Here is a 269,129-nt window from a genome sequence, read left to right as displayed (position 1 = left end):
CCCCCAATACACATATTCATACAAACAGTGCACAAATACTCACACACGAGGCCGAATATATCCATACTTGCACATTTCTGGTCAATCACATGCTCACACTGGCAAATCATCCTAATTATCACACACAAACACGCAAAAGCATAGCACATTCACACAAAACACACAAATGCATATGCATTGAAAAACACTTGCAAACATATACATTAATGCATACACGCGCTTTCACAAACCCATTTGCACATGCTCAAGCACACTTATCTGCCACATTCACACAAGTCACATATTTGCTTGGCAATGGGTGGGGTTACTGAGCTGCTTTATGTATCACCACAAGTTTGACTTTCCCCCCTTGAATATTGTGTTCAAAATAAGATATGTTGGGGGTTAGAGCCGTAGTACTGAAGGTAGAGCTTTTGCCTTGCATGGGCCAACCAATGCCCAATCCCTGGCATCCACCAGGAATAGTTTCTGAGTCCAGAGGCAGGAATAACCTCTGAGCATGATGTGGCCCCAAAACAAAAACAAAAAAAAATTGAAGAATGAAATGAAAGTTAATCACGAACCACCACCCCCCCCATCCCAGGAAGATAACAGTTGCTGTATATATCAGATGCTGTGATGTCTGAATATGAAGATCAAAGAAACTAAAATTTAAGCAAGGAATTTCTAACCTGGTGGGCAAAATATCCAATAAGACTGCACTTCTGGCAGAACCTGTCCCCAGAAGCCAAAGTGGCATGGGTTTACCAGATTCTTTTGTGGGCTGCAATTCATTTGATTATCAAATCTCCAAGGTAGTGCCAGAAAACCAAGATATGTACTATAAAACCTAAGTGGAAAAGAAATGATGTGCTGGGAAGCTGTCACAGAAGACTCATGGAAGACTCAGAGGCAGGTATTGACTCTGCACAATTTCTAGTTCGCTTTAGTCAGTTATCATAAAAATGATTTTCCATAAAACATTTATTGTTAAAAACTAAAACTAAAGATAAATTCCCTTTCTGGGCCTTGAATCTGCAACAATACACCTGTCTTGTGCCCACTAGCTACGTGGTCATAAACTGGGAGCCCAAGGGTTCTGCCAGTACTGTAAATGCTGTTTTTGCAGAATATTTTAACTCTGCTTCACTGAGCAGCTGAGTGTTTTTCCATTTGACTTTAAAAAAAAAAGCTTTCACTATTAAAAACAATATGCAACAATAAGAGATTTGCCTTTTGAAATTATAGTAAGAGTAATGATTATCTTTATTTGCATATTTTTTAACCCAGCTGGGGTGAGCATTGCACATTGTTCTAGTTTTCTGCCTTTTTTTTTTGAAGTGTATTCTATTTAAGTATTTCACTGTGCCAGGGATCCAACCCAAAGCCTCACATATGCAAGGATAAGCTCTCCCACTGCCACATCCTGCCACTACTTTGTTCTTCAGAGGAGATTCAAATATCAAAAACTATGATCATGATTTTAAAGCAGCTTTCAGATGTAAAGGAGAAGGCAATTTCCTCTCCTCTGTGGTTCAGTCACAGCCAGAAGAACTGCAAATGAGTTGTCACTTATGTAGTTGGTGAATTCCATTTTTTTTAAAGTAAAACTGTAAAGAGTGTGAGTTTAGTAAACCCCTCCTCAGGGGGGGAAAAAACCGATTTTTCAATTAAAATTTAAACCTGCTAACCATTTATGTTTATTCAGATGTGAAATGTTCTCTTTCCTAGTAAACCACATCTCCTGTGTGGAGGTTAACTTCAGTGCTGATTTGTCCTTTCTGACGTCCTTTTGACTTGAACTCCATGAAGTATTGTGCTCAGTTTCTTTCCTGTCATCACTTCCTACCGGTAAAGTATCCTGGCCCTCATAGACTCTGAGAGAAACGTGCTCTGGTTTCCCCTGACATTTGGCTGGTGACCAAGGTGAGTTTTAAGCATGGAAAATCACTGCAAGAACTAGCTATTGATCCACTGTTCATGTCTCCGACACTCTTTAGGTGAATGACAAAACAGAGTGGCTCCTCTCCTGGCGTGCTGCTCTGCCATCTAGTCTAGGGTGCGAGATTAGGTGCAGTTCCTTGCCTGCCTACTTCTGCAAGGCAGGGCTGGCTCCCTAATCTCTGCATTACCAGTGGAAGAACAGGTCAACCATTACACACACAAATAATGATCCCTAAAGATTCTCTAAATGAATGTGATATTTATCATTAGATTGTTGAAGGGGGCACACACAGATCCAAAATCAAGTCATTCTGCAAGATTGCAAGAGATGAAAGCCACCAGAAGCCCCGCTGGAGAAACTCTCTAGTGAGTTGGCTGCTGGGTATTGGTGGGCCTTTCCTCCTCCTTCCATATGGAAATCACACCCCTGAAACGGAGCCGTCCTGTAACTGAAAAGCCAGGGAGTTATGGAAATGAAGATGCCTATTCCCAGCTGACCAAACAGGTTGGCCAAAAGGATGGTGTGCCAAGTGGGTGTGAACTCATTGTTTTTCTCTCTTGCATTCTGTGAATTCTTCTGTGAATTCATTCTTTTTTCCTTCTTCTATTTCATGGACTCTTCCCTAAAGTCACTTTAAATTTTCTAAGAGCTCCAAAGTATTTCTCACCGATAACAGTGACAGTGGACTGGAGTAATAGCACAGCGGTACAGCATCTGCCTTGCACGCTGCTGACCAGGGTTGGAGTCCTCTGTCCCTCTCAGAGAGCCCGACAAGCTACTAAGAGTGTCCCGCCCACACATCAGAACCTGGCAAGCCACCCATGGCATATTCGATATGCCAAAAACAGTAATAACAAGTCTCACAATGGAAACATTACTGGTGCCTGCTCGAGCAAATCCATGAACAACAGGACAACAGTGCAGTACAATAGTGACAGTGTTCTCTTTGCAGTTTTTCCTGGGCACTACAATGTGGGGGAAAGTTAGCAATGAAATGTCCTATCTGAGAATCCTAATAATTATTAGTAGAAGGTCTGTAGCACTGTCCTCCCATGTTCATGGATTTGCTCGAGCAGGCACCAGTAACGTCTCCATTGTGAAATGTGTTGTTACTGTTTTTGGCATATCGAAGATACCACAGGTAGCTTGACTGGCTCTGCCATGCAGGCAAGATACTCTCAGTAACTCTCTGGGCTCTTCGAGAGGGACAGAGGAATCAAACCCGGGTCGGCCACATGCAAGGCAAATGCCCCACCTGCTGTGCTGTCGCTCCAGAAGGAGAGACCAAAAAATAAGAGATGAGAGAGGAAAGAAGGATGGGAGGCAGGAAGGGAGAAAGGAGAGAAAGAAGGAAACAGGAAAAGGAGGAGAAGGGACTGAGGGAAGGAGAGGTTGGTTTGGGGGTGCTGAGAAGTTGGTGACGGAATTCTTTACTTCATGCCTACATGGTAGGTGCTCCCTCTCGGAGCTGTCATCCCAGAAAGAGGAATTTGTGTTTGTGTTTTCAGCCATACCTGGCAGGTCTCAGGGCTTACTTCTGGCTCTATTCTCAGGGGTCACTCCCGGCAGTGCTTGGGGGGACCATATGGGATGCTGAGGACCTAACTGAGGCCAGGTGCCTGTTTGCAAAACACCTGCTCTACTATTGCTTCGTCCCCAAAAGGGGAAGTTTTGTTTGAGATATCCAAAGCTATTGCTGGGATAAGTGGGATCAAGGAGCTTATTCCTCGAGTGTAAAACCTAATCTGTAGCTTTTCAAACTCCTTAACTCAAACCTGAGAAGACATTTGGGAGAGGGTGCTTAGAGAGCAGACTCTCAGATGTCAGGAAGAGGCGGTGCACAGCAGGTGAGAAAGCGAAGAAGCAACAGGGAAACCAGAGCCAAGAGAAGAAAATGTTTCACGGGGAGTGTTCCACTAAATCAAAGCCTGTTCTAAAGTCAGGTTTAGATGGATAAAAATTGACCATTGATTGGGGTTGACCAAGACCAGTGGTGGTTTTCAATGCAGTGGCGTAATTCAAAGACTAAACAGAGTTCCTCGTGCTCATCTATACACTACACTCAAAACCCAAGCTGCAAATCAAAAACCCACCACTTATCATCAGTGTTGATGCTCTGCTCTCAGAAGTTCAAGCCTAAGATGATGAGTCTCTCTAGGAGCAGAGGTAGCTGTTGGCTTCTACGGGTAAGTACTAGAGACCCTCTGCAGGCTCGAGCATTCTGATCCAAGACCACTAAAGTCTGGATGTGAAGCTCTACTGGGTCTGGAGAAGAATGTGCTACCTGGGAAGAGCCATCCCTCCTCCCAACACCCCCCCCCATATACAACCAGTCAAGCCTTGGCAGGTTCACACACAAGTTAGCTAAACCCTTATACCTACATCTGTTTCTGCCTGTCTTCAGGTCCCACAAGATTAGGGCTTTCATAAGCATGGAATCCTAGAGCGTTTGTCTTGCATGCAGCCGACCCGGGTTCGATTCCCAACATCCCATATGGTCCCCTGAGCACTGCCAGGAGTAATTCCTAAGTGCAGAGCCAGGAGTAATCCCTGTGCATTCCTGGGTGTGACCCAAAAAGCAAAAAAAAAAAAAAACCATAACCATGGAATCCTTTAGTGCTCTTATAGCACCAAATACTTGCAGCAAATGTTCTTGGTTGGATCCACATCATGGTGCTGGATTGAGGTGCAGTGGGTGCAAATGATGATGGCACCATCTAATCTAGCTCAGACCAGACTCTCAATATTTTGAAACCTTGGAGGCAGGAGTGGGGAAGGGAGTTGGGGGAGGTTAGACTAACTTGGGGAAGGTTAGGCTGATTTGAAAATAGTTACTGATTTCCTGTCTTGAGAGTTGAAAACTTCAACTCTGATGCAGAAACTGTGTTCCTTCCTGAGAAGCCCAGAATTGGCTCTTCAATTGTGAAATACAACGTCAATGCCTTCTCATCTTCCTTGGAGAAAACTGTAAAAGAATCCCAAGGTAGGTACCAGGGCTCAGAAGCTCAATGTTCTTTTGCAGTATGTGTTATTTTATTCAGAGAGATTCTGGGAAGAGAATTTTTCTTTTCTTCTGTTGGACTAGCTAGATATGAAGTTGAAAGTGTTGCTCTCTCATCGAGACAGGATTGTACTTTCCAGTGAAGAGCTGGAGTGAGGCAGAACAAAGAAGTCAGGACAGGCTATACTTTAGCAAGCAAGCAGTAGACCTAAATTTCTGTTTCCCGAAGACCGGTGTTCCTGTTTCCCCAAAAGTTTGCGGTTAGAATTATTGCAAAGACCCCACCACCACCACCCCTGTCCCCACCCGCTTACATTAATCAGTAACGTCCCCATTGTCCTGCCCTGTAGCCTGTTACTGGAAAACCCCACAAAGCGTAGCCGTTGGCACCTGCTAACTATGCTTACGTGATTAAAGTTGGCGCCTACTAACTATGCTTATATTATTAAGGAGATAAAAAACCTGCTGTAATAAGGGCTTGGGGTCCTTGTCAAGACTCCACTACATTGGATGAGACTTGGACCCTAGCTCAAGCTAGCAATAAAGCTCCTTTGCTCTTGCATTCTCACGTGTGAAACTGGCCTCTCTGCAAACAGGAAACTCCAAACCTGGGTATGACACCAGTTTCTCCAAGTTTGTTTTTTTGTTTATTTTATTGAGGCAGGAGAACCTAGTCCTGGCTATGTGTGCAGGGGCCTGTTGGCAGGGGATGCGGTGGTGGGAGGCATTTATACTACAGCAGGCACCTTAACCCTTAAAATGCCTTAACCCCTTAACATCAGTAAGTACATTAGCTATAGGTTTTTCAAAATGCCTTAAATCAGGCTGATGATGTTCGTAGCTATTTCCAGTTTACTAAATTTTAAAAAATTGTGATAAGATGTTGAACCCAACAGATGTTTTTTCTGATAATCATATAGTTTTTAAATTGTTTCTGGTGAATAATAGATTTTTGGTGTTAGGTAAACTTTGCATTTCTAGGATAAACTATACTTTATCACAATGTACTATCTAATGCTAACACCAGTGTATTTTTTTTTAAATATCAACCTGTTTTTCCCAATTCTGGAATTTGATTTGGATATTTTTTCTTCTATTTACTTTCTCATTATGACTTCTACCTTCTTGAGAGTATGGGGCATGTTTATAATAGCCCTTTTGCTGTGTTTGTCTACAAATATTTTTTATTTTTGTGAAAAACATGGGGAAAATGGTATCATTTTTGCCTTTCCCATTGTATTTTTATCCTTCCTATGAGGCCCATTTGCCTTCTTTGCACTTAAAAAAAATATTTTTTACTGAAATCAATGTGAGATAGATCCTTACAAACCTGTTCATGATTAGTTTCACTCATACAGTATTCCAACACCCATCTCTCCACCAGTGTACATAGTCTACATTTCCCAGGATCAGTGTCCCCAGTTTCCCACCCATCACCCCCCACCCCCAACCCCCAGCCTGCCTCTATGACAGGAGCTTTTCTTCTCTGTCTCTGTCTCTCTGTCTCTGTCATCTCTCTATCTCTGTCTCTGTCTCTGTCTCTGTCTCTCTCTCCTTTTGGGCATGGTTGTTTGCAATACAAATATTGAAAAGTTATCAGATGCATCCCTTTACCTAGCCTTAACACTCAGTTCTTGACCAGCATGAAAATTTCCATTCTTTGCCACTTGTGGTTAGATGCCAGATGTGAATTGCTCCTTTGGGGCAGTGGGTATCTGCTACTATTTGATTGATTGGCCATTTGTTATAATGCATCCCTTTTGAAATTTCACCTTGTCCTAGAATTCAGCTTCAAAATGATGTGATACCAACGAGCCTTGCCTTGGAACTTTTGAATCAGAGATCCAGAATGCCTGTTGCACAGGTTAATGTGGCCCAGCCATTTGCAACTACACAACAGAGCCTTAGAATTTGCAATGTCAGCTTCCACTTCTTTCTGGAGGTTCTTTTTCTGGCCTTTGTCGTTTTCTTTCAGTGGACAAGGCATATCACAGCTGACCTGGGGTTCAGTCCCAACATCCCACATGGTCCACAAGCACTTCCAGGAGTAATTCCTAAGTACAGAGCCAGGAATAACCCTTGGGCATCACCGAATGTTACCCAAAAAGAAATATATATATATATATATGTATATATATATATGTGTGTGTGTGTGTGTGTGTGTATACACACATATAGCACTGTATAGCATTGTCGTCCTGTTGTTCATCGATTTGCTTGAGTGGGCACCAGTAACATCTCCATTGTGAGACTTTTTGTTACTTTTTGGCATATCGAATATGCCACGGGTAGCTTGCCAGGCTCTGCTGTGCAGGCGGGATACTCTCGGTAGCTTTGCTAGGCTCTCTGAGAGAGACAGAGGAATTGAATCCAGGTCAGCTGCATGCAAGGCAAACACCCTACCCTCTGTGCTATCGCTCCAGTCATATATATATATATATATATATATATATATATATATACATATATATATATATATACAAGATTGATCTCTGACAAGAATGAGAGCAGGAGAGGGAACTCAGAGAGGTGCAGACCAGTGGTTTTCAGCTTTTTACTTCACGGGGGATTGGGGGCATTCAGTGGCCTCCTGTACTATTCCTGGTTCTGTGCTCCATGATCACTCCTGGTTGGGTTTCAGGGGACCACATGCAGTGCTGGGGATCCATTCCAGTGGGCCTGTGCAAGGCAAGCACCTTTATTCGCTGTACCATCTCTTGGACCCAACCTTAGCTCATACTTGGATCACCAGGGAGTTTTAAATAAATGGGGGACTTTAAATAAAATATAGGGAACTTCTCACTATTTCATTGGCTCTACTTCCTCTCCCATTTATTTCATTTTACCCCAAGCTCTTCAGACTGAAATAGTAAACATCTCGCAGCCACAGACAACCAATCACAATGATTGGTTTACCTTGTGATATTTACCTCCATAGCCAATCAGAAACCCACTTTCCTTTGCTCTATGTGTTGAGTGTTGCATTTTGGTAGTGAGATTTAGTGTGGTCTCTCCCCTACAGTCTAACCTTCACACCATCTCTATCTTTGTCCAGATTGCTCAGGACTTGCCTACCTTATCATTGATGTAATCACTTAATCACGTAATCCCATTAATCACCGATTTCTCAGGCGGTCTCAGTAACATCTCATTTCACTCTTTCCCTGAGATCTTAGAAGTCTATCTCAAATCGGCCCTCCTAATGATGTTGCACTGGGGGCTCTTCAGGGTCAGGGGAATGAGATACAGCTTGTTACTGGATTTTGCATATGAATACACCATGGGAAGCTTGCAAGGCTGTCCCATGTGGGCAGGAAACTCTCAGAAGATTGCCAGTTTCTCCCAGAGGGAGAAGTAGGCTAAAGATATCGCTTCTGGGAGCTTGCTTTTAAGTCTCTCTCTGGATGTTGGCCGTTGATGGGATTACACACACCTGGGTTCTTCTGCCGGTACCTTCATGCATGAGGCCTGTCTGAACGTGTGGAGAGGGGCCTCCAGCATGGCTGTAGCTAGGTTCTGGTGGTCTTTGGCTGTCGGGAGCTCTGCTCGGGGTGGGGAGGGAAGCTGGAGCCCATCCCCCCCGAGAGGCCCCCAGGAAGACAGCCAGGAGTGCGGGCAAGAGACTCCCTTATCATTGACATCCTGGAATATTCCATCATCTCCCTAACCCTGGTGCTAATGGAGACTTCTTTGTTCCCAAGAGTTGTTTTTAAACTCATCCAAGTCTCAGGTTCATCTGAAGATTTAAGAGTAGAACTGGCAAGAGATGACTTTGGTTCACCATGCAGGAGCTTACTATCAAATCTGTATGTGGGTAAATTTTCCATCATTTATTTTAAATAGTAAAACTTTCATGTGTGAGGCAGTAAATGTGTCAGAGTCAAAAGCATATATATCAAGTAGCATATGTTTGCCTAAGGCAAATAAAATGAGATTCTGTAACCACCAGTCTTTATTCTCAAGTAGTATAGGAAACTAATTTTAAAATGTGGATTAGTATCTATGCAGACTTTTATACAAATTGTAAAAAAATAAAAATACAAATAAAAAAACAATGTGTATGCATGTTTTATATTTGAAAAAGACATTACTCCCCCACTGGAGGCAAGCACAAGCTCTGAGCTGGTCTTCCAGTGTCAGAGATAAACTCTGCACCAGCCCTCCCCTTCTTAGCAGAGTGCACAACTATGTAGACCCTGGATAGACACTAAAAAAGAGAAGTTCCACCATCTGTGAGCCATGACATTGAGTCTCTTATTACCCAATCCCTATGCATTTATTAAAAAAGGATGTACCCTCAGTAGGGGATCTTGGTGTAGATGGATTTATCAGCTCCTTGCTTTCCTGATAAGAGAAAACTGAAGGGACTCGAGGGAAATTGAATGCTATTAAATTCTGGGAAAAATATAAAGTTCAAGACTTGAGGAGGGGGATATTATATTATTCAGGGACTACTCAGGAAATTTGAAAATTTGAAAAAAAAGATTTTTTTGTTTGCTTTTTGGGTCATGCCTGGCGATGCACAGGGGTTACTCCTGGTTTTGCACTCAGGAATTACCCCTGGCAGTGCTCAGAGGACCATATGGGATGCTGGGATTCGAACCCGGGTCAGCCGCGTGCAAGGCAAATGCCCTACCCGCTGTGTTATTGCTCCAGCCCCCTTTGAAATATTTTAAGTAAAACTTTTTGCAGGGAGGAAGTGTTGGGCCACATATGGTGGTACCCAGGGACTATATTCCTGGCTCTGTGTTCAGCAGTGACCTCTTGTGGTGCTCAGGAGATTAAACCATATGTGGGGTTGGGGATGGAACCATGATCGGCGGCATGCAAGGAAAGTTTCCCTGTACTATCTCCCCAGCCAGAGAATGTTTGGAGGAAGTCTTTTGGGTCATACCCTGAAATGCTTAGAGGTTACTCCGGGACGCCTGTGCTCTAGGGACATTGCTTTAGTGCTAAAGAGACCGTGAATGGGGACAGGAATTGAACCAGGTTCAATTGTGTGCAAGGCAAGCACCTTAATCTCTGATGTGTATTTCCAGTTCAAACATCAAGAAGTTCATTAGGAAGCCACTTCAATTTGTGGAAGAGAAAGGCAAAGACAGGTGAGCTCCTGGAATGTGAAGACAAATGGTGGATCTGGAATCATGAGGGCTCGTCTAACAAGAGTTGACCAGTGACCACTGCAAGATACCAGCCAAGACGGACTCTTTGTCTCTCTGTATCTCTGTCTCTGTCTGTCTGTCTGTCTCTCTTTCTCTCCCTCCTTTTCCTTCCAAACTCCCCAGTACCTGAATCAACTAAGCTAGACAAAGAGCAGTAAAAAAGTGAATCTGAGAATAAGTCCAAAGTTGGCAGACATCAGACAGTTTTTTAATTTCCTACTTCATGACACTGACAAGAACAGACTTGGTCAAAAATGGTGTTCTCTATGCTGGAGTGCTCCAGCCCTTGACTTCAAAACATATAACCTTGGGGCCGGAGAGACAGTGCACAAGTGATGCACTAGCCTTGCATGTAATTGCTTTAGTTACAACCTCAGTTGGAATCCTGGTACCATTAACATATTTTGAGAACCACAAGGAGACATTCTTGAGCACAGAGCCAAGAGTAGTACCCAAGCAGTACTGGATATAACCCCAACCCCCACCCCACCTAAAAAATACATTTTCTCCAGTGGAGAACTTCCTATTTGCTCCAGTGGAAACAAATATGAGTTGGATTCAATGCTTCCAAGATGCCTCCATGTTATATGACAAAACAAACTAAGACACAACTCTTTATTATTTATTTATTTATTTATTTTTGCCTTTTTTGGGGTCATACCTTGTGATGCTCAGGAGTTATTCCTGGCTCTGCACTCAAGAATTACTTTTGGCGGTGCTCAGGGGACCATATGGGATGCCAGGGATGGAACCTGGGTCTGCTGCGGGCAAGGTAAATACCCTACCCACTGTACTAATACTCTGGTCCAAGACACAACTCTTTAAAATGCAAGACCTGACAAAATGCCCCAGTAAGTATTTGTATAGCCAATAAAACAACAAAGTGACCAACTTAGATGATTCCTGAAAAGAAATCAAACTATGTTTGTGTTTCCCAAACTGGTGAGACATAGTAAGAAAATGAGAAACCTGATGAAACTAGGTAGGTGAAATTTTTTAGCATCAGCCCACTTCAATTTCCTGGTTCAAATTCCATCTCTCGTGAGATAAATTTCAACTGTCTTCACCTAAGATTGGAGGCCCTCAATGAATTGCTCTTGATTCCAAATTGGATTCCAGATTTCCCTTATCTCTGACCACTTCAAATATTAAGCTTAAATATTATTATCCAGTAGTGCCAGACTTCTGAAAAAGCTCAGCCCTCCCTGTGTTCAACAGCATTTATAGAATAAACAAATGTTCCATTCTGCTCATTCTTTATGTGCTTATTTCTGTCATAACAGCCTTCTGTCTTCATTTGGTGAGTATTCACTTATTCCAAGATCTGGCATGGTTATTCTTCTAATGGGCAGGCTTCTGACTTTCGTCTTCTCTCCATGTTCTCCAGGTTCATGATTGCCCCTGTTGCTTTTGCTGCACAGTTGGAGAATAGTCTCCTGATGTGTCTGTCTCTGGAATAAAAGTTCCTTGAGCCCAGGAATTAGGAATTTCAGAGGCTTGGCACATGTAAAAGAATGAAACTTGATCACTACTTAACATTACACACAAAAATACAAAAATGAACTCAAAGTAGATTAAAGACTTAAGTAGTAAATCCCAAACCCTTTAACACATAGATGTTTGCCCAGGCACCAATCTCAGAGATGTATTTGGAAACTTTACTCCATTACGAAGGGAAATAAATACAAGAATAGATAAATAGGACTTCAACATAATGAAAGGCTGCTATAAGTAAATGAAACACCCTAGAGGCCAGAGACATAGCTAAGTGGGCTGAGTGAATGGTTTGCGTGTAGGATGTCTAGGTTTGATCCCTGACATACATATGGCCCCCTAAGTACTGCTGAAATGATTTCTAAGCACCAAGTCAGAAATAAACCCCAAATATTTCTGAGTGTACTTGGTGAGTATATACCCTAAAAAGAGATTTTTATTGCTGAGATATATTGCTGAGTATACACCCTAAAGAGAGAGAGGGGGGGGGGAGAAAGAGAGAGAGTGGAGAAAAAGAGGAAAATTTATTACAAAGACTAAAAAGCTGCCTTGCAATTGGGAGCAGGTATTTGCACATCATACATCTGATAAGGAGTTGATATCCAAAATATGTAAAGAATTCACAATTGGGCTGGGAGATACAGTTCAATGGTAGAGCACATGTCTAACATATATAAGTCTCTGAGTTTAAACCACAGCACTGCATGGTCCCCAAAACAACCCAGATCCACATGCTCCAACAGTAGTTCTCTTATTTGGGTATTAGGAGTAAGGCTAAAATTTTAGGGCAACTGGAGGCTTAAAGTAAAGCTAATATGACAATGTCCAGGTTTTTATATGAAAACATTACTTGCCATCTAGATCCACCTGCAACATTTATATTTTGAAGTAAATTTCTTAATCCTCAATGTTTCAAAAGGTCTGTCATTCTGTTACCAGACGGAAACCAATGAATAAGGCATTAATCTGTACCTCTTTGTTAAAAGTAATCTTAATTTCTAAAACAGTATATTTCTGACATTCCAAAGTTTCACGATTATAACCAGTTCTCAATTATCTATTAGAAAGACAGGTTGTGGGCTGGAGTGATAGCACAGTGGGTAGGGTGTTTGCCTTGCATACAGCCAACCCGGGTTTGATTCCCAGCATCCCATATGGTTCCCAGAGCACTGCATGAGCCAGGAGGAACCCCTGTGCATCGCCGGGTGTGACCAAAAAAGGAAAAAAAAAAAAAGAAAAACAGGTTGTTGTTCTGTGTCTATGCAAATAGGATGTTGCCATGAAATATTAAAAAATATTAATGGTGTCAAAAGAGAGAAAATCAAAATTTTTAGCTCTACTTATGATAAGTTCTACCCTCTGTACTATCATTCTGGCCCAGGTATTAGAATAATTCTAAGAACGTCAAAAGATTTTAGAATGCTCATAATGAAATTTTTCAGCATTCTCAGAAATGGGGGGTTGTTTGATTTGGGGGGTTACAACTAGCAATGCTCAAGGGCTGCTCCTGTCTCAGTGCTCCAGGATCTATCTTATGGCACCACACAGAAAATGCAGTCCTAGGGATCAAACCTGGGCCACCTTCATGCAAATCATAGGCTCAGCCTGCTGAACTAGCTCTCCAGATAACAAAATTGACAAGGAAGTTTGCTTAACTTGGTCACTTACAATTTCCTGAAATGCCCAGAATTAGCCATAACATACCAGAAACTTCAAGAGTCCCACGCAAATAATATTATTTGCATGTATGCTAAGAAGGATAAATATTTCTTAATGTGCCAGTGCCAGTGCTCCTTAGGAAGTTTTAACATATCAAATTTAACATAACTGATTTGTATATATTTCTCTTTCTTTGAGGGGAGAAAGTAATTGTTAAGGATGTCTTAGCTCTTCTAAGATTGTTCATACTTATTTTCCCTATAAATGACCAATTTTTTTCTTGGAATTATGATATCTGGAAAATTTGGCTATTAGTATTAGAAAATTTTTAACACAGAGGTTGGAGAGATAGCTCCATGGGCCAAGTAGATGCTTTGCGGGAGTGAGGCCATGCGTTAGTGCATAGTATCACATGCTTCCACAGACACTAGAAGTCACCCTTGAATGCAGAAACAGGAGCAGCCTCTGAGCCCTGCCATGTAAGGCCTAAAACCCAAAATAGGGCTAAATAGATATTACAGGGGTTAAGGCACTGGTCTTGCACACAAATGATCCTGTTTAATGCCCGGCATTGCATATGGAACCTTAAGCAGTAACAGATGTGACAAATGCAAAACAAAACAAAATGAAAAGACACATCCAAAATAATGATGGTAATAATCGTAATAATGATAATAGTAAAAATTAAAATAAAACAGAAATAATGAAACAGTTCAGAGAGTCTCTTGCCTGCACACCTGGCTGTCTTCCCCAGGGCCCCTCAGAGGGGATGGGCTCCAGCTTCCCTCCCCACCCCGAGCAGAGCTCCCGACAGCCAAAGACCACCAGAACCTAGCTACAGCCATGCTGGAGGCCCCTCTCCACACGTTCAGACAGGCCTCATGCATGAAGGTACCGGCAGAAGAACCCAGGTGTGTGTAATCCCATCAACAGCCAACATCCAGAGAGAGACTTAAAAGCAAGCTCCCAGAAGCGATATCTTTAGCCTACTTCTCCCTCTGGGAGAAACTGGCAATCTTCTGAGAGTTTCCTGCCCACATGGGACAGCCTTGCAAGCTTCCCATGGTGTATTCATATGCAAAATCCAGTAACAAGCTGTATCTCATTCCCCTGACGCTGAAAGAGCCCCCAGTGCAACATCATTAGGAGGGCCAATTTGAGATAGACTTCTAAGATCTCAGGGAAAGGGCGAAATGAGATTTTACTGAGCCCGCCCGAGAAATCGGTGATTAATGGGATTTCATGATTCGTGAATGAAACAGTAGTTATCCATTTAAACAAAATAACCAAGATTTCAAAACTTCAAATAAAACTTAACTGCCATTAAGAAAAAAATAACTACACAAGGTTTAAGATATAATGATGAAACTAACATGAAATAAAGTTATTTTATTCTTCTATATTTTCATTTACTAGGCAGATCAATTAAACAATTTACAGTTTCCGCATTGGCAGGAAAGAAAGTTCAACAGGTGAGTACATGCTTTGCATGTAGGAAACCTGTGTTCAACCCCCAGCACTGCATGATCCCCTGGTACTGAGCCAGGAGCAGCCCCAAGAACCACCAGTGACCCCAAAACAAAAACAATAACAAAACTCACCATAGTCTTACAATACTATTGATCCCTTAGCAAAGGAAAGTTAAAATCTTATTTTATTAAAATTTACTATACATATTAAAACTTAATGTTAAAATTCTTGTAATAATTCAACTTGACCATCCAAAAATCTTTCTCTAAAACACAATCTTCAAACCCACACTTTCCTCTTACATTCACATACTGTCCTACAACTTATCTTTACAACCAATTCACTTTAACAGAATTCCTTTTTTTTTTCTTTTTGGGTCACACCCAGCAATGCTCAGAGGTTACTCCTGGCTTTGCACTCAGGAATTACTCCTGGCGATGCTTGGGGGAGCATATGGGATGCTGGGAATCGAACCCGGGTTGGCCGCGTGCAAGGCAAATGCCCTACCCACTGTGCTATCGCTCCAGCCCCAGAATTTCTTCATTTTCACCAACAAAGATAGCAACATCATCTTTCTTATGCAGAATACACAGTTATACTTTAAGGTTTAAAAGCTATTAAAAAGTACTCACTTAATTCCCATCATTAAATTCATTGTGGGCTGGGGCAATACCTCAGTGGGTAGGACGTTCGCCTTGCACTCGGCCGACCGGGGTTCGATTCCTTTGCCCCTCTCGGAGAGCCTGGCAAGCTACTGAGAGTATCTCGCCCCCACGGCAGAGCCTGGCTACCCATGGAGTATTCGATATGCCAAAAACAGTAACAAGTCTCACAATGGAGACATTACTGGTAACTGCTGGAGCAAATCAATGAGCAACGGGATGACAGTGATGACAGTGACAGTGAAATTCAGTGCAACTTGATTTCCCCAAGAGATCTGGAAACCAATTTAACACACACCTTCCAAATGGTCCTTTAAAACGCAGTTCTTCAACCTTTCTACACCTGTGGACTAGGTTCTACATACAAGTTCAGGGACCAGCAGTTCTAAGAAGACTGGTGCTTTTCAACCTCTTCACAACTGCGGAACAACACTGGTCCATGGACAAGTGGTTGAAGGAAGACAGCTGCTCTAGACTTACCAGGACTCTTGTTTTGACTTCAGTTTTATCTGGATGAAGTCCTATTTAGACAGACTAAAATGGTGATCTTGCCTGAAGTAATCCTTTCTTTACTCTCTCACTAAGTATCTCTAAAAATTTGGAGCTAGAGAAGTAGAAAAGTGGTTAGTGGATGTGCTTTGCATATGAAACCAGCACAGGTTTGAGCCTCAGCACCACACATGGTCTCTGATACCAGGAGTGATCCTTAAGCACAAAGCCAAGTGTAAGTCCTAAACACAACTGGGTGTGCTCCCCTGTCCCTCACCGCCCCTCCAAAAAAATTGTGTGGGCTGTAGAGATAGCTCAGTGGACTGAGCACAGGTTTTGCATACAGGAAGTCTGACTTGGATCCCCAGCACCACATAGTCCTCTGAACACCATCTGCAATGACCCCCAAGTACAGAACTGAGAGAAGCCCCTGAGCACTGCTGAGTCTGGTCCATAAAACAAACAAATAACTGGAACAAAATATATTTTAACTCGCCAAAGTTCTGAGAGACCAAATTTTCCTAGAGATCTCTATCATTTGGTTTATTTAATCTTTTATCTCTCAAGCAAGTCTATTTGACTTGGATTTTCTATTTGTATTAGGACAAGTGACTCCATTTTGTTTGCATATTAGTCAAAAACCTTGCAAAACCAAGTCAGTTACTTTCCCTGTTTAGATAACACAAGCTAATTCTGATGAGCAAACATGAGTATGATAAAAAAATTTGTGTCTAGTTTTATGACGTTGGAGATCTGCATGTTTCAAACTAAGCCACTACATTTTAAACTCAAATATCTCAGATCATAAAATCTTGGGCCAAATGCTCTAGCAATTCCATCCAGAAGTAAAACAAAAGTGGGGAAACATGCAAAAATACCCTCAGAGATAGAAATCTCTTTGTTTTTATTAAATTGTCAGATACCTGTCAAGATATTAGAAAAAATAAGATTATTAAAATCATTATAAAATTATTTTATTTATTTGAACTGACCATGTTTGTAAAAACACAAGACTTTACTCTGATTGAAATTCAAAAGTGCTGCACCTCTGCTTCAAGATGTTTTGCCTAACTGACTGAAATCATATCTTCCTTTAAGACAAACAACCTGGTGCTTAGTCAAACACGGATCTTGAACTAAAAGATAAACACTACAGCTATATAGACATTTTTGAGATCAAAGTATCAAATTCAATTTTTGTCAACCAAAAGAAATTAAACTGAATTCAAGTTCATGATTTTTCTCTCATGAAGGTCACAAAAGACAGATTTTGGGTCCAAGAGATAATATAGTGCATAAGGTTGCCTTGCCCATGGCAACCTGGGTTCAGTCCCCGGTATCCCATTTGTCCCCTGACAACCACCAGGAGTAAGTCCTGAGTACAGAGCCAGAAGTAACCCCTGAACAACACTGGGTGTAGCCCCCAAACAAAAACAATTTATAAACATTGATCTTTGATAAAGGATTTCACAGAGGTAAACTGTTATCTCTTAAACTAAGATTTTACTATTACTCCTTTTTGAGGGGATGGGGCAGGGGTAGGTAGGTCACTCTGGGGGCAGTTCTAGGTGGGGATTCTCAGCTCTGTGCTCAAGGGGATTGTTCCCAGCTATACTTAGGGATTGAGCCTGGACCCCCACACAGGAAGCAGGCTTTGCATGCACTCCACCCATTGCACTGAGTTATCTCTCTGGTCCCTTTATCTCACTTTCCATATTCCTAGACTCTAATGAACACATTTCTTCTCCCCACCCCTAACCTTCACTATAAATCTGGTTTCAAACTAACTGGTTTCTGAAACCCAAGAAAGTCCCTGTAAGCCAGAGAGAGTACGGTTAAAGTTCTTGCCTTAAATGCAATACCCAGGGCTCAATCCCTAGCAGCACATATGGTGCCCCAAGCCCTGCCAGGAGTGACACCTGAACTCAGTCAGGAGAAAGCTCTGGACACAGCTGAGTGTTGCCCAAAAAACGAAAAGGGAAAAAAGAAAAGGAAAGAAAAAAGAAAGTCCTTGTACAATTCTACTAGTGTCTTGTTTGTAACTATCTCACAGTGTTTCAATAAAATTTTAAAAATTATTATTTTTAATAAAAATAAAATTTAAAAATGAAAATAATAAAATAAAATAATTTTTAATTAAAAAAAGGAAAAAGAAAGTCCTTGGTGACCTCTAAAACTTAGAGACATTATTTTGTTTGTTTTGGTTCTTGGGTGGCAGCCATCAATGGTCAGGGATTACTTTCGGATCTGAACTCAGAAACTACTCCTGACAAGGCTTCGGGGACTGTATGGGACGCTGGAGATCCAACGAAATAGACCACATACGAGGCCAGCACCCTTATCCACTGTAGTATCTCTTTGATTCCTGGAGGTGTTCTTATATTACTACAGAGGCTATAGGGATTCAAGTCTCTAAACAGTCACTTTGCAGTCATGGTACTGTTATTTTCTTTTATGTTGCTGCTGTTGTTTGGGTTTTTGTTTTGTTTTGTTTTATGGGTCACTCCCAGAGATGTTCAGGGATTGTTCCTGGCTCTGCACTCAGGAATCACTACTGGCAGTGCTGGGAGACCATACAGGATGCTGGGATCATCCCAGGTGAGTTGTGTGCATGACAAGCATCTTGCCTACCTGCTGTGCTATCACTATCGTTCTGGCACCTGATGTCCATTTATATTTTTTAACCCATTTTATCTTTTCTCAAAAAGAAACAGATTGAAAACTCTGATTTTTTATAGGCCAATAACCAATTTACAAATTTTCCTACTTCTGATCCAACAAATCAATAAACATTTTTTATCCAGAAAATCTAAAGATCATCCATCATATTAGACAGACAAAAAGAAAAGAATCACATATATTAATGGTTTTATCTTAGCCATGGATGATCTCTTGGAAGCTAGAATGACTATCAGACCCATCAATATTTCCCATTTTGTGCTTTCCTTATTATTAACAATAGAAAAGATAGAGGCCAGATCTTGCAACACATAAGCTGAGACATGATTAGGAAGAGAATTCAACAAATCTTCAGCTTCACAGAAAAACCCAGAAATCACAGTAGACAAAAAAAAATTAGTAAAACACCTTGTCAGCCTCTCCCAAAGGCATGTGGTGCCATGGGTGGGTAGAAGAGCTCAAACTTATCTAACTAAAGGACACCTACATCCCTAAAATTAGGGGTATTGGGTTTTTTTAAAAAAAAATTTAATTTTTTAAAGTTTGTGTTACTTTAATTTCCCATAACCCCTTGTAATGTTGAAAAATTATATACTCATACATATTACGTTAAAATGAGTACATTCTTGTATTTGTACTTCTTACTTAAAATTGTTATTTTACATATTTTTCTGATCTCCAGCAGTGATTTAGCTTGCTCAATTTGTTAAATACTTCAACCAGATCTGAATATAATGGTTTCTGCTCCACACGCTAACCTGGCTTCCACGCTCCAGAGTTCTCGGAAGACGGTAGGATCATTTCTAGATCAGAATTTCCCTTTCTCAGTGAAATGTTTATTCTGGTAAATAACAGACACAGAAGTGGCCACACACAGATAGAAGGATCGATTCACAGAAGTGCTTTTAGGATAAGAGATTCCAATAACCCCTGGCCCTTACGTCTGCCTCAACAGATAGTCTGGACTAAATCAACTCTATGAGATCGAGATTTCTGAGAAGTTATGAACAATTCTTCTCTTTTATCAATCACTAACTCTATTACAAACCAACCTTTTATAGTTAACTAAAATTAACCAGATATCTTATTCCCTAAAAATATTCATGTCTTGTCTTTGTGCATATTAGCTGACCTATGTAAACCCTGTCCCAACATTCCAATGATTACCCTAGAAACCTGATGTTGGACTCCTAGGCTTACGTACCTCAATTTGGCTCTAAATTACTGATCTTAATGACTCTCTTTTACTTTGAATTTGCTCCACAACAGTGATTCTCTCAGCATACTTATGAATAGCCACAAGCTGGAAACAACCCAAAAGCTCTGATCAGATAGATTGTTTGTGAGATAATCACATACTGGAATAAGAAACAGAGATAACATGAAGTATGACTACAGGAAATAGTATGGGTAAGTTTCGCAAACCTTATGTTGGTTAAAAAAAAGTCCAACCCTCTATATGTAGCATATGACCTCATTTATAGAAAACAAAAGAGCGGTAAGACATTCAAATACGTGTGATAGAAGTTGGAATGGTAAACCGTGGTGAATTGCTAACTGGGAGTGCTTAGAAGATCATCTTCTTAGGTGTTAACAATTTTCTAAATCATGATGTGTTTACTTGCTATGCTCTTTGAGCCCTTTCTTTTTTTGGGGGATAAGGAGCGGGTTGGGTGACACCACACAGTACTCAGGGGCTATTCCTTATTCTGTGCTCAGTAGTGACCCCTGGTAATCCTGGGGAAACTATAAGCACAGCTGGTGCTTGAACAGGGCTTGGCTGCATGCAAGGCAAGTGTATTGACCACTGTACTATCTCTCTGATCCTGTTTGTATCATTTATTTTCACGGTGTCAAAGTTCAAAGGGGGCCAAAGAGAGTACAGGGATTTAGGCCTTGGAGAGATAGCACAGAAATTAGGGTGCTTGCATTTCATGGGATGAATCTGGGGTACATCATGTATTAGCCAGGAGCAGTCCCACTGGGTGTGTTCCCAATCCCTCCCCACCTCCCTCGAAATAAGGTATAAAGAGCAAAATGCTTGTTGCTGGATGTGTATCATATTTAGGTAAAAGTTACTTATAGACATGCTGGACAGCTACAAGGAAAAGTGTCACTAATTGTCCTTTGCCATCCTCTCTGTTAAGTGACTGAGGCAATGTGTCACTTGTAACCCTCTCCTCCTCAAACCCGTCAGTGGTTTCTTGGAAATGAAGAAGAATATCTCAGCTCCCTTTGTTGCTCTCCCTAGACTTCTCGTGATGCCTCAGAAATTACCTGTAAATACAAATGTCATTTCATCATCATCATCATCCCATTGATTGTCGATTCTCTTGAGCGGTCTCAGTAATGTCTCCATTTGTCCTAGCCCTAAGATTTTATTTATTTATTTATTTATTTATTTATTTATTTATTTATTTATTACATCACAGACACTACTGTTGAGATGAATTTGAACCAAGATTCCATTTAATACTTGATCCCCGTATGTTCCCACTCTGTCTCCTGTGGAGATTATGATGACACTTTGGGTTTTAAGACCCTGCATGTGTTGATGGCTTATTCTGATGCTTACCAAACTATGCAATGAAGCCAAGAAACTCATAAAAAATCATTCTCAGTTTGCTACCACACATTATTTTGGTTGTTGAGTTTCTACACCATTAGGCACAACTAAGATGATGTCATCCTGAAAAATTTAGCATAGCCATTATCACTCCCCTTCCATGACCATAATCTTACAATCAGCTCATATTATATTTAATTTATTTTGAAGAGAGGTTGAACCACACCTAGCAGTGCTCATGTCTTATCCCTGGCTCTGTACTCAGGGATCACTTTTGGCTGTCTTAAAAGATCATCTGGGGCTGCTGAGGTTGAACTTGGGTCAGCTGCATGCAAGCAAGCACCTTACTCTCTGAACTATGGTATGCACTATGGACATGGTTAACTAACTCAACTAAAGACATTAAGGGGAAAAAAGATAGATACAGGGAAGTAATGAATACAAAAATGTGAATTGATTGTACTGGAGAAATAGTACAAGTGTTATTTTTAAACAAAACTTTAAACAAAAATATTTACAAGGCGAGTGATAGCATGGCAGGTAGGGGGTTTGCCTTGCTTGAGGCGGCCCCAGGTTCAATTCCTCCATCCCTCTCGGAGAGCCCGGCAAGCTCCTGAGAGTATCCTGCCCACACGGCAGAGCTTGGCAAGCTAGCCATGGCAAATTCGATATGCCAAGAACAGTAACAACAAGTCTCACAATGGAGACATTACTGGTACCCACTCGAGAAATCAATGAGCAATGGCATGACAGTGATGACAGTGACAGTGACAGTGATTTATGAGGTGGGGTCCTAACTTTTTTCTGCAAGGTGTTTCCCAAGAAGTTTTTTTTTTTTTTGGTGGGGGAGGTAACATTTAGACACATGGATTCTGGCAAATAGCTCATGCTTAAGATTCAAAGTTCATACCCCAGCTCTTCCTACTTGACTGTGACTCAAAGGAATTGCTTAACTGCTCAGAATCATCAAGTTTCCTTGGGAGGGGGGTAATGATAAATTATATGTGCTGCCCCTGGCAGAATAAGTGCACCTAACAGATTAGCTGTAGGTTATAATGTCTTAACTCTTGTTTTAAACTCCTGAGCACTCTTAATGCTCAGTTCTCCAAACATAAAGAAAATGAGGAAACTGGCTTTAGACACAGGTGAAGAGGAACTTTGCTAAAGAAATCTTTAGCAAATTTTTTTGCAAAAAAAAAAAAAATGCAGAGGTGTGTCTGATCAAATGGGTCTGTGTGAATTCTCCCCTGGGCTCTATGACCTGCAGTGAGCCGTTATTAATCTGACCTTGCCTATCACCTTCTAGAATTTATGTTGGAATTCAATTGTCCAAATAATATTAGAATTGGTAGGATTTAGCTTACATTCAGTTTTTATTTCTACCAAGTTTAGATGCTGTGCATCCATAGCAGCAGGAAAATTAAAAGGCTCTACTTGCAGAGGAGAAATGCCACCCTTCTAGATGATTGATGGGCAGAATCCTGTGGTTTGCAGAAACCAGAGTGTGTGTCATTGAAAGGAGGGCAAACATGGATGAGGCTCCTCTGTCAGGGTCCGGAGAATAGAAAAGAAGATGAAGACGCTCCCAAACAAAAGTTGTCTCTATAAAACCAAGTCCCATGGAGCATCTTAACCCCCAAAAGAGCATGTCGGTGGCAGTACTGGACTCTAGAAATGTAGGATGAGGTACGGAATCCATTTCAGGCTCTAAAGACAAACAGACAAAGGTTACAGTGTCGACTTTCGGCTTTAGTTTCATTGAAAGTAGGACTCCAGGGTTGAAGAGATAGCTCAATGTTCTAGGCACATGATTTATCAGTGGGAGACCCCTCGGGGTCAGTCCCTAGTACTACATGTTCCCCAAAGCACAGGGCCACGTATAGCCCCTAAGTCCCACTGGGACAGCCCATAAACAAGCAAACAAAAAGTTGGACTCTGGACTGGGTCTCAGAATCCACTGGAAATGTGTTCTTTTCCCAGACATGTATGTCGGAATGGTGCTAATACTGATAATGACATGGACCTCATGGGATTGTTATAAGGATTAACATGTTGACACAGATGCTACAATTTGTATTAACTAAGTCCTGTTCAAGTGTGAACCACCAGTGGTACATGCAGTCATCAACATGTTGTATGTATGCTTTTAGGCAGTGTTGGGGATTACTACGCATACATTAGTTAGCTCTTATTATTCTACCCACATATTAGTTCCATCCTATTGCTCCAAGACCTCATCTCTCTTCTTAGCCCAAATGCCAAGACAACAGCAGAAATTTCAATGACTTCTTAACAGCTGCCTTCCTTTGATCAATCTCCAGCCATTGCCATCCTTATTACTTTATTTGTCACACAGTTGATGCTAATAGACGACAAAATGTTTCCTGTGGGACAGAGGCATTCTGATTTTCTAGGCTGGGGACCAGCTCCACTTCCTGGGCAAGACCATCTGGCATCTCCCTCAGGCTGTACTTTGGAGCCAGGAACATAGTCTGACAGTTGGCACAGGGGAACGCTTCATTTTCTCTTGTATTCCATAGTCCCATTCATTCAAAGCACAGTCCCTCTTTCCTACCTGCAGGACCCACAGTGGAGATGAGGCTTAAGATGCACATTCATCTTACAAAGTCATGACATAGTGCATAGATTGTGTGTGTTTCTCTTAGGACATAGGCCGTGTGAAGTCACCAACATGGGGAAAAAAGGCCCTTGCAATCCTGGTGTCCTCAGCTTGTAAAAGAAATAACTTCAGAAGACTCCAGCCTGGGAGCTTTTATCCTGTGTTGCTTATGCATTTTCATTTACTTTTATTTGCCTTCCTTTGCGCGAGCTGTGTGAAATTATCTGTCAATGAGTTTATTTATATGACTCTTAGGGTGGTGTTGGTGGTGATATCTATCACTGTGAGATTATTTATGACAAAGTTAGCTTCTGTTGGTAAGCATAGCAGGCTTTCACTCAGAGTACATTTATGTTTGTGTTATTTTCATCTCAAATACAAATTGGCAAACGTTGTAATTGTGGGACAGAACAAGAAAGCTGGAAGAGAGGTTGCCTTTACAGAACACAAAATAACCTGGTGTTCTTTTGAACCTTATTTTTTTAATAGCATCTGTGGAAAATTGGGAAATTGTCCCAACTCTCATAGCTCCCATTCCTGGTTACTTTGATGGTGCCATATTTGGAGTTAAAGAGCTTATTTCAGTTTATAGTCACTTGGTTAGTTTTTATGGTTTGGGTTTGTTTGTTTGTTTTTTCATTTGTAAATGGGGAGGTGTGCAATGGGGACACACCAGGCAGTGTTGGAAAGATCATGCAGTGCTTAAGAAACCACTGCAGCTCTGGCCCTCCAGCCTGCAAAGCAAGCGCAATAGCCCTTGGGGCCATTTCCTCACCTTAAATCTGCATCGCCTTTTTTTTTAAGCCTTCCTTGGTGACCTCCCCGGCTCCTTTTTCCTTTCTTTCTCTCTTTCTTTCTCTCTTTCTTTCTCTCTTTCTTTCTCTCTTTCTTTCTTTCTTTCTTTCTTTCTTTCTTTCTTTCTTTCTTTCTTTCTTTCTTTCTTTCTTTCTTTCTTTCTTTCTTTCTTTCTTTCTTTCTTTCTTTTTCTCTCTCTCTCTCTCTCTCTTTCTTTCTTTCTTTCTTTCTTTCTTTCTTTCTTTCTTTCTTTCTTCTTTCTCTCTATCTTCCTTCCTTTCTCTCTTTCTCTTTTTCTCTCTCTATCACATCTTACTCTTTTGGTTTTGAGGCCACATCTGGTGGTGTAGGTTACTTTTGGCTCTGTGTTCAGGAATTACTCCTGGTGGTGCTCAGGGATTCTGGGGATTCTGGGGATGAAACCCAGTTGGCTGTGTACAAGGCAAATGCACTACCCTCTGTACTCTATTGTTTCCTGGTCTCTGACTTCCCTTTTCTTACTGTCCTAAGTATGCCCTTTAAAGATGGTGTCTAACACAATATGATGAGCCACTCAGTATATGTGGGTCTCTCCTATAGATGAAAGAGATGTAATGTTTTAAACCAATTTTTCCTTGCTTTATCTGTCTTTGTTGTGATTATTTGCTTAGCCTCTGAAAACACACAAGGTACAGGATGGTTTATTTTGTGCCCCAACAAGAGACAGTTGTCTCAATGAAGGAGTCTCATAAAGCAACTTATTGCATGCTGTGTTCTAATGCTGAAGCCAGGCAAAGGTCAGTATTAGACAAGGACAAAATCCTTGCCTAAAGCCTAAACCAGCTGACTCTTCCTTCAAGTGCTAACTCATTTAGGTTTGTAGAAAAGATGAAGGGGCTGGAGCAATAACACAGTGGGTAGGGCGTTTGCCTTGCATGCGGCCAACCCAGGTTCGATTCTCAGCATTCCATATGGTCCCCTGAGCACCGCCAAGAGTGATTCCTGATGCAGAGCCAGGAGTAACCCCTGAGCATCGCCTGGTGTGACACAAGAAAGAAAGAAAGAAAGAAAGAAAGAAAGAAAGAAAGAAAGAAAGAAAGAAAGAAAGAAAGAAAGAAAGAAAGAAAGAAAGAAAGAAAGAAAGAAAGAAAGAAAGAAAGAAAGAAAGAAAGAAAGAAAGAAAGAAAGAGAGAAAGAGAGAGAGAGAGAGAGAGAAAGAAAGAAAGAAAGAAAGAAAGAAAGAAAGAAAGAAAGAAAGAAAGAAAGAAAGAAAGAAAGAAGGAAGGAAGGAAGGAAGGAAGGAAGGAAGGAAGGAAGGAAAGAAAGAAAGAAAGAAAGAAAGAAAGAAAGAAAGAAAGAAAGAAAGAAAGAAAGAAAGAAAGAAAGAAAGAAAGAAAGAAAGAAAGAAAGAAAACATGAGGCATGCCTCAGGGTACCAGCGGGTGAGGGGGGTGGATTTTATTGTTCATTCTGGCCCTCTGATTTGCAGTTCACACTCCTTTTCCTGACCCTTCTCTACAACCCCCCCTCCCGTGACCCTGAAGATGAGATGGTTGTTTTGAGGATACAAGTTCACCATCTTCCACCTGCTAATTTGTTGGGAGTGATATTCTTTCTCTTGAGCCATCACAATGTCTCTCTTCTGACTAAAGTAGCAATGGATTAGAACCCAGAGCACCTACAATGTTACAATTTGACATCTGTATATTTATACACAGCTGTGTTTTTATCAAAAGAATATGAGAAGCCCAATAAAAGTAAATGTCCAGTACAATCATCTAATGCCATAAGAATAAATCACCGGAGCAATTGCTTCATGGGTTAGGTCCATGCTTTGCATGTTGGAAGCCTGTGCTCAATTCCAACATCACTTGATTTCCCTGAGCATCACCAGGAGTGATCCCTGAGCACTGAACTGTGAGTAGCCTTCAAGCACCATCAATGTGTGTGCAACACCACCCTCCCCCATTCCCAAATCACCAAAAATTAGGCATTCATCATAAGAGAAAATAAAATTATAGTCTTATAGGGAAAGTAAAAAGGGAGGATGAGCCTTATAATCCAGATGATCTAATTGGTCATTTTAGACCTTGTTCACTTGGAGTTTAACCAATAACAGAGCAGAAAGAGCAAGAGTGAAATAGATAATCTACATAAGTATGTCACTGTCACTGTCATCCCGTTGCTCATTGATTTGCTCGAGCAGGCACCAGTAACGTCTCTCATTGAAAGACTTTTTGTTACTGTTTTTGGCATATCCAATACTCAGGAGTAGCTTGCCAGGCTCTGCCATGTGGGCTCCATACTCTCGGTAGCTTGCCGGGCTCTCCGAGAGGGGCGGAGGAATCGAATACAGGTCAGCCACGTGAAAGGCGAACGCCCAACCACTGTGCTATTGCTCCAGCCTCATAAGTATAGTTCACTGCATAGAAGATATGTCACTGCCCTGACAAGGCTGACCAGGGGGTGGGTAATATGACGAACACAAACAGCATGGGTGGGTGGCGCAAAGAAGACAGGTTGGCAGACAATGCAGGGTGCAGAGCAGGGAGCGGAGACCAGCAGACAGCTTGGACAGATGACACAAATCAGCAGGCAATTGAGGCAGGAGAGGAAGAGGAATATTACTCAAAGCCAACAGTGTGGATTGGTAGACAATCCAGACCCGTGGAGACCAGAAGTTACCTGGGGAGAGTGGAGAAGAGCAGAGACTGTGAGTGGCTGAGACGCAGCAGCTCACTTAGGGTTTTCTGCCCCAGATGCCCACAATCATTTATTTACATGAGCTGTAAAATGAAGAGCTGTTAAACTAAAGAACAACAACATGGAAGACCTCTGGTGCCTGATGTGTTAGTCTCACATACTGTTCACAAGGTCCCAGAAGTTAGGTAAGATCAATAGGAACAACACTACAAATACATTTGCAGACAATGAATATATCCCTCATAATTTCTGCTATATGTCTCTAGTAATCTCTTCACGCCTGGCTGTCTTCACTGGGGCCCCTTGCAGGGAGTGGGTTGAGTTTCCCTCCCTGCCCTGAGCAGAGCCCCTATGGCCGAGGCCCTCTGGAACCCAGCCACAGCCATGCTCAAGGCCCCTCTCCACACGTTCGGATGAGCCTCATGCATGAAGGAACCGGCAGAGGAATCCAGGTGTGTGGGACCCGGGACCAAGATCTCCAAGCCTGCTAGGATTGGGACTGGGCCTCTTCTGCCCAGATCCCCGATTTTCCAGTAGCTAGGCAGTCACACCCAGAAACTGCCCCCAGCACCATGTAATCCCACTAATGGCCAACATCCAGAGACTATAAGACCAAGCTCCCAGGCACGCGCGACTACAGACATCTTATAGCCTGATTCTCCCATTTGGAGAAACTGGCAAGCTACCAAGAGTTTCCTGCCCGCATGGGAGAGCCTGGAAAGCTCCCCATGGCATATTCATATGCCAAAACCAGTAACAATAATGGGTCTCATTCCCTGACCCTGAAATAGCCTCCATGGGGCACCGTTGGGAAGGACGAGTAAAAAGAGGCTTCTAAAATCTCAGGGCTAGTACAAATGGAGACGGTACTGAGACCGCTCGAGAAAATAGACCATCAACAGGATGATGATGATGATGATGATGATGATGATTTTTTTCTATCTAAGAATGATGCATAATAAAGGGGACCTTTAAAAAATGTAATTCAGGAGCACCCCGGGCTTCCCTCCCCTCCGGACTGCCGGCCGAGTGGCCGGCACGCCGACCCCAAGCGCCGCCGCCGTCCTGTCTTCCCGCAAAGGTCTGTGGGAAAGGGGCGTGGCCTAACCACCAGGGGGCGTGGCCTAAGAAAAGTGGGCGTGGCCTCATTGCCGGCGGCCGCCGCTGACGCGGCGAAAAGTAGTTTTCTCAACATCCTATCCAAGACTAACATCCTAGCTATTCGCAAGCAGTAGGACAATAAAATACAAGACTTCACATAAGAACATCTCAGTAGGAGACCAGGTTCTACAACCAGCAAGTAAAAAGCCAACCACTATTAACTGAGCCTATCCACAATCCTTTTTCGCAACAAAAGGAAACAGGGACACTCATCATCAAGAGCCCTCTTTCATATCACCACAAACAACATGAAGAAACAGCGAAAATCCCCATTGCAACCAGAGGACGATCAAAGGAGTCCGGAAACCTCAGTGGGCGCCTCCTACAAACTTGACCTCTCTGAGAAAGAATTCAGACTTGAAATCCTCAACATGTTCAATCAACTCAATGCAAAGATGGACAACTTCAAGGAAGACCTGGCGGAAACAATACAACAGACAGCCGACAAAATACGGGAAGAAATGAGAGCAGAAATAAAAAACCTTCAAAAAGAAATGAAGGATTCCGTACATGAAATCAAAAACTCTCTGACTGCCCTCAACAATAGGATGACTGCAGCCGAAGACAGAATCAGTATGCTTGAAGATGAGCTGCAAGAGGCCTACAGGCAACATCAAACCATGGCAAGAGACCTCAAAATAGCTCTAGCCAGAATCAGAGTCCTAGGGGATGAATTCAAGAGGAACAACATTAGAATCATTGGACTACCAGAACCACAGGGAACCAACCCCAACGAAAAAGACACAGTCAAACAAATCATTGCGGAAAACTTCCCACAGCTGGACAATGCAGGCATCCAGATTCAAGGCGCCCGGAGAGTGCCAGCTAAAAGAGATCCTAACAGAAAAACCCCAAGACATATCATAGTTACAATGATGGACATCTTCCAGAGAGACACAATACTCCAAGCAGCAAGGTCCAAGAAGGAAATCGCATACAAAGGAGCACCCCTTAGGCTCACAGCAGATCTATCAGAGGAAACCCTCCAAGCTCGAAGGCAATGGTGGGATATAGTGAAAAAACTCAATGAAATCAACGCTTCACCAAGAATACTTTATCCGGCTAAACTCTCATTCAAACTAGAAGGAATCATACACTACTTTGGGGATAAACAACAGCTCAGGAACTTCATAGACTCAAAACCAAACCTAAAAGAAGCGCTAAAGGGGCTATTGTAAGACAAGAACAACCTCTACAAGCACAACAAACCCTTGCACAAAGACGGCACAAAATCCCATAACAATAATCTCCCTTAATGTCAATGGTCTGAATTCACCAATTAAGAGACACAGACTGGCAAAATGGATTCAGAGACTCAACCCAACCTTCTGTTGCCTGCAAGAAACACATCTGAATAGCCAGAACAAACACAGACTCAAAGTCAAAGGATGGAAAACAATCCTGCAAGCAAACAACTCCCTCAAGAAAGCCGGAGTGGCTTTACTAGTATCGGACAACATAGACTTCAGGTTGAAAAAGATTAGAAGGGATAGTGAAGGCCACTTTTTATTAATCAAGGGATGTGTACATCAGGAAGAAATCACAATCCTAAATGTCTACGCACCCAATGAGGGACCAGCTAAATACCTACAACAGCTGCTAAGAGACCTCGAGAAGGACATCTCGAGCAACACAATAGTAGTTGGAGACTTCAACACTGCACTGTCTCCTCTGGACAGATCTAGAAGATTAAAACTCACCAATGAAATACTGGCTTTGAAGGAAGAAATAGAAGAGAGAGGGCTAATAGATCTATACAGGGCTTTATATCCCCAAAAAAAGGAATACACATTCTTTTCCAGTGCACATGGAACATTTTCCAGAATAGACCATGCGCTGGGCCACACAACATACCTCAACAGAATCAACAAGATAGACATTGTACCAGCTATCTTTTCAGACCATGATGCACTGAAGATAAAACTTAACTGTGGACAGATGCAGAAAACCAAATCAAACACCTGGAAATTAAATAGCTCGATATTGAACAATGAGTGGGTCAGGAAGGAAATCAAGGAAGAAATCAAAAGGTACCTAGAAACAAATGAGAATGAAGACACGAGCTACCAGAACCTGTGGGACGCAGCTAAAGCCGTTTTAAGGGGAAAATTTATAGCTCTGCAAGCATATCTCAGGAAGGAAGAAAGGGTCCACATAAATAACTTGACTTCACAGCTCAAGACCTTAGAAAAGGACCAACAAAAGGAGCCAAAACCAGGCAGAAGGAAAGAGATAATAAAACTTAGAGCAGAAATTAATGACATGGAAACCCAAAAGACAATCCGAAAGATCAATGAAACCAAGAGCTGGTTCTTCGAGAAAATAAACAAGATTGATAAACCACTAGCAAGACTCACAAAGAAAGAGAGAGAGAGAACCCTTATAAGCCGAATCAGAAATGAAAAGGGGGACATCACGACAGAAACCAATGAAATTCAAAAGATCATCAGAGACTACTTTGAAAATCTCTATGCCACGAAACAAGAGAATCTAGAAGAAATGGATAAATTCCTCGACTCCTATAATCTCCCAAGGCTGAACCAAGAAGACCTGGAGTACCTGAATAGTCCAATTAACATCAAGGAAATTGAAATGGTAATCAAAAGTCTCCCCAAAAACAAAAGCCCAGGTCCAGACGGATTCACTAGTGAGTTCTTCCAAACATTTAAAGAGGACCTTTTGCCAGTCCTTCTCAAGCTCTTCCAGGAAATTGAAGAAACAGAAACCCTCCCTAACAGTTTCTATGAGGCTCATATCTCCCTAATACCAAAAGCAAACAAAGACACCACAAAAAAAGAAAACTACAGGCCAATATCCCTGATGAACACAGATGCAAAAATTCTCAACAAAATATTAGCAAATAGAATTCAACAACTCATCAAAAAGATCATACACCACGACCAAGTGGGATTCATCCCGGGGATGCAAGGATGGTTTAACATCCGGAAATCAATCAACATAATCCACCATATCAACAAAAGAAAAGATAAAAATCATATAATCATATCAATAGATGCAGAGAAAGCATTTGACAAGATCCAGCATCCGTTTATGATGAAAACACTAGCCAAAATAGGTATAGAAGGGACCTTCCTCAATATAGTCAAAGCCATTTATCACAAGCCTATGGCAAGCATTGTCCTCAATGGGGAAAAACTAAGAGCCTTCCCTCTGAGAACAGGGACGAGACAAGGATGCCCACTCTCTCCACTTCTGTTCAATATAGTACTGGAAGTACTTGCAATAGCGATTAGGCAAGAAAAAGACATTAAGGGCATTCAGGTAGGAAAGGAAGAAATCAAGCTCTCACTATTCGCAGATGATATGATACTATACTTAGAGAACCCTAAAACCTCTACCAAGAAACTCCTAGAAACAATAGACTCGTACAGTAAAGTTGCAGGCTATAGAATCAATACCCAAAAGTCCATGGCTTTCCTATATGCAAATAATGAGAGAGAAGAAAGTGACCTAAGAAAAGCAATCCCATTCACAATTGCGCCTCAAAAAATCAAATACCTCGGAATCAGCTTAACAAAGGAGGTAAAGGACTTGTATAATGAAAACTATAAAACACTACTTCAGGAAATAAAAGAGGACACGAGGAAATGGAAAGACATCCCCTGCTCATGGATTGGAAGAATTAATATTGTCAAAATGGCAATTCTCCCCAAAGCATTGTACAAATTCAATGCGATCCCTATAGGGATACCCTTGACATTCTTCAAAGAAATGGAGCAAGCGCTCCTGAAATTCATATGGAACAATAAGCCCCCACGAATAGCTAAAGCAATCCTTGGGAAAAAGAAAATGGGAGGAATCAACCTCCCCAACTTCCAACTCTACTACAAAGCGGTAGTCATTAAAACAGCATGGTACTGGAACAAAGGCAGAGCGGCAGACCAATGGAACAGGGTTGAATACTCTGACATACACCCCCAAATATATGATCATCTAATCTTTGATAAGGGAGCAAGAAATGTGAAGTGGAGCAAGGAAAGCATGTTTAACAAATTGTGCTGGCAAAACTGGACGGCTACATGCAAAAAAATGGGCTTAGACCTCCATCTATCACCATGTACAAAAATCAGATCAAACTGGATTAAAGACCTCAACATCAGACCAGAATCCCTAAGGTACATTGAAGATAAGGTCGGCAAAACCCTCCACGACATTGAAGCCAAAGGTATCTTCAAAGCTGACACGCCACTGGCTAAGCTAGTGAAAACAAAGATAAATAAATGGGACTATCTCAAACTAAGAAGCTTCTGCAACTCAAAAGAAACAGTGACCAAAATACAAAGACAGTCTACAGAATGGGAAAGGATATTTATGCAGTACCCATCCGATAAAGGGTTGATAACAAGGATATACAATGCACTGGTTGAACTCCACAAGAAGAAAACTGCCAACCCGATCAAAAAATGGGCTGATGAAATGAACAGAAACTTTTCCAAAGGAGAAATCCGAATGGCTAAGAGGCACATGAGAAAATGTTCAACATCACTAATCATCAGGGAAATGCAGATCAAAACAACAATGAGATATCATCTCACACCACAGAGACTGGCCCACATCCCCAAAAACAAAAGCAACCAGTGTTGGCGTGGATGTGGGGAGAAAGGGACTCTCCTTCACTGGTGGTGGGAATGCCGACTGGTTCAGCCCTTTTGGAAAACAATATGGACGATTCTCAAAAAGTTAGAAATTGAGCTCCCATTTGACCCAGCAATACCACTCCTGGGAATATATCCCGGAGAGGCAAAAAGGTATAGTAGAGATGACATCTGCATTTCCATGTTCATTGCCGCTCTGTTCACAATAGCCACAATATGGAAAAAACCAGAGTGCCCGAAAACAGATGATTGGCTAAAGAAACTCTGTTATATTTACACAATGGAATACTATGTAGCTGTCAGGAAACATGAAGTCATGAAATTTGCATACAAGTGGAACAACATGGAAAGTATCATGTTGAGTGAAATGAGTCAGAAAGAAAGAGACAGACATAGAAAGATTGCACTCATATGTGGAATATAATGTAACTGAGAAGTACAAGTTGGCAACGATGCAACTTCTGGCAGATATCTCTCTGGACTTAGTTACTAAAATACTAAATTACAGAAACCCAAAACTGAGAGGCCGCTAAGTGTGGTCACTCGACCTCACACTTCTTCATCCTCAGCAATGGAAAACAAATTATCTAATGCTTCCTTTTCAGCAGGTCTGACTTTAGGGGAGAGACTCTCCAAACAATAATAGTGAGTTTTGTTGAAATATTGTATGCAATCAAAGTGAAAGTAAAGTGAAATTTATTATTTACACAGGCGGGGGGGGCTTAGGGTGGGGGGGCTAGGGGCGTGGGGGGGTTTGGGGCGTGAGGGGGCGGGGTGGAGCTATACTGGGATTCTTGGTGGTGGAATATGAGCACTGGTGAAGGGATGGGTATTCGAGCATTGTATAACTGAGATTTAAACCTGAAAACTTTGTAACTTTGTAACTTTCCACAATAAAAAATTTAAAAAAAAATGTAATTCAGCTCAGAAAAATAACTCAGCAGGCAAAGCGTATGCTTTAAATGATGAAGACCTGGATTTGATCCTGGCAACTTATGGTTCCCCAAGCACCACAGGGAACAATTCCTATGTGCAAAATTGTGAGTACCCTGAGCACCACTGGGTGCAGCACCAAAACCAAAAAGAATTAAGTAAAAACATTAAAAAAGTAAAAGAATGAAAACCTCAGTGAGCCTCAGAGCTTATTATAAGCTGTGCAACCTGATATGCAAACCCTGGTGAGCACCATAGCTAATAAATGTGCAAGTACCACAGTCAGGTGAGGGTGTGACTCCCAGCAATCACAACAATAACAACAATGAAGAGAAGAGGAGCTGGAGATGTTCACTGCTACAGCAATTGCCTTGCATATTAAATTTCTAGTACTAACTAAGCCAACGGTAAAGAGAAAGAACAGTGGAGATGGTTCAAAGGGATGGAGCACAAGCTTTGCATGTGGAAGCCCAGGATTCAATCCCTGGCATCACAAGGTCCTATGAGCACTGTTATGTGACCAAAACATTAAAAAGTGATATAAGAAAAAAAAGAACAAAAGGGGGGGAGAGAGAGAATGAATACATGAGCACATAATAATTTTACATAAATAAAAATATATAATAATTTATATTTTATAAATAATAAATATCAAGATAGCATAATGGGTAGGTCACTTGCCTTACGTGCAGCCAACCCAGGTTTGATTCCTCTGTCCCTCTCGGACAGCCCTGCAAACTACCAAGAGTATCCCGCCTGCATGACAAAGCCTGGCAGGCTACCTGTGTCATATCTGATATGCCAAAAACAGTAACAACAAGTCCCACAATGGAGATGTTACTGGTGCCTGCTCGAGCAAATCGATGAATAATGGAATGACAGTGCTACAATAAATATATAATTCTATATAGCAATAAACTAATCAAAACAAAATCTCATAACATTTCTGAGGGGTTCTGGAAATACAGCAATGTAAAGGGACTTTAAAAAATTAGGGAACCAGACATATAGTGAAGGAGCGAAGGTACTTGCCTTGAGTCAGCTGACCTTAGTTCTATCTCTGACACCATGGATGGGCCCCCAACTCCCACTAGTAGTGCTCCCTGAGAATAGAGGCAGAAAGACACCTGAGCACCACCATGTATGGCCCCCAAACAAACCAAAAAAATTATGGGCCCACCTGTTGGTGCTTGGGTGCTACTTCCATCTCTGTGCTTCAGAATTGTTCCTAATGGTGCATCAAATCTGGGCCTCCTTCGTGCACAGCCCCCTGATTTACCTTACCTTACAATGTGCTCCAGTCCATTGACTTACCTCCCCAGCCCAGGCTCGCACATGCAGAGCTGTGATTCTGGCACAAGTGCATTGCCACAGGTCACATCCTTAGTTGAGGTACACAGTGCCTCCCTAGGGAGCACCATCAAGCTCACCCACATGCTCAGCAATGGTCATGATTCTTGGCCATATTGCTCACACATCTTTCTAGCTGCAGTGCTCATGAGGGTTCTTCTCTTTTGGTGGAGCTTATACAGCTTATACCTGGTTGTTCTGACCCGAGATGGCTAGTGGTGCTGGAGAGCCGAGAGCAGATCTGCCAGGATGGTGTGCAGCATATGTGGGACACTGGGGTTTTAAACTCATGATCATTTGCTTAGGAGGCAGTTGCCCTAAGGTGCCGTGCTCTTCTTCCAGACCCAGTTTCATTGATCTTTAATTAGAATTAGAGTAAAAATATCATCACATTTACACAAGTCCATTGCTGTTTTCAAATTAAATATTCTGTGCACTTAATCTGACAGCTTCTCCTTTTGCATCTCGGGAGCTACCCTAAACATTGCATTGTTCAGGTAAACAAAGAAAATGGGAAACTTCAAGGAGCATAACTCAAAATGTCAAAACAAAGCAGAAAATGCTGTCTTTCTAAACCCAGTGTGGAGTTGTTGTGTTCTCCACATAAACAGAGGTCTCCTGCTTCACAGACACAATAGATTACTGTTGAACATTGAGAGCCCAAGAAGCAAAAAGATCCCAAGTAAATATGCTTCCTGCTTATATGACCAGCTGCCTGCACCCAACATTCAATAAATACATCACTCATATCTTAAAAACAAGCATTTTTGTCTCATAATATTTTACCGGCAGGAATTGCAAGGTCATGAACATTTAAAGTCTATTGTTAGGGGATGGGAGTAAGAGTACAGAAGCAGGGTTCTTGCCTTGCATATGGCCCACCTGGGTTGGATTCTTAGCACCCCATATGTTCCCCCAAGTCCCACCAGGAGTGAATCCTAAAACAGAGCCAGGAGTAACTCCTGAACACAGCTGAGTGTGGGCCCAAAACAAAACAAAACAAAACAAAACAAAATAAGAAAACTAAAGTCTGTTATTAGTGTTTAGTCATTCCCCACGCTTTCCCCCTTCTCATTGATGGGATGACCATGGATCTCACATATGCTCCCACATTGGCTGTGGTGCTCCTAAATTTAGCTAGGGTCCTTGCTAGGAATCCAACTCCTTTAGCTGTGGTACTTGTACTCAGACTCACTCAGGGTGCCACCATTTAGCTGCAGTATTCCCACACCTTTTGGCTGTAGTGCTCACAGCATGTGGTGCACGTGAGTGCATGAGTGCATACACACATGCCCCCCACACGCAGTTGTAGTGGCGGGACTCCTGCCATGGCACTTGTGTGTCTCTTATTGTAGAGCACACCGGGCTCACACCCCTTTGTTGCAGTGCTCACACATCTGGCTGCCCTTGTTGCACTGGGGATCACAGATAGCAGAGGTGCTTGGAACTCGCTCAGCGAGTGGTGGAGCAGGGCATGAATTGAACTCACAGATTTCCAAAGGAACTAAGGAGCTAAGGAGTCAAGTTCTCCCCTGGTTGCCATCTTTATAATGTAAAAGAACAGATTACTAACACACTGGAAAAAACTACATTCAGATTATTTAAAAGGTTGAAAGATCCTCTCAAGTTTGAATGTTTTTGTCAGAATTTTGAAGACTTATATGACAAAAACTATTTTTATTTGACAAAAAAATGACAAAAATGTTTTTAAGGATCAAAGGTTTTTTTTTTTTTTTTTGCTTTTTTGGGTCACACCCGGCGATGCACAGGGGTTACTCCTGGCTTTACACTCAGGAATTACTCTCGGCGGTGCTCAGGGGACCATATGGGATGCTGGGAATCGTACCCGGGTTGGCCACATGCAAGGCAAACACCCTACCCCCTGTGCTATTGCTCCAGCCCCAAGGATCAAAGTTTTAAGATAACTGAGGACTTAACTAATATGTCAGATGCTCAAAGTGTTATATATATATATATTTATATATATATATATATATATATATATGTATATATAAGTTACCTAGTACCAGGACCCGGGGCTGGAGTGATAACACCTTTCCGCCCCTCTCAGAGAGCCTGGCAAGCTACCGAGAGTATCCCACCTGGATGGCAGAGTCTGGCAAGCTACCCGTGGCATATTCAATATGCCAAAAACAGTAACAACAAGTCTCACAATGGAGACGTTACTGGTGCCTGCTCAAGCAAATCAATGAACAATGGGACAACAGTGACAGTGACTACCAGGACCCAACTGCCACACTTGTATTTTGGGATTAATTAGTCAGTACTGAAGGTTTCCAATATCCAAGAAGCAACTTTGTGAACCTGATTATAAACTAGAACCCTCTTTTTCTTTGTTGATATTCATCAACAAAAGCTCCAAAATTATCCATTGCAAAGAGAAAGGCTCTCGGGGCTGGCGTGATAGCACAGCAGATACGGCGTTTGCCTGGCATGCGGTCGACCCAGGTTCGATTCCCAGTATCCTATTTGGTCCCCCGAGCACTGCCAGGTATAATTCCTGAGTGCAGAGCCAGGAGTAAACCCTGAGCAATGCTGGGTGTGACCCAAAAAAGCAAAAAAAAAAAAAAAAAGAGAGAGAGAGAGAGAAAGGCTCTCTCTCTCTTTTCAGTAAATAATGTTATCATCAAGTATTAAAAATACCTCAGGTGCCAAGAAGAGAGAAGAGTAAAAGTTTTAGTTCTATTTATTAGATAGAATCTACCAGATTTCTATAGATAAGAATTATGGTCATCCTGAATAGACCTATCGTTCCCATATAAAAAATATCCATCTCCTAAAATTTTTTAAAATTTATTTTATTCTTTAATTAGTGAATCACCATGAGGGTACAGATACAGATTCACATGTGTTAGAACTTGTTTTTCCCTCACACAATGTTCACAAACACATCCCTCCACCAGTGCCCGTTCTCCATCACCAATAAACCTAGTATCCTTCCCCCACCCTAATCCCATCTCCCCTCCACCCCACCCTGCCTCTGTGGCAGGGTACTCCCTTTTGATCTCTCTCTCTCCAATTGGGTGTTGTGGTTTGCAATAGGGATATTGAGTGGCCATTGTATTCAGTCTCTACTCTACTTTCAGCACACATCTCCCTTCCCGGGCGGGATCTCCAACCACATTTTACTTGGTGTTCCCTTCTCTATTTGACCTATCTACCTTTTTCCCCAGCATGTGAGACCAGCTTCCAAGCCATGGAGCCAACCTACTGGTATTTATTTCTACTATTATTGGAAATTAATCTCCTATTCTGTTATTCTATATTCCACAGATAAGCCCAATCTTTCTATGTCTGTCTCTCTCTTTCTGACTCATTTCACTTAGCATGATACTTTCCATGTTGATCCACTTATATGCAAAGTTCATGACTTCATTTTTTTCTAATGGCTGCATAGTACACATCCATCTCCTAAAATTTGTGAATGCCCAGTTTTTCCAAAAAATAACAGGCTAACGATAAATACTAGAAAAAAAAACCTGTCATTGACCTAAAGTCTAAAGACATTTTACCCTGTTTACCTTTCCTCCAAAGCCTAATTCTTTCGTTTGTAGATAAGGTGGAGTGGGCCTTGGGGGACCAGCCAGGAGAGCATTTTAGTTTTCACTCTGGTGTCCTCTGATTTGAAGCCCACCATTCCTTCCCTGCCCTTCCCTACGACCCTGCAGATGAGAGGTTTGCTTTGAGGACAGGAGCCCAGCAGCTGCAGTTACCTTGGGGACTATCCATGGTGTTAACCTCTGACCAATTGGTTTAGTGGCTGAAGCTGCCTGACCAGTCGTCTTGCTATACCCATCTGCCTGAGCGTGGCTAAGAACGACACCTTCTTTGTGACCCTCCCTGCCTGTCAGCCAGTGGACTCACCCACTAAACCCCACCTTGCTCAGCGTGCTTCTCCTAACCCTGGCCACAAAAGCTGTGCACTTTCCCCTCTGCTCCCCTCTGCTCCCTTTAGCTCAGGCCTGTTTCTAGATGGCGGACAACTGAAGGTACAGTGCTCGGGCCAGAGGATGTGGTGCTGCTTGGGCCCCGCAGTGCTCAGAGGCCACAAAAGGCCACTGCAGAGGTGCTCAGGGGGCCATGTGGTGCTGGGGCTCTCACAGGGTCCCTGTGCTGTCTCACTGCTCCTGTCTATTGCGTTTTATGCATCATCATTATTTTCATATTTTACTCCTTCCTCAACTGCTATGAAAAAAATTCTGTTCACTTCATGGTTAGTGACCTCCTTCCAAATCCCTTTAGAATTGGTGGCACATTTTACCTGAATGTGGGGAGGAGGAGGGATGCTCTTGCTTTAGCTTCATTCATGGGGCAGGAATCTGCTCTTGCTTTAGCTTCATTCTTGAAAATAGCTTTGAAGACAGGGGCTGAGAAATAGCTCAATGGCTGAGCATGTGCTTTGCATGCAGGTTCGATCCCCAGCGACAAATGGTCTCCTGAGCACTGCTGGGAGCAACTCCAACCACAGAGCTGAAAGCAGCCTTCAGCATGGCTGGGTTGAGCCCCAAACCCCCCAGAAAATGAAAAAAAAAGCATGATTTAACTTTTCATGGGTCGATCCCAAATCCCCTAAAAAATAAAAAAAATAAATTTAATATTAAATAATTTAAATATTAAATTAAATACATATTTCCTAGAGACGAGAGATGTGGGTGAGGGTCTGCTCTGAGAGGTGCACGACTGTAGGGACAACTGAGACTGAAAGCATTGGTGGAAAATGCCCCAAGAATGAACTTTGGTTTCATCACTGACTTGTGGTCAGGCCAGACATGGCTAGAAAGTTGGGAGTTTGTTCCAGATATACTCCGCCAGGAAGAAGGCATTAAGGGAAAGTTCTAAACTGTTTCCCTCCTCTTTTCTGTTTGTCTCAGACACTCAGACACATCCACACAGAGATAAGATTATCAGCGTCTTGGAGCAGGGAGATGGAGAGCCTAGTGTCTGCCCTTCTGTCATTTCTCACACAGCAACATAGTGTGTCAATAGTCAGTGGCCTGACACACTGAAAAATACCCATCCCCTCACCTTCTGTTCCACTGTTGCTGCTGCTGGGTGAAGGGTCGCACCCACATCTGGTTGCAGTGCTCAACTCACCTGGCTGGGGAGCACCAGAGACTTACACTTGGTCTCTTACCACAGAGCTGACACAGGGGTGCTCAGAGTATGTGGGGTGATTTGGGGAATAGAACTTAAAGCCTCCCACTTGCAAGACCAGAGCTTCAGCCCTGTCGTCATTCCTGGGGACCCTAGCACAGATTGAGTTGCTGTCAAGGTTGGTGTTGGGATGGCTGAGCCCAAGAAGCTGAGTCAGCTCCTCACCTTCCATGTGGTACAGGCATTTGCTGGAATGTTCCCTAAGGTTAATAACCATGAAGTGAGCTCACACAAACGCAGCAACATAACCATTGTTCAGGTCGATATGCGTAACCAGGGCAGAAGTTTTTGGTTTTGCTTTTGTCGTGGGGCTACACCAGGCAGTGCTCAGTGCTTAGGGGTTGCTCTTGGCGATGCTTGGGAGGGGGAGATCTCATGGTACTAGGAATAGAACCCAGGCATCAGCATATAAAACATATGATGTGCTCCAGCCCCTCGTGCTGCCTCTCTGACTCAGCGCAGGAAAGCCTAGATTTTTTTGAGGGGGTGGAGAGGATGGAGGCACATCTGTCAGTGCTTGATCGCTACTCTTGGGACCATGAGGTGCTGGGGATCAAGCCAAGGTCACCAGCACGCAGAGCATGTGCTCAACCCACTGGGTTATTTCTCTCATTCTAAGATGTTTATTTACGTTTACTTGGGGCTGCAGGTTGGGGCCACACCTGACCCTGCTCCAGGGATATTTCTGGTTTGTGCTCAGGAGTGACCCCTGGTGATTTTGGAGATGGCACTGGGGTCAGCTGTACTGTAAGACCCCCCCTGCACTCTCTCCCTCTCTCTACCTCCCTCCCTTTTGTCTCTCTCTCTCTCTCTCTGGCCCCACCCAAGGAGAGATATATAGTTAATAAAATTAGTATCGTCTATTTCTCCATTGTTTCAGTTGAAATCATCTTAAAAATATTCATCTCCATCCCTGGCTAGTGAAGTTTGTTTTTCCTTGGCAATCAGCTTTCAGTATTCCCCCCTCCAACCCCAAATTTCATTCAATTGACTTGTACTGCTTTTCTGGCTACAAATGGTGTTAAAATATTCTGCTGTTATTTACTGCAATCTACAGAATCCTAGGGGCCAGAGTGATAATACTGCGGGTAGGGTGTTAGCCTTACACGTAGCAGAACTGGGTTTGATCTCTGGCATCCCATATAGTCCTCGGAATACCACCAAGAGTAATTCCCAAGTTCAGAGCCAGGAGTAACCCTTGAGCATCACTGAGTGTGACCCAAAAGTTGAAAGAAAGAAAGAAAGAAAGAAAGAAAGAAAGAAAGAAAGAAAGAAAGAAAGAAAGAAAGAAAGAAAGAAAGAAAGAAAGAAAGAAAGAAAGAAAGAAAGAAAGAAAGAAAGAAAGAAAGAAAGAAAGAAAGAAAGAAAGAAAGAAAGGAGAGAGAGAGAGGGAGGGAGGAAGGAAGGAAGGAAGGAAGGAAGGAAGGAGGAAGGAAGGAAGGAAGGAAGGAAGGAAGGAAGGAAGGAAGGAAGGAAGGAAGGAAGGAAGGAAGGAAGGAAGGAAGGAAGGAAGGAAGGAAGGAAGGAAGGAAGGAAGAAAATCCTAGGCACCTTGCGAGTTACACAGGCTTCCAGGAATTAACCTAGAAACCAGGGGCCTCTGCAACCTCTCGCCTTGTTTCCATGGCGAGCGCATGCGGAACAACAGCCCACCTACAGCTTTAGCTGGCGGCAACATCAAGGGCCTCTGGCTTTTATTTGTCAGATGAAAATGTAGCAACAAAACTCTTCACTTCCTGGTGGCCACTCTTCTCCTAAGCAGATATTTCAAGGTTTCCGAGAACTGATGGATGAATGGAAATGCTCCAGGGCGCCTCCTCCCACCAAAAAAAACCCTCAAAACTCCACAATAAATCAACAAGGTGAAATAGTCGTTAAACTCCTTAAGAGCTTGGAGCATTAGCCCATCCAAAGAAAATTTCATTGGACAACACAGAGAAACAGATTTTTAAAACGAAACTTTTCTGATTCGACACATAAATCTGAGGAGTAACGGTCTGCCGGACCAGCCAAGGGACCATTGAACTAATAAAAAGGAAGAGAAAAATGGCAAGCAGAGTCCATTACTATCTAATTTTAAACAGGAGAAATTTAAATTAAAAATAGAAAGTTACTTAAATAAATATGAATTTGAATCATTCAAGGGAGGAAAACTCCATTTGTTTAATAGCAATTTAACTATCCTTGGTGGAATTGTTTCAGAGCAGCTCCTAGGATGGATTTAAATAACTACCTATGATATTCTATTTTATTTGCAATGTAAAAAGAAGGACAGGTTAGCATAGACAATAAAAAGGAACACGAAACAAAACATACAAAAAATGGGGGCAAGGGTAGAAGGCAAGGCTCAGAGCTACAGCATATGCTTTGTAAGCAAGAGGCTCCAGGCTTGATCTCTAGTATTGTCAAAAAACAAGGGGGCACAAACAGCATACATGAAGCAGTGTTTGCGATGGGAGAAAGTGTACGGATTAAGGCACTCACCTTGTATGTGGCTGACCTTGTTCAATCTTAGGCAACACGTATGGTCTCTTGAGCTTTGCCAGTGGTCTCTCCAGAGCAAAGAGTAGCCCAACACCCGCTCAACCTCACCCTTACCCACCCCCAAAGAAAGCAGTGCTAGAATGGTTGAGGTATTTGCCAAGTATTTCTGGAAAACTTAAATTAAAGCAATGCCCCTACCTGATGTCTAGAAGCAACAACAGAGGAAAGGAGCACAAGCTTGGGAGCATCCTGGTGTGATAGGAAACCTTCCCCTGTGCCCAGAGAGCAGAAAAGGGGAGGAGGAGGTAGAGGAGGAGAAGGAGGAGGAGGAGGAAAAAGAGGATGAAGATGAGGAAGAGGAGGAGGAGGAGGGAGAGAAGGAGGAGGAGGAGGGGAAGAGGAGGGGGGAGGAGGAGAAGGAGGAGGAGGGCCTGATCCATAGCGGCGGTTGGGAACTCGACTCTCAAGGCTTCATCTCACTGACCGCAAGTAACAGTTGTCTGGGTCTGCCTGCCTGAGACAGCGGCCAGGAAGTAGGCTGAATTTTTGGAGCACATCCCAGCCAAGTGACATCCCAAGTTTTGCCACTGGGGAACCCCTGACCTCAGTGCCTGCCCCAAACCAGGCTGAGCTCTGCCAGGAGTGGCCCTGGGCCCCCAGCTCTGCGGGCGCACCCCTACAGAAAACCGTTTCCCTAGGGAGATGGATTTATGAAGACACATGGCCCAGGTGGGCTCTGAAACCCAGTTCTAGCCCAGGGCTCCGTCCTGGGGCCGCGGCGGTGGGCGGAGCGCACATTCCAGAAACCCAGAGGAGCAGCAAAGGTCGGGCGCAGGTCACCAGGCGGCCACGGTCCCTTCCCCAGGAGAGAGAAGAAGAGGAAAGCAAAGCCACGTGTCCACAGACCTTTTTTGGGAGCCACGATAACAGACACGAGGAAAAGGTTAAAAGAAACAGAACATGATTGGTGAACTCGAAAACTGGAGACGGGAGGGACATCTGGAAATGATGGAGGCGCACAGGGTGCCAGAACGGAGACAGATCAAAGGCACGGACCGAGAGCAAGCTTGGGTTGAGCAGTTCGAGCCTGAACCCGTGATGTCTTCTGTGACAGTGGTGAAGTGGTGACAGCAGCTGGGCTGGGGGAACATCTGGGCTTCCAGAACTGGAGGTGAGATGCGGGAGCCCCTGAGACTCGCTGCACTCTTTCCCATCTCAGCAGAGAGCGCAGCTGCTCGGGTTTTATTGCTGTGGTTGCAGGAATCTCTCAGCAGGCACGGGGTGGAGGGGGGGGCGTGAAGCCCGTTTCCCCACTGGGACAGGACCTAAGCCCTGGTAGCTTGTTCACTGCCTGGAAACGAAGAAGCCTACACTGACCACCAAAGGAAGCTGAGCGCGTCCCAGCACCAGGGGGGTTAATCCCGGTGGGAGTTGTACCTAGGGTGGGCCTAGGAAGTCAAGTGCCCTGATTCCTCTGACTTCTATTGCAGTTTTCTTTTCTTTTTCTCTCTCTTTTTTTTTTTGTGCTTTTTGGGTCACACCCGGCAATGAACAGGGGTCACTCCTGGCTCTGCACTCAGGAATTACCCCTGGTGGTGTTCGGGGGACCATATGGGATGCTGGGGATCAAACCCTGGTCGGCTGTGTGCAAGGCAAATGCCCTACCTGCTGTGCTATTGCTCCAGCCCCTCCATTGCAATTTTTAAGATAAAGAAAAATTCAATCTCGGGCTGTCACTGACTTAAATTCCTTCTGTGAAAACAATCCCTTGGACTCTGACTTGAAGGGTAAGGGGGGCTGGGGGCTGAGGTGACCAAGCCAGGGAAAGGGATGTGTGTGTATATGTGTAGTGTGTGTACACGCGCGCATGCATGTATGTGCATGTGTGTGTGCAGGTGTGTGTGCTGCATTTGTGTACATTTATGTCTGAAGGTGAGGACGGAAGGATTAGAGTAGAAGCAACATAATACAATGGTGGAGAGTATTTCTTACTTTGGGGTTGGTACAACAACACCTTTGTACATGTAATGTGTAAACGCGAAAACTATGTTAAGCCATGCAATCTCAATAAACTTCCCTGTAAATAGTAAATAGGGCTGGAGAGATAGAGTATAGGAGGTACTCTCTTGCCTTGCCTTGCTTATAACCTACCCAAGTTTGGTCCCAGGCACTGCATATAGTCCCTGGAGCCACGCTCACTTTTGAGCACAGAGCCAGGAATAGCCTCTGAGCACCTCCAGGTGAAACCCCAAATAAATGCATAAATAAACTGAATCTCTCTTCACTGTACTCCCCCTCCATGTGAAATCCATCTCTTGTGAAGTGAGGCCAATGCTTCACACACATTTTATCCAGTAGGAGGCTTCTGTCAGTGAGCAACAGAAACATCACACTATGGCTTCAGCTGTAAGGACGATCATCGTTCCCCCACGAGTCCTGGCAGGTGGGATGGTGCCTGGACCATTGGTGGCTTCTCCCTGCCATCCGGGCCCAGCTCCTCCCACCTACCATGCCGCTGCTCTCAGCACGCGGGCAATCGTCTGCATCCTCCCATTTCCAGCATCCCTGGTATTGCAGTTTTCAAAGCTTGAAGTGGAGGGAAAAGAACACAACCAGCTCTGTCTTCTCAGAATGAATGTGGAGCTAGGAGTCAGCCCTGAGCACAGCCACGTGTGGTGGCCCAAACACCAAAATAAATAAATAAATAAATAAATAAATAAAAATAGTTTAAAACAGCCATACAAAGACCTCATTTTCTGAGCTCCACCTCTCCTTTCCTCTTTTCAATTTTAAGCTCTTCTGAGAACATAAAGCACTTTATTTATTTATTTATTTATTTATTTATTTTGGCTTTTTGGGTCATACTCAGAGATGCTCGGGATTTACTCCTGGCTCTGTGCTCAGAAATTACTCCTGGCAGGGCTCTGGGGGCCATATGGGATGCCGGGGATTGAACCCCAGGATGGATGCAAGCAAGGCAAACGCCCTACCCCCTTTATTATTGCTCTGGCCCCTAAAGCGCTTTTTACTATCTTGACACCTCATGCTCTCTCCTCTCTCTCTCTCTTCCTCTCCCTCCCTCCCTCCGCCCCCCTCAAACACACACACACACACACACACACACACACACACACACACACACACCTATAATTAGGTTGGCTTAGGAATACTTCTGACAGAACCACAATATCCAATCTTTCAAAGTTTGGGCAAGGCCGAGTTGGAAGGAGCATGGTGTTTCATTGCCGAACTCATGCATTCTGTGAAACCTCTGCCTTCTACAGCTCCGAGCCAGGTCTCAGGAAAGGATCGGATAAAGTCCTTGCAAAGCAATTCTCTCCCAGAGGATATTTTCCTTCACATCCTGTGTCCATAGCTTCAGGATGAGAAATGGGACGATTATGTAACTATCTGTGATTTCTCTGCAATTAATTATGGGAGGAAACATTGCTTCTCCTGTTGCCTCGGGCTTTGCTAGCATTTAAAGCAAGCTTCCTGCACTTACAGCTTATTTTATTTTGTCATTAACAAAGTTCTATGGCAACATATTATACAAAAATTATATGACTTATTTGAATCAGTTAATACATTTGTTCTCTGTTCTTTAAATAACTCAAAATGAACTCAAATGGAGCACAGGCAATTTCCCACTGTATTTCTAGATCAAGATCTACATACAAGCAATGTTACCCAATCTATTTTTTTGTATTGTGACAAAATAAACACGGTAGCACTGTAGCACTGTCCTCTGGTTGTTCATCAATTTGCTTGAGCGGGCACCAGTAATGTCTGCATTGTGAGACTTGTTACTGTTTTTGGCATATCAAATACGCCATAGGTAGCTTACCAGGCTCTGCTGTGCAGGCAGGATACTCTTGGTAGCTTGCCTGGCTCTCTGAGAGGGACGGAGGAATTGGACTTGGATTGGCCTCGTGCAAGGCAAACGCCCTACCCGCTGTGCTATCGCTCCAGTCCGACAAAATACACACAACATAAATTTTCCATTTTAAAATGTGCTATTCAGTAGCAGTAAATACTTTCATATTGCTGTGCAAACATCAACTCCAGAACTATTCATCAACCCAAACAAAAGAATTCTCATGAGATACCAACTCCCAACTACTCCTCCCCAAAACATCATTCTATTTAAGTCACTACCTAGGTTTCTACTCTAGGTTCCTCTGACTAGTGGGATGGTACAATATTTATCTTTCTGCAAGTGGCTTATTTTGGATAGCTAACGTGTTTAAGGCTCATCTTTTAGCAGAATTGCCTTTCTTTTAAAGTTCATCAACTTTTATTTATTTATATTGATCGTCACTGTCACTGTCACTGTCATCCCGTTGCTCATCGATTTGTTTGAGTGGGCACCAGTAACGTCTCTCATTGAGAGACTTATTGTTACTGTTTTTGGCATATCCAATACGCACGGGGTAGCTTGCCAGTCTCTGCCGCGTGGGCTCCATACTCTCGGTAGCTTGCCAGGCTCTCCAAGAGGGGCGGAGGAATCGAACTCGGGTCGGCTGCATGAAAGGCAAATGCCCAACCACTGTGCTATCGCTCCAGCCCATATTGATCGTATTTATATTAATTATATAAATATATAATGACTATATTTTATATAGATACCATGATGTACAATCTGTTAAAGCATTTCAGGCAATTTATTTTCTTACTTTCTTACAGTTTCATTTCTGTTTTGATGTACACATCAACAAACTATGTGCACATGTTCATGAATCAATCAGAATACAAAATCTTCCAGAATTTTCTTCCTTTCTGTCCTCATGTAACCTTGATCCCTGACAGCCACTAATCTTGTCTCCCTCTCTAAGGTTTACCAACTGTTTCCTTCTTCCCTCTGTCCCTCTCTCCCTCCCGCCACACCCAGCAGTGCTCTGGGCTCACTCCTGGAGTGACTTAGGGGACCATATGGGGTAAAAGAGATCAAACACAGGTTGGTCCCATGCAAGGCAAGTGTCCTCCCTTTGGTCTGGCACTGGCTTCTTTTTTTTTTTTTCCTTTTTGGGTCACACCCAGCGATGCTCAGGGGTTATTCCTAGCTCTGCACTCAGGAATTACTCCTGGCCATGCTTGGGGGACCACATGGGATGCCGGGGATTGAACCCAGGTCAGCCATGTGAAAGGCAAACACTCTACCCGCTGTACTATCACTCTGGTCCCCTGGGACTGGCTTCTTTTGCTCAGCCTGATATAGGAGAGAATGACCTATGTTGTTTTGAGTTATTAATAGTTCATACTTTTTTGTACTGAAAAGTGGTTGGGGCTTCCATCTGTTTAATTCCAGTCACCACTTGAAAGACATTTGGGGCATTTCCAGTAATGACCTATAGGAAAAATGAAGCTGTAAACATTCACATACAGGTGATTTGTTTTTTTTTTCTTTTTCTTTCTTTTTTTTTTTATAAATCTAAGGTTTTGCTTCTCTAAGAAAAAGAGTTAGTGGTAATGTTAAAGCATATGGCACCTAATTTAATGGTTTTGTTTGTTTATGAGCAACGGGATGACAGTGACAGTGACAGCTGTTGTTGGGAGTATACTTGGTGGTACTCAGGGCTTGCTCAGTGCTCTGCGCTCATGAATCATTCTTGACAGGGGTTGGAGGACTTTATGGTGTGCTGGGGATCAAACCTTGGTCAGGCATGTGCAAAGCAAATGCCTTACCTGGTGTATTATCACTCTGGCCTCTGTACTTAATTTTAGCTTTCATTTTAGTTTGGCAGTAATGCTCAAGGCTTACTCCTGACTCTGCATTCAGGAATTACTCCTGGTGGTGCTTCAGTCACCACCAGAACCAACACCCTCCCATATCCCAGCAGTGCCACAGGTGGCCTCCAAAATAACTTTTAGCCTGAACAATTAACTGTTGAGAGAATTAAAGATCAGATAGTACAATGGGTAAGGCACTTGCCTTGCATACAGCCAACCTGGGTTCAATCCATGACATTTGATATAGTCCACTGAGTACCACAAGGAGTAATTCCTGAGTGCAGGACCAGGAGTAACCCCTGAACATTACCAGGTGTGGCCCAAAAACAATAAGAAAAGAAAAGATAAGTTGTAGACAAGGAAGAAATATTTTTGAATCCTATATCCAGTCAAAAATCTCAGCAACAAGGAAACAGACAACTCAGTAAAATCAAAGACAATATATTTGAACAAAGATGTCACTGAAAAAATACGGAGTGGCAATTAAGCTCATGAATTATGTATAGTGTTAGGGAACCCATTATTAGAGAAATGCAAGTTAAAATCACAATGAAGTATCACCCACGCTATTGGAAAATATTACATACTCAACTCTCACATATATAACTTACAGTAGCAAGTGCTAGCCAGAGAACTGTTGGAGCAACTGGAACTCATTTCATTCTGGTGGCAACTCAGGGCCAGTGCCCAAACCCTCGCACTGCAGGGGATGGCCCCTGAATTTTTTTTTTTTTTTAGCTTTTTGGGTCACATTTGGCAATGCTCAGGGTTACTCCTGCCTCTGCACTCAGGAATTCCTCCTGGCGGTGCTGGGGGAATATGGGATGCCGGTAATCAAACCAGGGTTGGCCTTGCAAGGCAAATGCCCTACCCGCTGTGCTATCACTCCAGCCCCAGCCCCCGAAAAATTTTAAAAGTTAACCAGAAAAAGAAAAAAATTGAGAATCTACTGATACTAGGAGAGAAGCTTTAATAGTAGAATCACTGTATTCATGTCATGTCATCCCATTGTTTGCCGATTTACTTGAGTGGACACTAGTAAGCCTCTCCTTACTCATCTTTCCCAACAATTGGAGGCTCTTTTAGGGTCAGGGGAATGAGACCTACCGTTACTGTTTTTAGCATATCAAATATGCTACGGGTAGCTTGCCAGGCTCTGCCATGCGGGTGGGATAGTCTCAGTAGCTTTCCAGGGCATTTGTCTTGCACGTGGCCGACCCGGGTTCAATTCCTCCGCCCCTCTCGGAGAACCCGGCAAGCTACCCGTGGCGTATTCCATATGCCAAAAACAGTGACAAGAAGCCTCACAACTCCATTGTAAGATGTTACTGGTGCCCGCATGAGAGGTATATGTATACATATGTATATATACATATGTGCATATATATACTGTACAAGCATCCATAACAGTAAGGGAAAATTACAGTATGTTCAGTACTTTATATACACAGATATATATACAGTAATATATATTACTCTCTATAATTTATTGCCCAATAGTAAAAACTAGCCAAAATTAGGTTAAATTAGGTTTTCCTAAAATATAATTCTAAGCATGTCCAAATACATTTAATAGGATATCATATTTATTACTTGGGCTATTTGTTTGTTTGACTTTGGGGCCATGCAATACTTGGAGGGCCATGGAGTGCTGGAGACACCAGGTAGGATGTTTGCCTTGTATATGCTGGACCCGGATTCGATCTCCTCCACCACATATGGTCTTCTGAGGCTCCACAGAAACAGGGCTAAGCCCTGAGCATACCCAGGTGTGGCCTCAACATGAAAACAACAAACAAACCACTCCAGGTCTCCGACATGCAGACCATATGCTCAGCCCTCCGGACTCTCTCTAGGGCTATCCAGTCACCTATGCTGTGCAGACTCAAGGTACATAGAAATTTGTAACAAATATTTGACATACAAAAGGCACTTTGTAGTCTATGGAATTCTTATCTACTTTCTAATTTGACCCTTAGAACATTCCTATGAAATAAGCAAGGCACTTATTACAATCTCCTTCAAATGCTAGAGAATCTCAGAAGTGTTTTATCTGACTTTCTTTAAAAGACACTACGTGGCAAAGAAAGCATCACAAGTGGTCTGCTATGTCTAGTGCCCTTTGCACAAAATTGTGGAACCTCACGCACCCGCTGCAGAGTTGCTTATATCCTCCTCTTGATAAAATAGCACTCAGTGGTTTAATACACACACACACATGCTCACACACACACATGCACACACACATGCACACACACACACATGCACGCACACATGCGTGCGTGTTCTGTCTCTGTCTCTCTGTCTCTCTCTCACACACACATGCACGCACACACACGTGTGCTTACGTGCTGTTTCTGTCTCTGTCTCTGTCTCTCACACATACACACATGCACACATACACACATGCATGCACAAACACACACACATGCACGCACACACACGTGTGCTCGCATGCTGTTTCTGTCTCTCACACATACACACATGCACACATACACACATGCATGCACACACACACACACATGCACGCACACACACGTGCGTGTGCGTGCTCTGTCTCTGTCTCTCTCTCTGTCTCTCTCTCTCTCACACACACACACCAACACAACCAAAATTTTGTAATTGCATTTCAAGCCCTCTTACTATTCCGACGGTCTAAGTTGTAGAACTAGTTCAGGGTGATTGGGGTATCAGGTTAATTTAGGAAAATAAACATCACAGACTTGGTGCCCCAAAGGGCAAAAGAATGGAAAGCATCAAATAACATCCCCATCAGGGTAGGCAGAAGCAGAGGACATATTTAGGAATAGTGACTAGTTCAAGAAGAGAAAAGAAAGGGGAAAATGGCATGGGAATAAAGAGACTAAGAGGGCCAGAGCGATAGCACAGTGAGTTGGGTGTTTATCTTGCAAGAGACTGACCTGGGTTTGATCTCTGGCATCCCAGATGGTCCCTGGAGCATGGCCAGGAGTAATTCCTGAGTGCAGAGCTAGAAGTGAACTCTGAACATTTCTGGGTGTGGCCCCGAGAAGAAAGAGACTAAGGAATTCATCTGCTAGGACACTTTACCATACACGTGGCCATAGGCACTAAAATCTTGATTCATAAATGTAATACTTCAGAACTGACTAGATCCTCTCATTACTCTCCTATATTGGGGGGAATACGAACACCAGCTTATGTTTTTATCCCTGTGACAGGAGTACATTTTCTTTCTCTACAATATCTAATGTTCAATATGTGCAATATAGGTAGTGTATAAATTCTACACGCTGCCTTCTCTATCAGCTCAAAAATCTACATTGTAATAAGGGAATTCAGGTAAGAATCAAAAAGTACTGAACCTACTGTAATTTTCCCTCCTCTTATGGATGCCTGTACAGTTACCGGATTTGAGTGACTTTTTATTTACTAAAACCTCCAGCACCACATGTGGTTCCCTGAATCTGCCAGGAGAGATCCCCAAGCACAGAACCAGGAGTAAACCCTGAGCATAGCTCAGCTGGTGTGCTTCCCCACCTCCCCACCCCTCTGCACAGGAGAGAGAGAACACTCTCATTTGTGTGCCATCCAGATTTCTGTGATCACTTAACAGACATAATTTTTTAAATTCTTTAAGCATATGAAGATGTTTATCACCATAAGTATATCTGTTGTCAACAATATCTAGCTTTTTAAAAACTCTAGCTCTAGTTTATTCTAATCCCTAAGAAATAAAAATTTTCTCTATAATTTTATATACATTTTCACCTTAACTCTGAATCTGTCATTAAGACTTTAATGTCCTTAGAAAGGCAATTGACTTTATAGTATGGTAGTGGAAGTAATTCTTTTACAATTTCTCCATACCAACCAGAGACTTTAATTCCTAGTTGCAATCTCCTTTTCAGTTTTAAGATATTACTGAATCTACAGAGTATACGAATTATTTTATAGTTATCTTTCACCAATGCAGAGGGCCCTGCAAGTATGCCCCTCCAAATAAACTGAAAACAGCAGTGTTCTTCATTCCTAGGAGGCTGATTCCCAGGGTATTGGTATATTTCACAAACCTCCAGCAAATCTATATAACTAGATCAATGATGTGTACTGATGCTCAAAGTTGTTGCTCAGCTCACAGTTCCTCCCGAGTAAAGCAAAGCTATCGTTCCCAGTGGGCCTGAACAAGTCAAGTTGTTGCTTGACCCAGTGCTGGCTACTCTTCAGGCTCACCTCCTCAGCTACCATGGGAGGTGTCCCAGGACAAGAACAGGAACACCATGATAAAACGAGTCACTTAGGTCTGCCTTCTTAGGACAGCTGAACAGAGGAAGAAAAGAACTGGTGTGGGAGCAGGAATGGTTAGCTGTGGAGTGTGGGTGATAGTATTATGGAGGGGAAAATAGGGAGGAGAGCTCTTGGGGCACTAGAGGGAAGACAGTAATGGTCAGAGAGAAGGTATTGCACTATGGTGGAAACACAAATAGGGGAGAAATGGGAGTCCATGCCTTGATGAGGAAGGGACAAAAAGGGAACAGAAATGCATTGGCTGTATTCTGAAAACTATGTCACTATTCATTTTTTTCTTTTTGGGTCATACCTGGTGATGCTCAGGGGTTACTCCTGGCTCATGCACTCAGGAATCACTCCTGGCGGTGCTCAGGGGACCATATGGGATGCTGGGAATCGAACCCAGGTCGGTGGCGTGCAAGGCAAACGCCCTGCCCACAGTGCTATCCTTCTAGCCCCACTATTCTTTTTTTGGGGGGGGTTCACACCCGGCGATGCACAGGGGTTACTCCTGGCTCTGCACTCAGGAATTACTCCTGGCGGTGCTCGGGGGACCATATGGGATGCTGGGATTTGAACCCGGGTTGGTGGCGTGCAAGGCAAACAACCTACCCGCTGTGCTATCTCTCCAGCCCCACTTTTCTTTAAGTACAAGTTCGGTCACGGTTTCTGTTTTCCTTGCTTTCACCACATCTTTTAGCATCTCTTTGTTCCTGTGATTTTAAACTATGAGTATTAGGGCAAGGATGTGGTTCAAGTCGCAGAGGTTCTGAGTTCCCTCCCTGGTCCCCACGTGCCCCAAGCTCCACTGGGTTTGACCCTGATGGCCTCCACTGGGCATGACCCTAGTGGCCCAGCTGTGAATACTGTCAGGCACGCAGGCCCCCATAACTATAAAAGACATGAGAATATCACTATTAAATAATCTTGCACTTCATTTAGACACAAACCAATAAATAAATGAAACTGCTATTCTGGAGGAATAATTTTAGTTTAAAGAGATTCTAACTGTGGTAGGACATTTATGTAACATTTTGTTTCTTGTTTGGGAGGACATCAGCTAACTTGCTGGTGCAATTAGGCATTTCCAGTCTGCAACCTATACACACTTGCCCTGATATTTTTTGTATAGGGGCATACCCAGCCGTGCTGGGGGTGCTGGGGGTGGGTGGGGCAGGCAAAGGACTGAGCTCAGGGCCTTCCCACATGTTAGGAATGTGCCACATGTCCTACCATTTGAGCTATCTTTCATCCCATAAATGTATTTCTTTGTGTGTGTGTGTGGAGGTGGGGAGAGGGCATAGTGGCTGTGCTCAAGGCTTTCTCCTGGCTCTGGACTTTGGGATTACTTCTGGAGTGACTAGGGGAACAGTGTGGGATGCTGGAAATCGAACCCAGGTCAGCCATGTGCAGGACAAGTGCCTTACCTTCTGTATTATTTTTCCAGACCCTGTATTTCTTACATTTTAAATTGGGGGTGAGGGCTTTTCACACCTGCCTGTGCTCAAGGTTGGTCATAGCTCTGTGCTCAGGGATCATTTCTGGTGAGGATTGGAGGATCATATATGGTACCAGGGATTGAACTGGATTGGCTGTGTGAAAGCAATGAACCTTATCTGTTATACTAGTTCTAAGATCCCTATTTTTTTACATTCAAGTCAGACAACTTGAAGTCTCCAGGACTTACCTTGACAGAAAAGCAATACTTCAACTTGCTCATTCCTGCAAACAAAGGATTGCATTTTTTTCCACCTCAAGAAAACACTACTTATTTGTTCTTTGGTTTTTGGAACACACTTAATGGTGCCTGGTGGCTATTCAGTGCTATGACTTCTGTTGGTCAGTGCTCAAGGACCATGCAGTGCTGAGATTAAACCCAGCCTTTCTGCATGCAAATTTGGTAGGGGGGCATGGTTTAGGTCATATTCTGCAATGCTTAGGGGGTTATTCCTGTCTCTGTGCTCAGGAATGACTCTTGGCAGAGATGGGAGACCGTCTCTGCCAAGGTGCTGGGGAGTCAAACCAGGATCAGCAGGATTCAAAGTAAGTACCTTCAACAACCTATTAACTCCCTGGCCATATCCATAACTTTTAAATCCACTCCGATATTTGTAACTATCATAGGAGTGGTTGTTCTGGGGACATGGAACATTGCAGGTCTAAGTTAAATTACTGCTGACCAGCATTCATTGCAATGGGACTTGTTAGCCTTGAACTTACAAGTGTTAGTTAATTGTTGGGTCTGCCAAGGACTCTTCTGACAACTGGCCTCATGTTTTAGTAACTAAGGGAAAGAAAAATTTTGAACCTACCTTGCATACAAAAACCAGAGCTACTGATTGTTGAAAATTGTGCTCAAGGCCATGAAACAAAGCCGGTGGTTGGGAATAATTTCATTTCCCGATTATGCTATAGATTGGTTGAAATATTATTTAGAATGTAAAATACCATTCAGTGGAGAGCTTAAGAATAGTCTGAAGCATCACACATGCCCTTTATAAACACTCTTTTAAATCTCATAACAACAGAGAAGAAACATTAAATATTTGCTTTTGCACGACATTCTGTTTCAGAAGAAAGAAGCATGACCATAATTCTCAAAACCAGATTCTTCAAGTATCTGCCCTGGGTTCTCTTAGGATAGGCACTTTAAAAATAAAGTTTTCTTCCTGTACTTTCCGCTCATTTTTCGCTGTGAGTCAAAAACTGCTCTAAAAATAAAGCCTTTTAAAAAACTGAATCTAGATATAGACCTTACACTTTTATAAAAATTAACTCAAAATGGACCATGTAAAATGATAAAACTGTGGCAGATAACAAAGAAAAATCTCGGGGGTGTCAAATTTTACCACCAGAGACACCAGATAGGACAGAAATGGTTGACAAGCTGGACTTCAAACTGCTCTGCAAGGCGTCTGAAGACAGCGTCAAGAATGAAAAGACAAACTACAGTTGGGTGAAGAAAAAAACATTGCAAGAGACATATCTACTAAGAAACTGTTCTCCAAAATGCATAAAGAATTAAAAAAAAAAACAACAACCTTAATGAAAGGAAAATGGTCACAGATGTAGCTCAGTAGAAGGGCATATGGTTTTTTCTTTTCTTTTTTTTTTTTTAATTGGTGGTGGGGGAGGGGTCCACACCTGACTAACTCCTGGCTCTGTGCTCAGGGATCACTCTTGGAAGACTTGGGGGACAATCTGGGCGGGACACGTGCAAGTGCTCTAACCCCCTGTACTATCACTGCAGCCCTATGAGTGTATGTCTTGTGAGGCCTTGGGTTCATCTCTTGACAACACACACAAAACAGAAAGAAAAAGAACAATTTAACTGTGTCTTTGTATTTTTTTTTCTGTTTGGGTGTTTGGGGCTCTTTCAGGCTCTGCACCTGGGGATTGCCTCAGGAGGTTCCCAGGAGAATATCCTGCGCCTGAATTTGAATCCAGGCATCTCATATGCAAAGCATTTGTCCCAGTTCTTTTTGAGCCCAAAAACTTAGATTAAAAAAAAAAAGGAAGATAAAGGCCTGAATAAATACCTTACCAAGAAGATAAGCATGTGAGAAAGAAGTATAAAAAAGTGCTTAGTACCATTAATAAGTGACAGACTTAAGACAAGGAAATCCACCATATCCCTATTAAAATTGCCAAAATCCAAAATATACCAGTATACAATGGTGAAGCTATGAGCAAAATGTAAAGGTTACTCATTGTTGATAAGAAAGCAAAATGATACAGCAACTTTGTAAACAACTTAGGCATATTCTTCAAAAATAAGCCATACAGGTACCATAGAGCCAGCAATTTAACGCTATGGTATTTTCTCAAATAGATTGAAAACATGCCCCCACAAAAACCTGAACACGAAAGTTTATAGGCTCTAAACAGCAGGTGGATGGATAAACTGTGGCATATCCAAACAATGAAGTATTCAGTTAAAAGAGGTAATGGGGGACTGGAGCGACAGTACAGCGGGTAGGGTGTTTCCCAGCACCCCATTTGGTTCTCTGTGCACCGCCAGGCGTAATTCCTGAGTGCAGAGCGCAGAGCCAAGAGTAACCCCTGTGCATCACCGGGTGTGACCCAAAAAGCCAAAAAATAAAAATAAAAAGGAAATGGCAGAAATGGCCATTAAACCATAAGGACATGGAGGAAGCTTGCTCACACATTCCTGAGTGAGAGAAGTCAAAGAAGCCTCTGGAAAGACGACACACACAGTCAGATTCAAACCAGAGGCGACTCTATGAGAGGATAAACAATGAAGACCAGGTCAGCAGCTGCCAGCGCTGAGGGGAGGCAGGGATGAACAGGCAGAGCACAGAGGATTTTCAGGGGAGAGAAAGGATTCTGTTTAATTCTATAATAATGCACACAGATATACACTTGCTGAAGCCCATACAATGTACATCACCAAAAGTAAACCCTGAGGAGTATTAAGGGTTTTGAATGAAGTGGGGCTGGGGAAAATATAAGAACAGCTAGGGCATTTGCTGTGTTTGTGGCCAACCTGGGCTCCATCCCAGGTTGGTCCCCTAAGTGCTGCCAGCAGTAATCCCTGATCACAAGGCCAGGAGCAAGCCCTGAGCATTGTTGGGTGTGGCCCCAAAATAAAAAACAAATGGTGGTGTGTGTGTGTGTGTGTGTGTGTGTGTGTGTGTGTGTGTGTGTGTGTGTGTGTTGAATGACCATGCCTCAAGGTTGGTGGTAGAGACTATTTTCTGCTCACATTTTTACTGCACAGGGAAAACTACTCCCAAATAATAGCCTGTTTTTATTTATTTTTTTATTCAATCACCATGAGAAAAAGCATCACAAAATTATTCATAATTGTATTTCAGTCATACAGTATTCCAAAACCATCTTTCCACCAGTGTAATTTCCCAGCACCAGTGTCCCCAGTTTCTCTCCCAATCCCTTCAAGTTATCCCCTGCCCTACCCCTCTTCTCTCATTTTAGGCAGTATGGTTTGTGATACAGATGCTGAAAGGGTATCATCTATACCCCTTTACCTGCTTTCAACACTCAGTTCTTGTCCAGAGTGATCATTTCTGACTTGTATTGTCATAATGGACCCTCCTCTGTCTTTACCCTTCATCTCCCACACCACTGACCAACCACTGATCACTCCTCCTGGCCTGCTTTTGCTGGCCTTGGATATGTTTCATAGTTTTTGTTTTTTACATCCCACAAATGAATGTGGTCATTCTGTATCTGTCCCTCTCCTTCTGACTCATTTCACTCAGCATGATACTCTCCAAGTCTATCCATTTACAGGCAAATTTCATGACCTAATTTTTCCTAATAGCTGTGTAGTATTCCACTATGTAGGTGTACCACAGTTTCTTTATCCATCGTCTATTCTGGGGCACTCAGGTTGTTTCTAGACTCTGGCTATTGTGAATAGTGCTGCAATGAAGATAGAAGTATGTGTGTGATTTTCTCTGTGTGTTTTTAGACCCCCTGGGTTTATTCCGAGAAGTGGTATTGCTGGTTCAAATGGGAGCTCAATTTCTAGTTTTCTGAGGAACGTTCATATTGTTCTCCAAAAAGGCTGGACCAGGCAGCATTCCCACCAGCAATGAACGAGGGTCCTTCTGCCCGCATCCGTACCAGCACTGGTTGTTCTTGTTCATTTGTATGTGTCCCTGTCTCTATGAACAGCCTATTTTGAAAAAGAATAAAGTTCCCCGAGCCTCACACCAGAACAACTGAGTCAGTCAGAATCCCAAAGGGGCCAGAGCCATAGTACAGTGGGTAGGGCATTTGATTGTATACGGTTTACCTGGGTTCGATCCCCAACACCTCATATGGTTCCCTGAGCACCGCTGGGAGTAATTCCAGAGTACAGAGCCAAGAGTAACCCCTGAGCATCACCGGTGTGACCCTTCCTTCTCCCAAACAAACAACAACAAAACAACAGAATCCCAAAGATGGTTGATGATTCAAGAACATGTTTCTGGCCACACACAGCTGTACTGCTGGTTCTGCACTCAGGGATCACTGCTGGCAGTGCTGTGGGGGACCATATGGAGTACCAGGGATTAAATTGGAAATGGCCACATACAAGGAGAGCACCTTAACCTCTGTACTATCTCTGCAGCCCGAGAATATGGGTTTTAACAAATTCAATTTTGGTCAAGATCCCTGAACATTCAGGGAGATGAGAAAGGAAAGGAGAGAAAATGGGGAAGAGACAGAACAAAAATGGAGAGTGACTGATATTCCTGATACCCAGCCCCAGAGACTCAGATGAAAGAGCGCTAGAGAGACACTCCTGCAATCTACATAAAACCCGTCCTATGGTTAGTGTGATCTGCGTATCTAGGAGAAAGAAGGGGGTAGTTTGAGGGTGGGAAAAGCTGGTCATACACTATCTTTGATACATGAATAAAACCTTTAAATGTTAAAAAAAAAACCCATAAATTTGAAGACTCTGAACAGAATATTTGGGCAAGGGTAAAATGACTAGTGGAAAGGACTCTTCCTCCTGTGCTCAGTAACATCTGGAGAAGAAGGCCCTGCTATGCAGTTCATGAAATCAAGTAGGGACACACTGTTCACTGTGATTTTATCAAAACAAGCCATGAAACAGGTTATTTGGGAGGATTTTTGTTTCAAAAACAGCTTAGGTAGTATAGTTCTAATATGCCAATCTACAGAGTATTGTAGTTTTGAAATGACACATCACAAAAACATTAATTATGAAAAGGCAAAAAACAAGTGGCAGGACTTTGAGATTAAAATCAGTGAATCCAATGAGTAAGGAAAACATTTTTGTTGTTTTGGGCCACACCTGGTGATGCTCAGGGACCAATCTTGGCAGTGCTCAGAAGATCATATTTGGTGCCAGAGATTGAATTTGGGCCTGCTGCTTGCAAGGCAAGCATCCTACCTATTGAACTATCTCTCTGGCCTAAGAAATGGTTATTTAAAACAGTCAAAAATCTATCAGGCAGGAAGTTACCTATGAAACAACACTTTTTATTGGATACACATATAAGTGATCAAATACAAGTCTCTGTTGAGTAGAAGAAACATTTAATAAATATTTTTGGAAAGGCAGGTGCAGACCAGGTCTATCCCAGGCAAACAAGAATGAATGTCCCCTTCAATGGTAATAGATCTTTGGTAATTAAAATCCTAACAATAATCATATAGAACTACAATGTTTCAAAGAGGTATCGATCTTAACTCCAAATTTAGAGATGACAGATAGTATTAATCCAACTTTCCTTTTCTCTCCACATGTATTCTTTACGTGTAAGATCAAACAGCACTTTTTTAAAAATGACAGAGCAGAACAGTAATTAATATTGATCTTGGAACTTCAGAAAGGCCAACATTAATTTGTACACTACACTGGATTCAATCTAGTCTTTACTCTGCAATTCATGCTGTGAGCAGTTTAACCAGCTGTATTTCTACTACCATGTGATAACAGGCCCAAACTTAGAAACAGAAAAATCCTTCTGCTGTTTCCATGTCCCACAATAACATACAGTAAGCTTCAGTATGGAACTAGAATGTATTGTCCTAGCACTGTAGTCCCGTTGTTCATCAATTTGCTCGAGCGGGCATCAGTAACGTCTCCATTGTGAGACTTGTTTGTTACCGTTTTTGGTATATTGAATATGCCACGGGTAGCTTGCCAGGCTCTGCTGTGCAGGCGGGATGCTCTTGGTAGTTTGCCAGGCTCTCTGAGAGGGACAGAAGAATCAAACCCAGGTCGGCCGCGTGCAAGGCAAATACCCTACCCACTGTGCTATGGAATCTTTATTATAAACAGAATTATTTTATTTTGTAGGGTGGGAGAACGTGGTGGTGCTCAGGACTTAACCTTGACTGTGTTCAAGTCACTCCTAGCATGGCTCTATGTATGTGGGAACTGTATGCGGTGCTGAGGACTGAACAGGGGTCGGCCCCATGCAAGGCAAGCACACAACCTGCTGTATTATTGCTCTGTACCCTGACAGGAATACTTTCATTTGACTGCTAACCAGAAAGAGTTTGTAAGCGGTCACGGATATAGGTCAGTGGTAGAGTATTTGCCCTGCTTGCATGAGGTCCTGGGTTCAATTCCAGACTGAACATGTTCTTTCTTAAAATTTTTTATTCAATAAATATTTACTGGGAAGGCTGATAAATGCTTTGTTCTGACAAATAAAGCAGAACAGTCATAACCCAACAAAAGACGCTGTCTACATATTTAGCAATAATTGAGACTCAGGTTTACAGCCTGATGCACATTAGAGTGATTTGGGGGAACTTAAAAAAATACTTAAAAAAAATCGACATTAAAAAGCATTCATAAATTTTAAGGCAATTATTTATACAAGTCCCTTAATAGAAATAATCCAAATATACATCAGTTGATGAATGGAAAAATAAGTCCAATGTTATTGTACATAAAATATTTTCACCAACAAGAATAAAATGCTTAAAGAATAAAATTACATGTCAGAGGGATGAATGTTGGAGACAGTATGCTATATGAAAAAAGCTTGGGGACTGGAGCGATAGAACAGCGGGTAGGACGTTTGCCTTGCACAGGGTTCGATTCCCAGCATCTCATATGGTACCCTGAGTAACACCAGGAGTAATTCCTGAGTGCAGAGCCAGGAGTAACCCCTGTGCATTGCCAGGTGTGACCCAAAAAGCACTGTAGCACTGTAGCACTGCCGTCCCGTTGTTCATCAATTTGCTCGAGTGGGTGCCAGTAACATGACGTCTCCATTATGAGACTTATTAATGTTTTTGGCATATCGAATACACAACAGGTAGCTTGCCAGGCTCTGCAGTGAGAGTGGCATACTCTTGGTAGCTTGCTGGGCTCTCCAAGAGGGACGGAGGAATCAAACCCAGGTTGGCTGCATGCAAGACAAACGCCCTACTGCTGTGCTATAGCTCCAGACCCAAAAAGCAAAGTTTAAAAAAAAAAAGCTTTTAGATATAATAGATGTTTATTATTAATTTTTCTTTATTTTGTCACACCAGTCGGTGCTCAGGGCTTAAGGTCCTGGCTCTACATTCAGGAATCACACCTGGCGGGACTCCGGAGACCATACGAAGTATCAGAGATCCAACACCTTTCAGCCGTGTACGAGGCAAGTGCCTTACCTGCTGTAGTATCTCTCTGGCTCCTAAATATAACAGATTGCACACTATATAATTTTATTCATATAAAATGTCCCAAACAGGCTATTTTATAGAGCCAGAAGCAGATTACTGATCTCGGCTGTTAACAGCTAGGGTTGTGGGATAGGAATGGAGAGTAAATGCTAATGGGTAAATTTTCATTGTTATGAAATGCTATAAAATTGTAACTGTCAGGAAAATGCAAATCAAACCCAAGTGAGGTATCCTCTTCACACTTTTGAGAAGGGCTATTGTGAAAAAAGAAGAGACATCGAGCACTGGCGAGAGGGTGGGGGAAAGGGAACCTTGTCTGTTAATGGATCCAAAGTGAGAACCTCAGTTCCTTGTGTGTGGAAGGGGCCACAGTCTTGGTTCTAATCAAACTGAACAGTGACAACTGTCAGTAACACCCTCAATTTCAACAGAAAAAAATTATTAAAAACAGCCATGCATAGAATATTTATTACTTGAATGACACATAATTTCATCCAACAATTTTTAACATGTTTAAGACTGTGTCAACATTTAGCTTTCCGAATTTTCACATGAAATTTTACTCCTTTTTTGTGGGCTATTTTCTAAAACCCTGATAATCTCTGTTTCTTATAAAAAAAATCTATGCTCCTGATGAATTAACTGACAATATTATCAAATCATTTGAGTTCAAACAAAAGTCTATTTCTGCTAGGTCTTTCAGTCAGTTGAAAAGTATCTGAAATAACACCAAAGTATGAGTTAAAATTTTATACCACTCTTTTAAAAGTTCATGAATTATATTCTACCACTTCAGACTTAAAAATATTGAACCTCGTTTCTTTATCTATTTAGTTCCAAGGAGGAACTCTATACACCCAAGTACAGGCTCTACCAGACCTACATCCCTGACACGTAGAAGGTTTGGATTTTCTATGGAGATAATGACATTTTTTAACAATTGTAATAATGATATTATTATGCCTTATTATAAAAAATGCTCATATGCTGAAAAGTCAGGATGAGAGACCTGAGACAGACTTTCCTCCAAAAAGGTCTTTTGGTTCCCAAAGGCATATACCACAGCTGTAATTTTATGCTCCTATCACACAAAGATGGGCTGTGACGGGAGAGTTGTTTTGCAGAGAATTTTAATTCTTCAGTTTCTGTTCAAAAACACAGTCTTTGTTCCAATCAGGAAGACAAGTCTGTAATTCCTTCCACTGGAACTTCTTCAGTCCACTTTTGCAGGTCTTTTAGGTCATTCGTCACCCACAGCTCTGTAAAACACTTAAGCTTGCTCCTGAGAGGAAAGAAAACACATTTGTTTTATAAACATAAACACTGGGGGGACCATACCTGTGATCAAAAGCAGCCAACAGTCAGGGCCGACTCCTCAGAGGAGGCGGCGTCAGAGTCAGCCTCACAGTGACGGGAGTTCTCAGCGCTGCTGCAATGACCCAAAACCAGTGGACCCAGTCTGTTGCCTGGCACTGTGTCCTCCAGGGACGGCGGAGCGCAGCTCCACACTGCACCCTTCCAGCCCAGCCCGAAGCAACATGTGCTCACAGGGAGGAAAGTAAAACTGATTTAGCAAAATAAATGTAGCTAGTGAGGGGTAAAATGCCAGCATCTCATAAACCTGTCTTCTCAGAAGAAGAGTAAGCCAGCTAGTTAGTTGTGCAGGGTGTGGAGCTGGAGCGTCCGAGTTCTATTCACTGCACAGCTCTAACTGGCGTTGTGGCCCCGGCTTCCTGCTTGTTTTTCCTACTCTTGCTTTCCCAACCATAACAAGGGGATGACAACAGTAAATGGCTCACAGGGCTGTCTCAAAAATCCAGTGGGTTTGTGTGTGCAAAGCTACGTATAGTAACTGCTTCCTAAACCATATGGGTTATGTTCCCTTATGAGGTCACTTAGGTTTTAATATTTGTTTTATTTTAAATTTTTTTTAATTTTTTGCTTTTTTGGGTCACACCTGGCAATGCACAGGGGTTACTCCTGGCTCTGCACTCAGGAGTTACTTCTGGTGGTGCTCAGGGGACCATATGGGATGCTGGGAATCGAACCCGGGTCGGCCGCATGCAAGGCAAACACCCTACCCGCTGTACTATCGCTCCAGCCCTTGTTTTTTTTTTGTTTTTTTTTTTATTGTATCACCATGTGGAAAGTTACAAAGCTTTCAGGCTTAAGTCTCAGTTACACAATGCTCGAATACCCATCCCTTCACCAGTGCACATATTCTACCACCAAGAACCACAGTAAACCTCCCCCCACCCCCCAGGCCCCCAGTCCCCTGCCCCGCCCGTGTAGTTGATAAATTTCACTTTACTTTCTCTTAACTTTGATTACATTCAATATTTCAACAAAGAAATCACTACTATTGTTTGGAGTTTCTACCCCCAAAGTCAGACCTACTGGAAAGGAAGCATTTGATAATTTGTTTTCCATTGCTGAGAATGAAGAGATATGAGGTCATGTGGCCACAATAGCGGCCGAGAGGTTTTAGATTTCTGTATTTTAGTAACTAAGTCCAGAGGAATTTCCGCCAGAAGTTGCATCATTGCTAGCTCGTACCTCTCTGCTACTTTATATTCCACATATGCAATCTTTCTATGTCTGTCTCTTGTTTTCTGACTCTTGCACTCAACATGATATTTTCCATGTTGATCCACTTATACGCAAATTTCATGACTTCATCTTTTCTAACAGCTGCATAGTATTCCATTGTGTAGATGTACCAAAGTTTCTTAAACCAGTCATCTGTTTTTGGGCACTCCGGTTTTTTCCAGATTGTGGCTATTGTAAACAGTGACCGGCCCTTGTTTTAAAGTAAATTTTTTTGTGTGTGATTTAGTGTCAGTAAATGTTTGATTTGATTTCCTATTTTATATATCTGTATACGAGGGGTCATATAACAGTTTCACGGGTATAAATGAGTCTTGAGGGGAAAAAGCTTAAGAAGACCCTCTTATAGGAAAGACATTAGTTCAGACAGAAAAATTTGCTACAATCTGCTAAATAAATGGCACACAGAAAGTGTTATACAGTATATGTGTAACATATAGGAGATCCTGGTTTTGATTCCTATAAACCCACTGACCACAAAAAATGACATGTAGATATTGATTACAGTATAACACATTTTGATTCATTTCTTGACAGAATTCTGAATTTTTTTTTTTTTTACTTTATTGGTCATACCCAGGGATGCTCAGGGTTTACTCCTGGCTCTGTGCTCAAGAATTACCCCTGGCGGTGCTTGGGGGGTCCATATGAGGTGCGGGGGATTGAACCCAGGTTGGCTGTGCTCCAAGCAAACACCCTACCTGCTGTACTATCAATCCAGCCCCAGAATTTGTGTTTCAATCACTGCTACCTAACTGCAAAAAATTCCTAAGGTTTTAAATACTGACTTTTTAATAAGTTTTTGTATAATGACACTTTTTGTGTAACTAATGTGTTGCTACACAATAAAGGAGTTAACCTAATTCTTTTTTAAAAAAATGATTGGGAAAAAACAAACCAGCATCTTTTTTTGTTTGTTTGTTTTTATTTTTGGTTCACAGCCAGTGATGCTCAGGAGTTACTCCTGGATCTGCAGTCAAGTATTACTTCCTGGGGCTGGAGCAATAGCATGGCAGGCAGTGCCTTGCACGAGGCTGATGCGGGTTCAATTCCCAGTATCCCATATGGTCCCCTGAGCACTGCCAGGGGTAATTCCTGAGTGCATAAGCCAGGAATAACCCCTGTGCATCACCAGGTGTGACCCAAAAAGAAAGAAAAAAAAAGAATAACTTCCGGCTAGGGCTAGAGATGACCACATGGGATGTCAGGAACAGAACTAGAACCCTGGTCAGCCCTACCCACTGTACTATCTCTCCAGCCCAACCAACCTAGCATCTTAATGAAGTTTTGAGTCAAAAAGGTGAATTTTACCAACGGCCATTTTCATTTTACTGCAATAAAACTTTTCTGATCATCTGAAGAGATATTTAAAGGTATTTGTAATGTCTATTTACAAAACATTCATCTTCCTTGCACAACTTAGAAGATTATAAACCAAAAATGCAGCAAAATCATTCTGACCTTTTCGTATTTACTAATTCTTCCAGCTCCTTTGACTTGCTAGCTGCTTTCTTTAAAATTTCTCCAGGAACATCTGCTAGTTTAGCCACATTCAGTCCATAACTCCTTGCTGCAACTCCTCTGGTTATTTGATAGAGGAAAGTGACAAAATCTGGGACTTCTTCTTCATCTATAATAGAAAGTTAAACAAAATAAAGAAAATCAAACCTGCAAGTTGAAAGAAATCAGAAAATTCAAGAAAACATGTTATAAGTTTTTATATATCTCAGGGGCTTTGAATAGTCCATTATGAAGCTTGTGTGGAATTGTAAGAGTCCGCACAGCCAAAACCTATACTGAGAAACAACAAAGTGGGAGGCATCTCACTGCCTACTTGAATCTATACTAAAATTCAGAGTAAGCAAAACATTGTGGTATTGGAATAAGACTCTGACCAATGGGTCAGAACAGAATGTCCAAGGATAAACCCCCATATGTAAGTCAGCTAATTCTTGACAAATGAGCTGAGAGCATAAAACAAAATAAAGTCTTTTCAACAAATAGTACTGGAAGAATATGGATAATCACAACCAAGTAATTAAAGCTGGATTCATTAACTCACACTTTACAAAAAAGACAACTCAAAGTGGGTCAAAGACCTTGAGATCAGACCTGAATCTATAAAGTACATAAGGAAAATATAGGTAGAACACACCAAGACCTAGACCTCAAAGGAGTCTTCAACGATACAATACCATTGGCAAAGGCTACAGAATCAAGGGGCTGGAGTGATAGCACAGTGGGTAGGGTGTTTGCCTTGCATGCAGCCAACGTGATTTCAATTCCTCTGTCCCTCTTGGAGAGCCCAGCAAGCTACCGAGTACCCCGCCCATACGGCAGAGCCTGGCAAGCTACCCGTGGCGTATTTGATATGCCAAAGAAACCAGTAACAACAAATCTCACAATGAAGACATTACTGGTGCCCACTCAAGCAAATCGATGAGCAATAGGATGACAGTGACAGTGACAGAATCAAAGCGAAACAAATGGGACTACATCAAACCTAAGATCATTCCTGGTGAAGGTCGGGAGTATATGTGGTTCAGGGATACACCTCGGGTTGGCTGCTTGTAAAGCAAGAATGTTACCTGCTCTATCATCTCTTTGACCTGAGAATTATGATTTTATTCTGAAATTTATATAATTGCTGCAAATGACATCTGTACTCGAATGTTCATTGCAGCACTGTTTACAATAGTCAGAATCTGGAAAAAACCCAAGTGCCCTCGAACAGATGACTGGTTAAAGAAACTTTGGTACATCTACACAATGGAATACTATGCAGCTGTTAGAAAAGATGAAGTCATGAAATTTGCATATAAGTAGATCAACATGGAAAGTAAGTGAAATGAGACAAAAAAGAGAGAGACAGACATAGAAAGATTGCACTCATCTGTGGAATATAAAGTAGCAGAATGGGAGACAAGCACCCAAGAATACCAGGAGGTTGGCTCCATGGCTTGGAAGCTGGCCTCACAGCAGGAGGAAAAGGCAGCTTAGACAGAGAAGGAAACAACAGGTAAAGTGTGGTTCAAGGACCTTCTGGGGATGGAAGAGACGAGCTGAAAGTGGACTATGGATCAAACATGATGGCCACTCAATACCTCTATTTCAAACCACAACACCCAAAAGGAGAAAACAAAAAATGCCCTGCCACAGAGGCGGGGTGGGGTAGGAGGTATGAGATGGGGGTGGGGGGTGGAAGGGATACTGGGATCAACGGTGGTGGAGAATGGGCACTGGTGGAGGGATGGGTACTCGAGCATTGTCTGACTGAAACACAAGCACGAAAAGTTGTAAGTCTGTAATTGTATCTCACAGTGATTCACTAATAAAAAAAAAATTAGGCTGCAAAAATGCCCAAGATGAACCAATGACTAGAGACCTGAGCATCTTACTTATAAATTTATCAAGGGCTTTTTCTTTATAGTTTTTTATAGGCATAAAAATGTTGGGGATCAAACTCAGGGTCTGACACATTCCCCCAATTTTCTTTTCTGAAAGTCACATGGAGAGTGACTTTTACCTTTTGCATTTGTAAAATTCAAATAACCATAATATCCATTTTGAGGAAATGAGTGAGAATTAAATAAAAATAACATATGGAAAGTGCTCATTAAAGTGACTGGACTATAACAGGCAACTGTTAGATCTTATTATTAACAATTTTTTGTTGTTGTTGTTGGTTTTTTTTTTGGTTCTTGGTCACACTCGGTTATGCACAGGGGTTACTCCTGGCTCATGCACTCAGGAATTACTCCTGGCGGTGCTCAGGGGACCGACCATATGGGATGCTGGCAATCGAACTCGGGTCGGCTGCGTGCAAGGCAAATGCCCTACCCACTGTGCTATCACTCCAGCTCCTAACAATGTCTTTTTGTTGTATTAAATAAAGAATAAAATTATTCTTTTCAGACCTCTTCCAACTACCAAATTATGCCTCATAGATGTCCATAAAATTGAAGATACTTATAATAACTGAAGAAGTTTAACTAAGATTAGGGCTGGAGTGATAGTACAGTGGGTAGGGCGTTTGCCTGGCACATGGCTGACCCAGGTTTGATTCCTCCATCCTCTCGGAGAGCCCAGCAAGCTACCAAGAGTATACCGTTTGCACGGCAGAGCTTGGCAAGCTACCCGTGGCATATTCGATATGACAAAAACAGTAACAACAAGTCTCACAATGGAGACGTTACTGGTGCCCACTCGAGCAAATCAATGAACGAAGGGATGACAGTGCTACAGTGCTACAGTGCACATGAAGAGTAAGGCACAAAAAGTTCCATTCAGAATTTAATGCCTTTCAGACGCTTACATTAGTTCATTCTCTTTTGGGACAGTAATGCACAGAGGGATATTTTTTATTGGGCAAACTCCTTGTGAGCTGTGTCAGTATTTTCTTTTGAGCATATTTCCCAACCATGAACCTTCCAACTTTTCACTGAATTTTAAAGTGGCTGATGCTGTCATCATTTGAGGAAAAGGTCCGAAGTTTCAACAGGCATTCTTCACTAAAAACCTTATTCTCATATATTATTTCACTTGATAAATGTGTCTACTTTGTCTTGTTCAGTAAAAAAGAAAGTGCCTGAAGGCTAATGAAAATTTCCTCTAAGAATCTGAAATAGAGCAAAAGTTCCTTTTAAAAGTGAAAACAGGAAGTAGAAGGCAAAAAAGAATGCTGAGACTCAGGTACAGTTAGCTAAGAACTTAGAGCATAGACCATTATGAAGATTTTTTTTTTTTTTGGTTTGTTTCTTGGGTCACACCTAGCAGTGCTCAGAGTTTACTCCTGGCTCTGTGCTCAGGGATCACTCCTGGGAGGCTCCGGGGACTATATGGGGGAGACTGAACCAAAGCTGGCCACATGCAAAGCAAGTACTATCTGTATTAATTCTCTCACCCCAAAATATAAAAAAGATTTTTGTTTTGTCTATCTCTGTACTATCTCTTCAACCTAACTAGACACTTTGTTTTGTCTCCAAATAAAATTGAAGAAATAAACAAAACAGGTGAGGAAGGGGATAGAATTAAGAAAGAAGTTTGTGGAACAGTGTTAACTAAATTAGAAACAGTGTATATTAAATTGAATAAATTTTTGTTACTTATCAATGCTCAAGGCCAGAAGTAAAATGAACAACAGAGATAATCAAAGGAAAAAAATCCCATTTTTTCTCATTTATTTATTCATTTGTTTTTTAGGTGGTACCAAGTGGTGCTCAGGGGCTACTCTAGGCTTTACACTCACACATCACTCCTGGTGGTGCCAGGGGGAACAAATGGGATGCTGGGGATCAAACCTAGGTTGGCTGCATTCAGGCAAATGCCCTTCCATCTATACTATCTCTCTGGAACCTCTTCTGTTCTTTTAGAAAGAAAAAAATTATCTTAATCACTCTAACTACTTTAGTTCTTACTGATTTCTCTATATCCAGCCTCTCCTCTAAAAGTTAATCTTCACATTGGTCTTTCTAAAGAATGATTCTTTCGGGGCTGGAGCAATAGCACAGCGGGTAGGGCGTTTGCCTTGCATGCGGCCAACCCGGGTTCGATTCCCAGCATCCCATATGGTCCCCTGAGCACTGCCAGGGGTGATTCCTGAGTGCAGAGCCAGTAGTAACCTCTGTGCATTGCCAGGTGTGACCCAAAAAGAAAAAAAAAAGAATGATTCTTTCATCTACTTCTCTGTCCAACCTTGCCTGCCATCCATCCATTCAGGAGCTGGAGCAATAGCACAGCAGGTAGGGCATTTGCTTTGCACGCGGCCGACCTGGGTTCGATTCCCAGCATCCCATACAGTCCCCTGAGCACTGCCAGGAGTAATTCCTGAGTGCATGAGCCAGGAGTAACCCCTGTGCATCGCCAGGTGTGACCCAAAAAAAAGCCAAAAAAAAAAAAAAAAACCCATCCATCCATTCACCCATCTACCCATTCACCCTTTCCTCAAGTCCATTTCTGAAATGCCACAAACCCCCTTAAATGTTTGTTTTGGCGGTGTTTTTGTTTGTTTTTTGCTTTTTCTCTCAATATACAACCCATATAGCTAAAAATGCTTTGTATATGCAATACTTAAGGCTATAAATTAGTTATATGACATGTTTCTATGAATATTCATTAGCATACAGTTACGATATTGTTATCATATGTTGGTTTCTACCATAGGATTAATTATAGTAATACTATAATTAATATTATAATTATAGTACTACTATAGGTAAGTTGCATGCCTACTCTTCCATAATCAACCAGGAGTTCTTTTTTTTTTTTTTTTAAAGTTTTTATTTATCCATTTGTATTTGCTTTACACGAAGAGGTTTTTTTTTTTTTTTTTTTTTTTTTTTTTGCTTTTTGGGTCACACCTGGCCATGCACAGGGGTTACTCCTGGCTCTGCACTCAGGAATTACCCCTGGCCGTGCTCAGGGGACCATATGGGATGCTGGGATTTGAACCCGGGTCGGCCGCGTGCAAGGCAAACGCCCTACCCGCTGTGCTATCTCTCCAGCCCCAACCAGGAGTTCTTTTTGAAGCAATATTCTATCTCCAGACTCAGGGTGCCAGAGCGATTGTTTAATAGGCTGGATTCATGATTTGCATGCAGGAGACTGGGGTTCGAACCTCAACACCGAATATGGTCCCCTAGACTCTGCCAGGAGCAACTTCCAAGCACAGCTGAGGTGTGCCATCCCCACACAAAAGGACTTGTACATCACCCTCCTTAATTGGAAGGGGAAAGGAAGGATGGAGGGAGAAAGTGAGTGTATACATGTGTGATGAACATGCAGAAGAAGTCAAGGAGAAAAGGTAGTAAAAACAGGTCATTTCTCTTGGTTTTGAACCTCATCCAGCTCTGTGCTTGGGGTCACTCCCAGATGTGCTGGGGAAAATGCTATAGCAGAATCGAACCTAGTGCTCCTGCATGAAGTGTGTGCTCAGCCCTTTGGGTTATTTCTCTAGCCCCAACAACTGATTTAGGTCCTCATAATAAAAGCTTTCCTTATAAACTTGTCATCTTTTATCTTTTTTTTTTGTTTTTGGGTCACATCCGGCAGTGCTCAGGGCTGAACCCTGGCTGTGTTCAGGAATCACTTCCAGTGAGCTGGGGAACCAGATGCCGGGGATCAAACTTAGCCATGTGCAAAGCAAGCACCTTAACTGCTGTACTGTATCTCCTGCTTTTTCTGTCTACTTGGTTTTTTAAACTATGACTATTTCTTAAATGAGTAGTACTAAAATGTTTATCTGGCACTCAGTCAAGTCAGTGAATGCTGAAATTCATTGTTTCTTCTTATTACAGGGAAACTTGGAAAAATTGGATTATTATTTTCTTTAAGCACAAGGGCTTAAATCTTGTTAGATCTAGCTGGGACTAGAGTGATAGCACAGCAGGTAGGGCGGTTGCCTTGCACATGGCTGACCCAGGTTCGATTCCCAGCATCCCATATGATTCCCCGAGCACCGCCAGGGGTAGAGCCAGGAAAAATCCCTGAGCATCGCCGGGTGTGACCCAAAAAGAAAAAAAAAAACAAACAACAAGGGCTGAAGCGATAGCACAGCAGGTAGGGCATTTTGTATTGCAATGCCGACCCGGGTTAGAGTCCCAGCATCCCATATGGTCCCCCAAGCACCATCAGGAGTAATTCCTGAGTGCATGAGCCAGGAGTAACTCCTGTGCATTGCCGGGTGTGACTCAAAAAGGGGAAAAAAAAAAAAAAGGAACAAGAGCTGTCTCCACTTCTCTTTCAGTTCCTGCTGCTGTTGTTAGGATCCAGGGTCAGACACACTTGGTTACTGTGCTCACACACTTGGCTTTAGTTGCAGTGTCTGCACACAAGCTTGCCGGTGGTCACACTCATTTAGTTGTGATGGTCCAACACACACTGGAGTGCTTGCTGGGGATGTTCTGGTCACAGAGCTTGCAAATCCTTTAGCTGCGGTGTTCACCAGTGGTCATACTTGCACTGCAGAGCTTGTACACACTTAGGTGGTATACCAGAGAAGTACACTATAGTGAGGGTCCCAGATAGCGGAGCTGCTGGAACCATACTTGGTGCATGTGTGGTGCACCAGAAATCAAACTCATGGCCTCATACTTGCAACTCAGGCCTCATACTTGCTTTTAATCACTAAGCTTAAACTCCGAGCTTCAGAAAAGTTGAAAGTTAATGTTCTCCAGGCACCTAGCACATACTGAAGAGTTATGTGGTGATCAAGTAGTTTCTCTTGGAGATGGGGCTTAGAGGTCACACTTGGTGGTGTTCACAGAGCTGTATGTGATGCCAAGATTTATACGAGTGTTTTGGACACAGTCACATGCTAGGCAAGTGCCTTTAGCTGTGAATCATCTCTGGCCCTTAAATCATTTTTTAAAAATCATGTATAAAACAGATTTACAAAAACTTAGAGGTGGATGAGAATATGTAACTTTCCCAAGATATTACAGGCCAGGACATATTAATATACAGGTTTCTTTCTGCTAGTTCACTGTCTCAAGGCCCCTCTCCACACGTTCGGACAAGCCTCACGCATGAAGGAACCGGCAGAGAACCCAGGTGTGTGGGACCCAGGGCTGAGACCTCCAAGGCTGCTCGGATTGGGATTGGGCCTCCTCCGCCCAGATTTCCCATTTCCCAGTAGTTAGGTGTCACACCCAGGGACCTCCCCCAGTGCCGCATAATCCTATCAGTGGCCAGCATCCAGAGACTTAAAGGCAAGCTTTGAGACAGCTCGATATCTTATAACCTACTTCTCCCTCTGGGAGAACCTGGCAAACTACTGGGAGTTTCCTGCCCACATGGGAGAGCCTGGCAAGGTCCCCATGGTGTATTAATATGTCAAAACCAGTAATAAGCTGGATCTCATTCCTCTGACCCTAAAGAGCCTGCAGTATGGCATTGTTGGAAGGACGAGTCGAGAAAAGTTTCTAAAATCTCAGGGCTTGGACAAATGGAGATGCTACTGAGACCGCTCGAGAAATTCGATGATCAACAGGATGACGATGATGATGATGATTTCACTGTCTAATTGGCCACACCAGGGGAAATAGACAAAGTACCACTAAAGTCAATCAAAAGGCATTTGTGCATCTTATTACTGCGAAAGCCAGAAAAACAGAGAAATCAGGAGGGAGATTACTGAGGCATGAACGAATATAACCAGAAATACTACTAGAAGGGAGTCAGTAAGGGAGCAATGATCCAGATTTCAAGTGATTATTGTTTTCAATCTCAAATTTCAGTCCAACTTATAAATGTTATTAATGTACAATAGGCATATTTTTATTCATGCAAAGACTTAAAATTTTACTTCCGTTAGCTGCTATAATTTGTATTCTATCCCATATCTATTGAACCAATAAGAAAACCCTGAATGTATAAGGTATAAAACTTCCCTCATTCCTAGCAGTCTCACTTCAGGAACTGCTTTAAGAATGAGCGTGTGGATGGAGAGATAGTTCAGTGGACTGGAGAATATACTTTGCTTGCTGCAGGTCCAGGCTCTATCTCTAGCACTGAGCACCACTAGGAATAATTCTCAAGCACTGAGCCAGGAATATCTCTTGAGTAGTCCAGGTGTGGTCCCAAACAAAGAGAATGCTATTATATATAATAACGGGCCAGAGAGATGTTACAGGAGTTAGGCATTTGTCTTGCATTCCACTGACACAGGTTCAAACCCCTGGCACCACATAAGGTCCACTAAGCACCGCCTCAGGTCACTCCTGAGCACAAAGCCAGGAATGGCCCCGGAACACTGTCAGGTGTGGCCCAAATACCACCAAAAAGAAAAAAAAAAAAGAAAAGAAAAGGGAGATAACATGGGATTCATTCTGAAAAGATGGGTCATGATGAGATGCTAGTGGGCACCTGAGAAATGCTTCCTTGCTGCTAAGAAACTGTCATCTCGTTGCTCATCAATTTGCTCGAGCGGGCACCAGTAACGTGTCCATTGTGAGACTTGTTGTTACTGTTTTTGGCATACTGAATACACCACAGGTGGCTTGTCAGGCTCTGCCGTGCAGGTGAGATAGTCTTGGTAGCTTGCCAGGCTCTCTGAGAGGGGCAGGTGATCAAACTCGGGTCGCCTGCATGCAAGACAAACTCCCTACCGGCTGTGCTAAGAAAGAGTCATGGTAAATGCTGGTCCCTTGTCTTCCTTTGTTTATTCTGTTAATTCTGCAAGAACTGTTTTGACTCATTTCACTTAGCATGATACTTTCCATGTTGAGCCACTTACATGCAAATTTCATGACTTCATCTTTTCTAACAGCAGCATAGTATTCCATTGTGTAGATATACAGAGAGAGACAGACATAGAAAAATTGCACTCATCTGTGGAATATAAAATAAAATAACAGAATAGGAGACTGGAGGAAGGGGCAGCTCGCATAGAGAAGGGAACACCAGGTAAAGTGTGGTTTGAGGATCCGCACGGGATGGGAGATGCACACTGAAAATAGAATATAGACCAAACACGATGGCGATGCAGTGTCTCTGTTGCAAACCACAACACCCAAAAGGAGAGAGAGAGAACAAGGGGGAATGCCCTGCCACAGAGGTGGGGTGCGGTGGGGGGGATGGGGTGGGAGGGTAGGAGGGATACTGGGAACATTGGTGGAGAGGACTGGGCACTGGTGGAGGGATATAAACAAAATGCAAACATGAAAGTTCACAAGTTTGTAACTGTAACTCACGGTGATTCACTAATAATAATAAAAAAGAACTGCTTTGTCACGAGACTGATGCTGAAGCTAACAGGTCAGGAGGAGAGTCTGAAGAATGGCAAATGGGAGTGGAAGCCTATACTTCCTCTGAGGTTCCTGTAACATGAAACTGCAAAAACGCTTATTGTTGGAGGCATTAGGAGACCAAGTATCGTCTTAATTGTAATCACATGTGCAGAAGAGAGACTAAGAATTTCTAGGACAAGAGAACAGGTAGGTCTCGGGATAATAACTGAGACCCAGGGACTGGAGATTAGTACAGTGGTAAGGAGCCTGTCTTGCATGCAGTCAACCCAGGTTTGATCACTGACATTACACAGAGTTCCCTGGGCACAAAGCCAGGAGTAAGCCATCAGCACTGCTGAGGATGGCCCAAAAATCAAACCACTCCAAACAAAACAAGAACTAGAACACAGGCCTAATGGGCCACTGTTTCAGATGAGCAGAGGGAGGTTATCAGTAGGGTAAAATGGAACCATTAGGTTTGGTCATGTGGGAAAATGTCCAGAGTGCTGATCTACAGGGCTACTGGTGGAGACAGAAGACTCGGCCAAACAAGGAACCAAAAGAGTGAAATAAAAAATAAATAAATACAGAAGGCAATTATTACTTCTAAGTAAACAGAAACAGTTTTAAAAGAAAATACACTTGCCTCCGAACTTGGCTCTTGGACAAGCAATACATACTGGCAGTAACTGTAGGTGATGAATATGAATGAAGCAAAAATGGAATCAGGATGACTGTCCTGGGAGGACAGAGGAAGGGCAGGCTGAAGGCCCTCACCCAACACAGCGAGAAGCTGTCAATAGTATATCATGCGGATAAGCCAACAGAAAGGAAAGTGAAGCTTTTTATTTGAAATATGGAACGAAAGGATGAAAGAGTTTAAAGCAACTGACTGGAACAGGGAGGGAGAGGAGGCCTGCTACGAAAGGGCCGGGCAGGGGCTGGCCACCTGGAAGCATGAGCCTTTTAGCATCATTTAACTGTAAAGTTATGTTCATAAATAAAAACTGAACTCAATAAAATCAAATGCCAAATCACTTAAGCTATCAGGCTCTGAGTGAGTAATCAGTTCACAAATGCTTTTCACTGAAATTTCACGATGGCAAACTCTATCTGCTCATCCCACTGGGCTTTAACTTCTAAACGCCCAGCCTTTTGGAGACAGACTGACTGATATGAACACAACTGCTTCCACGAAGATTTATGATGTGCTTTTTTGTGACTGCATGGTGGTAAGAGGCAAGGCTCACTGAATTTATCTCCAGTTCCGTGCTTAGTTTCATTTGGACCAGTTGTCTGATTTCTTTTTCAGACTCATTCCTAGAACTTTTCCAAAACAAAATCTGACCTCAAGTATCTTGGGAGAGTGGATTTTTCATGGCAGTACACCCATGGTGAAAGGTATTTCAGGCCCATGGGGTGGTAAGCTTAAAAAAAGCTACCACCTGGGTCCAGGGTAGCAAAGGCCCTTCTCTTTCAAGCATGAGGCTGATAGTTTGATTTTTGACATGGAGCCACATACATTGAGTAACACTCCAACAGTACCACAACCAAGTATAGGGCCTCTGGCATCCTACAACCAACCATGTGCAAACACCACAATTCAAGTGTGTGACCCTGGCAATCACCACAACCAAGTATGTGTGTGACCTCTAGTAATCACACTGACAAGACAGGGAAGGGAATGTTTAAAATTTAGCTGTTTTAAAAATTACCACTAGGGGCAGGAAGGAGAGTTTGTATGGCAGGTAGGGTGCTTGCTTTGCAAGGGACCAACATATGTTCAATTCCAGCACTGCATATGTTCCCCGCAACTGCCCACCTGAAGCACCTGAGCACTGGGGCCAGGAGTAAGACCTAAGCACCAATGGATGTGGCCCCCAAGCAAAAAACACCAATTAAATTACCATTAAATAGGGAATAGATTGTGCTCGAACCTATTACATTTACTGGTAGCACCTGAACTTCTTTCTGTTGATGAATGATCTGTTTCATGAACTGTCTCATTTAGGTGACTCTAGCAGTAAGTGGGCAGGCTAGAGAAAACGCTGCCGACACACATGTCAGTTGCAGCGGATGAGAACCACCAGCATAGGAAGAGGATTCTGACGGAGTTCAGACTCCACCCAGGTGACTGACACAAGAAGCCATATGGCTACTTCAGAGTCAGTTTCCTGAAAGTTACTTCAGTTTCCTTTGTCAAATTAAGATAAAATGTACGTCCAGTATAGTATATGGCTCTTAGCATTCATGGTAAGTAATTTGGCGGGAAATACATTTGCTTTGGGGAAAAAAGACCAACAGTGCTTTGAACTTAGCTCCATTCCTTAGGTGATTTTAGGAAGAAAATCCCTGACCCTACTTTCTTCTTATAGAAAACTGAGATGAGAAATCCTAGGAGGACTCAGAAGTGGCAAGGATAAACGGCAAAGCCTATTTTCCCGAGTCTGGCAAAAAAAATAAATCTGGATAATTATTATTTACATTCAAATTCAGAGCTATTCTTACAAATATGCAGTCATTTTGTGTTCTTGTAAAATCTGAGTCCTCATATATATGATGGAACAACAGTCCAGTTATTCTAGTTCATCAGCAGGAGAGTATCATACCTGGATTGTGTTTGCTTTCATCCTCATTGACCAAGAATCCCATGTGATAATTGCCCACTTGTTCTGAGTAACTGTTTTCTAATTCACAAACTGGAGGATAGTGGGTGACAAACAGGGTTAAGGATTTCACCTGTAGCAAAAAGACAGAAAAAAAAAACCAAGTTCCCTTATTTTTAAGTTTTAATTCAATCATAATTATATTCTAAATTTGTTTGGAAAAATTTCAAGTTCTCATAAAAGTTGCAAGAAAAGTACAATGAATACCCATCTGCTCTGTATTCAGTCAATCATTAATCTTTTTCCATAGTCCCTGTTCCCTTTCCCTTGCTCTAATACTCTCTCTCCCTTTCCCTAAATCACTAAATCACTGCAGATCCAGCATTTCATCCCCTAAATATTTAATAATCTTTCCTTTTGAGAACAAAAAATATTCCCCTACACAATTGAAATAAAATTATTACATGCAGGAAACTTCCCTTTGCTCTATTATTGGGAGTACTAAATTTAATCATTTGGTCTAAGTGAGTGCCCAGAAGATTTCTCCATAGTACTGACACGTTTCTTCTTTGTAATAAATAAATAGCTTAAGGGGTGATATTTTCTGAATATTCCTTTCTCTGACAACCTTTCATCCCAAGATTTTGCCATCATTAATCAGCCTTACTTGAATTATTATGATGTTGAGTTGAAGGAAAAACTCTTAATTATTAGTTGACATTCTATAAATAAGAGCTTCCCTTCCACCCTTCCATTACTTTTTTTTTCTTTTTATTTTTTCCTGGTATCAGCATGGATTTGCAAATTTTTAAATAAACACTATTTTAAAGCACATGCGATTGTTCTCTATATCCCAATCTTAAAGGAAGTTAGTACTAAATCCTGGCCTGAACTTTCATAGAGGGAATAACTAACCCAAAGAACTCTGTTTTTTTTTTTCCTTGTGTTATCTTTTATTTTCCTTACTTGTGTTTAAATATTTAAGATGTGTTTTCCCATATAAACTTGTTTATACTCTTTTGAACTTCAAATTTCTTTTTGTTTTTTATTTTACTGGCAGAGTCTCTTGCCCCTGCACCTGGCTGTCTTCACCCGGGCCCCTCAGAGGGGCGGGCTGAATTTCCGTCCCCACCCTGAGAAGAGCCCCAGCAGCAGAAAACCTATGGAACCCAGCCACAGCCATGCTCAAGGCCACTCTCCACATGTTCAGACAAGCCTCACACATGAAGGAACCAGCAGAGGAATCCAGGTGTGCAGAACCCGAGGCCGAGATCTCCATGGCTGCTTGGATCAGGACTGGGCCTCTTCCACCCAGATTCCCCATTTTCCAGTAGCTAGGCGGTCATACCCACAAGCTGCCCCTGGTGCCGTGAATCCTATCAACATCCAAGATCCAGAGACTATAAAGCCAAGCTCCCAGAGTCTATCCTAACATGAGAGCCTTGTTCTCCCTGTGGGAGAACCTGGCAAGCTACTGAGAGTTTACTGCCTGCATGGGAGAGCCTGGCAAGCTCCCTGTGGCGTATTCATATGCCAAATACAGTAACAATAATGGGTCTCATTCCCTTGACTCTGAAGAGCCTCTAATGCAGCACCGTTGGGAAGGACGAAGAAAAAGAGGTTGCTAAAATCTCAAAGCTAGGATGAATGGAGACATTACTGGGCCTGCTAGAGCAAACCGTTGATCAAAAGGATGACGGTGATACAGTGACAGTAATATTTTATTGAATCACTGTGAGATTTCATGTTTCATGAGTTAGAAACTTCCGTGTTTTAGTTATAATCACACAATGATCAAACACCCATCCCTCCACCAGTGCATAGTTTCACAGACAAACAACAGCTCAGGAATGTCATTGACTCAAAACCATGGTCACAGGAACAAGTAAACAGACTACGTTAAGACAAGACAAGCCCCTCAGAACTTTGGTTTTGATCCATCTGCTATTCATCTTATTAAAAGTCAGAAAAAGTGCCTTGTCTTACAACTGGTATAAGTAAGCCTGACAAGGCAGGATTTCCTTGACAAGTTTATCTTAAAATCTGCCCTAAAAGATCTTAGGACCAGATGTCACCAGGGTGTTCACTCCCTGCACTGACAGTCATTTCTAGTGAAGAGACCTAAAGGTTTGACTATGGCACTGCTCTCCTCAAGGCAGCTGAGGCTGAAGAGGCAATTCCTAGCCTCTCACATTCTTCCTCTCGATCTCTCTTTCCTACATTAGCAATCAAAAGGCAGCAGCAAGTTTAAGGTTTTCATCTAAAAAGAGGTTAGGATTCTTGCTCCCGAAGAACCCTCTTCAGTGACTTATGTGGGGTTTATTTTATTGAAAAATATTTTCTTCACTAGCATTTAAAAAGTCCAGAAACAGGTGGGAGAGATAGCTCAAAAATCTGAGCACATGCTCGCTTCGGCAGCACATATACTAAAACTGGAACAATACAGAGAAGATCAGCATGGCCCCTGTGCAAGGATGACATGCAAATTAGTGACGTGGTCCATATTTTTTTCCAAAATAGAACAATCTTCACACTGTTTCCTGTATGAACACATTTTTGTAAGCATGTTCAGCAGTTTATCATAACAGACAATATGAAATATATTATTTTGGTTGTGTTTTGGGACAGGGCTTGGGAACATCCCGAATTTGGTGGTGGGAAGGTGTAATGGTGGTGGGATGGGTGTTTGAATATTAAATGTAATCAAATATTGTGAACTAACTTATAAAAAAAAAAAAGCTGAGCACATATTTTACATATAGGTCCAAGCTTAATTCCCAGCACCACGGGGTCACCTGAGCATCGCCAGGAGTGGTCTCCCAAAACAGAGCTAGAAGGATTCCCCAAGCACTGCCAGGTAGTTTAAACTTTCTAACTGTCTAAAAATAACTATAGAAGTAATGAAAATAGAAAAATAGCATAATATGTCTCTCAAAATCGGTTCCTGACAGGTTTGAAATATCACCGAATTGCTTTGGAGAGCCTGTTTGGAAATTCCAGCAGAACACAGCCACAAGCACGCTCTCAGCCAAAGGACAGTCTGTGCTATTTTAAGAAGGCCATCCTCACTGACCAAGTACTGAGATCTGGGAGGGATACATCTGGAGTGCTGAGAGAAGGGGACACCCACATAGCTAATTAGATCAGCAGAATCAATCAGGCAATCAACTGTCAGATTACTCTCATATCCAGCCAAACTGCTTGTGGTAGTCAGCTTCAACGTGGCGCCAAGGAGATTGACTTCCAAGTACAAAAGGCATGCAAGATACTTACATCTCTAATAAAATACTCAAGTGTAGCATAAGCAATGGCAATTCCATCATGCGTGCTTGTTCCTCTGCCCAGTTCATCCAAGATTACCAAGGACTGTGACGTTGCTTTTCTTATTATTTCTGCTGTATCAGTCAGTTCTTCCATAAATGTACTCCGTCCTTTATATATATTATCAGCAGCTCCCATTCTGCAAGTCCAATGAAGACATCTTGATTATTCTCTAACTTAGGAAGGTAGGCAGTGTTCAATAAATGATTTTTTAAAAAAGAAGATACCGATACCCTAAAAGTTTATATACCTTACATTAGCTGATGTTCAATTAAATTTAGAAAATATACATTGGATATCAATGCATGTTAACTTCAAAGTGCAATGGGTAAAATGTTCTGGATAGAAATTCAAGGTATTAAAAAAAAAAAAAACAGAAATTCAAGATATTTACCAGACTAAGTTCCTGAGAAGCAGAAAAACCTATGACGCTGTCTTTTTCTAACTAATCATTCCAAACTTTACTAAGGATCAGAGGGAAAAAAATGATTGTGTTTAAAATCCATTAGTATTAGGATACTTGATAATTATAGATTTTTCCCAGTGTTTCCCTGAGAACACTCCACACTATTACAAATTAAAGCACCATGTTGAATGAACTTATTTGTAACACTTTTGACTAAAGTTATAATTATTTAGTAATCTCCAGATATATAATACAATATCCCGAAGTGAATGTCATGGAACACAGTTCACAAATATATCAAGAATATCCAAATGGAGGGGCTGGAGCGACAGCACAGTGGGTAGGGCATTTGCCTTGCATGTGGCTGACTTGGGTTCAATTCCCAACATCCCATATGGTCCCCTAAGCACTGCAAGGAGTAATTCCTGAGTGTATGAGCCAGGAGTAACTCCTGTGCATCGCTCCTCAAAAAAAAAAAGAAAAAAAAAAAGAATATCCAAATGGAAAAGAAAAAAAATATCCAAATGACTGAAGGATATAAGGCTTTTTTCCTGTTAGATGTTCCTTGAGTCTTTGACATTTTACAAAGCCCTAGAGAAGAACTACTACAGCGTAACTTTCAAACTCATTTCAAAATAGGACTCCTGAAACTTCTCCCAGAGCACCTGGTGACATTTGGAGAAATGCCTGTTTAGCACAAAGGAAATTGGAGTAGGGAGGAATAACAGAAATAATTAGGTAATACTCATGCTACAGTCAAAAAGTTAACAGCAACATCTAAAATTTGGGGTTTTGACCTGCTTTGTGATGCTGGTAACTACTTTTTCCACACAATGGATTTATCAAGTTTTGCTTTAAAAATTTGCATGTGACCTACAGCAGACTGATATATACTCTTACTTTCAAGACCCACTGAAACTGAGTCTTAAGGATCTCTGGTTTGAGCCCTGGGGGATGGGGTGGGGTGGGCTGGTTGTAATGTGTTGTCCACACACTGGTGGCACTTTCTTTTGTGTGGATGTTCCAGATTCTTCCATGAAGAATAGACCCAAAGAGATAATTCTGTCATCTTCCTAGAAGTGCGTGCTCCTTGAGAGGAGGCTGTGGATTCACCTCAGATGTGAGGCAGAATGTCTTATTTATAAACACACATCTTATACGTGATGACTGAGTAAAGTTCGTAGAAATGATTCAGTTTGAGGTTTTTAATGTAACTTACCCAGCACACAATACTCAAAAATAAACAATTTTGGGGCTGGAGCGATAGCACAGCGGGTAGGGCGTTTGCCTTGCACGCGGCCGACCTGGGTTCAAATCCCAGCATCCCATATGGTCCCCTGAGCACCGCAAGGGGTAATTCCTGAGTGCAGAGCCAGGAGTAACCCCTGTGCATCGGCAGGTGTGACCCAAAAAGCAAAAAAAAAAAAAAAAAAAAAAAAAAAAATTTGAAAATGTCTGAAATTGAAACAAACAAAAAACCCGATAATTTGTAGAAAAAGTTGTAGGGGGTAAAAGGACTTAATAGCTGGTGGGGCGCTTGTCCTGCACACAGCTAACTGGAGTTTGACACCTAGCACCACAGACGGTCCCCTGCGTCCCCCGAGGAGTGATCCCTGAGCACAGAGCCAAGGGGACCACCTCTGGATATAATCCAAACAAACAAAAAATTCGATTTCCTTTTATGTCTCAATATAATTAGGATTAAATTTTCTCACTGTTACTAAATTTACTCTAAAAGACATAAAATTATAGAATATATGACTAAGATAAGAATTTTTAATGGAATATGAAAAATCATTATTATTTTGGGGTCACACCTGGTTATGCTCAGGAGTTACTCCTGGCACTGCATTCAGGAATTACTACTGGTAGTACTCAGGACCATACAGACATATAGAACAACAGAAATCAAACCCAGGTCGAGTACATGCCAGGCAAATGACCTACCCGCTATACTATCAACTCTGGCTTTCAAAAATTAAGTTTTAATAAGTTCCATGGGAAGTTTTTTCCAAAAACATGACACAAGGAACTAAAAACCCAGGGGCCAGAGAGATCATCTAAAGAGCTGAGTGCATTCAATCCCCAGGACAATAAGGTCCCCTAAGCCTCTCTAGGAATAACTCCTGAGCCCCACCAGGTGTGAGCCCCAAAATCAAACAAGCAAAACCACCCAAAATGGTACCCAACCTCAACAGTATTCACTTGTATTTTCCAGTTGAAAATACTGCATTTAAAAAAGCACTTACCACAGTACCTAAAAGGAAAATTAGAGAGAGACAGAGAGAAAGAAGAAAAGTGCCAGAGAGCATAGAGGCAGGCTGTGTGAGGGGGGGTGGGGGAGGCAGGCAGGTGGGAAGCTGGGGGCACTGGTGGTGGGAAATGTACACTGGTAAAAGGATGGGTGTTGGAACAATGTATAACTGAAACCCAATCATGAACAGCTTTGTAACTGTGTATTTCACTATAATTATGTATATATATATACTCAGTGCAATGATATATATATACACACACACATAAACAAATAAAAGTGAAAAAACACTCAAATTTTATTTTCACAGTAACCTATTTAACAAAGATGATTTTCCTATGTTATGTATTTCTAAATTATTAGCAAATGTGTGCTGCTAAAGTGAAATCTTTTCCAATGGTGTCTTAAAAAAGCCTTTCTGCTCACCTAAACTACTCCAACTTATGCCTTCAAAGCTTTCCTAACTGTCAAAACCAACAGATTCCCCCACGGTTCATCCTGATCCTCTTTGCCTTGTCAATGATGGCCACCAACTCAACCTTTTCCTACTGTCTGATTCGGATGAGCTGTAGATACCGAAAGGTGATGGCTTCAGATCACTGATTCCCAAAGTGGGTCATCCACCCTCCCAGGGGTACGACCCTGGGACCATACTAGGCTCAGGTACAACTAGTGGGGGCAGGGGGAGAGGGGCCACCTTCTGTCTGTTCATGTGAAGATGATAGATTTACAAAAGTGCACTGAGTAATTTTTATTTTGAGAAAAGATAGGTTAAGTCAAATGAGTTTGGGAAGCTCTGCTCTAGACAAAACAGTTTCATTTTGTTTATTTTTTCCCCCTCATTTGTCTTTTAAAATGTTAAATCTTTTGTTTGGACACACTAACACAAAGAAATTCACTTTTGGACTTAGGATAAAGTTATGCTGATGAGAGTCCGGCACCATTAGGCCTCTCCCATGGAGAGATAACCCCGCAGCAGTTGGACAGTCACGGGGAAAAACACACATTCTGTTATGATTCTCTTTTCCCAGGGCATCTGGTGATAAAGTAGCAGAGCAGCCCAGCAGATACTGAAGAAATCTGGGCTCACCAACTAAGTACTGTGGCCAGTGGAAGGATGTGTAACTGTGGGAAGTATTTAATGATAAAAATATCTGTCAACATCTCTTTAGTATATAGCTTATTTTTTCAATAAATTTCAGCACAATAACGACTTTATAAGAGTCTAAAGAACATATAAATTTCATTAGTAAGTACCTTTACCCTCTTGTCTTGGTTACAAGTTAGTAATCTTATAATATCAGCCTTACCTTTATCTTATGTTTCCATCATTTCAAATAATCGTGAAAATGGAAACTATGGGACTTTAGGCTTCATCTTACACTGAGTCTGCTCTGAATAGAGGTTACAGTTATGTGATTAAGAAGACAAAACCACTCCGATATTTTTAGGAGTGGCGGCTGTCTAATCTTTCTAATCCCCCTACTCCCTCCTCACCAATAATCTAATACGGGTCAACAAAGCTTAATAAAGCATTAATAGAGAAAATAAACCATTTTTTTAAGTCTGTTTCTAAAATAAAGAATAATTTCATGAAAAGCCTATGTTTGTTTTTATGAGATATTCTGAAGTAACACTTTAGATGTTTCTAAATTACAGTGAATGGGATGGAACTCTGTCTCATCAAATCAGTCTCTAGGATTTATGCAGGGAAAATGCTTGCATGAGGGAGAAATATTGCAATTAACGGGAGTGGGGGTTGGGAGGGTCTTTTTGTAATGAATAGCAATACTGGAACTTAAATATCCGAACCATAAAACTAAGGTAATGATTATAATATTGCATTAAGATTTTTCATATACTTTACATGCTTGAAAAGAGTGTGATAAAGGGACCGAGAGACAGTAGAAGGGTGCTTGCATTGCATGCCGCTGATCTGGGTTTGATCCTTGGCACTGTATGTGGTCCGTATATGGTCCCCAATAAGCACTGCCGGGAGTGATTCCTGAACACAGAGCCAGGACTGCAAGGCATGCCCAACACCCACCACCCCTAGTATATTTATAGAGTAATACATAATTAAAATTCACCATTTTACCTCTTATGCAAATAATCCAATGGCATGAAGCACATTCACAAGGTTGTAGATTATCACGACTCTAGGTAATCAGAAATTTTCATCATCCTCAAACAGAAACTCGGCATCCATAAAAAAATAACTCCACATTCTACCTTTCCACTGGTAAGCTAGTCTACTTTCTGTCCCCATGTATTTGCCTGTGAAGCTCTCATAGGTCGAACTGTACCATTTTTTCTCTCCAAGTAACATAGAGCGATTTTACGTTAGCTTATTTTTCCTTCTTTTTGAAGTTTGATATGTTCACATTTATTTCATTTTCCTAAAAAGTTTGCAGAATTCCATCTGGAACAGATTTTAAACTTGTCTTCTTTTATTATACAAACTTTGCAGGGGGTAGAATTACAGGTAATTTTTTTTTTTAATCTTTTGAGTTTCTCTATAGTTTTCTTTCTTCTCTTTTAAAATGCTCAAAATAACATTTATTTCAGGAAAAATTCACATAAATTGGAGATCAAAGCACCCTAACGGGGTCCCATTTTGATTGGTGAACCAATAGTTTCTTGCTGGAGTGGGGAAAGAGTAGGTAGGGGTGGGAGAGAAGGAAGAAGGAAGAGGAAGAAGGGCTAGGTAGAAAGAGGGAGAGTGCATCTATAGTTTTAAATTTTGTACATTGAACAAGCAATAGTGTGTAATTAGGAAGACAATGTTATTTTTAAAACCTTGAACAATACATCTAAAGAACCCTTATAATCTGTTGTATCATTATATTAAGACAAAGCAAAATGATGGTAATTATCAAGTTAAATAACCAGCTGTTTCTAGCAATATCAAAAATACTTTATTAGCAGCAGGAAAAAATTTTCTTTCTCAGTATAACTGTTTCTACCTATAGTTATAACCAGATCAGACTACTGTATTGCAAATCGACATATGAAAGCTGTGACACTGAACTACAAATATAACCAACAAAAACCACTAAAACCATCTTTCCACTTCAAATGGAAACACTCCTCGACAGCTATCCATGGGAAAAGCAAACTTGTCTTAGTTCCTGTCACTGAGAGCATCTGCAAAGCACACACAGGCCACATGTGAAGAATACAGCTATTTCCCTCCCAAAGGAATTTCTGAATGTGCTGGTTGTACAAATCATTCTCCAAATTTTCTAGTTCAGTGGTTTTTAACCTTTTTATACCTGAGGCCAAGCAGTTAGAATCAACTGCATGGGTCTATGCTAGGGGAAAATCCAAGAATTTCAAAGGATAATAACTAACAAAACAATGCTCTCTCTTGATCTTAACTCCGTGACAATCACAAATAATTAAGACCATCAAAGGAACAGTAAGATACATTAGAGTAACTGAAGAGAACCCAATACAAGCAGATTATGCATTCTACATTATGAGACTGGGCAAATCACAATTTCTTTGAGTTTTTCTTCTGCAGAATGACAGGAATTAACACTAAACAGTTGCTCCCAAATTTGGAAATGCTTAGAATCATCTGCAGAGAGGTTCTGAAACATGAGTACAAAAGTCTCCTTCATTGTACCAATGACAACATGAATTGAGAGGACATACTTGATCACTTCAAACCAAACTAGACTCAAAGGTGACTATGAAGCATTCAATTCTACTAACAACCTTAGCATTAGCAGCCTGCATTTACACTGCATTATTTTTACTGCTTAAATTTCGGTTAGCAATATTACAGAACTTCAACCTCTGTATGTGTGCAAGACTCACCACATGTGCCACCAACTAACACAACTTTCTATCAAAATGATGAAGTGCACTAACTCGGTTTTGCTCTCTAGAGCTTCAGGAAACAAACCACAGAGATAGTCCTAAGGCAACATTTATGATGACAACATTTCTAACAACCTACTTACTGACTCAAATATTATTTATGATGTGGTTTTGTTATTTACCACCAGGGGAAGAATTAAAGATAGTTAAGGATGTTTTCTATCTGAGAATGATATTATGTTTAAAGAGTGCAAATACTCCATAGTACAGACTCGATCAATATTTGCTGAATTAATCTAATCTGGACAAACAAATCAGCTATCATTCACAAAATTTTTGAAAGCGAATATTTATGATAACTGAATTTGGGATCAGGGAAATATCTCAAAGGGCTAGAATCATGCTTTTTTAGCATGCAGCAGCCTGGGGTTCCATCCCTGGCACTGCATGGTCCAAATACTGCCAGGTTATGGCCCCCAAATCAAAATAAGTCAATAAAATAATTTAATTTAAACACCTGATCACCTTCCAATTCTGTCTCAAAATAAACATTCTGGTACCACTCTGAGTACACAGCATTCGAGAAACTGTGCCAAAAGAGAGCATTAACACAGATAGCATAGAAGGAAAACTTTTAATTTTCCTTCTAAGCAGCCACTTAATGTAAATGTCCCTTTCTACTGACATTTAATTAACAGAAGTAACTTATGCTGTGATGTTAATGCTTTTGCTTTCTTAAGAAGCATACTTAATGACTACATTTCTAAAATTTAAGTACTGAGACCAAAATGTTAAATGAGGTTTAAGTTTGCATGTATCAGGATAATAAACAACAGACTTTCTTTTAGAGATGTACTAAAAGATGTTAATAATCCTTGGAAAAATGTCTAGAAATATTTCATTTGTGAGCAAATACATCATAATACACTGACATAAATATACCAATCAGAGCCAAATGCACATATTTGCCAAAGCTCTACTAAAAAAATATTTTTTTTAAAAAAGCTTCTTATTTAGGAAAAGATTCATTTGAGGTTACAATATTCAGAAAAAGCCTACTAAAATCTCCTTAAAGCTTCTCACGCAGGTGCACAGTGCCCTGTGCCCAGTAAGTACTTTATGGGTATTAATAGACTGCATACAGTTGAAAAACCTATTACACATGTACAAGTAGTAATAAAAAATACCTATCTTTAGGATTAAAGTTTGGAGACAAAATTTAAGTCTTTATGTTACTCTGCCACATTTTAATATTTTTGCCCATTAAGTACAAAAAGAATTTGAAGTGACTTTTACCAACATATTTAAAATGGAAGAATTAAAATGAATAAGAAACTAAGATTACAAACCACACAGAAAATTTGAGACAGCAAATTAAAAAAGGTTTTTTTGAGATGATGATTCAGTTTCAGGTATAACACAATGATTCAATATTCGTATAAATATTTAAAATACTTTAAAATACTAATTTTGGGATTTTTAACTCAGACATTCCAATTTAATAGGTATGTGATGGGGTTTATAGTAACATTTTAAAATAAGTATTTCTATGATTCCCATATCACTATGAAATACTTGCATGTAAGACGAGAAGGGGGAAAGTTAATCAATTTGTTTCTACACCTGGATCTTGAGTTCAGCTTTTGCATTCTTGGCAGTAAAGACAAAAAGGAATTAAAAAAAATTCAGTCATTGGCTGATAATAGGAAACCTGGATATTTGTCAGGGAAAGCCAATGAATTACTTCAGTCTGTTTGTAAGCCAGCTCAGCATGTACATGGCGGGCGGGGTGGGGGGGAACCTCCAGCTGTTACAAAAAATAGTTTAGTAAATAGCATTTCATATGAGGACATTAGTACAAGTGAAAATGTCCCTAGAGTAACTTTTGAGAATATATATCAATGTCAGGCTGACTGGGTTGGGAACACCTGTAAAGGCATTAGAGGTTGCCCCCAAAACCTCCATCCCTCTTTGAAAGCCCGGCTAGCTAACGAGAGTATCCCGCCTGCACCGCAGAACCTGGCAAGCTACCTTTGGCATACTCTCCCCGACCCTGAAAGAGCCCCCAGTAGACCATTGGGCTACACTAGCATGTGACAGGGACAACGGCACCTGCTTGAGCAAACCGATGAACAACGGGATGACAGTGATACAGCGATATCTAAGTGTCAAATGAGAACTTTTATTTTAATTTTTAAGGTGCAAGGATAAACTTTTAAACACTGCTACTGGATCTAAATGGGTCTACCTGCTTCAAGATTAAGAAAGATACATATTCTTTTACTCGACAGTCTCATTCCAAGACTATAGGCAAGATTCAGAAAATGCTTCTATTCATACCATGAGAAAATATGAGATAAGCATCAGTAATCTTCATTTTTGCAACATTTTGCAACTGAATCATGTAAAATGTACATCAAGAAAAATTGAGGCCGAAGCAATCTAGTGGCTGCAGTGTGTGTGTTGCGCCGAAACTCCTTGATCTCACTGACCTTAAGGATCTCTTCAATGTGGACACACTGCTCTGGCATAAGGACTTATTCTCTCCCCATCCCCCGTCCTCTTCTTGTTGCCATTGGGAAGGACAGTACAAGGATAAAGTATGTCAAATTGAGATCTTAGGATTTTTACTAGGATATAGAGTGGCACTAGGCTTCATGTTATTGATTCATTATAAAAGTTTAATCATCTTACAATCCCTCCTGTGAAAGAAAATATGGTCAATATGACTAAACACATAATCCTACCTAATCCCATTCCCTCATGCTTTATCCAGAGTAACTGTTTTTCTGTTTTTCTTGACTATGGTTTTTTTTATCCTAGGCACTTCTCTACATTTTTACTAGCTATGTTTAATTTTTTCACTTTTTTTTTTTTTGGTGGGGATGCGCATCAGGGCTTATTCCTGCTATGGCTCAGGGAAACGTATGTGATGCCAGGGATCAAACCTGGGCAAGGCAAGTGTCCTACCCACTGTACTACCTCTCCAGTCCTGAAGCAAAGTTTAGAAAAAGGAGAACGCTCTTAACATACCATATATGTGAAGACAGACTTTTACACCCCAAATACTAAAGACAGAAATTCTAGAAGGAAGAAAGTGAACATTTACTAAACATCTACTATGTGGTAGGCAGTCCTTATTATCATAGTTGTTTAGGATTTAAGTAGCATTATTTCCATTTAATAGGTGAGAAAATGAAGACAATAAGTCCAGTAATTTGGCAAAGGTGACACAGCTGTTGGTGACGGAAGTGGAATTTGTGCCCAAGGATAATACATTTCAGTAAAAATACTGAATTTTTTCCCGTGGCACCATTTTTCCATGAAGGCCCCAAGAAAATAAAACCAACAAGGCATGATTAGGAAACCAGTGAACTTCTATTGAAAGTTAAACTCTAAAACCTCCATCCGTCCCCACACATAGTACATTTAGTCACATTCAGGGGGTACTAGTAAGACATTAGAGAATCCCAATGCCTCATTCAAAAATGTGCCAAGTTTGTGATTTTATCTTATTTACACCAATAAACAATGTTTCATGGAAGCTGGTAGAAGGTGGTAGAAAACCCAAGTCAGAGAGAAAGGATTTTATTACCATATCTCATTGTATGATCATCAAAGACTTTATGCCAATTAAAATTTTTTTCTTTCTTTTTACAAAAAGGGGTACGACTGTCATATGAAGCTTTTACAAAAACTATACTAGTGTTCCAAAAGCAAGGAATATGCAGTGGAGACATTATGTAGTGAAAAGAGGCAATCATGCTGGTTTGTATCAGCCCTCAAATCCTACAGGGGGGCTGGGCTCACCCCACAGGTGTCCACGCTAAGGAACATGAGCTTGGAGGATTCACTGCTAGCAAGGCTCTTCTTTGAGGGGAGATGGTACCCCTTCCCTCAAAGTTGCTTCCTGCAAGGACAACTCTGGCAAATAGAAACTATGTCTTTTCTTCTCTTTTTTTTTTTTTCCTTTTTCTTTTTGGGTCACACCCAGCAATGCTCAGGGGTTACTCCTGGCTCTGAACTCAGAAATTACTCCTTGCTTTCTTGGGGGACCATATGGTATGCTGGGAATCGAACCCAGGTTGGCCATGTGCAAGGCAAGCACCCTACCAGCTGTGCTCTTGCTTCAGTCCCATACTATGATTTTTCATGAAATACTCAGCATAGACCTGCAAATACTCATGGCAGACCACTGGTGGAGGGATGAGTACTCAAGCAGTGTATAACTGAAACATAAACATGAAAATATGTAAATCTGTATCTATACCCTCACGGTGATTCATTAATAATAAAAAAAAAAAGTTACTCCAGGGGCCAGAGCGATAGTACAGCGGGTAGGGTGTTTGCCTTGCACACGGCTGACTCGGGTTCAATCCCTGGCATCCCATACGGTCCCCCAAGCAGTGCCAGGAGTAATTCCTGAGTACAGAGCCAGGAGCAACCTCTAAGCATCGCTGAGTGTGACTCAAAAAGAAAAAAAAGATAAGGCACAGGCTGATAAATTTTAGTATTTAAATATTCACAATCCATATTTCTTAATTTTTTAATTTAGCAAATGATTTCTTGCTAATTAACACTTTACACTTGGGATCAGCCTTATAATACGTGAAGTCAATATCTCCAGGTGTGTTTCAGATTAATAAAAACATTAACAAAAGCTAAAAATAACTTCTTTCTAATGAACTGGACCTCACATTATTAAGATCTACTGACATTCGAAGTTCAGTATAAAACTTGGAGTGTTTCTCCAAAAGGAGTGGAGTTCATTTCTTCAAATAATATACAACATAATGGTGGCATGGGATAACCAGCCATGAGCTTTAGAGCAGATACCAAAATAATTCAGTGACCAAAGTTGGGGGTTTTCACGCTAAACATATCTCTGGGAATTAAATGGTCAGCTTCATGAACATGGCTTTTTAAAAACCTTTTGGGAAAAACTATGCTAGGACTCAGTTGAAGTGTTGAATGTGCATTATTTAATTTAAACTACACAATAGCCCTAGGATGAAAGTATCACTGAGTAATTCCATTTTTATGAAGGAAACCGGCTGAGAGTTTATCACCAGCATGGTCTGATATTCAGTTAGATTCCTGTCTCAGAGATTTGCCACAGGTTTAGCAATGATGCTTAATTTGGAGTTTCAACTTATGATATGGAAATATAAGGGCCATCTTATCTTGAGTGTGATGTTTGGAGTCATAGCAACTATCCTACAATTATAGAAGAAAGGAAATGAAATTGCAGAGTCATCGAATCACCAGAAACAGCCACCACCCTTAACCCTGCTTGTTTTATGAGCAAGGCTACTGTTATTATTTTTCTATCACTTGCATCTAGAAACATTCCTGCTACTGCCTTCTGACAAGGTTTTCCTCTAGATCTATTCCCCTACATTGCTCATTAGTTTTGCCTCTAAAACTTTTATTCTTCCCACGCGAACGGCTGCTCTGCTCCTGAACAACCATGATCCCGGAGGCCCACTAACTAATTTTGGAACCCAACGGCTTCTTGCAGAAATGCTTCTAAACTGTGAACTAAGCTATAGCCCCATGCCACCCAAGGAGGGGAAAGGTTTTTCTCTCTCAGCCTTTCCTTTCGGCGGCAGCTGCGGTGTGGAGACCGCCATCTTTTAGAGCCCACTAAACAGAGGTATGAGCTTGGAGTGATGTGACTTCTGGCAGAAATTTCTCTGGACTTAATTAGTAAAATACCAGAAATCCAAAGCAACCTCATATGCTCTTTATTCTCAGCAATGGAAAACAAATGATCAAATCATGCCTTTTCGGCAGGTCTGATTGTTGGGGGAAAATTCCAAACAATAATAGTGAGTTTTCTGTTGAAACATTCAATGTAATCAAAGTAAAGAGAGTGTAAAGTGAAAATCATCAGCCACATAGGCAGGGGGTGGGGGGTGGGGGTGAGATGGGAGATATACTGGAATTCTTGGTGGTGGAACATGTGCACTGGTGAAGGGATGGGTGTTCGATCATTGTATGACAGAGACTTAAGCCTGAAAGCTGTGTAACTTTTCTCATGGTGATTCAATAAAAAAAACTTTTATTTTTTTTCTCTTAATTAAATTTATGTCTCTCTCCCTAATAATGCAACTAAAATAACTAGTATATGTATTTTACATAATAGATTAATTACAATAAAAATAAAAGATTCTTTAATTTTTCTATGTTGAGTTATTTTATAAAGTGAACATCAAAACAGTATTTGTTTGGTTATAAAACAACAGAATATCAGATACTTTGGCCTGTTGATGTTTAAGTTAAAAGCACACTTTAAAGAAAGTACTTGAATGTCCATTCAAATCAATATTAGCATGTAATAAAGTCTGATGTGATTCCAGAGTCAAATATTTAAGGTATACAAAGTTGGATAATAAATTAGACACTGGGGCTGAAGAGCAGGTACAGCAGTTAGGGCTTTTGCCTTGAACACAGCCAACCAGAGTTTGATCCCCGGTATCCCATATGGTCCCCTGAGCCTGCCAAGATTGATCCATGAGGGCAGAGCAAGGAGTAACCCCTGAATATCACTGGATATGACCCCCTCCCCTACAAAAGAAACCCTCAGACACATTAAGCAATAGCCTATTTACAGACTGAATTTTTTTTCTTAAAAGTGTGCATGTAAGTAATATAAATCATACTTTAAGAATTGTCGTATTTATACTAATAGCTGAACAATTAAGTTAAACTACAGCTCTAATTAGTGAAACCATGATTTATTTTAATATTCTAAATATGGCACAGAATTCAGGCTTCTATATTGAGCGTAATCTGCATGGAAGAACATAAATTATTATAAGCCAGTGTCTTTTCTAGTATGTTCTGTTCTTCTGGTAAGGCAAGGAGGGTAAACTAAATTTTTCCTGTACTCTGCATAGAGTATCACTCCAAGCCTTCCACCTCTGGTTGAGCCAGAGTGAATCTGCCTGTGTACCTATTCTGGGGCCTAGGAGCCACACCCTGCAGTGCTCAGGGATGACTCCTTACTATACTTGGAGACATGTAATGCTGGGGGTAGAACTTGGCTTAGCCGTGTGCAAAGCAAGCACTTTACCCCTATTCTACCTCTGCAGTTGGGAGTTATTCTTTAAGAATGACTCTGTGTGCTCAGGGGACCATATGTGTTGCCTTGGAGGAACTGGGGTCAGCTGAATTGACCATAGGAAAAGCAAGTGTCTTACCTGCTGAACTATTTCTCCAGTCCTGCTTTGATCCACTGAAATACTGATTTTTTTTGCATAAATTTTTCTTTAAAGTAGAACTCCATAACTAAGCAAAATTTTAGGAATACTGGGCAAAATGATCCCCTGTCTCATCTGGTACTGACACTCAGGCTGAAATGATTTCCTTAAGCTTCAGTGCTCTAAGTACTTTACTTTTGTGTGTGTATGTGGTATTAGGATTCAAACTCAGGGTCTCAGACAAGTGAGGCCTGAGATCTTTTTTTTTTTCTTGAGGCCTGAATTCTACCATCGAGCTACATATCCAGACCTAAAGAGTTGGAATGCAAATGTACCTGTATAAGAAGAAAATTCATGTGACAATATGGGCTTGGTTTATTTTCCAAAATGTTTTTAAAACAGAACTTTTTACCTTGTGAAAATGCCATCCACAATTCCAATTGTTGCTTCTTCTGCAGGAACATAAGAGCCAATTTGAGCCATGATAGTAATCAGGGCCACTTGTTTTATGTAGGAGCTCTTTCCACCCATGTTTGGTCCAGTGATTATCATTACTCTCTCTGAGTTCCCCTAGAAAATCAAAGAGCATTTTTGCTTATTGTACCAGAGGGATTTTTTATGTAATAGCTATAATTTAGTCTTTAAGTGGAAATTCATTAGGCAAAAATTGCTTTGTGGTATTTAAGACTGTTACCACTTAAATATCACAGAGGGAAAGATTTCATTGCATTTAACTGGAACTGTACTACTGCAGAAAAGTGAATTCTTAGCAGCACACATAATTTATTTGGGAAACAACAATACAATAAGGGAAAAAGAGAAACAACCTGAACTGTAACCATCATGAATTTCTCATTAACTGGTCTTTGTGTGTACGTGCTTGTGCTTTAAATTGCTAACATTAAAATCAACAATTTCCATTTGTCCATCTTAAAACTACAGGTATTGTATATCTAATTGCCCACAGTGCTAAATTGGGTGGTAGCACATGAATTTTCCAGCTAAAGATGAATGACATCTAACGAGATTTATAATAGAAAATTCTCAACTTGAGTTTTATCAACATGTATTCACTGCCATTTAACGAGAGCAAGGAAAGGAGGCAAGGAGCTGCAACACTTACAAGAACTGTTTCTGGAACTTGCCTGTACCAGTCAACTACCATAGTCGATCTGCACAGACCCTGTCTAAGGGAAATTATCCAAAGGTAGCTCTCCATTAGTCCAAGGTATTGACATTCTGGGTTATGGGAAACTACCACCTTTTACAGTATCTGCCTGGTCAAGAACAACCAATTTATAACCCATCTACCATCTTAGTAGTGGCTTCACATAGAAGTTTCCTAAAACTGGGCCAAACTGAAGGGTCTCTTGGGAGTTTAAACTGAGAACTAAGGAGAGGCTGAAAAGAAACACAGAATGATGCTACAAAACACTAGGGGACCATGAGCTAGGAGTCATTAGGAAACAAAAGATATGAAGAAAAGTATAGGAAACAGCAGTTAAAGAGTTAGTAATGAAGGTGAAAAAACAAAAAGCAAAAAACCAGGGGAGAGCCATGAGAAACTCCATGTAAATGGGTTATCAGAGTAAAACATGAAAAAATCTTACTATTGAAGGAATAAAAGAAAATCTGTTCCAAGTTGAACTGTCTCCTAACTTTACTTAACTTCAGTTTCTTCCAATATTATTTCTTCCCTGTGGCTGCATGTGACTTCAAAATAAGCCTAATTACTATTACTTGAAAGCACTTGAGTGATCTGGGTTTCTGGGAAAAGGAAGAGCCTAGCAAAGTAAGAGTAAAGAAATCTGATGCAAGAATAGTGATGAAATTAAGGATTAAAATAAAATCTATAAAAATTTAAAAATAGGGACCCTCTGCTCCTAAAGACTATGATCCGAGACGTCTTCTAACCCATTTTGGCACCCAGAGCGGTTTCTTACAGTAATGCATCTAGACTGTAAACTGAGCTAAAATATCACAAATCCAAAAGAGTTCATAGAGTATTCATTCTCAGCAGTGAAAATAAATTATTAAATGATGCCTTTTCAGCAGGCCTGATTGTTGGGGGAAAATTCCAAACAATAATAGTGAGTTCTCTATTGAAATATTGAATGCATTCAAAGTATAGAGAGAATAAAGTAAAGAGCATTAGCTACTTAGGTGGGGGCTGGGTGGGAGGGGGGTATTTTGAGGTTCTTGGTGGTGGAACATGTGCACTGGTGAAGGGATGGGGGTTCAATCATTATATGACTGAGACTTAAATCTGAAAGCTTTGCATTTTTTTTCACGGTGATTCAATAAAATAAAAACTGAAAAAAAAATTTACCAAACATCCAGCTCAAAAAAAATAATAAATTTTAAAAAATTAAAAAATAATAAGCCTATTATAAATACAGATTTGGCATAACTGAATATTTTGAAATTTTTAGAAAACAAAAATTTCCTTTAAAAAATTGACAACACAAAAATTAGCAAACTCTGAGCTGTTTTTCCCCCAGCATGTGAGGCCGGCTTCCAAGCTGTGGAGCAAACCTCCTGGTACTTATCTCTACTATCCTTGGGTGTTAGTCTCCTATTCTGTTACTCTATAGTCCACGCAATCTTTCTATGTCTGTCCCTCTTTTTCTGACTCATTTCACTTAAGATGATACTCTCCATGTCGATCCACTTATGAACAAATAAATAAATAAGAAAAATCCAAATCATCCTACATCTAATAAAGAAATTAAGCCCTCCCATAAGAAAAATGCCAAAATTAGCTATTTTCCTATGCACACTTTTAAGAAGAACATTTTTTTTTGTTTTTGTTTGGGGTCACACCCAGTAGTCTCCTTATGGAATTAATTTAACATTATTTTCTCTTATTTATTTATTATTTGGGCCACCTGGGAGGGTGCGCAGGGTTTACTCCTAGTTCTGTGCTCAGGAATCACTTTTGGTGGGGTTCAGGGGACCATATAGGGTGCCAGGGATCAGAGCTGTCCGGGTGAAAGGCAAGCGATTTGTCCTATGTACTATCTCTCTGATACAAAAGAACTACTGAAACCAAATCCTGAGTAGAATATATCTTCTTTCACAAACATTAATAAGCCAATGCAAGGATATATAAACATTTAGAGCTCCTCAGGAATTTTTAGTTTTTAGTTTAATGTGCAAAGGTGAACCAATATAAGTCATATTTACAGAAAATCAAATAACAATATCTGGTGACTCAGAGAAAGCATTTGACAAATTGTATATTCACCATTCATTTAAAAAGCGAAGAAAAAGAAAATAAATAGAATAAGGATTAAAAAAGTTTAAGAAATACCAAAATTAAGTCCCTGGTAAAGATCTAGAACAGGTACAATTCTTTTAAATGGCCCTGGGAGAGTAAATCTTACACTATTTTTGAAAACTGGCATAAGCTATAAAGGCTAAAATCAGACATACTTGAACAATTCTCCTCCCAGTTATATATCCAATAAAAGTATATACAATGCACACCAAAAACAAACAAATAATTGTTCATAACTGTACCTTCCATAATGAATTTCTTCAGTTGGAAGTAATGTAAAGTGGAATAACATAATCCACGGAAACAATAGTTGCCTTGGGAATTAAAAAGCAATCATCTCCTCTTCTTTGTCCCATTATAGCACAAACCTCAGTGAATAATTTATTTATAATGGGTACTACAGCAAAGAGTGGTACTAATGACCTCTTATCGTAAGCACACTACATCGAGCACTATGGAAAAATGATGTGGAGTAATTTTCAAGGTGGTATTAATTTCTTTTTCTTTTTTGCTTTTTTGGGTCACACCCGATGATGCACAGGGGTCACTCCTGGCTCTGCACTCAGGAATTACCCCTGGCGGTGCTCAGGGGACCATATGGTATGCTGGGAATCAAACCCAGGTCAGCCTCGTGCAAGGCAAACGCCCTACCTGCTGTGCTATCACTCCAGCCCCGGTGGTATTAATTTTAACAAGAATTTTGTCAAACAAATGATAGTGTGGAAAAATAAGTGAATAAATTCAAATAGAGAACTGGTCAAAAGTCAAGGTATGTAATTTCTAGTCCAGAGTTTGGGTTAGTTGCCAAAATTCTCAAAGTTTACACTTCCTTCCTTCTAAGAGGATCGGGAGTTGAATAAAACAATCTCAAATTCTATGAATTTCCAAAATACAATGTGTCCAAATTCAGACACATTACATGGCTACGTGGTCCTGGAAGGTCCAAAGGGTAAGAACTTAATTAACTCTGCTCCAGATCTAACTGGAAGACAGGAACCTGGGGGCCGAGTACTATGAAACAGTTGGAAAAAATGGTCAGATTTGTGGTCCAGTGAGTTGAAATGGGTTTTTTCCAAGTCTACCCAACAACTGATTTCTATTTGACTTTAATATCATCTCCTATTATTGTACCCCGATACCCCCTGGCCCCCATACACACACTTCCCCGAAATACTAGCAAGACACAGTTCCTGTTTTCCCGTGAGACACAGAGGCTTGGAGAAGCTACCATCTGTTCCAAAAGTGCAGGGCTACTAAGTAACACACTGCTAAGGCAAGATAATGCTGTAACAGATGTTTCAAAGGTGATCCCTGCTATGACAGGGAATCTCAGTCACTGCTAAAGAGGATGAGTCCAGAGTCTGTGAGTCCATCACTGACATGGATGACCAGCCAGAGTATTTCTGAAGTCAGGAGAAACACAGAGAGAGGGAGGGAGGTAGGGAGGGAGGGAAGGAAGAAGGAAGGAGGGAGGGAGGGAGGGAGGGAGGGAAGGAAGGAAGGAAGGAAGGAAGGAAGGAAGGAAGGAAGGAAGGAAGGAAGGAAGGAAGGAAGGAAGGAAGGAAGGAAGGAAGGAAGGAAGGAAGGTAGGTAGAGAGGGAAGGAGGGAGGGAGAGACAATGGAAATTAGGGCGTAAAGACAGTATTATGGGATATAGTTACAAACATATAAAATTGACAATTCAAATTATATGATTATATAAATTTTTGAAAAACATTTTTAAAAAGATAGTATTATGGGTAGGGCATTTGCTTTGCATGTGGTCAATCTGGGTTCAATCCCTGGCACCCCCTATGGTCCCCTGAGCACAGCCAGGAGTAACCCCTGAGTATTTCTGGTGTGACCCCACACACACAAAAGGGGGGCGCAAAAAAGAAAACAACAGAAATCATCACATGTTAAGACCTGGGCATCCACTAATTTTCTGCAAAGAATTTTTTTCCTTGGCAGGTTCTGATATTGACAACTTTCTTCAAAGCAGAGTTCTGTCATGATAATAACTATTTTTATAATAGCTGCACGCTGCTAAAAAAAAAAAAATCACACTAAACCCAAACCACACCACCACAATCCTGGCAGTTTCAGTATTTTATTCCCTGAAAGTGCCAATCAATGGCAGGCTACAGTGAGAGGTCTCTAGTGCAATTCTACCCCAGACAAGTGTTCAGTCCTTTCAGTCAAAACTGTTCCAATTTTAAACCCAAGTGAACTATGCAAAGGAGCAGAAAGAGACAGGAGAGAAGGGACAAGGTATATGCTGAGAGACTGAGATAAAATTCCATGTTTTTTCTGATGCTTGAATGTTTCCCAATTTATATTCCCCTGGGGAAAGGAGTTACGTAGCACAGCTCCTCATTTCACAGAGTACCAAGGTGGACATGAGGAGGGCGGTCTATTCAAAGAGAGAGTACAGGAACAGCTCAGCAAAAGTGAACTTGTATCTCCGGTCACCATTAGACACTTTTCAACTACACCTACGTACTAATAAAAATAGTACCCAGTAACAATTTTTGAGCATCTCAAGGGCTAGAATAGACAGAAACGATTCTGACCAGAATGCTGGTGAAGCTCTAAGGAGAAAGTAGTATCTTTTGAGTCTTGAGGGATGAACAGGAAGAGTTTAACCAATGAAAACAGTAATGGACTAGAAGGGAAAAGGAACATTTTGGACCGACAGCAGCAGAGGTCAGATGCCAGTGTTTCAGAAGCAGAAGGAAGGGGTACCAATGGAGAAAAGTGATAGAAAATCATGTTCAAAGTCATTACTTTTTTCAATCATCTTGTAATGATTTGAACAATGATTAGGCTATATAAAAAAAAAAAGCACACACATGTACAACAAACTCTTCAAGGACAAGGCAGCAGTGAAATTAAATGAAGCTTGAATTAGCTCAAATGTACTTTATGGCTTGTACTATTGTCTGGATTAGGATAACGAGTCAGTAGCTCATGAGCATTATTCTACTTAGTTTTCACTTTTGTACAGTCAAACGAAGCCTTTCTGGGGTGGCTAGAAAAGGGAAGAAACAGAAAGTTTGTGGTCCTTGGTTGCCTCCTATATTCCGGGCTCTGATCATGTTTCTAGGATCATTTAAGTACATGAGCACCTACTATGCTCCACAAAGAGATGTCAGCTTCGGCCCCAGCTCTGCTTTGGATTCTCCAGAGAAGGTATCATGACGCAGACTCCAGAGCCCACCTGGTCCCACTCTAGAACTTGGGGGCTATGGCTTTCCCTGACACCACTGACATCCACCGAGTTCCAGAAATTCCTGGAAATTTTCCTGCCTTGCACCTTTGATTAATTTTCTTTTCCTACCAACTGAGCACGATTTTCCTTTTGCCCTCCCAACATGGTAAATCTATACTAAAATTTTATATAAATTACAAACATATTATAAAAGTTTCTATTTAAAAGGAAAGAATCTAAAATACAAAATGGTCAATGTTCATTGCCATCAAAGTATCACCCAGATAGAGAAGGGAACAGTATGACAACAATTGAAAAAAAATCATTTTGGACAGGAACTAAGTGTTGAAAGTAGGTAAAAGGATATACCTGATAACTTTTCAGTATTGAAACATAAGGGTGAGAGAGAAAGACAGAGAGAGAAGAAAAGAGCCTGCCATAGAGGCAATTGGGGGGAGGTTTGAAGAGAAACTGGGGACACTGGTAGTAGGAAATGTATACTGGTAAGGGATGAGTGTTGGAACATCATATGACTGAAACCCAATCATGAAAAACTTTCTGTGTACCTCACTGTGATTCAATTATAAAAAAAATATCATAGAGAGAAAGAAGGAAATTGTCTACTATAGAGGCAGGGGGTGTGGTCAGGTGGGAAATGTACACTGGCGGAGGGATGGGTGTTCATTCATTTTACGACTGAAACTCAATCATGAAAGCTTTGTAACTGTATCTCATGGTGATTCAATTAGAAAGAATTTTAAAAATAATCATGCAGGGCCAGAATGATAGTTTAGGATTAGGGCTTGCCTCCCTGTAGCTGACCTAGCACCTCATGCGGCACCCCCAGGTATCGCCAGGAGTGATCCCTAAGTCATCACAGTCAGATGACACACACTCCCCACGCCCACGAAAAAAAAAAAAATTTGTCCATTAGAAAGTCATTTGGTTTCTTAAGCAAAAAATCCTGAGGTTACAGGAGCTTACAGGGACCTTCCCCAAGCGTCCCATCCTGCCACACTACCTGCTGGTCCACCTTGCAGGTAACTGGTGTACCGCCAGGTTGGCCTCCTACCCTCACTGGTGGCAGGCGGGGCTAGAACAGGCAGTCCCAGGCAGTCCCTGAGGACTTCTCTTGCTCTCAGCTATCTTTCCTTTCTCCTCTGTATTCCAAAGCACCATCAAACACACTGCCTGCTCTTGTTTTCTCTATGTGCTATGTCTAAGAAAGGCTGAAAATCACTGGTTTATTTACAACGTTTTGGGCAATAGTTCAAAACTGTCCAAGACATATTACTTCTGGTAAATCAATTCCCCTGAATTTACCCAAGTGTGAAGAGAAGGTTATACCAGATGACCCCTAGTTTTTTTCCTAATTCTACAGTATAAATTTTCTACAACTTATAAAATCCCAGATAATAACCTAAAAAAATTCTTAAAAGTCTTTATTTTTGTTGTTGTGGGTGCTGGGGTCAAGGGCCTCTCCGTGAATATGCAAGGTAGGTGCTCTACCATTTGAGCCACATCCCCTGCCCTGAAAGTAACACTTTAGTGAAATGGGTGGGGGGAGGGAATGACAAATATTTAAAGTGAAATGTAAAGACTGCTCATGGCATTTAGCTAATTCTCATTTAGCAAATCTGACTAGGTATCAGCTATGTGCCAGCAAACTGTGACTGATAGTGGGATTAGAATGAAAGTGGCAAAGCATACTGCCTGTGTCATCAGAGTCCACTGGGAGCCCTGAACAAAAAGACACAGCGATAACTTACTGGCATAAGAATGGAAAAGGGGAGAAAAACATTGTGTTTGAAGGCATAAGAGAAGTCCCATTCCAGCTTTGGTGCGGAAAGCTGAGTGCAAGAGGTGACATCCAAGATAAAAAGTTGAGGAAGAAGAAGCTGGAGGGGTGGGGTGAGGGTGGTTGTGTGTGTGTGTGTGTGTGTGTGTGTGTGTGTGTGTGTGTGTGAATGCAAAAATAGGCTGATATGCCAAGTTAGGAGAAGCCTGTGGCTGGAGACTGGATGAAGAACTTGACAGAGGTGTGGAGGCAGAGTGGCTGCTGGGTCTAGACTCAGGTGATCTAGTCCATCAGGGAAGGGAACAAAACAGCAGGTTTAAAAGCAAATGTCTTTCAATAGGGCTGGGAAAAGCAAACACGGTTTCCTAGAAGATGAGGCCTTAAAGGATAGGAAGGAATGAACAATAGCATCCTGTTTATGCCTGTATTTTGGTTTTATTCTTTATTTAGGTTCTGATTAATTCTCAAAATAAATTCTCAAAATTAATTAAAATTCTCAAAATCAGGTGAGGAAAATTAGCTTAAAGGACTCTTAGAAAATGCTCTCTTCACTAAATATACATTCAGTGAAGTCACACTATGAGTATTAGTGCTTGAAAGAGCTTTCTCATCACTCTTTATCACATTTTATACAATCTCCTGAGTCAAGAAGTCAAGAATATAAACTCTGTTTACACCGTAATCACTAGGCAGAGAGGACAGAGTGTCTAGAGCACTGGCCATGTGCCAGGGCAACCCCACTTTAATCCCTGGCACCACATATGATTCGAAAGCACTGCCAGGAGCACAGAGTCTGGAGTAAGCTGGGTACCACCAAGTTTGGCGCAAAGCTTTCCCCTCCAAAATTATTACACAATAAAATCCATCACTCTCGGGGCATGCGGATGGCTGGCCATGGAATGCTCGCCTTACCTGAGCGCGACGACTGCACTGTGACCAGAAGCACTGGCCCATGTCAGGGTGCAGTCCCTGTCGCTCTGTTCTCCGGGCTCCCTGGTGCTGCAGCATGTGCTACCTCCAGAGCACCACGAGCAGGCATGAGCAGGCACAGACAGGCATGCAGCACTGCCTCTAAGCATGTGTGAGTCTGGATGTCGCAAAGAGAGGGAAATGTTGGGGAGAAATGAAAATCAGCCAATTGGTCAAATCCCGTAACTCAGAGTGCTCAGAGCGCTCTCCTAGTCTTCACACCCATCTCCACATTAGGTTCTTCATCAGAGACTGCTAAGTCACAGTTCTTCTCCGAGTCTGTGCTGTATTAGGTAAGTAAACCTAAAACAGCAGGTTAATAAAAGTCAATTAAGGGCTGCAGAGATAGTACTGTGGGTAAGGCATTTGCCTTGCATGCAGCCGACCCAGTTTGATCCTTGGCATCCCATACAGTCCCTCAAACATCACCAGAAGTGATTCCTGAGTGCAGAGCCAGGGAATAATCCCTGAGCACAATCAGTGGGCCTCAAACCCAATCCCCCCTCAAAAAAAATTTAATTATTTACCATTTGGAGTCTTAAAAGCTGTATTTTCAAATGTCCAATTCAAAAAATGTTGCCAACTTTTCTACTGGGTAATTTGTTAGTTCCCTTACAGTCTTTATAGGTATTCTATTGGTGTCAACTTACTTTGGTATATCCTCTATTAGATTAGGAGGGTATTATGTCTCTTTCTTCATTGTAAGGCTGACATTAAGCATAATACTAACACAAAAATGTGTCAAAAACCTTAAGAACAAAGTAATCAAAAATTATGTTAACAAAAGATTCATAAATAAATATGAGATAGTAAAAAAAGAGTATTTTAAATTTTGAGCAAAGCCTGGCTTATTTGGAAGCACTATAATAACAGAATACAGAAAAGTACACATGTAATTGTATGTACAGAAGACTATTTCTTAAAATTAAATTATCATCAAAGCAATAGTGCCAGATGAATTTCAGGAAATTATTTACAGTATAAATCTTATAATTAACACCTATAAAATATCTAAAATTGAGCTTTACATAGTAAGTTCTTTTTTAACACTATCCTTATATATAAATTTATACCCTACAAAATAGAATGCACTTCACCATAGCAACAGTTCTATATCAACTCCTACTCAAGTTAGAAAGAGCATATGTAAAAGAAATGAATATTCTGGAATATTCTGAGGTGGATACTGGAATAAATCACTCCATTTGTTTTGTAGAAATTTAAATATGAGTTGTTTCTTTAAAACATTCTTTTAGTGAGCCAACAGGCTATTATTAAATAACATAATCCACAATTCTTTTTAATTTTTATTTATTAATTGATTTTTTGCTTTTTTGGATCACACCCAGAGATGCTTAGGGGTTACTCCTGACTTTGCACTCAGGAATTACTCCTGGCAGTGCTTGGAGGACCATATGGGATGCTGGGGATCGAACCCGGGTTGGCCACATGAAAGGCAGACTCCCTACCTGCTGTACCATTGCTCCGGCCCCCCACAATTCTTTTTAAAAGAGAAGTAAAAAGAAAGAAAAGATAAAAAGAAAAAACACGTAATTGGGAAGAAAATTCATTTGCATCCTGGGGAATGGGAACAATAACAGGAGACGATGTTGAAGTAAAATAGAAACCAATATACTAACTGTTAGAACTACGTTACTTTCTAAAAAAATGTTATATCCCATTAATACTATGGGAACTGAAAAAGAAATTTCATATAGTCACACTCTTCCCTTTTTTGCACGGAAGCGGAGCCATACCTGGCAGTTCTCAAGGTATAATCCTGGATCTGTGCACAGGGATCAGTCTGGAGGTGCCTGGGGGACCATGTGGGGTACTGGGGAATCCAACACGGGTCAGGCACATGCAAGGCAAGCCCCCTATCTCCTGTACCATCACTCCTGCCAACAGTCTTTTTTAAAAGAGGAAAAAAAATTAGCACTTATTCACTTGGTTTGATAAAGTAATTTACAAATTCCCTATCAGAGTGAACAAGTTGACAGATATTGCGGGGCTGAGTTATATACTACCAACAAGTCTTTTGTTCTCTGATATTAAAAAGCGACATTAGAGATCATAGAAAGCAGTTCCCTCTGCATATCACCCTTGCAGCCAGCCAAATTCACCACGTGCAGATCTGTCATCCTTGCTGTATTAGAGCCCAAGACAGAATATTCGGCATATTCCCAGATCCTTTGACATTCTAGGTTTGCCTGCTCTTCCTTTATTTCAAACTACCCCTTTATATCAATTTTTCCACTGTCCTGAAAACTTCCCTGTTCCTAACCTCTGTGCCTAAATCCACACACTTGCACAAGCTGAAGGTTCCCCCTCCCCTCACCAGATTCCTCTGCAACTGTCTCATCTGGATGCTGAGCTTTTGCCACATTCTTTGTCCACCTCGGGGTTCAATGGCTTTTCTCACCTCTGCCTCTTCTTGGGACTTACCACCTCTGTTTGTCTGCACTACAGGCATCTATAAACTTTCTGTCACAATCTCCATCCAATGCAACAACTGGTTACTTGAGCCATCTTCTCTTCTGCTACAAGTCCCAAGTCCCGCTGTTTAACTTAGATGATTTCAACATTCACCTGGATGAAAATTTCATAAACCTCGTTCCTTGACCTCCATTATCTCCCAGGAGAGTCTCCACATTGGCCCTCTACATTCCTGGTCACACCTAGAATCTTACCACCACTCAGAAGAAGACCACCTCTAAAATCTTAAAGTCAGGAATCTCACTTTCTTTTCTTTTTTTCAGGGGAGGAGGACAGGGGAACACTGAGTGATGATCAAGTAATACTCCTGGCTCTGCACTCAGAAATCACTCGTGGTGGTGCTCGGGGAGACCATGTGGGATGCTGGGGATTAAACCTGGGTCAGTGGCAGCAAGGCAAGTGCCTTACCTACTGTACTATTGCTCTGGTCAAGAAATATCACTTTCTGATACAAGCTCTTTTACGTAATGCTGCCTTAACACAAATTCTTGAAGTCTCATGATCACATTAGTGGATTCTGTGTTGACAATGACTGTATTCCTTGAGTAAGTTCTTGACAGGCTCCTTTGGATACTACTCTTGAACTGGACTCAACCATGGCCCATAAAACTTCATCTTTTCAGCACAAATAATTTCATTTACCTTTCCCAACTAGAGAAAAATAACAAATAATAGAAAATTTTCTATCAACTCAAGTCCACATTCCTAGAATAATCTTCAGTACCCCACAGACCTTTATGATAAAGCACAAAGTTTTCAGAATAATGTTGTCTTTGTTCCAACCAAATGAAATTTTGGGCAGATGGGCCCCTAAATCTCTTCTTAGCTAATTTACAAAGTTTGTGATTAAAAATCTTTTCTCTGTCTCTTTAAGATATAAATTTTCTACCATTTATAATGGGATACTCAAGGACCTGAGAGTCATCTGTCTGAAATGTTAACCTTCAAAGATCTTACACACTCCCAACCCCTTCTCCCCCTTGGGCCAAATGAAAGCCCAGTGGGCCAGCCCACCCAGGTTCAATGTCCAGCATCCTGTATGGTCCCCTGTGTCTGCTAGAAGTGATCCCTGAGGGTAGAGCCCGGATTAAGTCCTGAGCATGGCTGAGTATGGCCCCCAACAAAAACAAAACAAAACAAAACAAAGATGTCGTTCCCTTTTTCCTTTCCAACCGGTGTAGAAAGTATCCACTAGCAGCTAGTAAAACCAAAGGAATTAACTAAGGTCCTTCCCTGATTCTTATAAACTTCCACTTCTCTTAATTTGCTAGAGACCTTTCCACTGTTTAACCCCATTCCTCTGCCCTATTCCCCTGTTCTTCATTTAAAACATCCAGTCACCTCTGTACACAGTTAAGTGGAATTCACTTCACTCTGGCCTCTCATGAACTGCAGTAATATTACCAAGTAAAACCTCCCCTAATTGCTTTGGTTAGCATAGAATATGGTTTTTCATTGGCAAGATTAACTCTATGTAACTCACACCCTCCTACAAGCTCACACTAGCTGGTATTCTTAATCCTTTAGAAGAAAAAGACCCTACATTCCTTAATATACTCACTGTCGGACTGGAGCAATAGCACAGTGGGTAGGGCGTTTGCCTTGCACGCGGTCGACCCAGGTTCGATTCCCAGCATCCCATATGGTCCCCTAAGCACCACCTGGAGTAATTCCTGAGTGCAGAGCCAGGAGCAACTCCTGTGCATTGCTGGGTGTGACCCCCCCCCCCAAAAAATATACAGTCCCTGTCACTGTCATCACGTTGCTCATCGATTTGCTCGAGAGGGCACCAGTAACGTCTCCATTGCGAGACTTGTTGTTACTGTTTTTGGCATATCCAATATGCCACGGGTAGCTTGCCAGGCTCTGCCGTGCAGGCAAGATACTCTCGGTAGCTTTCTGGGCTCTCCAAGAGGGGTGGAGGAATCAAACCCGGGTCGGCTGCGTGCAAGGCAAACGCCCTACTGCTGTGCTCCAGCCCCTTAATACAGTATATAAGAAAAATGGCCTCTTAATTATGGAACACTTCTTTTTCTCCACTCTATGCTCCTGTCTTACTCGACAGCTTTTAGATTCCTGGAATTTACATTGCTCTGTTTCAGTACTTGGCCTGGAATATTTTTCTCCACATTCTGGCCTGTGATGACTTGGTTTTCAGTCAATAATTTTTTCTTGGGAAATCTTTCAAAATGCACCCCCCCAATCTCAGGTTATGTTGACTTGCCAAATGTTCCCACAGAATCCTGTTTCTTACCCCACGCTATCAACAAGCTGTAGCCTAGAAGCTATCTTCTCTTTAAACGATAGCTCTGGAAGGCAAGGAGCATTGCATCTTGTTATTCTCTCTTAATACTTGTTTCACTCTCTTGGGGCCAAATGACACAAGTCAGTGTTAAATATATCTTTAGGATCTTCAAACTCAATCAGAGAACTCTAGCCCTTATGACAAAAATTTTCATCACAAAAGTTATCTCTGATTCTTTCACAGCACAAACTGACAACAGCGGGACACAGGACAAAGCACATATTACTGTATGCAAAATTTATAACACCATGGTATGATTCTCCCCAATAAGAATATTTGGAAATTTGTAAGTGTAGCTTTTCTCATTAACAGAAGCTAATTAAAACTAATCTTTTAGTTGTTAAATCTTTCCATCTATACATATTCCATTTATGTGCATTTATATATATATATCACATAAATAAATCACATTGATTTAATATTTGTTGGTAACTATAAAACTCTAGTCTTAGGTCAGTCCTTTGCTTAATTTTTTAGAGGGAAAGCCCTACCCAAGTACGCAGGAGAGATCAGAGGCCACTCCCAGTGTTGGTTCAGTGCCTGGGCGAAATCATACAGTGTTGTCCTGGGGGGCCACTAGGGCAACACCCAGCAGCGTTGAGAGACCACTAGACTCTTCCAGAGCAATCAGGGAGGAGGAGGAAGATCATGTGATGCAGGAAATTGAAGTCAGGGCCTCACGCATGCCAAGCAGAGAACCATTACTGACACCAGGACTGGCTCTTTCAATACCAAAGTTAAGACCTGGTAAATACAAAAATTCCTCACTAGGCCAGCATGATCATTTCCAAGTATTATTGTCATACTTCTCTATCTTACCTACCCTCCGGCCCACACACACTTGTGGTTGATTCCAACCACTGGTCAGTCCCTCCTAACCTGTTTTCCCTGGCCGTGGGTATTAGTCTCCTAATATATATTATGAAAAGATACACACACACACACACACACACACACACACACAATGAACGCAGTCATTCTATATATGGGAAATATACACTGATGGAGGGACTGGTGTTAGAATACGGTATAACTGAAACCTAATCATGAACAGCTTTGTAAGGGTCTATCTCACAGTAATTCCATATGGAAGGATGGAGGGATGGAGGGACAGAGGAAGGGAGGGAGGAAGGAAGAAAGGGAGGGAGGGAGGAACAAAGGAAGGGAGGGAGGGAGGGAGGAAGGAAGGAAGGGAGGGAGGGAGGGAGGGAGGGAGGGAAGAAGAAAGGAAGGGAGGACGGGAGGGAGGAAGGAAGGAAGGGAGGGAGGGAGGAAGGAAGGAAGGAAGGAAGGAAGGAAGGAAGGAAGGAAGGAAGGAAGGAAGGAAGGAAGGAAGGAAGGAAGGAAGGAAGGAAGGAGGGAGGGAGGGAGGGAGGGAGGGAGGGAGGGAGGGAGGGAGGGAGGGAGGGAGAGAAAAGATGGGAAACACTGGAATCTAACCCAATACTCAAGATTCTATTCTTCACCTCTCAGGCTAGCACACTTTAAAAAATGTAGCAATTCTTAAAGAAGCAAGAGGTGGGAAACTAGCTCTCTGCAAATACTCAAGGGGAAGACTCTGAGGCAAACATTGTCACATTTCTAAACATCTCCTCTATCCCTCATCCAGCAATTTAATCCTAAAATTAGAATTTACCCTGTGGCTATCCCAGCTGTGGAAAACATGATTTTTGAAGGGGACTGGAACCCAAGTGACTGTCCAGTGATAGAATGGTTGAAAAATGGCAAATTCAAACATCCACTTATTAGGCATTCTGAAGAAGGAGTTTCAGCTCAAGGAGTCCATGGAAAGCATCTCCTAGATAACTGATGGCATCACCATTATAATGGTTTTGCGAGGGGGGGTGCATAATGTGGCACTTACTGATAAATCTGTATTATTGGGAACATATTGTTCCTGTTCTCCCAGCAGGACATCGATCACAGGGTGCCGGCCATTCTTTATGACTATCTTCTGTTCTTCTTGTACCACTGGTCTGCGAAAAGAAGCACATTTTCATTTACTAGGCACTGAAATATCCTTTAAACTATCCACCTGGGTTGATTTATAAAAGCAATACCCGGGGGCTGGAGTGACAGCACAGCGGGTAGGGCGTTTGCCTTGCATGCGGCCGACCCGGGTTCGGTTCCTAGCATCCCATATGGTCCTCTGAGCACAGCCAGGGGTAATTCCTGAGTGCAGAGCCAGGAGTGACCTCTGACCATCACTGGGTGTGACCCAAAAAGCAAAAAAAAAAAAAAGCAATACCTGAATTGAAAAATATTAAAATTCGAAATTCTCTGTAAGGGAAAATAGCCATCTTTTTTTCCCTCTGCAGATATGTTTTATTATATAAGACATTATCATTTTCGTATGTGTAAATACAAAGTAAAATAATCAACCAATAATTTCATTTCACAACACCTATTTTTCCTGATTTTGTTTGTGTTTTTTTGTCTTAGGGCCACATTCATTAAGTGCTCAGGACTTACTCCTTGCTCTGTGCTTAGGGGCCACTCCTGGTAGTGCCAAGGATTAAACACAGATCAGCCACGTGCAAGGCTGATCCCAGCACTATTTCTCCGGCTCCATGCCCTCTATTTTTTTGCAGTCTTCTGTCTTCTAAAATAACAAGGAAGCAGTCAATCTAAATGGCACACAAGACACAAACAATCTAAATGGTAAAAGAACAGCACGATATATATTTCCAGCAGAACAGGAGGTCCTGGCTCTTGTCACTAAATAGTCTAACATGATGGAATAATTGGATAATACTATATTTCACTTTTCCTTAGAAAACATTATTCACATACTGCTTCTTGAGTTAAAGAAAATCCATCTAGTTACTGACATCTGAATACACATAATCTGAGAATTTCTTTATGTAACAAATTCTACCCTCATTAGCATAAAAAACACTGCTTTCTCTTGATGAACATTATAATTACAAAATGTCTCTTCATAATGGGTAAAATACAAAAAATTCCAAATTCTGAATTGTGTTCAGTGAGAGTTCGAAGTAGACTACAAGGAGAGTCTTAATCTTCATTCTTAGTCTCAAGGAAAATGATCTAACAGTTTGGGCAATACTATTTTCTCATTTAAATTCTTCTTTGTAAGTGTATCTGGATAACAAAATCCCAAGAATATCCACTCACATTTCTCACAGAAAGTGACTAATGCATCTTCTGAGTAAACAGCTTGATATCTTTTGGAAAAATAAAAACATCTAAAATCACTGGAAAAAAGTTTTGGGACTTCAGTGTATAAATTTAGAGATAAGAGCTATCTAGTTTATGAATTTACTATAACAAAACCAAAAGCATCTATATGTAACATCAGTTTTCATATATACTACCAATTTTCCTGCCACATGAAATAATAAAGTATATTCAGGACATCGATATGATTTCCTAGAATGGTTTTCACTTTAAAATACAATTCTATTCTAAAATCTGCATTGATTTATGCTGCTATCAAAATTATATGGCCATCGCTTCCTGGTAGAATGAAAAGTAAATGATAATTCAGAAGAGATGATATTCTCAAAATATGATAGTTACAGCAACAAATAAATGAAAATTATGTTAGCATCTTACTGCATTGAGACATGAAATGTGGACAGAGAAAGAATGAAACTTTACATAGTTAGAGAGATAGGTCAACAGACTGAGCATATGCTTTGCATGCCGGAGGGCCAGTTTGAGACCCAGAACCATAAGATTCCTTGAGCACAGCCGGGAGCAACCTGGAGCACTGAGTTAGATGTACCCCCCAAGCACTGCCTGGTGGCCTAACCTGGCTGAATCCCTGGGAGCATAGGGCCTCCTGAGCATCACTCCTGGTGTGTCCCTAGAGGTCCCCAGCACAAGCACCCAAGCAGTAAACTACTGACCCAGTTGGCAAAGTATAGCTGGGGGTGTCCTTCGGGGCCCCTGAGCCCAACTTGGGAGGCCCCCAAACAACAGCAACACAAAAAAGGAAGGAAACTAAATTTTGACAGTCATTTTTAATTTTATATTTTAAAAATTACATTTCTCTCCTTCAACTGCCACACTTTGAAAAACACATAATTTGTATTTATAAAACAGCTTAATAATCAGCATACAGGTTGGACAGGAAGGCTCAGAACAAGAGCACTTTTTAGCCTAAATGTCTAGTATTTTGACAGGAAAGAATACAATAATGAAAAATAATAATATCTGAAGTAACTGCTCAAATGCACTAAAATCAAGCAACTCAGAAATCTATGGGATAAAAGTATAAATTTCAGACACTTAAATACTTAAGTAAGTGCATTAAAGATTAAAAATACTTCTCATTTCAGGGCTATTTCCATTCAATCTTGCTTCCGTTAGAAAGTGAAAAATAGAATAACTACATTATGTAAAGACTCTTGTGTGATTTGGCATTTAAATTTTTTTCAGTGGTTTCTTTGTTCCCTCCACACAGCCCCCCCCGCCCCCCCCTGCCTATAATGCCAGGGATTGAACTCCAAGTCTCACACATGACAAATATGTGCTGGACGATTCAAACCGCCTCTGGCCCCACTCTGGTGGATAACTAACAAGACAGCAAGGAAGATCCGGTTGGGCCCAACGCATGGGACAGAAGCTTGGTGACTGTCGCAGGAAAGGCTGTGGCTGATCTCTGGTCAGCTCTGCCACAGTTTCAGGCACCAGTGACCAGTGCTTGCTGCACTCTGGGTGTAAAAGTGCATGTGAAGAACTGCAGCCTTCGAATCACTGAATCATCCTGAACTGTGACACTGATTAAGTGGTGCCACATCTTTTTAAAAAAAATTTTTAAGACTTATGTACCATCAGTATACAGGCATGTCAATGTACGTTTTAGCAGCACAATGTGAACAGGCCCACCACAGCGTGTGTGTAGATGCAAGACCATGCATTATGATCCTGGGCTACCCAGGGCCTGACAGTCTTGTGTCCGGTGCTACTGTTCAGGTCCTGTGGTGCTGGGGGTCATCATGGTCACAACTAGTCAAATCAGGGACCATGTGGTGCCCAGAGACTGAATTCAGGATCCCCACAGCCTGAATTCCAGTCTTCTGAGAGTTATCTTCTCAGTCCCCATCTAGTTGTTTTGTTTTATTGTAGTGCTGGGGGTCAAATCCAGGGCCTCACACCTATGAGCTACACACACTCCTACTAAACTGCATTCAAGAGCCTGGGTTTATTTTTACTCTCTTGAGATGCCCTGCAGATGCAAATGTAACATTTTCCCATAAATAAAACAACAAATTATTTTTACAAATAATTGTACTTGAGAAATCTCAAGTACAATGCCCATAAGATGATCACAACCACTTGGAATTCATGGAGACATGTGAATGAAAGGAAAGCGACAGCAGACAGCAGAAACAAACCACAAGCATTTCAGATATCTGAATTATGATATGCAGACTTGATGAGAACTGCCTATGGTAGTCGAAGAGATAAAACTGGCAAATAATTAAGAATGATACAAAAATAATTATTATGATAGAAAGATACTAACAATCCTTACATTTAAACATTTCATTAAAATCAAAAACTTTTTGTTACTTTAATTCTTGCTTTAAAAAAAAAAAGCAAACATTACACAGTTTTTATTTGGAGGTTTTGAAGGGAAGGAGGGAGAGAAAGTGGGAGAAAGTGGGGAGTAACCTGCTCAATAGAGAAAGAGCGATCCCAGGCTCCTCCAAGGGCGGAGAAAGCCCCTACACACATCCCACTATTAGATATGAAAACATGAAAGTACACATCTCAAGAGGGAAGATGCGGGTGACACGTGCTCAGGCACCACATGTGCTCAGCCACATGGGTACAGGCAGCACATGGGCTCAAACAGCATATGTATCCAATTCTTGCTTATTTTTAATAAACCTTTAAGTGATTATCATTTGCTGGGTTTAATTTAGAAGCTTCCTTTACATTTCTTTCATTTAATTTTCACATCTCTGAAAAGGAGGTATAGTTTTTGAGTGTAAGACCAATGATCAAAGATATTAAGAAATATACTTAGGGGGCTGGAGTGATAGCACAGCAGGTAGGGCGTTTGCCTTGCACGCGGTCGACCCGGGTTCGAATCCCAGCATCCCATATGGTCCCCTGAGCACCGCCAGGAGTAATTCCTGAGTGCAGAGCCAGGAGTAACCCCTGTGCATCGCCAGGTGTGACCCAAAAAGCAAAAAAAAAAAAGAAATATACTTAAGGTAAGTGTTAAACAATTTAATATTCAAACCATGCCTTCTTGATATGTAATCTGTACTACAAAGAGTGTACTTGAAACAAATTCAAATTTTACTTAGACAAATCAAGCACTCTTTTGATATACATTCTGAAAGATATCAAACAAATACTAAAGAAATATAATTGAGGGCCAAAGAAACAGCAAAGTGAGTAGCACTTGTTTTACATGTGGCTGATCCTAGTTCAATCCCTGGCACCACATAGGGTTCCCTGAGCACTGCCAGGAGTGATCCATAAGGACAGAGCCAGGAGTAAGTCCTAAGCATAGCTGGGTGTTGTCCAAAAAACCAATACAGAAACACAAGAAACAAAATCAAAATAACAGCAACATATCACCTTACAGTTGTGAGAATGGCAATTATTCTAAAGTAAAAACAGTGTTTGAGAGGATATGAAAAGACAAGGAATTCTACACTATTAGTGGGAATGAAAACTGATGTAGCCATTACAAACAGCACTATGGAGATTCCTCCAAATAATCAAAACTAGAAATTCCATGTGATCCAATTATTCCTCTGCTGAGTACTGATGTCCAAAATACAAAAACACTCAAATATACACACCCTTGTGTTTACTGCAGTCTTTAATGGGAAAAATATTCTTGTTGTATGTTTACTAGAAACCCTGACAGTACCCATTGGCAGATGATTTAATCAAGAAGATGTGGCATCTAACACAGTGCTCTGGTACTCAGCCATAGGAGATGATGAAACCCTGTCATTGTACCACCATGGATGGACCTAGGGGGTATGATGGTATGATGGTTAGTAAAATAAATCAAGTGAACACAAACACCGTATGATCTTCCTCATATGTGGTGTAAGGAGAAACTAAAGAAATGGATCAACTAAATAAAAACTTTTAGACTATACAACTAAATGGTTACCAGAAGAAAAATAGGCTTGGAGATGTGTAAACTGAGCAAGTGGGGGAAACCGTCTGATGGAGGATATAATGAGCTTTTAGGGGTGAATGTAATGTAATATAATCACATATTAACTTTTAATGATACACAGCTGAAACAGAAATAAAATTACAGTGCACTGTTACTCCTAATAGAAAACAACCAAACAAAAATAAAATTAGGTCTGTTTGACATGAACATCACTTAGAAGGAGAATAAACATGCACAAGATGATTAAAAGAGAACTGTGGAGTAAAACCTAATGCCCAAAAGAGAATAATGGAATAATATGAGCTCTCTAAGAAGAGGTACAGAAAAAAACATACCCACAAAAATGCTATGATTTCCCTATCTTTTGTTGCCTAATCAAACTATTTTAATTATGAAAAAGTATATGAGTCAGTTACGAAAGAATCATTTCCTTATAAAAATGTCTCCCACATAACAGCTGAAAGAATGGGCTGGTGACATGGCTCAGGAGTAGAGCACTTGCCTTGCACATATGGGGTCCATGATTCAATTGCTGGCATCACAGAAAAGAATAAAAAAAATAATAATTTAAAAAGCTAAAAGATAATGCTTAGAGTTAGAGTGAACATTTGCTTTTCACTGTATTTACTGATACGGGAAACAAGGAAAAAAATTGTAAATCTTACTTTTTTCAGATTTTGTTTAGGGGGCACACCCAGCAGTGCTCAGGGACTACTCCCAGCTCTGTGCTTGGGCACCACTCCGAGTGGTGCTCAGAGGTCCATGTACTGTTGAGGTCTTCTGCATGCAAACCACGTGCTCAGTCTCTAAAGCTATCAGCCCCAAACCTGTTCATATTAAATCAAGTTCTCTGGTATGACAGTTATCTTTACCAGGAGTCAAACATGATTGAGAAGTTTTAGTGTTATGATAACACAATTAATTAATATAAATTTATCTAGAGCATTGAAAATGGGGGTAAATAAATACATTACCGGCAATAATTTCCCAGCTTAGCGACCTTGGCCAGGGAGAAGATACAGTCGACAGTTGCTAGGTGATGCACTGCTTTACACAAGGAGAGATAATGTTCACCAAAATTCCTATAGAAACAGCAACAAAAGGGTCAGCAAATTGATTTCTCAGATTTATTCAAACTCTACAGTATGTAATCACTTACTGTGATTACTTATAAGCTACAATGAGCATACTCAAAAAGAACCAGTCAAACCCAGAAGCTAAAGACACTTCACTGAGCTCTCCTTTCCATTTAATCCTATAATGTGATTACTGAGATTTCTGTCTGTTTCACTGGAATAGAATCACATGCATTTTAAAACAGCTTCTCTGCAAAGATAACTACTCTTAATACCATGTTATACATTTCATCTGATCATGGCATTTCAACTTAGACATAATTAACACAAACATTTCATTTAGCTTAAATTATATTGGGTCAACTTCCCGTCCTACTTCTCCTTTTACAGCATAGCCAACCTAAGGCAAATGTTTGTATTTTCTTCACACACTGAATTGAAAGCTTCTTCCTGGTAATGTCTTCATCTGATTTACTTATCAACCCACTTCCCTGTCTGTCACCTTAGCATAGAGCAGACATGACAATATTTTAGTTAAAGACAAGCAAACAAAAAGTACCTTATTGGGAAATCTTCAACAATCTTAAAATAATGCAAAGAAATTACATTTTATATTTTAAAAAGATAATGGCCACGGCCTTGAATGTTTTACTAATTAGTTTGCCATGTAGACATTTAAAAGACTTTTTGGGGTGTGGAGAAGGTCATACCAGGTGGTGCTCTGTGCTCAGAGATCACTCCTGGCAGGGGTCGAGGGCACTCATACAAGGACTGAACCCAGGTGGGCCACATGCAAGTGCCCAACCAGCTGTACTATTTCCCGAGTCCCATAAAAGACTCTTGTACTTAAGGTTTTATTCCAAAAAGTGCAAAAACGCATGCAGTGTTTTGAATTATTCTCATTATTTAAACTACTCTTGTGTTTTATAGTACAGATATTCTCTACACATTTCTATTATTTTTCTGGGAGGGGATACCCAGTGGTACTGGGGGCCACCAGGGTTCCACTCAGCAGTACTGGGGAGGTTGTGCTGTGCCAGGGATCAGCCCAGAGGTCCTGTGCATGCAGTCCTCAGCCCTCTGAGCTATTGCCCGTCTCTTCACATACTCGGAAAGATGACCCCAACCAAGAGATACTTATACCGACTATTTCTCACAAAGATTTCTCTACACAAACTCTTAAGATTTAGTGTTTGCTTGAAACAACAACAACCCAACCCTGTATTACCTGTTTATTACAAGAGACAAATGTAGAAACACCCAGACTGGAGAGGGGCTTTGGGGCAAGACACAGGCTCGGGTAGAGAGCTGCTTCCACATTCTGTCTAAGTGCTCCACTCTCCTGAACTTCCTACTCTGTCTGCTTCTTTTCTGTTCTCCCCCTACCCTACACATAGGGAGCCACACGCAGGAATGCTCAGGGGTCTTTCACCCCTAGTTCTGCACTCAGGAATCAGTGCTGGAGGTGCTCAAGCGATCATATGGGATGCCAGGGATCGAACCTGGGCTGGCCATGTGCAAAGCAAGCATCCCCACTTTCCTATCACTCCGGCCTGTTGGCATCTTAAATCCAAAGATTTTTAGTGTTCTTTAAGCTTGAAAAGAATATCTAGACTAAGCTACTATGTGAATAGTTGTTCTCCTATCATCACTAGATTCATTTTTTGAAACTGCAAATTCTTTTTTTTTTTTAGTATTATTAAAGTAGTCTTATGTAAATGACTTTCAGATAGTAGGAACATTTAAAGCATCATTTCTGTGTTGGCCTTTTGAGAACAAATATAAGATTCACAATATATTTTATATTTCTTTGAGTACATAGAGCCTACTGAATATAATTTACCTATTTCCCACTGAATTGAAGTTTTTGAAAACACCCAACACTAATTCCATTAAGAATTCACGAGATTAAGAGTCTGCAAAATCCCAAACATAAGCAGACTACTGGCCCCGACACTGGCTAGGCAGCACTCTGAAAAACTGCCTCTTAGTCTTGAAGATGCAAATGCTGCTTGGACCTAACACTTCTAAATGACTGTTTCATGATGATCATGCCATGTCATTCCTGGTCTGATGTCAATTTAAGATTTAAGCTCTCATTACTCCTTGGATGTGGCCAATGCTGCTTCTGTTACAATGAATGTTATAATGCTTCTGTTATAGCTGGTCCTCCCCTGTATTCTCTCTTTTATAAGAGAATAGCTACACTGATATTTCTGCTACTGCCTACCCAGATGTGCATGTCAAAGCATCTTTAGCACCAAAAACAAACAAGTAATTTTTCTCTTACTCCCATTCCCTCTTTTCAAGTCCCAGCCACACCACCAAGATCGTAATTTGTCACTACCCCACTGCCTTGGGTCCAGGGTAATTGTTTCTGATGATCTAATTTCTGAGACTAAAATGTGTGATGTAGCTGTCAGTGGGTATCACTTCATTTAAAAAAAAAAAAAGGCAGGAATAAAGTAATCATTTTGATATGGAAATACTGTTTTTCCTTCTGTCAATTATTTAAACAAGACATGAACAAATTAAAAATAATAAATCTTAAATATGTCCTTAACTCTAAATGTCTTATTTTAATTCTCAGTCTGCATATTTTCTATACTCTGACAAATTTCAAAGAGATCAGTCATATTTAGAAAAATGACAAGCTAGAAAGTAGGCAATTCAGACAACAATCTGATAGACTGTGTTTATATTGTAACAAGATGCAATTTTATCACTAAGCCACCAAGGGTCTTATGGATGGAGCCATAACATGATGATTTAATCTCTGCCGAAAAGGTATTGCTGGGTACAAATGAAACGGATTGACATGATTACTAAGGCAATTGGAGTAGCCACAGAATTTTATCATATGCTGTTCAATGATATTTGAAATGAATAAAAACAAAATGTATTTTATTTGAAATGTATTATTAAAATATTGAACTGTATGAGATACTATAATTCAATGCCTAAAGCATTTTCAAGTAAGACTACTAATGTCCACAGCTCATCTTCTACAGTGCAGTAAGATACATTTTTTTTTTTTTTTGAGCAAAGATTCTATTCACAGAGCTTCTTTCAGCCTTGATGTCTTGCAAAATTTTGTCAGGAGCAATATGACTAATGAATGCATAGCCGTCAGAATCTCATAAGAGACAAATATACTTGTATAGCGGGTATTCAATTGTATGGTTCACAGAGGTTAATCATTTTTAAATGACATCATATTCACACCATCTGGCACCTAAATAAATAGTGTGAATGACAATCAGTGCTGTTTTCAAGTGGGAGCTCTAGCCACAAATGCTCTAGTTAAATTTCAACCAACATTCCTATTTCTAGATAAAACCTTCAATATACTTTTCTTATTTTGAAAGTAATATGGAAACATTTAAAATCACATTTTTGTAAAGAAAATGAAAAATTTCTAGCAACCTCACTATTTAAAAACATTTGAGACCACAGAGAGTATCATATATCATACAGACAACAGATCTAATTGTGTAGAGACATGTATCCAGAAAAAGATAAAAAGCCAATAAGCTTATTAATAATATAATAATTTAATATTAAAAAATAAACGTTTATATATTTTCTTCACTTAGCAATATTTCATGAATATATTTTACAAATAAAAATCTGCAAACACCTTCCAGATAGCTGGCTGTTTACCACTTCCCAACACACTACTGATTTACTTGTCAATTGTGAACACATGACTATTAATAAACCCAGAATGTGAGACATTCTTTAAAACAATAGCAAGAACTCTCCAAAACTGTAAGGATAAAAAAACCAAAACAAAAGGAGGGAGGAATATTCTAAATTTAATGAAACTAAAGGAAACATAGCAACTGAATGCAATGTGTCAAATTCAATTAGGCTACTAAAAAACTTTAGGGGAGAAGGACTAAGAATACTCTATGTATTTTAAATCAATATCCTTTTTTTTAGGTGTGACAATGGTCTTAAGAAAGTACAGCAGAGGGCTGGAGCGATAGCACAGCACTTAGGGCGTTGCCTTACATGAGGCCTGACCCGGGTTTGATTCCCAGCATCCTATATGGTCCCCTGAGCACCGCCAGGGGTAATTCCTGAGTGCAGAGCCAGGGGTAACCCCTGTGCATTGCCGGGTGTGACTCAAAAAAGCAAAAAAAAAAAAAAAAAGTACAGCAGAATGTCATTATTTTTTTGTTTGGCATGAAATGTTTGGGGGCAAGTAGGTAAGAGATATAAAACAAATATGGCAAGGGGCTGGAGAGATAGCACAGTGGGTAGGGAGTTTGCCTTGCACACGGCCGACCCGGGTTCAAATCCCAGCATCCCATATGGTCCCCTGAGCACGGCCAGGGGTAATTCCTGAGTGCAGAGCCAGGAGTAACCCCTGTGCATCGCCAGGTGTGACCCAAAAAGCAAAAAAAAAAAAAAAAAAAACAAATATGGCAAAATGTAAACATCTGAAAAATCTAGATGAGGGTTTTATAACCCACAGATTTAAATGCTTACAGAATGTAAAATATTAAGAAAAAATTTTAAGGGTCCAGAAGATGGCTACCTGGCATAAAGTTCTTGGAGCACAAGGGTTAAGTGGGCTACCTTTCACAGCTACGTGATCCAAATAGCAACGTGAGAATAGGCTCAAAGTGGCTGAATGGCTTAGAATCTAGCATCCTAAACCCATAGAGAGGAATGCCACAGGGGTCACAGAACTGAACATAGTAGGAGGCAAAAAGTTATCTAACAACTCTTCATGATCGGTGCTGAGAGATATGGTATAGTGGGTACAGCACTTGACTTGTATGCAGCCAACCTAGGCTTGACCCCCAGCATCTCATATGGTCCCCTGTGCACCACTAGGAGTGGTTCCTGAGTGCAGAGCCAAGAGTAACCCTTGAGTATTCCAGTGTGCACCCCCCCACCCTCCAAAAAAATAAGTCTTCATGATTTATTATCAATGTTTTATTTGAATATTTTTTTTTCTTTTTGGGTCACACCCGGCAATGTTCAGGGGTTACTCTTCTGGTGGTACTCAGGAGACTGTATGGGATGCTGGGAATCGAATCTGGGTCGCCCGCGTGCAAGGCAAACATCCCACCTGCTATGCTATCACTCCAGCCCCTTGACTATTTTATATACCTATATTCCCGGGCTGGAGCGATAGCACCTATATTCCCGGGCTGGAGCGATAGCGTAGTGGCTAGGGCTTTTGCCTTGCACACGGCCGACTTGGTTCGATTCCTCCGCCCCTCTCAGAGAGCCCGGCAAGCCACGGAGAGTATCTCGCCTGCACGGCAGAGCCTGGCAAGATACCCATGGCATATTCGATATGCCAAAAAAAATAGTAACAAGTCTCACAATAGAGACGTTACTGGTGCCCACTTGAGCAAAGTGATGAGCAACAGGATGACACTGATACAGTGATACCTATATTCCCAGGATCACATAAAAAATTCTCATGTGAAAAGGGTCCCTTTGCAAGAAAAGTTTAAGAAGCTCTGACTCAGAAAACACCTAGGGCAAGTATGAGGCCATGTGCTTGGTTTCTGGGGCCTGCATATGCCTAGGTGACCCTAACTGGCTAACAGTCTGGAGTCCCAGGTAAGGGGGACAAAAAAAGACTTACAGGAAAACATAAGTGGATAAAAGGAAAACAGAAAACTAACTTCCACTTGTCTGGGAAAACAGAAAACTAACTTCCACTTGTCTGAAAACATTAAGCCTTTTCAGAAGAAATGTAAGCAAAGTTCTAGGTGAGATTTCAAAAAAGTAACTCCATATCCTTAGCAACAAAATGTTAGCACAGTAACAAAAAAGCATATTTGGTTTCTCACAGAAGACTAAAATGAGCTTACATTTCAATGAATTAAAAACAAAACCAGAGAACCCACGTACTCAACTATTTTATGGCAGGTCACAAGCAGTTATCTCTAATTGTCTTTTTCTGATGGAAAGAATTTTTGGTCTATTTCTCATAGCAAAAAGTCATATTATACTTTTCATTGCAAACTCACTCTAGAAAATCAAGCCATTCAGCATTGCAGTCAAGGACGAGCTGCTCCCGGAGCTGATTCAGATGTCTGTAATTTTCTACAATAAAAGGAGAGTGAAAACGACTCACAGCTTTTGTGCTAGAAGAGGGGAGAAACAGAAATAGGAAATCAAGGTTACTAAGAAATCAGTACTGTCGTCACTTCAGAAAATTAAAGGAGGTATTTATTTTTCTCGATGAACCTTGAAAATAAATAGCTGTAAATACAGAACATTCTTTAATTATAGTCCTGAACTTTATTAATTTCAAAGGTATCTGTTATAAATAAAATACTAGGAGTCATAAGACTTTGTTCAAGAAGCTTTTAAAGTGTATTTCAAATTATATCCATATGGCAAGTTCAATGATTAGAAATGCAATTCATAAGCAGAAAGATTTTTTTCCCTTTAAATAGTACTAAACAAAAGCTCTTGTTTTTGTTCAGAAGTAAATATACAAGGTAAATCCTGACAAAGCTGAAGGTAGATATACTGGTGAAGGTGATATAACTATTATTTAGTTTATAGACTATTCTGTATGAAGTATTTTAGTGAAAAAAGAAAAATATAAAGCATTACAAAGAATAGCAATCCATTCATTCAAGAGGCAACAGAAGAAGAATTCTTCAGATTATCTGCACACTCACAATGACTCTCATGGGGCAGAAATACCACCCATTCTTCTTCTGAACCTGTACATAATCTTCATGAGGAAGGTACAGAGTACAATGTGGGATGCCTTAGTCAGAGAGTCCCGGGAGAGAGCAATTCGGCCACTTACATGGCAGCTATGTGACTTTGTGACTTTGGGTAAATGTCTAGCTTTGTCATTTTCGCTGCCCATCCCTCTACTCAGAAAATGGGCATAAGAATACTATCTTCTACAGGGGCTAGAAAGAAAGTACAGCAGGTAGGGCACTTGCCTTACATTTGGTGGACACAGGTTCAATCACTGGCATCCTGTATGGTCTCCTGAGCCCGCTAGGGGTAATTCCAGAGTGCAGAGCCAGGAGTAAGCCCAAGTACCACTGGGTGTGGCCCAAAACAACAATAATAATAATAATGATAATAATAATCACTGTCACTGTCATCCCGTTGCTCATCGATTTGTTCGAGCAGGCACCAGTAACGTCTCTCAGAGACTTATTGTTACTGGTTTTGGCATATCCAATACGCATGGGTAGCTTGCCAGGCTCTGCCATGCGGGCTCCATACTCTCAGTAGCTTGCCGGGCTCTCTGAGAGGGGCGGAGGAATCGAACACGAGTTGGCCGCGTGAAAGGCGAAAGACCAACCTCTGTGCTATCACTCCAGCCCAATAATAATAATAATAATAATAATAATAATAATAGCAGCAATACTATGTACTTCTTGTGCATTGTTGAGAAGATCTAATAGACTGGTTTCAGATAGTGCCTAGTGGAGTCATTTAGTGTTCAGTGTTAAAGGAGTTTTCTGGTGGTGGTGGTGGTAGATGTTACCACTGTTTATATTATTATTAGGCTTTGAAGAGGAATATGTCAGAGTTGAGTGATGGGCAGGTGACAAGACAATTATCTGTCACAATTATCTTTAATTTGCCAAGTTATTGGGCTCTGAGTAGGCCTTCCACATTTGTAATCAGACTAATTTTTCACTCTTTCAGTTACTTGGTTCTGAAGGCCAAATAAAAAATACAAAACTAGGGGCTGGAGCAATAGCACAGCGGGTAGGGCGTTTGCCTTGCATGTGGCTGACCCGGGTTCGATTCCCAGCATCCCATATGGTCCCCTGAGCACCACCACGAGTGATTCCTGAGTTGAAACCCAGGAGGTAACCCCTGTGCATTGCTGGGTGTGATGCAAAAAAACAAACAAACAAAAAATACAAAACTATAGTGAATCTTACTAAACCACTTTATTTAATTCCTTAAGGTTATATGAATGTTTAAAAGAAGCCAGCACTGATTTATGCCTCATTTGATACTTTTAAATTGTCATCTAGGGCCAAGTGATAATACAGAGGGGAGGGCATTTGCCTTACACACAGCTAACCCAGGTCTGCTGCTTGGCATCCTGCCTTGTCCCCCAAGCACCACCAGAAATGATTCCTGAGCACAGAGCCAGGTGTAACCCCTGAGCATCACTGGGTATGACCCAAAAAACAAAAACAAAAAACTTGTCATCTAGATTTCTACACAAACAGAGCTTTCTCTTCTGACAGCCTATTCAGTAAAACACTCCCTTACAGTTCTAGAAAGATTAATACTTTTAGTAATTTCTCCTCATAAGCATATTTCTATTCATTCATTGTAGCGTAAGAAAAAAGTAGATAAAGGTAAGATTGAGGACTGGAGCGATAGCACAGCGGGTAAGGCGTTTGCCTTGCACTCGGCCGACCCGGGTTCTAATCCCAGCATCCCATATGGTCCCCTGAGCACCGCCAGGGGTAATTCCTGAGTGAAGAGCCAGGAGTAACCCCTGTGCATCGCCGGGTGTGACCCAAAAAACAAAACAAAAAAAAGTAAGATTGAATACTTGCAAAACGAGAAAATACTCCCTAAGAATAGCAATTTAATAACAAAATGACAGGTTTGGGCAGCAAAGGGGAAAAAAAGGCTTAAAGCTAAAGAAACCCATGATTGTGTCTTTAGCATGCTTTGTTAATGGCAATGGACAATAAATAGTTTAATATTTCAATTAATAAATTTATAATTACTCGCATACCATGTCCAAATTTCCTTCCATTCTTAATGCAATGCCTTTATACCATCACAAGCTACTAGTCTCTCTTCTACAACTTAGGAAAATATTATTTTTATCTCTTTTGTACAAATATTAACAGCAGCAACAAACATTCCACAAAAATTATTGCTAATTGGAAGTATATATGTACTTCTCCAACATCCCTTCCTTTTGTTTCCTTTTAGTTCCAGGGTTCAAGCCCAGGGCATGACACATGTGAAGAATAAGCTCTACAACTAAGTATATACCTGGCCCTTCTAATTGCGCATTTTAAATGAGTCCCCTCAGTAGAGTTAATGTTTATCCAAGGAGGAAAGGCAGAGTCTCCAATCTTAAAACTGTTGTCTAATTTTGGTTTTGCTTTATTTGGGGGACACATCAGTTGTGCTGTGGATATGCTCCTGGTTCTGTACTCAAAGATCACTCCTGGTGTGGCTTTGGAGACTATATGTGGTGCCAGGGATTGAAGCTATGTCAGCTGCATTCAAGGCAAACTCCTATAGGCTGTATTATATCTCTCACACCTAATTTTGTTCTTAATTAATTTACTTATATCAAGTCTGCTAGAATTTTAAAAAAGAAATGTAAATAATTATTGTAACTGTGTGCCACAGGAAGTAGTAAGTAAAAATATGTGGAACTCAGGCAGAAAAATCAAACTTCAGCTTCTTGAAAGAAATGTCAGGTATAGCTTTCATCAAAATGTACAGGCAGCCAAATTAATCTTGTTATTGGAGGATTCTCCCCTTTCTTTTTCTCCATGTACTGAAAATACACTCTAAGGTATAAAAGTAAAATAGTAATTTATAAAACAAGAAAATAAATAAGTACAAATAAGACATCCTTTGGGAAAAAAATGTCTTAAAATCAACGATAAGAATGAGTTTTAAATGATTATCGGTTCATTGGTTCAGATATGTAAGAAAACTGAAAGGAAAGACATGATTCTAATATAAACATGTGGCAATTATCAGTTTGGTAACTGTAGCACTGCAGCACCATCATCCCATTGTTCATCGATTTGCTCAAGCAGGCAACAGTAACGTCTCCATTGTAAGATTTGTTTTTATTGTTTTTGGCATGTCAAATGGGCCACGGGTAGCTCAAGCGGGATACTCTTGGTAGCTTGCTGGGCTCTCCGAGAGGGATGGACAAATCGAATCCGGGTCGGCCACATGCAAGGCAAATGCCCTACCCACTGTGCTATCACAACAGTTCAGTAACACACAAATATATTAAGCAGCATTAGAATTCATGACAACAAAGAAAAAAATCGATTTTTATACCTACCTTCCAACTTTAACCCAATCAGATGGTATGCAAGACAAAGCTGAATTCTTTATTTCAATCATAAACTAAAATAAAAATAAATAAAAGTTAGATTTTAAGTGATCAGGTGCAGTAGAATTAACTACATTTACGTCTAATATTTTTAATGCTGCAGAACTGTGTGAAATTGCTCACTAAATATTATTCTAGATATTCATAAGTAAATCCGGTATTGATCTTAGAGTTTATGAACATCTATACTACTAAAGAACATCTATACAACTAAGCAGGGTTTCAATAATTGGGATAAAGTACAATTTGTATTGAACAATAAGTTTCTAGTAAAGGATATAACTTGGCGTGTTAATGCTTAAATTACTGCCAGTTAGAGATAAGATTCAACACACCTTTGAACAGAAAAAGATTTATTATTTTGTGTGTGTGGTTTGGGGCCACACCTAGTGGTACTCAGAGGCTACTCCTAGCTTTTGCTCAATAATTACTGGTGGCAGTGCTTGGGGACCACGCTGTGCTGGGGACTGAACTCAGGCTTTCAGACGAAGACTGTGCTCATCCTGCTGAACTGCTTATCTGGCCCAAGGTGTTACTATAATTTTCATGCAAAGAATCTAAGATCTCTAAAATTATACTCAGAAAGAAACCATGGATAACATCAACAATTAAGAGCACTTCTGTCCTTAAGTGTTTTCTTTGTTTTCACTTGCACCAAATCTACCTTTACAGGCCAACTGTGCTATCAGCCAGCAAGCGTATCTGAAATTACTGGGAAGCAAGTAAAAATCAACTTCTACCACACCTCTCACTTTCAGCACTAGTTGTAATAAATAACCTTTTCTTTCTGCTCATGTTTCTATACTCTTGAAAGAAAGTTCAATGTTTTATTCAAATAAACAAGTTCACTAAATTTGTGCAGAACGAGATCAGAAGCACTGTGGCTACTACTAATTTTAAGATAACTATAAGAACTTTTAGTATTACTAAGCTCCTTAACATTTGAAATATTTAACATCCTTAGCAACAAAATGTTAGCACAGTAACAATCAAGTATCTTTGGTTTCTCACCAAAGACTAAAATACCCACTATTAATAGCATTAGCTTGACTGCTAAAGAAATTTCATCCTAAAATTTTTAGAGCTAATGATATCCCCTTGTATAATAAAGAATTAATGCAATGCCAAATCTCCCACACCTAGTTAAAAAAATTAAGGGTATAAAACATCCCTCTTTGGCTACAAAACATAACTCTAGAGAAAAACCACAAAATGACAATCACTGATGGAAAAGATAAAAAAAAATATAAAACTTAAAAAATTTTGCCTTAAACATTACTTTTTAATGTGCTGTGAGGGTTGGAGAGATATTACAGAGTTAAGGTGCATGTCTTGCCTGAGGCTCACCCCAATTAGACCCCCCAGCATCACATATGGCCCCCTGAGTCAGAAGTGATCCCTAGGCACAAAGCCAGAAGTAAGATCTGAGCACCACCAGGTGTGATCCCCAAACCAAAAACAAAACTTAAAATGTTTTGTGAGATGACATATTGGCCCTCTTCAGAATCAGTTGTTGGAAGAGCTTTGTGAACAAAAACTTTCAGCCCCACTCTGGACTAACATTTGGGAAGGACACAACCCAGATTCTAGAGACTAACCCAAATCCACAATGACTGACACAACTCCCCAGGAGTTATTGCCTAATGGGGGGTTGGCATTTCTGAGAGAAGCCACAACTACCACAGTGGGGTCACTGGTCAGTCAGAGACACTGATTTACTTTAGTAATTTGCTGTAACACTGCAGCCTGCTGGAACGAAAGTCAAATTAGTACCTCAGACATATTACAAAATGCTTGTGGTCCTGGGCCTTTGGGGTACATTCGGAGTATCTGGATCAAAGATGCTGAATCTGCAAATACCTACACTTTGGGAAAACGGAACTATGCAAGAGCCAAACCCAGTATGGAAATAATTAGGAACACCCACATGGACCTGTTGCTAACCCCGTGGGGTCATATCAGATAGGTGTATGTCACCTTTTATCTTTCTTTGGCCCTCAGTCTGTGTACTCAGAATTGTTATCAACTAGCACAGATTCTTCCTTTTCATCACTGGTTTTATAATAAGAAAATTTTCATAAATCACTTTACAAATATTCTAAGAATGAGCAGTGAGGTCTTTTTCTTAAGGGCCTAAATTGCTAAAGAAAAAAGATGGAACTAAAATGGAATATTAATGTACATTTCATTAATGAACGTTCTCACAGCCACTTTCTCTGCTCTGTAGCTCCTGACTTTGTGTCTTAGGTGTTGATGCACGAGATATGTCTTGATTTATTCTAGGAGTCTCTCATGTTCTGCTGGGATCCAATTCTGCCTTATTTAAATGTCTGCTTTCCACATTGTAATACTAGTCAGCTCCTTTTTTAATATGTATGCTTCGATTATTGCTAGTAAGCAAGTTTTATTATATTATTCAACAAATTGCCAGAATAAAGGCAGTCAGCTTAGTTGTTTTGCAAAGTCATGCTTGCTTAGTGAAGACATGAGATACAATTATATATCTGCTATCTGTCTACAGTGGATGAAAGTCAAATAAAAATAATGCGCAAATGATTGTTCTGTTATAAAGAGCTCTGTGAAAAGCACTGAGAAATAACAGCTTAATACAAGTCTAAACAATAGGCTGAATTAATAGTTTATTAAAAGGCAGAAAATCAATAAATATTCAAATAATGATTATCATTTACTGCCGTTTATTATTTCAAATCATATAATTAACAATGTTTTGCTAAATATATGTCAATGTAAATATTTTAAAAATTAGACTACAAAGGCCTTCCCTACTAGAAAAATATCTACTTGTGGGGGTTGGGAGGAGGCACTTGGCAATGCTCAGGGATTACTCAGACTTTGCACTCAGGAATCACTCCTGATGGGCCTGAAGGACCATAAGGGGTGCCGAAGACGGAACCCACGTTGGCCGTGTGCAAGGCCTTTAATCCTTTGAACTATCTCTCTAGCCTGCCACCCCTCCCCAAATATGTAATTTTAAAATGTAGATTAAAAGGTGCATCCTACACAAAACAGTCACATATTTATTAATTTGCTATTATAACAGAGAAGTTGTACCTCAGAGTATCTCAGTTGGAATCTTTATATTTTAATAAATGCAAGATGTAAAAGAAACATGCTTTAGAACTCAGAAGAGGGCTAGAGAGGCAGAAGCACATTTCCAAACATACTTCCTCTTTGTTCTCACTCAGACACATATCAAATGTCAAATAGAAATGCACAGGTATCATCTTATGGAACACTCACTAAAAAAATTTCATTCTTATTTTGGTCTTTTTCTTTGCTTTTTGTTTGGTTGGCAGCTATCCTCCTAAACAATTCCGAAGGAAGCCCTGCCATTTCCTCACTTTGTGATCCAAACAACATGGGTAATAAGCTTTGTAACTGCTCATAGCCTGTAAGACAGAGATCAAAGACTAACTTCTTTCCTCTGGACTCAGGGGGAATTAATTCTGCAAGTTATTGTTCAAAATAATCAAGGATTTCTATAAAATAATTTTAACAGTAGCATTAAAACACACATAAAATCAGAATACATGATTTTACAGAGACTAAATTCAATAAGCAAAACTCTTCTAAAACAATTCCTACCAAAGGAAAGATATTGTGTTTTCAAGAAATAAACAAAATATCTGAAAAACAAAGAACAAAAAGCCAAATCACTTCTATCTGATCCTTAGATTTTTTAAAAAATTTACAGTTCAGGGGCTGGAGCGAAAGCACAGTGGGTAGGGCATTTGCCTTGCACGTGGCCGACCCGGGTTCTAATCCCAGCATCCCATATGGTCCCCTGAGCACCGCCAGGGTTAATTCCTGAGTGAAAAGCCAGGAGTAACCCCTGTGCATTGCCGGATGTGACCCCAAAAAAAAACAAACAAAAAAAAATTTACAGTTCATCGTAGTTTTTCATACCTGAAACTAATGCAAAGTAAATGGTATGCTCATTATTACCTCCTGTCCTGATACTGTTACATATTGCGCACACGGCTTTTTAAGTATTTTCCGAATTTCTTGCAAATGCAATTGGATCTTGTCAGTAACATCTTTAATTTCATCCTTCCTCTTTTTTATTAAAGGAAAATCAGAAAGGTCTTTGAATAATTCAGTTTTATTGCCAGTTCTACAAAATGAAAAAGTGAAAACACACATATTAAACTTTCATAGTATGAATAAAGACCAAAGGGTTGGAAATCAGGAAAACAATGGTTCTAATTCCAGCTCTCATTAAGTAATTGTGGACAAGTTTTTTAACTTCCATGTAGCACACTCATTAATTCTCATGATAAAATTGACAGATTTCTTTGCTATTTCCCCAACTAGTAAAAAAAATGTAATACTGTCTTAGTTCCTTGTGTGATAATAGTAAAATAATTAACTTTTAAAGGAAAATTTTGCTTCTGTATACTTTAATACTTTTAACACCATCCTTGGATATCCAGCAAATGAGTACAAGAAGCTATCTGACATCTGTTTTGTGGTTAATCAATTGTTAGTACTTGTTCTGTCTGTACTTTATCTTGTCATCATGTGATACCTAGAAAAGTAATACATCTGACCAAGATGATAAAATGTCAAGCAGCAAAGTGTTGCTTCCTGCTGCAATACAGAGCTTCTAATATCCATTACACTTCTGTTTCCGATGCAACATTTAACAGTTACTACCTAGAGAAGTTTAAGAATCCATACATCAAGTGATAGGCATATTCTATTATTTCACTCTTTAAAAGGAACAACGAGAGATCTGCTACTTACTTGGCAGCTTGTTCATTCAGTATCTTTAAGTAATGTTCTACTGGACTGAGAATTTCAGGAATTTCTAAAAGACACATCTTGAGCAAGTCTGACTGCACATGGGAATTAACAGCAGGTATTAATGCTTGAAATTCTGATTTCAGGTAATGAAGGGATTTGACAATCAAGAAGAACTCTTGGGTAGAACACTGAAAATAGAAAAATTTCTCTTATGAAACATAAGGTGCATGATCTTTCAGTATAATAGCAATCTTTTAAAATCTAGTAATCCTTTAAAATTCAGAATAAAGATGGCTGTTTTATAAAGTTGATAATTAAAATAAAGTGTCCTCAAGGTTAAGTCTATAATTTAAACACTTCACAAAATATTTTAAAACTAAAGAAAATGCTTTGAGTCAGAGACAGTAAAGTCAACACTTGTATAATATTTTTTTCTTTTGAAAGTACACTAGCAAAAACCAGTAATAAATTATAATGAACAATATCAAAAATCTAAAGGAAAATCCTGGGTAAGAATCAGCAAGATATAGGCACAAAAGAGGGCAAAATTCTCTCCGATATAATACACTCTAACAAACTGACATAGAAAGATGAATAATCCAAAGAATAATGGCTAAGCAAACTTAATATGCAGTTCATAAAAAGACAACATCCAAAAAGCACTTGATTAACCTCAGACATAACTAGGACAGGCCAATTAAATTCAAGATAGCAATTTTCACTTATCAGGATGTTAAAGATAAACAATAACCAAGTTATGCAGGATGCAAAAAAAGGGACACTTTTATATACCATTAGTAGAGATATGACTTCCTTTGATGAGCAATTTTGCACATCTTCACAATAAGAAAGTTTATTACAGCCTTTGACTAGCCAATTAACTTTCTAAAGATGTTTTAAAAACATACCTGAACAAGTAGGAAAAAAATAAAAGCATATATGTGCCCTTCCCCCACCACTCTCTGCTACCCCCCATGTCCCGCCCTGCAAGCTTTCCAGTCTTATTCAGCAATTCACCCCTGAGCTGCTTCCAGCTCAGAGCTCGGGAGTTGCTCCTGGAGAAGGTGAGAGCTGGGGATGGAGAAGGGAAACCATGTGAAGCTAAGGAGTCTTCTGCATCCAAAGATGAGGCTCTGGACCTCTGAACTACTCCCTGGCCCCAATGGATCTACATGTTTTAATAGCCTTGAAATATTAAAAAGGGTAAGTAGAAATTAATATCCAGGCTGGAGAGCTAGTACACAGTGCTATAGTACAGGTGGTTGTTTTGAACCCCACAGACTCCAGTTCAAGTACTCAACACCACATAGGGTCCCTTAGCCCTGCCACATATTACTACTCTGAGCACAGAACCAGGAATGTTCCCTGAGCATCGCTGGGTATAACCCAATGTCACCTCCCAGCAAGCCCCCAAATAAATACATAAGCCCTTATTAAGAAACGTATACACTTAATATATAAAATACCTCTTAAAATTAAAACATCTGTCCTGTATATCTAATAAATGGATAGAAAAGCCTCCAATTTCAAACTAAGTTAAACACATTATTTATGTAACACATTTTATATGCATTTACACAGAATTTCATTCGTGATTCTTTATTATATGCATTTTCTATAAGACTATAAGTAAAATTTCTAGCTGAATACAAATGCACTTTACTCTGTTTACCTCTGAGAGGTGGAGGAAAATGTTTTATTTTACTGTTTACTCCCTTATAACTGTTCCAATTTTTCAAGATGAACATAAATAAATTTTTATATTAGCATTTGTTAGGGTGAACTTATTTCACTCAATTTTGAAACTACAGCTAAAGATTATTTTAGAAGGCATATGCAATAAGGATAGCCAAGAAAAAAGGTCAAAACAATACCATTAAAGCTGTCAAGTAAATTAAAAAAAGTTCTAATTGACTTAGAAGACTAAAGATATTTGGATCTTAAACTTGCCAAGAGGAAAGTAAGATTCAAAGTGAATTATATCAAGAATCCTAGAAAGACTCAGGAGCTGGTGGAACCAATTATCTTTGGAAATGGAAGCCAGCGCAGGGAGAGAAAATAACTGTTTGAAAGTGTTTTTTGGTGTTTTTTTTAAACTGATTTAGATTCTTTGGCTTACAATATCATTAACATTGGTTCTCATAAGCACTTAAATCCCTCAATCCCTGTTCCTCTCCAAGTCACATGCTAAAGACTAGTTTTATTCTTTGGGTAGTAAAAAACACTGGGCATATTAACCAGGTTCAAGCACAGTGAAGCAAAAGCAAGGATTGAAAGAATGGATGGAACCAGGAGGCCAGGGGATAAGACAGGGGGGAGGAAGGACTACAGTGTAGGGAAGATCAAAGGCGAACATGAGGTGGTGCTAAAAGGTGGTCAAGTGTTTTCTATGAAACCCTATCGACAATAGTACAGTAAACACAATGCAAAAACATGCATTTTTAAAGTGGCCCTTGGAGAGGCCAATTGGTGATGGGAGGCAAGGCATTGGAGAAACTGATGGAGGGAAGTGGGCACTCGTGAAGAAGAGGTTGGTGTTCAAACAATGTATGCCTGATACCCAATTATGAATAACTTTGTTATTCATAATAACTAATATAAAAGGAAATAAAGAAAAAAAAGGTTGGAGGGACCACAGTGACAGAGGAACAGGTAGGGCATCTGCCTTGCACAACTTGCCTTGCATACTAGGGATCAGGGGTCAATCCCTGGCACCCCAATATGGTCCCCCTGAGCACCGCCAGAAGTAATTCCTGTATATAGAGGCAGGTATAACCCCTGAGCACTGCTAGGTATCCCCCCCAACCCCCCACCCCTTTGGGGAAAAAAAAAGGTTGGAAATAGGATGCTGAGATTCCCAGTTGTTCCATGCATTGTTAGCTCCGAAAGCATTGTCAAGAGACTGGGAGTGCCCAGGGAATCTAATAAGACCAGAGAAAAATTCTAAATATATTATAGCAAGACCTTACCCAATAGATTGACTAGTGGAAAAAAAAATTAAATAAATGGATGAGCTTCTTTACTCTACAGTTCACTTTATATTTTAAAAGGAAAAGTCAATTATATAGTCTTTCCTTGTGCAAATTTTTTTTTTTTTGGCTTTTTGGGTCATACCTGGAGACACTCAGGGGTTACTCCTGGCTCTGCACTCAGGAATTACTCGTAATGGTGCTCAGGGGACCTTATGGGATGCCAGGGATCAAACCCGGGCCAGCCATGTGCAAGGCAAATGATTTACCTGCTGCACTATGGTTCTGACTCCCTACATTGCCCTTCATATAATGCAAAGACCAAAACAATTAACCAACAAAACAATCACCCAATAAGTACCTAATAAGTAAATAAATAAAACATTTATCTTAGAAAATGAAAGTCAAACACCTAGAGTGAACAAAGCCCAGGTAAGCAAAAGAAAACTTTTTTAAGCAAACAGTAAAATCTCAATTAAATTGAAATCTTCAGTACAAATGCTGTATCCATGAAATAAAAAAGAAGAAATGGATATCATTCTTTAAAAGGAAAAACCAGAGAACAGGAAACTAAATCTTTGATAATTCAGCTATGATATTAGAAAATTTTAAAAGTAGAAGGCAAAGATGACAAAAATTTCCAAAAGTTAAAGCAAAAGAGCAGAAGACAGAAATATCCAAGAAATTTGATCAGTTCCAGTAATAACAGCCTATAAACTTTGTAGATAAGTGTTGATAAATGGTCCATTCAAACAAAAGTCAGGAACTAAAAACAAACATCCTCCATGTTCAACAAAAAAAAATTTAAAAAGAAGGTCTTATACTCTGACAGGTCACTGTCTCTGCCATCCCGATGCTCATCGATTTGTTCGAGCAGGCACCAGTAACATCTCTCATTGAGAGACTTATTGTTACTGTTTTTGGCATATCCAATACATATGGGTAGCTTGCCAGGCTCTGCCATGAGGGCTCCATACTCTCAGTAGCTTGCCAGGCTCTCTGAGAGGGGCGAAGGAATCAAACACGGGTTGGCTGTGTGAAAGGCGAAAGCCCAACCGCTGTGCTATTGCTCCAGTCCACTCTGAGAGGTAAGAAAGGGAAAAGGTTTTCGTGCTCATATAGGATATAAAACTGAAGCAGCAACAGAAGAAGAGTGAAAACCGCAAATGCTTTGCCATCAAGTCCTAGGTGCTTAAGGAGGGTGATTTTCAAGATTCTAAAGCACAACAGCTCAATGGAGCTGCCAGAAAGCTCAGGGTCAGTATAAGGAGCTGCTCACATTCAACCCCATTTCCAGTAGCAAATCTCCCTGGAGGGAGGCGGGAGAAAGAACAGCAAACAGGGGGCAAGTGTGGCAAGCGTCCCACTTGGGTTCAATTCTGGGCACCATATGATCCCCCAAAGCCAAGCAAGGGTAGCCATGGAGACCTCAGCTCTGCTAGGGTAGCTTGAATGTTCTTAGTATCGCAGGGCCTGGGCAGTGAAGCATCCTCAGGCCCTTGCATATAACCACTAGCCTGACTGGCCAGGAGTCACCCGTGTGGACTCTGGGCTGATTGAGCACCACACTCAAAAACACAAACCAAAAAAACTTCCCTGGAGAAGATTCTTGGACCTGAAGGCTAAGGACAGAGACAGGACTGGAACTCTAGCTTAACCTCCAAGCTGAAAATGTGGTCTGGGGCTTCCACCAACCTGGTTAAGAAACTTCTTGCCTACGAAATTCTGGGAACAGTCTTCCTCCAGTATTACTCAGTACTATAATCCTTTAAATGTAGCCGCCAACCTTAGCAGTTATGCATCACTTTCTCACAAATGGGTTCTTGAGCAAAGTTAATTTGAAGTTTTACTACCAAAAGGAACGTTTATTTTATTTCAGGGCTGGCCCACTTGATATCCTCTATTATTATCATCATAAAAATACCTAACTTGTGCCTATTCCGTGACAATTTCTACACAGCCATATGGCCTATGTTTAACATTTTCACAACATTCCAAGAGTGTTCCTTGCCATCTTCTGAGTTTCACATAATTGGCACTGACTGTCCCTAGGATCTCTCTCACCACTTGGTTCCGAGAGCAGACGCTTATTTAGAGAGTTAATGATAAAGAACAGTCCTGTGTTTGGTGATGTGCTCAGCTAAACTAATCTTTAAAAATCTGGTTTAAAGCACGTAGAATTCCTAAAATTGATTTGTTACCAAATCATTTCTAATCTTCACTTTTCAAACCCATCTTTAGAAACATATTTTGTGCAAACATTAAAACAGCAATTGAAATGGCTTTAAAGTGAGTTGTGCGGCTTTAGTATATTTCAAAACTCCAAACTAAAAATCATTCTTGGAGCTGGAGTGATAGATAGTTACAATAAAGTGTTTGGCTGGCATGTGACTGACGCAAGTTGACCCATGTGGGCCCCCCGGGGAACCACCAGGAATGATTCCTAAGCACTGAGCAAGGAACAATAAGCCCTGAGCACAACCAGGTAAGGCACTAAAACCAAAAAAAATAAAGAAGTCATTCTTCTCAGCTTACTGATTACTTTTATTTGTTTGTTTCTGAACCATACCTATACACTGTTATCAGCACCTACTCCTGCCTCTGCACTCAGGGATCACTCAGGGGACAGGGAACCACATGTAGAGCCAGGGTTAGAATCCAGTTAGCTGCAGGAAAGAGGTGCCTTATTTAATGTACTATCTCTTGAGCCCCTAACTTGGTTCTTTTAAAATGAACTGATTCACTACTGTAGAATCTAAACTTTAAAAAACTAAGGGGCCTGAGAACTAGTCAATGGGCTGAGCATTAGCTCTGCATGCTGAAGGTCCAGGTCAACCACTGCACAACATCCCATGTGCCAATAGAATGACCCCCAAGAACAGTAACCCTGAGCCCCAGCGGGTGTGGCTTCCAAGCCAAATAAATATGTAAACAAATTAATAAAAAATTTTAAACCTTCAAATACATTGTTTCAGACAAAAGGCAGTTTGAGATGTTGAGGTGACGGAAAGACATGGTGAAGGGGATCCAAAAATACAAACTCCTGATTATAAAACAAGTTCGTTCTGTGAGATAGCACACAGCATGATGACTAAAGTTAGCAACCCTATATGCTCTGTTCTTGAAAGTTGCTCAGTGTAGATCGTAAAAGTTCTTATCACACAAAAATGAAACGCCTTTGAAGTAAATTTGGTAATGAATACTATGATGAAAATCCATAACATTATACAGATACTGTGTCATTCTATAGTATTCATAGAAGTAGTGTGTTAATGACAATCAAAACACAATATTTAAAATTCATATTTTACTTTGAAAAATACACAAATGCAAACTTAAAGCTTCATAAGTATCAGCCAACCACAATAGCAATTACAGGATCACAGCAGCATGGAATGATATTGCCAACTTATTAGTAAAGATAATTTGACATTGTTCTTTCAATTAGAATTGAAAGTGTTTTGTTACTATTTTGACTTGAAAAAAAATATATGGCAGTAAACCTTTTAAAATAATAAAGGATTGCTTCAAAGCAAGTACTGGAAGATCTGTTGCTTGATAAAAGATAAGAAGCACTGATTAATAAAATTTTTGTAGTGTTTTACCTGTCTCAGAAATCTTTCACATTAAACAGTGCTTCTAGTAATAATTTCAAGAATTTGAATATCATGCTTGTCAATCTCTTACAAATACAAATTTAGAAATGATTTGACATATCTCTGTAACCTCTGAAAAGTCAGTCATAAAAGTCTTAACTATCTGCACAGCCTCTATTACAGGCAACTAACACGACAGCATAACTGAGTAACAGCAGAACAGACCACTGACCACAGAATGAGCTCAAATATTTCTTCCCTAAGGATTAGTATTCCCAACTCTAGCCTGTTCTTTGTTTTCAATTTTAGCTGAAGCATATGGAACAGTTACATAAGCCCTCTTGGGCACTGCAAGTATTCTCAGAATAGTGTATCACTCTCGTATAGCTTTATGGGTGAAAAGGTCTTTAAAAATATATAAAGCCTGGGGCTGGCGAGACAGTACAGTGGGTAGAGCATTTGCTTTGCATGCAGCGGCAGACTTGGGTCAAATCAATACACCCTATATGGTCCTTCAAGACCCTCCAAGAGTGATTCCTGAACTCAGAGCCAGGAGGAAGCTCTGAGCATCGCTGGGTATGACCCAGAATCCAAAACCAACCCACCAACCCCCGCAAAAATAAACAAACAAAAACCAGTGTAAAGACTAATGAAAAATGGGTCACAACTAAGACTTGGGCAAAAAAATGATTCTATTGAAAAGTATTGGGAGCCAGAGATAATACAGAGGGTAGAGTGCCTGCCTCGCACATGGCCAACTTGGGTTTGATCTCGACACCCCATATGGTCCCCCGAGCACCACCTGGAGTGATCCCGAGAACAGAGCCAGGAATAAGCCCTGAGTACTACTAGGTGTGTCCCTGCTCCACACCCCAAATAGACAACCAGGTAGCAACAAAGGGCCAAGGGCAATATAATGGGAAAACTGACCCACACAACTGAGTTGTTGGGGGTGTTGATTGAAAGTGATGGACATTTGATCTTTGGGGGAGGGAAGTGGGTACAGTGGTGATGGGTGTGGTGTTGGTGTTACATGCACAAGGAACTGCTGTTTACAGTATTGTAAACCACAGAATCTGAATATCTTTTGTTTTTAAAAAACATGTTTTTCACTCACATTCTGTATCTAAACTTATTTGCATATAAGGATTACCACAAACAGTACCCCCCATGATCTTTCCATTGTTTAAATCAAATAAAAAGCTGCTCCAAGGTTAAAAGAAATAGACTTCTTTTTAAAAGTCTCACGTCTGAGCGCTTTGAAAATGAAACATGAGACTAATCATATTATAGTACAAGGGCCTCTGTGTGTTTGTGTGGTTGACAGGAGTGGGCATTATTTTTACAACGGGAAAAAAAATAAAAATAACTGTAATTTATGCCACTAAAACTTTTTTTTTTACCTTTTGGGTCACACCCAGCAACGCTCAGGGGTTACTCCTGGCTCTGCACTACTCAGGAATTACTCCTGGTGGTGCTTGGGGGACCAAACGGGATGCTGGGGATAGAACCCAGGTCGGCCAAGTGCAAGGCAAATGCCCTACCCGCTGTATTACCACTCTAACCCCTATGCCCCTAAAACTTCAGAGGATTCATTCCGCATGACCTGCAAGATTTTACAAACATAAATAATAATTACACAATAACCATAATGTCAATGAAATTCTGAGATGTGTTCCACTAATTTTCTGTGCCCTCATGCTGAAGAGCATTCCTGGTGGTTTATGGGTTGATTTCTCCCACACTTACTTTTTTGTGGTAGATGCTACTGAGTCCTCTCTCTATGTCAGGCAGTTTCCGTAGGTGATTTTCTATCTGACCAAACACACTAGATTCTGAATGGAGAACTTCAGATACAGCATCAAGACGAACATTTATTTCCCTGTGAGAATAGAGGAACAACTGAGAAAATGATCAAGCCTCCTTTAGACTTGGCCCCTAAACATCTGCATTGAGAATCTGCACATCTGCTTCGCCTCACTTTGCTAGCTGGATGCTGAGAAGCAAGGGGCAATCTGTGAGCCACATGTTGACTGTCAGCCTGGGTTGGAGAGAGAAGCAGAAAACTCTCCACTCCCATATCCACATGCCAAGAGGATTTTACATTAGTAAGAAGTAAATTTTACCCTAAACCATTGAGAATAAAGGTTTATTTGCTACAGCTGCTGTCATTCTCTTGGCTATAACAGCTGTACAATGGCCAACATCCTTTTCTATTCTGATAGAAATAACTGAGCACCTCAATTAAAACAATTCATTCAGTTGATCAACAGCTTCAGTAAAAAAATGTGGGTAAACCCCCACTTCGCCGCGCTCGCCGCTCCAGTATGACCGAGGAGGACAAGGGAGCTGCTTTGGACACCAGCAGCCCACGGAATAACCTGCAGTATGTGAACTGAGCGTTTCCGCCAGACCACCCGTGTGGGGGCCCGGTATTTCTCTAGGTTTTCCCATCTTATGAGCACCATAAAAGGGTAAAAGACTGTAGCGATAGAATTTCAGGCAGAATTTTCCCTGGACTTTATACAGAAACCCAAAACCGCGCGGCCGCTGCTGTGGCAGCGCGACCTAATATCATCTAATCATCAGCAATATGAAATGGTTCCTTTTTAACAGGTCGGACTTTGGTGGGAAACCCTAACAAGAATAGTAAGTTTTTTGTTGAAATATTGAAGGCAACCAAAATGGTAGCCATCCCTCTAGATTGAACTAAGCCATATCCCCACACCAGCTGAGACGAAATATCCTTCTTTCTCAGGAAGAAACGCGGTGTGGCGTTAACCATAGTATGATGTCCATTAAGTTGACACGGACCTGGTGGCATGGGAATGGGATACAAGGAAATAAAGTATTATGTACATGGAGCAGCGGGACGCTGGTGGAATCTCGAGCCGGGGCCGATACCAGCACACTACTTTTGGTTCCAGAAACTGTAGACTTTCTACCAGACTATCAACTAAGCCAGAGCCCCACGCCAGCTGATGACGGGAAATAACCATCTTTTTCATTTTTTTTCCTTTGTCAGGCAGCGTGGTGAATACTAAACAGGCGTGAACTCGGTGGTGCGGGACGAGGGGGAAAAAAATAGAAAAGCTATGTAACAAACAGGGGGACTTAATATCTTTACATTCTCAGCAATGGAGAACTATCAAATGATTCCTTGACAATAGGACTGTCTTTTTCTCTTTGGGGGGAAACCCCAGCAACAATAGCGAGTTATGTGTTGAAACATAGAATGTAACCAAGATAAAGCGTAAATGAAGTGAAACTTATCACTTAAAAGGGCGGGGACAGGGAAGGGGGGCGGGAGGTATACTGGGGTGGCTGGTGATGGAATAGGGGCACTGGTGAAGGGAAGGGTGTTTGAGTAGTGTATAATTGACATAATCCTGAAAACTATGTAACCCTCCACATGGTGATTCAATAAAATTTAAAAAAAAAAATGTGGGTGAACTGATCAACTGTTTCACTGAAATGGGATTAGGCATCCTGACAGTGATAAAATTATGGGAAATAAAACTGATTTATCGGGGCTGGAGAGATAGCACAGCGGGTAGGGCGTTTGCCTTGCACGAAGCCGACCCGGGTTCGAATCCCAGCATCCCATATGGTCCCCTGAGCACGGCCAGGGGTAATTCCTGAGTGCAGAGCCAGGAGTAACCCCTGTGCATCGCCAGGTGTGACCCAAAAAGCCAAAAAATAAAATAAAATAAAATAAAAAATAAATAAAACTGATTTATCAATGGCTACACCCTAAGTGATGGACCATTTGGGAAGAAATGGTGGAGTTCTGTCAATCTAAAGTAGAAAACTGGCTGACTAATTGTGTCCTAAATGAGACAGTCAACAAGTTTATAGGTACTAGAGACGGTCTAGTGCCTATAAACATCAAAAGCCTATACACTAGGCCCTCATTCACAGTTGTTGGGAATTTCATCTCGTTCAACCTCTATGGAAAAGCTGTATGAAGATTTCTCAAAATAGTAAGAATAGAACTCCCATATGTCCCAATACCACTCACCCACAAACACAGAAACATTACTTTGAAAGGCTATCTGCACACCTACATTCGCTGCAGTGCTTACTATAATAACCAAGATATGGAAACAACCGAGATGCTCAATTATGGAGGCATGTATCAAGAAGTTGTGGTAACTATACACAATGGAGTACTTTGCATCTGAAAGGATGAAACATGCATTTGGGGCCTACATGGATGGAACTAGAGGTATTATAAGTGACAGATATGGATGATCACTCTCATAGTGGGATTTAAAGTCATATCGAAAGGGAGTAACAAATGGTCAATAACTGGAGAGCCAAGAGAACACAGACTCGAGTTTGTGGGGTAGTGTGGGTAGGTAGGAGGGTGTTGAACAGGATCTTTGGGACCTGGATGGACGGAAGTAGGTACTCCAGTGGTGGATGTGGTACGCAAAAGATGTATGTATGAAAGCATCACTAGTAGTACTGTAAATCACAGTAGCTCAGTCAACATTTTTTTTTAATTTTTTTGTAGTGAGTCACAGTGAGGGTACAGTCACAGATTCACACCTTTTCGTGATTGTTTTTCCCTCATGCAATGTTCAAGAGCCCATCCCTCCACCAGTGTCCGTTCTCCACCACCAATGAACCCAGTATCCCTCCCACCCCCCATCCCATCCCCCCTGCCCCACCTCGCCTCTGTTGCGGGACATTCCAATTTGTTCTCTCTCTCTCCTTTTGGGTGTTGTGGTTTGCAGTAGGGGCACTGAGTGGCCATCATGTTCAGTCTCTAGTCTACTTTCAACATGCATCTCCCTCCCCGCTTAGGATCTCCAATCACATTTTACTTGGTGTTCCCTTCTCTATCTGGGATGACTTTCCCCCAGCGTGTGAGGCCAGCCAGCTTCCAAGCTATGGAGCCAACCTCCTGGTATTATATACTACTATTCTTGGGTCTTAGTCTCCTACTCTGTTATTCTATATTGCACAGATGAGTGCAATATTTCTATGTCTGTCCCTCTCTTTCTGACTCATTTCACTTAGCATGATACTTTCCATGTTAATCCACTTATATGCAAAGTTCATGACTTCATCTTTTCTAACAGCTGCATAGTATTCCATTGTATAGATGTACCAAAGTTTCTTTAACCAGTCATCTGTTCTTAGGCACTCGGGTTTTTTCCAGATTCTGGCTATTGTAAACAGTGCCGCGATGAACATATAAGTGCAGATGTCATTTCAACTATACTTTTTTGTTCCTTCGGGATATATTTCCAGAAGTGGTATCGCTGAATCAAATGGAAGCTCAAGGATGGTTTAACATTCGGAAATCAATCAACATAATCCATCATATCAACAAAAGTAAAGATAAAAACCATATGATTATATCAATAAATGCAGAGAAAGCATTTGACAAGTTCCAGCACCCGTTTATGATGAAAACTCTTGCCAAAATGGGTATAGAAGGGACTTTCCTCAAGATAGTCAAAGCCATCTAACACGAACCTATGGCAAGCATTATCATCAATGGGAAAAAACTAAGGGCCTTTCCTCTAAGATCCTAAGATCGGGGACAAGACAAGGATGCCCACTCTCACCACTTCTCTTCAATATAGTACTGGAAGTACTAGCAATAGCCATTAGGCAAGAAAGAGATATTAAGAGCATTCAGATAGGAAAGGAAGAAATTAAACTCTCACTATTTGCAGACGATATGATACTATATCTAGAGAAGCCTAAAAGCTCTACTAAGAAACTCTTAGAAACAACTGACCTGTACAGTAAGGTCGCAGGCTATAAAATCAATACCCACAAAACCATGGCCTTCCTATATGCAAACAATGAGACAGAGGAAAGGGACATGAAAAAAGCAATCCCGTTCACAATTGTGCCCCAGAAAATCAAATACCTTGGAATCAGCTTAACCAGGGAAGTAAAGGACCTCTACAAAGATAACTATAAAACGCTACTCCATGAAATAAAAGAGGACATGAGGAAATGGAAACATATCCCCTCCTCATGGATAGGGAGAATCAACATTGTCAAAATGGCAATACTCCCCAAAGCATTATACAGATTTAATGCGATTCCTATAAGGATACCCATGACATTCTTCAAAGAAATGGACCAAGCAATCTTGAAATTCATATGGAACAATAAAGGCCCATGGATAGCTAAAAAAATTCTTGGGAAAAGATGATGGGAGGCATCACCCTCCCCAATCTTAAACTTTACTACAAAGCAGTAACAATTAAAACAGCATGGTACTGGAACAAAGGCAGAGCCACAGACTAATGGAATAGAGTGGAATATCCCAACACATAACCCCAAATGTATGATCATCTAATCTTTGATAAGGGGACAAGAAATGTGAAGTGGAGCAAAGAAAGCCTCTTCAACAAATGGTGCTGGCATAACTAAACAACCACATGCAAAAGAATGGGCTTAGACCTCGACCTGACACCATGCACAAAATTAGATCAAAATGGATTAAAGACCTCAACATCAGACCACAATCCATAAGGTACATCGAAGACAAGGTTGGCAAAACCTTCCACGATACTGAAGCTAAAGGTATCTTCAAAGATGACACAGAGCTAAGTAATCAAGTAAAAACAGAGTTAAACAAATGAGACTACATTAAACTAAGAAGCTTCTGCACCGCAAAATACACAGGGACCAGAATACAAAGGCAATCTACAGAATAGGAAAGGATATTCACCCAATACCCATCCGATAAAGGATTGATATCAGGGTATACAAAGCACTGGTTGAACTCTACAAGAAGAAAACATCCAACCCCATCAGAAAATGGGCTGAAGAAATGAACAGAAACTTTTCCAAGAAAGAGATACGAATGGCTAAAAGGTACATGAAAAAATGCTCTGCATCACTAATCATCAGGGAGATGCAGATCAAAACAACCATGAGATACCACCTCACACCACAGAGACTGGCCCACATCCAAAAGAACAAAAGCAACCGCTGTTGGAGAGGATGTGGGGAGAAAGGGACGCTTCTACACTGCTGGTGGGAATGCCGACTGGTCCAACCCCTCTGGAAAACAATATGGACGATTCTCAAAAAATTAGAAATTGACCTTCCAGTCAAGATTTTTTTAAACCCTATACAACTAGGAATAATGACTATATTTTGATAATAATGGCTTTAAAGGTTCATACTAGTAAACATAGCTAAAAGACAGTGGGGCGTCAATTAATTTTTGAATGCACACATGAATAAACAAACATAAATAAACATAAGCGTTTTGGGAGGAAAGGTGAATGAAGAAACTATATATACATTTGTCTATCAAAAATAAATAATTTCTATCTTTGATAGATAAATGTCTATCTTCACTGATGTGAGAGGGCAAAGCTTCTATCAAAATTCTGCATAGGTGATTGTTGAAATGAGCACTAGCAATGACATATTTTTATCTGAACTATCCTATAAAATTCTGTCTGCTCATCAATCAGATACAAATGTTGTCTCATTTTTATTCCATTTTTTTCTCAGGCTGATACTCTATGATACAGGCATTTGGTTTAGCATAGTAGAACAGAGCTTGATCAAGTGACCTCTTAAATTCATCTACTTCTCTGCATCTCTACCACCATTAAACGTACTAAGTAAGAAATATTCCTTGCAAAGATTACTAAAAAATAGCCTTCCAGCTTTCCTCCTCATGTTCACTTCTGTCCTCTTTTTAAATCCGACCTCTATACAGGCTACTGCCAGAGTGAATTTCCTAGAATCCAAATTTATTCATGCCCTTCCTTTATGGACTTAGAAATAACTTAGGTTCAAATCCATAATCCTTACCTAATCTACGAGACAAATGATTTCTGCTTACTTCTCATGTTTCACTTTATATCATCTGTTACTCTTCTCACTCTAAGTTCCAGGATCTTCATCCAATATCCTGATCCCTCCAATTTCTCTGACATTAAGGCTTTCCCCTTTTCTGCTATTCTGTCCTGAAACACTCTTTTCCTCTTTCCTATCACCTACCAGCACCATCTTTTTTAAGCAAACTCCTACTGAACCCTCCCAAGAAAGCTTTCAAAAATTCACTAGAGCAGACGTTAGCCTTTGCTACCCTTTCCAAACTACACTGTTTTCCTTTCACAGTAGAAATCATAACTGTATTTTTCTCTTGAGTGTCTTTTCCACTAGACCACCAGTGGAAATAAATTTTTTAAAATAAAATTTTTTCAGTGGAGGTGTCATATGGTCCCCTGTAGACTCCCAGAATATTTAACAAGTGAAATTCATATGAGAGAGGGAGGGCACATGGCACAAGATAAGATAGAATAGGAAGAATAGGAAGAAAACAAGGTCAGAAGGGACCCAGAGTGAAAATAGGTTGAGAAACACTGCAGAAAATCAAACATTCAGTGAGAACAGGAGACACTTCTTTATTCCCATAGTTCCAAGTTCACAATCAACTGTTCTTAGATTCAGCCCAATTAAACTCCAAAGACAAAATATAAAGTAAGACAAGATGAGAATATTTTTTAGTGGTTAAATATTTCTTGCATAGGGTTTGTTGTGAATAAAATAAATCAATATTTTACCCGAACGTTTACCAAAGTGCTATACAAATATAGCTTTATTTTAATAACTCACTCCTGCATAAATGAAAGATTAAACCAATTGAAAGAGACTAAATTGATGCTACAGATGGTATGAGGACACATAAAATAATCGCTTCTGTGAACATATAAAACAGCCTACAAAGATAGCTACTCACACAGAAAATAAAAAGATTGTCTGAGATATGGAAAGATAAAAGCAAAAGAGATTAATAAAAACCTAAATCATATTCATGAAGTCTACCAGAAGATTTTTAAAAATAGGTATAAAGCTATAAATTCCTTCGAAATAGACTGAAAAGGTTGTGCCATCTGGGCACCAAAAAAAGTTGGTTTGCCATCTGGGGAAAGACAAAAGGTAGAAGGGCTTAATTTGAAGTCCAATGCAGGGAAAACTTAAGTACATGTCCATGAGGTATCATTTTGGTTTTGACCCAGCCTTCATTTTCAGGATGGCTCGCAAGTTAAAATCTTAGGTTAGAAAGGCAGGTAAATGTCAGATCAAGTCCAATGTAATATTTGCCAGTCATTTAGCCGTGCCCTAGTTCCTTCATCTGTAAAATCCAACAACCAGTTCGATTACAGATACCACATGGTCCCCTGAACACCACCAGAGTGACTCCTGACCCCAAGCAGTCCTCCACCCCCCTCTTAAAGAATGTCACAGGCACTTACAGATGTTTAACACAGGCAGAGAGATGAAAGCATGGGCGACACTATTTACCACACACTTCTCATCTATGTAGCAGGTAGAATTTCACTTTTTTATCCTATAAGAATCAGAATGCAAAATAAGTTTTTAGAAAGATTTTTTGTTTTGTTTTGTAGTCACACAGGCGGTGCGCAGGTCTTACACCCGACTCTGCTCAGGGAACACTCAAAGTGGTGTTTGGGGGATTATACTGAAGTGCTAGGATTCAGCCATGGTCTGCTAAGTGCAACGTAAATACCTTATCCCCTGTGGTATCTTTCTGCCTCCCATAAAAAAAAAAAAAAAAACTTTTAATTAAATTTTTTTAAATAAAATGCTTGTATACCATAAACTTGTTTAAAACTGTGAAAACTTGGTAAAATAACTGCGATAAAACAGCATACTAAACCATTGGAATAGAGAACAGTTATTGTGGTTAAATTATTCAAAGAGATTTAGAGGCTATATAAAAAAATATAAGAAATAGCACTGAGATGACAATAAAGACATCATTCCAAAATGCCCTATTGCACTCTAGCCGATCTTACACTATACATAAATGGATAAACAGAAGGCACCTGAGTTATTTCATGACAACAAAAAAGCATTGGACTCTTGAGTTTCTAGGGGGGACAAAAGATTCTTCTTTACCACCAAAGAAGCAAGGACACAATGTGGGTGGCACTGGAGTCCTTCACATTTGCAGGTGAACTGGGTGATGACGCATCTGTGTGTGAGAACATCAATCAAAAGCACAGTGCATGACCTGCAGCTACTGTCTCTATAAAAATATATGGAGAGTTTGTACCTGCAAGTTGCTATTTGTGCAGAAACATCTTATGAATCCTAATGTAACATTACTTGGAAGAAAAAAGTACAAACTGCTGAGAAGTGGCCGGTTTTTTCCCTTGTGCTGTACTCAGGACATACTTCTGGCTCAGTGCTAAATCCTGGTAGTACTCAGGAGACCATATGCAGTGCTGGGAATTAATTCTTCAAGGCAAGCACCTTACCCACTGTGCTATCCCTCAAACGCATGTTTTAAATTTTTACTGAAGTTCTGTTATAAAATACAGCTGCTTGTTTCACTCGGGAAGCCGTCTCAGAGCAGGGTGGGTGAGAGCCCTCCCCGTCCCAAGAGACCCAGCACCAGCAGCCTCCAGAACTCAACCGCCACCATACTCACGGCCACTCTCCACACACTCGGGCTGAGCCTCACCCACAAGAGAACCCCAGAACACCTAGGTGTACGGGACTCTGTGACTGAGAACTCTGGGATCAGTGGGACCGGGAATGGAGATCCTCTGCCCGTATCCCCCCGTCTCCAGCAACTCAGCAGTCACGCCCATAAACCACCTCTGGCTGGTGCCAGATAATCTCTTCATTGGCCACCAGCCAGATCTCATGTCCTTCTCTTAGGGAAAGGAGCATAGCATGACGCTCACCATAACCATGCCACCAGACCCCGTACCAGGCTGTTCCACTCAGGGCGCCCCAGAGGAGGATGGATACACCTGCAGCTGAAAACCTCCAGAACTCAACCACCACCATGCTCACAGCCACTCTCCACACACTCGGGCCAAGCCTCACCCATGAGTGAACCTGTTCCTGGACATTTTATAGGACACACCCTACCGAAACTCCAAGAGTACCTCACCACATCTTATGGGGTTCAAAGTAGTAGGCAACCAATCTAAAAGGAAAATATTTTTTCTTTTCATATATATATATATATATATACATATATATATGTATATGTGTGTGTGTGTGTGTGTGTGTGTGTGTGAGAGAGAGAGAGAGAGAGAGAAAGAGACTTGTTGTTACTGTTACTGTTTTTGGCATATCGAATATGCCACGGGTAGCTTGCCAGGCTCTGATGTGCGGGCAGGATACAATGAAGATGTTACTGGTGCCCGCTCGAGCAAATCGATGAACAACAAGATGACAGTGCTACAGTGCTACATATATATATATATATATATATATATATACATATATATATATATATATATATATATATAAAAGCACACAAGGCTCACCCTTTAACAACATGATCTCCTATTGAAGGGCTTAATGGCCCCTAGGTGATATACAACAATCTTCACACTCTTCTAAAGATATTTTTTGCAGCATTTTCAGCAGTTTTTCATAACAAACAATACAAAATATATTATTTTGGTTATGCTTTGGGGCAGGGACTCTGGGGTTCAGAATGGAAACATCTGAAATATGGTGGTGGGAAGGTGTAATGATGGTGAGATTGGTCTTTGAATATTAAATGTAATCAGATATTGTGAACTACTTTATAAAGTACAAAATTTTAAATAAATAAATAAAATATAGCTGTTATGAGTGAATTAAGGGTTATGGAAATAGAAAAAAGATTAGAAATATAGTCCCAGTTTGATCAATCCCCTGTGCTACATGGTACTTGAGCACTGCTAGTTTTAGCCCTGGAGGTCCCCCTACCCACCAGCCAAAACACCAATGGGGTGGCCCTAGTGGTGCAGACAGCTCAGAGCCCAAGCAATACCACATTTTTTCAACTTAATAATTAATTAAAATTAATAATTATTAATTAATTAATAAATAATTAATTAATTATTAGTGAATCACTGTGAGGTACAGTTACAGACTTACAAACTTCCGTGCTTACATTTCAGTCATACAATGGTCAAGTATCCATCCCTCCACCAATGCCCATTTTCCACCACCAATGGTCCCAGCATTTTTCCCACCATCCCCAACCCATTCCCCGTCCTCCCACCCACAATACCACATTTTAAAACTCTAGCACTAAGTGAGGTGGGATGGCTAAATATCTGAGAGTACTCCTACCCCACAGCAGGAAAAAAAAGAGAGAAAATTAAAGTTAGACATTAATATAATGGTCATGCAAATATGGCAAAATCAACCATCTAAATAGCTTTCTAGTAGAAATGTGAGAGGGCCTACAATTACTTCTATTTAATTGTTATAAAATACAGCTGCTTGTTTTTTACCTAGCTTTTTTTTTTCATATGCATTATTTGTTCATTCACTTGAAAAACAACTAAGTGCAGGGCTGGAGCAATAGCACAGCCGGTAAGGCGTTTGCCTTGCATGCAGCCCACCCAGATTTGATTCCCAGCATCCCATATGATCCCCTGAGCTGGTGCAGGAGTAATTCTTGAGTGCAGAGCCAGGAGTAACCCCTGTGCATAGCCGGGTGTGATCCAAAAAGAAAAAACAAACAAACAAACAAACAAAAAACAGCTAAGTGCTTATAAAGTTCCAATTGTAGAGGTAGCAGAAGACAGAGTGTGAGAGTACGGCTGTAGGAGCTCTAAAGCTAAGCATGTCAGAAATGCAGAGAATGCAGCAGTTATGAGTTTATCCTGGGAGGAACAGCAGCCAAAAGCTAATGTCTGCATTAAGAACAGTGGCAGATGACTGATCACATGGCTGTTTCAGCAATCCAGGGACGTGACTCTGAGGATCTGAGCATGGATTCAGGACAAAGAATTAGAAAAAAAAAAATCACAGTTTCAGAAGATGTCAAGGAGAGAAAATTAAGCAAATTATGACTGACTAGATGAGGCAGGCGGGCAGCGGGAAGTATGTTTGGATAAGGAGATCTTCCATGAAACCTTCCACAAATATCATACAAAAAGCTTCACAAACCACAGGTTTTCTACTATGTATAAAATTCCATTTGGAAGAGCGAGTGCTAATACTTCTCTTGCTGCATGATGCATTTTCTCCCTGCAGTGCTGGGAATCAAGCTCATGCAAAGGAAGTAATCTACTACTGAGCAACATGCCTGCATCTACTAGTATACATATATGTTATTATCAGTTACTTTTATGGAGGCATTGTAGGATAATACTGGTTCTTCATTTCTCCCTGGTCTCAGGGTGCTTAGGCTTATTGGGTTACACCATTCACAGTGCTCCAAAGGCACTGCCATGCCTCTGTGTTTATCTTTAACTTCTCAGTGCTCTGCTTCCCCAACCATTTAATCACCTATTTCCCCTAAGTAGTACCTGTGACGTGTAAAGTCAAATTCCTCAGAAATCTCTGATTTTGTATTTGTAAGTGAAATATTGCTTTTCTCCTTCTCTTATGTCCTTTTGCACAGTGTACTTCAGAGTAATGTCCTTTTTTTTTATAGACAAAGGAAGACAGTTAATGCTATGCTTTTGTAACTTGGGAGTTGATTAACTCCGGATATATTCATTCCTGGGCATCTGTTTTCTTGACTTAAGCCTCAGTTAACCTTAGTTGCCAGCACCCTAAGAGCTGGGTCCCGACGAGGAGCTGGATGGACCCAGGGCAAGCTGTGAGCTATCCTAGCTTCGAAACGGGCCAGGCCAAGAGCTATTACACTTATGTAAGTTAAGAGCATGGTCATGGACAAATTCTGTCATGATCCAAAGATAACAACTGGATTAGGACCCTGCTAGGGTTAGGAAAGACTAATCTGGTCAGAGCACTGTAGTGTGAGGTCTATAGCGACATGTCCCCAGGAGAGCCACCCTACAAGCTTAATGTATCTCTTATTGTGTCCATATAAAATGACTAATATTATTAAGAAGTAGAATTAAGATGAATGTTTAAATGGTTGTTGGACTAAGGAAAGGAGAAACACACCCCTAGGTGGTATTTCACCCTTGAGCAGATCTCATGCCTGCAGATCTTTGTCTTAAAAGAGCTTCCCTGGGAAGGAAGGTCTTTTATATGTGGATTGTGCTACCCTCACCTGGCTGTAATTGCTACCCCAATTCATGGAGGCTGAGGCAGACCAAGACTGCAAGACAGAGCCCGGAGAGACTAGCATGGGGGATAGGAGAAGACGGGAATGAGGGACAGTGTGAGACAGGAATGGGGCACTTAGTGAGACTGGAACAGGTGCGTGGGGAGAATGGAATAAACAGCAACTGGTCACTAACCAGCCTGGCAGCCCTGTTCCCTCCTTCCTGTGTCTGTTGGCGGTGGGGGCAGGCTGGGTGGAGAAGCAGCTCATGGCCACCGAATGCAGGTGGCAGGCAAAAGAGACCATGCCACCGCTGCTGCTCACTTATTTATTCTGTGATTACACAGGCACTGTGGCTAATAATAGTATTAAGACTATTGCTGAGGTACACTCCCCCACAGCCTGCAAAAGCCTATGAGGAAGGCTGAAAACTGCAATTTAATATGGTGCGGCTTTGTCCACCATACAAAAACTAAAAAAGATGAACACTTAGTCTCTGCTCCTCAAAGGGCCAGCAACGGACTCGGTCCAAACACCCTTCACGGAAACGCACTCCCAATCACAGAACAGCCCCGCTCCCCCCAAACACTGCACTAGACAAGATCAGCACCAGCTCCTCCACTTATTTTTCACACGGACTCATGTGATCACTGGGGCAGTGATTCATACCTAAAACAATACATGTTAACACTGGTGCAAGCCTGTTACCTAAACCACACTAAAATTTTTAATTCTAAGAATTAGAAAAAAAAAAACAACTATCGCTGAGAGATTGGAGTGATGGCATAGCGGGTAGGGCGTTTGCCTTGCAAGCGGCCGACCCGGGTTTGATTCCCAGCATCCCATATGATCCCCCGAGCACCGCCAGGAGTAACCTCTGTACATCATCGGGTGTGACACAAAAAGCAAAAGAAAAACCAAAACTATTGCTGATACTTGTGCTACTCCACCACCCCCAGTGTTCATATCCCACCACCACTGATCCAAGGTACCTTCTCCTGTCCCTCCCTGCTGCCACAGTTTGCAGTCACAGTTCTCTATTCTGTTGGCAGTACCTCAAGGTTTGCTTCCACGGGTGGGGGGGGGGGAACTGTCTAATCCCTTGCTTTATTTCTTTATACACTGCATGAGTGAGATCATCTGGTATTTGTCCTTTACTTTTAGACTTACTTCACTAAGCTTGACACCTTCCAACTCCATCCAAGGAGTAGCAAATTGCAAGATTCCTTTTTGCTCATAGCTGAGTAATACTCCATTGTGTACATATACTAAAATTTCTTCATCTGTTGCTGGGAATTTAGGCTGTTTCCGCATTGTGGCAATCAAAAATAATATTGCAATGGACACGACATGAAAATCAATTTATACCATTATGAATTAATGTTTTAGCACACTAAATTAATTGTGGGTAGATGCCCAGAAATGAGACTGCGGAATGATATGGGAGTTCTATGCTTTAGTTTTTTGGGTTTTTTTTAAACATTTTTATTTATTTTTATTTATTTATTTTGGGGTCACACTTAGTGATGCTCAGGGGTTACTCCTGGCTTTGCACTCAGGAATTACTCCTGGCAGTGTTCGGGGGACCATATGGGATGCTGGGAATCGAACCCGGGTTGGCCGCGTGCAAGGCCAATGCCCTACCCGCTGTGCTATCGCTCCAGCCCCTCTATGCTTTAGTTTTTAAGAAGTCTCCAAACCATTAACCATTAACTGAACCAGACAACAATCCAACCAAAAGTGAATGAGAATGCCTTTTTCATTATACCTGTACCAGCACTGGTTGTTTCTAGACTTTTAATACAGGTCATTCTCACAGGTATGTGGAGATATCTCATTGTCATACTGATATACATTGCACTGATAAACAGCGATGATCAACAGGTTGTTTTTTGTTTTTGTTTTTTTGCTCTTTGGGTCACATCCGGGGATGCACAGGGGATACTCCTGGTACTCAGTAATTACTCCTGGCGGTGCTCAGGGGAACATATGGGTTTGCTGGGTGTCAAACCCGGGTCGGCCGCATGTAAGACAAACACCCTACCCGCTACGCTATAGCTCCAGCCCCGATGATCAACAGTTTTAATATGCCTGTTGACCATCTGTTTATCTTTAAAAAACCGTCTGTCCCCTTCCACCCTCCTCCCCCATTTTTTTTGGTTGTATTTTGTTTCGGGGGCCAGTGATGCTCAGGATGATATTCCTGGCTCTGTCCTCAGGAATTGCTCCTGATGGTGCGGCGGGGTGGGGGGGGGAGGGGAGGGGATGATATGGGATGCCAGAGATCAAACCTGGGTTGGCTGCATACAAGGCAAGCATCCTGCCCACTGTACTACTGCTCCATCTGTTTTTTAATAGGTCTATTCAATGTTTTTGAGCATTCTGAGTGTTTGATATATTTTGGATATTTTCCCTTTGATATATATTGAGTGAATACTCTCTCCCATTCAGTATGTTGTTGTTGTTGTTTTTAACCATTATTTCTTTTGCAGAGCAGAAGCTTTTTATTTTAATGTAGTACAATTTGTTTATTGCTGCTTTTTTTTTGGCAAGTAGGCTTATCTTATTGAAGACTTCTCTGAGGTCAACCCAAGCTTTTAAGAATTTTTATTATTCACATTCTAACAAGTCATCATACTACTAGACAAAAATTCACCTGTTTCAAAGTATCAAATTGAACAATTTTCTGGGACAAGTATTAATCTTGGTCTCCATTATCAATCTATGCCACAAATTTGAGTCTTTAAAAGAAGCATAGAATCTGATCTCTGCTTTCGGTCATTTTCAGATTATTCCTCCCACCAAGGTGATGTAAAAGTCAAATTAAATACTAAAACAAATTTATAAAAACACCGAAGAACAAAGTGGCAAGTAACTACACAAAATCTAAATAAAGCCAGAAAAATAATCTGGCAGTCATATCTACTTTTGCCCTGAAGAGAGAAGCCACAAGAAGCCGCAATAAGAACGAGCAGACCTCAGAAGGAGGATGAAACTGCACTATTAGCATTACCATTTGGATTCAATGAATCAGATCAAACAATGAACCCTAATTAAGAATGTTCCAGACAGATACAGTCACCAAAAACCTGGCAGCAGCAAATGATAATCTTCTCTGAGGGAAGACACCTTCATCCTAGCTGACTGCTAAAAGAGTACTTTGAAAATGTTTTTTTGTGGTTCTTTTAGGGTTTTTTCAGGGGGAAGAGGTACAGTGGCTTTGCTCACAGCTTATACCAGGTGTAGCCCCTCCCCCCACCCCCCAAAAATAAACAAACTGATGCAGTCCTCTGACTACCAATATTTGCAGAAGTCTAGAAAGGTAACTGCAACATCAGGCAATTCACTTTCCTGTTCCTTTTTTCAATCTCTTCCTGAATGCCTCCCTAATTTTTCTTTAAACATGTTCAGCAATGTCCTAAAAGAATGTCTGTTATACTTCATGCAGTGTATTTAGTTATTTTATGTCAGGAAATTTTCTATGACATCAAAACCACAGGAAACAATGTTCTCCACAGCATTATGAGGTACCTCTCATGGTACACCAGAGCAAAACAGATGTGGTCGAAGTTCCTTGGGACACGTTTTTGCGAAAGATGCAGCCTAAGAGATGCAAGTGAATCTACTTGCAAACAGTCAGGACAGTGTAGGATAAAAGACACCGAAAGCCTCCTCCTTCCTCACCCCGGCCCACTTCGTATTCTCTCTCCTATTCACAAAGAGGCCTAAGATCAAGGCCAGTCAGCTCCAGCCTGTCTTTCTTCCCATTTATGAGCAGCATAACATCCCCATGCACTGAGTAAAATCATCACCAGAGATGAACACCCTGTTGACAGGCTCATGGAATACTGGAAACCACAGACAATAAATGGAGCCCCTAACATATCTGAAGTACAAGACTCTTCCAGAGTTTAAAATGGAATTGGGTCTAGCTAACATAAATGAAAAGTCAAAGAAATACGTAATGTTCGACTACTATCTCATGCAGACCAGGGCGATGAATGAGGACTAAAACCATGAATATGCTAAACATATGGGTTCACCAAAATAAAAGCCAAATCATTCAAGATAATGAACTATCACTAAATGTATGCTGTGCTTTAATGTGAAAATACAGACAAGATTCTATTTCCTAATGCCAACAATTTTGAAGTTTCTTAATTATTTATGCGACTTAAATGCCAAGAAAAAATTTAGCAAGTTTACTTCCTTTAAGGAGTTTCCTAAAAATCTAATTTGAATTATAAAGGCATTCTTCATTTGTTCTATGATATTGAATTAGACAATATCACAAACTGTGATATTGTTCTATATGTAGTGACTAAGAGATATTTTATTTTAGGTATAAAAGCTTCCCCTACTTCCATCTCTGTCAGCTCACTAGATTATTCCCTCACTGAATCAGATCAGAAGTCCCTTGAAATGAAAACAGGTACAATGGTCACCATTAAGGCTAAATAATACAAAATTTAAGATAGTACTATCTTATACTGTTAAAGGAAAGAAGCAAAATACATGGCATTGTGTGTATTATGTGTACTGTATCTCTACATAAAAAGGTACTGAGGTATCTATCTATCTATCTATCTATCTATCTATCTATCTATCTATCTATATCCTATTTTCTTATTTGTTTTGCTTTTGCCCACACCAAGTGGTGCTCAGGGGTCACTCCTACTAGGCAGTGGTCCTGATACCCCTTAAATGGTACCCTACATATGGGATGCTATATGTGGTACAAAAATCAAACATGGTTCAGCCACATATAAAGCAAGTTCCTTATCCCTGGTAATATTCCTCCAGCCCTGCTTGTTTGCTTCTAAAAGAAAAAAAAAATCTTTGGAAGGATACACAAGAAAATTAGGATTATTAGGTAGAAACAGGGAAGATGTGTTGAAATAATAAAAGGCAAATATTTCACTGTATATGTTTATATGCTATACATCTTTTTATACTTACCGTATTATCTTTAAACTCTAATGTGAAAGCACTGTTTAAAAATTAAAGTCATTTTTAACGTTTAAGATGGGGCAAAATAGTGTAGAAATAACAATACAAAAGAAAAACAATGACTGTTAGGAATTCACTAGATGTTTCTTCACTCTTGATAAATATCTGCTAGCATCCCTTGGAATAAGTGAGACCATCAGTACGAATTCTAGATATTTTTGCCATACACTCATATGTTCTTTGCCCTTTCCCCTTCAACTGGCTGAAAATAATGGTCAAAATAACCTTAGGGGAAGGTAAAAATCCTACCTTTGAGCTACCAATGCCTCCTTACAGGCTGGCCTCGGGAAGTCACGTGTTTAAGACTAAACCTCTCTGGAGCTGTCTACACCTACAGAGAGGGAGCCCCAGCACACTCTCAATCGGGAAGGCCGTACACTGTGCAAAGAAGAAAAAGGTATCAATTTCCTCTCTCTTAAAAACATTAAATAGGGTCTTTTTTTTATACATCACCCTTTTTATTAATATTGAAAATTTTAGTCATCACATTAATTGTACTTGATAGGTAGCACAAAAATTAAAGAGCCTAGAATAATTTTATTATCGACTATGCAGTTCAATTTGTAATTTGGTTTCAGGAGAAACTAACAATTCAATTTTTAGAGAAATCTGATGTAGTGCCAAATCCCTCACTCCTCTGTCCTCTAAATAGGGTCTTTTTTTGGTTAATTTACTTTCCCTAACCAATGCAAAAACTTTAGTATTAGCAAGTATGTTAATGAGTACTTAGACTCAATCAGAACATGAAAGAGATACCCAAATTAGGTCTCTTTAAAAAAAATTTCATTAGGTCACCATGAAATACATCAAATTAGGTCTTGCATAATATACTTTTTTAGTGAACCATTCAATAAATACTTAGAAAATGCTTATTTTAAATGAAGTTTCAATGAAAGGTATTAAACAAATAAATAGCAATGATGATAAATCCTATGAGCTATCAAAGAATGATGCAAGAAACATAGATTAGGTGAGAAACTACTCTGAAGAAGCAACATTTACAATAGGCCTTAAATAGTAAGAAGTGAGCCATGGAAAGACTTAAGTGAAAGGGAAGAACACTTGAGGCAGAAAGATGAGCAAATCCAATGAGATGAGATAAAGTTCCAAGATGCTCAGGAAACAAAAGGAGACCAAAGTGACCAGGATAGTACAAGTGTACATGTGTATAGTCAGAATCTGGAAACAATCTGAGTGCCCAACAACAGATGACTGGTTAAAGAAACTTTGGTACATCTACACAATGGAATACTATGCAGCTGTTAGAAAAGATGAAGTCATGAAATTTGCTTATAAGTGGATGGACATGGTGAATATCATGCTAAGTGAAATGAGCCAGAAAGCGAGGGACAGACATAGGATGACCTCACTCGTTTGTGGAATATAAAATAACATAGTATGAGACTAACACTTAAGGACAGCTGGAGACAAGGGCCAGGAGGATCGCTCTGCAGTTTGGAAGCCTGCCTCACGTGCTGGAGGAAAAGGCAGTTGGGGATGGAGAAGTCAATGATGGTTGGAAGGGTCTCTCGGGATGGGAAGATGGGTGCTGAAAGTAGACTAAGGACCAAATATGATGGCCTCTCAATATCTGTATTGCAAACCATGATGCCCCAAAGTAGAGGAAGAGTAAAAAGGAAGGTTCCTGCCATATAGGCGGGGGTGGGAACACTGGTGGTAGAAAATGCACACTGGTGGAGGGATGGGTGTTCAATCATTGTATGACTGAAACTCGATCATGAAAGTTTTGTAACTGTCTCTCATGGTGATTCAACTAAAAAAAAATTTTTTTAAAGAATATGGTACATGTGTAAACAAAAGGGAAAGTCAGTTGGAAGATTCACATTAAAGGATTATAATTTAATTTGAAGCATAATGGAAAGTCATGAAAAGAAATGAAAAGGCAAGGACACAACATGATTCAGGTTTTTTTTTTTTTTTAAATGGGGGGGAGATAAAGTAGAAAGAGACTGCAGTAGTACCAGAAACTGACAATAGTGTAGACAAAACTCATGGCAGTGCACATGGAAAGATGTGAACAATCTCTGGATATATTTTAGAGGTACATGGAACTGAACTTAGTATTAAATTTGATGTGGCTGTTGGGAAGGAAATGTCCAGAAGCACCTCCAGGCTTCTATTTGAAGCATCCTGTTTGGTAAAGGTACTGGCTGCTGAGAGGGGGTATCAGGAGGAAGAGCATTAAGCCCTGCCAGGAGTAATCCTTGAGCACAGAGCCAGTCATAAGCCCCGAGCACCACTGGGTGTGGCCCAAAAAAACAAGCAAACAAAAGCTAAATTTGAGATTTGACACAGCATCATGTTTATGGATCTAAGTTGAATTTATAAGCCTGGAGAATGGAAGAAAATAAGGAACAGAGGAGCATATTTGAAAAGCGCAGATATTTTGATATGCACAGTCAACAGGAATATATGAGTTTATAGGGGCTGAAGACAGTGAACAGAGATGAGGAAAAGAGGTGGTGGGAGAGCACGGGAAGGAGGGAACCCGAGCTCCAGGTAGGCTGCAGGAACTCCAAATCAAAAGGATGCACAGCACGAACAACTAGCAAAGGACGCTCTGAAAAGTAGCAGGAAACTATGAGGAAAAAATATAAGTAGAAGTTCCCACTTTAGAACTGCTTTAGCAAAGCAGAAGATTGCACAAGGGACCATATAAATAAATTATACCTCAGGGTTATTGGAACTGCAAATAATAAAGAGGAACATTATCAGACATACATTTTTTAAAGCCTCTGGACAGTGCAGAGCAGAAAGAGAGCAGAAGCACGGAGCTGCTTATTTCCTCAAGAAACAATAAGCGTCTCATGAACAGGCTTCCATCTGACTGCCTTTCACGAAAAGTGATTTCACAAAAGCCAAAATGTGTAGCAACACATTTTTTGCCAGCAATTTAATACTTTTATAATTTCTTATCCACTAGAAAGGGAGAACTAATTTATCACAATCTGCTCTGTGGCTAATAATCCACTGTTCTATCTGTACACAGGTGCATGGAAACATAACTGTTGAAACTGCTATCTCACTGAAGGAAATACTAATTTCTAATCATTGCTGCACACTCAAATTGAAAATTTCCTGAGGCAGAAGAATTGGAGATGAGCGGAAAAATCCTCACCATACTGTGAGGATTAGATCAATAGACTAACAGATACTGTTAGTCTATTGCTGGGACACAAAAATACTTTCCTAATTTAAAACTGTGTTGTGGGGTCCAGAAAGCTAGCACAGCAGGAAGGTGCTTGCCTTGTATGTGGGTGACCTGGGTTTGATACCCAGTACCACATATGGTCCCCCGAGCACTACCAGAAATGATACCTGAGAATGGAGCCAGAAGAAAAACCCTGAGTAGTACCAGGTATGGCACAAAAACAAAACAAAAAAACAAATATAATTGTGTTCTTATACATGGTAACCTTGGTTTAAAGAAGGCTAGTATACCTTTATTTTCCAATTCTATTTAATTTCAGATTAAACACATAAAAATTCCTTTTACCTTAGTCTACGGAGTGGCTGGGTCACCCACTTCTTTAACTTCCGTCTCCCAAATGACGTTTTGGTGTGGTCTAAAACCCAAAATAAGCTTCCTCTGGTTTTCATATCAGTCTAAAAAAGATCAGAACAAATTTTATTAACTGGACAACTGCATTTTATATTAAAATTGTTAGTTGCTCGTGTGCACTAATTATCCCACATACCCTAACCTTAAATATTATATATGTCTAGCATAAAGCTCAGCTCATTAATAAACATTAACTTTTATGAATGAATATATAACCATATAACATATACAAATATACGGATAAATATGTACGCATATACAATATACAGTATTGATATTTTGTAAGGAAAAGAATATACTCTATTGAGGCTAGAGAGATAGTATAAATAGTGAGTAGGGAGTTTGCTTTGCAGGAGTCTGCCTGATCCCTGACACAATATAAGGTCCCCAGGCCCCACCAGGAGTCATCCCTGAGCTCAGAGTCAGAAGTAAGTTCTGATCACTACTGGCTGTGGGCCCAAAAACAAAACAAAGAAATGTACTATAGTTTCTGGTACAGTTTATATGTAGTTTTTGTTAAATAACAATAAATTATTGAGGGCCAAAGTGATAGTACAGTGGGTAGGACATTTGCTTTGCATGCAGCCGACCCAGGTTCAATTCCCAGCATCACATATGGTCCCTTGAGCACTGCCAGGCGTAATTCCTGAGTGCAGAGCTAGCAGTAATCACCAGGTGTGACCCAAAATGCCAAATTAGTTGATTAATTAAAAAAAATAAATTATTAAGTCTTTTTCTGAAATACAGGCTTATACTAAGCATTTTAAAAATATAATTGTACTCAGAGAGCCAACCCTGTGCAACCTCCGAGAGCCAGCGCCTGTGCAACCTCCGAGAGCCAGCACCTGAGTAACCTCAAAGAGCCAGCCCTGCGCAACCTCAGAGAGCCAGCCCTGTGTAACCTCAGAGAGCCAGCACCGGCACAACCTCAGAGAGCCAGCACCTGAGTAACCTCAGAGAGACAGCACCTGTGTAACCTCAGAGAGCCAGCACCTGTGCAACCTCAGAGAGCCAGCATGCATGTGCCATCCCATACATCTAAGCAACAACCCCCATGACAAATGGAGTTATTAATATGAATAAATTTTTACTGTGTGTTGTAAAAAAATAAATAAATAAATAAATTTAAAAATATATATATATATATAATTGTAGGTGGTGATTTGGAAGCTGAATATTATATGCATGAAACTCTATTATTTTGCTTTGGGGCCATGCCTACCAGTGTTCAGTGCTTACTCCTGGCTCTGCATTCAGAGATCACTCCTCGGTGGCACTCAAGGAACCAGACGGAGTGCCATGGAATGAACCCAGGTTGGCCACATGCAAAGCAAGAGCCCTACCTACTGTACTACTATTACTAACAGCACTGCAAATCATGAACCTAAATATAAATATAAATATACACATATACTTTAGACCCTGCTGCCTTGGGAAGCACAGGCAAGTTAATTTAGTTTTTCTTTGGCAATTCAATAACTTCTACCATCTAAGGGTTATCATTTTAAAGACATACATTCCCAGAATACTGAACAAAAAACTGGGATAGATGCAAACCTGTACTGTAAATTCCTCTAGAAATTTACCCTGGGAAGATTTTATTTTACTATGTCTTAGTAAGTTCTGAGTAAAGATTTATCCACCTATATTTGAGTACTTAAAAGTTGAGACAAACGATATTTGTCTTTGTTTGTTTTTTGTTTTTAACCATTAATTGGAGATGGTTGTTGATGGTTATTAATGGTTTCACTGTATTACAAGTCTATTAATAGGTTTATCTCTTATTTGGAACATAAAATTGAAGTTTCACATGAATTTTTCAAAGCTTCTTCAAATCAATAAGTACTTAGAGAAGACTTCTGATGTGCTCAGTAATGTGATAGCAAAAGTATATTATGACACAGTCACTCCCTTAAGGTACTTATAAGACACAATGCCATGTAGCAGATCTCAGCTATAAAAATATGATACAAGGTCCCCCAGACCTCAGAAGACTTGTTTGTTTTTGTTTGGAGGCCACGGGTTATGCTCAAATTTACTCCTGGCTCTGTTAACAAGGCTCAAGGCTCACTCCTGGCGGGACTCCAGGGATGATATGGGGTGTCAGGGATCAAACCCGGGTCAGGTAATGAAAGGCAAAGATCGGACCTGCTATACGATCACTCCAGCCACCAGAACTAGGATGTTTAAGACAGAACATGTACTACAGCAGTCGCTGAAAGCTGTGCAGAGGAGGAGGCAGACAGGGCAGTCTAATTGGCAACAAAACCAGTAGTCTGACACAAATACCCTGAAACAATCAGGGGCCATGAAGAGGATGATGCAAGGGATCATCTCCAGTGATCTGACCAAGAGAGAAAGAAGCATTAAAGTTCCAACACCCTGTCCTCTTTCCCCTTTCCATCACTCCAGGTGCTGGAGTGCAAAGACAAGCTGATATCACACTCAGCCTCTCTCACAGAAGTTCTGACACTGAAAAGTTAATCACTTGAATGATTAGCAGATGACTTTTGCCATAGGAATATGATTTCAGAATTGAATTCCCGGTACTAAAATTTGAACAGGGAAGAAATGGCCTGAGCAAGGAAACCCAAGTGGCCAGAGCTCCAGCTGCCATCTCTGACGGTAAAATTCTCTCCATCCCTGAAAATTATTCCTACAACTTATTTCTTGGCATGAAAATATACAGAGTTTATGAGAAGGACTAATGGGAAAGATCCTCAATTTCTGGATTATGGAATGACAAGATAAAAATGTTAGTGAGCTAAAGCAAGCCTGATGCCAGAGCCGCAGACCAATGGAACATTGTGGAATATCCCTACACACAACCCCAAATGTATGATCATCTAATCTTTGACAAGGAAGCAAGAGATGTGAAGTGGAGCAAGGAAAGCCTTTTTAACAAATGGTGCTGGCACAACTGGACAACCACATGCAAAAGAATGGGCTTAGACCTCCACCTGACACCATGCACAAAAGTCAGATCAAAATGGATTAAAGACCTCAACATCAGACCACAATCCATAAGGTACATTGAAGACAAGGTCGGCAAAACCCTCCACGATATTGAAGATAAAGGTATCTTCAAAGATGACACGGAACTAAGCAATCTAGTAGAAACAGAGATCAACAAACGGGACTACATTAAACTAAAAAGCTTCTGCACCGCAAGAGATACAGTGACCAGAATACAAAGACTATCCACAGAATGGGAAAGGATATTTACACAATACCCATCAGATAAGGGGTTGATATCAATGGTATATAAAGCACTGGTTGAACTCTACAAGAAGAAAACATCCAACCCCATCAGAAAATGGGGCGAAGAAATGAACAGAAACTTTACCAAGGAAGAAATATGAATGGCCAAAAGGCACATGAAAAAGTGCTCTACATCACTAATCATCAGGGCAATGCAGATCAAAACTACCATGAGATACCACCTCACACCACAGAGACTAGCACACATCCAAAAGAACAAAAGCAACCGCTGTTGGAGAGGATGTGGGGAGAAAGGGACCCTTCTACACTGCTGGTGGGAATGTCGACTGGTTCAGCCCTTTTGGAAAACAATAAGGATGATTCTCAAAAAATTAGATATTGAGCTTCCATTTGACCCAGCAATACCACTGCTGGGAATATATCCCAGAGAAGCAAAAAAGTATTGTCGAAATGACATCTGCACTTATATGTTCATCGCAGCACTGTTTACAATAGCCAGAATCTGGAAAAAACCTGAGTGCCCTAGAACAGATGACTGGTTGAAGAAACTTCGGTACATCTATACAATGGAATACTATGCAGATGTTAGAAAAAAGGAGATCATGAATTTTGCATATAAGTGGATGGGCATGGAAAGTATCATGCTGAGTGAAATTAGTCAGAAAGAGAGAGACAGACATAGAAAGATTGCACTCATCTGTGGAATATAGAATAACAGAGTAGGAGACTAACACCCAATAATAGTAGAAGTAAGTACCAGGAGGTTGACTCCATGGTTTGGAGGCTAGCCTCACCTTCTAGGGAGAGGGCAACTCAGAGAAGGGATCACCAAGTATAATTCGGTCGGAGGCCATGTGGGGGAAGGGTGATGCGGGCTGAATGTGGGCTAGAGACTGAACACAGTGGCCACTCAACACCTTTATTGCAAACCACAACAGCTAATTAGAGAGAGAGAACAGAAGGGAATACCCTGCCACAGTGGCAGGGTGGGGTGGGGGGAGATGAAATTGGGGAGGGTAGGAGGGATGCTGGGTTTACTGGTGGTGGAGAATGGGCACTGGTGAAGGGATGGGTTCTCGAACTTTGTATGAGGGAAACATGAGCACAAAAATGTATAAATCTGTAACTGTACCCTCACGGTGATTCACAAATTAAAAATAAATAAGTTAAAAAAAAAAAAGCAAGCCTGATGCATATAGAATTTGAAAGAGAACTTGGAGAACTTTGAAGTAAAGACACTGAGTAAAGAAACTGGTTAGGAATATGTCAGGAGAATAAATCCAGTATTTACTTTAATATGCAGCACTGTCGTAGCACTGTCGTCCCGTTATTCATTGATTTGCTCGAGCGGGCACCAGTAACATCTCCATTGTGAGACTTATTGTTACTATTTTTGGCATATCGAATACGCCACGGGTAGCTTGCCAGGTTCTTCCGTGCAGGCAGGATACTCTTGGTAGCTTGCCAGGCTCTCCGAGAGGGATGGAGGAATCGAACCCGGGTTGGCCACATGCAAGGCAAACACCCTACCCGCTGTGCTATCACTCCAGTCCACTTTAATTTGTAATGTCAATAAATGTTTCTTTAGAGCTGGGGGTAGTCCAAACCAAAAACAAACAAAATGATCGGTTATTAAAAAGAATGCTTCCACAACTCCGAAAGTAACTTCCACAGGAGTATTTCACATATTTATTTTTCAAAAAAATGAGTGCTACAGTTGGCAAGTAATAAGTAGATAATAGGCAGCAGAGGCAATATTATTTTCACTTTTACTCCTAATAATTGACTTAATTCATCTCAACCATTTTCCAAAAAAATATTTGTATTAATTAGCCTTTACTTATGTATATCTGACCTGGTTTTGCAGAATTTCCAGATTTCTTAACGTTGATCCATTAATGGTCAGAAACTCCATTTCACCTGACAGCTGTTTAAAATTCCTATAAAAGAATGAAATATGAGCCATGACATAAGTGCATAAAAATTTTTGCAGAGTGCCACTTAGGCAACAGACATGTTCTGATATATGACAACAGAAGTCAACCTCTTGACAGGAATAGAAACCAAAGGGAAAGGCTAGAGCGATAGTAAAGAGGGCAGGGTATTTGCCTTGCATGTGGCAGATCCAGGTTCGATCCCCAGCATCTCATATGGTCCATCGGAGCACTGCCAAGAGTAATTCCTGAGTGGACTGCAGAGTCAGGAGTAACCCCTGGACATCACCAAGTGTGACCCAAAAAGGATAAAAAAAAAAAAAAAAACCAAAGGGAGCAAAAACATCCTCATTTGGATGTAGTCTTTTGTTGGTGCTGTAAAACAGAGGAACTAAAACGGGATCATTGTTTTTGCACCAAACACAAGAGCAGGGAAGGAGAGAGTAACAGATCTACTTTTCTTTTCTTTTTTGTTTTTTTTCTTAAAAAAATTTTCCAGGAATAGAACCAAATATAGTCTTCTATCACTGGCAGAGTAAGTGGTAGCATCTTCAGGAAAAAGCTATGCAATTAGCTAGGAAAATATGTCAAGATAACTTTAAAATGTTCTCCTTATTCTTTACCATGAAATTATCTTGGTAAACACTTTAAAACCTTTTAATCAACATCCTGATATATGTAACAAAAATTATTTACTCTATAATTAACAACACATTAATCGGGCTAATATTTAAGGAGAGTGCCAAACTGAAAAAGGAGCAGAAGTTATTTTCCTAAGCTCAGAAAATTCACATTTTCCTTATTCCTTATGACTCCTTAGACCAAATGAGATTAAAAGTTCAATAAATTTCTAGTAAATTTGCATACTGAGTTGCAAAATGATTAATGTGTGTACAATCTCAATTTTATCCAGATTAGTCTTCTTGTTGAAAAAGTGTATTAATCAATGCATCATTAACAGAGTAATTCAATTTTCTCTCTAAGTCAGTCTTTCCATACTCCTATTCACAGCACACAGAGTTGGTGGATTTTTTTATTTGCTTCATTTTTTTTAACAAGGTAGTTCATAATTGGGTTTCAGTTAATATGATGTTCCAATACCTATCCCTTCACCAGTATACATTTCCCACTAACAATGTCCCTAGTTTCCCTGCTATACCTCCCCCCCACCCTGACTCTGTGGCAGGCACATTCTTCATCCCTCCCTCTGTGCGTCCCTCCCCCCATCCCTCTCTTTCCTTTTGGGTATTATGGTCTGCAATACAGATTCTGAAAGATTATCATACATATCCTTTTTTGAGGCTCTTCCCGTGCCTGGAACAAGCAGATATCACTGGGCTGCACTAGCATGCGACAGGGGAAAATGGAGACATTACTGGTGCCCACTTGAGCAAATCGAAGATCAACGGGATGACAAGTGACAAGTGATCCTTTTATCTACTTTCAACACTCAGTTCTTATCCAGAGTGATCATTTCTAACTATTACCATCATACTGGTCCCTTTTCTATCCTAACTGCACTTTGCCTTCCACACCCTTGTGGCAAGCTTCCAACCACTGACCAGTCCTCCTTGTTTTTCCTGGCCTTGAATATTAGTTTCATACCTTTTTTTTTAATATCCCACAAGTGAGTGCCATCATTCTGTATCTGTCCTCCCCATTCTGACTCGTTTACTCAGCATGATACTCTCTATGTCCATCCATTTATAGGCAAATTTCATAACTTTATTTTTCCTAACAGCTGTGTAATATTTCACTGTGTACATGTACCTTGGTTTCTTTATCCAGTCATCTGTTCTCAGGCATTCGGGTTTCCAGATTCTGGCTATTGTGAATAGTGCTACAAGGAACAGAGGAGTGCAGATGGTGCTTCTGCTGTATGTTTTGGGGGCTCCAGGGTATATTCCCAGAAGTGGTATTGCTGGGTAATATAGAAACACAATTTCTAGTTTTTTTGAGGAATACCCATATTGTTTTCCAAAAAGCTGAACCAGTCAGCATTCCCACCAACAAAGAATGAGAGTCCCTTCCTCTCCGCATATATGCCAGCATTGGTTGTTCTTCTTTTGTGTGGATTATTTTTAAAGGAAAGAAAAATAATAACAAAACACTAACCTACTTGGAGAGAAGGCATTAGTACCTGTATTAGAAACTTAACCACACTTAGGAAGGCTGTTCTGGGATTTAAATGAAATTCAGCTTCCCAAGTCAGTTAAGAAACAAGCTCCATCCAATCATTCAGAACCTACACTCAAAGGTGCATTCATTTTTAGATTACTTACCCAACTAAGGCTCCAATACCTTAAAAAAAGAAATAACTTACTGCCTATGAAGAATGTTGCCTAGAAACAGAACACTGTCCTGTGGCAGTTAATTTATGTGACATGTCTGACCTACCTTTGTTTTTTTTTTTTTTTTGGTTTTTATTTTTGTTTTAATTTTATCAAATCACTGTGAGATAGTTACACGCTTTTATGTTTGGGTTACCATTACACAATGATCAAACACCCATCCCTCCACCAGTGCACATTCCCCACTACCAATATCCCCAGTATACCCCCCCTTTCCCACCCTCCCTCTGCCTCCATGGCAGACAATATTCCCCATACTCTCTCTCTACTTTTGGGCATTATGGCTTGCAACGCAGACACTGAGAGGTCATCATGTTTGGTTTGACCTACCTTTGAAAAGATGCTAGCTAGAGGCCAGAGCAATAGTATGGCGGATAAGAGTGATTGCCTTGCACGTGATCGTCCCGGGTGCTGCCAACCCAGTTTGATCCCCAAAACCCCAGAATGGTCTCCCAAGCCCACCAGGAGTGATCTCTAAGTGCACCAGGAGTAAACCCTGAACACTGCCAGGTGTGTCGCTCCCCCCCCCCCCCGCACCCCAAACCACCAAAAAAAGAAACTAGCTAATGATTTTCACAAGGAAGCTATTCTAACACTGACTGATAGCCAGTGCATGCAGTCCTCTTTCATCTTATGACACAGCGCTTCATTTGCCGTGAATTACAGGAAGCAAAGTTCCTCTGTTACTTCACTAATAGATCTAAGTTTGTTGGAGGCAAGGGTTCCTGAGATCATACACATTTTGTAACACCTGCAAAACCTAGCAGAAAGCAGATGCTCAATCAATAACTGGCATCTTTCTAGAAGAAAGTTAGTTTTAGCTTTTTTGAGAAGCTGGGGACCGTACCCAGTGATGCTCAGGCCTAACTTTTAGCTCTGTGCTCTGATATCTCTCCTGGCAGGGTTTGAGGGACCACAGGGGGTGCTGGAAAACAAATCTGGATCAGCTTCATGCAAGACAAGTGCCTTACTTGCTGTATTAATCACTTCCACCCAGATGGGGGAAGTTAGTTATGAGTTTGCTACATTTGAATCTTAAAACTGTAAATACCTGGGACAGCAATAAAATGTGAAACATTATCACTGGGCAGGAAAGACCATATAGGGGTGAAGGTGTATGCTTTGCATGCAGCTGGCACAGATTGATCCTGGGTACAACATAGTCCACTTGAGCACTGCTGGGTACATCCCAGGATATCTCCGCAGCACCACATCCTCAGGCCCTAGCACTAAAATGCCAGTCTGGTTGGCCAAGGATTGCTGTGAAGGGACCTTGCGCCACCTGAGCACCCCTTGGGAAATAACATCCTTCCCCTGCAAATAAGGAATAATTAAAAACAAATTTTTGTAAACGTTATTTTTAGGAAGACACAATTAGAGAGCAATAAGCTCTGTAGCTAAGAAATATCCACCAAACTTTATGATCAAAGATCGAAGGTGAAAGGACTTTGTTTGAATTGGTATCGAACCAACACCCATATCACTTAGACATATGTCACTTCCCCCGTTTCAGACAGGCTTATCCTACACAGTGAATACTTCAGTACCTTAATCAGACAGTCTAGACCAGTGGTGTGCAGCCTTTTTCATACCTCTCGCACATCTGTCCGTAACATGGGCCGGTAACGACCACTACAAGTATATCAGCAGTTTTCAACCTTTGCCTTTTCCGTGAGGACTGGAGGTTGAAAACCACTACTCCGGAATGCGTAACTGTAAGAGAGGACTATTCAAGAACACATACTCCAGCAGGTTTCTCTAAAAACAGCCAAGTTCCTACCTGCATCTCCCATGAACACCAGAGGTGTAAGATTAAGTGGTCTTTAAGAGGAATGGCCTGTCTCAATAATGCTTAGCTGCCATGATGCATGGTGTCTTTGTTTTAGGGTTCTCAAAGAATCCCCTGTTCCACCTGTTATCTAAGGATTTTGTCACCTAACTTCAACTGAGACTAAAATCATGCTCCTCCTGTGGCTCAAATAAACTTTGAGACACTACAAGAATAGTGCAAAGACTGAGAAACAACATTTCATGAAACTTACAGAAATAAGTTTTATAGTTTGTGTCTGCTTGCTAACAAAACATGTATGCGGCAGAATTTGCTTTGAACTAACAACATGCAACCCAAGGGAGTGGTTTGGGAACCCTAATCTACATACAACCTTACTAGAGGTTCCTGATAGCTACCAAAACAAAAAGAACCCAAATGAACACAATCAAACTGTCTTAAGTTAGCTCACAATACCAGACCTGTAGAAATGAATCTTCTGAATAGGCAATACTAGTGAGTACACATTTTTTATTTTTTGTTCTTGTTTTTGTTTTGTCCTTACTAAACAAGCCATCAAAACACCAACATAAAGTGAGGAGTTTCTTTAGGCTGACATCAGTTCTGGTTTTAATAAGGAAGACCATCCACTGTGTAATATTAAATTAGACTGATTCCTCTGGAATAAAAATGACTAAGCAACTATAAGAACTACGCATGCTTTGGGATTTTCCATGGCTTGACCTACAAATTAGTCTTGAGATTCTTTCTTAAAAAGACAAAAGAAATTTACTTCTGTCAGTATTATTTCCATTAGGAATTCTAGACATCTTTTTGCTTTCTCATTTGCTCCTTTTTTGCTTCTGTTTTGTTGGATTGGTTTGTGGAATTTATTTGTACTTTTCTATTTGACACACTTGCAGTGCTCAGTGCTTACCACTGATTCTAAACTTCCAGTGCTCAGGGGGCCATATGTAGGGTGGCAGGGATCAAACTGGGATTGGCCACCTTAATCCCTGTACTATATTTCTGGCACTACTTTTCTGAACAAAGCACTTTAATTACTAACCCTCTAAGGAACTCAACAGTATATGATTACTAATTTAAAATATTCAAGGAATTCTTAATTATTTATCTTCCCTGAAAGAAAGAAAATATTATGTGCTTTGAGTGAATCTCATAAACAATCCTGGTTAGAACTCATAAGGCCTGAACCTGAATAGAATTTAGAAATGACATGGGAAAACACTTTAGCCAACAAAAATATTACAAATGCTTGCCCCTCCTCCAGCTGTATAATGGGAGGAAAGTGTCCTTGCTGAATAGCAGCAGGAAAATTTTGAAATTCAAGTGGAGGGGGTATTGGAGAGATAGTACAGGGGTTAAGGCACTTGCCTTACATGCAGCAACCAAGATTCTATCCCCAATACCACAAAGGAACCCCCAAGTACCACCAGGAGTGATCCCTGAGCACCAGTGGGTGTGTCACCCAGCCCCTGCCTCCCATCATAAGAAAGTCAGTCTTTTTGAGATATGCAAATGCAGTCCAGACCTCATCTGAAAAATTAAACCCTTAGAAAGACACTGTTGACATATTCTAATATTATTTGGAAACAAAAACAAAAGAACTGCATGTTAATATAAACTATAGTGGAAGAAAACAGTTGTCTATATATATATATATATATATATATATATATATTGTTTAGAATTCACACATTCACTGTCAGTAGTCAATTTCATTTGTGCTATAAGTTATATTATTAATCTTCAGGGGCTGGAGAGATAGTACAGTGGATAAGGGACTCACCTGGCGATCGACAGGTTTAATCCCTAGGACATCATATGGCCCCCTAAGCACCACCAGGAGTAATTCCTGAACGCAGAGCCAGGAGTAAGCCCTGAGCACATCTGGGTATGAAAACAAACCTTTCAATTTATCATAGATTCTCCTTGAATTCATTTGTAATTAAACAAACAAAAACATCATTTCATTACTAAATGTTTCCAGGAAGCATTTTAGAGGGAAAAATCAAAAAGAGATTTAATGGATCCTTAAAAACACTGATGTTACCAGCAGGTATCAGGACTCTATATACAGACAACTGAGAACTATGACTTCTTATAGTGAGGGGCTCTGGGCAAAATCGAAAGAGGAAAACATACCAATGCAATGTCCAGGGGAAACCAAAGACCAGCTTCCAAGCTTCCTCTCCTGATGGAACAACAGGGACGTAATTTCCCAGCAATAAGCCACAATAACTCAGTGTGAAATGTGTATCAGAGGAACTAATTAGAGATACAGTACTCAAGAGTTTTAATAGGAGCTTGTCACAAAAAAACTTTGGTCCTGCCAAGTCAAAATTCTAGCTCCCAATGCTCCCAATTCTAGCTAATGCTAGAAATAAACCATACTGTTTGTATAATCAGTTGAAAGACAATGAGCTGTTTTAATCAGATAAAGCCCTCCCAAACTGAACACCCCAATTTTCAGACAAGGCAACTTGCAGGAATTTCTAAGAACAACAATCTATTCAGACCTACTATGTTATGTTTTTCACATCTCTTTTCAAAATTTTCTCTTAAATTGTCTTCTTCACGTTTCTTTTCCTTGTTACCGTTCTTTCGTAAACTGCCTTTTCTTCAATTTGTAATTAATTATTAAAATCCTACTACCTCATTTCAAGGCCTTAATTCTTATTTATTCTTATTTGTTCACTTGTAGCATCATTTTCTTTGCATTTATTTTAAAGTAGTAGGTTCCAGCTTTTATTTCATTGTGGGCATATATTCTAACATGTTTTTATTTTCTCCAAGAATGTTATCCTGCCTTTCACTTTCATTTTTCTTAAAATAGCTGTGTATAGGATTTGAATCTGGTTTATTTCCTGCTGCTAATATTCAAGTGAAAAATCATTTACCAGACATTCTAGAACACAGGCCTTGCTTCAGGTAGCTGTTGTTCTGTATCTCCTTCTTCTTTTTATGTGGAGTTTGCAGTTATAGCACTGACTTGTTTTCATTTAGGAAAGATTAATTGTAAGAGAATGCCCTTTAACCATAGACAATTAGAAAACATAATAAACATCTATTTTTGAAAAACTGACTTCAAGTATTAGAGAGCAGACAGCATGGAACTGTGAGCTCCAGGAGAAAACCAAGAGGTAAACACTATGACTAAATCACTGCAGAGTCCAAGAAAACAAGAATCTGTGAGATGGCGTGACTTGAATAACAGAATATGAGGGGGAGAAGGAGAAAGGGAGAAAGGGAGAGAGGGAGGGAGGGAGGGAGGGAGGAAAAAAGAGAGAGGCAAAGATGAAGAGACGGGGAAAGAGGGAGGAAGAGGAGGGTGGGAAAAAGGGAGATAGAGAGGGAAGGAGGGAGAGCTTGAGGGAGAGGTAGAGGGAGGGAGGGGGAGAGAAATTTAGTGAGAGAAAGAGAGAGATAGAGTGTGTGTGTATGTGAGAGACAGAGAGAGAGAGAGAGAGAGAGAAGGCGAGAGAGAGTTCAGCAAAAGAGCCCCCTCCAATCTTTGGCCAAATATTGATCCTTAAATGTGTGGGGAAACCTGTCTGATGTCAGAGGGAAAAAAATACAAGAAAACAGTACAATCAATAGTGACCACATAGGCCTTAGAACAATTTGATCTCTGAATGACTCACAGTTAAAATAACTCACGGGCCACAAAGTAGATGCCTCAAAATCGTGCTGATTCCTCACACCACAGAGACTGGCACATATTCAAAAGAACAAAAGCAACCAATGTTGGCATGGATGTGGAAAAAAAGGGATGCTCTTTCATGTTGGTCAGAATGCGGACTGGTCTAGCCTTTTTTGGAAAATAATAGACAGTCTTTCAAAAACTAGAAAATGAGCTTCCATAAGACCCCGCAATACCACTTCTAGGAATATATCCTGAGTTTGCAAAAATGCACAGCAGAAATGACATCTGTACCTATATGTCTATTGCAGCACTGTTCTCAATATCCAGAATCTAGAAACAACCCAAGTGCCCAAGAACAGATGACTGGTTAAAGAAACTTTGGTACATCTACACAATGGAATACTATGCAGCTGTTAGGAGAGATGAAGTCGTGAAATCTGCTTACAAGTGGATGGACATGGAGAGTATTATCATGCTAAGTGAAATGAGTCAGAACAAGAGGGACAGACATAGAATGACTATATTCATTTCTGGAATATAGCACTGTAGCACTGTAGTCCCATTGTTCATCGTTGTGGAATATAAAATAATATGAGATTGACACCTTGTGTCTACTGTCCTTGGGTGTCAGTCTCATAGACAGTAGACACAAGGGCCAGGAATACTGCCCCAAAGTTGGAAGCCTGTCACATGAGCTGGGGAAGAAGGCAGCTGGAATAGAGAAGGGATCACTAAGACACTGATGGTTGGAGGAGTGTTCAGGATGGGAGATGTGTGCTGAAAGTAGATAAAGGACCAAATTTGATAACCTCTCAGTATCTGTACTGTAAACCATAATGCCCAAAAGTAAAGAGAGAGTATGGGGAAAATTGTCTGCCATAGAGGCAGGGGGAGGGTTGGAAAGGTAAGGGGGTATACTAGAGACATTGGTGGTGGAGAATGTGCACTGGTGGAGAGATGGGTATTTGATCATTGTATGACTGAAACTCAAACATGAAAGCTTTTTAATTGTATCTCACGGTGATTCAGTTTTTAAAAAAAGTGTTAAAAAAATTAAATTTAAAAAAGTGTTGATTTAGGAGTAAGATTAAATTGGACATAGACAAGGATTTTTCAGTCTGGTACTAATGACATTTGAGAGACAGAGAGAGAGAGAGAGAGAGAGAGAGAGAGAGAGAGAGAGAGAGAGTATACATGTTGTATTGAGAAATATATCACACAGCAAACAACTGATTCATCTAGAGTAAATCCAATGGATTTGAATATATACCCAAGGAGGTGCAATTACCATTACTATGTAATTTCACACACCTGATAAACTCTATACCCAATATCAACACTGTGGTTTGTTTTCCCAAAGAGCTCTGGGCAACCACTAATTGACGTTTTACCTCTTGGGACGTGACTATTCTGGCCATTTCATATTCGTGGAATCCATACTATATATGATTTGTAGCTGGCGTCCTTCATTTAACAGATTTTCTTTGTTTTTGTTTGGTGACAAGGGGGCACATGCAGCTGTTCTCAGCAGCCTGGTTCTATGCTCAAGAGTGATTCCTGGTGGCACAAGGGGGACTTTATGCATTGTTTGCCTTATATACGGCTGAACCCAGGTAGATCCTAGGCACCCCATCTAGTCCCCTAAGCAATACCAAGAATGACCTCTGAGCAACAGCGTGCAGTACCTGAAAATCCCTTTTCCTTGCTCTTCCGTTCTGGCTCTTCCCCAGGGAAGTATTCCTTAGCAATAAATGTCGCCAGTTCTGTGTTCTGCAGAGCTCAGACTCGCTGAGATGATGTCTCTTTTCTCTAGTTTCTTGGTGAAACCCCTCAGAGGGTCTGTGCTCTGTTGATTTTTCCTCTTTGGTCTTCTTATCCCTACCCCCCCTTGGTGTGAATTCTTTACTACTTTTAAAACCTGTATGCCTTTAGTGGCTGAAGCGAGAGTGCAGTGGGTAGAGCAACTGCTTTGCATTAAGCTAACCCAGGTTCAATATCTGGCATCTCATATGGTTTCCCAAGCCTGCCAGGAGTGATCCTTGAGCTTAGAGCTAGAAGGCATCCTGACCACCACTGTGGATGGCTCCCAAGTGAAAAACAACACAACACAAAAAACAAACAAAAAACTATATGCCTTTCGCTGTATTTTTCTACTTAATTGCCCTCTCTAGACTTTCTAATACCACTCTGAACTAAAGCAGCCTCACCTTAATCTGTTCATAGGGAGAAAGCATTCATTCTTCCACCACTACCACTAAGTATGCATTACTGATTTGGGGATTTACAAGGACAAACTTTAACAGACTAAAGAAGTTCCCTCCTGGTTCCATGTGCTGGCTACTTTCATCAGGAGATTATGAGTTTGTCAAAATATTTTTCTGATCTATGGATATATTTACATACTTTAAACCTCTTAATATATTGATAAGGAAAACTGCATAAATTTATTTTAGATTATTAAACCAAACTATATTCTTTAATAAATCCCATTTATGATGCCCAAGTCCTTTTTAGATATTGTTGGATTTCATTTACTTATATATTATCAAAGATTTTGAAGTCTGCTGTAAAAAACTAAAGCACACCAAAGGGCGTGTGCATTCGTGGGCTCTCCAGGCGGCTCTGTCTCACCGCCCACATTCGGTGCTCTGGAACTGTTGTGTGTGGCTGTTGGTCAAGGGCAGGAGACCGAAGGAAGAAGGCCAAACTGGTTGCTCGATCAGTTTATTTCATTCTCTCTCTCTGCTTCTCTCCCAGCTCTGGATCTCTCTCTGGAGTCCTCTCTCTGGATCTACCAAAGCCTTTCTGGCATCTCCTGTCTCTCTCCTCCCTCTTTCTCTCTCCCCCTTGCCCCTAGGCTACACACAGCCAGGTAGCAAAATCATCATAAGAAAGCCCTTCCTGAGGGCAGGGCATTCCAAAGCCCTTCCTGACTCTTAAGGTGTTTTTCTCCTTTCCTTAGTCCAAAGACTCATTAACATCTTAATCCTAGTTATTTTTATATGCACATAGCAAGAGATACATTGAGACTTGCAAGGCAGCTCTCCTGGGAACATCTTACCAGACTCAACTATAGCACTCAGGCCAGATTAATCATTCCTCACCCTAGCAGGGTCCAAATCTAGTTATCACTGTTTGGATCATGACAGCATTTGTCCATGACCAAGCTCTTATCATATAGTTAAGCATTAGGCATTTTGGCCAGGCCCATCTCGATGCCAGGGTAGCACACAACTCACCGCTTGCCCTGGGTCCATCCCATCCCTCTTCGGGATCCTGCTTTGGTGGGTGCTAGGAAGTAAGGCAGCTGCGGCTTAGGTGGAGAGAACAGATGCCCAGGAGGAAAATATCATGTAGAGTCAAATGACTCCCAGGTTACAAAAGCACAGCATTTGCTAAGTCTTCCTGTATCCATACAAAAAGGACATTGCTCTGAATAAACTATGCAAAGGACTCAAGGAGAAGAGAAAAACAATATTTACAAGTCAACAGAACACTAAGAAAGAAGCTACAAATAAGCAAAGAGGAATGGGAGCACTGTAACGGGAGTAACCCAATAAACCAAAACTACCTGAGGCTATATAATCCTACAGTATACATAAGAGCTTGATTCTGAAATTTTTTGGTAGGGGGTGTCCTATGCTTTTCACAAAATTTAGAGCATTTCTCATCTCATAAGCTGACTTTAAAATAGCTTTCATTTAAAATCTGCTTTCACTAGTATCATAAACCCTATTTACCATTCTGTCATAAGTTTTCTAGGAAAAAAAATACTTGTAGTTTAATTTACCTTGAACAGATTTTTTTCATTTTTTCTCATATTTTCAAAACATATTTGAAATTCTTACCACATTTATCTCAAGTCATTCGGAATAACAGCACTTATTTCTGATAATAAAAAAATATCGATTCATTTAAAATTTCATAAATTTAGGAATCAGGATAATGCTGTCATAAAAACTAATTATCCTCCACATCTTAACTATTAATAGGCAATTTTTGCTCTGGAACAAACTTACTTAATGACTCAAAATAAACTTGGAACTTAGAAATTTGCCGTATCAATCCTCACTTAGAGACACACAAACGAATCTCAGAACTGAGCGGCTCTTGGCAGAAATGACTCCGGACTTTGCATTAGGCCACCTTCCCCAGGCCACCCCAGATGGGAGCACGTTCCGTCCCTCTGCCTATTCCCTGGAAAGCCCATCGGTCACCATCTTCCAGGACCCAATGGAAAACCAAAGTACAGGCCAGCAGTGAGGACACACACCAGGTCTCATGGGATAGGGGAGGAGCCAGTCCTTCTCCCCCACCCACCTCAACAGGACCCTAAAATGACACCCTAGAATGGCTCCTGGCTACTGATTCAGCTCCTTAAGGGCCATGACCCCAGAGACACACAAACAAATCTTGGAACCAAGCGGCTCTTGGTAGAAATCTCTCCAGACCCTAATTATTAAAATTTTAGAATTCCAGGACTGCACAGCCTCAAGAGCAGCCCACGCAACATCATATGCTACTCATAACCAACAATACAAAACAAACTGTCTAACGTTGCTTTTTCGGCAGGTTTGAGTGTTGGGGGGAAATTCCAAATAATAATGGTGCAGGTCTGGTGTTGAAATATTGAATGTGATCAAAGTAGAGAGAGAGTAATGTAGAAATTTTCTGCCTCACAGGCAGGGGTAGGGTAGGATGGGAGGGTATACTGGAGTTTTGGGTGGTGGAAAATGTGCACTGGTGAAGGGATGGGTGGTTGATCATTGTATGACCGAGACTCAAACATGAAAGCTTTGTAACTGTTCTCACAGTGATTCAATAAATAAATTTAAAAAAAAAATTCCTCACTTAATACACCCTAAAAAATAGCTCTAGGACCCAGGTAAAGCAGAACTTTGTGACCTTGGACTCTGGGCTCAATGGGACCAGGAGCGGAGATCCTCTGCCCTCTTACCCCAGGGGTCACACCCATAAGCTACCTCCTGCCGGCACCAGATAATACCATCCAGATCACATGGCTGCTTCTCCCAAAAGGGAGCATAACATGAGGTCCCCATAACCATGCCACCAGACTCTGCACCAGGCTGTTTCACACAGGGCACCCCAGAGAGGGGCAGGTGAGAGCCCTCCCGCTCCCCAAGGGACTCAGCTCCAGCAGCCAAAAACCTTCACAACCCAACTGCCGCCATGCTCAAGGCTGCTCTCCACATGCTTGGGCTAAGTCTCACGCATGGGTGAAGTCCTACAGAACCCAGGAAAAGCAGAACTTTGTGACCTTGGACTCTGGGCTCAACGGGACCAGAAATGGAGATCCTCTGCCTGCTTTCCCCAGTCTCTGGTGACCCAGAGGTCACACCCATAAACTACCTCCTGCTGGCGCCAGATAATCTTGTCATCGGCCACCCTCCAGATCACACGGCTGCTTCTCCAAAAAGGGAGCATAAAATAAAGTCCCCATAACCATGCCACCGGACTCCACGCCAGGTTGTTTTCACTCGGGGCACCCCAGGGGGGGGGGGGCGGGTGAAAGCCCTCCCCACCCTAAGGGACTCAGCCCCAGCAGCCGACTTCCACTTACCAACTGCCGCCATGCTCCAGGCCACCCTCCACACACTCGGACCAAGACTTATATATGAGTAAACATATTCCTGGACACATCATAAGACACTCCCTACCCATTCTCCATAATTACCACACCATATTTGATGGGGTTCAGGCAGTAGGCAACAAATCAGAGGGAAATATATATATACATATATATGCATCCATATACACATTTTCAAATATATATACCAAAGCTCACATCACCCAAACTTTAACATGTTAGTGATATCCTATTGAATGTCTTAATGGCTCCTGCCAAAACAGAACAATCTTCACACTGTTTCCTATATGAACACTTTTTTGTAAGCATGTTCAACAGTTCTTCATAACAGGCCATATGAAATATATTACTTCGGTTGTGTTTTAGGACAGGGATTGCGGTTTGGGATGGAAACATCCCAAATTTGGTGGTGGGAAGGTGTAATGGTGGTGGGATTGGTGTTTGAATATTGAATGTAATTAAACATTGTGAACTAACTTATAAAATTAAAATTTTTTTTAAAAAATGTAATGTGGAGTTCATGCCCAATTCAATGAGCTTAATCAATAGCTTAATAAAAATAAGTGCTCCTACATTATTAAAAAAACAAAAAGGAAAGCTCCAGGGCTAGAGAGATAATATAAGGGTTCAGGTGCCTGCCTTGCATATAGCTGACCTCAGTTCAATTCCAGGCATCACAGATAGTCCCCCAAGGACTACCAGGGATTACTCATGAACACAGAGCCAGGAGTAATCTTGAACACTGTCTAGTGTGACCCAGAAAACAAACAAAAAAAATTTAAATATGTATTACTTTAAAAAATTCCTGAAATAGTATATTTCCTCAATCAACTAAAAAATCATTGTAAAGACACAAAAAACATCAGATGAATGCATATCAGGATTTTTTGCAACATGCAGCAAATTAAAAAAAAAAAAAAAAAAAAAACATTTGCAGCTCTTTTATCTGTCAGTCAATATGCTGTCCAGACTAAGGAAGACCCAAAAACTTAGGTGCCACATAAGCCACAGTGGCATGGGCAAGCACCAGAAGCACCCAGGAGGTCTGGGTAACGCTAGTGGATGCATCACCAAGGATCAACTTTGACAAATACCATCCAGGTTACTTTGGGAATGTGGGTTAATGTTGTCCAAAACAAAATTGGAGCAGCTCCCATCACTGATGTGGTGCAATCGGGTTACTACAGAGTTCTGGGGGAGGGAAAGCTCTCGAAGCAGCCTGTCATCATGAAACCAAAATTCTTCAGAAGAGCTAAGGAGAAGAGTAAGGGAGTGGGAGGGGCCTGTGTCCTGGTAGCTTAAAGCCACCTAAAAGAAGGATCATTAATTGCTACAACTGCCTTTCTCTTTTTTTAGGGAGGGGGCGAGCATTTGCAGGTTCTGGAGAGACAGCAGAACACTTGCATTGCACATGGGGCTGACCTAGGTTCAATCCCTGGCACCCCATGTCATCCCCTGAGCATCTCCAGGGGTGTACCATGAGTGCAGAGCCAGGAGTAAGCCCAGAGCACCACCAGGTGTGGTCCCAAAACAGAACAAACAAAAAGTATATAATTGTACCTTCCTTGAAGCTTTAAAATACAGATGAAGTTTATATACATAAAGAGAACATTCTTGTTTCCAAAGTAATCACCTTGAGAGGCTACATTCTGTTTCAAATGTGAGAACTGTGGAATTCTTTTGAAACTATTTTCAGAATCAAATCACATGTCACCCACAAAATATTACTAACATTTCATCTTTAAGCAAAACAAATGTACCAGGTTTAATCACCATCTGTATTAATTAATCTTGATTTCCAATGACATTTTAGCAATTTCTAATCAAACCTACACTCATGATGAAGAATTTCTTCATCGTTTCTTTTTCATTAACCCCACATTTACCAAGAGGCTAGCTTTTTTAGCTATGCTAGATGATACACAATGTGAATGTTAAACCTCTTAGTTTCTTTATATCCTTTTATCTTTGGTTCTAAGAGCAAAGAGGAAGAGAAAGGGACGACCACACAGGCAATGAGATGTACACTAAGTCACCAGCAGAACCATTTCCTTAATCACTTCTCTGCTAACACTGGCACCAAATACAAGATGAGAAAAGTTGGGGCTTCATTCAATTTATTAAGTCAGGTCATTTAAAAATAATTATTTTAACTTTTCCACACTTTTTTTGTTTGTTTTTGTTTCTGGGTCACCCCCAGCTATACTCAAGGCTCATTCCTGACTGTCTTCAAGGATAACCCCTGGTGGTACTCAGGGGACCACATGGGATTCCTGGGATTAAAGCCTGCTCTGCTCTATGCAAGGCAAATGCCCTACCTGCTGTATTTGGGGGTTTTTTGGGGGTTTTTTGGGGGAAGCCATACCTGGTGGTACTCAGGGATTACTCGGGAATTGCTTTGCACTCAGAAATTACTCCTAGCCGTGCTCGGGGACCATATGAGATACTATGGATCAAACCTGGGTCAGCCGCGTGCAAGGCCAACTCTCTACCCCCTGCACTATCACTCCTACCCCATCTACCTGCTATCTTATCTCTCCAGCCACAAATGCTTTATTTTTTATTGTGTTTATTATTATTGGTACTTCAAACTATGTATAAGAAGAAATAAATGTTTTCAGACAGACTCATTCATTTATTTCTAAACTTTTTACTTCTATAAAAACCATTCCCTGCCTTCTCAAAACAATTTCCTTAGTTCATTGTTAGTATTTCATTGCTTGATAAAAAGACCCAGATCTTAATTGTAAGTTATTAATTTTAAGTCCTATTCCTTTCATTTAAAAACTCTATCAGAAACAAGTTAAATGGTAGGTATCTGCTCATTCATTCTTTGTGGGGATGAATCAACTATCCAGATTCATCTATTGCAGTCTATTATTGGGGATTTAAAGTAGAATCCAATGAAATATGATGCCAAGCTGCTACTAATCTATAGCAAATTTCTGCCAAACTGAAACACAGAGATTAACACAGATGGCCAGACCGCAAGCCTTCCCGTCAGTAGAACTCCTCGGCGCCCCTCCCCACACCAGCCATTCCGGCATCCCGCCCATCCCCACTGCTCTGAAGCTGCTGTTCCACAGCCCCTGTGTGCTTTGGGTCTCCCCTATGTTGGACCCTTAAGCAATACACATAACTGTTTACAAATATTTCAAGTTTCATGTGATAGTATTTAACATGTCCTTCAAACACTGTTTTAGGGACTATAAAATGTTAAGGAAAAAGTCTTAAATCTTGATACATAATATTCATTCATTTCCATTGCTGTATTACCTAACAGTGCATGAATTTAACACAATGGTTACACTTGCATGCTGATGGACATTGAGATTGCTTTAAAGCAAAATAAAAGGACTTCCCCCCTAAATGGTATTCTACTCTATACCAAATACCTAACAGCAGAAAACACACACACACATACACACACACAAAGTTTTTAAAAAACTACAGTACAGCAGGTAGGGCAATTCCCTCCCGCTCTGTTAAACCCAAGTTTGATTCCTGACAACCCATATGGTCCATAAGCACCACCAGGAATAATTCCCAAATGCAGAGACAGGAATAAGCCCTGAGTTTTGCTCGGTATGTGCCCCCCACACACACACCAAATAACCAAAACAAAACCAGTAAAGGGGAAAAAACCCTCACTTCTTAATTCATATTTAACCATATAATGAAGAGCAATTTTTCACAGAGATGAAAACAATGTGCTGGTAAAGGTGGAATATAAAAGTCAAGGTATTATTATCTCATTACCTTTTTAATTTGTATCGACTTTTAAACTAGTATTTTACCACAGTGTCAACCTCCAGCTGAAGATCTCTGATCTCCATGAAGTTAATCACCTTTAAGAAGCTACCTGTGAATTGGAGAGATAGCCCAATGGGTTGACCACGTGCTCTGAAGGTCAGGGCCTGGGGTTTAATCCCTGGCACCACATCGTTCCCTGAACACTGCCATGAAGTGACCTCCAAGCACAGCTAAGCTGGGAGTAGCCCTTCATCAGGTGTGGCTCCAAAAAAAACCCAGAAAGCTGCTGCATTAGTATCCATTTTCCTTATCTCCAATTTTATAGCCTATGATATGAGAACAAACCAAGAATAAGTCAGCAGTGCTGATTAGAACTGCCTTTAGCTGATGCTGTTCTGAAGATGGAGCTCAAGGCCTCAAAAATGTTAGGCATGCCCAGACCCATCCCTTAATATTTAATTCCACATCTAAATACTTATTAATTTATCTAAAACTCAGTTTTATAAGTCAAAACTGTAATAGAGTAGGAATCACAAAAACGAATGCTTAAGAATTCTATCAATATTTTTATATCCTTATTTAAGAGTAATTTTACAGAGGTGGAGATCAAACTCAGGGCCTCACACATGCAAGGCATCTCTACTGCTGAGCTACATCCCTGGTCTCAAGAAGACTCTTAAGTTCTTGGAGGCTAGGATTCTTGATTTGGGCCCTATTGGGCAGTGCTCATGGCTACTCCTGGCTCTACATTCAGGGATCACTCCTGGTGGGGTCCTGGGAACTATATGTGGTGCCTGAGATCAAACCTGGTGAGCTGCATGCATGACAAACACCGCCAACCATCATTGACTTAGTGGTCCCTTCTCCATCCCAACTGCCTTCTCCCCCAGCATATGAGGCAGGCTTCCAAACTGCAGAGCAAACCTTCTGGCCCCCTCATGACTATTCTTAATATTCTTTAACATCTTTGTTCAACAAGAATGAATAATAGTTCAAGCTTGCCCCTAGCTACAGCAGGTATACTTCTGAGTGTAGTACTTAATTAAATTCAATTTAAGAAATAGTCTTAATGTCATCATCTTTATTTATTTTTGAGAAATCACTTACTTGGGTTTAGAGAGTATCTTTTCCAAGTTAAATTCTTTGAGATATCTTATTATGGCAGCCAAAGAGCAAATCACAGGTTTCTCCAAGTTAACAATGTCAGAAAAACTCTGAGAACCTAAAGCCAAAACATACACCTTCATCAACATCCACCGGTATTAAAAAAAATCTTAAACTAATAAAATTGACTTTGTGGTTATTAAAACAATATTATAAATAATACCTAAAAAATAATTACCCTTTGGAAGAAAATAGGAGAATAAGAATGCCTAGGGTGGGAACAAAGGATATGGATGGCATAATCAGCCTTTTCAGAAAAACAATAAAGAAACTTTTTCAAAACATAAATACCTCCTTTGACCCAGAAGTGTTTCAAATTATATGATAAAGATGTAAGCACAAAAAAATAAGTTTGTTCAAAAACAGATGACTAGTTAAAGAAACTTTGGTACATCTACACAATGGAATACTATGCAGCTGTTAGAAAAGATGAAGTCATGAAATTTGCATGTAAGTGGATCAACATGGAAAGTATCATGTTAAGTGAAATGAGTCAGAAGAGAGAGACAGACATAGAAAGATTGCACTTATCTGTGGAATATAAAATAACAGAGTGGGAGACTAACACCCAAGAGTAGTAGAGATAAGAACCAGGAGGTCTGCCCCACAGCTTGGAAACTGGGGGAAAAGGCAGCTCAGATAGAGAAGGGAACACCAAGTAGAGGATGCTGGGAGGACCCATTCGGGTTGAAAGACGGGAACTGAAAGTACACTAGAGACAGAACATGAAGGCCACTCAGTATCTCTATTGCAAACTACAACACCCAAAAGGAGAGAGAACAAAAGGGAATGCCCTGCCGCAGAGGCACGGTGGGGTGGTGGGGGATGGGGTAGGGGTGGTGAGAGGGATACTGGGATCATTGGTGGAAGCGAATGATCCCAGTATCACTGGGCACTGGTGGAGGGATGGGTAAACAATCACTATATGAGTGAAATGCAAACACAAAAGTTCATAAGTTTGTAACTGTACACCACAGTGATTCTCTAATAAAAATTTTTTAATTAAAATTAAAATAATGAGTTTGAAAGTCTTTTGTATGAATAACAAAAGGGACAACCTAATGGACAACAATAAAAGTTAAATTCATTTTAGCAATTGGGTTGTCAAACACCTGACTAATAGGAATAACTTAGAGCTATGGAAAACGATGGATAATATATTGCCAAGTAAGGGGGAAGAGGAGGTTGTGAAATCATTCTTATCCCTCACCAGGAATATTACAAAATCTTTCCATCTGTTCTTCCACCATCATCCTTATACCCTAAATGGTGTTTGCAACAGAACATCCAAAGGAATCTTTTTAACACATACGTCAGACCATTAAACTTTGCTTAGAAATCCCCAACTCACTGTGACAAGAAGTGCAAGTTCTTAGAGTGGCCTGCTACAAGGCTGGGTAAGCATTGCCACTCACAATCCCTTTTAACCTGAGAGTGCAACATGGACATGCACTGCCAGAAACATCGAAGATTTATTATGTGGTTGATTCTAAAAGAATTTCTGGCACTGCATGTTCAGAAACTTTACTACTGCCATTTTTTGGGCAATCCTCACATTCAGTTATTTGACCCCATATAAGGTTATGACCCAGAGTTTAAGAAACTAGGATTGGCCGGGAATACAGTTCACCAGTACAGCACTTGCCTTGCATGTGTGAGGCCCTGAGTACAATCCCTGGCAAAGCCAAGAAAGAGAAAATGCAGCAATAGGAAGCTAGGATCAAGCAGGCTCTCTGTGCTTGCTTACCATCTCTGCATCTCAGAACTCACCTCTTAATATTTTCCTTATTAGTTACTGTTTTCTTTGGGGGGTGGGGGCCACGCCTGATGGTGCTTAGGAATCACTCCTGAGGGTGCTTGGGGGACCACAGGGGATGCCAGGGATCAAACCTGGCTCAGCCACATCTACTGAGTTCCACTCACTGTACTACCTCTCTGGCCCTTATGTTCTTTACTCCCATGACACAGGCTCTTTGTTATTCCTTAAACTTGCCAGGCAGTTAAAATATTCTGGATTACTGATGTCTGCCTGAAAGACTGTTCCTTTCCATGTCCAAATTTCCCCTTTAACTCCTTCAGTCCTTGTTTGTGTCACCTTCTCAGTGAATCCTTTCTTCACCACCCGAATGAAAGTTCCCCTTCCCTGCCTTATTTCCTACACAGCATTTATCACATTTACTTTAGTGGAGGGAGGGACTCCCAGCCATTCTGGAGGTCATTAAGACAATACCTGATGGCACCAATGAGGCTCTAAGGTGCTGGGATCAAACCTGAGGCCTTGGGCCTGCCTGACACTCACTCTAGCTCTCTGAGCTATCTCCCAGATCCAGCACTTAAATCACCTTTAACTGCACTATCTAAAGAACAACAGCAACAAAAAAGATTTTAAAAGAGCACAAATGTACTAATTTAATCATTCTTTCCCCTCCTTGAATTTACACCCTACTTGAGTGTAAACTCCAAGAGGGCAGGAGTTTCTTTTAATCTTTAGTTCCAAGTAATGCCTCACACCTGATAGGTACTCATTAACAAAGTAGTTAAAAGAATAAACCCAGGACCAGAGATATAGTACCAGGGATACTATCCAGAGATAGGATCAGAGAGATATAGAAGAATAAACCCAGGACCAGGGTAGGGTGCTTGCCATGCACGTGATTAGCACATGACCAGGTTTGACTCTGCAAACAGTGATAAATGAGAATATTAGAAGGTGAGTTCTGAGATGCAGAGATAGAAAGCAAACACAGAGAGTCTAATTGATCCTATCTTCCTATTGATGCTTTTTCTTTTCTTTTCAGCTAGTAGTGAAAGCTGAGCAGAGAGCCAGAAGCAAGGCCTAAACACAACCAGTTGTGTAACAAACATCCTTACCCCTTAAAAAAAAAAAAAAAAACACACACACACTATATTCTCTAAACAAACAATTACACATGCATGTTTAGATGTATGTGTAGATTTGGATACTAAATAAACCTTAAGGAAATCTCCCTAATTATAATGGGTACCTCTCAGACAGAGAGAGATGTAAGAGAACAGGGGGCAAGTTTGAGGGGAAGAAGTTTTATTTTTTCCTTTACACATCAATGTGGTGGTGATGGTGGTGGGGGGGGGATAGTTTTTCTAAAACCAAGAGATAGAGAAAAGGGTTATCAAAAAAACTTTGCTATTCTATTGAAAGTTTGATTTTGAAAAGTTTTTTGTTCTTTTCCCCAGGAAACCTGATAAAGATTAAATGCCAGAATGTTAGGAAATAGCACCGTGTGTAGTAAAAATGTCAATAAATCACACCTAAACTGGAGAAGTAATATCTAATTCCAAAAATTTGTAGTTTCCTGAGTAGACGTTTCTTTGAACTTAGTGTGTCCTTTGTAGAGATTCCTATGAGATATATCAGTTCCTATTGGACCCTACAGGGACTGTTAATCCAGGGACAATAAAAGGGACTGCTGAGCGAGAGCAGTTCTTGCACCCCATAATCAAAGTCTCCCTTCTTCACAACCACATTGTGACAACAGGAAGGGGCCATTGGAGGACACCCAAGAGCTCTGCAGACAGTAGAATATGCCATGGGGTCAACTCTTATCAAGAGAAATGTGTAGCCATCAGCACGCGGGACTCTCTGTCTCAGATCATTCTACGTGAATCTGAAGCCAACAGTGGCTCCTGGAAGTCTCATGACTAGATTCTGTTCTTAACTGGGCATTTACGAAACTAATCCCGGGGCTGGAGCGATAGCACAGCGGGTAGGGCGTTCGCCTTGCACGCGGCCGACCCAGGTTCAAATCCCAGCATCCCATATGGTCCCCTGAGCACCGCCAGGAGTAATTCCTGAGTGTAGAACCAGGAGTAACCCCTGAGCATCGCCGGGTGTGACCCAAAAAGCAAAAAAAAAAGAAACTAATCCCCTGGCGGTATCGTGGACTACTGTCTGAAGAGGGTTACCCTCTAAGATTTGATTCAACTTGGTAAAGACCCTGAAAGACTGAGAGGGATAAGAGAGGAAAGCTAACGAGACATTAATAGCACTAAGTGGGGACAGAGTCAAAGAGAGATCAATCAATATATAGTCTAATGGTGAAAACCACACCATTTTATATTAACTGGACTATGAGCAATGAAGAAGTCCAGATCAAATCAGACACTAATACCAGTGTAAATTAGAAGAATAATGGTTGCCTAACATTTTAAAATGTTGTCGTTTATGCTTTGACATTTTTTATTTTGGCAATCAGCCTTGTGAAATGATAGCCTTCCTTCACTGGGGGAATTTATGCAAGCATTCTAGAAAATTACAAGAAAAATAATGAACAATCTAGTAAAAGAAGCAAAAAGCTGGTCAGTAACTCTTTCCACACTGATGAATATGTGAAAATACCAAATCCCTAATGGTTCATAACCACAAAAGGAGACGCAAAATGATGGTTAGTGAGTGTAAAAACCAAAGAACTCTTTCCTTCTTCCAATTATTTCTCAAGAACTTCTTTACCTGCAATAAGTTAAATGTCAAACTTGGACCTTTAGTCAAATCTCAACTAGTTCAATTTGAGGACCTATAGCTAACATGTATATTTACCTTTAAGGTCAACTGCTTCTTTTGCATAAAATTCTGTAACTGCCTGGAACGCATGGCTGTATTCAAAATACATGTTATTCATCCTTTCTACTCGAATTCTGTCATCCCGCACACTGGAAAAAAAAAAGAAATGTCAAAAAAAATTAGTCATAATCTTGAAATATGTGTATTTAGATTTTAGACCCTAAATATGTGTATTTAGATTTTAGCCCCTCCATCTCTGCCAAAAAATGCAACCTTCATTCTCTATTTTCTCCACAGTTAAAAGAAAAAAAGATTTTTTTTTCCCTTTAAAACGTGCCCATTTCATAAAATAAATACATTACTGGCATTTCACAAAACCTAGTACACTGTACTACATATGTGTGTGAAGAGGAGGGCAAGTTAAGAGTCAAGAACTGAAGGGCAGGTTAAGGGTTAACAGCTGAAGTTGCCCTTTGTAACTACTTGACTGCTTTGAAAGATGTCTTCAGGACCTTCCCCTGGGCAGGACTCTGTCACCAAATGGGCCAACAAACTGCCCCGAGGAACTGTAAACAAACATCTGCTCTGAATGGTCAACAAATGTTGAAATTAGCATATTAAGTGAAATAGGTGTGGTTTTCCCTTTTGTATGGTTTTCCTATGGTTTCCTATGGTTTTCCTATTGATCCAATACCTGTGATTTTCTTTGATATGTATGATTCTCCTTTGATTCAATACATGTAATTTCCCCCCAATATATCCCCTTTGATATGTGAGATTTTCATTTGTCAACAAATGTTTAGATATGCAAATTAAGTGACCTATGTGATTCCCTTTGATATGTGAGATTTTCATTTCTCCCCCAGAAGGGTATAAAAACAGCTAGCTTTTTGAGTTCGGGGCCTTCAGTTATGCCACGCTATTGAGGCACAATTGAAGGTCCCAATATAGCTATATTGGCTTAAATAAACCCCATGCATTTGCAGAAAGAGTTGTCTTGGCTTTGTTCTTTTGTCTCTCCGAGCCTCCCCCGGGCAGAGATCTGCCGCCCCTAACATGTGTATGCATATATACATATATACATACATACACATATATGCTACCAAAAAAAAAATCAATAAAATCAAGGCAAGTTCCACTCATATTATCAAATAAAAAAAGGGAATAAAATGGAGTGGCATCATTGAAATTTACATGGAATCTTTACCTGGTTCATTTTTTCCTGAGTTTTTTCTAGTACTCAGACAAAAATTCCTTAAGAGTGTTTCAATAGTTTTAATAATATACATATGTTCATGCAAGTACAGAAACAAAATCCTGTCATTCTTGCTGGGATGTGAATTTCCTTTTACCTTTTCTGCTTCCTTGAATCCACATTTTCCCCTCAATTATGTTCCAACTAAACCCCACGCATCCCAAAACTCTAAGCCTAGCCCCAATTCTAATCAAACCCTATCCATACTAGGCCTCATCTCTAATGCCATATAATAATAAATGTCCAAAGTTTAATTATCTCCATACACATAACTTTTATTTTAAAGAAATAACAAAAGAAAGATTAACACATAAAACCTCCAGAAACCAAACTCTAACAACTCAGAGGTTCTAATCCTATTTTTATAATAAAGCTGACCCTAGAATAAGCATTATCCTAACAATTGGGCCAAAACTTGACAGCCAATTGGCCTTTACTTTTATATTCCTGGAAAACAAAAATTTCCATGAAAACCCTAAACATCTCAAACTCTCAATATAGACCAAATTCTTATCCTAACCCTACCATACAACAGGCCTGATCTGTAGTGATGCCAAAAATGAGCAAATGTCCAAAATTTCAGGATCATCATACACTTACTTCCATTTCTAAGAAATCACACCAAAAAAGGTAATACTGAAAAACTGCTAGAAACCTAACCCAAACTTTGCCTAGGCTAATTCAATTATAATAATAAACCTGACACCAGAATGGGCAAAACCTTCCAACTAGCCCAAACCTAACAATCACCCAATACTTCATTTCTACTTTTATGTTGAATACAAAAATGCTTTTCACTTAAACCTACATATGCCTAACCCTAGCACTAGCCCGAGTTCAACGCTCACCTAACCCCTAGCAGGCCTGATCTCTAGTGATGCCAAAACCTTCACACTTGCAAAGCTTAATAATCTCTCTACATGTAACCCCCATTTTTAAGTATTAACACAAAAAAAGATAACACCTAAAATAATGGTCCCTCGGTGAAATACAACAATCTTCATACTCTTTTCTCTAAGGAAACTTTCTGTAGCATTTTCAGTGATTTTTCATAACAAACAATACAAAATATATTATTCCGGTTCTGTTTTGGTGCAGGGGCTGGAGATCAGAATGGAAACATCTGAAATATGGTGGTAGGAAGGTGTAGTGGTGGTGGGATTGGTGTTTGAATGTTAAATGTAATCAAATACTGTGAAATACTTTATAAAATAAAAAAATTAAAAATAAAATAAAATAAAAATATTCAGAAATATAACCCAAACCTTGATGGAGGCTTGCAAAGCTGTCCCATCTGGGCAGGGAACTCTCAGAAGCTTGCCAGTTTCTCCTAGAGGGAGAAGTAGGCTACAAGATATCTGGGAGCTTGCTTTTAAGTCTCTGGGTGCTGACCATTGGTGGAATTACACACACCTGGGTTCCTCTGCCAGTACCTTCATGCGTGAGGCCTGTCCAAACATGTGGACAAGAGCCTCGAGCATGGCTGTAGCTAGGTTCCGGTAGTCTTCGGCCACCAGGAGCTCTGCTTGGGGTGGGGAGGGAAGATGGAGTCCATCCCTTCCGAGGGACCCCGGGGAAGACAGCCAGGAGTGCGGGCAAGAGACTCTCTGCCACATATATATGCGGGTTGCATGCCACAAACGAGAGCAATGTGAATTCAGCAGAAAGTCAGGGGAAAGAAAAAGCATTTTCACTTTAATGAGGATGATTCACAGGCAAACTGAAAACACTAGTCTATATACTCATAGTCATTGCTGGAAAATGTATCAAGACTAAATACAAATTGTGCAAAGTGAAAATTTAAATCTCCAGGTAGTCTATGTTTCAGCTATTCAGTGAGAGGTGTGCAACTAATTATCTTTTCGCTAAATTAGAGTGTGCCAGGCAAAAATCAGATCAAAACGTATTAAAGACTTCAACATCAGACCTGAATCTGTAAGGTACTGGGAAGAAAATATAGGCAGAACCCTCTTTGACACTGAAGCTAAAGGCATCTGGGGCCAATAGCTTCAGATAGCTTCAGATAGATACAAAGGGTAGGGTGTTTGCCTTGCATGCGGCCAACTTGAGTTCAATCCCAAGCATCCCATATGGTGCCCCAAGCACCGCCAGGAGTAATTCCTGAGTGCAGAGCCAGGAAGGAGTAGCCCCTGAGCATCGTTGGGTATGACTCAAAAAGCAAAAAGAAAAAAAAAAAAAAGAAGCTAAAGGAATCTTTTTTTTTAATTTTATTTTATTGAATCACCATGACAAAAGTTACAAAGCTTTCAGGTTTAAGTCTCAGTCATATAATGATCAAACCCCCATCCTTTCACCAGTGCACCTGTTCCCCCACCAAGAACCCCAACATACCCCCCCTCTCACCGCCCCCGTACCTGAGTGACCAATGATCTTCACTTTATTCTCTTTATACTTTGGATACATTCAATATTTCAACAGATAACTGATTATTATTATTTGGAATTTTCCTCCAACAATCAGAAGCTAAAGGAATCTTTAAAGATGAAACACCAGTTACAAACAAGTGGAAGCAAAGATAAACAAATGGAACTACATTAAGCTAAGAAGATGGGGTGTGAGTTTCCCTCCTTGCCACAACTGAGATCCTAGCAGCTGAAAACCTCCATAACTCAAGCACTGCCATGCTCACAAAAGCCTCAACCATGAGTGAATCTGCTGAAAAGCACAGGTGTGAGGGACTTGTGACTAAATCTCCAGGCTCGCAGAGTCGGGTATGAGCGACCTCCGGCCATCTCCCTGTGCTTCCGGTAGCCTGGCAGTCACACCCAGGAACTGACTCTGACACAATTTAAGCTAATTATCAGCCATGATCCAGAGACTCAAAAAATAAATCTCGAAAGAGAGCAACACAGAACAATACGCCACAGAGATGCCTCCAGACCTCAAAGTCACCATCCAGTTTAAAAAATAAATTAATTAATTAACCTCTTCTGTAATGAGAAGAAAGAGAGGGACAGACACAGAAAGACTGCACTCATTTCTGGAATATAAAGTAACAGAATGGGAGACTTACCCCCAAGGATAGTAGAGATAAGGACCAGTAGGTTTGCTCCATGGCTTGGAAGCCAGCCTCACATGCTGGGAGAAAAGGCAGCTCAGATAGAGAAAGGACCACCAAGTAAAGAGTGCTTGGAGGGTCCATTTGGGATGGGAGATGCATGCTGAGAGTAGACCATAGACCGAACATGATGGCCTCTTAATACCTATATTTCAAGCCATAATACCCAAAAGGAGAGAGAGAGTTAAAAGAAATGTGCCTGCCACAGAGGCAGGGGGTTCGGGGGAGGAGAATGGGGTGAGAGTTGTGGGAGAGATACTGGGAACATTGGTGGTGGGAAATGGGCACTGGTGGACGGATGGGTACTTGATCACTGTATGACTGAAACGTAAGCACAAAAGTTTGTAAGTCTTTAACTATATCACATGGTGATTCATTAAAAAAATAAAATTAAGAAAAATTAACCTCTCTGTATAACCATATTTAAAATTTTAGAACTCCTGAAGCACGCGGCCACATTTGCAGCTGCGTAACATTTCATATGTTGGTTATCTCTTATACAAGGGTTTACTGGCTCCAGGGTGAGATACAACAATCTTCACACATTTTCCTCTAAGGAAACTTTTTTTTAGATCATTATTAGTGGATTATCCATGTCAAGCAATAAAGGATAAATTATTTAAGTCTGCTTTTGGGGCATGGTTTGGGGATTGGGTGGAAACATCCAAAATATGGTGTGGGTAGGTCTCATGGTGGTGGGACTGGTGTTGGAATATTAAATGTAATAAATCATCGTGAACAACTTAAAAGAATAAATTTTTGAAAGTAAAAAATAAAAATATAAAAATTATGGAGCAGTTTCATGTGTGTAAAAAGTAAAGATCATTAAAATACAGATCACTTTAAAAATCTGTATGAGAATCAAGCTGCACAATGTAAGAACAGCCTAAGAACTGTAGAAAAATAAATCACTGCCACTGTATCACTGTCATCCCACTGCTCATCAATTTGCTCTAGCGGGCACTAGTAATGTCTCCATTGTAAGACTTGTTACTGTTTTTGGCATATCAAATAAATAGAAAAATAAATAATGAATGAAAAATAAGAGCTAAAATTTAATATGCTGCAAGCACTCTCACAGCTCATCACATTACTTATTCTTTTAATCACTATCACTGTCACTATCATCCCATTGCTCATCTATTTGTTCGAGCGGGTACCAGTAACGTCTCTCATTGCGAGACTTATTGCTACTGTTTTTGGCATATCTAATACGCCACATGTTCGATTCTTTTAATGTTTACCATAATTTCATGAGATCCCTTTATTATTATAAAAACTGTTTTTGAATAAAGAAACTTGAGCCAAAGAAAGATGAAGGCCCATAACTTGTAGTGAGGAGTCAGGATTCCAACAGACTGTCTCACTGTGCTCAAGCCCCCCTTCTGGGCTTGGCATGGTTCGAGCACGGCAGCTCAACTGGTGGAGCCAGAGTTGAGAGTGAGAGACAACACACCAAATGAGAGCAAGTGGGCCAGACTTCTGGCCTCGGGTAAATGCTACCTTACACAAGCTGTGTGTCTGCAAATCAAGCTTTTCATAAAACATATCACTTAAGGACGAGGGAGACACAATGGTGGGTAAGGGACTTGCCTTGCAAGTGGCCAATCCAGGTTTAATCCTTGGCATAAATTACGTGCCAAGTATTGCTAATGTGACCGCAAAGCACAGAGCTGGGAGTAAGCCCTGAGCACAGCTGAGTATGGAAAACATGGGCGGAAAAGTCACTTCAACCTTTTTGCACAAGTTGTTATTTAAATGCCTCATCAAATTAAATATTTTAAATATTTTAAAGTCTGCAAGCAAAAAATCTATTTGTCAGAAAAAAAATCACCTCCTTATTTATCTTGGTTTTGTATCATGGTATCATATTTTACATACCAACATATGGTTTTTTACATACAAGAAGTGCTTAGCATGCAAAAAGACCTGGGAGCCATCAGTTTAGCCAAGAGTATCTGAGAAAAATCAAAGCTACCTAAGTCACAAAAAGAATTCTGGAAAAAAAATTGTAATTACTAAGTACTTGGAGTAAAGGCACCATCCTAGAAGAAAAGCTTAAGTTTTCTACTCTGGAGGATAAAAGAAAGTCACCCACAAACACTTCACATCAACACAGCCCCAAAGGACTAATGAATTCTACCACTGTCTCTACATTTAGACAGTATTTAACTCTGGAAATACGCTTCTAAAAAAAAAATCATTCTTTTATAGCTATGTATTTGCAGAGCATTATAATATACCAGCACTTTGACAAAGGTAGTATTTTAGTATATAAGATAATGACAGGAATGAATAAAATACATCCCTAAAGCAAAATCTTTCCACTGTTGATCCAGAGGGAAAGATAAGAGTGGAAGGAAATAGAAGGAAATACAGAGTCAGGAATCCAGATGGAAGCTTCTCTCTCCTAGTAGCAGGTATTCCAGTGTGCACAGGACATTGAAACGGACCTAAAGAAGCCCCTTTCTCTGCAGTCCCAGGAACCTGACAGAATGTGGTGAGAGGCTAAGCTCTGTCTCTGCAGCAGCAAGTAGGTGGGAAGGAGGCAGAATATGACAATCAACCTACGGGTCAGGCTGTTCCCACTGTTCTCTGGAAGGTAGAAGAAATAGGATCTCATTTTGCATAGGTGGGCAATCTCTTGTCTTGCTCATCATCCATAAGTAAACTCTGTGACATCTGGGGGTTGATAGCTCAAGAGTTATATAAAAGACAGTAAAGTATACTCACCCATAAGGTAATTCATACATAAGTGATACCCTGACTTAGCAAGTAGAAACGGTTCAGAGTTAAAAAGGGCAAGAAACTGCGGCTGAGACTGAGAAGACATCCAAAGGGATGGAATGCATACCTGGCATGCTCAAGACCCTAAATTCAACTCCTGGCACCTCATAGTCCCTGGAGCACTGCTCTATATAGTCCAGTGGGCCCGCCCGCCAGCACAACAAAAGAAACACATCTGATATCATCACTGAATGACCACACATACGGACAGCATGGTGCTCTCTATTACTGCTGTAATGAATTACTAACTTAACGGCTTAAAACAAAACACATCTATTACCTTACAGTGCACGGAAGGAACCATGAGCGACCAAGAGCCGTCTACACAGATGATGCGGACTACCCATGCCTGTTTGCTCATTTATAAAAATGTGTCACGAGTTATTTTATGCTACCATATAAAGAATAGCATAAGGCTGTTGTCATGACTATCACAAGAGTTAATATGACTAATGGCCATAAAATATACCTGAGACATGAGATTCAGTAATTATTTTTTACAAATTTTTTATCATTTTTTTTAAACTTTACTCTCATTGTGAAATGTCTTTTCCAACCTGTGACTTTAAGTGTGAATTATTCTTCTAAGCCATCTCTTACATGAAGCTTCCTCACATTCTACAAAACTTTAGGGGTTAGAACAAGGATATAAGAGATAAGGCACTTTCTTGCAAGTGCTTTCGACCCTGGTTGGATTCCCCAGCACCACATATGGTCACTGAACTCTGCCAGGAGCTTCTCCTGAGCACACAGCCAGGAAGTCTCTGAGCACTGCTGGATGTGGCCCCAAAACCAAAAATAAATAAACACATACAAAGTTTAATACAGTGACTACTAATGTACATGGCTACCAAGCACTTGAAACACGGCTAATCAAAATTGAGATGTGAGTTAAGTAAAAGTTGCATACTGAATTCTGAAAGAAGGTAAAGAATAAAGAAAATCAAATTGCAAGCTTAAACAATACATGGAATTAAACAAAATATATTTTGCTACAGGCAGAATTAAATAAAATTTAAGATGAAAGTCCATTCACCTGTCACCTTTTACTTTCCGCCGTGGCTACCAGTAAATTTTACTAACATTTGTGCATCACATTTTGTCTCTACTGAGTAGTGCAATTCTCAACAAAATTACTCTCTCCCTCTCATGGTCTCTCTCAAAATTTAATTTGCTTTCCTATAACACACTTGATCAGTCTGTTTTGTACTTAGATTTGTTTACAGGTTGGCTCTTCAAATCGATTGGTAGCCAGCCCTTAATGGAAAAAGGTCATGGATCTTCTCAACTCAATAAGATCCATACTAATTGGACAGCAAGTTTTTGCAAAGGTAAAAGGAAAGGGAGATATATTTCAGCTACTGTGTTATCTGTATACACTGTTTGCTTTACTGTCAGCCAGAATGACCAGGCAATTTGTCTATCTTGTAGAAATTTCTCCTTGGTTAAAAACGGAACTGGAATGTATTGCAAATGGAAAAAATAATGTTTCATAAAACTTTACTTAATTATATACACTACATGTATCCAACTTTAAATCATTTATTTGCTTTTTTTTTTTTTTTTGCTTTTTGGGTCACACCCAGCGATGCTCAGGGGTTACTCCTGGCTTTGCACTCAGGAATTACTCCTGGCGGTGCTTGGGGGACCATATGGGATGCCGGGGATCGAACCCGGATCAGCCACGTGCAAGGCAAACGCCCTACCTGCTGTGCTATCGCTCCGGCCCCTATTTGCTTTGTTTTAATTTGCTTTTCTGATGCTGTAACTTCGACCCATGAAACTGTTTTCATGACCTGTGACTACAATTCAAAACAGACAGCCTTCACGGGAAAGGTGCCTATCTTACTGGTTAAACACAGACCATGTGAGGGGGCAGAAGATGGTACAGGAGTTAAGGCCACTGCCACGCATGCAGTGGAACCCAGCTCAACACCTGGAACAACATCTGGTCCCCAGAGTACCACGAGGGGTCACTTCTGAGCAGAGTCAGGAGTAAGTTCTGCATCCATCAGGTGGGACCCAAAAATAAACAAAATGGCATATGGTACTTAGCACTCCCCTGATCTCACCAACCCTGCCAGGTAAGGCCATCCATGTGGTATGGACAAGGTCCCACATGATCATCAGACAAAGCATTCAGACCCATAAACACACGTAATCTTCCATCAGTCTTCCTAACAGGCTTCTGGTCAATACAATATACCCACATGATATACTCAGAATCCATGTCCACTCCACAAGAGCCAAGATCCACAACTGACCAGGAAGAGCCTATGGCTGGTGAGAAACAAAGACAGAAAGACAAAAAGAGGCAGTGACAGGACTAAGGGAGAGTTCTAGAAACTACCTGTGGTTTCTCAGGGTACAGAAATACTCTCAGGGCTGGAGCGATAGCACAGCGGGTAGGACGTTTGCCTTGCAGGCAGCCAACCCAAGTTCGATTCCCAGCATCCCATATGGTCCCCAGAGCACCACCAGGAGTGGCTCCTGATTGCATGAGCCAGAAGTGACCCCTGTGCATTGCCGGGTGTGACCCAAGAAAAGGAAAAAAAAAAATACTCACAAGCCAACCTAAGGAAACATCATCAAGCTCAGTGTCCTATACACTAATTTAAATAAGTCAGACACCAGACCAGTATTTTTCTTAAAGAAGGGAAGAAAGGAAAGGAGAGAAAAGATAGAATAAGGACACAGGAAGGAAGAAAAACAGTAGAGGGCCAGAATGATAGTACCAAGGATAAAGTCTTCCACATGACTGACCCAGGTTCATTCCCTGATGTGGCTGATCCAGGTTCAATTCCAGGATCCCAGATGGTCCCCTGAGCACTGAGAGCAGAACCAGGAGTAAACCCGGACCATTACCAGTACGGCCCCCAAAAAACAACAAATGAAAAACGGTACCAAGAAAAAACACACCAGGACTTTACAGATTTCACTGCTCTAACGATCAACATTTGGGCTAGTGTTAAAAATAAGTCTCAAAATAAAGGTGAAGAGAAAGAGGGGGCTGAAATTCCTGGCCTGAATAAGACAGATAAGAGGAAATTAGTAAGTAACTCTCCACAGCAGCAAGGTTTGACAGAAAGGAGCCCCTGAAAGACAAATAGCTGAGCTAATATTCACAAAGGCTCAGAGATCAATAAGTCCCAAGTGTACTGCACCAAGGTTGCCTCAAGTTTATGACTTCAGGAGAATAGCAAAATGAAGCTTTCTTTTTTTTAAATCATGATTAATTTTTTTTATTGAATCACCATGAGATATGTTACAAGCTTTGATGTTTGAGTTTCAATCATAAAATAATCAAACACCCATCCCTGCACTAGTGCACATTCTCCACCACCAATGTCCCTAGTATGCCCCCGCTTTCCAACCCGGCCACTGCCTTTATGGCAGATAATTTCCCCCATACTCTCTCTCTGCTTTGGGGCATTATGGTTTGCAATACAGATACTGAGAAGTTATCACATTTGGTCCTTTACTTTCAGTACACATCTCCCATCCTGAATGATTCCTCCAACCATCATTGTCTTAGTGTCCCCTTCTCTATTCCAGCTGCCTTCTCACCCAGTTCATGAGGCAGGCTTCCAACTGTGGGGCAATATTCCCAGCCCTTGTGTCTACTGTCCTTGGGTGTCAGTCTCATATTATGTTATTTTATATTCCACAAATGAGTGCAGTCATTCTATGTCTGTCCCTCTCATTCTAGTTCATTTCACTTAGCATGTTACTCTCCATGTTCATCCACTTATAAGCAAATTTCATTACTTCATCTCTCTTAACAGCTGCATAGTATTCCATTTCTTTAACCAGTTGTCTGTTCTCAGGCATTCAGGTTGTTTCCAGATTCTGGCTATTGTGAACAGTTCTGCAATGAACATACAGGTGCAGATGTCATTTCTACTGTGCTTTTTTGCATCCTCAGGATATATTCCCAGAAGTATTGCTGGGTCATAAGGAAGCTCAATTTCTAGTTTTTGAAGGAAGCTTTTCTAGCAGGGGAGTAGGGAAATCTTACTTTGAGCCACAAAGAGAAAAAGGGGGAAAGTACTAAAAGAGGTGATGAGGACAGGTCAACGAAGGAGACTGGGGGCGGGGGCCTCACAAGGCAGTGCTCTGGGCAATTACTTCTAGCTCAGTTCTCTGAGGTTGTTCCCAGTAGAGCTGCATCGGGAACCAAGCAGTGCCAAGAATCTAAGTAGGGTCAGTAGAGTGCAAGGCAAGTGCCTTAACTCCTGTACTCTATCTCCCTGGCCCTATGACAGAGATGTGTATGTTTTATATTTTATACTGCTTTGAAGTTATATCATAATGGCAACAGAAACCTTTTCCTTAAGTAATGAAACCTTCTACTTAACTACCTAGATGATTTTTTCACTTCAGAATAAATCTTTTCTAATAAGAAGACTCCATGTAATTAAATCTTCAACTCCACATGAACAGGTATGTTTGCAAAAATCAGGTAGGATTAGGAAAACCATTCTACAACTCAAACAATTGCCGTGGAAGACCTCTGTAGCAAGCACTAAGATCATTCCCCCTGGGCCCCTCAAACACCCTTTATTTCTATTCAACTACTATGAATATACCTATTGCATTTGTTCTTCTCGGAGATATATTCCTAAGGAGTTACACTCAATGAAATGCATAAAGGAGATCATTATTCAGGTAAATTCTATAAAAGACACTCATCACACTTAACATGTTTTAAAATTTTAATTTTCATAAATATAAATTAGGCATACCCATTAAAAGCACTAGCCAGATATATAAAAGCTATCAATATTAAGAAAGCTACTGAAAACAATGGCCATGCTACCAGGGCAGGAAAAACAATCTTTTAAAGGAAATTATGATGAAACAGATTTCTATTACTTAAGAAGACATCTTCTTTAGGGGCCAGAAAGACAATACAGTGGGTAGGGTGATGCTGGACTGGAGCAATAGCACAGCGGGTTGGGCATTTGCCTTGCACACGGCCGATCCAGGTTCAATTCCTCCATCCCTCTCAGAGAGCCCAGCAAGCTACCAAGAGTATCCCGCCCACACGGCAGACTGGCAAGCTACCCGTGGTGTATTCGATATGCCAAAAACAGTAACAAGTCTCACAATGGAGACGTTACTGGTGCCCGCTCGAGCAAATCGATGAATCAAAGGGACGACAGTATTACAGTGCTAAAGAGTGATGCTGTGCATGCAGCCAACCCAGGCTGAATCATTGGCATCCCATCAATATATTGCTGAATGCAAAGCCAGAAGTAACTCCTGAGCACTGCCAGGTGTGGCCAGAAAAAGATATACTTTAACAGGTGTGGCTAAAAATAAATAAATAAATAATCCTCTTTAAATGTCTTACCAGAGACATTTTTCTACTGTGTGAGATTTCTGCTAGTAAACCCATTACCATCTCTACTAGTCAATATTCTAAAAAACAGTGAGATGGTTATATTATAATGAAAAAGAAGTCAATAATTCTATTTCCTACTCTAGAAACAAGGTATGAAGAAGACGGAAAAGATACAAAAGACAGAGAGAATGACTCTCTGAATGCCACTGTAGAAAAGGTTTCAAGGCTCTTAAATGAGGTTGGGACCTAGTTACCATCAGTAGTAATCTTTAAAAACTACTTAACTCTTTGTCCAGAAGAGTTTAGTTATGCAGATTCCATTACTATTTATGGTAAGGAGGTGGGGGCGACGGGCAAACAGGTCCTGTGCTCAATTCCTTGCACAACATGGTACCCCAAGCACCACTGGCCCTGGTGATTTGGGTGGCCCTGATGGCTTTTAGCACTGTTAACCTGAGCAGCACTGAGCCCCATATAGCCAGAAGCTGTCCAAGCCCCTTGAGAAGAGCTTAGGAGAACACTTCCCTGCACAAAAACAGAAAGAAGTATTACTATAGGAACATCCCTGGCCTCAAATTACCAATTATAATCTTTAGGTCCCAAGTGCTACAGCAAAATGAGTGCAACCCCTGGCACAATGCGACCAGGTATGTGAAACCTAAAACTGCATCAACACAAAATTTATTTTACTTTTTTTTAAATATTTAATTAAAAATTTTATTGAAAAGAATTTTAAAGAATAACTGAACACATAATAACATGAAACCAAGAGGATGGATCAGTAAGGCCTGAACCTATGGGTAAGGCACTTGCCTTGTATACAGCCAACCTGGGTTCTATTTCTGGTACCCCATATGGTTCCCTAAAGCTGCTTGTAGTGATCCCTGAGCACCAAACCGGGGTAAGTCCTGAGTACTGCTCAGTGTAGTTCAAAAAAATGAACCAAAGCAAAATAAGACAAAAATCCCAAAGATAGAAAAGGTTTTATATATTTTTAAGATTTTAGTCTGAGTCTTTGGAACTGATTCTTACCTATCTTGTTTCTATTTCACTTATAGGAATATGTCAAGAGAAATACAGGTAAAGCAATGATTTTTAAGTACTTTATTAGCTGCAGTTGAGATCAGTTTAGTAGGTTGGAGAGAGAGTATAGAGGGCAAGCCACTTGCCTGGTAAGTGGATGACTTGGGTTCAACCCCCAGCACCACATTTCATTCCTTAATACTGAGAGGTTAGTTAAATAGTAAGTATTAGTTAATATTTGCTATTTCTCAAAGAAGCTAGTTTTTGAAGTCAGTTGAACAGAACAGGTGATGCTCAGTTTTGCATTTAGAGAAGTCAAACCATCCTAGGCACAGACATAGTCAAGGAAGGCATTGTGAGGGAGGTGGTGGCCTAGCCTGGGTATGTTTGCAAGTGTGGAATATTTTGTTGTTGTTCTAGGGATCAAAAACTGAACTCCACACAAGTAAGGTAAGTGCTCTACTGCTGACCTATGTCCATGGTGTAGGCTGGGATTTTTTTTTTTTTTTTTTTTTTTTTTTTGCTTTTTGGGTCACACCTGGTGATGTACAGGGGTTACTCCTGGCTCTGCACTCAGGAATTACTCCTGGCAATGCTTGGGGGACCATATAGGATGCTGGGAATCGAACCCGGGTCGGCTGCATGCAAGGTAAACGCCCTACCCGCTGTGCTATTGCTCCAGCTCCATAGGCTGGGAAATTTTTTAATTGAGTTGTGTGAAAATTTTAAATTGTGTTTGTGTGAAAATAATATGAACTTCGTGGGATACAGGTTGGAAATACTGAAGGGGGTGTAAAGATGGAGGGGTGACTTTTTTGATTACAGGGAAGACAGAGGGAAACTTTCATGTTGAGAATTGGGGAAGAAATGGTTGAAGATATTAAAATTAACAAAAAGGGTGTGTGTTCCTATTAGAAGGCAGAGAGGCCTGGAGACATCTGAGAATATTTTTAAAACACAAGTACGGGCAGAAAATCCTGTTATTATTCCATAGTGAATTCACAACCTAAATGAACAAAAAATAATATAAAAAGTTTTACTGCCCCATGCCAGAATACTGTTGTGAGGTGAAATTATAATACCTTCTTAGGAAGTTTCTCCTTATTACAAAACCAGAACTGAAATATTTCAGTTAAAAATCAAGTGTACTTGCAGACAATGCAAAACTCAGGGAATTTTGAGACTTGAGAGAAGGGTGCAAATCTGCGTGGCATCCTAGAGAGCAGATAAGAGAAAGTTTGGAGGGAGGTGGAAGAGGGCATTCGGCCCCCACAGGCAGTCACCATACATCTGGTTTGCTTACCCAATAGGTGTCTAAGTGACTCATAAACATCTCTTACTTTGTGGTTAAATATTTACCTAAGATGTATTAAAGTTCTATAATTAGTGCATCAAATCTATGATTTCATATGTTTTTGTAGCATAGAAATATTAAGCTGCTAGTTGAATTATTAGACCTCTGGAACCCAGCCACAGCCATGTTCAAGCCCACTCTCCACACATTCAGATAAGTCTCATGCATGAAGGAACCGGCAGAGGAATCCAGGTGTGCGGGACCTGGGGCCGAGATCTCCAAACCTGATTGGGACTGGGCCTCTTCCACCCAGATCCCCCGTTTTCTAGTAGCTAGGCAGTCACACCCAGAAACTGCCCCAGGAGCCATGTAATCCCATCAATGGCCAACATCCAGAGACTATAACACCAAGCTCCCAGAAATGCGTGGCCACATTGCAGCATCTAATAGCCTAGTTCTCCCTCTTGGAGAACCTGACAAGCTATGGAGAGTCTATTGCCTGCTCAGGAAGCCTGACAAGCTCCACATGACATATTCATATCCCAAATACAGTAATATATATATACCTCTCGGAGAGCCTGGCAAGCTACCCATAGCATATTTGATATGCCAAAAAAGTAATGATAGGTCTCATTCCCCTGACCCTGAAAGAGCCTTCACTCGTTAGGAAAGAGGAGTAAGGAGAGGCTGTTAAAATCTCAGGGCTGAGTGTAATAGAGACGTTACCGGTGCCCACTCGAGTAAATCGATGAACAATAGGATGACAGTGACAACTGAATTATAAAATGGGATTCCGGCACCACACACCATCCTCCAAGCGCTACCAGGAGTGATCCCTGAAGTAGAGCCAGGAGTAAGCCTTGAGCACCTCCAGGTGTGGCCTCAGAACCAAAAACAAAAGGCTCCAGTCAGGCAGGTGTATGTGTGGGGGGAGAATGGTAACAGAAAGTGTCAGGATTTTGGTAATGCCCTTGCAGATTTGTGACAGTGTACCCATATTGTTGTTCTATACTCAGTTCCTCTTGGTTTTTCTTTTTTATTTGTTTGTTTGGGTGCCCCACCCGGCTGTGGGACTTGCTCCGGTTCTAAGTTCAGGGATCAATCCTGGTGGCTCTCAAAAGACCATAAGTAGTGTCAGGGAATGAACCCAGATTGGCGGCATGCAAGGACAAGCACCTTACTCTATTATCTCTCTGGCCTACTGGTCTTTCGTAGAAACTCAACTTTATGGAGATGTTTTATTTTGGCTTCATGGTTTTATTAATTTAGATAGATAATAGTAAGTTTTAATTGGTTCTCTTTTCTTATTCTTACAAAGTAGACTCTGATAGATAGCTGTACCATCTCTCCACCCTTGTGAATATATTTTATATAAAGATAAGTAAACTAAGAAAAATTGCTAGTTTATCAGGACTTAATTATATAAAGTATTACATTTTAGCTTATTACCATCTTGATTAATATAAATTACCATGATACAAAGTAATTAAGTCTATACCTTGAGATATAAAAATAAGTGGAAAAACTTTCAGTATTTCTTAACTTGTAATTCACAGAATACAAAATCCTTTGGAGACCTCTTGTGGTCAAAGCTAAATATATCCTCAAAACCTAATACTTCAAAATAGGCATTTTATAATTCCGAGCCGTTCCTTTTATCAATACCTTAATACTCCTTCAGTATTAATAAAATATCAATAACTATTTTACCTCTAATTTACATAAAAGGAAGAGATTTCTTAATATGAGACATAAGAAAACACATTCTTTAAAACAGACAAGAAGCTAACACCAAAAGCAAAACAAAGCAACTTTTCTCCTCGGAAATTCAGAACTACATTTAAATACTACATTTAAATACTTAAATATTATACAGAATTTTGGCAAGCTATGTGTTTCTCACACATAACTAAAAGTATTCCCCATTCCATTGCTGATTTCCTTTTCTTTTTTGTAATATGGCTAAAAGCAACACCTTGGGTTGATAAAGGCTAAGAGGTTTAGGGGGCAAAGGGGGAAGGCAGCCTCCAAGTGGTGCACAGGAGGCCCACGGTGTCCCACCTACAATTCTCAGCCAACTAGGCCAGCAGTTCAACGCAAGGGCCCGAGGCTGTGGTACTGCTTGTGTCTTGCTGTGCTGGGAATACTCAGCAACCCAGGGAAGCTGGGGGTCTCCAGATCTGCATCCAGTGATGCTTGGAGGACCATTTGATACTAGGGTTCAAACCCAGGTCAGGCACACATTGGCATGTGCCCTAACCATTATACCATTATACATAAACCTGTAAGTAAAGTTTTATAGAGATCAAAATGCATTTAACAGCATTAAATGCATGAAATTCTTCACTAGCATTCAGGAAAGAAATTAAGGTAGGATAACATTTCAGAGTATAGCAAAATTAAAAAAAAAAAATTCAAGTAAAAGTTAAATGGTAAAATTAAATTTTATTTTATAGAAAATTAAATCAGGGGCTAGAGTGATAGCATAGTGGGTAGGGCGTTTGCCTTGCACGCAGCCGACCCAGGTTCAAATCCCAGCATCCCATATGGTCCCCCGAGCACCACCAGGAGTAATTCCTGAGTGCAGAGCCAGGAGTAACCCCTGTGCATCGCCGGGTGTGACCCAAACACCAAAAAAAAAAAAAATTAAATCAACTAAGAAATCAGATGATTGTTTTCAGAAGAGGAAAAGAGCTATGCATAAAAGTAATGGGATGCTACCATAAATGTGGAGAACTTAATTGGCCTATAGTCTACAAAATACATAGAAGTTAATCAAAATACAGTCAAAAATGTTTCTTTTTTTTTTTTTGCTTTTTATTGGGGGGGGTCACACCCGGCGATGCACAGGGGTTATTCCTGGTTCTGCACTCAGGAATTACCCCTGGCAATACTCAGGGGACCATATGGGATGCTGGGAATAGAACCCGGGTCGGCTTCGTGCATGGGAAACGCCCTACCCACTGTGCTATCACTCTAGCCCCCGAAAATGTTTCTTAAAGAGAGTAAAGGAAAAACAGAGAAAAAAAATCACCAAAAATCAAACAGTAAGAGAAATATAGTTGTAAGAGATGACGCCATTAAAAACAAGAGACAGAAAGCAGACTTAAAAGATCCAGCATACTTTGATAAGAATTCCGGAAGAAAATGGAGATGAGGTAATATGAGGAGAGTTATCAGATGAGAGGTACGATAAAAGAACATCTTCATATATAGAATTCTTTTCATACCGCACTGCTCAAGCATTCTACCCTCCCAACAACCCATGAGATAAGCACTCTTACTATCCTTATGTTTAGGAAAACCAAAAAACAATGCAATTAACTTAACCAAAGTCACTAAAAGGAAGACAAATGTTTCCAACCCAAACCCACGTCACAAGAGCCAAACTTTGATCTCTGAATCTCTGCTACACCACTTTGTCCATAAATACAAATCAATTTTAGACTTCATAGAAATATAAATTAACTTATGACCTTTTGGCTTTGCTTAGTACATTACACAAATGAAATTACACTGGGTCTAAAAAATAAACAAACAAACAAACAAAAAACCCTTCAAATTCTTAATGCTAACCAAAGAAATATGTGACAGAACAAGACAAAATGTAGTCATTAAATTTCTTACAGCAGACATATTAAGGACCTAAACTATCTTTGGAATGCCAAATAGTTTTTGAATATCATCTGATGAATAAACATTTAAGAATATCACCAGTAATGCTGAATGCCAGTCAAAAATTCAGCTTGGTCAACATCTTTGTGAAATGTTTTATGAGTTTTTTTAATTCGGCCTTTATTGTTTTATAAAATTAAGTAGAAATAAGAAAGATAAGTAAGTTCATTCAGTTGATCAACCACAGTCTCAATTATATCTAAGATAATCAAATGAACAAATTACAGAAAAACTAAACAAAATCGGAGATAGAAAATACTGGAAATATGGTTGTAAAAGACCAAAATTATTTAAGATTTTACTAATTTTTCATTTTAAAAGCATCCCCCCTTAAACTCCAAGAAGAATAGTGAGTTCTGTTTTGAAACCCCAACAACAATAGTGAGTTTTGTGTTGAAATATGGAATGTAAGTAATCAAGGTAAAGAGAAAATGAAGTGAATTTTATCAGTTATGCAGGTGGGGGTGGGAGATGTACTGGTTTTTTGAGGTTTTTTTTTGGTGGTGGAATATGGGCACTGGTAAAAGGACAGGTGTTTAAGCGTTGTATAACTGAGACATAAGCCTGAGAACTTTGTAACTTTCCATATGGTGATTCAATAAAATAAATTAAATAATAATAATAATAATAAATAAAAGCATCTCCCCTTTATAAGTCTACTGTCAGAGGAAGCAGAAAGACAGTTAAAATTGTTTTAATTAAAATTCTTGCCTTGCCAGGTAAGACCCCTACCTGCCCCAAGGGAACCATGCCCACAGTCACTCTCCACACCCACTAGTGAACCTATTCTTGGACCACACAGCTGCACAACAATTCATACCTCACACCACCCATATTCCAAGAGTACCGACCGCACCACATCTGATGGGGTTTAAAGTAGGAGGCAAGCAATCTTAGAGGGAAATATTTTTTTTACAGATATTTTATATATATATATACATATATACATATATATGTGTATATATATATAAAAGCACACAAGGCTCAACCTTTAACAACATGTTAGTGATCTCATAGAAGGGCTTAATGACCCCTGGATGAAATACAACAATCTTCACAGTCTTTCCTCTAAAGAAACTTTTTTGTAGCATTTTCAGTGGTTTTTCACAACAAACAATACAAAATAAATTATTTCGGTTCTGCTTTGGAGCAGGGGTTGGGGTTCAGGATGGAAATATCCAAACTATGGTGGTGGGAAGCTGTAATGGTGTTGGGATTGGTGTTCCAATATTAAATGTAATCAAATATTGTGAAATATTTTATTAAAAAAAAAAGACCCTTCCCTGCTTGTGGTTGAACCAGCACATATGGTCAAACTCCAGCACATGTGGTCCCTGAGAAGTGCCAAGAGTGATCCCTGAACACAAAGCCAGAAGTGACCCCTGAGCACACTGACTGTGGCCCTTAAGTAAGTAAACTCTTGGGCTGGAAAGAGTACAGGAGTAAGGTGCTTGTCCTGTGTGCATCTGACCCTGGTTCAATCCCCACCGCTCTACACATGGTCCACTGAGCACCACCAGAGATCACTCCTGAGCACAGAGCCAGGAGCAGCATCTGAGTACCACTGGGTACAGTGCCAAAAAACAAACCAAACAAAAAAGTCTACTGTCAGCTCTTCAATTCTTCTAGTTTGAAGTAAAAACAAGAGAACTAAACACCACATTTTTCATATATCCAACTGGCAGATAATTACTTAAATAATTATCAGCCCCAGTGTTAGCAATGGCTCAAATAACTTTCATATATATGATAGTGCAGAAAGTATAAACTGACATAACTAGTTCTAAAAGCAAAATAAAAAATTTTATGAATTTTTATAACCTATAATGCAGTAATTCCACTTTTACAACTTCAGCTTAAGAATCAGGTAAATACACCAATAAAAATATGCATAAGTATTATGCATAATTATTATGCATAATTATTAATCATATACATTATTGTAATGACTGAAAAAATACAGCAAGAGAAATGGATAAATTATGATTTTTATATGAATAAATATCATATAACCATTTTGTTTTCATGATCAACCATTGCAATGTTAGCAAGTAAAATTAAATTCTCTAGAATTCTATTCAAATAAATAATCCAGGGAGATACAAAGTAGGATTATAGATAAAACAAGAATTTTTAGGCTGAAAAGTGGTAAACTGAGAGCTTACTGGCTTCAGGCTGAGATATAACAATCTTCACACACTTTCCTCTAGAGGTACATTTTTGAATCATTCTTAGCGGATTATTCATAACAAGCAATACAAATAAATTATTTAGGACCTACTTTTAGGGCAGGTTTGTTTTTGGGTAGTAGTGGGAAAATTTGAAATAATGGTAGTGGGACAGGTGTTATAATACTGAATGTAATAAATTATTGTGAACAACTTTATAAAAATAAAACTAAATTTTTTTAAAAAACATTCACTGTATCACCGTCACTGTCATCGTTGCTCATCGATTTGCTGAAGCAGACACCAGGTCTCCATTGTGAGACCTGTTACTGTTTTTGGCATATCGAATATGCAATGGGTAGCTTGCATTAAAATTTAAAAAACAAATTAAAAGAAATGTTGAACTGGTTAGAGACATTCACTCTAATGTTCTATGAAACTTTATGGAAGTAAAAAAATATCCAGGTGGCTGGAGTGATAGCACAGTAAGGCATTTGCCTTGCACGCAGCCGACCCAGGTTTGATTCCCAGCATCCTATTAGGTCCCCTGAGCACTGTCAGGAGTAATTCCTGAGTGCAAAGCCAGGAGTAACCCCTGTGTGTTGCCAGGTGTGACCCAAAAAAAAAGTAAAAAAATGTCCAGAATAAAAATAGACATACACGAAGAACTTGGTGGAGTTTGGTGGGGCCCCACCTAGCAGCAGTTCAGGAGCTACTCCCAGCTCTGTGGTTGGGTGTCCAGGATCACCCTGGTGTTAGCCACATCAAAATTTTTTTTTGGTTTCTTTTTTTTTTTTTTTTTTGGCTTTTTGGGTCACACCCGGCGATGCACAGGGGTTACTCCTGGCTCTGCACTCAGGAATTACTCCTGGCGGAGCTCAGGGGACCATATGGGATGCTGGGAATCGACCTCAATCGGCCACGTGCAAGGCAAACGCCCTACCTGCTGTACTACTGCTCCAGCCCCTAGCCACATGAAAATTTTAAGTTAAAAAAGAAATACAAAATCATTTGTCAACATAAATCTGAGTTTATAAGTGTAAAAAAGTGATAGTTATACACAGAAATAAGTCACTAAATGTTTTAACTCTAGTTACCGCTGAGTTATGGAATTTGACTTATTTCCACCATTTTTTTCTGTAATTTCCAACTTTTCCTACATGAAAATGAATGTGTTATGGTAAGAAAGTTTAAAAAACTATTTTAAGGAGCCAAGCAGTGGGTAGGTAAGGTGCTTGCCTTGCACGCAGCCAACCTGGGTTTGATCCCTGAAACCAGGTATGATCCCTGAGCAACACCAAAAGTGATCCCTGAGTGAAGGGACAAGACAGTCAGGTATGGCCAACAAAACAAAACAAAAAATTTTAATTAAGGGATGGAGAAGTAGTACAGTGGACAGGACATTTGCCTTTCTGCACCTGACCTGGGTTTGATCTTTGGTATCCCATACGGTGCCTCAAACACAGCTGGGAGTAATTCCTGAATACAGAATAACAAATAAACCATAAACATCACCAGGTATGATCCAAAATTTAAAAAAAAAAATTAAATTAAAAAAATTTAAATCTAATTTGAGCAAAGTTCAATTTAAATGAAAACAGAGCACTCTGAACTCAAAGAACAAAGAACCACATGGTGAGAAAACTCAGTGAGTCTGATATCTTAACTAATTTGTCAAGCTGCTAAACTTGACATGGTCTCTGGTGCCTAGTCCTGAGCTGGAATTTCTCAAAGCATAAAGTGCTCTTCATGAGTACCCCAGTCTTCATTTTTAGACCTTTCTTCACCACTATCTTCCAGGGAGAACTGAGAGCAGACTTGCCCCAGCAATGTAGCCTCACAAGGAATGAATGAATGAGATTCAGAACACTTCCCAAATCCGGCTGGATGCATTTACCTCGAGCATTCCTGCTTGATTAGAAACCTCCACACAAAGACTCAGTTACCTCCTCTCCATATGTACCACCCCAGTTCAAATCGGTGGCACCACATATGGTCCCAAAGTCATCACCAGAAGTCACCAGAACCAGGACTAAGCCCTGAGCACAACCTTTTCTCTCCCCACCTACCCTGTCCACTCCAATAACCAAAAAAAAAAAAGTAATACAGATAGTATTTTCACTTCTTTTTCATTTCTTTTCTGGTTTTTGTTTTGGTATGTTTAGGGGCCACACCCAGTGGTGCTTACGGCTTACTCCTGACTGTGCTCAGAGAGCACTCCTGGCAGTGTTCAAGGGACCATCCAGGATGCTGGGGATCGAATCTAGGTCAGGTGTGGTCAGCTGTGTGCAAGACAAGCATCCTACTCGCTGTACTATCTCTCCAGCACCTCCCCCGCTTATTTTTAATTGAATCACTGTGGATTTCAAAATTACAAAGTTATTCATGATTGCGTTTCAGTCATACCAATCCCTTCACCAGTGACCACTTCCCTCCACCAGTGGCCCCAGTTTCCTTCCCTGCCTCCACAATGGACACTTGATAGGTGGTAAAATTTTCTTTTTCAAAATTTTCACTAGAGTGACTAAAAAGGTTTACTGGTAGAGACTTTTCGTTGACATTACTGAGTGCCATTTCGGAAAGCATCTATTTCAGAAAGAGCTTGCTCTGGCCTTCTGCCTGGGTGGAGCTTACCTGACAGCTGTGGTTCTGCGGACGAGCGCTTCTGTTTGCTCCGACAGGCAGGCAGGAAGCAGCAGCTCCACGGGCTGCAGGCACACTATCCGAGTTTCCAGCTCTGAGCGGGAAGCCGAATCCAGGAAACTGTCAAACACAACCTCACCTGTGGCAGGCTGCACTCCCTGAAAAAAAAAAAAAGAAAAAAGTCAAAAATACATGTCACAGGAAAAATATTGGCCACCAATTATAACTATGACACAACATAAATAAACGTGGAAATAGGAAATATGACATAATCACTAGTATTGACTCCATTTCCAGAGTGTGTAAAAAAAAACTTTCTGCTCTTCAGAAATCTAAACTAAGAAGTCTGACTTGAAATATCTAAATGATCCTGAGGGGGACTACAACAAACCATCTTGAGCAGGCTGGGGCCAGAGTGAGAGCACAATGGGTAGAGCAATTGCCTTGCACATGGCTGACCCAGGTTACATCTCAGGCATCCCACACTGTCCCTACACTCTACCAGGAGTAATCCCTGAAAGTGGAGGGTTGAAGCCCTGAAGACAACTGGGTGTGGCCCCAAAGCCACACACCCCCAAGAATGAAAAAAGCACAAGGTGCTAATAAAATAGAAACAAAAAGTCAGCTCTATTATGGAAGTCAGAATCTCCTATCCCTGGGGACAGAGGCCTTTCCTGCCCCGGGTGCTGTCTCACCTTACATGGTAAATAAATGCTGCTTTACTTCCTTAAGACCATTTCACTATATTTTTTTAAATCCCTCATTTTTGCCAAGCAACTTCCTGTATTGTTTTTGTTTGTTTTTGCACCATACCTAGCAGTACTCAGGACATACTCCCGGCTTGGTCCTCAAGGATAATTCTTGGTGGTACTTGGGATGGTACAGATGGTACAGGTTTCAGGGATGGAACCTGGGTCAGCCTTATTGACTGGACTATCTCTCTGCCTTGCCACCCCCAAGGAACTTTCTTAACTCTACTCAAGAATTTCCCTAGGACTCAGATCCCTCAACTATCATAAGTATGTAGTGATCCCCTTATCTGGAGGGGGTTTAAATTTCAAAACTTCCAGTGGATACCTGAAACCACAAAGGGGACCAAACCTTTTATGCACTATGCTTTGTCCTATACATGTATACTAGTAACAAAGTTCAATTTATGATTTAAACATAGTAAGATACTAACAATAGCTAAAGAATAGAATAAGACTAACATGTACTATAAAATTACATGATGTGATTTGTCTGTCTCAAAAAAAGTCTTAGTGTGAATAAAAGAATTATAATGGACTTGACCATGGGTATTAAAACTGCAAAAGAAAAAAAAATGTAGCTATGAGGAGACTATTGTAGTTAGAAGAATTCACCCCCGATCAATATATCACATTGAGGTGGACGGGCACACCCAGTGGTGCTCAGAGGTTATCCCTGGCTCTGTGCTCAGAAGTGACTCCTTGCAGTGCTCAGAGGACCATCTATAGTACCAGAAATTCAAATCAGCATCCTGGGCTGCCACAGTCACAACAAGACAACTGCCTTACCTTCTGTACTCTCTAGCCCTAACTCAGATATTTATAAGCACCATTTCCAGAAGTTCAAATAGCATATTCATCAGCCATTCCCCTGCTATCTTAAATCAGAAAAATGGTTTTCGCTGCACCTGAAAAACCTGCTATAGGCTCTATGTGATAGATGACGGATTAAAGGCACATAGCCTGTCCCCAATGGTACTGCAGTAGAAAAGACTTCCATTTTTGGGGGGGTGGTGGATCTTGGGGGATCAGGCTTTTGAGGCACACCTGGTGGTGTTTGCGGTTCTCCAGGCAGTGCTCCAGTGACCATATACAGTGCCAGGGATAGAACGCAGGTTGACCACATGAGAGGTAAACACCATCCCCACTGTACTATCACTGAAACCCAAACTACCTTTTCTTATCCCTCCAATCTAGTTCTTACTAGTTCTTACACCATGGTAATTCAGGCAATAAGCCAAAGGGAATTTCTAAAAGCACTAAGTAGGAGTTGCAGAGCATAAAATATACTCTGTACTTGAGAATGAGTTTCAGGTAAATGTGAAATAGCTTATTACTTATGTTAATGCTTATAAGCAAATAATCTTGTATCACTTGTATCAGTTGTCATCCTGTTGTTCATCAATTTGCTAGAGCGGATGCCAGTAATGTCACTATTCATCCCTGTCGCATGCTAGTGTAGCCCAATGGCGTCTGCTCGCTCCAGGAACACAAAGAATCTCAAACCATTCGTTCAGGGTTTTGACAAAGAAGTCTGACCATCTCATAGGTGGGCAGCTATGCGGTCTTTTAACGTCCAGTGGAACCCAGTCATTAACAGCTCTAGTCCAGCAGTCATCTTTAAATCGCATTAGGTGTCTGGCCCATCTGATTTTGGATGCCTTGGCAAATGAGACAGCGTCCCTGATTCTTGATCATCGATGAAGGTTGGAACTCCAGATTCCTTCCCTCACTTTAGTGAAACATGATATTCCAAGCATAGCTCTTTCAATTCTTCTTTGGGATACCCAAAAAGGCATTCTCATCCTGTTTTCATAGGGCTCAGGTCTCTGAAGCAGGAAGAATGGTGGAGTCAAAAAGATGTGGCCAGAGCTGGAAGATCTTCATCCTCTTAACCACTTCTTTGACACTCTTAAAGGCATTCCATGCCGCTCTCTTCCTCCTGCGCAGTTCAGGTACCAGGTTGTTTATCATGTTGTGTTCTCAACCTAGGTACACATAACTGCTGCATTCGGAGATGTTCGTTCTGTTGAGGGCAAATGGAACATCAGGAACTAGTTCGTTTCTCATGAACACTGTCTTCATGAGATACAGCTGCAATCTGACCTTCCCACACTCACGGTCAAAGTTGGACAGCATTCGTGCCGCTTAGCTGATATTTGGTGTTATTAGAACAATGTCATCAGCAAAGCGGAGGTGGTGTAATTGCTGACTGTCTATCTTCACTCCCATTCCTTCCCATTCCAGTCGTCACATGATGTTCTCGAGGGTGGCACTGAAGAGTTTTGGTGAAAAGGTGTCGCCCTGACGAACCCGTCTCATTATGTCATGATCACTTCTTTGTAGAACGGTAAGATCCTGGTGGTGAATCTGTAATACAGCTCATGGAGGATCCTGATGTACTGAGTTTGAACACCCTGTTTGGCTAGGGCTTCAATGACCACTTCACTCTCAACAGAATCAAAGGCCTTCTTTAAATCAATGAATGTCAGAGCGGCATCTTGAACTCTCGCAAAACCTCAGTGAGCTTGGTCACTGTGTGGATATGGTCGATCATGCTGAATCATTTTCAGAACCTAACTTGCTCACATGGTTGTCCTTCATCTAGTGTTCTGCCAATCCTACTCAGGATGACTCCAGTGAATGACTTGTAGATGGTGGACAACAGGCAGATTGGGCGATAGCTGCTGATGTCGTGGATATCTCCCTTCTTATACAACAGGACGGTCCTACTGTTTTTCCATTGGGATGGAACTGTGCATTCAGACAGGTAGCGTGTGAAGAGCCAAGCCAATGTATTGACGAGTACTGGCAGCAGTTCTTCAGATGTTCGGGTCTGACCTTGTCTGGACGGGTACTATACGTTTCTTTACCAACGAAATGGCATGTCAGATTTTGGAAGGGAGAATGCTGGGAATGACATATCCATCCTGCAGAATTTGGTATGTGGGCAGGTGGACATGGCTGTCAAAGAGATCCGAGTAGAAGTTATGAATAATCCTCTCCACTGCCCTTCTGGAAGATGTGGTAGATCCATCAGGACATCTAAGGGCAGTCACCTTGGTCTTATAGTTGGCGAAGAACAGGTGGGTGTTGCGAATACTTTTCCCAGCTTCTGCTTCATTGGCCAACACTGCTGCTCTTCTCTCTTTGAGGTCTTCCTTTATCGATTCAATGCACAGCTTTGTGAGCTCAGATATTAGCTTGTGATTGCCTGAGGCTCTTGCAGAGAGAACATTGGCGAATGAGCTCGAGAGTTTCCAAAGACAGGAGTGTTTTGGTGGCTTTCTCTCTCTTGTTGTTCCTCGCACAATCATGGAGGTGCTGAACCAATCAATCACATTCCTCGTCTATGTTGTCAATGATGGCATCTTCCCATATTGCTGCCAAAGGGCTCTCAGTTGATGGTCGTTCTGGGAGTTCTCGTCTTAAACTTTGCAGTCCCTTCTCCCCTCTCCGTGAAGTAGAATTTAGCATGAAGGAGACAGTGGTCTGATGCCGTTTGGAATTTTGGGACAACAGCGATACTGGTCAGGCAGAACCGTCGATTAAATATGATGTGATCAATTTCATTATGAAACTGTCCACCAGGAGACTCCCATGTCCAACCTCTAGATTCGGCCTTCTGGAACTGCGTGTTACCATGGATGGTCTTGGTCAACATAATGAACTCAGTCTCTCACACTGTTCATTCTATTCTAGGCCGTGGATCCCAATATGGAGTTCTTCAGGCATCCTTCTCGGTCCTATCTTGGCGTTAAAATCACCAAAAATGACCTTGTAGAAGGTGTGGTCTTCTTTACAGAACTTCTCTAGCTCCATGTAGAATTTCTCAATTTCTTCTTCATCGTAGTTGGATGTTGGTGCATAGACGATGAAGATAGAAACTGCCGACAATGAGCCACATCTATTCAAATGTAAGCATCTGATTTGGGTTGTTAGGCATTCAAACGAATCAATGCTCATGGCCAAAATTATGTTGATGAGGACACCGACACCACCGATACCTCAAAATAATCTTACTATTTGAAAATCAATCTAATTGCCCATAGCCAACTAAAAGTACTTTGCAGGATATGTAACAGTAATGTTATCTTCCTGAGAGAAAGACTTGTTGGTTAAGCAAATGAGCAAATGTCATGTTAGCACAGTTACAAAATCAGAACAAGGTATCATAGAAGATACATGGGTTGTAAGAATTTGTGTTAAAATTTGTTGAAAATTATTGAACTGACTGTAAAACTAAAAAAAAACCCAGAACTATTAAATTATTAGGCAAGGAGTCCTATTTTTGTTTAACTGACAACAGAACAGTGGAGTCTAATAGTCTAAAAGTTCAGAAACACCTTAATGAGTCGAAGATCTTTTGGTTTTGTTTTTTAGGTCATACCCAGTGCTTGGGGCTACTCTCAGCTCAGTGCTCCAGGATCATTCCCAGGAGTATATGGTACTGGGGATCAAACATGCATAAAAAGCATCAGCACTAGTGCTCTCACCCATCCCCTGAACCCAAAAGTCCAATATTTTAAGCACAATTCAGGGAACCATATAATGAGCAAATTACTCATAAACTGTCAGAGGGAAAAATTCATATATTCATGATCAACAAATTATGCTTATCTAGAATACCAACTTCAAATATTCCTAACAACTAATTAAACATGGGGCTTTGTACTGGCCAATTTTCATTTCCCCTTCACTATGCTTTCCTCCAAATCTAGATACAATAGCATAATTATTTGAGTTCAATTTCAAATCCTTAAGAATATCAAAGAAATCTGCAAAACCTTTGCTATCCAAATATATAGTACCTTACTGTTTTAATTCTACTATCTATACACTGTCCACATGAAGTCTATCATTTTGTACATCTTTAATTGCTAAACTCTTGGAATACATAAACAGAAACTATCTGGAAATCTTTATAACACAGAGTACCAAGTAAAGAGCCATAAAAGATAACTGCAACAAGTGATTTAATATATAACATTATAAGGAAAATGTTTTCTACTACAATTACTTGAAAGATATTCTGATTATAACCCATACATGATTGCTGAGATATTATGAACATCTGTCATTCTTTTTTCATTTACAAAGTACTTACCACAATTCCAATAAGAACATTCCCCTTTTTTTGGTCCTTAATATTTTCCTTATTCTCACAGATACACAGAAGAAAGCCTGTAGAAGTATCTGTCATTATCTCATCAACATTCACAGTATCATCCAGCTTGATTAAAGGATTCACATGTAGTACTAGTTAAAGAAAATTATATTCTACTCTCCTTTGTACTAAATTATTTTCTCTTTTCAAATACTGTTTCACTTTCCTTAAGATTTTTTTTTTTTTTGCTTTGTGCAAAAACCTTGCATTTTCTCTGATAGCTACATGCCTTCTGTTCACTAAATAAAAGGCTTCTGAAGACACAAAAATACTCTGTTCTCACCTCCAAAGATTCTGGAATACTTCAGACCTTCTGGAAGCCCAAATACTAACCCTCTTCTTTACTTGGGTGACAATGAGATTTGAATCATTAACAATCCCATCACTTTAATTCCATAAGTCAAAACATACATGCATACATGCACGCATGCACGCGTGTGCGCACTCACACACACACACACACACACACACACACACACACACACACACACTAGAATAATATAAAGTACTCCTTCCTTTAAATACCTAATAGTGTTCGGGAAGAGCAACAACATTTTCCAAAGACTTAAGACAGCAAAGAAGAAAGCAGCAACATCATCTGTGTTTGTACGTATTGTGTAATTTGTCTAAGAATTAAATTCTCCAGGATAAACACTGATTTGGATGAGGTCAGTCTGAGAACATCGAGTCTGGGCATCAGGAAAGATCTTACAGCAGTAAAAGCTACAGCAGCAACAGAAGAGAAGCAGGAGAGACTGTGATACAGATTCAAGTGTTCAGACAAAAGAAGCAACAAAGTCACCAGAATTTTAAAGCTTGATCAGCTTAAAACACAATTATTGGGGGGCCTGGAGCAATAGCACAGCGGGTAGGGGCTTTGCCTTGCACGCGGCCAACCCGAGTTCGATTCCCAGAGTCCCATATGGTCCCCTGAGCACTGCCAGGAGTAATTCCTGAGTGCATGAGCCAGGAGTAACCCCTGTGCAACGCTGGGTGTGACCCAAAAAGAAAAAAAAAAAAACACAATTACTGGTCTATGACAGTCTGCAGACAGATACTCCTTACACATAACATGAATGGAACAAACAGTCTTTATAACTTGGGTAGAAGTTAAGGGGATTTCTAAATAAGCAGACTGTAACAGAAATACTATGTTCACACATATTCCAACATTGTTTTCTTCTGAACCAATCTCATCATAAACTTATTAAGTGCATTTTATCTCATATATTATTTTTTGTTTTTAAATTTTGACAGAATTTTATGCTTTTGCATTTGAAGTCACTATGCATCAAGTAATTCATTTAATTTAGGAGGAACCATCAATTGCAGAGCAATCAATAAGTACAACTGGGAATTCCTGCAGAAAGCTTTACTTATAAAACACTTTCAAACAATAAAGTTTTTATAAACTCACAATTAACAAAGCTGGTATACTAATAAGCTTTATAAGCAATTAATTTTGTGTTCACTTTGTAGCCTTCTTTTCGAATACTGAAATTTAATTATTTCACAGGTCTCATCTTAAGAGAAGGCTTTAAAAGCCTAAAACACCTAACCTCTGCTCACAAAAATCAAAGGATGATGAGATGTCAAATATAGGCTAACCTGCCGTCCATTCTCTGTAATCAGACACTGGGGGACTTGGTTTTTTTTTTTATTATTATTATTGTTGCTGTTTTAATCTTGAAGTATAATGAACTCACCTTTACCTAGCATTTGAAAATGCTTGTTTCCAGCTATTACCAAACTTTTTCTCTGCTACAGAGCATTGTTCAAAGGTCAATATGACCCTACTGCCTTATCTCATTAAAAGGAACAAACATCCAAAGAACAATTTTTAAAAGAATTATTATTTAAATAAAACAAAGGCTTTGTAAAATTTAAACAAAAGGATATCTTCTCCAATTAGTGTAGATTTTGTATAAAGAGCAGTCAATTTCCGAGTAAAAAGGGAACTTTTATTATCCCCCATGGCCTTCAATGCTGCTGTTTCCATCTGTTTCACAACTCCCACCTTCAACAGAAATAAGAAATAGTGAATACCGTATCTGATGGAAAGTTTAAGACAAAACATGTCAACAGTTTTTAAATTACCCTAAATTTCTAATATGTTAATACTCACAGACATGATCATTATGACACTTTCACATTCTCCCAACATTCAAAATTACAAACCCATTACAGTCTATCACCTTTCAAAACATGTTTCACTCTCTAGAAGAGAACACAATTTTCCCCCCCAAGTTGAAACCAAAACTGACCTTATATCCCTTTGCCACCAGGCGGCGTACATGAACAAATAATCTGTAGGTAGGTATGCTGGCTGTCATAAAGTTGTGATCTAAATGGCAATAAATATTGAGTTCCCGGGCTGCAATCTTAAAAATATATATATATGTATTAAATAAAGAGAATATGACTAAACATCTATTTTAAGAATACCCTGGATGATTTTATTTTTCTTGTTAAAAATTCACCACAGGGAGGGGCTGGAGTGATAGCACAGCAAGTAGGGCCTTTGCCTTGCACGTGGCCGACCCGGGTTCGATTCCCAGCATCCTATATGGTCCCCTGAGCACCACCAGGAGTAATTCCTGAATGCAGAGCCAGGAGTAACCCTTGTGCATTACCAGGTGTGACCCAAAAAAAAAAAATCACCACAGTGAACACTTAGAATTTGTGCACCCTCTAGAGGTGCAGTTTACCTTTTTATTGCTTGAGTCTTCATTAGGAAACAGATACAAACATAAATGTGGTTGTCACTAAAACTGAGTTCTAAAATCAACTTTCCATGAATGAAAGGTACAGGGTTAGCACCTTGGAACTCGAGTGAGCACCCTTTGTCCCATCAAGGTCCCTCCTGGGTTTCCCTGAAAGTCCACTATTCACTAAATTTTCTTGTGTTCATTTTTAGTTTATATTTCTGGGGTCTGGACAACATTTAGCAATGCTGGGGAGCTACTCCAAGTTCTGCGCTTGGGGGTATTTCCCAATGGCTTTGTGGTGCTGGGGGGAAAAAAAACTGGGTACCCCTCATGCAAAGCAGAGTTTTCTCTCGGGCCCCTAATTTTTATTTTAAAGATCAGCATTTTGTTTGTTTGTTCTGGGTCTTTGGCTTGTGAACCACACCTAGCTCTGCTCAAGAACTATACTCCTGGGGCTGGAGTGATAGCACAGCGGGTAGGGCGTTTGCCTTGCACGCGGCCAACCCGGGTTCGAATCCCAGCATCCCATATGGTCCCCTGAGCACCGCCAGGGGTAATTCCTGAGTGCATGAGCCAGGAATGACCCCTGTGCATTGCCGGGTGTGACCCAAAAAGCAAAAAAAAAAAAAAAAAAAGAACTATACTCCTGGTTCTGCACTCAGGGACATATAGGGTGCCAGAAATCGAATTCACCGCATGTCCACATACTATCTCACTGGTCTCAAAATGACAACATTTTTTAAGGGTCACGATAACCACCATTCATCATTGATCATAGTAGCTTTATCATGAAGTCAGAAAATAAAACAAAAATACTGAAAATATTTAAGATCGTTCAGAAAAAACATCCAAAGTTTGAACAAACAACCTACCTCTGCATCTTCTCCAAAGAATCTATACTTATATCCGCATTCCACACACAAAATTGCATCTTTCTGCTGCTGCTTCATTTCCATGTACTGCAATTCTAATGGTGTATAGATGCTTTTCGTCCGTTTGTTTGATGGTTTAGGATCACAAGTTTTCTGTAAGTTTTCATGACTGCCATGTGCTGATTCAAACTGACTGAGATCCAAAAGTGTTTTGTCCTAGAAACAAAATTTTTAATTTAAGAAGTATTAAGCAGAATAAAGGTTCCCAGAGAAAGAGAATTCAAATTTGACACGAAACAACTGATGAGTTAGAGAGATAGCACAGAGAGGGGTAAGGCCTTTACCAATGCACACACCAGTTCAACTCCCAGCACCACACTTCAGGAATGATCCCTGAGCCTAGAGCTGGGTGACACGCTTCCCTTGCTCCCCTACTCCAAAGGCACTTTGAACAACAACAACAACAAAAAAAAAAAAAAACAGGGGCCAGAGTGGGGACAAAAAAGAAAAAAAAAACTACCAAATATGTCAAGGAGTTTTAATCATTTGGGTAGAAATACTTTTTAGATACACTATTCTCTTTTTCACATTCCCAGGGACATCATACCATGCTTAACTGAGCTTTGATGACAATTCTAGATGATCATAATAATGAAATGGGAATACTAGGACTGTCAGAGTCACTTCCCCTCCTTAACACCCCCTCTCCCCACCCTAAATAATAAGCCTGGACACCTAAATTCATTCAGGAGCTTCTCAATCAATCTTATCTATCCTCCCACACCATCAGTCAGCTTTATTTATAATGATATCCTCATATAAGTTTTAGGTATTCATTCTAACCATTACTTCTAATTCACTGTGAATAAGAAACGCCAAGTTTCTAATATGGGCTCTTGTGAAACCCTAGAGTAAGTTAATATTAATAATAATGATAATAATTACACTACTCGTGTAAGGATTTTTTTGTTTTTTCTTTCTGGGTCACACCCAGTGATGCACAGGGGTTACTCCTGGCTCATGCTCTCAGGAATAACTCCTGGCGGTGCTCAGGGGACCATATGGAATGCTGGGAATCGAACCCGGGTCGGTCACGTGCAAGGCAAACACCCTACCTGCTGTGCTATTACTCCAACCCCTCATATAAGTTTTTACTTATGTGCTTTGTAACCTCTACATTCCAGTGAACTATTTCTAAGTAATAAAGAAAATAAAGCCAGAGAAATGTACAAGGGCTAAAAAGCCTCTTGTGTTGCATGCTGCAGACCTGAGCTAAGGGTTTCACCCCTGCACCACATGGTTTCCACCTTCCCAGCAAAGACCTGGGAGTGGCCCAAAATCTCAAAGAAAGTAAAAAATTAAATCACAATGTACTTTTCCCCCCCAAGTATTTAGGAAAACCAATGGCCTTTAGCCTAGCTGAAGGAGGAATTCAAGAACATGAATTTTGTGGAAACTTCTAAAAATTACATACAAAACTTTGCTCTATTTTTCTGAGAAAACCAGCTATTGGGTCATTTCATAAGATTGAAATGACTTCAAAAAGCAACAACTTCTCTGATTCAATGGTCTCAATCATAATAACTCATTATCTGAGAGCTTTATGGAGAGGGGATGCATAGTTGGCTGTGCTCAGAGGCCAAAACTGAGGATGATTAAAGGACCACATGCTGGGATTCGAACAAAGGTTGCAGGCAAATGCTTTAACCTCTGTACTATCTCTTGGCCTCCCTGAATGAGAACTTTTAAGTAATAATTGTATCAAGATATATCCAATTCAGTTCTTAGTGAATATTGGTGAAGACCAATTAAACTTGATTCTGAGAAAAGATTGATGCTATTTAATAATTTTTTTAAGTTCTCCCAATGACCATGAATTAAAGATGGTTCAAGAACTACTATTATGAATTGTAATTTTTAATTCATAAAACAAGAGTTAAATTTCCTGATTCTTGGGGCTGGAGCAATAGCACAGAGGGTAGGGCATTTGCCTTGCACGCGGCCAACCCGGGTTCGATTCCCAGCATCCCCTATGGTCCCCTGAGCACTGCCGGGGTGATTCCTGAGTGCAGAGCCAGGAGCAACCCCTGTGCATCGCTGGGTGTGACCCAAAAAGCAAAAAAAAAAAAAAATTCCTGATTCTTGCAATGATTAAAAACATTAACATAAATAGTAGAAAAGCCCATATTCATTTAGTTTAACCTTTGCATTTACTTTTACAGCAACCAAATTTTCATCTGCAAACCTCTAAGTATCTATGAAAGCTGCTTAATGTGATTCTCCAGGCTAATTATGAAAACCTTAAGGACTATGAATTTGAGCTGGTATTAATTACCAACAAAGGATTACCTTCACCACCCACCAACTGGACCATATTACAAATTATACATCAGAATCATTCAAAAGGATCTTTTGTTTCAATACAAACCAACCAATCTCTCCTGACTACATAGTAAGTTGGAATCTCTAGGCACTTAAAATAAAATGTCAAAGCTCCCTCAGCTAATTCAGATGACCAGATAGATTTGGGAAATACTGCCCTAAGTAAACCCACTGAATCTAATGTCTCTTCAGAACCTAGCACTGCACATAATTGAATATTCATACATATGCCAATTACGTACCTTTTGATTAGTAGGAGATTTGGAATCTTCAGAAGAAGCTGCATTCTTTGCATGTAGAAGAGTGATATCATCAAAATCAGTACATTTTGAAAGAACTGCAAATTTCTCCTTAAGAGGATCTGTCTCAACTCTACTTGGAGGAGGTGCAGAATCACAGCAGAACTCTTTCAACTTTTCCAGAGACTTTAAAACAACCCTGGTCCTTGGGCCTTTCTTTGGTTCTTAGCAAATTAGGAAAGAAAGAAAAAAAGTATTCTTATCTTCTTATGTCAACTCAGAATCAGCAAAGGATTGTTGTTTTTTTGTTTTGAAGTCATTCTCAGGGATCGCTCCTGACCATATGGGTTACTGGGGATTAAAACCGGTCAGCCACATGCAAGACAAACATCCTACCTTCTCTACTATCTCTCCAGCCCCTCACCATGGGATTTTAATATCTCTATTGTTTTGGGTTTGATACTATGCAGGACAGGAGCAATAGCACAGTGGGTAGGGTGTTTGCCTGAACGCGACCGACCCGGGTTCGATTTATCTGTCCCTCTAGGAGAGCCGGACAAGCTACTGAGAGTATCCCGCCCACACAGCAGAGCCTGGCAAGCTCCTCATGGAGTATTCGATATGCCAAAAACAGTAACAAATCTCACAGTGGAGACTGGTGCCCACTCAAGCAAATCAATGAACAATGGGATGACAGTGCTACAGTGCTACCATGCCCAGCTGTGCTCAGGGCTTACTCCTGACCCTCTATTCAGAGATCACACCTGACAGTGCTCAGGGGACCATATGTGGTGCAAGAAAACTACACCATCTCTTCAGCCCTCCTGCATAGGATTTTCTAAGGGATAGCTCCTCACTAAAGAAACGAGTCGAACTATAATATGTTAAGAAAATAAACATCTGAAACTAGAAAAATTAATGAATTAGCAGTAGCATATTTAACATATAGCTAAAACTTAAAATCAACAGTGAGGAAAACCAAGAATTAATTCTTCTTAACAGAACAAAATGTTTAAAAGTCTTGAGAATTGGAGCACCAAAGTCAGAAAAGAATCAGGAGCACAGGTTTACTGCAAGCAGAGATCAGTTTCTTCCCACCAGCTCTCAGAACACAGGCAGGCAGAGCGGTCCCCTCGAAACAAGCTGGGGTGACTCATAACTGGGCCATCTGACCAGCTTAATGATCAAAAGTTGAAGATACAATCAGAAGGGGCTCACCAAGGGAAAAAGAAAAAAGAACCACCAAAGACACTCCTGCTTTCCTGCCTCCACACATCTGCGCATGCAGTTATCTGACACTGGTGTGTTCTCGACCCCAATTTCCAAACTGTATTCATTCTTCAAGATCCACCTTGAAACTATCTTCATAAAACTCTGTTAATTCCTTTGTTTTAAAACATATTTTCTGCTCTCTGTTCCTATTACATGATCACATCTCTCTACCCAGAAGAATTCATACAACTAAAAACAAACAACCTGAGTTAAAAAAAAAAAATGGGCACATGACCTGAACAGACCTTTCCCCCACAGACCCAAAGATGGCCATTATGTACAGGAAAAGATGCTCATTATCACTTATTATTAAGAAAATCCAAGTCAAAACTATGACAAGTCACCTGTCAGAATGATGTCAGTGGACCCCACAGGTGGCTCACATGAATCAGGAGGAGAGAAAGACATGGTCACTTTCTCCTGATCCGACTCTGCCACCCAGAACCCAGGCTTACTGGGTTCTTGTCTCACCTCACAGAAAAGAATTTCAGGAGTAGACGAGCAGTGAAGTAAAACAGATCTTATTTGGAGGTTTTGAAGGAAAGGAGGAAGAAAAAGTGGGAGAGAGTGGAGAGTATCGTGCTCAAGAGAGAGTGCACAGCCTTCTCCAAGGGCAGAGAGCCCCTCCACACATCCCAGCATTAGACAGGAAAGCATGAAAGTACACATATCAAGAGGGTAGACGCGGGTGACACAGGTGCTCGGGTGAAACATGTGCTAATGTGCCACAGGTGCCCGGCCACTTAGATGCAAGCAGCACATTGGCTTGGATATCATATGCTGCCTTTCCTTTGTTCAAGGTGGCCTTTTCTCTAACCTATCCCAAAGTGGGGCTTCTTCCCAGGTAAAAGTCTGTTGCTAAGGAGATTACCAGAGGGATTGGGAGTGGTGATGGTCTTCTTTGAAATTCCTTTCCTGGTCTTTTGTTTCTGTGGGAGCTTCTCTGGGTCTGTTGCTGTAGATAGATGAGGGTCTTTTCAGGCCTTAGTTCCTGTTGTTCCTATTTTCTGCAAGGTCGGCTTTTGCCATTGCCTTGGGAGGGGGCCTTCCCTATCCAGCCTACCTCAAGAATAACTATACCAAAATATACCAAACAACAAGTACTGATAAGACTGTAGAAAAAAAAGGGAACCTTTGTGAGAATGCAAACTGGGACAAGTCCTGATGGAAAACAGTCTGGAGTTCTGCTTATGAAACTCTATTTTAAAATTAAGAGCCATGGGCTAAACTGGCTAGGATTCTGTGCCCTTGTCTAGCCCCTCTCCAAGTCAGGCTGCCTCCCCAACCTGGGCCTTCTCAAGTAAATTTCTGGCCAGGGTTACAGCCACTAACTGTCTGGAGACAAAGTGAAAATCTCCTTAGGAGTACATGGATTTTTATAACTTTCGATGAACAAAAATAATCCAAAGTCTCCTTTGAACTATTTCTGAACATAACTAAGTAGAAATAGGCAAAGGATTTGAGAACGTGGTTTCTATCCTGCATGGCCTATTCCTATAGGCACACTATGAAAATCACAAAACTGGAAAACAGCATTGAAGAATACCTGAAGGTTCTACAGAAAGCAATGATTCTATTCCATTTTTTTAGCACGGTCATATTATAACTTACTTGGAATGTTTTCACAGTTGGCAGCTAGCTTTGGGGTTTTTTTTCCATTTGGTTTTTTGTTTGCTTATGGCCTAGACTGAGCTCTTGAAGACACTCTTTTCTAAAGGAGTAAAACTTTATCCTTCCCTTTGAAGCAGTGAGAGTGTTGAAGTATAAGCACCAAACTATCACTTCCAAACATCCTCACTTCCATTGGCCTGTTTCATTTGCAGTTTGGTGAAGAACAGAAGCACAGAGTAGTGTATAATCTCCCAGAGTTCAGCACATCACTGCAGCCATGGATGAATCCAGAACTACTAAAACAGGCATTAGATGGATATGATACAGTCAGGTCTGCACTGCTGGAATAAAGCACATGAACTTGCCAGTGGGTTGGTGTATTTCTAGAACATCCACAGGACTCACATGCTGCTACAGAAACTGAAACCCAAAAAAAAGCAGACCACATAAATCACTGAATATCAGTAGTTTTTCCCCAATCACTATTGAGAAAGAAAACTTCCAGCTACTGGAGAAAGTTTGTCTTTAATGGAAGTCACACAGTAAACCGTGTCAGATTACAAATGACATCCTCAAGACTTTCCCTACTGTCTTCTTCAGCTCAGTATAGCTATTCGCAAAATGGTCCTGAGAAAAGGTCAACAGCAAGCAGACTGTTGTACCATGTTTTCTTTAAACAGATGAAAAAAGAAAGCCAGGATTCAAAACTTTCACTATTGCTTCCTGCTAATCATAGCCCTCAAAAGCATCCATACCTCAGAGTGAGCCAGATGAATTATCTGGATGAAAATTCAAGAGTAGGAATTATAGAAACAGTATGAGTGACTTCTCAAAATACTAAAAACAGAATTACATGGTCAGAGAGATAGCCCGTGCCTGGCAATGATCCATACCCATTCAATCTCTGTCACCAGATATGGTCCCCCTGAGGACTGCCAGGGGTCACTCCTGAGCACAAAGCCAGAAATGATCCCTGAGAATAGCAAGGTACAACCTGATTTCTCCATACTTCAAAGAGCTGGAAAGAATAAATGAGTCACAATGGCAGAGTGAGCACTTGTAGAATTTACTGAAAAATTAGAGAGATCACATCTATGGGGATATAAAGCAAAGTACATGAAATATGAATATCAATAAACAGCAAACTGTTATGCCTCGTCTCCTTTCATGTCCCCTTCAAAAAGAAAGATAGGGTGTTCTTCAATTTATCTTTCTCTTCAGGCATATGTCTTCATTCCTTCATTCACACTAAGAATTTCATGTTAACCCTAAGTCAGGGTCGGAGAAAGAGTACAGGGATTACAAGCACTAGCCTTGCCTAGCCACCCAGAGTTCAATCCCTGACCCCATTACGGTTCCCTGAGTACCACATCAGTCAGTAGTAATCCCTGAGCACAGAACTAGAAATTAGCCCTGAGTATATGTGCATCAGGATTTGTAATTGTTTTATTTGATCTTGTTTTTATTTATTTTTTGCTTTTTGGGTCACAGTGGGCAATACTCATAAGTTATTCCTGGCTCTGCATTCAGGAATTACCTCAGATACTGCTTGGGATACCATATGGGATGCAGGGGATCGAACCTGGGTTGACCTGATGCAAGGCAAACACCATTCCCAACATATTATCACTCTGGCCCCCAGGATTTCTTTTTAAGGTAAAAAAGAAAAAAAGAAAAGACCTTTCTCCAAAAAGGAAAAATAAATAAATAAATAAATAATGATATGGCATATACATTCAGTTGTCTCCTGTGCCCTCTGAAGAATGCAAGGATATCATTCTTGCATAATTTTGTGGGAGTAATTACAAGGGAACTCACCGAGGTTCCCAGCCATCACTGAATTATTTCTTTCTTCCTTTTCTTGAACTTTCACTTTCTTTTTAACAGGGCCATCATTCTCCAGTGGTCTCTTTTTACTTTTTTCAATTTTTGCAACCTTCATCAGAAAGATCAAAAAATGGCGTGAGGATGTAGCTCAGTGCAGAACACTCACACTACATGTTTGAGGTCCCAGGGTGTATGTCCCACATCACAAAAGTGTTAGTTCTAATCTCAAAACTTGATGATGAATGGTAAATAATCTGAACCATGAGTCTTTAAGTGACAAGGTATATGCCATCCACACTTCACAGGTTTATTTTCTTTTAGCTCTGGAAGGACTTCAGAGTGAACGTTTATCAAAAACAAGGTGCCTAAAAGTCAGTCTGTAATCCTTCCACAGTCTCATTTCCACATTCTTAGCAATCCCCTTTCACATTCTCAGAAATATCTCAGAGATGAACCCACCAAACTGATCACACTTAAGACATTCCATTACGAGTTTGTCCTTATTTATTTTTTAAAAGGTAAACAGCCATTTATTTTATTCATCATTAATTTTATTTTATTTTTATGGGGGGCGTTTACAACCAGTGGTGCTCAAGGGTCACTTCTGATACTTGTGGAAGAGCCATACGCAGAGCCAAGACCCAACCTGGGTGATTTGCGTGCAAAGCATGCATCTGAACCCCTGTAAGACCTCTACAAATCCTCAATATTTATTGAAGGGCAGCCAGTAACAGAGGAAAATCTGATCGACTGTCCATCACATCTCAGCAGCTAGGATGAAACATCCAGCTCTACAACGCGTCAGACTTGACAATCTGAACAATAAGGGCACAGATATTGCACTCCACAACTGCTTTTAGTGGGAGTTTTCTTCGAATAACCTAACCAAACATAAACAGAATAAACCTCCTCGTTCACCTCAGAGAAAGAGAAGATGGAGATTTAAAAACGTTTCCCATGCCCACTCACCCCTCACGGGAATGACAGCCAGAGACCTAAGTCTCTCAGATCTGCTCTCAAGAACCTTTACATCCTGGCCTCAAATATTTTCTACTTTCAAACTAAAATCTTACTATTTGGGTTAAGCTGATATTCTTAAACAGACTATCTTAATTACAATCGTTTACTATTTTCAAACTACGCCGAGGCCGCCCGGCTTTTCCCGCCTTTTCCTTCCCAGGTGCTGGTCCCGTGATCTCGCCGATTCTCGCGCTCAGTTCCCGGCTCCGCCCACTCGCCCACCAAGCCTCGCCTGGCCCATTCTAACCCCGCCCCTCCTCGGCGGCCCCGCCCCACTCACGGACCGAACTCACCACGTGTGGCGGCATCTGAGGCTGGAGAGCCGACGCTGGGGGAGCTGTTGAGTCAGAAGCCGGGTCAGCCTTCGCAGCTGCACCCGCTGAGGCAGAGGCAGAAGTCAGGATTCCCGCGGACTGGAAGAACCTGCTCAAAACCGCTTGCCGTGCAGGAGCTGGGCGGCAGGGAGCGGCGCCGCCGGAGGCAGGCCTGCGACCCGACATCGCGGGAGCCGGAATGACGGGCTGACACAGGCCTAAGGCGGGAGCGCGAGCGCGCGGCTGCAAGTTCCCCGCGTCCGCGGGCGCGAGCACGTCCTGACCCCGCGGAGCGCCGGGACGGGGGCGTGTTCTGGGCGTGTCTGGGGCGTGTCTAGGACGTATCGGGGGCGTGTCTGGCCGGGTGGGGCGGGGCGGGGGCGTGTATGGCCGTGTCGGGGCGGGGTGGGGGCGTGTCGGGGGCGGGTCCCCGCCTGAGCAAATGAGGCTCACGGGGCGGGGCTGCGTCAGTTTCGCGCTGAGTTTGGTGTGGAGTCCTGCGCTCCCCTGCAAGTTCGCAGCGTCTGCCACTTCGGAAATGGTTCGCCCGCTGAACTGTATTGTCGCCGTGTCGCAGAACATGGGCATCGGCAAGAACGGGGAGCTGCCCTGGCCCCCACTCAGGTACTTATCAGGCCGAAGGATGGGGATGATGGGGGTGTCCCCCGAGGGGTTGGGGGTCCTCACGCCTGGCGCGCGCTGTCCTAGAGCCACATGGATTAACCTCGGGTAAAAGGAAATCGTGCTTGGGACCGGAGCTGACCAGAGCTGACCGGAGCTGGGCTGCGCTTCCTGCAAATTCAGGAGCCTGGAGGCCAAGTTACTGATTCCCTAGCGGTTCCTTCTGCCCTGGGCGATCTCCCCCTCCCCGCTCCAGCGGTCTGACTCGGAGCAAAGTCCCAGCTTTGGTCTCTCACCCTCAGTCCCCTCTGGCCTCCACTTTAGCACGTCCTTTGTCCTGTGCATTAGATCCAGGAGCCCAGGGAATGATGTTCTAAGTACCGCTGTTTTCTGTCTTGCAGAAATGAATTCACATATTTCCGGAAAATGACCACCACCTCTTCAGTAGAAGGTAATCAGGATTTTTTTTTAAGCGATTGAGATTCCCGGAGAATCTTCAATAAGGTTACCAATGTAACCAAAATGCAGTTATCAAACTTCACAGAATACTTTTCCATGGTCATGTGGCACTTTTTTTCTTACCGTTGATCTGCATGCGGTTTTAAGGTTCAGATACATTCTTACTCGTTTTGTTTGCCTCCCCTGGAGGAAATTTTCTTTTTAAAGTTTATGTGGGTATGGCTGCAATAGAGGTATTGGGAGAACTTGGTGGAGGCAGCCATGGAGATACTGTCAGGAGACCAGAGAGGTCGGGAGTAACACTGGAAGAGACAAAAGCAGGAGGGAACAGTGGATAAAAGCAGTAACATAGTAGTTGATTTGGAGGTCAGAAAGTTCTGGTTGATGCAAGGAAGCACCAAGGACGAATTTGGATTTTCAGTTTTGAATCTGAGGCATTTGGAGAATGAAGAATGGTGTGCAATTGTGGTAATGATGGTATTGAAGCTCTGTGGATATTCGGGATAATTCTAAGCACAATTATTAACTAGGTAAATAATGTTAATAAGTTATTAACTAGGTAAATAATGCCACAGGAGAGAAGAACATAATCAATGAAAATGCATATGGAGTGGAAGGTGATCCCATTTAAAATATGAGACCTGTTGATTTGGTCATCAGAGAGATAGCAGAATAAACTTGGAAACTATAAGATAGGAAGGAGTGGGTGCTGCAGAATTTCAACAGGACAAAGACACTACGTCATATCTGGCACACCCTGCAGTGCTTAGGGCTTACTCCTGGGTCTATGCTCAGGAATCACTACTGATGAACTGGGAGGATTATATGGAGTACCAGGAATCAAACTCCTGGTGGGCTGTGTGCCTGGCAAGCACCCTACCTGCTGTACTATCATCCAGCCTCTGTATCTGGCACTTCTGTTACTGATAGACAAAATAGCAACAACCTGAAGCTAAGGAATTCTTATGATAGGGCTCGGGAGATAGTATAGCAGGTAGGGCTTTTGCCTTGTACACTGCCGACCAAGGGTCAATCCCAAGCATCTCATATGGCCCTTAGAGCCACCAGAAGTGATCTCTGAGCACCACTTGTGTGGCCCAAAAACAAAAAATGAATTTCTGGGAGCCACTGTCAAAGGTTCTAAGTTTGGTGTAGCTGAGTGTTCAGTGTCTACCTGTTAGCTAGTTTAGAGATACACAGGTACAGTATTTCTTAGATGAGTGCATTAAAAGGTACCAAGGATGCCTTAGCTCCTGTCTTTTTCTTTAATATGTTCATTTAAGAAAAGCCATCAACTTCACCGAGTTGTTAGGTCACTTCTCTACCATTTTCCTCAGAATTTATCAACAGAATGAATGCATGATTTGAATTTATCACTTGTTGTCTATTGTTTTTAATAGTTGATACCTGGAGTTAAGGAATTAACACCTAAATGCCCTGCCTTTGAATTTGCAGTGTATATGACATATAAGGTATCTTATGTTTGGTTGTTTTACTTACTCTTGAAGGAAATTCTTTTTCTAAATTTTGGAATTGTCTATAATTGGTGAAACAGTATGTGAGTAATACTTGAAGTTTTTTAAGCAGTTTTTTTTGTTTGTTTGTTTGTTTAAATAAAACCCAAATAGTAATCTTAGGGGTTTTGGTTTGAAGGCCACCTTTGCTATGCTTAGGGCTTTCTCCTGACTGCCTTTAAGGGTCACTGCTAGTGGTGCTCAGGGGAACCTTACATAGTGCCAGGAATTGCACACAGATCGGCTGTGAGCAAGGCAAGAGTGTCACCCACTGTACTCTATCTCCAGCCCCCCAAACTAATGACTTTTTAAGAAAACAGATTCATGTACTCCTTTGGGTAGTCAGGAAATAAAAATCAAGAATAATAGAACTATGTATATTTATTCAATCCAGATATCTGAGTCTTAAGATTTTTATTCCAAATATATTAAAACAAAAGTAAAAGCTATTTTTTGTGGATACATTATATTTGAAAAAAATTGTGACTGCAAGCACAATTAAAAGCGTTACTATACTATTTCTCTATGTCTTTATTACCCCAGCAACCCAAATAGTAGAAGTTGCTCTTTATAGATGTGGAAAGTGAACAAAGGAAAATAAGTATGACTTATCTAGTAGATGACAAGATAGTTTCACTTACTTTGATCCAGAAGTTTTATTCTTAATATACATGATTATAATTCAGTTCAATACATTACAGGGCAGTTGGGGAGCTAGTTCGTTCAGTGGGCTGGTTTGGGGCAGCTAGGGAGTCCCAGTAGCTCTTCCCCCTCGGTGCCCACTCGCCTAGCCCTGGCCGCCCAGGCCACCTGCAGAGGGAAGAGGAAATGAGGGCCAAGCCGGTTGATTGATCAGTTACCCTTTATTCCATTCTAGTCTCACACTGCCCCTCATTGTGTCTCCAGCTCATCTCTCTGCATTCCAACTTGCAGCCTGGGCTCTCTCTCTCTCTCTCCTCTCTGGATTCTAACTCTGACTTCTCCCCCAAGACTCCCTAACTCCCCTTTCCTGCCTCTGTACTTGTCTCTCCACCCTTTCCCCTCTGGGCCCATGCTATACCCAGACTGGTAGCAAAATCAACATAAGAAAGCCCTTCCTGACTGCCCTTCAGGCTCTAGGGCGGATACACCACCCAGAGGTATTAGTCTTCTCCTAGCATCTTAATTAACATCTTAAATTATTTTTGTTTGGGCACAGTAAGAGATACATTGAGGCTTGTAGGTTAGCTCTCCTGGGAACATCTTGCCACAGACTCTCAGACTACAGTTCTTAGGCCAGATTATCATTCCTAACCCTAGCTGGGTCCGAATCTAATTATTACTTTTTGGATCATGACAGAATTTTTCCATGACCAAGCTCTTAACTTATAGTTAAGCATCATGGCACTTTGACCAGGCCCATCTCGATGCCAGGGTAGCACATAGCTCACCACTTGCCCTGGGTCATCAAGTCCCTTGTCAGGACCCTGCTTTTGGGGAGCTAGGAAGTAAGAGCGACTGAGGCTTAAGTTGAGAGAACAGATGCCCAGAAGGTAAATATCACTTAGTCAATTAACTCCCACATTACAAAAGCATAGCATTTACTATCTTCCTGTGCCTGTATAAAAAGGACATTGCTCTGAACAAACTATGCAAAGAATTTAAGGAGAAGAGGAAAATAGTATTTACAAGTCAACAGAGCACAAAGAAAGACGTTACAAATAAACACAGGAATGGGAGCACTGTGATGGGAGTAACCCAAATAAACCTAAGCTTCCTGTGGCAATGTTATCATACAGGCTAGAGCAAACACTCTACATCTAAAAGTCTGGGATTCAATTCCCAGCACCACATGATCTCCATAAGTAGTTTTTTATGGAGGGAAAACAAAAGTTTCTGAGTATCACCAGTTATGACCCAAAACACAAACCAAAAAAGCCGCAGTAGCCAGAGATCATGCAGAGGTTAAGGTGCTTGTCTTGAAATGGCCACATTTGGTCAGTGTCCTACACCACATGGTTCCCCAGGATGCAAGCTAGGTTGTCCATGTGCAAGGCAAGTGTTCTATCCACTAGGTGTCACTGTGACAATTGCATGTACATAAGAAAATATATATGGATCGTCCCAAAGTATACTTCAGCTGTTTTGGTGATTTTTATAGGTAAACAGAATCTGGTGATAATGGGTAGGAAGACGTGGTTCTCCATTCCTGAGAAGAATCGACCTTTAAAGGACAGAATCAATTTAGTTCTCAGTAGAGAGCTCAAGTAAGTATTGGATAATTCACTACAAGAAACTCATCTGTCATTTCTCATGGTGGGATCAAAATGTATGAGTGTCTGGACTGGAGAGATAATACAGTGGGTAGGGCACTTGCTTTGCACATGATCAACCCAGGTGTGGTCCCCAGAGCACTGCCAGGAGTGACCCCTGAGCACATAAGCCCTAAGAACCACCAGGTGTGGCCCAAAAACAACAACAAAAACTTTTTCATTAAAAAAGAGGAATATGGGACTAGAGCAGTAATATAATGGGGAGAGCATTTGCCTTGCCCACAGCCAACCCGGGTTCAATTCCCAGCATCTTTTTTTACCCAGCATCTTATATGGTCTCCCGAGCACTGTCAGGAGTAATTCCTTGAGTGAAAAGCTAGGAGTGACCCCTGAGCATCGCTGGGTGTGACCCAAAAAAGAAAAAAATACATATATATTTATGTGTATATATATATATATGTATGTATCTATGTATGTATGTATGTATGTATGGAGAGAGAGAGCTATTCATAAAGTTCCTTGGTATAAAAGTGATATTGATAATGAGTGAGCTGTTATTTATGCCACATGACAATAACTTACTCTGCCCAAGTGGTTGATTTCATTCCACCATCAGTGGGTGTGGCCATGGGGGCTCCTGAACACTATGGGGTGGCCTGGGTAAAAGCACCATTGCAGGGTCCAAGCAGTATCACATCCTGAAGCCCTGGCATTAACCAGCTGCTCAAGAATCTCAGGAAGGGCCCCAGAGCCTCTTGTACTTCTTGGGAGACCCCCACCTCAAAAAAAAAATAATAAAAATTTAAAAGTAACATAAAATCTCACTCAGATTACAAATTTCCAAGTTTCTTTATGCCATTACTTAATAGATTCTAATATGTTATGCAGTGTGATGACTTTTCATAATTTCACATAAAATCAAAGTGAATGTGTTTGGGGACTTGTCAGGTTTTTCTCTCCCTTGATGCCACTCTAAATGCAAAGTATTGGACCAGAGTATTGCTCAATGTTAGAGCAAGTACATGTTGTTGGGTTTTTTGTTTTGTTTTGTTTTGCACGTGTGGAGCATTAGGTTCAATTCCCTACACCAAAAGAATCTTTTTCCCCAACATATTGAAATAGTCCTGGATGCTCTGCTAAGTATTTTCCTGTCCTCTAACATTGAAGTAGGCAGTTCTGAAAGCCTGGAAATAACCTAGGAATTTGTTCTCATTAATCATATTAAAACTGCTACAAACTCATCCCCACTGCTTTGAATTCCCCTTGACCTCTCCATCATTTATTCTACATGTTGTGATGTATCATAATTTCTATTTGTCTCTTCAGTTGTTGTTGTTCACAATGCTTATACCCCACTAAACTTCTGAAACTGAAGAAATGAGGATGGTAGAGGTGACCTAAATTAGATCTGATGGTGGAGTTTGGGATTTGACATGATTTTTCTCTTTCAAAACAGTAGTTCATCTGAAAGAGAGTATGGTGGCACAATGCAGACAGTGCTGCTTGAGAACAGTGTATACTAGGGTTCCACCAGAGAATCGATACCAGATAAAGCTAAGCTTTATCACAAAGAATTGGTATCCACAAGTGTAGGGATTGGGTAGGCAAATTCAAAGACCTAATGCATAGACCAACTGGGAGCCTGGAACTCTCGGTGGGGGCTGAAGCAGCAGTCTGTCCACAGGTGAAATTTCCTCAGGGACCCCACAGATCTTTTTCTAAGACCTTTAAACTGACTGAATTGGGCCACTCAGTTATCATATTATTGACTTTAAACACAACTTCAAAATTCATCTTCGTGGCAACACCTAGATTAATGTCTAAATAATTGAAAACTATAGCCTAGCCAAGTAAACAAGCATCCAATTTATTTCCTGATGACAGACTAAAGAGATTCAGGCTTACTTCGATTTTTCTCCCAAATTTTGCCTACAATGACATAGCAGAAAACCTGGTATAATGCCAGAATATGTACAGTGATTGCCTCTGGGAGATGAGGAGTATGTTGAAATAAGTGTTATATCTGTCTCAGACTGACCATTGTCTTTAGGTTGCTGAGATATTGTGATTATCTTTACTTGGTATAATCCAAATTCAGAGACTATTACCATGCCCAGAAATTCTTTAATAACATATTCTTGAATACTACTCCAGTTTATTTATGGCTATCTTGAGCTAAAGCAAACATAAAGCAGTCTCAGTGGGGGAGATGTTCGGTTGAGCCAGCAAATCTCCTCAAATGATGAGTCTAATTTCTTCTTTATAACCCCCCCTGTGGTGTATGTAATTGGCTTTGGCTGTTTCTTATGTATGTATATATAACGTTTATTGGTATATTTTACTTTTTAAGGCACAGAGAACATTTTAGGTCTTTATTATCAAGCATGCCAAGGAAAAAATAGATACCAGTGGACAAAGAATTCAGAGCTGATTTTTTTGTTCTGCATTAATACTTGTTGTTCAGTGTCACACATATTCTCAGTGTCTGTTTTGTGCTAGCACTGAGGTCCAGAGTAAAAGGGAAGAGGCTACTCATGTTAATCATTATTGCTCGTGTAAACTTTTAGAGATTTCCAGTTTTTCATCACCATTTCATTCAGTTAAGAAAAAGCTGAATCCTTGGGCTGGAGAGATAGCACAGCGGGTAGGGCATTTGCCTTGCACGCGGCCGACCCGGGTTCAAATCCCAGCATCCCATATGGTCCCCTGAGCACCACCAGGAGTAATTCCTGAGTGCAGAACCAGGAGTAACCCCTGTGCATCACCAGGTGTGACCCAAAAAGCAAAAAAAAAAAAAAAAAAGAAGAAGAAGAAAAAGAAAAAGCTGAATCCTTAAGGTAACTCCAAAGTTTGTTGGCAGATAATAATTATTTGGGTAGGTATTTCTTTTTAAGGTATGGGGAGGGGGAACTCCCTTCCATAAGCTTTCAAGACGATCAGATTGTTGCTTTAAACATGCCTTACACATGGGTCAGGAGATGAATGAAAGGGCTGGAGCAAATATTTTGCTTGTGAAAGGATCAACTTTCGTTTCTAGCACCACAGGGTCTCATGAGCACTGTCAGGGGTAATTCCTAAGCACCACCAGGTATGAAATGCTACGCAGTACATTTACAAAACATTGGCGTTTTGTCAGAATGTTAGCATACAATCGACCAGTTCCACCCAAGAGAGATGAAAACATGAAATGAGAAATCACATATGCAAGTGTCCGTAACAGTGTTCATGGCACCATCATTAGTAATAGTGAAAAGTAAAAACACCTAACTGTCCTGCAAGTGAAGAATGAATGAACAGAATGTGTTTTGTCTGCAAACAGTGGAGTATTGTTCCATTTTAAAAAGAAATAGAGGGCTATTACATGCTACATAGATGAACTTTGAAAACAATACACTGATTGGAAAAAAGAAACAGACACAAAAGGCCAGATGATTCCTTTTATAGCCAACTTAGATAATTCCGTAGAAACAGTAGATTTTATTGGTTGCCTGTGTTATTTATGGGTGGGGAGTAAGAAATTGCTCTTAATGAATTGAAGGTTCTTTTGGGATTGATGGAAATGTCTTAAAAGTAGTGAGTGAATATTGACTGCACAACTCATGAATATGCTAAAAGGTTCCTGAGTTCTGCACATTAAAAAGGATAAATTCTGTGATATGCAGCTTATATTTCTGTAAACCATTTTTTTTTAAGTCTCAGAGACCAAAAATTAAATAAAATTTAGTTTACTGCTGTAGCTTTGACAGCATCTTTAGAAAATCGCAAAATTGCCTGGGTGATAAAAGATGGTGTGAAACAATTTACACCATCTAACATTTCGTGGCATAATGAATGTTTATGGTCTCACTATCGTATTCTCCACAGTGATTAAAACTTCCCTCCTCTGTGTACTTCAAGTGGCAAATCGTTAGCGCACAGTACTTGTAAAATTTCCCTCCTCTTGGAGTGCAGCTCTCCCTACATTTGGTATAGCAGAGACCCACTGGCTTGATCTCTAACATGCACTGTTACATCTATTCATTTTGTAGCATTGGCCTTGATGATCCTTAACTTGTCTACCTGCTAACTGAGATTAATGATTACCAGTTCTTAGTGTGATTTTGAAAGTTAACTAAAATTTTGTTGGATTTCTTTTATAGAGAGAGAGGAGAGTGTCATACCCAGCAAAGCTCAGGGGTTACTCCCGGCTCTGCACACAGGAATTATTTCTGGTGGTTCTTAGGGGATCATATGGAATGGTGGGAATCAAACCCGGGTCCCTGCATGCAAGGCAAACGCCTCACCTGCTATACTATCACTCCAGCTCCAAAATTTTATTTAATTTCTGATCCACAACCATCCCTTCAGAGTACAGCTCCCACTCCCCCAATTTTTGTTACTTTAATAAGTTGCCTTACCTTCTAGCTTTTAGGATATATTAATAAGATCCAAAAAACAAGCTTGTGAACTCATTTTCATCTTACCCTATTTCTTTACTCTTCCTTTCCTCAATCTTAATAAAGATCCTCCTCTTAAAAAAAGAAAGAAAGAAACAGCAGTAGCAATAGTGCAGGAGTTAGGGCTTGCATGTGTAGCCAACTCCAATTTGATCGCTGGCCTGGCGTGTGGTCCCCTGACTAACACTGGGAGTGTCTGCTATGGGCTTGGTGAGGAGTGGGAGTCATGCCTGGCATTGCTGAGAGCATCGTACAATGTCAGGGAACATACTTTTTTTTTTTTTATGTTTTCAGTCTTTCAGTCCATAATGCCATCTGTATGTCTCCCTCTTCTATGGCAGGCACTATGGAAAAAGATTGTTGTATGGTGCCTGGGACCAGAGGTTACAGATTTAGAGGCCTAAATCTAAAGCAGGCTACACTGTCTTGCCATCTGAAGGGATTAATCCCACAGGCTCATGCCCCATGAATACCAGTGAAGAATCTGTTGTCTAAATAAGAAGGAGCTTGGGGTCCAAAGTCAGGCGACTGGAATTCAAACTACAGGTTCAGTATTTACCAGGTATGGGAACACTGGTTCCTTCACCCTTCAGTCTCAGTTTCCGCTTCTCTGAAAGTTAATATCAGGGCCAAAGAGTACAGCAGGTAGGTACTCTCCTTGGATGCATCCGACACCATATATAGTTCCCTGAGCCCAGCGCTAGGAGTAAGCCCTGAGCACTGCTAGGTGTGGCCCAAAAACAAAACAGAAAATCAGACAATATTAGTATCAAAATAGACCTTTTAGTAACTGTCAAGTGTATGAGCTATGTAAAGCTCTGCCTGATCTCACTGATTGAGAGAGCAGGTAGGCATTCAATAAAGACAAAATATTTCCTTTCTTTGAGGTATAAATGACTTTCTTCATTATATTAGTTTAATAGAATGTTTATATTAAACATGTGTTTTATAGTGGTTGATATTAGTATACTTGATAAAAAGAGTACCATAATCTTTATTTGCCACTGTAGCAATTTTAAATTTGCCTTATAGCATCATTAGCTATAGTCACCATGCCGTGCATTACATCACTGATTTATTTGTTTTATATCTGGAAGTTTGTGCCGTTGGTCTTCTTCACCCATTTTTACCCAGCCTTTAACCTCCATAGCTAACCATTGGTTTGGTTTTCGATTCCACCTTCTTTGAGATTGGCTTGAAAGGAATGGGAAGGAGAATCTGAATGGGAGGGGCACAATTCTGCACTTCGTCAAAATGCATAACACAATGCCCAGTAATAGTGTCCCTTCCCCACGGTCCCTTGGGCCATCTCCACCCTTTCAGGCCTCTCTCCCTTCCCCTTTGGACTTCCCTTGGCAGTCTTTGGATTCTTATTGTCAAGGCTCAAAGACTGGTTTTTGCTTTGCTGCTTTACTTTGTAAGTTCCTGCAGTTTGTTTATGTAACACATGACATCTTTCTCCTTCTGACATTTGCATGGGTAAAGGAGCCACAGTCAGTGGTCCCCAGGGAGCTAGTCCCAGTTTAGTGTCTGGTAACCACTTTCTGGGGTGCTCAGGGGGACATGTGTTGGCAGTGATCAAACCGGGCCACCTCTGTGTATACAGCATGTGCTCTGCCCTTTAAGCTAGGTTTCTGGCCCTCCTAGCATGACTCCTTTCAGTTCCACCTGAGTTTTCCAAAAGGCAAGATCTCATTATTTTCTGTAGCTGAGTAGTATCCATTGTATACACCCAATTTCACCCACTCACCTGTCACTAGATACTTGGGTTTTTTCTATACCTTCACTATTTTATGTGTTCAGCCCACTGAAATATCTCTCAAGTCCTTGACAGAAAGTTCCAAACTATATTCATTCAAGGTTAAATCTCTTTTTTCAACTTTGTTTTTGGTCACATCCAGTGGTGCTAAGGACTTATGCTCAGTGATCACACCTGACAGTGTTTTGGAGACAATATGAAATGTTCAAGGTCGGCCATTTGCAGGGCAAGCGCCTTAAGCTCTGTATACTCTTCAGCCCCTTTTCCCAACATTTTATCATAGAAACCAAAAACATTCAAAGAGGACCGAGGATGTTAATTACTCAAGAGTACATACAAGTATAGGGTCCTGGGTTCTTGTCCCCAGCATTGCACAGCCTCTGGGCACTGCCTCATGCCCTAAACTTGTGATTTAGGGTGTAAGCTACCAGTTGTAGCCCTAGGAACTCCTGAGTCTTATTGGGAATCACCCCAGAAAAACTTTTTTTTAATTATTTTTTATTGAATCACTGTGAAATACAGTTACAAAGTTTTTATATTTGATCCACCACCAAACCCCCGCAAACCCCCTTCCCACTCCCCCTCTGCCTGTGTGGCAGACATTTTTCACTTTACTCTTTCCTTACTTCAATTACATTCAATTTTCAACAGGAATCTCACTATTATTATTTGGAGGTTTTCCTCCAACAGTCAGACATGCTGGATGGCATCAATAGATTGTATGTTTTCATTTTTCATTAGCAGCCACGCAGTTTGGAGATGTCCCAGTCCCGCATCCCGGAGCCATGTTAGTAGCTGCTCAGTGTCGCCGGGGCTCCATCTGGAGAAGGCATACCGGCTGTACCTCCTCTGTCTGGCTCCCTGGTGTTGCTAGCCCGGTCTGGGGTCTGGAGCATTCTCCGGCCTGCGTGGCTTACCGGAACGCCCGGATTCTTCTCTGTTGAATGCGGCAAGATGGCACTGAGGGTGGGTTGAGGGCGTGACTTCTGGCAGCTGGGGTGACCTGGAGACTGGACTGCTGCTGCCCCACTCCAGTGCCCCCCTGCAGTCTGGAGATGCCCCAGTCTCGCATCCCGGAGCCGTGTTAGTAGCTGCTCAGTGTCTCCGGGGCTCCATCTGGAGAAGGCAAGAAAAACAACTTTTAAATGTGGAGGAAGAACCTCCCAGTTCATACCTGTATACCCATCACATGGTCTTTACAATTAACACTTTACTGTTCTTATTTTTTTTGTATCCATTTATTCATCAGTTGGTCTTGTCCTTTCTCTACATTTCAATGTAAATTGCAGATATTAGTATTTTCCTTTCAATATTAAAGCATATGTATTATTAAATTTTTCTTTATAATATTTTCGGGGAATAAATACTACATACAAAGAAATATGCGGATCTTAAGTTTCAACAAATATGTATACTTACATTAATCCCATTCAAAACAGAAAACATTTACCAAGATATTCCCTCCAAAGATAACTTTTAGGACTTTTTTCCTTTGTAAACATCATGAGTAATCAGATATGTTTTTTTTAATTATATTTTGGACCATAAGTGTGGCATAAATTATTATTCCTAGTCTATAATAAAGATGGAAATTTTTTTGTTGAAAGGATTTGTGTTTGTGATATTTGTAATTCAGTAGTATGAATGACTTATAGAAATTATGATGTAGCTCTCTTTTTTTAACCTTAGAGAACCTCCAACAGGAGCTCATTTTCTTGCCAAAAGTCTTGATGATGCCTTAAAACTTATTGAGCAGCCAGAATTAACAAATAAAGTGGACATGGTTTGGATAGTGGGAGGCAGCTCTGTGTATCAGGTAAGTAAAGTTCTCTCTAAGTAGCAGAAAACTATGCCTTTCCTTCATCTCCCCTTGACAACCGAACCAATTTAAAAAACTAAGCATCTCCAAGCTCGCTTGGATCGGGACTGGGCCTCCTCCCCTCAGGTCTCCAGTTTTCCAGTAGCTTGGCAGTCACACCCACAAACTGCCCCTGGCGCCATGTAATCTCATCAATGCCCAAGACCCAGAGATTATAAACTAAAGCTCCCAGAAGAGAATGACACAGAATTTCCTAGACATTATATTCTATCCATAGTAAGCAATACAAAGCAAATCGTCTAGCATTGCCTTTTCAGCAGGTTTGAGTGGTGGTGGGACTGATGTCAAAATATCGAATGTAACCAAAGTAGAGAGAGAATATGGGGGGAAATTGTCTGCCACACAAGTAGGGAAAGGGCTGGAACGGGGTTGGTGGGGGAAAATACTGGGGATTTTGGTAGTGGAAAGTGTGCGCTGGTGAAGGAGTGGGTGTTTGATGATTATATGACCAAAATTCAAACATGAAAGCTTTGTAACTGTATCTCACAGTGAGTCAAAAAAAGGGGGGAGAAAATAATAATAAAATAAACTTAACATTCAGAATGGAATTTTAAAAAAAGTAATGTGGAGTTCATGCCCAATTCAATCAGCTTAATCAATAGCTGAATAAATAGCAGTATAAAAATAAAAAACTAAGCATGAGAAAGGGAAGTACTTTATCCTCACAGTATGTTATATGGGTTGCCTATTTTAATTACTGGGTTTTTGATACATTTTCAAGTAAGTATGATATTGAACTATTCAAATGAATCCTAACAAATACAGAAATTACTTTTATTAGTACCTTAAGAAATACATTCCTATCTACAGTACTATAGACTGTAGTTAGAAAAGTCACTAAAAATATAAGACCAAATATAGTCATTAGCCACAAAAGGCAGAATACTTTACCTGCTACCATTGTAATTATGTCCTGAGAAATGGAAGTATTATTAAATTTTACATAAATGTATCAAGTATGCTCTTGGGAATCTTCTGTAGTCCAAATCTTATAAAATTATGTTTTCTTACCCACATATATGGAGCAATAGCCCAGCGGGTAGGGCGTTTGCCTCGCACATCGCCAACCTGGGTTTGATTCCTCTGCCCCTCTCAGAGAGCCTGGCAAGCTGCCCGTGGCGTATTCGATATGCCAAAAACAGTAACAACAAGTCTCACAATGGAGACGTTACTGCGTTACTGGTGCCCGCTCGAGCAAATCGATGAGCAACGGGATGACAGTGATAGTGATAGTGATTAGATAGATAGATAGATAGATAGATAGATAGATAGATAGATAGATAGATAGATAGATAGATTTTTTTTTCTTTTTGGGTCACACCTGGTGATGCACAGGGGTTACTTCTGGCTCCACACTCAGGAATTACTCCTGGCTGTGCTCAGGAGACCATATGGGATGCTGGGAATCGAACCCGGGTCGGCCGTGTGCAAGGCAAATGCCCTACCCGCTGTGCTATCGCTCCAGCCCCTAGTGATAATATATATTAATAAATATATATACATACACACACACACTCACACACACACATACACACACAGTCTTTCCTGTGGAGGGTAAATAGATGATTTGGGGTTCCTAATAACCAGAGCAAAAAGACAAAAATGAAAAAAAGAGTTTATGTATTCAAGCTAGAGGCCAGACTTTATATTTAAACTCCTTTTTAGAATTATTGTTACTGATTGGTGCCATTCTTAAGCAAGGCCTGCTCTGCAGGGTCTTAGACTAAAGAACAGAATATTTCAGCAGCAATCTTTGGTTCTGTAACGAGTTCCTTGGCATGTCTTTAATACTTAGGAAGTATTTGATAATTGAAACAAATAAAAAATAACAGGATTTCTGTGTCTTTCAATACAGCTCAATAAGGTAACTGATGCATTTTTGTTTTATTTCAAAGGAAGTTATGAACAAGCCGGGCCATTTGAGACTGTTTGTGACAAGAATCATGCAGGAATTTGAATGTGACACATTTTTTCCAGAAATTGATTTGGAGAAATATAAACTTCTTACTGAGTAAGTATAATTTATCATTTGGCATGAAGCATTTTGAGATCTTCTGCTTAAGCATTGTAGTAAAAAAGGCCAGCCTGGGTTTGATCCCCGGCACCTCATATGGTCCCCCCAACCCCCACTCAGGATTCCTGAGCACAGGGTCAGGAGTAAGCCCTAAACAACACCAGGTGTGGTAAAGAAAAACAAAAATAAAACAGGATAAAAATGGAAAAGTAAAAGAAATAATTATGGCATAAATTCAGTGTAGTATGTTTTATAGACAGATGCATTGGGAACTTTTGGAAATCTGCATTGAGCAGACATGGGGATGCACGGGTTTTAATGATTTCACTAAAATTCAGAGCTCAGTCATCACATCAGTCTGCAGTCTGTATCAGATGCTGCTGTGGACACTATGGAAACCGTTTACAAAGACGGATGCTGTTTCCGATGGTCTCTGCTATCTTCTGCTACATTCTTTGTAGTAGAAACTTCACCACACTGTTGTGATTATAACGGTGAGTCTGTCAGGATTTGAAAACCTATTATATTTTCATCTAAAGGCTCTTTTCAAGACTGGGATATAGCTCTAAGAGCTGGAGCACATGCCTTGCCTGCTCAAGGCCCCAAGTTGAGCATTGAATACCCGCACAGCCCCACCCAGCAGCCGCACTTGTGGCCCGGGTGGCCCCTAGCACCGAACTAGCCAAGTCATACTGACAGTGCCAACCCCCAGCACTGCTCGGAAGCCTCACCGACGAAGGAATAGGACTTTTCAGCTGTTCATTCTAGAGCAAAAGTACAAAATTAATTACATCAGCACTTTTACATTAACTTTTAACACATTCTTTAAAATATTCTGTTTTAGTCTAGACATTATTCTAAGAGTGTGACTTTGTTTTTGCAAATAACTTCCTCAGGCTAAACATACAGAGCCTATTTTGAATAAATGGACAGCCAAGCTTTGAAAAATAATCTATTACTGTATGATAATAGTCTTGAATCAAATTAAATATGTGCCTTTTTGGGCTCTTAAAACTTGCTTCTAGGGACCAGAGTCATAGTATAGTGGGTAGGCCATTTGCCTTGAACACAGCTGACCCAGGTTCAATCCCCGGCACCCCATATGTTCCCCTGCGCACAGCCAGATGTGGCCCAAAAACGCTAGTTAATGCTTATTAACAACTAGTATGTGTATTGCATGATTGGGGGGGGTGGATATGTGGGCCACACCTCGCAGTGTTTAGGGCCTTGTCCGGGCTTGTTCAAGAGTGACTCCTGGTAATAATTGAGGGACCATGTATGGTGGTGGTATTAAGCCAACATTGGCTGCATCCAGAGTATGCTTCTTTCCTGCTTTTGTTAGGGCAGGGCTAACAAACAACGGAGTCGCTCAGAGACAGAGGCCACACAGAGATGCAGAATTTATTCTCATTCACCCAAGCAATAGCGCTGCAGGTTCACAAGTCCAAGAATCTTGGAACCCCGAGCATTGGCAAGGCTTTTTTTTAGGCTATACAGCAGGATACAGTATATCAAGTCAAAGTGGGACACATCTTGTCCTTCCACATGCCAGCTGTATTTCAGTCTTATCTCAGCCCCAGCAGCTGCAGAGGTACATTCCCACATTCCAACTCTTAGCTCTCTCTAGCTCTCTCTTTTTTTTTTATCAGCGTGATATACAGGTACAGAGTTTTTATGATTGGGTTTCATTCATACAATGATCAGACACCCATCCATCCCTCCACCAGTGTACATTTTCCGCCACCAATATCCTCAGTTTCCCTCCCGTCACCCCCACCCCACCCCACCCCATCCCCTGTCTCTGGCTACACTTTTCCTTTTTACTCTCTACTTCAGGGCATTATGGTTTGCAATACAGATACTGAATGAGAAAAAATTATTTAGCCAATACCTGTCAGATAAGGGGTTAATATTCAGGATATACAAGACACTGGTAAAACTTTACAAGAAAAAAATCTCCAACCCCATCAGAAAATGGGGAGAAGAAAAGTCTTATCTCTCTTACACGGAGCAGAGAAACTCCTACACTTGCATTTTTCCACCAGACCTCTCATCTTAGCATTACCGTCAAAGAAACATTTGTTCTGATGAGACAGTGACCTTGGGTGCTATCTTGAGCCTAAGGGGAGGCTGGAGGATCTATTTAATCTTAAAATGGCAGCACTTTTGTCTCAATTCAAAATGGCTTCACCACTTCATACAAGGCAGGCAAGCGCCCTGTCCTATGCAATCACTCCAGCCCCTGACACTGCAACGATTTTTATGATAAAACTTGTATTTCTGGAGATAAATGTACTTGGTATTCATATGTAGTCTCCTGTTTAGTAATACTTAGTTGACAGTTTGTTCATCTTTATTCATAAAGGATATTGCATGCCATTTTCTTTCCTTTTCTTATTTTAATGCCTTCACGTGGTTTGGATATAGGGATAATACCAGTCTCACAGATGACTTGGCAAATAAATGCTCTCTTACATGTATTTTTTGGAAAAGTTTGTACAGAATTGGTATTATTTCTTAAATGTCTTAGAAAATCTTAATGGTGAATAGATGGAAATAGGAACTTTGTGGAAAGGCTGAGTGCAGGAATACTGCTCTGAAATGGACATTATGAAATGAAAAGCCCTTCTTTCCCTGGCAGCCTTTGGTGGCTCTATACCTCTGGACACTGCAGCGACACAGCAGACTTTAACCTGGGCAGGTGGATCCCACCAGAGCAGCCTATAGTAGTTTGTCTTTGAGAAGTAGACAAGAGAGGAAAGTTCCACTGCTTCTCTCCTGCTTCTCTCTTTCTCTTCAGCCTCCCCTCCCCTCCGTCTCTGTTCATCTAGGAACTTGGCATTGCGCCACACTGTCCAGTAAGGCACCCAGCGCCTCCCTTGGTCTGGCATCTTTCCATGCAGCTCCCACTTGGTTCAGATTGGTATGGTCCCTCTCCGTGCCCCTCAGTCATCACATCAGTTTCCACTGAAATACAGTACCTCTCATTCATGCACGTTTCCTGGTCCTGGAAAACACCGGGTAGGTGAAAGATGAACGGAGGACAGTCATGAAGAGAGGAAAGGTGACCTGTAGATGAAGTCACAGCTGGCAGAAGCTTCCAAACAGAAATCAATACGGACACGGTCAGATGGTTTCGCTCTGCTCCTGCCTCTTCTCGCCCAGAGCTGGTCTCTCTCCAGTCCTCCTTGGCACAGCAACCACTCCAGTCAGCCTGCACCCATCATCCCTGAGGAAAGCTCACTCTCAGACTGTTTCATGGTGGAAATCCAGCCAAATCAGCAGGTCCAGCATTTAACAGCAGGAGATTTCTGCTTAATGAGCCCCATATAGGCTTTTCTAATCAACCTTCCATGTGGCCATGGTGTCAGAGGACAAAGACCCCCACAAGTGGTTGTGTAGGGAGTTGGCTCAGGGCTGGGCCTGATGCCCTCCATCGGTAGGCAGCTTGAAGTGAATCTGCTGGGTGCCACCTGAGTGTCCAGCACAAGCCTGGACCGTAACTGTCCTCCTTACCTAGGCGTCTTTCTCCTCCTGGAGCCCCTGCTGCTTTATAGAGTCTTCATTTGAGCTTAGTTGTCATTTGTTTCCTACAGATAACTATTTTAAGAACTCTGTTTACCTCTCCCTTAGATACATTGCTGCTGCTTCTGAAATATAAATTATTCACGTAATAACACCTTTTTTTCCTTTCCTTACACATTATGCGACTATTACCTTCATGTTTCTAATTATATTTTCTAATCAAGATAATATCATCTATAATTAGCCAGCAAAGGGTTAACACCTAATCATTTTCTTTTTAAAATAAGGCCTACACACAGCAAGTAATGTTAAACCCAGCTCTGTGGGCCTGCTGGCATCCTGCTTGGGCTAGGCGGAGCTCAGGGGCCAGAACTGGCGGTACTTGGGGGCACAGGCATGGCCAAAATTGAACTCGGGGCCTTTGTGCATGCCAGCATGAGCTCCATCATTTGAGCTGTCTCCCTAGCCCGTAACTATTATTTTGGAGAAGAGGGGTTGGAAAAGCAAGTGCAAGTCAAGGGGTGCTCAGGAGGTCAGGGCAGGGAGCCCCAACATTGATTTTCAGCCAGCCAGGTCCACAGTTCCAAAGAAGAGCCCGAGAATGCCAGGCTGACCATGCCCTTCGGTGTGAGGGACAGCAGGGCCACAGTGTGGCACAGAGGGTCTCTAGAACTTACACATCTTGCATGACTGAAACTTTATACTCTTGAGTAAGAATATTAGGGTTTTTGTGTATCCTTTTCCCCCCTCCCACCTGACACCCAGTCTCTGGCTGTTCCCAGCAGTTTGACTCTTAGACACTCCCAGAAATAGAATCCTGAGGTACACAGCTGCCCATGACTGGCTTTGCTTAGAGTGAGCCCCTTTCTGTTTGTCTTGTTGCATATGGCAGAATGTTGTTTTCTTTAAGGCAGAATAATACTCCATTTATAGTACACATCACATTTTGTTCCTCTCGTCATCTCAGGTTGCTTCTACTTCTTGGCTTGTGTCAATAGTGCTGCAGTAAACACAGCATGTGTCTCTTAAGTTTAAAAAAGGGGTGGGAGGCAGAGAGATGCTACAGGGAGCTGGGAGTAAGACATAACTGACCCAGGGGCTGGAGCGATAGCACAGTGGGTAGGGCGTTTGCCTTGCACACGGCCGACCCGGGTTCGATCCCCGGCATCCCATATGGTCCCCCAAGCACTGCCAGGAGTAATTCCTGAGTACAAAGCCAGGAGTAACCCCTGAGCATCGCTGGGTGTGACCCAAAAAGCAAAAAAAAAAAGACATAACTGACCCAGGTTCCATCCCCAGCACTGGATTTGGTCCCCTGAGCATTGCCAGAAGTGATCCCTGAGCCCAGAACTAGGAGTAAGCTCTGAGCACAGCCAGTTGTGGCCCACATCTATTCCCTGCCTTTCCCCACCCCTCACCCTCCACCCCTCTGCCCCCCACCTCCCTCAAAAAATGAATGCAAGTCACATCCAAAAGAACAAAAGCAACCGCTGTTGGAGAGGATGTGGGGAGAAAGGGACCCTTCTTCACTGCTGGTGGGAATGCCGGCTAGTTCAGCCCTTCTGGAAAACAATTTGGACGACTCTCAAAAAATTAGATATTGAATTCCCATTTGACCCAGCAATACCACTGCTGGGAATATATCCCAGAGAGGCAAAAAAGTACAATCGAAACAACATCTGCACATGTATGTTCATCGCAGCACTGTTTACAATAGCCAGAATCTGGAAAAAACCCGAATGCCCCAGAACGGATGACTGGTTGAGGAAACTTTGGTACATCTATACAATGGAATACTATGCAGCTGTTAGAAAAAAGGAGGTCAAGAATTTTGTAGTTAAGTGGATGGGCATGAAAAGTTTCATGCTGAGTGAAATGAGTCAGAAAGAGAGAGACAGACATAGAAAGATTGCACTCATCTATGGTATATAGAATAACAGAGTGGTAGACTAACACCCAAGAACTGTAGAAATAAGTACCAGGAGGTTGACTCCATGGCTTCGAGGCTGGCCTCACGTTCCGGGGAAAGGTCAACTCAGAGAAGCGATCACCAACTACATTGCAGTCGAAGGCCATGTGGGGGAAGGGAGTTGCGGGCTGAATGAGGGCTAGAGACTGAGCACAGCGGCCACTCAACACCTTTGTTGCAAACCACAACAGCTAATTAGAGAGAGAAAGCAGAAGGGAATGCCTTGCCACAGTGGCAGGGTGGGGTGGGGGGGAGATGGGATTGGGGAGGGTGGGAGGGACACTGGGTTTACGGGTGGTGGAGAATGGGCACTGGTGAAGGGATGGGTTCCCAAACTTTGTATGAGGGAAGTGTGAGCACAGAAGTGTATAAATCTGTAACTGTACCCTCACGGTGATTCTCTAATTAAAAATAAATAAATTAAAAAAAAAAAAAATGAATGCAAGTATTTGTGAAGAAACTAGAACTCATGTCCACTGTTGGTGGGAACATAAATGTTTGTTGAAGCTGCTCTGGAAAACAATAAAACAGTATGATGATTCCTAAAAGGAAATTTCAAACAGAATTACCATATGATCCAGCTACCACAGTTCTTGAGATATATATATATATATATATACATATACATATATATATACACACATATATGTATACATATACATATATATACACATATATTCAGAGGAGGGTCTGGTTTTGAAGCCAGAGGATAAACACGCTTACTTGAGAGTTGGGGATTAGAAAAGATCAAATAAACAGTGATTCTAGGAAAGAAATTGCAATAAGCCACATGTAGAGAAAATTGAAACAGTGTCTATTGGTTAACTAGAAACCTAGAATTGTCCTGCATAGCACATAACTGCAGTTCTACTCTGAAGAGCTGAAGAGTGTTTTGATTTTCTCAGCCAGGTAATTCACTACCAAGTGTAAGACTTGCAAAAAGTTCTTAACAAGATGATAGGGTAGAGAAATAAAAGAGAAACTGTTCATTGATTCTTGGGGAAGAACTAACAAGGGTCAGAAGGAAAGAGGAAAGTTTACCCGATTTGTTATATCTACCTTTCTGTGCCATTGAAATGTTTTACCATTGTTTGTTTATAATATTTACTCAATGGTGAATTATGATTTGGAAGGAAAAAGTGAAGGAAAAATTTGTATTTACTGGGACTGGAGCGATAGCATAGCGGGTAGGGCATTTGCCTGGCACGCAGCCAACCCGGGTTTGAATCCCAGCATCCCATGTGGTCCTCTGAGCACCGCCAGGAGTAATTCCTGAGTGCAAAGCCAGGAGTAACCCCTGTGCATGACCGGGTGTGACCCAAAAAGTGCAAAAAAAAATAAAATTCTATTTACTTTATGCATTGTTTGTGGGTTTCACTGGAAGCCGTGGAAGTGATCTTTTTAACTAACATATTATTTAATTTTATACTTTTCTTTTACAGCTACCCAGGGGTTGTTTCTGATGTCCAGGAAGAGAAAGGCATTAAGTACAAATTTGAAGTATATGAAAAGAAAGATTAATATTTAGGTGTTTTCTAATTGGTGTCACGTTACCATCCCTCTAAAAAGCATGTGCATTCTAATAGTTTAATATTTTTTAAACCATTTGTTCACTTGAGACCTGTAAATAAATGTTTTCAGAGAGTGATTTTTGTTTGTTCTCCATTATCTTTTTTTTAAGATAGTAAAAATGGCCCATTTTAATTCCAGAGCTAAATAGCCTTTATACAAAATCTTGAGGGGGTTTGAGGTACAGAACTGCACGTAAGTGTGATTGATTATATACAGAAGTAAAGTGTTTTGATGGAGGCAATTCTCTTGGGGGGATTAACTCAAGGAGACACTGTCTCCCAGGGGCTTCTATAGTGCTTTTCTCTTTCCCTGGCTGCTAGTATATATTAGATAATTAAGTTTACTTCTTATTAATAGTTGCAGTTATTTGGATAAGCATAGTAAGAGATACAGATTCCAAAACTTAGTTCTCTGGGCTCCAAGAGCAAGCAAGGGTTTTACTATAAATCCCAGACTAAGTCCTCAGGCCAGTTTTCCTACCCCTTGGGTTCCTGTCTTCATTAATACTTTATACTTTCCAGACTGTCCCATTTTGATGCAAGGGTAGCTTTGCACTTACTTACCCTGGGTTCATCCAAGTTTTCCAACAGGATCTCCATTACTCTTAACCAGACCATATCAGCTATTACATGTGAAACCTTTCTTTCTTCCTTTCTTCCTTTCTTCCTTCTTTTCCTTCTTCTTCCTTCCTTTTTCTTTCTTTCTTTCTTTCTGTTTCCCTCCTGCCATTCCCCCCTCCTCACCTGTCCCCTCCCCACCCCCTCTCTCCTGGGCATTATGGTTTGCAGTACAGATACTGAAAGGTTATTGTGTATATCCCTTTGCCTACTTTCCTTGTGAAACATCTCTTGCTGTAACTTTCTGGATGTCTACAATGGAGCACAATCAAGTCCCTAGCATCTGGCTGGAATAGCCTATCCCCCAAGGCAACCCCTTGTGGAAGAATTTGCTGATAATGAGTTGAGCCAGGACCTATAAAGATAGGAGCTAAGCAGATAAGATAAACAGTCAAAAGTGGATCCTGAATGGAGGAGCTAGGATTTAGATATTAAAAGAAAATTAGACAAAAGTATATCATCACATTTCTGAGAAAAGTTCTACTCTAGGCATCAGTGGCAATTTTAGTAGAGAAGGTGAAGAAGCAGGTAGGAGACTACCTTTTGATTATTGAAAGGGATCTGAGGCTTTTAAAAATTGTTACATCTCTTCAGTGAGATTCCATCCAAAGTTACAAGGAATAAGACTAAGATAGGGAGCAGAGAGACAGAACAGCAGGTAAAAGTACTTGCCTTGCACATGGCCAACCTATGGACCCCGTATGGTCCTCTAGCACCACCAGGAGTGAGCGCTGAGCACATATATGTGTGACCTGGTAACAAGGAATAAGGTCATCTTTTAAAAAAAAATTATAATAAGTAGCACAATGACTAAGATAAGATAAAAAAGACAAGAAGAGGGATGGGGTAGATAGTTCAGAGTTCAGGGACACATGTCTTGAGTTCTACCGCAGATATCACATAGGCAGCCCCTCCTAGCCCTAGCACCTCTGTCTGTGAACTGGCGGCCTTAGTACTGCTAGGCTGCAGCACTCCAGCACTGCTTATGGTTGACTGAGTATCACCACACATGGACCCAGGCCCCTGAGTACTAGATTGGAAGACACCCCACCCAATTCAGAGAGGAAATGAATTAATAGGTTACTAAAAATCCAATGTTAGTAAGTTAGAAACTTAATAATGTAACAAACCTTTAAACTTCTGAATTGAATAGAATTTCAAAAATTATTGTTTAAAGTGGGAGAGATGGCACAAGGGTTAAGGTGCCTGCCTTCCATGTGGCCAGTCCCTGCCTCACCTGGGCTCCCAAGCACAGATCTCGGAGTAGCCCTGAGCACTGCTGGACATAGTCCAGAATAATTTTTTAAAAAGAAAAGGAAAGAAAATCATGTTCAGAGGCCAGAGTGATAGTACGCTGTGTAGGGTGCTTGGCTTGCACATGGCTGACCTGGGCTCAATCCCTGGCATCCTCTAGGGTCCCCTGAGCCCCACCAGGAGTTATTTCCTGAGTTCAGAGCCAGCAGTAATCCCTGAGCACTGTCGTGTATAGCCCAAAAAGGAAAGAGTAGAGATTGATATTATTAGATATCTAAAGAAATTGTATTTTTGGCCCTGTAAAATTGGTATCACCTATTATAAGTTGGGAATTCATAATATTCTAGATATAAACCCAGAATTTAAAATCCCTCCTGAGCAAAAAGACAAACTCAAGAATCTTTGTTGCAAGAAATGCCTCCTTACCCCATACCAGGCTGACTTCATCTGGGGCACCTCAGATGGGGGCAGGTGAGGCCACCACCTGCCCCAGTATAGCCCCAGCAAACGAAAACCTCCAGAACCCAATCACTGTCTTGCTCATGGCCAATCTTCACAGGCTTGGGATGAGACCCTCATACATAAGAATGAATTTGTGGGAGGAGGGGGAAAAAAATTTTTTTTTTTTAAAAAAAGAATGAATTTGCTGAAAAACCCAGGTATGTAGGATTTGTGACTAAAATCTCCAATCTTGCAGAGTCGGGAATGGGTGACCTTTCCCCATCTCCCTGTGCTTCCCAGTGCCTGGCACTTAGGCCCACAACTGTCTCCGGGCTGCATATAAGCTACATATTAACTCCAGGGCCGGAGCGTACAGTGGGTAGTGCATTTGTCTTGCATGTGGCCGACCTGAGTTCTAATCCCTGGAATTCCATATGGTCCCCCAAGAACCCCCGGAGTAATTCGTAAGTGCAGAGCCCGGAGTAACCCCTGAGCATTGCTGGGTGTTACCCAAAAAAGCAAAAAGAAAAATTACCCCCAACTCTACCACTCTAGAGAAAATTTTAGAATGCCTGGAGCAACATCTCATACTCTGTGCCACTAATGTACCAAGAGTATCACATCACATTTGGTGGGATGTATAGTAGAAGGCAACTGTATCAGTACAAAATGCTCAACCTATAACAGTATGTGAAGTAATCTCTTACACAGGGGCTTAACAGCTTCAAGGTGAGATAAAACAATTTTCACACACTTTCCTGTAAGGAGACCTTTTTGGATCATTTTTAGTGGATTAGTTATAACAAGCAATACAAAATAAATTATTTAGTATCTGCCTTTGGGGCAGGCTTCGCTGGTAGTGGGAAAATTTGAAATAATGGTGGTGGGAAGATACAATGGTGATGGGATTGGTATTGGAATATTAAATGTAATAAATTATTGTGAACAACTGTATAATTTTTTTTTTAAATAATCTGTTTCGATAGCCAGAATCTGGAAAAAACCCGAGTGCCCTAGAACAAATGACTGGTTGAAGAAACTTTGGTACATCTATACAGTGGAATACTATGCAGCTGTTAGAAAAAAATGAGATCATGAACTTTGCATATAAGTGGATCAGCATGGAAAGTATCATGCTAAGTGAAATGAGTCAGAAAGAGACAGACATAGAAAGATTGCACTCATCTGTGGAATATAGAATAACAGAGTAGGAAACTAACACCCAAGAATAGTAGAAATAAGCACCAGGAGGTTGACTCCATGGCTTGGAAGCTGGCCTCACATTCTGGGGAGAGGGCAGCGCAGATAGAGAAGGGAACACCAAGTAAAACGTGGTTGGAGGCCACGTGGGGGAAGGGTGATGCGTGCTGAATGTAGACTAGAGACTGAACACAGTGGCCACTCAACACCCGTATTGCAAACCACAACACCTAATTAGAGAGAGAAAACAAAAGGGAATACCCTGCCACAGTGGCAGAGTGGGATGGGGGGAGATGGGATTGGGGGGTGGAAGGGATGCTGGGTGTATTGGTGGTGGAGAATGGCACTGGTGAAGGGATGGGTTCTCAAACATTGTAGGAGGGAAACATGAGCATGAAAATGTATAAATCTGTAACTGTACCCTCACGGTGATTCACTAATTTAAAAATAAATAAATTTTAAAAATTAATCTGTTTCAGCTTTTTTTTGGGGGGGAGGGTCACACCTGGCACTGCACAGGGGTCACTCCTGGCTCTGCACTCAGGAATTACCCCTGGCTGTGCTCAGGGGACCATATAGGATGCTGGGAATCAAACTCAGGTCGGCCTCGTGCAAGGCAAACGACCTACCCGCTGTGCTATCGCTCCAGCCCCAAGTTGCAGCATTTTTTTTTTAACTTGAAAACCACTCACATGTCAATAAGTAATTATGCCATACATCTATTAAAAATTAACATCTTCAAAGCTGAGGGATGACTCAGCAGCTCAGGTGCTGCCATGTAGATAAAGTGCCATGAGTGCAGTGTCTGAGTCCTTGGCCAGCAATCACTAACCAAACGACACAAGCACTGCAACCAAGTGTGTGTGTAGCTCCAGGCATCACAACAATAGAGGAAAACAATTTAAATTTTATTTTATATTTTTTGAAGTATAACAGATTTTATCTGGAAGTTTTGAGGAAGGAGTAAGGGAGAGAATAATGCGCTCCAGAGAGAACACGGGTGAAGAGAGATCCTCTTAACATCCCAGTGTTAAAGTATGAAGCTATGACAGTGCACATCCCAAGAGGAGAGATGTGGGCAACACATGTGCTCAGGCAACACATGCACTTAGCAGCAGTAAGTGGGCATGGGCAGCGCATGGGCTTAGATAGCACATGCACCAGAAACTTAAAATTTTAAAATATAAGATGTTAGGGGTCGGAGTGATAGTACAGTGGGTAGGGCACATGCCCTGCAAGTGGCCAAACAGTTCAATCCCCATCATCCCAAATGGTCCCCTGAGCACCACCAGGAGTGATTTCTGAGTGCAAAGCCAGGGGTAACCCCAGATGTGGCCCAAAACAAGAATAAGAAGGAAAAGTTTATTTGAATCAAACTGATTTGTAGATTCTGCACAAAAGGCAGGCGATGTTCCCTACCTAAAAGAAGTTTGATTCTGTTCAGATACACTACTTTATAACATTTTTTTGTAAATGACGAATGAACCCCTTACGCTCTCCCAGCTCACCATCTCACCTTAGACAACACGCGGCTCAGCACGCCAGGCATGGAACTCTACTCATGATCCCTGATGGAACTCTACACGTGATTCCTGATGGACATCACTGGCTGGTTTTGCAAGATTCGGACAGAGTGGCGTCGGCAGGGCACAGAGAAACTGCAGCAGCGGCCACAGCATCACTGCCTGACCTGGCCAGGCCGAGTTGTAGCACCATTGGACATACAGCCAGGGCGGCAGTGCACGCAGTAGCTCATCCACTGTGTGGTGCTGTCAGTCAACCACCTGGGACCTGGTGTTCAACCTGGTACAGACCCTCCTCAATAGGGTCCTGCTATGCTAGCTGCTCAACAACTTCCGGGCGCACTCCATCAACCTCAAGGAGGTCAACCTGAGGCCGCAGATGTCCCAGGTGCTGCTCAGAGACGCAGGCAGGTGCGTGTTTGTCAGTGTGCAAATCGTTACAACATGCCAGTGGACCAAAAGCTTACATTTGGTAGAATGGGAACACCTGTAAAGTGTTTAGATTAGAGGCCACCCCAAAAGCCTCGATCCCTCTCGGAGAGCCTGGCAAGCTACCGAGAGTATCCCGCCCACATGGCAGAGCCTGGCAAGCTACCCGTGGCATACTCGATATGCCAAAAACAGTAACAGCGATGGTCCTCATTTCCCTGACCCTGAAAGAGCCCCCAACACACCATTGGGCTACACTAACACGCAACAGAGGCGAATGGAGACGTTGCTGGCGCCTGCTTGATCAAATCCATGAACAACAGGATGACAGTGATACAGTGATATATGTAAAAGCACACAAGGCTCAACCTCTAACAACATGTTAGTGATCTCATGGAAGGTCTTAATGGCCCCTGGGTGAAATACAACAATGTTCACCCTCTTTCCTCTCTACAGATCCTTTTTTTTTTGTAGCATTTTCAGCAGCTTTTCATAACAAATAATACAAAATATATTATTTCAGTTCTGCTTGGAGGCAGGGATTGGGGTTCAGGATGGAAACACCCAAAATATGGTGGTAGGAAGGTGTAATGGTGGAGGGATTGATGTTTGAATATTAAATGTAAAGAAACTGTGAACTACTTTATAAAATTAAAAAAAATATATTTAAAAAAATCAATTAAGCAACATGACTTTGTGAAGGAAAGGTTGCTGGGCCAGTTGGAAAGACTGAACTTTGTGGTCAAAGATGTTCCAGCTACAAGAAAAATAAAGATACAGGGTGCTTATGCTGCCCAGGTCCATGCGCCCTTTGTGCCCTCATGGCCGAGCATCTGTGTTGTCCGAGAGCATGTGTCACCCACATCTCCTCTCTTGAATTGTGTACTTTCATGCTTCTGTGTAGGAGCTCTCTCTACCTTTGGAGAAGCCCACAAATCTTGCATTACTCTCTCTCTCTCTATCTCTCTCCATTCCTCTTCCCCTTCAAAAACCTCCAATAAAATCTGGTTTACTTAAAAAAAAAAAAAGAAAATTAAAGATACAATTAAATGAGCATTGGAAAGAGAATTAAAAGACTAAGGAAAAGACATTGTATTATTCATGAAGGGGAAAGATCCTCTGGCCAAACACAGAGAAACAAAGTTACATGTCTCCATGTGACAGAGAGGACAATGGTCACTGTTTCTATGTGCTCTTGCCCTTTCTGTTCCCCCAGAGACCTCATGTGGACCAGGAACTTTTCTTTGTCAGGACATAGTAATTTCTGTAAAACCTTTTCATAGTTGAAACAAACAAAAAATCACATTTTGTGGTATTTTAAATCAATTTTTCAGTGAAATTTATTGGAAGACATTTTTGGTGGTTTTCTCATTTTTACCCCAGGACTATAGAACACAGATACAAGAAAATCCCAAGGAGTGAAGGGGGTTGGGGCAGGGATGAGGTGTTGTTTGTTCATAAAGAGAAGTCTTAGTGCTGAAACTCAGAATAAATCTGGGAAAGGTTTTCTACTGCATCTACCAACCATTATCATCTCTCTCTCTCTCTCTCACCCTCTCTCTCTCTCTCTCACATACACACACACACACACACACACACACACACACAAACACATACAGCAAATGTTGCTGCCTCTTCCATGAAGCCTTTCTTCTTATTCACTTCTGTATCTAGCTTGCACTAGCTCATAAATGTAAAAGTCTGTAAAGAAGTTTGCTTTACAGTTGTTCCTTGTTCCCTGAGGTTGGTGATATAGTCTAGGGGTTAAGGTATATTCCTTGTATGTGGCCAACTCTGGTTCCATCCCTGGCACATATGGTCCCCTGAGCACAGCCAGGTACAACTCTGGAGGCCCCTGAGCTTCACTGGGGTTGCCCAGGTGATTCCCAGCCCTGTAGGGGGTGAGCGGCACTGACCCTCCGACCTGCACATTGAACTGCTGGCCCAATAGGCTGAGAATCTCTGGCAGAACTCCAGGACCTCCTAAGAGCCAACTGAGAGACCTCTAAAATAAATAAAATATACATGTTCATTATTCGATTCTCTTTTGCTAATAAGAAATTTTTTTCAGCGACAGAAAATCTGGTTGACAGATCTAAACCAATTGGGATTTCCTGACACTCTGATTCTCTTAACTTTCCCCTCATGGTTCCAAGATGATTATTAAGGCATCAGAAATCAAGACCATGTTCACAGCTAGAAGAGTGAGGGAGCATCATCAGATGCCTTTAACTTTCATCAGAAAAGCACATTTGCCCTCCAATTCTATGAGAATTAAAGTCTTACCGCTTGCTTAAATCCAATCTTCGGGGCTGGAGCAATAGCACAGTGGGTAGGGCGTTTGCCTTGCACACAGCCGACCCAGGTTCGATTCCCAGCATCCCAAATGGTCCCCTGAGCACCGCCAGGGGTAATTCCTGAGTGCAGAGCCAGGAGTAACCCTGTACATTGCCAGATGTGACCCAAAAAGAAAAAAAAAAAACTCAATCTTCATCTATTGTCTGGTTCTAGCATGTCATCCCTACCCCAACCAGGTTAGTGGTCCCTGGGCAAGGAAAAGAGGAGGATGAATATGAGAGTACAGATAATGTTTACTACATCTGTTCTGCCAGACAGCCAGCTGCTGTTTCAAGGCCGAGCTGTATATTACTCACTCCAGCTGTATAAGATCTCAAGAATATTAGATGGGCGGATGATTACATAGGTATCGAGATAGGCAAATCATTGAACAGAACAATAGACACAAGTTGCCAATGCCAAAGAGGGCTCTGGCTACATGGATGGAGGATTTCAGACACCATCACAGCATTAGCCACTGGAACAATAGTCCAAACATTTCTGCCCTCTGCAACTGGATATTGAATTGCCAAGGAAGGGCAAATGCAGCCAATCACTTGATGATGAAGAGTGATTTGTTCACAGAGAAGAGACAGAACAAGGTCAGCTCCAATACTGTCGTCATTTCCCCACAGCCAGTGACTCTCCCCAGCAGCCAACACAACCCTGACTTCTCACCCTTAGAGTCTGAAGTACCACAAGCCAGACGCTTGCCTGTGGTCATGTGCTCATGCAGAACAAAAGGACAGAATTTGGGCCTGAAACTGGGCAAGATATTCCTGTTTCAAAAAGCAAGCCAGGCAGGGCTGTGCAGGCTCTCATCTGTTGCTATGGAAGCACTTCAAACCCAAGGTCTTTGAGACTGGAGGAGGGGGTCAGATTCTATACTTTATAGCTGTTTGGAATAACAAGTGCATTTGATACTGCTTTTTCCCCTCTTCAAGATAGATCAATTGAAAGATTAAAAATAAGTTTGATGTAATTAATATCATCCTTGAGTCTGGCGCCTTAGACCACTCAGCCATCCTGACACCCTGACAGAGAGTCTCTTGCCCCCGTGCCTGGCTGTCTTTCCCGAGACCCCAGGGAGGGGGTGGGCTTCAGTCTTCCTCCCCGCCCCAAGCAGAGCTTCCGAGGCCAAAGACCTCCAGAGCCTAGCCACAGCCATGCTCAAGGCCCCTCTCCATACATCTGGATGAGCCTCATACATGAAGGAACTAGCAGAGGAACCCAGGTGTGTGGGACCCGGGGCCGAGACCTCCAAGCATGCTCAGATCGGGACTGGGCCTCTTCTGCCCAGATTCCCCATCTTCCAGTAGCTAGGAGGTCACACCCAGGGACTGCCCCCGGCTCTGTGTAATCCCACCAATGGCCAACATCCAGAGACTTTAAAACCAAGCTCCTGGAAGCGACATCTTATGGCCTAGTTCTCCCTCTAGGAGAGCCTGGCAAGCTACCAAGAGTTTTTTGCCCACATGGGAGAGCCTCGCAAACTCTCCATGGCACCATTGGAAAGGACGAGTAAAGAGAGGCTTCTAAAATCTCAGGGCTAGGATAGATAGAGATGTTACTGAGACCGCTCAAGAAATTCAACGATCAATGGGATGAAGATGATGATGAATATCATCCTTGGCATCTCATAACTTGCTTGACTCAATTCTGTAGGAAAATGAGCTTCAGGTTTTATTTTTACTTTCGCTTTTGGTGGGCAGGGGAAGTGAGCCACACCCAGCCGTGCTCAGGATCACTCTTGGCTCTGTGCTCAGGGATCCATGTGGTGCCAGGGATCAAAATGGGGTTTGCTTTATACGAGGTACCTATCTTAATCCCTGTACTATCTCGCTGGCAACCAATTTACAAATAACCTACATGCAAATTAAAACTGCAAGGAGACAGTACTTAGCACTTCTAATGAAGTGTGTTTTGGTTGGCTTTCTTCTACAAACTAAAGATGAAACCATACTAGCTTCTCTCTTATTTACTATGTGTCTAGTGAGTGTATTTCTTGAGTTAACAATCAGTTTCCCAGGACCTCAACACCTCCTGCATCTACTTTCCTCCCAAGTCATCGACAACTCCAGTCTTGACCACTGGACCACTTGACCATAGTTCAGACTATGCAACCATGAAGGCTCATAACAAAGTAACAGTGCTAGATGGGACAGAGGTGGCAGGATTCTGTCATCTAGAATTAAAATGACATTAAATATTGTATGTTCAATGTCATTATAATAAAATTGATGTGGCACCCACATCAGTTGATTTGACATTGATTTCACTATCATAGCCACATTGCTATAAGTTATTTTCCTAATCAATAGATTATCAAACCTGATGTACACTTGCCCTAGAGTGCATTAGAAATGAGAAACAGTGCTGCTCACCCACAGTGGTGGTGAAGGATTGGGTAGTTGCCTTAGCAGATAAACCCCAAATCTCAGACTTAACGCAGTAGAAGTTTCTTCTTATTCAGATAACATCGATAGGTGTTTCTGAACCACAGGCAGTTCTCCAGGGAAATTCAGGATTAGAGATTTGAGTCTATTTTGAGATTTCTGACTGCAATTAGGAATTTTCAAAGTTGTTGCCCCTGAAGAGGAAAGAGCCTGGAGGGTCACAGTGTGGCAGGTCTGGGGGTAAGGGCAGGCTGGGAAGAGGCACACATCACTTTCCATCCCGTTGGTCAAAACATCATATGAGCACATCCAAATGCCCGGAGGCTGGGAAACGTAGTCCAGTTGTGGATCAGGAGAAAGAGAAAACAAACTGGTTCAGTGAACAGCTAAGTGACTCTGTCATGTCCATAAAGGGATGGAGAGACTAGTCTTACCCTCTGGGTGATTCTTGGCCAACTGGGCCAGGTGTTCAACACAAGAGTCCCAGGATGTGGTGTTGCTCAGACCATGAAGAGCCGAGGTTTGCCTCCACCACTCTGGTGATGCGCAGGGACCTCCAGGCCATACCTGGTGGTACTTAGAGGCCATACAGAGATGCTGGGGGACCATGTGTACTATGAGAACTAAACCAGGGCTGGCCACATGCAAGACAAGCACCTTAACCCCTGTACTACCTCTCTAGCCCACCCCTCTCCATTTTTTTTCAATTTTTTTTTAACAACACCTTTCCGAGATTAAGAGATTTGAGTGAATGAATTGGAAAGGTCTCTTATTTCTTCTAGAGCGTATCCTTGAATTGTTCCCACAAAACTGAAATGAATTGATACTAATTGTCCTTTAAGGGTGTGAGGCATAAAAGCAGATTTCAGGTCTTCTTAGGGAAAAACTCATTAGCTAATGACAGGTCATCAGTCTAGAGAAAGAGAATGATGAGTCCAGGAAGAGCTTTTATTAGGGCAACATGCCACAGGCTAGAAGGTGGTTCACTCATCCTGGAGAACAACCTCGCCTGCATTGCCACAAGAAACAGCTCACAGAAGAATGGTAATTTTCCAACAGGACACAGAACACACTGATGAGCACCTGAATGACCAGAATTTCCACTGTGGTCTATTCCTCGGACCCACATTCCCATGTTCCCCCCTTTTTCTTTTAGCTTTTTGGGTCACACCGGGTGATGCACAGGGGTTGCTCCTGGCTCTGCACTCAGGAATCACCCCAGCGGTGCTCAGGGGACCATATGGGATGCTGGGAATTGAACCCGGGTCGGCCGCGTGCAAGGCAAACGCCCTTCCCATTGTGCTATCACTTCAGCCCCCCATGTTCTCTTGTGTCATTAATCAGTTAGTAGTTGTGTTTCTATTTTTGAAAATCTAAGAAAGATTTCTACTTTAGGGACCTACTTAAGGGTGGTTTTTCCTATAGCGTCCTTTTGAAAGACAGGGTAGGGAAAATGAGACATTCTGTTATTTAGACCCACCTGACAGTACGTGGAAGGATGTTTGCTCCTGACAGTGCTCAGGATTGGGGTTCTGGGGATCCAAACTGCGTGCAGGGCATGTGCTCAGCCCATGTTTATCTTTAGCCAGATCCACCTGCGCCAGTTCAGCAGCCCGCTCCCAGAGTAGTTGGCTGGTTTTTATTTATTTAGGATTCAGCTCTTAGCTCCTTTTGGGATGGCTTCACCTATTTTATTTCGTGGGAGGACAGGAGCTGGGAGTGCTGTGGGACACTGGTGGAGGGAAGTGGGCACTTGGTGATGGGTATGGTGTTGGAACAATGTAAGCATGAAAACATAGCACTGTAGCACTGTCGTCCCTTTGTTCATCGATTTGCTCGAGCGGGCACCGGTAACGTCTCCATTGCGAGATCTGTTGTTACTGTTTTTGGCATATCGAATACGACACGGGTAGCTTGCCAAGCTCTACCATTCAGGTGGGGTACTCTTGGTAGCTTGCTGGGCTCTCCAAGAGGGACGGAGGAATCAAACCCGGGTTGGCCGTGTGCAAGGCAAACGCCCTACCCGCTGTGCTATTAGCAATATTACAAATTCTGGTTCCTCCATAAAAGTGGTTTTAGAAAACTAAATAAAATAAAAGATAAGGCCATTTTGTAAATTTCAAAGTAAAATATAGAAATGTAATTGTATAAAATCTAAAATTCTATGTACCAATTATACAAAAAGGTGAATAAGGAATGGTAAACTATTTCCAAAATAACAATGTATTTGAAGTTTTGTATCTAAACACTCGATTAAAATTGATATTTTTTTTAAAAATGATAGTGTTTAAAAAGGCAAGTAACCTATCCGCTTACATAGAAAAACTTCGTGCATTACTAATAAATGCAATTAACGTTTTTAAAAAAGAAATAAAGGGGTTCCAGGGAGCAGAGAGATAGTACAGGGTGCAAGACCTTGCCTTGCCTGCAGTTGACTGTGGTTTTCTCCCCAGAACTGTATATGGTCACCCAAGCATCTCTGGGAATGATCTCTTAGCAGAGAGCCAGAAGTAAATCATGGGTCCCGTTGGGTGTGGCCTCCCCAAAAAAAAGACTTAGAGGAACTTTATTTGTTTTGTTTTGCTTTGCTTTTTAGGTCACACCCGGCAATGCACAGGGGTTACTCCTGGCTCTGCACTCAGGATTACCCCTGGTGGTGCTCAGGGGACCATATGGGATGCTGGGAATCGAACCCGGGTTGGCAGCGTGCAAGGCAAACGCCCTACCCACTGTACTATTGCTCCAGCCCAATACTTAGGGGAACATTAGTATTTAGATACATAATGGAGGTATCTCAGAATTTTCCACAACTATATATCTCTCTACAGAGAAAGAAAATATATATAACTTCTTTAGTGTTCAAAGGGTTTGGTTCACATGTTTATAAGGGCTTATAAAAGGTTGGCAAATATGAAATTTGTGGGCAGACCAGCTCAGCAGGCAGGAAATTAAACAAGAAGTTGATGCTGTAATTTCAGGCAAAATTTCTCCTTTAGAGAACTTGGTTTTTGCTCTTACAGCCTTCAGCAGATTAGATTAGAATCACCTCAATGTCAAGGGCAATCTCCTTTACTCAGTCGGCTGATTGTAGGTATTAGCTATGTCCAGAAAATACCTTCCCATAATAGATTAGTGTCTGATTAATGACTAAGTATTGTGGCGAAATTAACAGAAAAACTGTCACAGTAATCAAAGCCATTGAAAATGTGATTTACTTTTTGCTTCCATGGAGTTATTTCATTTTCATACCAAAAAGCTTTGGGGAGGGAAAGACAGTGCTCTCTTAAGCACTGACATCACATTTGCTCATCTATCTGGATTTGGGGGTGGGAGGTGAACCACACCCAGAGGTGCTCAAGGGTGATTATTCCTGGCTCTGTGCTCCCGAGAGATTCCTGGAGGAGTTCAGGGTGCCAAATGTGGTGGCAGGGTTCTAATTAAGATCAGCTGCATGCAAGGCAAGTACCTTATCCCCTGGATTGCTCCCCAGTCCCTATTTGGCTTTGTTTCTTTAAAGATTTTCTGGTTCAGTGTAAACCACTTTTTCCCAAGTGAATACTGTCCCATCCCCATCCCAGCACTGGATCAATCCAGGGTGGAACATTAGTAGCCACAGGTACAGTAGGGAGGTGGGTGGCACTTTCTGTTTATTGCTTGCAGATGGGGGATTTTCAGGTGGACATTGATTTCAGTGTTTTCTGCAGAGGAGGTCTTAAACCATATATGTTTGGGAATCTATGATCTCAACTAAATCTTAGAAACAGGAGGGATTTTGATTTGTGACTGGGTCTTACTTGACACTTCCTCCTCCCCAATTCAGTGAATCTTCAAGCTTAAATTTAAAATATAAAGTGAATTCTAACTTTTCAAAAGGGTCTTCCCCCAAACCTCTGAAAATCCAGACTAAGTAGCTCATCTCACTGCTTGCTTTTTTGCTTGTTTTAATCAGCTCTGTTCAGTATTCGCAGCTTCAAAAACCATTCCTGTGGAAAATCGGCTCCAAATGGAATTGAAGGGGGTCCTTCAGCTCTGCAAACTCCTTACAGCAAAGTACACAGAATGCAGTTTGTCAGAATCTGTTTCTTTTCATAGCTATGGCGTGTGAGTGATTTCTGGGAACTGATGATTATAGGACAAGTTCTTCTAGCTGCTTTCAAAAGGTGACCCACTAGGTCAGTAATTGTCTAGTAGAAACATCTTTCCTGAGAAATGAGGGGATGAGCAAGCCTCAATGGGCCTCCGTTATCACGTCCCAAGTGTTAAGAACCTGCCCACTGAGGCCCTGAAAAGCAGTGCTGACCACCATGAAGAAGGGGTGGGGGTAGGGGGTCATGAGCAAGCCCGAGGCCCCCACTGGCAGGTGCATCAGGTGGGAGAGGACAGGTGCCATGTCTTGCATTTTAACTTTACAGTACAAAATTCTAAAGCCTAGAGAGAGGGCAGGTAAACAGCAGGGTGTCCGAAGGAATCAGCCGCTGATCAGTCCTTGAGTCACTCTGTTAAGTGGAACTGGGTAATTGTCTTGTTGGAGATGAGCAGAAACAGCTCCTGAGAAATAATGATTAGATTCTGATTCGTATCTGAAATCTTTTCAGAAGCATATGTGTCAACAGGCCACTCGTGGACAGAAACCAAATCTCTTTGCATATTGCAGCTTTGAGATTTGGAAGGGCAGAACCCAGATGACCAGGTGGGAGGCGGCTGCTGGAACTCCTGGGGATTCGTGTGGAAGAAAGGAGAAGGCGGATGCTTTGTGCACACAAGTACTCCAGTAGGGGCCTATTTTAGGTTTCTTGGGACCCTCCTACTGGTCTAGCTTAAATTGAGAGGGGATTTAGTTTGCCTCACTGGCTGTTTCCTCCCACTCATATTCACAATTACAGCTTTTTCCATTGTCATTAAAATGCATTTAATATGCACTGTTTTTACACAGTCCTCTGCCAAAGTCTGCATCAAGACTATGTTCTTAGCCCTGAAATTGTGGAATGAGACTTAGACTCACAGAAAAAGACAGGAATTCTTCCTGGGTCCACCTTAGCAATGCTCATTAAAATTCTCGGGTACCAGAAACAAATCCTCACTGGAAACTCTTGCTGGGAAAGGTATGAAATAGGAGACAAATAGAAGTTGACATTGGTGCATCTTCTGAAGCCAGGCCATACTGACACCCCAAAATGGCTGTGTCAAAATGGACCAGGGAAGCAACCTTACTTCTGGGGTCTATAAACCAGCTAAACTCCGTCTTTTCAACCAGCTGCCTGGTCAGGGAGAAATGTTGTGCAATCTACTGTCTTTCCAAAAGGGGTGTGAGGGACCAGACTTCCCATGGACCTGCAAAACCAATAACCTTAGACAGGTTCATTTCTGGGGTCCATTTCTTCCAACTGTACTATAATGGCAGCACCAACTCCAGTCTATAGAGCTGTCACTCCCACACTTAAAAAGTATTTATTTTGTGTCTATATAGAGCATTTCTATTGAGTGCCTCCCAGGCACTGTGCTCAAGAATAAAAAGACAGGAACACAAAACCAGTACAGAATCTGTCCTCAAGGAGTTGACAATCCAGGATAAATTGAGATCAAATCTGTGAAAACAGAGTCCCCACCTGCAGCATCCTCTGCCAACCCCATGTAAAGATTCCTTCCTTCACTCATGAAAAGTTTCTTGGAGGCTGGAGTGATAGTACAGTGGGTAAGATACCCCATATGGTCTCCCCATGTGATCCCGGATTGCAGAGCCAGGAATAAGTCCTGAGCACAATCAGGTATAGTCCCAAAACCAAATAAAGAATTTATTTTGTCTGGGGGTCATACTGAGAGGTGCTCAGAGATTACTCTTGGCTCTGCAGTCAGAAATTACTCCTGTCAGTACTTGGGCACCATACGGGAAGTCAAGGATTGAACCTGATCACCCACATGCAAGGCTATACCCACTGCACTATTGCCCAGCCCCAGAAATTTCTTGAGTTTTTATTGTAAGTTGCATCAGACTAAGAATTCTATGATAAAGTATACATGGTTTCTGATCTTAAAGAAGTCACAGTGTCTTTTGAAAAACAAACAATGATTTTGCAGTGCACCAGATATATGGTAAAATATAGGAATGGTAGTCTCAGCTTGGCCACAGGAGTCAAGGAAGGCTTCCCAGAGGAGGTGACATTTGAATTGAGGTTTAAAAATTAGAAAAAGTTTTCCAGGCATAAGCAATGAAAGGGGGTTCAGATATGAAGAATCAAT

The 269,129-nt window shown here is 41.0% G+C and overlaps 2 protein-coding genes, 1 non-coding gene and 1 pseudogene across 8 annotated transcripts; 3 read left to right on the top strand and 1 right to left on the bottom strand.

The window, feature by feature from the left end:
- Positions 1 to 57,893: 57,893 nt before the first annotated feature.
- Positions 57,894 to 231,077, bottom strand: MSH3 (mutS homolog 3). The gene is made up of 24 exons (XM_055142873.1): positions 230,675 to 231,077; positions 229,353 to 229,470; positions 224,655 to 224,875; positions 222,031 to 222,246; positions 220,715 to 220,831; positions 220,350 to 220,467; positions 218,391 to 218,536; positions 212,526 to 212,692; positions 189,300 to 189,412; positions 184,670 to 184,784; positions 166,337 to 166,421; positions 161,194 to 161,303; positions 140,408 to 140,540; positions 132,094 to 132,281; positions 131,293 to 131,461; positions 127,276 to 127,340; positions 123,248 to 123,364; positions 117,144 to 117,251; positions 110,908 to 111,019; positions 95,417 to 95,574; positions 81,264 to 81,450; positions 77,994 to 78,123; positions 66,119 to 66,287; positions 57,894 to 63,332 (listed from the first exon to the last, which is right to left on the bottom strand). Exons 1-24 carry the CDS (start codon positions 230,879 to 230,881, stop codon positions 63,224 to 63,226), a joined length of 3,378 nt encoding a protein of 1,125 aa, XP_054998848.1. The 5' UTR covers positions 230,882 to 231,077; the 3' UTR covers positions 57,894 to 63,223.
- Positions 80,393 to 80,499, top strand: LOC129401309 (U6 spliceosomal RNA). The gene has a single exon (XR_008628240.1). It is a non-coding gene; the product is annotated as a U6 spliceosomal RNA (small nuclear RNA).
- LOC129405726 (60S ribosomal protein L27a-like) lies at positions 180,768 to 181,111 on the top strand (annotated as a pseudogene).
- DHFR (dihydrofolate reductase) lies at positions 231,078 to 258,715 on the top strand. Of its 6 annotated transcripts, none has more exons than XM_055142881.1 (6): positions 231,078 to 231,319; positions 231,718 to 231,767; positions 235,430 to 235,535; positions 243,426 to 243,552; positions 245,511 to 245,626; positions 257,711 to 258,706. In XM_055142881.1, exons 1-6 carry the CDS (start codon positions 231,138 to 231,140, stop codon positions 258,099 to 258,101), a joined length of 972 nt encoding a protein of 323 aa, XP_054998856.1. In that variant the 5' UTR covers positions 231,078 to 231,137; the 3' UTR covers positions 258,102 to 258,706. The 6 variants fall into 6 exon arrangements, with proteins under 6 accessions (XP_054998856.1, XP_054998883.1, XP_054998876.1 ...); XM_055142908.1 differs by lacking the exon at positions 257,711 to 258,706 and adding an exon at positions 248,461 to 251,218; XM_055142901.1 differs by lacking the exon at positions 257,711 to 258,706 and adding an exon at positions 248,430 to 251,218.
- The last annotated feature ends 10,414 nt before the right edge of the window (positions 258,716 to 269,129 follow it).

Source organism: Sorex araneus, chromosome 1 (genome assembly GCF_027595985.1).
Source record: "Sorex araneus isolate mSorAra2 chromosome 1, mSorAra2.pri, whole genome shotgun sequence".
Taxonomy (NCBI): Eukaryota; Metazoa; Chordata; class Mammalia; order Eulipotyphla; family Soricidae; genus Sorex; species Sorex araneus.
This window is presented reverse-complemented; position numbering and strand designations above follow the sequence as displayed.

What these genes read in the sequence shown, in the direction of transcription:
- MSH3 (XM_055142873.1), bottom strand. Translation starts at nt 230,881, where the DNA reads ATGTCGGGTCGCAGGCCTGCCTCCGGCGGCGCCGCTCCCTGCCGCCCA. An exon ending in TCTTTGGAGAAGATGCAGAG is followed by an intron (nt 220,832 to 222,030) that starts GTAGGTTGTTTG and finishes TATATTTTTAAG; the next exon opens with ATTGCAGCCCGGGAACTCAA. An exon ending in CAGCCACTCCGTAGACTAAG is followed by an intron (nt 140,541 to 161,193) that starts GTAAAAGGAATT and finishes CTATTCTCACAG; the next exon opens with GGAAATAAATGTTCGTCTTG.
- DHFR (XM_055142881.1), top strand. Translation starts at nt 231,138, where the DNA reads ATGAGGCTCACGGGGCGGGGCTGCGTCAGTTTCGCGCTGAGTTTGGTG. An exon ending in GAGGCAGCTCTGTGTATCAG is followed by an intron (nt 243,553 to 245,510) that starts GTAAGTAAAGTT and finishes TTTATTTCAAAG; the next exon opens with GAAGTTATGAACAAGCCGGG. An exon ending in AAATATAAACTTCTTACTGA is followed by an intron (nt 245,627 to 257,710) that starts GTAAGTATAATT and finishes ACGCTCTCCCAG; the next exon opens with CTCACCATCTCACCTTAGAC.